The sequence below is a fragment of the Homalodisca vitripennis genome, chromosome 4, assembly GCF_021130785.1.
Source record: "Homalodisca vitripennis isolate AUS2020 chromosome 4, UT_GWSS_2.1, whole genome shotgun sequence".
Lineage (NCBI taxonomy): Eukaryota > Metazoa > Arthropoda > Insecta > Hemiptera > Cicadellidae > Homalodisca > Homalodisca vitripennis.
This window is the reverse complement of record NC_060210.1, coordinates 22,534,788-22,809,351: the sequence shown is the minus strand read 5'-3', so window position 1 is coordinate 22,809,351 and position 274,564 is coordinate 22,534,788. Positions and strand designations below refer to the sequence as shown.

The 274,564-nt window shown below is 35.5% G+C and overlaps 1 protein-coding gene and 1 long non-coding RNA gene across 2 annotated transcripts; both read right to left on the bottom strand.

The window, feature by feature from the left end:
- Positions 1-39,720: 39,720 nt before the first annotated feature.
- LOC124359030 (headcase protein) lies at positions 39,721-186,122 on the bottom strand. Its single transcript, XM_046811378.1, has 5 exons — positions 185,106-186,122; positions 100,824-100,923; positions 51,353-51,541; positions 48,882-49,070; positions 39,721-47,882 (listed from the first exon to the last, which is right to left on the bottom strand). The coding sequence occupies exons 1-5, from the start codon at positions 185,789-185,791 to the stop codon at positions 47,730-47,732; spliced, it is 1,317 nt and encodes a 438-aa protein (XP_046667334.1). The 5' UTR covers positions 185,792-186,122; the 3' UTR covers positions 39,721-47,729.
- Positions 134,321-135,875, bottom strand: LOC124359031. Its single transcript, XR_006922092.1, has 2 exons — positions 134,956-135,875; positions 134,321-134,838 (listed from the first exon to the last, which is right to left on the bottom strand). It is a non-coding gene; the product is annotated as an uncharacterized LOC124359031 (long non-coding RNA).
- Positions 186,123-274,564: the final 88,442 nt, after the last annotated feature.

Sequence of the window (274,564 nt, the reverse complement as noted above, 5' to 3'; positions counted from 1 at the left end):
GGAGTCGCCACCCATAGATTCCATGTTACATCCAACATTCAGGGTGGGTAAGGTTAGAGTTGGAGTCGCCACCCATAGATTCCATGTTACATCCAACATTCAGGGTGGGTAAGGTTAGAGTTGGAGTCGCCACCCATATATTCCATGTTACATCCAACATTCAGGGTGGGTAAGGTTAGAGTTGGAGTCGCCACCCATATATTCCATGTTACATCCAACATTCAGGGTGGGTAAGGTTAGGGTTGGAGTCGCCACCCATAGATTCCATGTTACATCCAACATTCAGGGTGGGTAAGGTTAGGGTTGGAGTCGCCACCCATATATTCCATGTTACATCCAACATTCAGGGTGGGTAAGGTTAGGGTTGGAGTCGCCACCCATATATTCCATGTTACATCAACCATGAAATGTAGTGAGTTGGCTCTGTCTCAGTTATATCCCATTAAAAGAAGATGAGGTTAGTTTTGTTCCTCCCTTTCCAGTCACAAGTGGCACTAGAAAGGATCATCCTCACTTATAGTCTTGAATCCAACTGTAGCTCTATGAAAGCTCCAACAGTCCTCAACAATAAACTGGACCTATTGATCCAGTTTACCTTCATACTTCTTTGCAGTTACTGGTTTGCCCACTCGGTTTAACAGATGTCAGTGACACTGCGGTGTTCGTTTTACACAGTATAGGTCTTACGGGCAGTATAATCCAGCCAGAAGTGGTCCCTCCTGCGATATATAAGTACATACATGCGTTATTCATTTTATGAGTTGAGAGTTAATAATTTATTGTAACTTTTGGTTTCATGTCTTTAGAGAAACATTTATTTAGTACATATTAGATGAATACGAGTAAATGACAAAAAATTTACTCTGACCTCCATTTCGGCTAAAAGTAGAAAGCCCTATATTCGTGGACTCCTGGCAAACGATCAATTTAATTTTCAAAATTTCCGTGAACTAAAGATAACACTTCAATAATAAGAAAGTAGGCTGATAAAAATATGAATACTTAAACTGGTCTAGAGCTATTGTGCTATACAGAATTCGTTTTTCGGCCACAATTAATTTGATTTCAAAAAGAATAACTAGTTTCCTGGTTTTAAAATACCCCTCCACTTTTCTGTATCTCGTCAGACATAGATATAAAATTACCGCCTCCTGTTATTGCATAACAAATTCTTAAATTTGAGCAATTTAAAAACCGCTGTTAATACTTTGGATTACTTTTTTACCCGCAAAACTTTACCACAACCATTTTAGGGAGGTTTTTATACGAAATCAGCCTATTGCAATTGTTCTCACGGGACCACTTAAGGAATATATCCACATATGAACCCTAGGTCAATATTGATACCGTTTTAAAGGTCTTTATTATTAGAATGTAATGTCGCAAACACACTTCATAAGCTTTATTTACTACAAAATGGCGACTGCTGAAATAAAATCAATATTGAACTATGAACTCCCGTCATTTTATTTAGTATTAATGTTTTATGAATCACTATTGGAAAATAGAGCACCATGATTATTGAAAGTAATAATTCCGTAAAGGTACTGAAACTTTGAACATTGGATTTCGGTTTTAGAATTTTCATATGCTATATAACGCGGTTTTGTGGAAACGATTCCTGCCTTCGAAAATCCCTAATAACTACAACTATTTAAATGGCCTTATTGAAAAAAGTGTTCTGAAATGCTCATAATATTTTACGTTTTACACGTTTTAAAAGTTTCGTAACTAACAAATGTTTATATTTCTAACCGTTTTCGAGGTATCTATCACATGTAAATCCCATACAAATTTCTCGAGAAATGGGAACTTGTTAACCTTTATTTATCTGCTTGGTACAATATAAAAAAGTGTATTTATTACTAAGTTATTTGAGGACTTCTAAGTCAAAAAGTGTTCTGGAATGTTAATGCCATTCCCTAATATTTGTGCCTAACAAAAGTTTACTTTTGTCTGAGATGTAAACATTTCTGTTCTTGTTCGTCAGTCTATTCACAGGATTTCAGGGATAAAAGGAGCTTCAGACTTACAATTGTTCATGCGTTCTCAGCGAAACATGTTACGCGACTCGTGATTTAGCGTTTTCCTGCGTTGATTTTATATGTATTACACTCTAAAACGTTGTCATTACCACATTCATATAAGATACCACGCCACTGTTAAATAATACTAGGGGAAGTTGATTTTCAATTGTTTTTCATTTTCTGTATGTTATCAACTTCTATTTTCAGTTTAATTAAAATAAGAATGACCACCACAGACTGCAGGAGTACAAAAGGTGCAATATTATGACATAAGTAAACCGACGGTACCACATGATCACTCGCCGACTCAATGAAAATAACTTTTATAGTAAAAATAAAGTAAAGGATGTTTTATTTTACCAAGCGAAGTTAGGGCTAAGAAGACCACTTAATTTGGAGACCAACGGCTAAACATCCAAGCTACAGCCACGCTCGACGTTGCTCGATCCGGTTATCTCGCGATAACCGCTGTACCCGCTACACTGCGCCATTGCCAATGTATTTCGTAAGATTTGTAGTAATCTAGTCTATAAAATGAGTCAAAATGAATCAACGAAAATACACTACATTTCAACATTATTTAATGCCATAGAATTGGTTCAGGATGTTGTTCATTCCGGCTTAAAAAGTTGTTATTGTTAAATTGTAAATTCTCAGTTTAGACGAGAACACTTTTCAAGAATGTCGCAAACATTGCTTAAATATAGAAAATTAATTCTTTTAATATATTTGAGATTGTTGTGTTTGGGGTGTCACAACCTCATCTTGTTTTTGATGTTAAGTTAACAAACACCGAGTAGGCAACGAACACCTCAAAGTGAGTGACGTGTACGTGTTTTGGCGGGAAACAGCCTCTTTAACTCTCGCGCTGCCGCACGTCTCTTGTTTGATGTGTTTTTAAGTCTGTCGCTTGACGAAATGTTTCAGTATTAAGTTTTATGTCGCCGTGACTTTCGTGCTTTTACTTTTATGACTCTTTGTTCCGACAGGGTTTTTCCAGTAAAGTTGGATTACACAAGTGGGAATAATTAGTCAAGTCAACTGGTGGATGTAGTTTATAATTGTAAGTTATTGATAACGATAGTCAAGTCAACTGATGGATGTAGTGTATAATTGTATGTTATTGATAACGATAGTCAAGTCAACTGGTGGATGTAGTGTATAATTGTAAGTTATTGATAACGATAGTCAAGTCAACTGGTGGATCTAGTGTATAATTGTAAGTATAATTGTAAGTTATTGATAACGATAGTCAAGTCAACTGGTGGATGTAGTTTATAATTGTAAGTTATTTATAACGATAGTCAAGTCAACTGGTGGATGTAGTGTATAATTGTAAGTTATTTATAACGATAGTCAAGTCAACTGGTGGATGTAGTGTATAATTGTAAGTTATTGATAACGATAGTCAAGTCAACTGGTGGATGTAGTGTATAATTGTAAGTTATTGATAACGATAGTCAAGTCAACTGGTGGATGTAGTGTATAATTGTAAGTTATTGATAACGATAGTCAAGTCAACTGGTGGATGTAGTGTATAATTGTAAGTTATTGATAACGATAGTCAAGTCAACTGGTGGATGTAGTGTATAATTGTATGTTATTGATAACGATAGTCAAGTCAACTGGTGGATGTAGTGTATAATTGTAAGTTATTGATAACGATAGTCAAGTCAACTGGTGGATGTAGTGTATAATTGTAAGTTATTGATAACGATAGTCAAGTCAACTGGTGGATGTAGTGTATAATTGTAAGTTATTGATAACGATAGTCAAGTCAACTGGTGGATGCAGTGTATAATTGTAAGTTATTTATAACGATAGTCAAGTCAACTGGTGGATGTAGTGTATAATTGTAAGTTATTGATAACGATAGTCAAGTCAACTGGTGGATGTAGTGTATAATTGTATGTTATTGATAACGATAGTCAAGTCAACTGGTGGATGTAGTGTATAATTGTATGTTATTGACAACGATAGTCAAGTCAACTGGTGGATGTAGTGTATAATTGTATGTTATTGATAACGATAGTCAAGTCAACTGGTGGATGTAGTGTATAATTGTATGTTATTGATAACGATAGTCAAGTCAACTGGTGGATGTAGTGTATAATTGTATGTTATTGATAACGATAGTCAAGTCAACTGGTGGATGTAGTGTATAATTGTATGTTATTGACAACGATAGTCAAGTCAACTGGTGGATGTAGTGTATAATTGTATGTTATTGATAACGATAGTCAAGTCAACTGGTGGATGTAGTGTATAATTGTATGTTATTGATAACGATAGTCAAGTCAACTGGTGGATGTAGTGTATAATTGTATGTTATTGATAACGATAGTCAAGTCAACTGGTGGATGTAGTGTATAATTGTATGTTATTGATAACTATTAATGAACCAAAATGACTCGTTCCACCACGATGTGTTACTTGACGGGCGACAATGCCAAACAGTCCACCAGAGACACTTTACTTATCGTCCATCAGTGAATTCGCATTCGGTCAATTTTTATATATGAAACTGACGGCAAAGTTTTAATAGATGGCAATAACTGATATTATATATTGTCATATATGGTATGTGATTATGTGCTGCAATCTAGCATTTCTTTTAAAATATTTTCATGAATTTCTTAAAGCGGATTTTGGGTACAAACGTAAGAAAGCTAATTTTATCAGCATTCGTAAACGGAGCCATGACCATCACCCAAGTTCACAACTGAAATCTTGGAACAATTAGAGCTTCAAGCTTCCTTTCTAAGTCAAACTAAAAAAAAAAAAAAAACTAAATAAAAGCAACAGATATTGTAAAACTGTTTAATTTTCAAGTTATAATATAGGCCATTTTAATATTATTTCTAATGCTAAGATTACTTATAAACTATAGCTTCATATCATATGTAATAATAATCATACTAATTTTTATATAAAACACTGCAAAATGTTTAAAAAATACCTCTGGCCAAAGAGCCAGGCTGTGAAAGGGGATATAAACTACATAAAAAGCTTTGATTTATCTACGGAAAGGCTTACAAATTTAATTTGAAAATGCCACTATTTAGGCATTTAAATAAAAGTATAATAAATATAGCACAATTATAGTAAACTAAAGAAGGCACTTTAATACTCAACAAAGTTTCTGTATTCTTGTAATTCAGCAGCGTACTACTCAACAGTTTAATATATTTCATAAACATAAAATAAATGCTGGTTTAGCACAGAGGGGTGGAAACCATTCTTCCCTCCCTTGCCCCTCCCTGCAAAGCCGGTAAGCGCTTTTAAGCCACGATCATTTCCTAATTTGATACGACTCAAGACTCTTCCAGTGCCGAGCACGTCTTGTGTTGGAGAAATGGGCCACAACACAGCTGCCCTCCTCCCGACACAGCCGCGACTAAGCACCCAACACAAACTTAGTGCTAAACGGCAGTGACTTTTCCGTGTCTGAATCGACATTTATACTGCGTGAACAAACGTTAGTGGTACGAACAAAATTGATTGGATAACACTATCAAGTTGTTAGCAAAAAATTAGAATTTTTATCAACCATCTTGAATTGCAGACTTTTTTATTAGTATTTTTCACTAATTTTGTTTTAGTGAAATTTAGTTGTCACTATTATTTATTTTCATTTTCCACTTTTAAAATAATTTTCAAATATACACAACATTCTACAATAAAGTGAACCCTATTTTGTTTAAATCAGTGTAATAAAAAGCATCTATGGTGAAGTAAAATTTCAATATTTTTTGTAAAATAAGTATCAGATCTACATTACGATGACTTCCGTACGGTACATCCTGAAGAGAGGCTAATCCCAGAAAATTGCGCATTTTTAAGCTGTATAATGATGTAATACAACTTTAATTTTACATCTCTCTTCCTTACAATGCTGAAGCTATCCTGAAAACAATGTTTGTTAAAATGTGACAGTATCATAGATGAAGCCAAAAAAACAATTTTATTTTATTTCATTTACAGCCAACAGTATTTTAATGTCATTGCCACTACTGTGTGTATGAAATTTCTATGTAAATAACACATTAAATAAAGACTTGAAAACATCAAGAAGAACAGATCATTAGCCTATGTAATCTACACACTATTTTCAAAGTGTATGGCTACTAATCGTATTGGATGACCATGCACCAAGGAGACCGCATTTTTGTCTCTGAAGGTTTTTGCAAAATGTAGAGTCTACAGATAGTAATGTCCTCAAGAAACCTTACGAATAGTTAGGACAAATATTTTAGTGGCATATGTTAAAATCTATATATATAAAAGAAAGTCGTGTTAGTTACACTATTTATAACTCAAGAACGGCTGAACCGATTTGGCTGAAAATTGGTAGGGAGGTAGCTAAGAACTGGGAGAAGGACATAGGATACTTTTTATCCCGTTCCCGTGGTCAGGATTCCGCCCCACTGATCTCTAAAAGTTACGGAAATACCCATAAGAAATGCACTGCAGCAAACATATGTTATTAAGTGAAAGAGCCTGTTCAAATTTAATCAGCTGTTCTTTGTAAACATATATAATGCGACAAAAGAAATATATGTTTACATCATTTAAAGTTGGTTCTCAGCACTCCGTGCGTACATATTCTCTCGATCGAGACAACAAAGCAAGCTCAATCATGGCACCGGATATATAACTAATTCGATCCAGAAGTGATACACGCTCAAAGCCTAAAATAAAAACCATACGCAATTTCGCTTAACATCTGAAGCTCATAATCATTAGACTGTAATAATATGTACCTACAATATGCCTATTTTCGTTTCAAAATTACATTGAGCGCCATCATTTATTACATCGTATGTGCGCTAATGAATTCGACTATATTAGCGTGACTCCTGTCCACGCTGGGCTAATATAGTTCAGTTATATACAAAAATTGTAGAATATTGGAGAAAAATTCCAGTTATTTCACAGGTGCATACTGAGACTGTTTTAAAATTTAAATCTTTAACAGATCATGAGCTTGGAGTATCTTTCAGTGACTATCATTTATCTCAGAAGGGTAATAACGACATTCAAAAGAAATATACCTCCTATGTCCCAATTTTTCTGTAGGAAATCGCGTGCGAAGCCGTGGGTAACTACTAGTGTAATATAATTGTCCAGCTAATTTTAAAATTTAAATATGATGGAATTTTTCGTCAAAATCATTGTTACCCATAAAATCAGTGTAAAGCGTTCGTATGGATGAAACTTCATGTCAAATTTGAAGTCAGCTCGTTCATGAGGTATCTTCAGACAGAATGACAAACGGAAATACAATTTTCCAGTCCCTCTTAATAAGCTTAGTTAACGCTCAGCCAAAAGTGTAACTAAGATTCTCATTTGACTACACATGGGTGACCATGACAAATGAATTATTCTCAGGTGCGTACCAGAGGATATTGTAACTTAATAATATCCAGCAACAACCTTATTAGATTAACAGAAATTAAACGCACCGTTGTCTTGGGCGATTGTTGAAGTAATCATTATTGCCACTCGAAACTCGCCAAACTTTCTACCTTACCGCAGATTATTTCTTGCCCGTTAATTCATTAGGCAAACTTTAATTGGATTTTCTCGGAAGATTGCAACAATTCTGCACTTAGCTTTGATTAAAATTTAACGTAACTCTGATTTTACCTCTTAAATTCTTTTTCTCCCAAAATAATTACTATAAAATTAAATTAATTTAAATACGTGCACTGTTGTGCGTAGTATAAACAAACGACAATGTCCTTTTTAGACTCTAAAACTATTTGACTGATCATTATGACAATTTGTATGTGTGTGTATTTATCCACGGAGAAGGTTTATATGCTATGCCGACTCGCCACCGGGGCAGTGCTGCAAAATATTAAAGTTGTCAAATTGCCTGCACATTATAGAGTGTAACTATGAGACATTTACGTATAATAAATAGCCAAAAGCTATTTGAAGGCGCTAATTTTTTATATACTTTTGTCTTTAAAATAAATTTCTGGTTGAGTGTTTCACCCCTTTATAATAAAGTACATAAACTTTTACAATAACTATAAATATACACTTTTGATAATGGTTACGAAAAACTTGTGAAGCGGCGCGGCGGGAAACTGCTAGTAGATTATAAAATGTACCTACAATATTTAGTCAAGTCGGTTGGAAAAAGCATGGCAGCTCTTAACGAGTTGAAGTCTGCTTAATTATAAAAAAATACAGAGACCGTTGATAAGGTTTTCGTGTTCTATTTTAAAATATTACACTCGTGCAAAAATGTTGAGCTGCCTGTGAATTTTGATCTAGTGAACCCTTTATCCAATTTGATTAAAACATTTTCAATGAGCAGGTTTTTGTTTGTGAAAGTATATTTCTGAACCAACACACCAACTGTCGACGAATAAGAGAAATTTACTATTAGGAATGTTATTCAAGGACTTTTTCCTTAGCCAATTTCAAATGATTTTGGACATTTACAACCAGTAAATTTTTAAAAATTGCACAATTATCAGATAGGTAAATATTTCTTTTTAAAACACACAATTCCAAAACAAAACCATTAATTCCGTTATCTTTATTTAGAAAACAATAAAGGTGTTAGGTGTGTTATGTTCCGTTTAGGTGTTACAAGCAATTTACTACATATAAACACGACTTAACATAATAACAGTAACCAGAGCAGCCCGCAAAATAAACAAATAGTGGCTATCGCGATTTAATTCTCCCTCTTAACTGAGTGTATTAACACTTTTATCAGTTTTATGTGTATGGAAAATCATTGATCAGTCCCATATCAGAGAACAGCTTCAACAGCGAAATGGCAACACAGCCTCATATGTAATCTGAGTATTTTGATCCAAGCTGCTCTAGTTGGTTTACACATGTTACATACAGTACCTTAATTAGACTCTGTGTCAGTTACCAGAAACAATGTTTAGCAAATTGCTTATGTCGGATTTTATAACAGTTACATTCAATATTTTCTAAAGAAATTATTTTTGTTTAAATCTTGACATTATTTTATTCTTCGCAATTTTTACCAGATCTGATATTTTAAGTTACTTCAATTTAAAAACTTCTAAAGGGTGATGTATCAAATTAAAATATTCTACAAATTTTGTAAATACAATGCTATGAATTTGTTTTTTTCGATAGAAATGAGTTATTTTATTTATAAGATACATTGATAAAACAACTAAACAAAGAGGTACTTTGCTAACAATACCAATTTTAAAATTATTCAATCAATATTTATAGTAGAACTAGATGAGAATGGTGGTTATCGAATTTCTCGTGTTTAACAACAATTATTAAAATTAATCTTCTTATATAAAATATTATATAAAGACAGAAATATTTTTGTAATAAAAGGAAGTAAAGTTCCGTGTTTCTCTCTGATCCCTCTTTGTGGTAAGGACACTTAAGCCCGTATCATTTCCTAATTTGATAACTCTCAGAGATTGTTGTGCTGCTCACGTGCGTCTGATGTTTGCTCTTCTCCTTCCGGCTGATGGCAGCATTACCGACCGGGGTTCCGTGCTCAAGTGTCGGTAAACTTGCTGTCTTATACAGGCGGCGATTACACCCGACCTGTCCAGATCCACGTGTACGACCACTGCTACTACCACTTACCACTTACTGTCTTATACAAGCAGCGATTACAAACGACCTAACAAAACCACGTAAACGACCACTGCTACTGCCACTTACCACGTACTGTCTTATACAAGCGGCGATTACACCCGACCTAACAAATCTACGTAAACGACCACTGCTCCTACCACTTACCACTTACTGTCTTATACAGGCCGCGATTATACTCGACCTGTCCATATCTTCATGTACGACCACTGCTACTACCACTTACCACTTACTCTCTTATACAAGCGGCGATTACACCCGACCTAAAAACTCTACGTAAACGACCACTGCTACTACCACTTACCACTTACTGTCTTATACAGGCCGCGATTATACTCGACCTGTCCATATCTTCATGTACGACCACTACTTCTACCAAATAGTTTACCCTTTCTTCTGTGGTTGGCTAACCATAATAATAGACGCTATGTTATGTAACAATAAGATTCGCGTATTCCTCACCGTGAAATATCTGGAGAACCGTATTTTAAGAATATTATTTTAATTTAATATTTCAATATTCCTGTATAAAAACAAGAACGTCGTCAACTTTCTGTATTATCGCAGCTGAGAAGACAATATAGGAAGAGTCTGAAATGTTTAATATAAACCTTAGATAAGTTGTACGTCGTATTAAATACGAGAATAATACCAATACAGATTATTTTCATGTTGGTAGATTTTACCGAAAATGGCCGTTATTTACTGTTAAAATGGGATAATTTAATCAATTGTTCCTATATTACAAAAAACTGCTAATAATCTTACAGGAATTTCAGCTAGATCAAGTTGCATTATGTATTCTTAAATGTCAGTACGACAGTTACTAGATGATTTTTAACGTGTGAGAAGATTTATAAAGATCTTTAACTTGAATAACACATTAAAGTAAATATATTCACTCAACGATTTAAATTAACTGAATCAAAAACAGAAACAAAACATAGATTTAGCCGTTCCCCTTACTAATTACTATATTATAGTGTTTTCTTTTAGTGCACATTGACTTGTCACTTTGGCACGAATTCTGACAATGTCAGGCCGGGAGTTCTTTGCTGATTTGAGCCTACCGTCTAGGCTGATTAGAAGGATCCAAATTAGGGCTAACTTAGGAGACAAAATAAGAGAACCGCCAAATTTGGCTGTAAAGACAGTGGTGGTCCCTTATCTTAATGTATCACTCGTAATCAAGCTAATAGTTAAAGAATTGGAAAATAAACAGCAATCTGCAATTATTATCTTCCTACATCTACCCAAAATGTTTGGTTGTGTAAGTCATCAGATACTTTCGATCATTCTTCAAGGTGGGGTCCACAGAGTTGACTAGCTAATAGAATTCAAAAAGTAGGATTTGCTGGAAAGTTATCGCTTTCAATTAAATTAGAATTTGGCATCACTCAGTGTTCCAATATAATATTTAATATGTATATAAATAGTTGTAACTCGAAAACTGTGATGGACTTAAACTCATATGCACAATTGTTTTCTAATATTGTTTAGAAACTAATACGATAATATAAAAATATAATCATACACAATTGTCTAGTTGCCATGTTGCTGTTGAGGGCACTAACATTAAAGAAACCATAATTGAGGTTGTAAACTGTAACAAAATTCTTATGAGATGGACAATTTTGAACTTTAGGGAACACATCAATAATTGCTTTTCAAAAGTTTCTCATGGTGTATATTTATTAAGAAATTTAAGTAAATATTTATTTAAAACTGGCTTATTATGGCCTTATACATATATTCTCACCTATCATATTGGATTGTATACTGTATTGCTGTTTGTCTTACAAAAATATCCATATGGATTATTAAAAATGTACGGTTAGAAGATTAATGTAAATATGTCTAACATTAGAACGTCTGACATTGCCTTGTCTATACATTTAACAAATAATATTGCTTTCTAAATTTTAGAATTTCGTCCCAAAATGTATTGAATTAGAAACTAATAACAATTTGAAAGAAAATTGAAACAACTTTTGTTTTCCAGAACACTTAACATAGTGAACGAATTTATGCAACATAATATTGTATAAATTAAAAATCAAAAATGAATTTTATTTATAAATTATAAACGTTTTTAATCTAAAATTATTTGAATATCTCCCAGGATAAACTGTATTATATTTATTTTTAATACTATGATATAAGCAGGATAAAAACTATAAATTTTAAAGTCATTTTATTACAGTATTGATGAAAACGTTATGTTGTTATATCAATAAAATAGCTATTATAGTTATCTATTGGGTGGCAGTTGGAAGAACGGAAGTTAATATTTGTTTTCAGTACCCACCCTACTGTCCCTTCATTCGTATTAAATTTTCCCAACTTTTCCCGCTGTATAAAATAGAAATGTGGTGTGAATGCTGAGTGTAGCTCAAGTTCAACATCCTCTCTTAGTGCAGCGTCTGAAATCTTACGCTGTCACAGACGTGACTCCTGGAATCTTCAGTCATGTTCGTCTGGAGAGATTCACAAAGAATTCGTCGATAAAGAAACTCTTTGCATCGTTTCGATATCAGAGACACGTAGGCTACAAAATGTAATACAGGTTAATATGTATGCTCAATGTCTCAACAGGTGAACAATTGAGTGCACTATAATGCTTTGATGCCTATCCCAAAAAACAGTGTAAAAATACTTTCCTACACATAACGCATCTCAACATTCACATTGAATCAACATTGCCCACTGTGTCTACGTTATTGTTATATGTATAGTATTAAAAAGCCATGGTTAATAAAACGAAATTGCTCTGGAGAACACTGCAAGTTGGAAAGCAGTCTAAATGTGTCGTTTTATTAAGTTGAAAGAACATTAATAAGTTTGAAACGTAACGTTTGTTTGTTGGGCGTTTCTAGTTGAGAGCCCCTTCGCGTCGCGGCCCCGCAGTATTTAAGTCTCCGCTACTTATGAATTCCACTCGCCGGTTCGCTATGCCCTCCATTTGGTTGTTTGCTAAGAATCTCGTTTATTTGCTGCTCAAAGCGTTTCAAGAGGCATCATTAATTATGTATTTGTTTAAGCGCAAACCCCCTCGGGCCGCCCGTATTAAGAACCTCTTGATACTTTAAAAAGGTTTCCGCCACTCGTACTCTTTCATTGACGGCAGCTTTATTACTGTCGCTGATAAACTAATGTTTCCGCCGATTGGACGATGCAATTCATTCAGTACTTTGCGTCTGGAGCTGGAGTTTGAATTGAAAACTCGCTCGAAAAGGTTAAACAACCATTAAGAGTTCTTCAAAAACTGCCTTGAGAATATGAAAGTATTGCTTAAGACGTTTAGGAAAGTTGTTTTAATGTAATATTAGTGAACTTTATTTTTCACGTTATTTTTGTTTAGATTTATTACTTTTCAATCTCTCACGATCTGTCTCTGCTTGATTACAAAGTAGGTCACTTTCATTCTGTTCCCTATTTATGGATTTTATTTCCATAAATAACCTAGCCCGTACTTTTATGCTTTATTTAGTGTTAAACGAAGTTTCTTAATTGGAATTTTTAATAAAATAAGGATACTTAACATTCGATGTAAATGTTTAGTTTACCTACAGATGGCTTTCGTCTGGGATCTGACGCTATCAGAGACTTGACTTCTGGAATAAATAGTCAACGTGCGCCTGAAGAGATCCAAAAAAAGTCGGCGACGAAGAAGCTTAATTAGAACTGTTTATATCGCTTCGATACAGAGACATCACGGCTACAAGACATAATGTAATCTAGGTGAAGAGATATTCCCATTGTCTTATCAGGTGCACAATTCAGCGCCCTACCGTGTTTTAGGCACGATTACAAAGCACGGGGAACCAACCGTGACGTCTGTGATAGGGTTCAGGGCAGTCTACACTAGTACACATGTGTCTGTCGTCGGCTAGATCTTTGAATTTGAATGCTTCAACATGCTACAAGCACAAATTGTTTATTGTTTGACACAAACAACTGACACACACCCTCACGATCAAAAGTAAATCGTATTACATCACATTAATGTTACATGACACATACTGTTACAAAATTTAATATTGTACAACTGTGGTTTACTCTGTATGTGTTATGTACTCGTACATTGCATAAAAGGTTTTACATACATTAAGATCATTACTGACTCAGAAACTCTACAACCGTTATAAAACACATTGCTGACAAACAAAGTATTCCTCAACCGCCTCTTGAAACCCGGCGTGGTGGAAGTGGGTTTTGTGGCATGGGATAATCTATCAAATAAGATTGAGCCAGAACGTTTTGTAGTGAGGGTGAAACCTCCATTCTACAAATCCCAGGTCTCAGGTCGTGTCTACTCATTGTATACCTATGTGCATCAGAGTTTTTAACGGCATTAAAACAACTGTATACGTGATTTGCCTGCGTAAATTTGACTAGCTAAGAACGCCTATTGGTTATGTTTCTGTCGATGTACTTACATGAGCAATGAGGAGGTAAAATAAATTAAAGCAAAGTAAAGATGTCTTATTTTGCCAGGCGAAGTTAGGGCTAAGAATTCCTCTCTAACACAACCTGAGGACCAACGGCTTAAATGTTACTTCCGAACCATCACCAACGGCCGGGCAGGCGGGCTGCTTGCAAGGACAGAATCGCTCAGCGGTCACCCATCCAAGCAGCAGCCACGCTCGACGTTTCTTGGTACGGTTGTCTGGCGATAACCGTTGTACCCGCTTGACTACGCCATAGGCATTTCAAAAATAGATACTGATTTTTTTATTATTTTTGGTATTGTACGTCGAAATTGTAATATATTTATGTTTAGAAACGCTGAAGGAACTCTGATGTAGCCGTAAACATACTGTACTATACTGGTGTAAAAAGAGTACAATACCAATATGATTATACATCAGTCATATGGGGGTGGTTGTCAGTCGAATTACATCTTGTTCTGGCACCATTACTGTTAACATTACATACAGGGTGTAAATTAAGTCCTAATACGCCTGCACATATTCCAAACAGATTGAGATATTCATATACAATTTTCACCATACCTATTAAAAATACCTTTTTGGAGGGCAAAAATATTCCCCCCCCTCTTTTTCAAAGGGTGTAGAGGGGAGTCACTTTAAATGTTCAAATTGCATCCCCTATCTTGTGACATGTCATTTTAAAGGTTTATTTAATGGAAACATAATGACATGAACAAAACATCTCTACAACGATCCTAGCAAAAGTTATGGGCAAATAATTCCTCACACTGTAATGCAACCTTGTAAAAGACACCTCTTACCAAAACTATGCACACCAGAAACGTTAGATACTACGTAAAAGGATAAGCTGAGCCCCTCAAAGTCTTACTAAAAGATATCACGCATGCATTGTGTTGATATGCGGCAAGACATTGTCCTTACACATTATTACTGTTTTGTTTATTTGCCCAACTTTTGCTAGGATCTTTGTAGAGATGTTTTCCTATTATCACTGCTTTTTCTATTGAATAGTCCTTACATGTGTATGACATGTCAAAAAATAGGGGCTTGAAATTCAAAAATTGATTTTACCCTCAAAAAATTCAAAAGAGTAATTTAAGAAGTACGGTGAAGTTTGTAATTGATCTAGATCCGTTTGGAATATATTCAGGCGTATCAGGACTTAATTTACACCCTGTATACTAAGATAACGTTGGACAATATTGGAGAGGTGTTAATTACGAGCAGTGATCACGTGCCGAGACATCGCCCGTCGGTTAGGACTCTTAATACTGTACAACCCCACGTTGGCTGTATCCGTAGATATGTAATGTCAATATTGACGAGAGGCATTTTCTGAAGAACATTAGTATTTTGTTTTAGTATAAATATTATTAACGTAAAAAACTAGGAGAATCTGGAAAAGTTGCTCTGATAGAGAGATATCCAGGATTCTTTTCCCATTTTGCCTATCAATTAGTAAACGCTGCTGTTTAAATTTTTTCAATCTGATCATTCATAAAGACAAAACGAGTGTTGTTAATATTCACTCAACCTTCCCTCCCCTGGAAATTGTTTTTTTCTGATATATCAATGGAGGGCGTATTTAACTACGCTACGGCGCTGTTTTACTTCAATTACTCGCTCCAACAATTGTCGGACGACAAGTTCACTTCGCTCGCTGTTGACTTTCCACCGAGTTACCTTCCATAGCTGCGCCAATCATCGGAAACAATCTCCATGGATCTAATGCGATTTTACCGAATCTCTTCTCTCAATCCACCTTCATTGTTCCAATCCTGCACAAGCACAAGTGTCTATCACACGTTTTTTCTACCTACGCTCTTAAAAAGGTAAGCACACGAACTCCATATTAATACTTTTTTTTAGAAAAATCCATTCAGAAGAATATTTAATTATATGGTCGAAGTATATTAAAGCTCTCTAGTACTATACGATTTAAGATTTGAAGTAATTTTCTAGTGACTAAGCACAATTACGTATTATACAATACACAAAGTCAAACTACGCTGCTGGATAGGCATGCTGTACAAAAAATAATAATAATAATAAAACATATCTTCAAACCAATTCACGTTTCTAATGCAAGAAAACTATCTTATAATATACTAAAATAAATAAATGCAGTACCTATAACAAAGAAATAGATATACTTATATTAATGAAAATACCGTACCTAAGTTGAAACATGTTTAAATCACGACTGACCCAATATCACAAGTCAGGCAATGAACAGTGTAAAACTGGTTTTATGTAATATAACTGAGGACAGGTCTTATAGGTATTTATTACTTGTTTATTTATTAAGCTATTAAAAGTATCTTTTACTTGGTGTAAGAAACAATAACTATACAAGTTTTGGTACACTTTATTCATGATTAGAAATATCTTTATGACTCTCAAAAACTTTTTTTGCAGTGTGTGCTGTTCCCCAAAAAGTCATACCGTATCTTAAATGAGAATGGAAAAACATAATACGCATAATTAAAATTACCTTACTAACATACTTTTTTAATTTACGTAATATATATGTACATATATAATTGGATAATTTTGGACATAAATAATTTACATGATAATCCCGGCTCGATTGATTGTCTATATTTACACCCAGTAATCAAAAATATCATTATTATTTTTGATGGAATTTTTAAGAGAAAATTTCCTTTGTTTAGTTTTACTTTGATTTACTGCTAGACTATTTGCATCAAACCATTCTAAAGCAATTTTCATTGAACGCTCTCCCTCAACTATCATATTTCTTGTGTCTGTATTGAAACGTAACAGAGTTATCTGCATACAATACGCTGTTAAAAGGTACATTGAAAGAAAAATCATTATCTGCATCATCAAACAGGAAAAATGGAAGAACGAAAGAACTCTGGAAAACTCCTACGTGGGCTTTTCTAAAATTTAATTTTGATTTTCCATAGACAACCATTTTTCCCTGCCAGACAAATAAGAAGTCTGTATTTAAATTTATTACTTTTGCAGGTGATAAATCCTTTTTTTTAATTTTTTGAAATACATTTGACTATTTTTTGCTATGTTTTTTATTGTATTCAATTTCTTAAGAAACTCATATTGCTCTTTACATAAAAGATTATTTTAAGAAACAGAATATATATTATATATATTATTATATATATATATATATATATATATATATATATATTATATATATATATATATTATATATATATATAATTATATTATATATATATATATATATATATATATATAATTTCAATAAACATTGAATCACAAAAAGTACTTGCTCCACCGGGACTCGAACCGGGATCTCTCACTTGCCGGGTGAATGTGCTACCATTACACCACAGAGCCCCCACTTTTTACGATCCAATTATTTTGTATTTGGCCGTTTATTTCACATATGTTTTTAAATAACCAAACTAACATATGATCGGAAGATCAAATACCTGTCAAATTACTTTTATTTACGCATTAAATTTTTATAAATGGCAATAGCCTAATTTAATTTCAATAAACATTGAATCACAAAAAGTACTTGCTATATTTATATAAACTTATATTTATATAAATTTAGTATATTTCAGTGTGTCAATTAAACTTTCAGATTAATTATGTGCTACATTAATATATCCGCATATTATAACTAAGAAATCTTTAACTTATAAAGATCGATAATCTGATAACCTCTCCATTGATGTTATTCATGTTTAAATTTGCACGACCATCTGATGTTACTGAACCAACAGATTCTATAGAGTGGTTTTTTCATTCACATACCACAATATATCCTTACCGTGGCTGTCAGCACATATTCATATTTTCCCTATCATATTATTTTGCCCTTGAACCTCTTCACAACATTCTTAATATTCTTCAATATCTTCTTAACAAAGAACTTCAAAACTATTTTTGGACAGAATACAATATCCTTCTATATTGTTGTGCTTAGTTCTATAGGAATGCTGCTTAATATAACTTTGTTTAATATCTTGATGGAATTTAGTGTTATGAATAATTTTTAATGTGATGGAAAATTTTTTTCTCAGTATTTTTTCACCTGTAAGATAACTATAATTTAATGGAAGCTTAGTCTATGTTATGGGTATTTTTTTTTAACTATTAATGCAAACTTTCTTCATATTTGTTTCTTAATTGGCTGAGATTTAGTGAAGTTCTGTCTGTCTCTCTGCACGATAATAACTGACATATAGACTTGAACTTTTGCATGAAGCTTCATTTCAATAGAAGCAACATCAAGTACAATCTCACATGACGGTACATGTCACTCCATGGGATTTGTCTGAGCGTTATTGAACATTTGTACATTGGTCTTATGTGTACCATAACAGCAACGATAACATTTCAACAGAAGCAACATCAAGTACAATCTCACATGACGGTACATGTCACTCCATGGGATTTGTCTGAGCGTTATTGAACATTTGTACATTGGTCTTATGTGTACCATAACAGCAACGATAACATTTCAATAGAAGCAACATCAAGTACAATCTCACATGACGGTACATGTCACTCCATGGGATTTGTCTGAGCGTTATTGAACATTTGTACATTGGTCTTATGTGTACCATAACAGCAACGATAACATTTCAATAGAAGCAACATCAAGTACAATCTCACATGACGGTACATGTCACTCCATGGGATTTGTCTGAGCGTTAATGAACATTTGTACATTGGTCTTATGTGTACCATAACAGCAACGATAACATTTCAATAGAAGCAACATCAAGTACAATCTCACATGACGGTACATGTCACTCCATGGGATTTGTCTGAGCGTTAATGAACATTTGTACATTGGTCTTATGTGTACCATAACAGCAACGATAACATTTCAGAATAAATAAATGAACAAATACATTCGTAAATAAACTGAGGACAATAATACGAGAAATAAACGTGTGACATAGTAATACATGAATCTATGGACAAAATATAGCATGAAACCTTGTTTTAAACTCTTAGTCTAGAATAAACGGTCTTTTTTCTTGTAAATAAGATAAATTATATATTAATTCAAACAAACTCTCCAATAACATAAAGTTTTTTTATTTTTTTCATTGAGTACGAAAGGCCTCACAAAAATAAAAAAAACTTTATGTTATTGGAGAGTTTGTTTGAATTAATATATCATTTCCAATAAGGCAAGAGCTTCAAGAATGTAAGATAAATTATGCTTTCACGAATTAAACCCCACATTAATAACGAAAGCATTGTGATGGTTCCCTACAAAACACTGCAAACGTTTGGTCTGGACTAACAAAATTGACCTCGACATATTAATAACAACTTTAAGATCATAATATTCCATGACTATTGTTTTGCTAACTCTCGAGAGAAACTGGTAATAATAGTTAACTTACACTGTTCGGGTTGGAAATAGCAGAATACATATTGTTATTAGGCAGTTATTTTAGTTTTGATTTCCACGAGTACGCCTACAAAGCTGCTTGCAGAGCACCATTGTGTAGCTAAATGCCAACGAACTCTTCTGAAGGAGCGAGCTAGTGATTATTACTACTTAGATTATATTACATATTCAGTAATTTACCTACGTCTATGGCTATTACTTGTTTAGGTTTCCGTTAAAATTACTTGCCATGTTGTTGAATTTTGATAGTGGAATATTGATAAGAAGAAACTTTAACGTACATATATTCTTTGAAATAATTCTAAACTTTGCAAAAGGGAAAGGAGCTAAATGTTTAAGAAATGTCTACATCACAATATTCATTTAATAAAATATTAACATTTCAAGACAATAATTTGCATCTTGTAACAAACGCCAGGAATTAAGATGAAGCGAGCAAAGTTCATGACCTACATGTTCCATAAAGAAGAATGCTATACAATATATGCTTTGCATTCTCATAATACCTGAACATTTATTTCAAAGTACTTAATAAAATCAAGGCTTATCAGCTTTTATAGTTATATGTTATAAAAATGTTATTAACACCAGATATGAATTTGGTGTCGCTCGTAACTTATTAGTATTTCAGAAATGAAAAATGAAATTAAATGAAAAAATTCTTTATTTATATATGCAAAGTTAGGGCCGCATGGCCCTTTCTTACACTTAACCTGGGAAAACGTACAATTTAAAACATTAAATAAATATTATCTTAAGAATAAAACAACAAATAATAATGATATTAAAATAAAGAAATAATACAGACTGATACAAACTGCATGTAAGAATTGTTCTAAAACAGAATCCGGTTGGTACAGACTAAGTGTGTTCTGATTAACATCTAAGATTGTAGATGACCTATAGTAGTCAAACATTGAGAGAATTCACCGATCCTTCACATCAAATTTTGTTCTGAAAATTTAGTAGGGTTTCGAGATGGTGAGTGTAAAATATTTATTAAACAATAGGCCACCAACAACGCCTATAGGGAGGAGTGAAAACTATAATACTTTAACTAATACTTCCGTATCGCAGACAGAATCTAGTGTATCCTGAAAGAGGCTGTAAGTCATTGAATATAACGGCTTATTCCGTTGAAATAAAGTAGTATCTTTAATGTAAAAGAAGGATTCTGTTGGTTAACTTACAATGTAGAGTATTCGGTGAAATGGTCTATATTGGTGCGTTTTAATATGTATTCTCAAAGTAAATGCAGGAAGGCAACGGCGCCGTTAAGCAAAACTCCAATTTATTAGAAACCGCCTCTTGTTTGTAACTAAATATCTTGTAAATATTATAGGACACAAAAGTCGTCAATAACTTTGAATCGATTCTTCATAACTGCAAGTTCATCATCGATATGGATTGGTGGTAGCATGTGAAATCTAAATCCATCTGACTATTGGAAGAGATAATATCCACAAAGTTATGTATTACAGTTACCAAAAACATAACTTTTACTGTAAACGTCTATTCCTTATAGACTCGGTATATTTAACCTATTCTTATTTTTAATTAGTCCTTCGTTTTATAGTTTGTTAATATTAGTTTAGTAGAAAGTAGACTTATTCAAATTATAGAGTTGCCAATTAAGGATAAAACTAGAACAGCCTCACTTTGTTCTTATTCCACATAGAATGAGAATGGTAGACTTAGATTAGGAGATTTGAAACGACCAAATGTCTAAAAGATTTATGACTCTCTCCACGGGGTTTGTACAATATGGCAAAAGGGCACACAAGAAAAGAATCCAGTTCTTTATATTTCTTTTCCTCTGAGGAAAGAACTCGGAATGTTCGAGAAAAACATATCACTTTTCGATATTCCTATTCAATAACGCTTTAGAATTATTCCCTGAATGCATTCGCCACATACACGACAACTGAATAGGAAAAGAATGTGATGAATTCCTTGAATAACTCATTTCAGATATCTGAGTTGTACGTAAATAAAGAGAGTCTTGCGAACAACAAATAACTAATACATATTCTCTGACATTAAAAGCAAATGTAAAACTTTCACTGCACCAATACTTTAGCATACAGACTTAGAAAAAAGTATGGAACGTCTTCGTATATTTTAAAGCTAGTTAATTAGTAAAATTAAACTCAGCATATCCGAACAGGATATTAAAATGTACTTTTCGATAACTTTTGGAACTTTTCTCTTTCTCAAAATGGGTTATTTACTGAGTAGTCTCAATAATTATGGAAAGTCCCATCAAGTAACAATTTATTTTATAGGTAATGATAACAGAATATGCTTGATTATATTGCTACCTCATTCCATAGAGAAACACAAAATCCTATTAAAACATATTAACGTTTCAATTAGGCGCTATTTCTTTTTGACTGGAGCTACACATGGAGATTATAATGGAATTGTTGGAGTTACCCTAAAAATATTCCATTTTGAAAAATGGGCAAAGTAGTAAAAGTTGCCAATAACTACATTTTTAAACGCTATGAAGTTCACCCCTTGGCAATAAAATAAGTGGTAATTATTCAAATAATAAATATTTAAATATTTCGTCTCTTCAGACACAGTTATCATAGACAGCAGATTCAGCTGTTACTGTGTTACAAAGTACTCAGTTGAAGATTGTGCAGCAGAATGTGGCATTTCGCTTTCTTAGAGTACCATCTTAGTCAGTGTAAGAGACTAAACTCTACTACATAATTAAATATGTTCTCATTTTCGTAAGTGTTGTCTGACAGCAATAAAACACATTATTATTATTATTGTTATTGTCTATGTACAAACTGGACGATATTTTCGTTTTCACTGATATTTCTTGATACAAAACTCTCAGTGTTAATACACGTATACCTTCTCCGATCTTTTTTATTTCCTCCATGCTGCTTAACTTATGCACTTAAAACTATATCAGGTTCATTTAAATACAGCTTTGAAAATATAAACATGTGTCATGGGAAAAACAATAGTCTTGCCATTACACAACACAACATGACTTGTTTACAAATCGCTTCCGAGTAATTTAGATGGGAGTTATATATGCTAATTACGCTTACCCATTGTTTGTATACAACATTTCACAACAGTTTCATGTGTACACGTTGGGGGTGGGGAGGGGGGCATAGGAGCAAACAAATGGCACCAATACGCAATAAATCGCTTTGTTGTTTGCTGCACATTCCCTACCGCCTAACCAGACCTTGCTATGTCTACTAAGGTTTAGGTATAAGGTCCGAAGCATGGCGTCCGAGTGATTAACTTATAGCTTATCAACCCAGGGATCCGGGTTCGAATCACTATATGGGTTATCCATTTTTGCCTCCTATTACTAAGCCTAGGGTAATGTAGTAGCTCCATGTCAAAAAAGTGTATATAAAATAAATAAGAAAATCGTACAATAGTTTACATTTCATGAGCATCTTTTATTGTTTATAAACTTTTGTGTGATTGGTTTTTTTAATTATTTATATAAATTCAAACTTGTTGTGGATAAATAGCTTTATCCGCAAAGTTTACTTTAACAAACTCAGAAATTAAGCTACAAAATACAGGGTGGAAAAAAAGTATGGAAACGCTTTCACTAATTTTGTATGGCTTCACTTATACAAATTAAATTTTGTACATCACCACTTGTGTTAAGAACCTAGTTTTTTGAGTCCAGTGGGGACATTTTATCTTTTCAGGGGGAAGGCCCTTGAGGAGTCGGTCGAAAATCTTAAATGTAAGCATAGGCCGAGTTTGGTATCAAATTAAAGGTCTAGTAAAGAGAAACTCATTACCGCAAACCGCACTTAAAAAGGTTGACCCTATCCAGAGTACGGGCCGTATGAATTTTCATGACAATGAAATTTTGTAATTTTGTCTTGTGAAGTAACTAATTTACTTTCAGTAGTATGTTTTTATGTCGGTTATGTAAATTTGAAAAACAATTTCCAACAAAAATTATTTTTTTTACCTCTACATTTGTTGGATAACAGTAAATAGGGGGTTTCCTGTCTTGTCTTCAAGAAACTGAGAGTATTCAATAATACCACCGTAACTCCTTATCAACATGAGGTCAAGGTCCAGTCCCTCAAGCCCTTTTATCTCAAGCAAACATAAACTGGTTTAGGCAATACAAAACAGTACTGTCACAGCAAAACTCCACAGTTTTGTATTTTTAATATCAGCTTGGTTTTTAGTCTACGTTTATAATTTCGTCCACGTAAGATAAAGTTGAAAGTCTTCACTAGAAGGTACTGGCGATAGTTATAAATTTTTTTATTTAAGTGTTTACATTTTATTCTACTAGTTTTTAAAGCAATGTCACTTAGTGAGTTTGAGAGAACCACGCTGCTTATGATGCGTGGGTATAGATATCTAGTTCGCCCTATGAAGAAACAGCGCATTTGTTTGATGACACTTTTCTTGATAGACCCCCAATTAGTAAGTCAACAGTGTTTTAAGACAGTAAAAAGATTTGAAGAAACTAGAACAGTCAAAGATCGCGAAAGAAGTGGCAGGCCTAAAATCGGCAACAAATGAACAAAAATCTGTGGATGTACTCCAAACATAATTTGTTGAAAATCCCAGCACCTCGGCCAGAGTGGGCTGCAGAAGATCTTGATATGAGCCATACCTCAGTGTTGAATGTTTTTACACAAAAACAAGTATCACCCTTTTTAAAGTAACCCTAACCCAAGAACTTGCAGAGGATTGATTTTGATCGAAGGACTGAATTTTGCGAAATAATGATGAGAAAGTGTGACGAAATTCAAAATTTTTTAAGTTCGATATTGTTTTCAGATGAAGCTACATTCTTTTGTTTAATGGACAAGTTAATAGGCATAATTGCCGTTACTGGGCCGACCATAATCCCACACTGGATGATAGAAGGCCACACACAAAGGCCTCAGAAAGTGAATATGTGGGCTGGAATAATAAAACAATAACATTGTAGGACCGTTTGTGATAGATGGAAATCTAACAGGCGAAATTTATTTCAATATGTTGACAAATAACAATTTTGCCAGCAGTGCGTGCTCTTCTTGGGGCAAAATTCTAATGCAGTATGGTTTTCAGCAAGATGGAGCACCGCCCCATTACTATTTGCGGATGCGCAATCTGTTAGATGAAGTGTTTCCTAACCGTTGGATTGGTCGCAGGGGTACCGTTGAGTGGCCGGCTAGGTCACCGGATCTTAATCCACTAGATTTCTTTTTTGTAGGGCTTCTTAAAAGATAATGTGTGTATAAAAACTAAACCAGCCAACATTGAGGAGCTGACAAATCGTTTATTAGAAGAAGCTAGAAGAATTACACCCGAGATGCTTCAAAATGTGACTGCAGTAGGTTTTTTATAATAGACTAGCTCATTGCCAAACAAGTGTTTCGGAGAGCAGTTTGAGCACCTCATTTAAAGGTATGGTTATTTTTTGTAATACATAGATAATTTTTAATTTAATTCTTTTGGATAATTGTGTTCCATAAAGTGTCATTTCAGTCAGAACAGTTTACTTGAGACTGTGAAATTGCGGAGAAATAATAATTTAATCAAACGTTACTTCTGAAATTCAAACGGCCCGTTACTCTGGATAGGGTCAACCTTTTTAAGTGCGGTTTGTGGTAATGATTTCTCTTTATAGGCCTTTTATTTGATACCAAACTCGGCCTATGCTTACATTTAAGATTTTCGTCCGACTCCTCACGGGCCGCCCCCCTGAAAAGATAAAATGTCCCCACTGGTCCTCAAAAACTTGGTTCTTATACAAGTGGTGGATGTACAAAATTTAATTTGTATAAGTGAAGCCATACAAAATTAGTGAAAGCGTTTCCATACTTTTTTTCCACCCTGTAATAATGTTAAAGCCTACATATATTTGCGGCACTTGTAAATATATACGGGAACACTGAGATTATTGAACTTCGAGTCTCTGTCACATGTGAATGTACGAAGTGAACGTGTCTCGGCAGAAACAGGCTGTTTAGCGTGTCTCTTGGCTTCAGATCGATGTTACACTCCGGAGAGACGTCCTTGGATAAGACATGTGAATGTACAGGGTGTGCATAAGTCCTCTATCAAAATCCGCCAGGAATTGTCATATCAAACAATTGAGAAATATCAAGTAAAGTATAGTCCTACACAACTTAGTTTATCGTCTCTCGCTTTGTTTCATATATATATACTGTATCTTTGAATTGAGTAAAGGTATGAAATTCAAACTTTAAAATTTCTTTTTACTTTAAATGAGCTTATTTACTAATTCAAAACAATAAGTAGCTAGTAATTTTAGCTATAAATTAAATAATTAGCTAAAACTTAAAGTTGAGAAAGTTTGATTGTATTAATTAAATTGTTGAAAAATTATGTAAGCCAACTAACGGTATAATTAATAAGACGTATTTGGTTAGAATTAAAACAAAATTTAAAGAACAATGCGGCAAAATGACATATAATGCATCGATATAAATATCATAGAATGTGTTAAAAATAACGAGTTTGAATGAACGAGGGGTTAACGACATATCAAAAAGAAGTATGCTGACCAGACTAATAGAATCAGTTCCATGAAAAATGAAGTTTAGGAAAAAATAAAAATACTTGCCTTGTGGAAAAATGGAATACTACCTCTAATTTAATCACAGAGAAACAAGTATTGTTTGCAACTAACAAGTATCTGACCAGATGTTTGAGATGGAAACAATAATAAGTGTGATAAACTAAGAACACAAACAGTTCTTAGAGTATTACAAGGAGAAGTAGATAATCGTAAAGGGGATTTCAAGGAACACATTCCTAGAATCGGAGAACAAAGAAGAATTATGAGATTTGTGGATCAAACAGCTCACGTTATAGTAATGACCAAATTAAAAATGACCGGTAATTAATTATTGAAGACATAATTAGAGTCTGGTCAGTGATTAGAGATAAATCTCACTTGAGATATATTTTAGTGACACGTAACAGACGCTTGCCATCGCGTTATCTTCTAGGTCAAGCTGGTCATCTGGATTTATCTTCAGTTCGGTGATAAGGCCGTCTCTTCTCCAATGTTACTTCCCTCCCGTGTAGCGTTCCTGCAGATTTGTAGATATCATTGGCAGGAACGCCGTTATAAGGTTATGTTAAAAGTAGACTTGTACTAGTGGCCTTATTTAGACCATTATATAATACCTATCTGCCTATAGTAAATATATTTAATATTACTTTCATGGTGGCTGTGATAACCCATAAACTGTTTTACACCCTTATTTTGCATCGCATAGTTTTGAAACACATTTAATTTATCAAAATACAGTTTAAACGTATACAAATATTTTTGTTTGTCCATTATTATTGTTAATTAAAACAAAATCTTTTACTAAACTATTTTACTGAAGATGCCTTAGTTATTAAAAAACACAGTCATCTGGATGCGTTTGAATTTTTCATCTTAAGTGAAGCACCTTTCAAAATGCACCAACATGTCAAAATCACCACAACAGTGGAGAGAAAAAGGTTTTTATTAAAAGTGTAGCGACAACCTATAAAGTAATTTATATGCTTTTCAATACATTTATATGCTTCTACAACGTTTTGAATGAATTTTGATACTTGTTGATGAAAAACGGCATTTACGTTAATTTAAAAATGCTTTACGATATCCTTGTTTGTATCTTATGCCAGTGCTGCAACGTAAAGAGCTAAACTAGCTAGAGCAATAACTGATTAAATTAGCTAGTGAAATTGGTGGTTAAACACGCTCTCAGGTATAACAAAGAAAGCTATCTATATGCATATAAATCGGTTTTAAAAATGGACCAAAACACCAACATCACCACCAAAAATGGAGAGAACACAGCTTTGCCATAAAATGTAAGGGTACCACAGATACCAACCGGTCGGTCGGCACAAAGTCCGTGGCTGTAAGTGGCTGTAGGCCTAAGTGTATGTGTTTGGTACAATATTTATCGAGTATACGTTTTATTTATTGAATTGCATGTTTTATTATGTGGATTTGCGTGTTTTTTTTTAAGTATTTGACTTTTTTGTTTTTATACACCCGACGATGAGACGATCGTCCCGAAAAATGTAGTGAGAATTTACTAAGGTGAATTTTTGAACTTTTAACAAAGTAAAGTACCACATATTAGTCATTATACATTGACGCACTGTTATCCAGTTCTGATGTATGTTCCAAATTCCATGTCTTCTCAGAACTACATGAGAGAGATTCATATTCCGTTTATCCTAGTGGTCATCACTAATCCAAGTCAACATGACCCAACGAAAAGCTCTTTACCTTTTAGCTTGTTATGAAAACATTGCAGATTAAGCTGAAATGTTACTCGGTTGGGTACCGGGTCATTAAGGTATTCATGGGAATGAAAAAGCAGACATCCTTGCCAAAAAGGGAGCGGAATCCACATTGGTGGGATCTGAGCCAGGTTGTGGGATAGCCTTCTCCAACATTAAAGCTCTGGTCAAAGATTGGGAAAAGAGGACAAGACACAATAATTGGAGTAGAGCTTCAGGATTAAGACTATCCAAATTGTTTATCTCTCCTTACGTTAAAGGGTGGACAGCTCTCCTAGACCAGAATAAGGAGGATATAAGACTGATATTAGGAATGTTGACAGGACATGGCCCTCTGAGGAAGCACCTTATGAAGGTAGGCCTTAGTTAGAGTAACGAATGTAGACTCTATGGAGAGGAGGAGTCAGCGGAGCACATTTGGTTAGATTGTCCTGCCATAGTAGAGACTCGGAAAAGATACCTGGGAGCATATCTCCTCAGCCCCAAGGACATTAGAGAACAGGAGCCCTTACATCTGATTGATTTTTGCAAAAGCCTCGGTCTTTGAGGGCACAAAATTAAAGTAAGGGAGGCACAAAGGTCCTTTTAGGACTAAGCGCGGGGACAAACTGTTCTTTTCCCTCAGGAAGGAAAAAAAAACTGAAATGTTGCTGGCTTTAAATGTGGTCAAGATGAGGTGCTGAAAATTAGGCTTTAATTATTTTCTCTCCATTTAATGGTTTATTCTGTGTTTTCCTTGCAGCCAACATGGTTATTCATATACGTAACCAGAGTCACCCTTTGGTGGACAGAAAACAATATATCCAATGTTCCGATGCTTACCATTTTCAATAGTGATGTAGAGGCAATAGAGATATAGTTCCATAGAAAGTTTCAGCCCTGTAGGTCAACTTGTTGGCCACTCATCGACCATAGAGACAGACAGACAGAAGTCGGATTTCGTATATCAATAACTGGCAGGAGAAGCGTCGCTAAACGGCCAGCCAATCAGCGCAACCAGAAGGGTCGGTCGGTCCTGTAATGCAGTTAGTTACAGCAGGAAATAGAGGCCACTTCTGTATGTCGGGTCCATTTCCTGCAAAGCCGCCGCCACCTCATTTGCCACCTTCTTTTAGTCCTGGCGCTCACGTCCTCGGGTTATCGCGCAACATTCGTATTGACGATGTGCTCAAACCCTCTCTAAAACCACAATGAAAGGTTATTTGGATTGTATTGATTCTGACCGAACGGAATCTAGTCGAGTTTCGTACATACCACGTAATTGGTAGTAGTTGGTAGTGCCAAACAATCAAATTTTCCACTGCCAAAAATAGTCGAGCGCTTTTGTATACACGCTTATAACTTAAAACAAATAAAGCTCGCTTAAAACTTCAAATTTGGAAAAACTTGATTTCTAAATAATTTTTGTGAGTTCGTTCACTCGTTAAATCCGAAGGTGTGGTAATGTTTATTTCAAAAAAATAATTGTAGTAATTGCAAATTGTTTGAATATTTTTCTACAAAAAAGAAACAAATTTTAAGTCCTCCCATGTTTTTTTAGCTTTGGCGGAAATTGCAATTGGATTGTAAATATGCAAACAATAATGTGGAGTAAATGTAGCCAGACTTAGTATAGTTCTCTTTACTGCTTCAAAACTAATAAAATCTCACCTTCGCCGTAGCGTAATGCTAAAGCGGCAGCTCTCTAACCGAGAGTTCGCGGGTTCGATTCCAGGGAGGTCAGTTAAATTTGTGAGTGAATTTTAACTGTTTATTGGTGTATTTAGTATAAGTAATTGAATGCCAAAAAACACTGATGTAAAACAGATGTTCCTGCTACAACTGTTCGAACATAACTTGGAATTTAATGTTGCTCCAATCACGTCAGCGCTGCTAGGCTGCATGTCGAATTTATTTTATTTCAATCCAGTTAGCAAACAGTCGTCTCTGTGTTGACTCAGCAGAGACAGCCAGGCTCACGGTACAGTGGATCCGGTAATGGTAAAAATATTGAAAGTATCTGAGGCAATATTTGTAATCACGGTTGTTCCTCAATTTCCTAAATGTGTGTCTTGCAGCGCTAGAACAACGACCCTGATTAACTTTAGCCGAGTCTCAGGCAAAAAGGGTTTCACAAATGCAAACTACTTTTAATTTCTCCTTTTTGAAGAAAGTTAGTGGCTTACAAAATGTTTAGACGTCAGAAAACCTTTTGAAGCCCACTAATTTCAAAACACTTTAATAGAGTGCAAAAAGCCACGTTAATAAAAGTGTAATTTTTGACAAATAACAAACTTAAGAACGTTTATAACATACATTTCGTGACCATGAGACAATATCCCAATTTAAACATACTTAAAACGAACTGGTTTAATAGCGTACTCAAAAATGACACCTGTTTAAATTTTTTCCTACTACTAAAGTATAACTTATCAAGATCGGACATGGAACTATAAGGATTTATTCAATTGTTTGTACCAAGTTTACACGTAGATCTTAAACTAACCTAACTACTTTTTACTATAAATAGGGTAGAAGTTAAGTCCCCCCTCTATTTCTTAAATTTTGAATGTCTGAATACTTTTAAAATGTGAGTAGGGGGCGACTCAAAGATTTCCATTGGAAGAACGACCAATTAGTGTCTCTAATTAAATTTCTTAATAAGACAAAACGAACGACATCAAAAACTTACCTTCCCTAAAAAGGTAGTGCTTTTTACTTTAAAAATGGTAAATCATTATTAATAATGAATTTTATTTTAGAGCTCTGTAACATTGAAACTTCATTAGAAGTAATGAATAAGTCTAATGGACAATGAGAAAGCTCTTCCGGAAACTACCCTTCATTTAAGGAGGGAAATGGGCTAAAACTCTGAAGTTAGAACTATCGATTCTTACACACATACTAATTTGGAAATTCAAAGCATTATAATTGCTTCTGATGGAGTTTTCAACAGTCATATGTCAAAAATAAAATTAACATAGGCTAGGCAGTGGTTTTTTGTTTTCTGGGTGCCGTTGGTTTTGACTCATTAATACCTTTAATTTGAGGTACTACTCAATGGACTCCTAATTTAAATATTTTGAGTTGTCCCCCACCTCCCAATTTTGGGGATTTATATACATACCAAACTTTGTTGGAGAGACATGTTCTACGCTTGCACAGCAAGGTGGATCCTTCGCACATACCCTTCCTCCCGATCTATCGTATGCGATATACTCGTATAAGTAATGCGTAGGGCTCTAATAAGATATTAATACAAAACATAAAATTGTTTGTACATACAAAAATACTTAAATATTTGGTAATTTTAAAAAAAAGCTCAAAAGTCGGGCAAAACTGTAAATATGGTTAATCAATCGTAAGAGTATTTTTATGTACAATAACCTGGATACTATTGGTGTAAAGTATTATTATAGTGCGTCTGAAAATTACAAGAACTAATATAAGAGTGTTAAAACATCCTATTTATCTGTCTTCTTACTATCTAATGAACAACTACATGGAACAAACCTATGGATAAGCATGAATAAGGTTTGCTTTTCCATTCTCTGTCGGTATAAGAAAAGATTATTTTTTTAGCGAATTCCCATAAAAGAACTATAGCGGACTTCCTCGTGGTGTGTGTCACAAAAGGGTGAAATTTGAGTGGTAGGGGGTATGGTGGCCTACTCACTTACCGCATTTCTTAGCCAAATTTTATCAGAATTGGCTCACAAATTCTATTATGAATTGTCATTGCTGTATCCGTTAACTAACGATATGCGAAAAAGAAATTAAATTTGGAACTTTTCGTATTTACAAACATTTTTCTTTTAAGATTTTTTCGTTTGAATATTTTCACACCAAAATTAAAATTATAATTAAGCCTTGTATAAACGATTATGGAAATCTTTTTTGGTCCTTGAAGATTTTGCTCGGCAAAATTTAGTTAATTTTCCCATGACACCATAAGTAGTGTTAAAATAGGCCAATTTTGAATTAAGCATTAAACTAAAATCAAATTTGTAGCAACTGCTACTGCTCCTTAATTCAACAAATTTGGAAAGTTGATTTTGTCTCGTTAGTGCTTTTTAGTTGCAACATATATTTTTTTTTTAATTCAAACGACAGTACTATACTGAAGGATAATACGTTGAATCAATTCGTTCGGATTATAAAGAGGCAACTCCTTGAGAAAAAATAGGTCATTCCACATGGGTTTTTCTATATTTTTTTTTTTTTATGAATCGGTCTCTGGATTTACTTGTACCAGGAACTAACTTATCCCTCTACCTTTAACTTCTTGCCAATTCATATCCTCGGCTCCTATGTTTAAAGGACATCTGAGTGGACAGAAGACACATGAATAATCTACCGACTAGAGTCTGGATCATTGAACCAGACGTATGACACTTTGACTATTACCACGATCTCTAACCGTCGACTCGTCTCTCATATTGTATTGAGTTGGAGGAAGAAACGCAAGGCGAGCTAAAATATGTACTGTATTGTGGTCCCTTATTTCAGAATAACAGGACAAACTCCCAGTTATAGCATTCCTGCCAGCACTGTCCCATCAAAACCACGATGACAATGAGATCTAGGCTGGATACCCCTTCAGTCTAACTTGATACCAACCAAGGCTTTGTCTATTGTCCTTGCTAGTTAATGCAATCCATTCCAAATTCTACCAAAGGCGATAAAAGTCTAATATCCATCTCGAGGTAAAATCTTGTCTTAAACCGCAGTTTTCCTCACACTACAAATTATAATATTGCACTGTACACTATTCTCATCAAAACCTGCGTAAAAATATCATCCATCCGTATAAAAAACTGGTACTTGACGAAATTAGTGTTCTGTCATGTAGTTTCTATACTCATTTACATACTGTTGCCTGAAATTTAAATACAGTTTTCAGATACACTATGGCATTGGTTTTGAGAAACAAATATTTAATGTTTTGTTTGGATAAATATAACATAAAGTGTCAAAGCCTTCTTTATGGTAATGGAGAACTTGCTTTTTTATTAAAGAGGGGTCGATCTCCTTGAAGCCTTACTCTGCCCGTCTTCATGGCCCACTGACCTGTGCGATTATACAGAAATTCCAATATGTTTGTTATACCAACTTAACTTATCTGATTGTTATTTTATCCACTCATATAAAATGTCCGATGCTGCCCTTTCATTATCTGAACCCAAAAATTAACACAACGACATTTTAAAGAGCACTGTTTTCCGAACAGTGTCGGTAGTTTGAGGGAAACAACGATCAGAGACATAAAAGAAAAGTCTTCATTAAATTACTGGTTAGGTAATGCACAAAGTTCACAAAAAGGCTCTCAAACAAACTTGTACACTTCAACAGGTGTTCGCGTACAAGTAGGATCATTAGAGCCGTTTGTGGTAAAGGCAACTACCTCTGGGTTCTAACAACCTTTAGGGAGCTTTACTCGTAATTCAATTATTCTCTCCTAAAAACACTCTTCTAAAAAGCCGTTAAAAAGTTTAGACTCAAGTAAACGTCAAAATGCGAGATCAAAGCCAGTCGAGGATCATTTAGAAAAGTAAGGAACAGGTCACGTGATCAAAAGGAGGCTTTTCTAACACCTTCACTGGCCTTGCCTTCGACAAGAATACAATTTATAATTGCACAAAGAAAAGTCACCATTCAATTGCAATCAGCTGTTAAACAAATTTCTGCAATAGCCTTACATTATCTTTCAGACAACATGTATTCTCACATTTAGGCTACTACTTTATAATTGTGACTTTGAACGTCTGTAAATTCAACGTAATAACGTCGAATTACGTAATTTTGTCAGTCCCTTGTGAGGAGGAGGGCGGGTGGTTGAATCCAACGGATGAATTAGTTAATGGACAGCAAATTTTCAAGATCACAGATTCCGATGGCTCACAACCACTTTTATAGCAAGTAATTTTTCTACACTTCCATAGGTGAAGGTATTCTGATCCCAAACAATTCACTTCTCACAGTGCATTCTGTGGCGAATGCCATTCGTCAACCCTTCTTGGAATCGACTAACTATGGAACTACAGAGATATCTACTTAAAAAAAAACTTTTTACAGAGTTTATTGGCTGAGCATTAGCGAAGCTTATCACTTAGAGGGCGGGAAAAAATATTTGTTTCTGACTAAAAGGTTAATTAATAATGATTTCAATTTTATAGATAACACAAAGCACTTTTTGGAGGATTTTATATGAGGTTTTGTGATATAGGAAATTTCTAACATTAAAATTTTGTTAGCTCCAGTTTACCTTTCTCTTAATCAAGAATTCGGCGCTGTCACAGACTTGATTCCTGGAATCTGGAGCCATGTTCGTCTAAAAGTCGACGAAAAAGAACCTCTAAATGAACTCCTTCGCATTGCTCCGACATCATATACATCTAGATTGCAATATATAACAATATGGTGTAAGGTATCCGCATTCTCTCATCAGGTGCACAATTGTATGCAACATTACAAGTTTCACTACTGTGTAGTTAAGTGTGGGTTTCTTACAAATTACTGTCAATGTAGTTTATTGAAAATGGGTTTTATTTATTAGGATAACTACGTTATCCTTGTTGCCCATCCAAGAATATTTGTTACGTTAACACATGTCCACGGCATATTATCATTAAAATGTTTTGTTAATATGCATCAATATACTTGTATTTAGAAGATTACTAATTTATCCAAAGTGTAAGATTAGCAGATGTATAACTGGCCATAAAATATTAATGAAAAACGTTCACTTTAGGACTATTTGATTTTCTTTGTCCGTAAACAGAATCCCACCCTTTACACATGAAAGTTAAAAGTTTTATCACATAGTAGACCGATTTTTCCCCACATCTAATAATTCAAAAATCTACCTAAGAGTTAGGATTTATTATTCTCACATTTATGAGACAATTTCTGTTGTGTATTTTTATTTCTATGAACAAATAACCCTACGGTAAGACAGAATAATTTAAATTTTCAACTCTAAATTTGAACTCCTTTTTTACAGACTTTAAGTGCGAAAGAAAAAAATTCATCTCTTGTAAAAATTTAACACGTTTTTTTGTTATAATAGATAGTAAATAGTGTCTTTACAGTTAAGTATTTATAAAACATACACATAACCTATAATGTTTTTAACACAAAAATCAATTGAAGGGTCCAGGGAAAACAACCAGAGTCCATCATGTTCGCTACCTGAAAATATTTTGTGACTCCTGTGACGGACAAAACAAAAATGGAATGAACATTTAAATTTAAAGCTTTTTTGCGAATGACTGCCCATGATTCACACGTCCAATACGGGTTGAAAAGAATGAATTTTGGTTATGAGAACCGTAAAATAAGATTTTAGAGGCTCTATTAAGAAGGACCACTTCACACTAGGCAGTGAAGACGCCGAACACACTGATTTTAACAAGAGTTCACCAGGTTACACATAATGAGTTTATGAACAGTGCATATTCAAATAAAGTGCAGAAAATAAACAGTTACCTTTGTTTTCATGAGGGGTAACCGTAGTCTGCTGTTGTTGAGGGCCAGGTTGTGATCAGGAAGTGTGGAAATAGGCTGCTGTCTTGTAGGCAGGCGTGAAGACGGAAGATGTCCTTCACGGATTCACTCACGCACAATACGACCGCAAACGAATAGTTCATAACACTGTGGCCAGTCCTGTAGAGCACGGTAGACGCGGTTGTCCGGGAACAGAGACGTTCTGGTAGAGATTGCCAATCCAGAGCACTGACTTTAATGTTAATGTAAATGTACAACAAATAGAGATAAACTAATATTTAAATGAGAGAGTAACACATGGGGCATAAAGTCAGGTGTTGAGTAAGTATGGTTAGCAGTGGCTAGAGTGTACATAAGTGCCCCAGGCGGGACCGAGAGTATAACACTAAGCAAGCGTGCCGCCGCTTGCAAGGTGGGCAATTGATAAGTCAACCGTTGTGATTGGTTGGTGAGTGTACAGTAAACAGCTGATTCGTGAAACAATGGTTCATTGGTCTGTCACTGTACGTGAATATTTTAATTTTAATCAAACTGTTTTGCGGCCCTGCAGCTGTCTTTTATCGAGAAACTAAACAACAATACAGAAGATAGTGGTCAATCTGGTACAGATAGAATTAGGTCGAGGACAATTCTCAGAAACTCTTTACCTCACCTGAAGTTTCCACTTAGTGCTAAATTTAACTGCGTTGTTGTTGTTATAGGCCTACTTTTTAAAATGTTTTATAATCGAAGCCTATTAAACTAAAGATAATAATCTTATAAAATTAAGGCTAACACATTTGATATAGGCATAACTGATTTTTAGCAATAAAATCCATTGGGCTCTGATCATTTTTTACTAGTTGGTTAAGACTTTTAATCATTATTCTATACAAATTTGCGTGGTTAAATTATAAATTAAATTACTTTGTGTTCTATATTTATGTATAGTTAGTTTTCCTTTCAAAACCTCGTTTAAAATTATATTGTGGTAAAAAAGCATTTAAAAGAATTAAAACGACTTAAGTAGGCCTACTGAAAAATAAATTTTAATTAATTGTTCTACAAAAATGTTTTTGTCACTTTGATCGCTTTTCCCCTGGAACCTTCAATTATGTATGTATTGTTAGGAATGAAATCACAAATCACCACAGCTACGAACCGTTTAAAAAAAATTATGGTTGCCTGTAAAGTCGGTTTTACGGGCGAAGATTTTACGTGACAACGTCTTTTTCTCGGTAGAATATTTATTGATATGAATATTATTAAATTGCACAATAGGAACAAGGAATTGAATGAAAATAAGAATTGCACAAATTTTAACTATAGAAATATATTTTGTTTACTAAAACATTGTACATAATTTGAAATTAATTAAAATTTGTTATTGTAAATGGTAAAGTTGAATAAAACATTTACTAAAATTGGAATTTGAAATTCTTGCTAAACACAGTTAAATTCTAACTCCGCGCGTGGTGATTGGTCGGTTTAGTTCGTTTGTTTGGTCGCACTGTTATGACAGGTTAGAGGTTATAATTTGTTATTTTAAATGTTTGACTAGCAATACGCGCTGTTTCTTCTCAATCGACTGAATTACGATTGATTGCAGAGTGATTTAAACTAATAATTTACTTAACACTATCAACATTTGTCAATAGTATGACATAACCTATAAACTCAGTTTCTCAACTTTTGTGTCAATCTAACAATTAATCAATCAATCATAGTTTACGATAATGAAATATCAGTGTACAATTATTTACCTTTATTGTTGTAGTTGTTGTAAATGACGAATCTAAGCACTCCACATTTTCACGAATAAACATAGTTATCTGCTTTATCCCGTGCGGCGGACCCACAGTTATCTGCTTTATCCCGTGCGGATCCCGTGCGGCGGACCCACTGGACGGGCATCGTAACGTTACCGGGCGTTACACTTTTTCATGAGTGACTCCGAGCCGCAACCTAATTTAAGACGTTGTCACGTCAAAAACATAAAACAAAAAAATCACCATATATACTTATACAATCATGCGGTTTATGGTCAGAACAGAATATGTTTTAAAGGCAATTCTGGTCAAAGCTCTACGGTTTTCTCAACCAAAAATCGACTATACCATCCACAGGTTGCAGAATAAATTTGCAGGAATAATGGTGGAGCCCTTACCCATTGATTTAAATGATTGGCTTAGCGTTAGCAAAACGTTAGCAAACAATTATAATTTCTTTATATATGCTTGTCTGCATGATACCTTAAGAAACAATTTAGCTATAGATTTGAAACTTTGCACACATCCTCAATTCTATATATAGCCTACAGCACCATGTTTAATGATGGTACATGTCACTCCATTGGATTTGGCTGAGCGTTACTGGACATTTTTACATTTCTAGTATGAATAACCACTTGTAAATAAATTAAGTAAACGTATTTGAAATTTTAAAATATGACATGGTAACAAGGTCAATGCGTTAATTTGTTGCATCGGTAAAACTCGTGTTGCTTTTATTGGGTCCTTAAATATTCCGCTGTATCAGTTTAATTGCTTATAGACAAGATAGAGTTCAATAATGGTGATGCCCATGGGCTCCAGACAAGCCATGAGCGACTTCGAAGTGTATCAGTCAGTACTGGCAAAATTTACCTTAAGTCTATCTGGGACCTGTAAGCGGTTTTTGTCTGATTGTCTGTCTATCTGTCCGTGTGACATCTCAGGAATAAAATAAGTTATGGACTTGAAATTTTGCATGCAACTTCAGCAAAGCCTGTTGCACGACACACGACATGTGGTGTGGCCTTGCGTATTCCTAACTTGTACTTTTTCACTCACACTTTGTTTTATTTGAGGTTTTTATAAGCAATTTGAAGACGCAAATGATAACTACCAGGTCCACAGTGTTACAAGTGATTGCCCAAAATATTGCATTTTGGGGAACCCTTTATATCAGGTTTATTTAAATTTAATTCAATTTCTTGCAGGGTTTTAAACATACAAGATTTTTCATACTTTTAATTCTTGTAGGACATTCATTTATTGCTTTCTTTCCAGATATGTGTAAAATGTCAAGGCTTTTATTTACTTCATTCACTCCATAAATTTTATCAACCAAGAACAAGGTTTTATGGAGCAGTTTTAAAATTCACAAACACAGATGCTACTGTACAATATGTTTAATGACATCAATAAAAGCATTTTAACTAAAAAGATTATATGAAACAACATTGGTCTCATTAATAATTTAATAACAGCTGATATATAACAATTCTGCTTCTTACTAAAATCCTGGCTATTTACAAAACCTGATATTGCTTTTTTAACAAGTGTATTAATTTAATTTTTTTGCAACCACCTATAACATTGTTTACATTATTACATAATTTTAACCTCATTGTGTAAAACTATCATAATCATAGTAGTGTGTACGTGTGAATGTATGTTTTTGAGTGTGGATGTTCTATCGTGTGCATGTAAGTGTACTTATGTGATTTTCCTGATAAATAATTTTATGTAATAAATTAATTTAATTTTCCATTATTTCAATATATTTGTTTATATATTTTTTTTTGTAAGCCTTTTTATGATTTTAGTACATAAGATTGTATATTTGTATTTTTTTCAAAACATTTTTTGTTACTCTTTGCATTGTCTAATTAGTTATTAGTCACTCTGTATTATATAAACGTTGGCCATATGTATTTATTTTGGTTGTGGTTTTTTGTAGTCTTATGCAGACGTCGCGGAAAGCAGTCTGTTGACCTTTTAGTTTTTTATGTGAGAGCAAGCTACAAACTGTTTATTTGTGTATTGTGTATCTGTTACACTGACCAGCTACTTGTTCTTGGTCAGTGACTTCCTAAGTTTTTCATTTATTTGTAAACAGAATGTAAATGTTGGAAAATAAATATTTATTTATATATGTATGTTTTTGTGCAAGTGCTTTGAATCTGATTGTCATTATTAAAAATGACAAATTGTTAGTATTAATACTGCAAATGGCAATCAAAGCTCTTATAGATATATGTAAGGTCTGAACCATGTAGCTTTTGGTCCTGGCAGTAACTTAGGTTACTGAAATCATGTTTCCAGTGCCAAATTCTGTCTTTCCATCTTTCCACAGTAAACTCAATTCCAATTCACCTTATCTTCAAACAAGAAAACCAGATCTCAACTAGTTGGGTTAGATAAACAAGACAGGACAGATCTCCTTATCTTTAAACATAAAAAGCCAGAATTTAAAGTAGTTAGATTAGATAACCACAGTTCACTTTATCTTCAAACATAAAAAAATCAGATCTCAAAATTGATTAGATTGATTAGTTAGATAAAGATAATCAAGACATCACAGACCCTCTTCTCATATGAGTGATCCAGAAATAATGACATCACCACTAATAAAGTCATATGAGTCAATTTCAACACATTATACAGGAGGCATGGAAGTGGGTAGTGGATTAATAAAGACACACAAATCTCGTTTTCGAATAATAATGCCTTTATTTGAGAAGTATGTATCAACCTAGCTTATAGATAGGCTAGTTGTAGACATAGAAAAAGCCACCGAAAGCTTGCCTTAACAGTACAGCAAACAAAACATAACATTAAATTGCTCATTTTTATTGGTTTTTATTTTTTTCGAGCTCAGAACAGAAAGCTATATAACTGCTCTCGCAACTCACACTTACAATCTTGTTGAAATATCTGTAAAAAAACTACCCTAAAAAACAACAGAATCATTAAGTGAATTACACGGTTTAATGTACAGTTACATGGGTATTAGGAGCTAATCTATACTGAAACCTAAACCTTGCTAGAGTCAAACTAAATTAGTGCATTTCCAAGTAAACATGTTTAATTAAGATAAAGTTACTGTTGTCAATGACTCGTAGAACGCAACATTCATGGCAATCACTAATAAAAAACTTATGATTAACTTATCACAAAAAAATATGCTACAATTAATAATAATGGAGAGTAAACCGAAACCCACCGGTGTAAAAGCAAAGCTTTATTATGTACAAAAATAAGGCAGAAGCTTTGCTAAACAGTCAACCATGTGACACAATTATTATGTATGATTAAAATAAAAATTACCATAACCTGAATTATGCTTTAATATAACTTATTGTAAATACAAGGGTTTATCAATTGAAATAACATCCTTTAAAATCTTATGCTTTTACAATAGTTTTCTTGAAATTATACCCAATTTAATTTTCAAGACAAATGATCTTTTTGTTATATAAATGTCAATGAAAAAATTATCTGTAAATGAATTATAATCAGATATTGTTAGTACCAGTAATCTTTTAAAGACAGAAAATAATAAGAAAACTCCAGGTCTGCATTCATTCACCAATTTACAAGAAGCACAAAGCAAACTAAATACACTGCAGTGGCATAGAAGGCAGTGGTTCAGGGGAGTCTTGATTGAGGTTAAAATCAAATTAATAGCCTGTTTTAAGTTTTTCGAGAAATTAGTAATGTTGTTAAAGCATATTGTTAATAAATCTTATGCCTGTTAAAAAATGTAAAGGATTTCTAGTTTTTATATATGAATGTTTGCTATCAAACAAACAGATCAAATTAAATTCTTTGATAAATAAACGTTAAATTATATTAATAAACGTAATTATATATTACGTACAGAACATTTGTAAAATAAAACAAATGAAATGGACCACAGCAAAACTCCCCGATAGAGAATACACAATAGACATAAATACATTGAAGATGGGCACTGCCCTCCAGTAAAAAAAAGAAAACACACAACACCTTCTAAGCTATCAACTGAAATATGTAACATGTTTGCGTTTCGTAATTTTATATCCCGCAATATGTCTGGGTAAATATTATATTATCTATATAATTTTTTAATTTTTGTTATATAGTATTTGTTACACTCATTTGTACTATCTGAGAAATAAATTTGTAGGACTAAGGTTAACCTCCGGCCAGACTGCATAGTAAATCTTGGCTAAAATCTCAAGCAACAACAAACGGAACGATGACGGTAGACATGACTCATCACTTCACCTCGCACACATTTCAGCATACACTTTGTACTCTACGGTATATTGTAAAGACTGAGGTAAATTATATTGTCATAAAATTAACACATTTTTCTACAACAAAATTATTTACAACAATTGATCTTCCTAAATTATCGTGAAATCGTACATTCACAGTTAACATTTATCCTAGAAAATGTTACAGCACAAGAAACTATTTTTAATGAAAATTCAAACCTCATAGAAAACATTCGACATTGTATATAAATCAGAATGTAACATGTAACTTTCTTAGACGTCATGTTAAATCCTGATAGAACAAATATTCAAACTGTTTTTCATTACAAATTCAAGATACAGATATGTTTGTAAATTAATTTATTTGAAACACAAATAAAAATTTGAAAACAAAACAATAACACTTTACTAAATGAATTTACAAAATGTCTACAAACTAACGAATGTTACATTTTATTACAATTAACACAAATTTACAATATTAATCAATATTTACCTACAATTTGTACTGTTTAGCATTGTTATTACATCGTTGAAATCAGTATTAAAATAATATATACAATACAATAATGATAATCAACAATGATGAGCCAAGAGTGCACAGTCTGGCCAGTGTACCAATAACATTAACAACAAATAGTAATAGAAACAATGACAATACCAAGTGTAGAGTGACAAAACAAACTAACTATCTATGTACTAACAGCTGGAATTGTAAGTTTGTACAGATATTGTATTTTGCCATTTTTTGCAAATCCAATCAATTCATCGTTAGTACCAGTTGAGGGTAATTTTAAATATATAGCGATAAATTATTACATATTTTTAAGTTCCAAAAATTTCTATGAACGATAGTACGACTTTTTTCAATCGGACAATAACTTTTAATGGACACTATTTCAAAACTCCTTTAAGAAATATTAGTTTTTAAATTCATCTTGAGCAACTCAAAAAACTATTGTATTGCTTCAATGGAGAAAAAGGAAATTCTGAGAATAATAAATAGCAATGGTGTTGTCTAACTCTCGGATCGGTTCACTTCTGGCTGGTTTACACCATTAGGAATTAAACCACAAAAAGTTTCAAGATCCAATGAAATCTCCAATTTACCTTTCCCTTCTGATATCTTCCAGAAGTAGCACAAAGTGCCCTTTAGGTTTCAGTGCTATGAAGTTTTCCTCATTTTCTTATTCTATGTAACAACATTTTTAATTCTACAAACAAAACTTTTCTCGGTTTTTTATGTATTTTATCATAAAGCTAAGTTGATAGCATGTGTTATGGAGGTTTCAAATGCTTGAATAATATTGTGATAGTAAATTTCAGATCATTTGTCGTAGTATTTATTTTTTGATATAATTCTTTCCGTTTTTAGCTAATTAGTAGAATTTTATTGGACTATTTCAAAATAATAGTAAAAATATATTCAACTTGAGGAATGAACTTTTTCCATTTCATACCATTTGTTTGTCAGTAGCAAACTGTTACTGGAGTCCTGGTTGAATTTATGGTAAAGAGATATTTTCTGTTTATCTAGTAAAATTAAATTTTAGATTTGATACCACGGAAGTTACCACTCAACTGGTACCACGATAGCAGAGTGTCTCGGAGCCATCTTATTGCTATACCGTACCGACGCGACGGCAACAAGAGGTAGACAGATCTAGTGGAGCTTCTGGTCGAGGTAGTAACAAACAGAATTTGTATTGTTTTTTACTTTTGTACCATTTGTGTTTGTTTGCCGAAGTAGGATAAACAAACGAATACAACAAACAGTGAAACAGATATACAGTAGTAATATGTAGACATGGATACTTGGCGTGGCATGGCGTGGCTTAGAGCAGCGCGGCAGACTACACTACGTTAGCCAAGTGTTGGTTTGTACTCGTCTTAGCCTCTCCTTATATAATATGTGGACAGTCACACGTCAGTCACACGAGAAGAACACAGATTATACAGCTTCCGTTGTCACTAGCCTACGGACGATAAGCAGAGATGCATGTGAGAGAACAAACTGAACTACTCTACCGATGTTTACGTCAGAGATACAAGAGTTAGGCGTAGAAGCTGCATTCTGTGCACGGAGCGATTATACGTACGGATCTGTTATATATGCTCAAGTCATACAGTGTAGGTACAGGGGATACGGAAGCGAACATCTACAACGATATGTACACCGAAAGCCATGCAATAACCACCGATGCGAAGCAGATTATACCGACATGCAAAGCACGTAACGAACACGTACCCAAATAAACGATCTTAGCCACCTAAGTAGAAAAGATAAAAAGGTATAAAACGTTATAAAAGTTTTATAACAAATTTTAACGAATTTACACTTGAAAATATTACGCAATTTTAGTAACTAATGGTTATATTTACGTGTATAAATAATGAAAATATCTTTTAAGCTTTGTAGAAAAGGTAGGCTATAAAAAATGCCCCTGAATGAAACACATACGGTTCAGTATCGACTACCCTGATTGGCTGGGGCCACGTGATAACCGAGTTGGCCAAAATTAAGTGCCGAACCATAATAAAGGTTTTATTATTAGAAACAACAGAACAAATTAGGAGTCGATTTATAAATTCAGTAAAAATAATACCAATGCAGATTAAATTACTGATGCAAACAATAAAATAAACATACCGTTGCTGTGAGGATTAAATCTTTCGTCCGTAAATTAAAAATATGGCAGTTAGCAAAACAAAAAGAGGATGGGGAGTACGCTTAATCCTACCATATGGTTTTATTACTACCATGCAAACAGTTACTAGGACGTGTGCACCAAAGGAAGATCAGGTCAAACACAAGTAGGCCTACAGTACGTTTGCCTTTGCTTGAATCACGTGCTATCTTGCTGCTACCTCTATTGAGTTGTATGTGGATTAAACATGTCAAATACGCATGGATATAACGGCCTCATCGATTTCCCTGTAATAAACGCTATGATTTCTACTTCAAATTATCGACTACAATAAAATTACTTCTGAAATCTTGTTTTATCCCTCACAAGTTTTAGGTGTCATGTGGATAAATCAATTGGAACATTACGTGTTATAAATTAAATTTAAAAATTCAATCCAAAAACAGTAATGAAATATTAATAAATTATTAGTTTTAGTCCTAAAACAACAAAATGTAATTATTTTACACAAAAGAAGTAAAACAGTATACCTCAACTAAACCAAAACGTGACCAACTCGCAAAAGTAAAAAAATACAAACTGAAAAAATCATAGTTTCCTGAAAATGGCAATAATTACATACTAATTAATATTATTACTAATTATTTAGGCCTATGGTGGAACCTTGCTTAACGATTACAAACAAGTATTAAACATATACCGGTGGTGGTTCCCTTCGTGCCTCACTTTGGTGGTTTGCTACTGCATGTTCATATTTAAATTTTAACCATTTTTTGGGGTTTTTCAACTGAAATTGAACAGTACTGTTAAAAACGTGTTTTGTTAATAACTTGTTCATGTTAAATATTTAATTTGATAGGCAATTAAAATTTAAAAAATATTTAATTTAAATTACAAAATTAAATTGATAGAATTTTAATAATAAAATTTGAATTCTTTTTACGAAATTGTAGTATATGAATATACCAAGGCAGCAGTTAATCTCTTTTTTAACACTTTAGAAATACTGTATATTGAGGGTCGTGATTATAAATAACAGAAATTAAAAATTTATGTTTTCTAATCCTCAAAGATATTTAAAAATTTTAAAATCAAGCTGGCTGAAAGGTACAAAGCTGAACAATCTGATTAGTTGAAAGATTGCAAGAAATAATCAAATGTAAAATAGCTGTTGTACATATTATAATAGTTGAGCACAAATATAATATATTTTTATTATATGTGTATTTAAGCAGTCTATAAACAGATGATGACACATCTGTCAAAATTATATGGATGTATTAAATCCACCAATTATTTATTGTTTATAACTTGATTATTCTGAAATTTTCTTTATAAATAAAACTTCACTGTAATAAGCACTTCATTACTTTTGTGGATTGAAGGGTTTTTGTGCATTAACTGCGCCCTTGACTGAAATAGACTAGTAAATATTAATTTTACAATAATTAATTTTAAAATTCAATTTATCATTAATTCAATTTATATATTTTAAATTTGTATTAAATATTTTTAATACATTACATTTCAACACAAAATGATACAGCTTGTATTTTGAAATTTGTTATTTTGATATATTGTATATGGTTAGAAATGTATAAAAGATAATACAATTATCATTTTTATTGACTTGAACGAAATTAATTACCTATTTATTTTTGTAACAAAGAAATCATTTAGAACAAGGAATTTATGTAGAACTTGTAATGTCATTAAAAAATTTGAATTTTATAATAATGGACAAATTTTTATTTTTTAACACAACCACCAAAGCTTTACACCTTTTCTTCAGTTTTTGGTCCACTGCACCAGCTTTTTTAAAAAAAATTGGTACACTTCAACATTCTTTATAAAACAATCTCCCATATACACCACCCCTATGATACAAATGGTGAAGAATAATTTTGTGCAAGATAAAGTTAATTTTCACCAATATATAACTACATACATGAAAATATAGTTTTACAAAATATTAGGCCTTGGGCTCGTCAACATCTATGTGGTAACATGAAAATAACTTTTCCGATTTTGGTTATTGCTGGTTGAGCAGGCCCTTAGAGCACCCATGATACAAAGCTCATACTGGAACACATGATACTCTATCCTAGATAAGCTTAGAAAAACACCAATAGGAAATATTAACACTTATAAGACTTACACTAGGTTACGCAGGCAGGGATCATGCATGGTCATGCAAAGCTTTGGTCCTGCGATTCATGCAATCGGGTGGGTAATTTGACTCGAGGAGTGTGAGCCCGTGGCGGGCTGTATATAATATATATATATATATAAATATGGAAGCAGAAATTTAAGTGCCTCTGATAGTATATACAAATTTACATATGAACCAATTCTTGCTTGCCAGCCATTCACACCATAATAAGGTAGCGATGTATTATATATCATATATAATATATAACTATATTTTATATTATATAGACTCTAATTTCTTAACACCAATCTTAAGATTTCATCACTTCTTTTGTATTCTTTCGAACCTGAATGAAAATAAAAATTTCAAAAAGTGCCACTTAAGACAATAGGAGGTGGCCTAAGTGATGCTTTTTGTAATTTTTTACGTATGGACTTTCACAAACATAAAAAGATCAGTCTTTTACAACAGGCATAATTGTTTTTATGGTTGTGTGATATGCTAAACTTTAGGTTGTAAATATAACATGTTTAATTTAAAAAATTATAAAAATACATCAAACTAGTGATAAATTTGAAAAGAATTGCTGTCAAAACCACATACTGAATGTACAATAAAAAACGTCTTCAATATAAATTAATTGCACAAAATATTACTACAATGGATAAGTAGGAATCCAAAAAAATATTAACATTCTTAAAAAATTGTTTATATTACTTTGTGGTTGTGATATTGTAGACGATCCAAAGTTATAAAACCAATAAGGGGCAAATAATTTTATTCATTTTGAGCCATTTTCATTTTATTACAGCAATATTTCACCCTAATAAAATTCGTGAAAGTCCAAAAAAAATTAACGAGGTACAACAGTCATTTTAACTTCTCCATATTCTTTCTATCAGTCAGTTGTATTTGTACATCAGCGGTAGGAATTTGCAACATTTTTGAAGAATTTGTACATACAGAGATTGTTCACATCTGGACCAAGCGTGGCACAGAGCATTTTGATTCGCAAGATATGGACGATCCCTTAACCTACAATAAGCGGCGCAATTTGAATATAAGTCCTTCTTAGCACTACGGAGTAATTGAGCAGTGCCTAATGCAAAAAAATCATCATAACAGAATCGGTCAAAACAAACCAAAATACACTAACCTAAAAATTCTCTAAAAAAAACAAGTCTCTTACACAGAGCAGAACCGTCATTTCAGAGTGAAAGCGAAATTAGCAGAAACATACGACTGATTATCGAAATGAAAAGGATGAAAAATAGCGTATTACACGTATTAGATGATTGAAAACACTAAATATTTACATGACACTAAGTGTCGAAGTAAGTTTTAAAATATTATCTCGACAGCAGACAGAACATTCGTAATTCGCTTTCACCAACACTACCAACAACGTTCTGCAAATCACAAAAGAGACAAAACTATATACAAATTAAACTAACGAAAAATCGAACCTAGTAAAATGCAAATAACTGGTGGGTGAAAAAAAACACTGAAAGTTCGAAGAGTCTCGGCACAGTTCAGGACAAGCCGAAGGAGTTGAACGACAACATGAGCTCCGAAAGTTTAGTCTCCCAGGTGGCTCGGAGCAGCGACTCTACGGCCTTGGCTCGATACTCCTCCTCCTGGGCCTGTAGGCGTTATGGCCACTCTCGGGAGTAACACACGGCCAACGGCTTGACGAAGTGATGATCCTGGTCACCGCAGTGGGGACATCCCACGCGGTGGCTGTAGTCGCTGAAGAAGTTGAGTCGTTGGTGAGGCAACAACAGAGGCTTGGTGCAGGCGTTACACTGCAACAGAGAGGATGCAATGTAATGTTGAGTAACCTTTATGTTACACACAGTCCGAGAGTTCTAGGCCCCAGCCTAATGAGAGACTTACGTAGGTGAAAATAAGATACTATTACATTAATTTGATATTATTTATGAATCAGAGCTAACATCACTATAAAAAGCATTAGTTAGTTACTTATAAATATTATGTATTTTTAGGTTAGATCATTATTTGAAAAAAATAAGAATCATTTCTGCACAATCGCCAGTTTGACTCCTGCGTCAAAAGTGGTTGAAAACTGATATATTTGGTCATGTTGAATAATAACATATTCTTCATGCACACTAAGAAGTGTGTGTACACTACATGAATACAATGGCATTTCTGAAAATCACTTTTCTACCTTGGAAATTTATTTAGTTTTCACAGTATTTTCTCCTATAAAACTTATGAAGGGGCAAATTACATTAATAACATTAACATATAATACAAATACCTTCACACGCTTTTCGTAACTTTTCCCCATGTATGAGCACTTCTGGCTCAAGTGGATTATATTTCTAACGCCAATGTAGAGTTTGTCTTGTTGCCAAGATCAAGAAAATCCGTCAAATGTGTATGTTTATAGCCATTTTACACGCACATGTACTTTATTATAAACTGGTCTCCCCAAGCTTTAAGTGCAACCAGAAATTTATTTTAAAGTTAATTTTATTCACCATTACATGATTTTAGAATTATTATCGTTTTTAAGTACATAAGCTTCAAAATACTTTATTTTTCTTTGAATTATCTTGTTTAGGTAATCAGGATGACCTTTTGAAATTAACATTGGATATGTGGAACTAAACTCATGATCGACGAGGGGTCCTGCACCCTCTTAAGACCTAACAACTCATATTCTGTATCCCTTTGAACCTTATCAAAGGGGTGAAAGGACTATCTGGTCTCTTTGTTCTTGCATATCTCTGGTAGACCCACACTGTTTAGTAACAGAAACTCTCAGGAGTACCTACTTTAAGTCTTTCAGTACAGCACGGCATGGCGGCGAAGATGTCATAGGAGTACATGGTTCCGAGGACCAGAGACGAGCCATCCCAGGGAGTGGAACAGTAGCGGCAGCGTAGCCTCCGCCCAGGCGCCCAAGCTTCCAGACATCCCATGCAGACTGCAGTCAGGTACTGGGTACGGCCCTCTACCTTCACCTGTCACACAACACCAATCAGACTTAGTGCTGACATACCCTTGGTAAAATCAGGGCTGGCCATATAAACTACATACATAGTAAATGCTTCCTTCAAAACATTGTAGGAACTTTGTAGTTATTTAATTTTTATCACATCCCTTCCATTTCTTGACCTTCTGAAATTACTTCATGATGAATAGAGAACTTTAAGAGGTTCCCGAGGTTCATGTCATCCTGATTCTAGTTTAAAGGAAATACTCAGTAGGTACAGGTAAGAAGTGTTGTTTCACAGTAGTGAATTGTACGTGCAACACGGTCTACAGTTGAAACAAATATTGCTATCCGATTTTTAATAAAAACCTGTTTTGTTTATTTCAATTGAATTATTTTCATTCCCCAAAAGAGTAAATTTTTAAAATGGTTTATACTATGAGTATGAAGGAAAAGACCTTACGAAGTTTCTTGGAATTCTTACTGTTTAAGTAACGCCAAAACAGTGTCAATAATTCAAGCCAACAATTCGGTGTGCAAAAGTTGGTAACAACAGTATGTGTAGGTGAATATCAACTTCTATCACACTAAGTAAAAGTAAATTTTACACTTAAACTATTTAAATAAAAGAATAATAAGATTTTGCTCATTTCCATCATTGTGTTAAAAGATTACCAACCCTGTTGTTACACATTTTGTGACATATAACGATGCTAAATGTGTGATACTCCTTTTAAAGCTTCCATCTTCAATATCCAACTTTAAACAAAGAACTTAATACAGTTATTATGTTACTATGATAACTGAGAGAAGAAATAAAAAAACCTCATAATCGTAAAATCGAAAAGTCATGTTTTAAACATGAACTTAAACAGCCATCAAATACATGATTCTTTTTGCGAACACAATTTCAGAAGACAAAGAGGTAAAATAATTTCACTTTATAATCAAACATAATTCCCCTTTAAGATTCCATGTTTTTGTTGCCGACAATAGAGGTGAAATGTAACTGAAGAAAGCTACAACAGAAAAGTGAGGTTACAACTTCATATCTTCTAAATTAATCTTTTCGGAATGAAGGCCATTGTGGCCAACAACGAAGAAAGAAACAGAGAATTAATAATGAAATAAATCCCCAAAGCAACAAGTTATTAATTCCAAAAACGCAAGTCGCTACAAAAAGACTGCCTAAAGGAGATAAACCCTCCTGGAGCTACTTATCCTTTTTCACTCTCCCTCCTTCTCCTTTTGTTCTGCCTGGCTGAGGATGTCTTGAATACACCACTTGAGCTGTGTTTCGTGACAGACCTTGTTGCATTATCTCCATTGTATGACTCACCGGCCAATTGTGTTACATTGTAACACACCCAGGCTTTCGGTGTTGAGCAAACTTGTGTTACAGTGGATGTTTGATTTCATCTCACTCATCACTCAATACGGTGATATATTACGAGTACATTGAATTTTATTCTAAACACTCATTTAGGCAAAACATGAACCAAGAAAAAATATTAGGATTTCTTTGAATATCAAATTTTGAAATATCTATTTGCTAACTTAAGACATTTAATGCAAAGAACTGGAATGATATTTAAATATTAACTGCTTTACTGATAAAATTGTATAATAAATTGTCTTATTCATTTTTGAATAAAGACAAGAAATTCCATCCTTACAATACTTATTTTTATTTTACAGTGACTCCCGTTTATATTACTTACTTAACGTGTATTTTAGTGAAATAAAAATAAACATTAACGTTGTTGCATAAATAAAGTAAAAATTATAGATGTTGCTAATTAATATAACATACAAGTAAAAGAAAAATTGCAGCCTCACATTAACTATTCGTGCTTTTGAGTTTCGAAGGAAGTCTAAATCCTTATGTCTCATTTTGCTGAAAGAACGGATGTTCTAAAAAAAAGATATATGGAAAATCGGAATAAAGGAGAAACAACCAGAAATTATATAATGGAAAACTTTTTCTAGGTTTGTGTTTATTAACTAATTAAAAATTAATTCCGAAAATTGTTATAGCATAATGGTTCCAAATATGCGTATGAATTCTTTTCACAAAACTGTGTTGGATCATTCATTCGTCCCTATTTATTCCTATGTAGGGATTAAGTACCCTAAACCAACTTCCTTATCTTACAAAGAAACCACTAGAGTGGCGATATTCCGGTGCACCCCATCAGTTAGGATTGAACACACACGCTTTGCTGTGTTGGCGAGGACTGAGGAAGAAGATGCCGTCGATGAGGGGATATCTGTCGAACACCAGCATGAGGACGTTGCACACATACATACCTCCACACACGCTTTGCTGTGTTGGCGAGGACTGAGGAAGAAGGTGCCGTCGATGAGGGGATATCTGTCGAACACGAGCATGGGCACGTTGCACAGGATGCAAGGCACTCTGGAAGTCTGATGGCTGGCCAATGTTGACAAGATGAAGCAGCGAGTGTCGTCATTCCCGTGGTTGCCCTCATCTTCCATCTGTAACACAAGAACAGCATTAACAATCTGGTTTAGTAAGTTTAGTTAGTATATAAGTAGGGAAGTATCCCAGCAGGTCCGACTTGAGACAAGCTAAATTATTCACAAAGCTGAAACAAGTTACGATGCTCAAGAAATTGGGACAAGCTAAGATATTCAAGAAGTTGAGACAAGCTACTATACTCAAGAACTTGATACAAGCTAAGATATTCACGAAGCTGAAACAAGCTATGATATTCAAGAAGTTGAGACAAGCTACTATACTCAAGAACTTGATACAAGCTAAGATATTCACGAAGCTGAAACAAGCTATGGTATTCAAGAAGTTGAGACAAGCTACTATACTCAAGAAGTTGATACAAGTTAAGATACTCAAGAAGTTGAGACAAGCTACTATACTCAAGAAGTTGATACAAGCTAAGATGCTCAAGAAGTTGATACAAGCTACTATACTCAAGAAGTTGATACAAGCTAAGATGCTCAAGAAGTTGAGACAAGTTACGGAACTCAAGAAGTTGAAACAAGCTATGATATTCAAGAAGTTGAGACAAGCTACTATACTCAAGAACTTGATACAAGCTAAGATATTCACGAAGCTGAAACAAGCTATGATATTCAAGAAGTTGAGACAAGCTACTATACTCAAGAAGTTGATACAAGTTAAGATACTCAAGAAGTTGAGACAAGCTACTATACTCAAGAAGTTGATACAAGTTAAGATACTCAAGAAGTTGAGACAAGCTACTATACTCAAGAAGTTGATACAAGCTAAGATGCTCAAGAAGTTGATACAAGCTACTATACTCAAGAAGTTGATACAAGCTAAGATGCTCAAGAAGTTGATACAAGTTAAGATACTCAAGAAGTTGAGACAAGTTACGGAACTCAAGAACTTGATACAAGCTAAGATGCTCAAGAAGTTGAGACAAGTTACGGAACTCGAGTTCATAAAGCCCACTGTGGATTTATTGCATTTAGTGAAATTCAAAGATCGGTTTATTATTTCAAAAGAACACAGGGAGATGGTGTTTTAGCCGAGCTTCAGCACAATCCTTGTCCGCATTCATACAGCATAAATCCCGGCGAGGCGGAAATAAAGTGGTAACAGCGGCGGCAGCGACAAACGTAAAATCGGCAATAAAGGCGATATTAAATGTAGAAGCACATAATGTGCGAGGATAACGCTCAATCCGCACAATCTGAGCCAGGGGCGCACGTGGGGCGCACATTAACCGCGAATAGTGTGCTTTATTCCGCACATAAAACGCCGGCTACCGCCCTGCATAAAGAGTGGCTAAGACCCGTACTGTAGTTCTTTACTGCTGGCGTCGGAATAAAACTTAGGTCTGGGAAATAACTCCAAGAGCGCCAGTTTTGACACTTGTCCGCGGAGAAAACACCGAGAGTAAACAGGCAGTTTCGCGCCAAAACACGTCCGCGTTCGCCAGACTTTTATGAGGGAGGGCGCGTGGTTTATCAGCCCTTATCACACGCGGGACATGTGTTCCCGCATCTGGAGAAATCTTTGTTTGTCAGCTGTCCAAATGTCGGATTCGATTTTCGTTTTGGAAATCGTTTAGCGTTTGATTTACGGCTGTTGTACCTCCGCGCCTGTTTTGTTCCGTAAACTAATACAATTTTGATATTGTGCGCTTATCTTTTCTGTTGATCGCTACAAGCGCTCTAGGCAATTTTGACACGATCTAATAATGTTTCTTTTCATACTGATTTGTTATCAAATTCACTTCAGTGAAATACTAAAATACGAGTTCCACAAATTAAATAATTTCCATATTAGTTGATGATTTGCTTTTAAAGCAGTGTCGTGTCAACATCATAATGAATTAGTTTTCCATGTTGATAACCGAACTCAATCCACTCACAAAATACAGGAATTAAAGAGTACCAAGAATAGAGCCCTGGAGAACACCAGTTTACAAGTATAGTGTAACCCCATTCCTTAAATAGTAGGGACTTACTTGAACAAATATACAGTGGCGTATCTAGGACTTGATTGGGAGCTAAATTTATATTTTTTATCTACATTCTTCCATAAATGATAGGTTGAGTAAAAGTCCAAAAATAATCAAAAATAAGTTTTAATTGGCTAGCAATAGTTTTAGTAAATATTATAAGTACGAGGAGAGAAATTGTTACAAATATCTGAAGACATAAGCGTATATAAGGAGCCACAGGGGGCTCATGCTACCCCCCCCCACCCCCCGACATTATGAAAGACTAGTTTTCAAATTTCACCCAGTAGTTTACCATTTTTAGCGCATACAAGAAACTGATGAATATTGTCTATACTAAATGAAGGTCTCGTATTTTTGGTATTACGGGAGAAAAGGTTTTTATCTAGCCTCTTGAAGTCTACTTTGATTACAGAGAGTCTGTACTCTACTAAGAATTTATCTTTTGAGGACCTTGATCTAAATCTTGTACTAACTGATTCTTTATTCTACGAGAGCAAATCTATACGAATTGATTAAGAATCGAATGTATCTCCGGGTAAAGTTGCAGAGATATCTTTCCAGGAAGAGTGTTTATCATGCACTTCTTTGTTTATCTAAATAATATTAGTTTTTGTTTATAAGAATCCTAGCCTTTAATCGAAAGCAGTACAATACTAACAATAAAAATACCTACTGTATTTAAAATCACAGCATTTCAACGTTTAAACACTTTGTTTTATTGGGAAACAAAAATGTTCAATAACAATTTTTAAAATATTCTGGCAATTTTACTTGAAATACATGCTGTGGATATAAATTTTACTTGATGATCACGTATTAGTTGTTTTGTGGGTGTATGTTTTACATTTATACCAAATTTGACATGAGCGATCTCCTTTAATTATACGTACAATGAAGTGTTTGATTTATAATATACCACTCACAGAAGTTGAGCATGGAGGAGACGAAGAGACGAAGAGAGGTATTTAAGGGTGTCCCCGTAGTTAAGTGTGCGGCGCTGAGGTGTGGGGAGGGAGGGATGGGAGGGTGATATTTTATTGACGCTCCTGGAGGATTAGCCCCCTGAATATTTCATCACACATTAGACCCAAACGGTCCGCGATTACAGCCAATTTCACACCTTTAGACACTTCTGAATTTGACCCGTGGATTTGTTGATTTTGACAGATTTCGTCTAAACGCTTCAAGCTTTATACGTACTTATATTTCCACGTACTTCTTTCCATCTAGATCCTTCAATAAATTTAATTGGAAATTTTTTAACTACACAAAATCCGTGGTAAATTAATCTCGATGTTATTTATGATACATTTCTAGATTGCGTTTAAACTCTTCAAACTGTAAACGTACTTTTATTTACATACTTCTTTCTATCTAAATACTACAATAAACTTAATTGAAAAATTTGTAATCCAACCAAATTCGAGGTAGATATATATTAATGTTATTATGATAATCTCTAGATTTTGTCTAAACTCTTCAAGCTTTAAACATAGTTTTATTTTTCACGCACTTCTTTCCATCTAGATAGTACAATAAATTTAATTGTAAAATTTGTAATCCAACAAAATTCGAGGTAGATTAATCTTAATGTTATTATGACAATCTCTAGATTTTGCCAAAATGCTTCAAGCTTTAAACATACTTTTATTTTTCACGCACTTCTTTCCATCTAGATAGTACAATAAATTTAATTGTAAAATTTGTAATCCAACAAAATTCGAGGTAGATTAATCTTAATGTTATTATGACAATCTCTAGATTTTGCCAAAATGCTTCAAGCTTTAGGCGTACTTTTATTTTTGACGTAATTCTTTTCATCTAATCTTTCAATAAATATTATTAGAACAATTTTAATCTAACAATATTCGTGGTACATTAATAATGATATTCATAATTATATTAATAAACTTGATTTAATTAATGTATTCTAATACCTCCAATGTCTTTAAAAAGGTGCTAAAACTTTTAGTTGGGTAGTCTTAGTTGAAAAAAAGTAGTCACGTTTCTTTATTGTCATTTTTATGAAGACTGAAGAACACATTTACCATTTACTAAGAAGTACAATTTACGTTAGTACTTAGTTTGGGGGAAATCTTTAAATCAGGACCATAGCTGGAAATAAGGATATCAGTTATAACAGTATGTATCATTAAAAATTACTAAATATAACTGCGTGTTTATATATAATGTGTTTTTATTAAGTGTGTAATACTTTACCTTAAATACATGTCATTCTCTTAAATCATATTTAATTTTTTTAATTCCTTAATGGATAAAGTATTCAAACGTCATTTCCTACATAAGTAATAATTCACATACTGTAAAAACGCTTCATTATGTTTAACCCTTTCCTTTGGGTTGGATTACACAATCTCCCAAATTCCAAATGCATATACTTCCTTGTGAAGTAATCAGAGAAATTAGATCGTAACAGACTAAAATTCCGTAATTTAAAAACCCAAATAAAAGCCGATTACATCAAATCTTAAGGAATTATAAAAACCATTAAAAAATTAAGCATATACATCACATTGTTGTACTATTTTGTTCATTGTGTTGATTTATAAATATTATAAAATATAAATCACGGCCAATTTAACTTTAGTAGCTGAGATTTTGTAATTAAAGCATTATCTGACTAAAGTAATTTGTTTTATAAACACACCGATTAATTAGGTTTTGAAGTGAAATAACGAGTAAATTATGCCTTTCTTTGTACGCCATTTTAATTAAATTCCAGTCTTGACGAATTAATTAGCGTACCATTTAAAAAATGTGTATAAACATTTTTCCCAGGATTCTTTAACTTCTGTCAATTGTTGGGGGCAATCGCCGTCTAAAGACGAAAATGAAAAATCTGAAAATTTCTCGGGGACGAGATTGGGCGGAATCTCTGCTAATCCGAGACCTTCAATAAAGGCGGAGGAGGGGGCAGAGGGAGAAAATTCTGTTGGAATCACAATGGGGACAAGGGTACAGAGATTTTGATGAAAACTTTTAAAGTGGTCGATACATTCTAGACTTTTCTTAAACGGATGAGATGTTAGCGAGTGCCTAAAATTCAGTAACGGTTCCTGATTATTCTTGTGGTACGTTAATATTTTGTTTGGTAGAAGAACTTATACTTGTATTATTTGTTTTCTGTCTGTACTGAATTGGTAATGGAATATTTTATTACTCACAGACACGGTGCAATGTTTCGAACGTAGTCAAAACGCATAAAAAGACAATTTCTTAGCTCCAGTTAACAATTTTCCGAAGTTATAGATTTAATCATTTGCAAGAAAAGATCACAACATGGCTTTAAGAAGACGATGGTAAGGATAGTTGTTTATGTTGTCAGGTAAGGAATTAAATATATTTGTTGCTGACTCTGTTACAAATTACTGTAAACTAATTTAATAATAAACGTACCATGTTTCATTTGAAATAGGAGTTCTTGGAAATTAGACTAATCAAAGCATACAGTAGTGTTTATGTGATCAATGGGAACGTTTATAATAAGAAATTGTATTTTTCAAGTAGCTGTCCAATATTAGAAATTTACAATTTAGATTTTATCAAAACTGTACGCAGTGCTATAAAGTAACGTATATTTTCCCGCAATGAGTATGTATTTCAGAATTTTAAAGTCCTATTCCTATAAGATAACTTTCATAAAGACAAAAAGAAATTTTTACATCTTTACGAAAAAATTCAGGCAATTTTTTGATCAAGTAAAATAAGAATGGCTGAATATATGGAAAGAATGTCATATCGTCATCTTTAACCTTATATACTTTAGCCAGGTTTTAAGATGGCCCTACACTTTCCTTGAAATGTCAACAAATCTTCATGTAATTATCAAAAAAGAAAACTTTTTCGATGATATGATAGAGTTGTGACTAGGATTTTGTTAAAAATAATATTTCGACTTTAAAAAAAAACTACACAACTTTAATAAAAATGAATAGTTGTTTTTAATTCGTTATTTCCATACGTTAATGAAAAATCTGTCATTTTCTTCGATTTTCATACAAGTGATCTAATTTTAATACTTAATAACAGTATTATTTATTTAAAATCAACAATACCCATTTTATGTAGATACATTTTTTTCAGCTTAGCTTTTCGTGTTAAATATATTTGTATTAGAAATGAAATTAAAATAACTCTAAGTAACACATTTTATGTTAATAACTCTAAATAACATAAAATAACTCTAATTTTATGATCAACTAAAAGAAATATAAAACAAAATTATTTTGTGGACCTTAAGTAGAAAAAGAAATAGATTTTGATTTGTTAATTTAATTCAAATTAACTGTTTTGAATGGACTATGCGACTTACGGCAGTAAAAGCACTCACTGAACACCTAATCTAAGAATTTAAAAAGCAAATTCCAGTAGCTGTCATAAGTTGTAAATTGTTTAAGCGTAAAAGCGTTGATAACGGTTAGGCTGAGGGTAAGTCAAAGTTTCAGTTTGAATAATTAACACATAAATGGAAACATTCCGGATTTTTGCTCGCGATTAATAAAAAAAGTGAGGCTCCGTTGATTGTTGTATATTTTATAAGGGTCGTACGGCGGATTAAGACAACAGGGAGACTGAGAGGGCCTGGGGGAGGGGGAAGCGGGGGGAGGTTTTATTGGAGTTTTGAGTATCTCGGCTACCCCCTCACAGATATCCCTTTATTTTACAGACCTATTCTTTCACATTATTGTACTCCTGTAATTCACTTTTTGACGAGTGCTAAATTTATCTTCACAATTCCCTGTGTTTTTTAAGTGAAAGGCAGAAGTTTTCACTTTCACAAAGCGCAATTAAGTTGCTCTTACTGCACAGAACGTATTTAACTTAAATGTCGGGAACAAAACATTTCAAAGCTAATACACACAAGCTAATATATAGACAAAAACGCCACGTTGATCATATACAAACGCCAGAACTCCCAAATGTTTTTATGTTTAGTAGAATCAACGCGTAGAATCAACGTTCAGAAATAAGGATAAATGTATTTTATCTGTTGATTGTAAGTTATACTATATTATTTCCTAATAATGTCACTTTCTTAGAAATGTAAAAACCTTCTCCAGAAACTTTTTAATTCATCTGCAAAAATATTGTTCACTTGTATAATTTTTAACAAAATTGATCCTGCCCTAGACATTTTATAGGATGTAAATTTCAGTGGCTGCTATCTTGAAATAAGAAACTTAATTTGTACATCATTGATGGTGTGGAGACTCTAATAACAAGCATATCAATACATTATGTTCTACAACATAGAACCTTCATCTGGAAATATTATTATTACTGAAACAGACTTGGAAACAACGTTAAACCTCATGCACTTTTATGCCCATACGTATGACCGTACCTTTATGTGTGATGTTTTATTCAAAAGAAATAATTTACACGCATCCAATCTCTTTTTAGTTAATTTTCTGTGAAGTTAATACTTTTTGAATATTTCAACGGTGAACTGCACAGAAGTTTGAATTTTTTTTATTTAACCTTTTAAAATGTCTACAAATTAAAAAGCATAACGCTGCGATCAAAAATAGAGGCGTAATAGTGCATGAGGTTTAAGATGTTTCTCAAGGGGAAATCCTCAAGGTCGTTTGTCTAGAGAAACAAAGACACGGATCACTACATTACATTGATTATGTTGCATAAAGATCCAAGTTTCTAGTGATATATAGCGTAAAAAATGTGTATTTACTAAAGTTTGCTTACAGGCATCCATGTGTATGTACATGAGGATATACTTTTAAAAGAACGTTGATTTTTAAACCGGAGCATCATAAATAGCGAAATTGAAAAAAATGGAAATTGATCTTGACATTATTTCAATTTTCCCACGGAATCTAAGCGTCTCTTTTCTAACATTGTTCGTTGTTTCCGACATTCTGCAATTTGTAAAATCGGCTATACATTGTCAGGTTTTTTTACTAAATGAAAATTTTTAATGCCTCTGGAAAGTCTAAATAAAAGTGCTACCTCCTAATGGATCGGCCCAGCTGACTTTCGTGTTCGCGACTACTGATGAGCTTACGCGCCAATTTCTAACCTATTGTGGCAAGCAAAATCACGATCATTATGAACCATTTTGTTTTGTACGATTATGTATTTTTAACAGGGATTTTAACAATGAGAACAATTAACAAGACCAACACTTTGTTACATTTCCGGCAGCACTGGCCCGGAAGTGGCTGGCTGTGAGCGCGATATGATATCGTACTACTGTACAGAAACGACATAGAGCAGGCTGTGGCTGTGTGACCAAACAAATGATTGGCGATCAGCTGATACTTGTTGAGGTTATGTGACACGTTCAAAACAAAATGGCGCCGGTAGCTGGACCGTGTCTAATTAATGGTGGCCGTGTGTGCCAGGTGTAATGTTCGATTGTATCGCCACTGCGTTTCCTCTGTACACAATGTGTGTTTCGACGTGTGCGTGCGCGTGTGCATATATGTATTTGTGATAGTGGGTTTAATGAAGAGTACCGGTACCTTGGTTTTATAAGTAAACACGATTTTTTCACACACTACGTTTCGAGATCTGCAATCTCATCTCATCTTCAGGTAAATAACTAACCTAAGACATAATTACAAACTAGAACACTGACACGCGTGTCACAACGGTCTGATATGATTTGTTTATTTTAACATAGTTTGTAATTATGTGTTAGGTTAGTTATTTACCTGAAGAAGAGATCAGATTGCAAATTTCAAAACGTAGCGTTACTGATTTTTTTGTATCACTGAAAGATAGCAAATGTCCGGAAAAAATAATGTTTTCTTCACAATCCTTCCATTGTCAAAAACAAACTTCAAACAACGTACCTTGGTTTGTCACCTACAATATATTTTATACCTAACATATTTTAATGCTCATTTTTACCTAAGGTTGCATAAGTGGAAATAATATGCATGATTTATCAATACAAAATTTATAGAACACAACGAAATAATAAACATTTTTTTTAAAAAGCATCTTACGTACAAATTATTTCATTTAAATAAAAACAAGTTTTAAGACTTTGCATTATATAAAATCCCAGTTGAAAAACCTGTACAAATAAATGTGCATTCATTATAATTTCACATTTTATTTATAATATAATTTTTTGTAGAAATAAACTGAATAAAAGTGGTAACACTGAGCAGCTGGTACGTGAATATAACCGCAAACTTTTTTGAAACGAGTAAAAACTCAGAAGTTCACACAAGTGAACTAATTAGTTGCAGCGCCTTCACCACGCTGTATGCAACTCCTGCAGTACACTCCTGTGTAAGAATAGTATCCCCTACTAGGCAAGGCGCTAAACAAAAGCCGCTCTCTACATTTAATTAGTGTTGTTTCAAACGGGAATTTACTCGGGCGTGTTTTTAAACACGAACACGACTGTTTTATGTTTACTCTTTTCTGTGATGAATTCCAGAATGGATTCATATTTAAACTGTTAATATTAAGTAAATTACGACACTAATTTGATTCAAATTACTAATTAATTCCACATTTTAATGACGATATTAAAGATGAAAGTGCTCGGTTCTCACATTTAAAACGTTATTCCATTAATATACTTATAGCTATTGGTTGTACTCATAGAATAAAATCCAACCATGCTGATAAATTTATTTAAAACCATATATACAATTAAATATTTCACTACGTATTTAATTATTTGTATATAAACTGGTGTCGTTTATCTGCATTTCCAAACGTAGAATATTTTTTCATTATGTGATCATTATTTAAAATTATCTGAAAAAAAAACAGAGTTTAGTTTCAAATGATAGTTAATTGCCTTTTCCCCTTCTACACGTGCCGGCGTCGTGGCGGTCATTAAAATGCAAACTCTCATAAAAATGCATCCATTGCACTCTCCCCGACGCGATCAATACTGGGGGACTGCCCCACGTTACACAGCGTCGGGACGCCGCCAACACCGCCACCGCCGCCGCTCAGCACCGTGCGGACATTACCCTTCATAGTACTGACCTACAGCGTCTACTCTCGCTTGGTAAAGGCTTCACTGTGGTTGTATTCTGAAAGTTAGACGACATCTGTTACTGTATGACATGTTAAATGTCTTATGATTGTTCTCATTTTGCTCGCAAATTTATTTTTATGGGATTCTTTTCTTGCCATCATGGTTACCCATAAGATCTACGTTGTAAAAATGTTCACTAATGCTCTGTCAAATCACATGGAGTGACATGTACCATCATCGAACTCGATGGTGACGTAGTAGAAATGAAGAGGTTCAAGCAAAGTTTCTATTGATTGCGGACAGAAAGATAGACATAAATGTAATTCTGCAGCACAACGAGTGATAGGCTTCGCTAACGCTCAGCCAATAATATGCAAATAAATCAAGAGTATTCTCATAGTCTGCCTCAAAATTGTTATTCCTTTTTATTACATATCAAAAAAGTAATCAAAAAGTTAGCATTATTATGTATTAATTGTTATTCTTATTTTCAGATTACAGAAATCCACATATTCTAACAGATCAGTAATTGGGGTAATAAACTAAATTTGGTACATTTAATCATGTATTTGTTACCAAAACATTTAAATTTTCCACATATTTAAGTACTAATTCGTACTATCTAAAACGTACAATTAATTCAACATTATTTTACAAACACACCTGCTTTCATGACACATGTATCTAATAGACTAGTAATAAACTATAAACGCGTGACAAAACTCTAATCCCTGTTAGTGTACTTTAAACTATTATCTTATCGTAAGAGAACAATACTTTATCAGTAGATAGCACTGTTAAGATAGCTTAGTCCAATTTATAAATAGTTCCAGATTAAGCCAACTGTTTGTTATCAAGGTGGTTTTCAATCACGGAATTTCAAAGAATTTTTTTTATAATCACTTAAAAGTTATACTTTTCTAATAAAGAGTGTTTGTTTATTTCGCATCTATACGCTACGTAACAATATCACAGGATATGTAGATCTGGTAAAAAGACGGGGACAGACGCAGAAAAAAAATTGACAATGGATCTATAAAAAGATGTATAGAACTCTAAGGAATTCTACATTTTATTACGACTTCGTAATCTAAAATCTTGTTCCGCTTACGTAGCAGTGGGTGTTCGATGGGAATGAAATAAAAATTATATCACATGTACTTATACAGTACATACAATACAAATACATTTATAAGAAAATTATAATTTGTTCCATAACGCTCTCACTATTTTAGTTTAATATCCGTCAACATAAATCGAGATATAATAATACCTCAACCAAAAATATATTAGAGTCCAAAAGGATCGTTTCCCTCGATTCATGCAAAAGTCATTGTTGTTCTGTAAGAAATGGATGTTACAATTAATTTGTTTTCTGATCACGATTTAAATTATTAAAAATATTTTTGAACACGAATTTTATTTGAAATGACCATAAGCTGACTTCAGAAATAAATGGTCACCAAATTATGCTTATCTGACCTACTTCGGATTCCCAAGATTGTATATAAAAACATGAAATTACTAGTACGGCAACCAATAAAACATTACTTGCTACACAACCAAGAGCCGAGAGCTAACTTGCAATGTATAAGCACACAACTTGGTCGATAAAATAAAATCGATTAGTAACTTTGGCTATAGTGATACAGATTTAAATTTTGTACAAATAAATACGTAATCTGCACTTAAATCTGCGCTAACTCCACTACTTGTATTCTTAACATTTGAACAACTTTTACCAAAGTCATAACAATAATTTAACTGCTTTAGTTTCAGGAACGTGATTTATAGAGCTGAATAAGTGTGAACATTATCAGAGCTGCAGAGGTCATGGATCTGACGCAAGGTTATCTCTGTTACGATATGCAACAGAACAGATAGTTTCCCACTGGTGTGACTTCCGTATTCAGTTCAGAATAAATATGTGTACTTGGCGATCTAAGTCTTCGAATTAGTAGGTAGATTACTGAGACACCGATGGTTGTTAAATTCGGAGTTAGGACGTATTCCCCAAATACTTCGAAATCAATTGTCCGAAATTTATGTCAAAGAACCTTCACCTTGTAGGGCTTCGGTTTGGATTACAAGATGATCTTGAGTTATCTTGAAAATCACTAATATGCTGAATGTGGGTACGACACAGTTTTCCATCACGTCTCACAAATTATTATGGAATAAACATAGAGTAAGGAATGGTGGAAACTGGGCTACCATGGTATATCCGTTACTGAAGAGAGCTCGAGGGATGGCTCACAAAAAGAAGTATGTTTGGCGGATTGGGCGGCAAAAATAAACACATACTCAAGTATGTGAAATCCCAATCATTAGTATTTGGTTAAGTTAGGTATGACAAACAACTGAAAACGACGTTTCGAAAATTTGTATCACCTGTCTTCGTCAGGCGACAAAAGCAGATTTAGAGTTGCAAAGAATTACGACAGAGCCAAATTAAACAAATTAAATTTTTCAAGCGTCGTCAGCTGGATCACAACTACGCAGTTTAGACGGGCGGCGCGGCATATGTATGAAATTAAAGGAAAGAAGCACAAAACGAAGGCACCACGATCTAACTGAACTTAATACCTTATCTTATGGATTCGCGGTTTGCCTTTCAACAAGTCATGTACGACACACTAAGGTAGATTTATGGCCGTTCCATACCAAAGAGCAAAGTGCGCCAAGGTCGTTTACTATTGTTATCACAAAAGGCCGAGGGCAACATCACTTTCCCAGCCGGTGTGACGCGGTCCGGCAGAGGTAGCCTATATCTCGATCCACTCAACTCTGATCTGTGAGCTATTTGAATCACGCATCGAGGCTGTTCATAAGTGGAACCGGTTTGGAGCATAAAGCACAGGTTTGTCCTACTTGTAGTAAACGAGGGGAGGAATTGTACTCTTTAACTCTAGATTCAGAAAATGAGAGCAGTGTTCGTGGAAGAGCCATCTTTGACGTTATCTTCCCAAGATAAGGCGTTTCTTCCCAAGACCCCGCCTTTTCACTGGCTTAGGGGCCACAATCAAATCATCTCTGTGTGCGATAAGATAAAATGAGAGTCTTATAAATGGATAAAAGTGTAATTTATCCTTGCCTTATTTAATTGATCGATGTAATTCCCTTTGTAATTGGAGCACCAACGTGGTCCGAGCTGGAATTTAGGTACTTGCTCATGGGATGTTTTCTGTTTCTACCAGAAAGGCGTGCGGATAGGTAGTGAAGCTCGGAGTGATGGCCAAGGGAATCTGTGATGAGTACTTTTTCGTTCCAAATCATGCAACGTGATCTGATCACGGAGGAGTACCGATCACAAATTCCCCGCACATCCATCCAGATAGTATCTAAAACCCAACTCAGATCACGTGAACTTAGGATGGACGAGATAAATAGAGGCGCGGAACGTGGATAATGAACCTTATTCATCTTAGACCAAACGCTTTAATACATGAGCTACTCTTTATTTAGATAGGTTATTTGCTACAAGCAAGCTAAAGTTACATCTTATACGTAACTTTGAGTTATGTCCAACACTCCAGAATATATAGAAAGTTGTACACAATTACGGGACATTCCGGACCAAAAAGACCCCAAATACTTACATCATCAGAAATTAAATAATTATTTCGCAGTAAACGCACGACTCTGTATCTAAAATTACTTTAGCTAATCTTGTTTATATGTTTTTTATATATTTCAACGCGTTCATTTACCGAGAGAGAAACTGGCGGATGTCGGATGAAACTAGAATTTTAAAGTAGTGTTGGAAAGTGAAAGGAGAATAAACTGTCAAGCGTGCAAATGATGAACTGAAATAAATCGATCAACAGAGGTGCTTCTTTACAAATTGCCAACATTGAAGAAGGATTTTTCAGTATTTAATATCATTTAGGCAATGTTGGTAATATTGTGAATTTTAAGTAAGAAATTCATCCATTGCGATGGTTTTTTGAAACGTATCAATGTGACAAAACTTGAAGATTATAAAATCTTTATGTTTAGAAGTAATTCGCGGTTTTTACAATTCTTTCCATAATAATGTTGATACAAATCAAACAGATGAATAAATGGTATCGTCAATATTGTAAGATCGTAATCATATAGACTTGACTTGGTTGGAAGAGTATGTACTGTAAATATGGGTCTCTACAGCTTAACAAAAGATCGATTTGAATAACTGACGCAAATTAACCACCTCCAAGAATAAGCTGTGGATTCGTTTTTGCCTCTTTTCGAAAGAAGTTGTGGTTAATAGCGTAGATTAGCAAATCCCATATCTTTGTTGCCATGTTTTATTTAATTCTTTTTAATGTCGATTAGCAAAAGTAGCTTAGTTTAGAACTGGACTGTTGTGATCGTTGCTCAATTTGCTTTTACACGATGTTCAATAATGGTTCTGTTATTTTTTTTTAATTTGTTTAAAATGTTTACTAGTTTAGCTGTAACAATATTATTTAATCTCGTTGTGGGATTTCTGACCTGAAGGAGAAAACGGTACTGAAAACGACATGGTTTAGTTTGTAACAATTAAAGATGGTAAAACGTCCATTTCCGGCATTGTTTCACGAACATGTACATAGAGGCCGCGCTCTGACTTGAACATTAGTACATTTATAATGCTTAGAGTTGTAAGTGGCAATTCTCGGAAAATCACTGTGTGGAAGACGAATCCCTGGGGAACGCCGCACCGCAGTTTGTTGGGCTGGCCGGCTCAACACTGCAGGGGTAATCTCGCGAGTCCTTGGAGCGAAGGTCAAGCCAAGGACAGGATATTTATAACTTCCTGTGCGGGTACCACCACCGGTACCTCGGTTTGTTTGCGTCTAGACGAACCGCATGGTTGACTTCAATGCAGCTGCGAGACAGTCTAGGCGGTGTGTGTGTGTGCGTGTGTGAATGCGTAGTAACCACCGGTAACTATTTCTGTATACACTGTCATCGAGAACGATGATTAAGTGATGCTTTGTTCTTGGAGACCCCGAGAAAGTCTCCACTAATTCCAACAAATGCTTTGCTCTTTTAAAACACTTCTTTTTGTGAAGGTTATTTTTGACGATGGAAGGATTGTGAAGGAAACAGGATTTTTCCGGACATTTGCCATCGTTCAGTGAAACAAGAAATCAGTAACACTACGTTTCGAGATCTGCAATCTGATCTCTTCTTCAGGTAAAGAACTAACCTAATACATAATTACAAACTAGGTTAAAATAAACAAATCTTACCAAAGCGTTGTGGCACGCCTAAGGAATACACACTACGGAATACAGGTCACAATACGTCTTCTGACCTAGTTCAGTTTTAATGATTAGTGTTTTGTATAGTTTTTTATTAAGTGCATGTTTATAGAGTTAGTGAAGTTGACAAACAACATGTAGGTTGTGATTCCTGACTTAGGCGTGCCACAACGCTTTGGTAAGATTTGTTTATATTAACCTAGTTTGTAATTATGTATTAGGTTAGTTCTTTACCTGAAGAAGAGATCAGATTGCAGATCTCGAAACGTAGTGTTACTGATTTCTTTTAAAACACGTTGAGCATAATTTTGAAACCCAACGGAAGACCTCATAACAACAGCAGAATTATCTTTTTCACAACTTGGCACACAAACTTTATCGTATTGTATATGGTCCATTTATCGCAATATCTGGATGGATCTGCTTAACTAATTGAATAGTCTTTACAAAGTCATCCATGAATTATAGAGCGCAAAGGTTCCTGACAGCTACAGCCTTCCAATGCCCTTTAAACCTGTGATCAGGTGAATAATCTTACAGGAGAGGTATTTTAATATGAATGTTTCCAATAGCTTCGTTGCACACTTATATTTGAAGCAACTTAAATTACTAAAACTGTTTTCGCAAAATCTCAAGGTTTTTTTATACGAATACATACGTTCATTAGTAATATCGATGTGGCTTTTCTAAAATACGGTTTCATATTAAGTAATACTGAACTTAACATACATTTTTGTTACTATTGTCCTTGAAAAAAGTTGCGTTTGCATTAAAACAGCCGTGTCACAGTGAAATTTTAGTTTTGTACTTAGAATTACTATGTGTCTCTGTCAAGCTTGGTAACTGATGAATAAAAGTAAAAATTTAAATGAAAAGATAAGAATTAGAACAGTAGGTGGGATAATGAGTTATTTACAACTTAGCACATTCGTATATCGTTGAATATTAATGAATAATACTGCTTTCTTTCTACATCAGCAATTATGAAGAGTCCCTTTCTACCGATAGATTTAAATCACCAAGACCCTTTTTCTAATAACGTGAAAACCCTCCTTTGTGTCTAATCCAATCAGAATCATTTTACAATACCACTTACGAGAATTAAAAAAAACTGAAACGCGAAAACAATTCATGTTCGAGTGGAAAGCACACAATTGCCACGCGTATCGCCGTAGCTGTGGATCAGGCTTTGTGAACAGCCGAGAGCCGGCGAAATTAATCACATCAAAAGATACAGAAGCGATGAAAGGGGTCCGCGATGTTTTAAGTGTTTATATCAAACAACGGATTGGTGGGGCGAGCCGGACTGAGAGGCTCTTCATTACGTGGGAGACAATGCTCTGCTGGGGGACAATATTGAATTACGCGCGCAAACGGCAGGTTGACAGATCACCACTGTGAATCGTACCGGCCACACTGACTGCTGTGAACAGGCCTGAAAGTGTGAGGCGCGATAAAAACCGGCGGCTAAATATAGACCGGTGCAGTTGCATAGTCTTGACGCCATTTTGGGTCGTACGCACGCTACCGTATCGATCTTGTAACCTTGAACGTTCAATGTCGAGCGGGGTATGTGCGTGTGCGTGTGCGTGTGCGTGCAACCCCAATGTCAGGGGAGGAGGCCGACTTGTCGGGTTTACCGTGTGTTTGTGTTCGTTGGTGGGGTTCGTTTCTAGGACTTCGATAGGATCTGCCCACAACAGAAGCTTTGGTTACACAACCACTTCACCCCTCGGCCAGTTCAGGAATAGCTTATTGTCAGCCATTTCTTTATTTACGGACCCCAAATGTGTATAGATGATATGAGAGTTTCAACAATTTCAAAGTCTTTCTGTGTACTTTCAAAACGTTTCTTTTCACGTCTACTTCATGAAATCTTACCCTCTCAGTATGCTTGTCCTCAACTTCTTGGTGATCTTGGGAACCGATCCAATTTCAAATATTCTGTTCAGACTTCTCTTACATCGGCTAGTACAAACTTATACCACGTGTAAACAAACGCCCAACACTATATTACGATTGTGGTTGTCATGTACAATAGAAATTCTCGAAGCTACAGTTGGTTTGCACGGAAATTTATTTGTAATTTACATTCTTATTTTTCAGTTAAAATATGTGGACATAATTATAATAAAATGGTCAAAAACACTGCTATTCCAGCAAAAGATACTTTTTCAAAGGATTATTGTATTTTACTCCTAAATATAGAACCATTCTTACCGGGATCGTATATTTAGCCTAGTTTATACTGTCATCGAAAGGTTTAGAAGATATTAAATGATGCAGATACCATAACAATCATGAAAAGTGTTATATATTAAGGGGTGTTTATCGACTATACATAGAATATTTCTTGAAGGTTTTCCCATAGATGTGGCAGTCACTTACAAGCCGTAGCATAATAATTAAAAATGTATTTATTTTCCTTCCAATATGCAGCATACAGAAAACCTGTAATAGTTGTATTCACTCAGGCAAATTTTCACCTTTCCTCTAGTGTAATTTTATAATAATTGTATCGATTCAATGACTCCCCCAGTCACTGACACTACATTATCTGTATGTCAGACAGTCAGACACGTGGTACCAGCGCTACCATCGCCGCCAGCCTTACTAAGTGGTACACTACGTGCCAGTATGTTAGCAACGGGTCACTGACCTTTACTCTCCAGCATATACTGTATACTGTATGTTTATTTCCCTGACTCCCACAGTCACTGACACTACATTATCTGTATGTCAGACAGTCAGACACGTGGTACCAGCGCTACCATCGCCGCCAGCCTTACTAAGTGGTACACTACGTGCCAGTATGTTAGCAATAGACAACTGACCTTTACTCTCCAGCATATACTGTATACTGTATGTTTATTTCCCTGACCGCCGCACAGCGCTACCATCGCCGCCAGCCTTACTAAGTGGTACACTACGTGCCAGTATGTTAGCAATAGATCACTGACCTTTACTCTCCAGCATATACTGTATACTGTATGTTTATTTCCCTGACCGCCGCACAGCGCTACCATCGCCGCCAGCCTTACTAAGTGGTACACTACGTGCCAGTATGTTAGCAATAGATCACTGACCTTTACTCTCCAGCATATACTGTATACTGTATGTTTATTTCCCTGACCGCCGCACAGCGCTACCATCGCCGCCAGCCTTACTAAGTGGTACACTACGTGCCAGTATGTTAGCAATAGATCACTGACCTTTACTCTCCAGCATATACTGTATACTGTATGTTTATTTCCCTGACCGCCGCACAGCGCTACCATCGCCGCCAGCCTTACTAAGTGGTACACTACGTGCCAGTATGTTAGCAATAGATCACTGACCTTTACTCTCCAGCATATACTGTATACTGTATGTTTATTTCCCTGACCGCCGCACAGCGCTGCCCCACCAGCTGACTTTCTCGCGCCTACATGCCCTGCACGACTGGCTGGCGCGGCGCACGCCTACGACAGTTGGTTTTCGTGAAAATCTGTCAGGAGCCAGAGCTATTTTTATCCGGCCTCCTCTCAGGGCCTCGAGTTATCTCCTCCGGTCGGACTGATAACGCCTCTGCTACAACAATGATATCACCCTTATCTGAGCATTCCGGACTGATAACACTTTTAATTGAATGTTTTGTTAAACTGACAGTATACAGTCCTCTTACGTTGGCACGTTCGGAGTGAAATATAAATTGAAGCTGTAGACCTACCAGGTGTTTTTTTTATCGGCATACGTAATCCTTGACAAAACCCCAAACAAAAATATCACACGGTGTCATAACTGGAGATCTGGGAGGAGAAGATAAGTTGGAAAGGTTTTTAATAAAGACCCTGTATATTACTTTAACGATTCTGTGGTAAATTGTTATTCTGTAAAAGTGCTGTAGAGGAGAAAATTTCAAAAGCTGTCTAGTTTGAAAAGCTGGGAATTTATTATTAACGAAGAAATCTGAATGGAACCAACACACTACGTTACTTATAGTTGCAAATAGATATTTAAACTATTTTAAAATTGCCTCCATTTAATGAATCGGTCCACCAAACTAGTTGTTTCTAACCTTTTATTTACAAGCAGAACTTAAGACAGTAGTAGGCTAAGTACTAAACACCTCAATTAGCTACTGGTAGTAAAAGTTACTATTTTTCTTATTCATATGGGGTAAGTAAAAATAGTATTTAAGTATATGTACAATTGTTCGTTAAAAAAAATTATCGTTATATTAACAGAAAAATTGATTATATAATTATGTTATATAAATAATATTTTTGTGTTCCATATATAGCCTACTTTGCACATAACTATTAAACACATGGTTCAGTTTATATGAAAGGAAATTTATTGTATAGTAAACATAAAAGATGTCGAAACATTATTTATTTTTTTACTTCGATTTATTTTAAAGTGTAACTATTTTGTTACAAGAGCACAAAATAATTGATACAGTTCACATGGTATAGAGAGAAAGACAAGAATACGGCCAAAGGAAGTAATTATCCTCCTACCGACTACTTGATTAGGTCTAATTAGCGGACCACGTAGTAGGAAACGGAAGCGGATATAAAAAGACGGGGATAATCCAGACCTAGGGCAACTCGACTGTTAGCGGACAGAGGGAAGGGAGGGAAATGTTTTTAGCTAAGCTAGTACCTCCCCTAAGCGGGATGGGGCGGTGCATCACAGATCGATAATGCAGCAACCCTACCCTCCGCTTCCTCTCTGTCAATCAGCATTCGCCCTCTCGCTCGTCCGCGAACTGCATCTCTCCCCCGGCACGGTGGATGACTGCCATAAATTGCAATTCGAGTACCGATCGAGTTATCGGATCACCCCGGGGACAGGAGTGGTCAGTGATTGTGAGGGGATGACCATCGGCGTGCTCATGTGTAAGGTCGGGTCCACGTACAATTATTGTAAATACGGTCAGACGAGATCGAGTATGCAAAAATATGCAGCGTTGCCGTGGCAACGCTGGATTGTGTATGTCAAAGCTAATGGTGAATTTTAGAAATCTAAACCTATATAATACATATAACAATTTTAAATCACGAATCAGATATGAGGCTACAATGAAATATTGTCGGTTGCCGCTAAGCCGTCTTATACTAGGTTGCTCTACAGCAGAAGCTATATTGATTTTCCATTGGAATATCAAAGACATTATGTAACTCGGATATATAGACCTTTACAGTAAAGCTAAATTGCAACAACAAATACCTCTCCTATAAACTCAGCTGGTGTAGCATCGTCGAGCTAAAGATCCTGCAGTTTGTAGCAAAGCTATATGTAACTTTGCTTTATAACCAATGTAAATCGACTGCTTTCCTGCAGCTACGTAATCGAGGTACATAATTTCATAATTTGATAATTACATAATTTGATCTTTATCGAACTCCAGTAGAAAACCAAACTTTTACTGTATAGCTCACAACATTATTATTGAGTCTCGCACTTTTGAATTTGTAGCCCAGCTCAAAACCTCTCTTAAGCGTAGCATTGTTTATTGGTACTGTTTTCACTCAGACCGATTCACCCCTTTATTCTCTTATGGGGTAAAATATAAAATATAATATAAATATGTTGGCACATATGACAAGTGTTTAGGGTGGTTTAAAAGTGATAACATTTTTTTTCATTTCAAACGATACAACACAACTTAGTAATACAACTTTCGGGTTAGATCCTACGGCTATTTATACGACAAAGTTCATAATGTATAACTAAAAATACACATTGTTGTGTTATCGTATCACGTGTTTTGTTTTTGGAAGACGACTAATGTTTAACAAGGAAAATTGACATTTCAGTATAATTAAAAAGAAACACTGTAATCTCAAAACTACAGAGCGTTCAGGTGCAGGTGACTGACTTTCAACACTGTTGTGAACATTCATTTCCCTACAGCCCATAATTTGGAAGCACTACACATAATACACCTTGGAATGATTAATATGATTAAAAGTTCATTATGACATTAAGATATTAAAACTAACTTTTTTCTTTTGCCGACATTTGTACGTATTCCTTGACAATGACCGTAATAGATGAATGTTTGTACTTCCTTATATCGTTAACAGATGTCGGCCCTTTTTACTACAGCCCTGTAAGGACGATGTGAACTTCAATCACTTTTAGGATCACGTTTTTAATCATAGCATCACGAGAGATATATCTCATTTTTAATTTATGATTTGTATTGAATTTATATTTAGATTTGAATTTCATCGTTTAATTACTCAAAACTTATATGTGCACTTAATAAGAAACACTAAAAAGAATTTGATTTCATTCTCATTATACCAATAAAGTGAAAATTTTCCCATAGCGCTATGATAGAAATTACGGCGTAACAATGCATGAGGTTTAACATTCCGCACAAGAATTCGTTCTTACGTATAACACTTTATTTCCTTATTGTGAGTAGTTTTCTCATAAGTAATTTTTGAAAATCTAATAAATGCTGGGGAACCGCTGACAGAAAACCGCAGTTGCCCATATTGCTTCAATTGGTCCTGGCAAAACAATGGTGGCTCTCGGGTGAAAAACACAGCTAGAGCTAAAATAGGTTTACCGCCGTGGCTTCGAAAGTAAATCTACCACGAAAATACTGAGTGATTCACACGGTTGTAGAATGCGCGTCGTACGACAATTTGAGCTCGAGCCGAGCGCGCCGTTGGCAAGCCTGGGTAGTAAACGTTGATGCGCTACCGGCCAATCAGCATAGAACATAACCTAGGCTAGCGCAGACCGAGTTGGCTAGGTCAGGGGTTTGACATTGAGACTGCCGTTTATCTATTGTGAGCCTACTACTACAGTACTTCTTCTGCTCTGTTTAACGCCTTGTTCTCGGCCGAGCACGGAACGCCTGTTACAACACCCGGAAATAGAACTAACGTCGCCACCACGGCGATCTGCAGTGCAGTAACTTTACTAGAGCTTGCAAGTCTATGAGGTGTAAGAGGTCAAACGCACAGCGAGAAACCTACAACCTACTATTCATAGTACTCACCATTTTAAACAAAAACGTTATTTAAACATAGATTGACAAATGGTTCGTTTAGCCACTAGCCGCCATTTTGTATTTGTTATAAAAAGGATATTAGCTCTAAAACTAGTTACGCTAATGAAACCAAATGTGACACATAGGTTAGAAGAGAAGAGGAAAATTTAAAAAAATAATTGAGTTATTTCCTTTAATATTACTGAAATGGCGTCTGTTAAGCAAAGTCAAATAAACAAGAACAGTATTTATATAAAGCAATTAGGAACTAGATAATAATTATTTTAACAATTTCATTACAATTCCAACGGTACTTGATTCAATGAAATGCGCCAATGCATACCAGTATAGTTATAAATATGCACAAGATAACAACTATTAGTACATTTTACAATCCCAACTGTGCCTTTTGCAACAAAATCCGTCAACGCATAAGCGAGCACGACCACTTTAAAGACACACTTGCACCAGCCGGGAGCAACAATCAACTGATACCTGTCAACTGTGACATTCGTATACTGCGCTCCTGCCTATACGTGTATATGTATTTCCCGCAGCTTAGGCGATATAACCATGGATAATCATTAATATATGGAATATATTATATTATAAATAAAGTGTAATAGTAATAGGCCTACTGTATAGTTTTTTAAAAAGCTGAACGTCGGTGAGTCCTAAGTAATTTAGTTAATTATGCAAACACATATAATAAACTAGTGATTTGAATTTGTTAAATCGTGTGTCAACCACAAATAGAATATTTTAATTTGAATCGAGTGTAAAATATTATAATCAACTCAAATCGTGTATTTGTAATCTACAATATAGGTTGCACAGTAAACTTGATTTCTAAAATCTAAAATCTTTACATTTTTCCCACATAAAGGCCACATTCAAAATTAAAACATTCAAAAATTTACTCCCCATTAATTTCATGCCAATTACGGCCACTCCCATGTGACTGATAAAATGATATCTGATAAAATTAATAGGAGATAATTTTTTTGAAAGAGATTCAAGCTTAAAGCGTCTTTGAAAAATAAATAAGTACAACAATAGAGAACCAAGATTTTCGGCACATAGGGCGGACAAGCAACCTGGTACTTATCCCGATAAAAATAAAGTTTGTGTGATATAATGTTAATAAATTCACCCCTTTACAAAAGGAATGTAGGTTAATTTTAAAGCAATGTTAAAAACATATTGAAACATCGATACGTTTACTTTTATAGACATGTTTGAATAGTATTTTGATTTCAAGGCTTTATTGTTCCTTTTCAATGTTACAGTATGTATCCCCATCACGCAGGGGTAATGCTCTTTTGTGGGAGCATACTTGCACATAGTTTCCCCTGCTTAAGTAGTGCACGATCCCTTTCAGTAGATATCTTGTCACAACTTATAATAAGCCAAAATAAGTTCCAACGATCGAAAACTCTTGCTTCCTTTTCCTGTATTCTAACTGAACAATTATTAGACAAGATTTTCTTCATTGCCCTAATTATTTAGCTTTTAAGTGAGCCTTAACATTTAGAATTCTTCGACTAGTATCATTCATTTCAATTTATTTGCCATGAACAATTTGGATTCAGAAAAAACAAACCGGCTATTGATGTTGTCACGAGTCCCATTGATTCTGTTGATGGTTTGGAGAGGCGGGAACATGTGCTTAGCATATTTCTCGACCTCTCAAAGGCCTTTGACTGTGTACATCATGAAACACTGTTGCACCAGTTATGGTCAAGCGGTGTTCGTGGTCTGCCTCACAAATGGCTCTCGCCATACCTAAATGATAGAGACCGGTGTGTGCAGATCGCGAATATTCTCTCAGGCAAAGTTATAATGACCTATGGAGTCCCACAGGGATCGATTCTAGGGCTAGTTCTGTTTCTGGTTTATATCACATATTGAGTAAAAATTTTAATTTTTAAATGACGCTTGAAATACAATTATTGTAAATTGTTTCCTGCAATCCAACAATACTAAAAATAATAATATTATTATTATTTTCTGAATTTTCATTTTTAAATGACGCTTGCAATACAATTAGCCTATTGTAAATTTCTGTGTGCAATCTAATAATAATAATATTATTTTCTGAATCAAATTTCTGTTCCTTTCTTATTATTTTAAAATGTATTCTAGTCGTAAATTTTCCGAAAATATCAACGTACATTTCTAGAATTTAACTTCTTATCTTTCTTATTATTTAAAATTTAATATTATTTGTAACTTTTAAAATAGATTTTTACTAACAGAAAAAAATTCAGGAATGTTTGTTGAATTTTGTTCTTTTGTGTTATTTACAACAACTGGGCTCAAAGCACATGCAGATCAGTTCACCGGCGTTCCAACCTATAAAGTTGCCACTTGTACCTTTTTTGAGTAAATTAACTTTGAGACAAATATAACTCTAATAGTTTATTTCGCCCTGTTGGCATAATGATATTCATTACTCTCAGTAAAGAGCGATATTAGGCGATAGTAAAGAGCCGAGCCTACAAACACATAATTACAATAGGCTTCCTAATACTTGTGAGAGGCCAGATAGAGGCTGTCACTTTTTCGTCGTTACAACCGCATTATGCGCAAACAATGTGTGCGGTGGCGACCCTCGCCAAATTATTGTCGCTAGCTGACGTGGTGGTTTTCTCAGGCCGGCAAAGATGTGCAATTTCCACCCCTCGAACCTGTTGTCGAGTTATACAGTCCGCGCTGATGAGATGCGTGCATTCCCATTGTGCGCGTGTGTGCGTGTGCGCGCACAATGTGATGAATGCACGCACTATTGTGCCGGCGCTGCCCCCCGCCACCGGGTTTTGTTTGCGCAGCGAGCGCGGGTCCTAGTGGGTGATTGCGGCCTCTGGTTGTTCCGCCACAGTCTGCTGTGCTGCAGCACGGATCTGGACGGGTTTGATGGAGTGTCCGTCAGGACCCTAGTGTTTGTCTACTCACTCCATTCACTACTTGGGACAATGGCGGAGCAGGAATTACACCACCACAAAAATACCCATTGAAAAATGTGCGGATCAATATATTTGGCCTGGAAACAATACGGGATTGTTCTGCGGAGCGAACAAGCGAGATACAAGCTTCTACTAGTCCGGAAATTATACAACTAACAGAGCGTACGGTATAGTACATGTACAATCGAAACCCACAATCTAATATTTCATTGTTGAAGCTGTCATATTTATACAAATTAAAAATGTGGACCAACATAAATGATTAACCGAATATTATTTATGGGATAAAAAAAATAGCTGGGAATAGGGAATAAAAAGCAGACTAAAAATAGCTGTTTGAAAATAAACAATTTTAATGCACTCAAGTAAGTTTTCTATACTATGTAATTGCTAAGTAACAAACTGTAATTTCTCTCATGTTGGTTCTTGTGATATTTACCTGATTGTATTTTGCAGTTTTTTTTAGTATTGTTTTTGTTGTAGCATATTTTGGTACTATTGTTTCTGTTCCTATTGTTCTATTCTGTGAAGTTTATTACTGTTACAAGCTCTAATTAAATTTTAGTTATAGAATACACCCAAAGAGTGACATATAGCTGTTTGTAGCATATTAAGTCGTATAATATGAACTGAACTCATAAAATCTGTAATTTGATAATTTGCTGTCATTTTTTTGTATAGTCTAACTCTAACTTTAATTTTAATGTACATCCAACTAAGCACATTACAGGTATCATGGAAGAATAAACCATTATTTCAATATCTTGGCGACAATGTGTTTTATACGGTTGGAGAGTTTTTGAGTCAATACATAATTTAATCACTTTGCTACAATAATTTACCCTATATTTTACTATACAAATAAGATAGATACGTGCGAGTTATAGTTCCCGTTTAATACCCTGAGATCCTATTAGGTCAGAACTGTTCCCGTTTTAATCTTTGCAATAATTGTAATTTTGGCTAACAAACGGGGAAAAAAATAGAGTTATAGGTGTTTATACTAAAGCTACTCAAAGAAAGAAAAAGGTATACAACCATGAAAACCCACTAAAACTGAAGGTTTGCGACAAACGCCATAAGACGCTATGCCTACCGCAGTTCTGTTGCCTACTAGTGGTGGGGGGAGCGGCCGGAGTGGCCAGACCGTGATTTTTCCACAGCCTGTACAGACGGATGCGTATTATTGGTAGTTTCGGTATAGCATTTGTTGACTAAAGACGGCTCTTCAATGCGATGCCGAAATATTTCAGTTCAATTGTGTTGGCAATGTGTCAATGCTGAGCAGGTAGTCATGTTGGTTGCACGTATTCCCTTTTATAAATTCAGCCATTAAAAACAATTCACCAACGCAATCACCGTCCTGTGTAAAATAATTCGCCTCTGTGATCCAAGCGCCCGGTGTTATTATTAGGGCGAGTTCTCAATATAATATAAGTTATTAGACCATATTGGAGCTTAAGTGTTGTTGGTGCAGCTCAAATCAAATCAAATCATAATTTATTTCCCAAAAATATTTACATGCTAGCACATTTACTATCAAATCTATATTATCTTGTTACTATAATATTTAAATGTGTACTTAAAAAACATTAAACATGAAAATATTACACTCATCAAATTAAAGTTGGCCTAGGAAATGAGCCTACATGGGCAGAAAGCCTGTGCGTAGGCTCGAGTTGCTTCCCTGGAGATTGTGGACGAATTGAATCGGGTGATTAATCATCATATAACATCAACACAAAACACACACACACAACACAAACACACACACACACACGCGCGCGCGCGCGCGCCCGCGCGCCAAAAAACCGTATTTACATATTACGGTATTGAAATTTATCAGCGTACATACTACCAATAGTTTAAAGGAAAGATTTACTGAGATGAAAAACAATTAAGGAATGGTGTATTTTCAAGATCAAAAGGTCAACACGCAGAACAACCTAACCTATTACTAGCAGATTTCTTGCAGAAATTTTATGAAATAAAAAATAAATGTATAAAATAGGAAAAAACCATAGAGGCATCGGTGCTGTTGAAGTGGTATTAAGAGGTGGGAGGCAGGGTCAAAAGTCAGGTCCGTCTGTAGTCAGCCGTGATAATTGCCTCGGCCTCCCCTGCACTGATAAGATACAGCCATTCATTCGAGCGTTTCTTACAGGTATATATTGACGGTGAGTTGAATATTTGGTTGTCAGGAAAGTATTTACAGATATTTCTATACAGAATATGGGATATATAAAGAGAATTTGTAAATGAGAAGGATTTACTGATTTGCATTGATGAGACACCAATATTCCGTGAGTATCGTGTGTTATGAGAATGCGAAGTTGTAGAGAAAATTGTATAAAAATGTTTATAAATATGAACGAGGAGTGTTTTAATGAATATTTTTCGAATTGATAGAATGGCAGTTTCTTGATATAAAGTGTCAGTAGGATATCTCCTAGATTTTTTGAAACCGGCTTTTAAGATTGCCTTCTGAGCTGCTCGGGAATTACTAATTAATGAATGACCTCTCCAACAATTACTGCTGCTTTAAATTAGAAGCTCCCAATTCTCTAAAACTGGTTTAAAATTCAACTAGCTAATCAAAATTAGGTTATGTAACAGTCTATGACAAGATATTGTATCCAATTCTAAAACTCACTTGAAAAGTTGTCTTTGTGTGCTAGGCGTTAAACGAAGAAACAGCGATTTTAGGCTGAGCGTTAAGGAAGCCTATCACTCGAGGAGCCAGAAAATTTCAGTCTATCCCCACGATATCTCGAAAACGAAGTGACCTATACATTTTGCACGAAGCTTCATTTATAAATGAGAAACGCATTCATTTATAAATGATGGTGCATGTCACTACGTGTTATTGAATATTTTTACATTGGTCGCATCACTAATCATGACGGCAACGGGAAAATGCAGAACAAATAAATGTATGGACTAACTGAAAAATGAAAAAAAAACAAAAGTGCAAAGTCAACCTTAAAAGTTAATGAAATTTGATTTCAGCGCACTCTTTTGTTATAGTTACCGGCCTAGCTTAACGAAACGTTCATTATGTAAACAGTGCTAAGAAACCTTACTTGATGAACAAAAATGTGAGTGTATCATGTGGTAGAGTAACTCTAGAAAGACTTCATACGCAGTCAATGTGTAGAATTTAAACTGTGAATGAATCACAATGTTTCTTTTGTTTGCCGGATGGTGTAAAATTTCTTTTAAATCGACATTTTAAATATTTTAGAGATTTGTCCAGAATTATAAATAAATATTTGTTGGTTAGCAATTTTTAACCAGATACCCCAATTAGTGTGTCTAGAGAATTGTGTAGCAAGCAAAACTGCTACAGAACACTATGTTGTAAAATTTAAGCGGGATTATAAACACATATGTGTAAAATACATGATGTTACTTCACCTTGAACGTAAATACAGGGGTTCTGCATAAGTAAATAGCACAATACCGTTCGCCAAGTGCCACAGCCCTGCAGAGCCGGCCTCAGGCCACTTCACAGCTCCTCAGGTGACGAAGTTTCATACCAGTCATTACGAAGCGTACTTGAACGTTTAAAGGCGTCATTAAAACATAAATAGTCGGGGCCCGCGAACAATACGCATATTCTCGTACGAGAAGTGCAAGTCAGGAACGAACGTACACTCGCTGCCGCACGTACCGAGTGCAGCGTGCCAAAACGACTCCTAAACTTAACTAGTACACTTTGTAAATTTATACCGTAATACTTTGTTTCATAATACTGTTTTAATCCATACCAGTAAAGTAGTAAAGTTAGTTCGTTGTGGTCAGTAAAGTGAAATATTGAGGATTTTAAAAACATCACAAACTAAATGTAAGGAACGATTAAGGAGGTATTTTTAGAATGTCTAAATTTACACAGACATAATTGGCCATTTCAGGATTAAATTACTAGATACCAATCTGTCAGTTTTAGTAAATAAATCTTCAGGACTCTCCCCCCTTATTCTGTTTGGTAAGACAGGCCAGTGGGCGATGAGGACGGGCAGAACAAGGCATACAAGGTGGTCGCCTTTTCCTTTATTAATAAAATAGTTTAAGCATTTGTTTCTTAATTATTTATCGTATAAGGCAGGTGAGTGCGCCAGTGTCGCTTACCAGCCTCAACTTAGGTTACGGAGAGACAGAGGGAAGGAGAGGGAGTGAGAGACGGAGGGAAGGGGAGGGAGGGAGAGAGACGGAGGGAGGAGAGAGAGAGGGAGAGGGGGAAAGAGAGGGAAGGGGAGGGAGAAAGAGATTGAGATTGACCATATCTTGCCTATGTCGAAATGGGTGTGAATCTAAATCCCTTATTTATACCTCAATACGAGTACGACGTTCTCCTGAATGCCATGGAAGGATTATATACAACCAACCATCAATATCCCGCGGACAGACAGAGAGTGAGATAGTCTGCCAGTCATCGTTAACAACCAACCAATAAAATAACAGTTACCTAGTGTGTGCCCGTTACACAATACACGTTACATCGATATCACGCACAATACAGATAACAGGTTGTTTGTTGCACATGACGATCTGTCGCGCAGATGTAACAAAAGTTACACAGTAAACGCTTCGTAGATGTTTCCAAGATCTAAAATCCACCGACAGCCAATAATAGTCAACTAGTGGACTATTGCAACAGTTTTTCGAAGAAAGCAACATTCTATTGAAAATATACCAATATATGAATGTTTTCTCTCACTAACCAACGGGTTCAATTCAATACATACTACGGCGGTTAGCCGGTACTCCAGTATTGTTTCACTAAATTAGTTTTGGAAATATATGTTATCTCATTTTTCTTTTTTCAATACGCTTTGTTATTTTGTGTCTTTTAAAAGAAATCGACTGCTATCTCAAAACATAAAAATGGATTAATAAGGTATGCTATGATGCAACTTACAAAATATCCAATCCAGAGATAAAATGCTTTTAAATAATACATTTCTAGGAACTAAATTTTATTTGCCAATACTTTGAATTGTAATTAAAGCCAAGTAGTCATTTCACAATTTTCAAAATTTCTTTAATAATAAATAAAATAATTCTAATGTATGTACAGAAATAATTTATCAAGTGCTTTGAACAAATTTCGATTAATAACTTTCAATATGTAACATTTTATCTTGATTATTTTATGTGAAATTATCGGGGGAAAAACGTTCTCAATGTGCATTATAATTTTTATTGGCATATCCATATTGGCTGTTATAAGTAACGAGAGTGCTCGTTATTGAATAGTTATTCGCATTGGTCAAGAAATAATTCAAACTAGTTCTAGAGAATGGTGAATGACATCGTAGAGTTCTACGTGTCATATGGTGTACTACCGTTTGTAAGCAACCATCGTACTCGTACACAGTACTACACAGAGCACCGCATCTAACGCATACACAGTGTTCAGAAGGTGCAATGACAAAGAACAAGAAACTGGGTCAAGAGGTTAACGCTCTAGTGCGAATGCTGACATATGCGTGAACATCTGCGTCCAGTTGGCAGGCCTGGTGCAGAGATCTTCTGATAATTAATTGTTGTGGTAACATCCGTGAACCTGCTGCACCTGCCGCATAGATGTTTATAGAGGAGGAGGGGGGCTGGACTTGAACTTTCTCCAGGCGTTCAAGGAAGTTCTGAGTTTCAAAAGACTCCATTAAAGTAATTAAATTCGACAGTCATATGGTGAAACGTCGACGATTCTTTTGAACTTTAATTATGTCAAATAGTTTTTCCTATTTCAAATTGTCAACTTACTTTCACGCAACCTTACTATGTTATGTAATTGCAAATGCAATGTAACTAATACAACTAATTGTGTTCAGTCTTACACTACTACTCATCATTAGACTATACTCGTATATTGTGTGTATACTGCTTTACTTTAGGGGAAGATACAAGTTTTAGTAAAAATCTTAATCTTAACATAAGGTTTATGCTCATTGAGAATATATCATATACACACATCAAACATCATTGATACAATAAGTTAGGCGAGATCGCACAAGTAAAAGGCTAAGTTTCGGATTATGGTGGTTTTGGATTTTAGGGGTCATGACCAGAAAAAAATCCATATTTTTCGGGAAACTCCTGAATTCAATAAGCAAATTTATATAAAATCTACCTAAAATGTAGATTACATAAAAATATTTACATAAATTTCGTAAAATATACACATGTACATAAAAAAATTACATAAAAATGTAAAGCACGTACCTTTCTTGAAATTATTAAAAAAACAATAAAACAATAAAAACAAATGTTGTGTGTGTCCAGAAATAACAATGTGTCATATAAACTGAAATAGGAAAAGAAAGTTATTGGTTCATAAACTTTATAAATACCGGTACCCTATTTAAAGCGTACATCTCTCCTCTTAAACTAATATATACACCTATATTTGTTCAAAGTTAGACCATCAAGATCAAAATTTTCTTATTCTTACAATACATAGTTTGTTCAATATAACGTTATCAGATTCTCAACGAAAAATACCGGTTTTCTTGGAACTCGAAAATGTCAACTGATAAAAAATACAATAATAACCAAACTACCAAATTTTAAGCTATCATGTGGACACAAATTTTGCTCCAAGTATATAACGGCTGACCAATTCCTTAACAATCTACAAGCCGTACACAGAATATCAATTAACAGATCGGTAATACATTTTCAAACATTTTCCGGCAATTTACCAACTGACAAATTTGACAAAAGGCTGGATATTTCTCGGCCCGTTGCTTCCACCTCATCGGCGAACTGACCGATGCCGCATGTTTTTCCGGCGTGCCGCACACATATAACGACAGCTTTTGTAAGCGTTAGGTGAGTAGGATGGGTGCAAGCCTTTGAAGTGCGAAAGCTCCGCCGAATAAAATGTTCAGATTTGGACTGATTGAGGGGTGGAGGGGGAGGGGAGGGTGGCGCTCTCATTGTTTCGATCACGGCGATAAACTCACTAACGCATTCCAGGCTGTGGTGGCGGTGACGCCTACCCCGTACGTGTTACTGCATCACCTCAATATTCCAGAAAAATTCCGATGAAATATCGCCGGAATTTGGGCCGCTGCTGCTGGCGGGACCGCAGAAAGTAAGGCAAATTCGATTAATAAAAACGTACGTGATTCATCAGTCAACAACCATAAATATATCGGTAACCGATATCCTATTATACTGTGCATTTTACCGATGTTGGTACAATAAATATTTTTCACACGACATGCAAAACCCTTGTATAGTTCACCAATTATAAAATGTTTACCTTTTTAGTTACAAATTTTTTAAATTTGTCGTAATGAGTTAATTAAAATTAGATCACTGAAAAGCCTCATTTTCATTCAATTAGAATTGCATGAAAATGAGGCTTTTGAATGAAAATGTAGACATAGAACACAAGTTTAGACGTTTCTTCTTAGTTTAAGTTTGTATCTGAAGAGTATAGTTAGTTACAAATGCTACTAGCATACAATATCGTTTGTCAGAAACTGATTCGCCAAGGGAGATAAAAGTTCTGCGATAAGACACTCGTCCTACCTCAACTTAACTTTATCTACGGTACCGGTTTAGTATCTGTTGTAAAAACATTGACCTAACCTATCTACAAGATGACCAATGAACTATTGGAACTATTCTTTACCATTTGACCTTGAAATAGGTTTCCGTGTTTACAAGTAGAGGCTAGCTTCGACTTTAATCACACCAAACCTAATCAACTTATTAACAGTTCAACATCTATACTATTATATAAAAATCTAATCGTGCCTCTCTGAGTGTTAGTAAGCGTGTGTTACTCAATTAAGTAAAAACTAATGGACCGATTAAACTGAGATATGTTATATAGACATTCTTAAAGTTCCTTTATCAAATAGGTCCATTCTCATTTCGAAAATCCCTCCATATTACACTCCACTGGTATTGAAAACTACCTTAACATTCCTTTATGCATTATGTTTGTGGACTTGACTTCATCAGCAGGTAGTAAATGCTCATTTAACCAGGTAAATGGTCGCTGTTCATCTGTCAAAGTCATTTACACTTTACAAATGTCATGTTACTTGCTGAAGCTTTTAGTTGTCTTGTCTTTTTTGTTGTGTTTTTATTGGGATTTTAAGCAGTAAATTGACTTTATCAAACGATAAGTGTGTTAACTAAAACCCAAGAATTTCAAACTGTAGTTTCACTTCACACTAAGAATTCTCAACACTGGCCGAAAATAGTTGTTACTGAAATCGTTGGAGCTATTCAAAAAAATATCATTAACTATTGGAGAGAAATTCGAAAAATTTCAGAGGTACTTGTTATTTCCCACTTCAAATTTCAGAATCCCATCTTTAAAGTTCAATATAAGAGGATCAAGAGATTGGAATGTCTTTCAGTGACTATTTTAGACGGTTCTATTTCGAAATACAGGTGACGGAAATGATTACAGGCGAAAGATAGCCTGTTTACGAGCCAAGAACTGGCTGGAACTACGCGTTACAAATCGATATACGCTGCTGGAAATGCACAACTGCGCAGAAATACTACAGTATGAAAGTACCGGTAAATAAGAATGTCAAGGTTGGACACGAAATGAATTCATTGAACAGAATAACCGACCACGTGACTAGTAAGCAACAAACAAGTCTGCAAGTGAATGTGACCTGCAAACAACAACCACAAGTCAAAATGTAAAGTGGCTGAGCGTAGCGAAGCATCTTCTACAGGAGGCGGTCGGAAGGTTATGCATATATTGTGATCTATTATATACTCGGTTCTTCAAACATGATTTATAATACCGTCCTCAACCTGTTTAGATCTCTTTATTCTTAGCCTCAAAGTAGTTTTGTGCTTATGAAACGAGTGATGTCCAAGTCTATCATAAGAATACGGTTTCATTATTAAACAACTAATTAATTAAATTTCAATAAGAATTTCAACAACCAACATTTTATTCGACGTTGTCTACTTAGGCTTCTAGTCCTACTCCTAACATCTCTTAGGTATCGATAAAGAACCAAGACAAGTTAGAATTGTTGTCTGACCTCTTAACTAACAAATGTAAATGTGAGGCACGATCTTTGATTTCGGGCTAAGTTTACTAAACCACATTGCCACAACCGTTTATGTTTATATTTCTCCTCACTAAGAAAGGGGTGTAATAGTTGCAAGTACCACCTCGGCAGAGATTTAGTTATAGAGTAATTTAATTTCGCCAATAAACAAAAAAACAGAAAAGTTAAATAAATAAAGATAAAATGAAAGATAAAGAGATAAATAAAAATACGCGCATTATTATTTTGTAAATAGCTTACATATTTACATATTTTTTCATATAAAACCTGTAGACAACGCTTGACTAGATTCCAAGCAGCATTTGGGTATGTTTGAACCCTTTTCTTTCTCTTTTCCTTATTTCTGTTCTTTAATTCTGTGTCCTTCCCAACCTGACGAAGAGGATAGATTCCAATCCTCGAACGTTGAGGTATACTTTTTGTAACCATAACGGTTGCAAATGTCCGAAATACTGTTATTCTCTTATTCAGCACTGTTGGGTTTAAATTATTTTTTTAAATATTTCTAATTCTTTGAAAATGTAACAGATACACGGAAACTATTTTAGGAATACAATAGTACGAAATCGTGTTCAAAAACCCATATTACACGTTGGAAAAAAGGATCCGATCCCCCGATCCCCCCCTGCTAGGACTGTTAGGATTAATGAAATGAAATGAAAAACGTCTTTATTAGAGGCGAAGTTAGACATTTTATTTATGATGGGTTTTTTTGGATTAATGATGGGTTTCTAACACATGTAGTATTTCGAAATTATTAGATATCGTTATCTCGTTTTAAAATTGAAATAATAATAATTTTTTACATGAAGGTAGAGAAGCGGTTATTCATCATTCGTTGTTTACAGAAAAGTGTGGCATTACATGATACCAAATTCTGATTTTCCCGCCAAATCTGCAATAGTCGCTGACGACAGCAACCGTGAACTTTATGTTTACGACGAGTGGTGGGGAAGGGGGGGGGAGAGTCATTCACGAAGCACATGTTATTTTATTCGGAGGGCCTTTATTGTCATGGTTTATGCCAAGAGGCTTGCTTTCGAGTCATTTAAGAGGCTTCCAGGCCAGTGATGTGTACATTCCGTCCAAAAACATGACATATGAAATAATAAAACTGGGGTAAGTGGGATTGTGTCTCGGAGACGGGGTTTAATAGCCCATAGCTCAACGCCGAATGGCTCAGACTTCCAACCACTGCCGCATTTCTGGCATTTAAATTAGCTTTGCTTACTTAATGAATATATTCATATCGGTGCCAGTTACAAATCAAAGTAATGAGCGCGTTTTATATTCTTTCCGGTGGTGTTTGGGTCCTACCCCAGTTACCAAGCCGGATGGTTAATCTCCTTCAATTTCTTTCTTTACACGATCACATTTCACAATATTTAGTTACTATGGCAAAATCTTAATTCATACCTTACATTGTACCTGTAGTAATGTAATATAAGTTTTCTTTCAATTTTATTTTGTTATTATTATTTCTTATTAGTACATTAGAAACATACAGTCTTGGAGGAGGAAACATAAACCTACCCCATATATTGAGTGGTGCTTAATTTTTGACTCAAATACTGTAATACTAAATATAAACTAAACTTTCTAAAATTTAAGTCTTTCGATTAAAACTTTCTCTGCATGCGTGGATCTTGCGATGAATTTGATTTAGTGGGTCGAAAGGTGGGAAAAAATATTAAATTTCATTCTCCCATTTCATCCCATTTTAGTCAATTTGTATAATAATAAAAATCTAAGTAAAAGTTCATGCTGCTTGAAGAAACCAACGTAGTTTTTTTTGTATATTTTGTTAAATTTCGCAGCGAATTCAATAAAGTATAACTAGTTTCTTATACGAGCATAAAATTGTGAACGGATTGCCATCTGACAAGAAGGGAAATTATATTGGGGGTTTTTTTCTTAATATATATATTTATTTATCAATATATATATATATATATATATATATATATATATATATATTTTCCACAGTGTATTAACCGTATTTTTTCATGCTGATGTTTTCTAAGGTAATTTAATTTAATTTTTTAGAAACAAAATTACAACTATTCAACATAATCTGCAGTTTTTTTAATGCTTTACTGATAGTCAAATAGCAATATTTAAAAAATATATATATTGATACAAGAAAGACTAGTAAGAAACATTCAACTTCTGTAATGATTAAAAAACGTGTAGTATGTTAAGGTCATAGTGAGTAATCAGTCATTTTGTATAATGTCTGGTTCAGGGCCGTGCGCAGAATTTTATTTAGGGGGGGGGGGTTCTATACTTATTTTATGACATAAAAAAGAAGAAACTTAAATACGTAATAGATTAAAAATTAATACACAAAATATTCACACCTATTCGTGGCTGCAGGAGGACTGAGCCCTGCACGCTCCGTCGCTCTATCGCTCTGGTCCGCGCATGCGCGCTCCGTTTTTGGTCCTGCGCGACCAATTGTGTAGCGCGTCGGAGCTCCAATTTTTAAACAGTATATAACACAAATCAGGCGGAAAGCGCGCGCAATCAAACGATTGGAAATATTTGCGCGCGCATGCGCGTAAACTGACGGCGCAATAGAGCACAATTAAACCGATATATGGAAACAATATGATATATCCCAATCTTCAAGGGGGGGGGGGGTTTGAACCCCCAAAACCCCCCCCATGCGCACGGGCCTGGTCTGGTTATTATGCATATTACCAAATTAACTAGTCTTAGAGATAAATTAATGAACTTAACCAGTATTTTTACACATTAGCTAACGCGATTTATGAAATTAATAATAGCCCTAGGAAAATAATCACTTTCATATGATGTTATGAAGAATAGCTAACTAAAGTTGGTCAGAGTAATAATATCCGGATGGTGGAGGAAGTCACGTGACATAACGTCCTTGTGAAGTAGCCTGACCTAACCTATCTTAACCCCAACTTAACTTAACCTAACCTAACCTAGCCTAGCCTAGCCTAACATAACTTTACCTAACCTAACCTAACCAATCTAGTTGTTGAATAAAGTAATAAGTAATGCATGTGATGAACACTTTGACAACAATCACTATCCATTATATACAGGGTGTCCAAAAAGTCCCGGGTCGGTTAAATATTTTTCAAAATATTTAAAATAGAGCTACAAAACCTTACACAAAGTTACTGGACATAAAAATCTATTTTATCACATATTCAGTGATCCGCTACTTCCTCAGGGGGGCGGCCCGCTAGGAGTCAGAAGAAAATCTTAAATGTAAGCATAGGTTGATATGCATATCAAATAAAAGGTCTTTATTAGTAGAGTACAGAGCCGCAAACCCGACCTCAAACGGATAACCGAGTCAAAAATGGCAGCCGTTCAAAGATGGCTAGAGTTTGGGTCCAAAAAAGTCCCGGGTCGGTTAAATATTTTTTTAAATATTTAAAATAGAGATACAAAACCTTACACAAAGTTACTGGACATAAAAATCTATTTTATCACATATTCAGTGATCCGCTACTTCTTCAGGGGGGCGGCCCGCCAGGAGTCAGAAGAAAATCTTAAATGTAAGCATAGGTTGATATGCATATCAAATAAAAGGTCTTTATTAGTAGAGTACAGAGCCGCAAACCCGACCTCAAACGGATAACCGAGTCAAAAATGACAGCCGTTCAAAGATGGCTTGAGTTTGCAACTTAGGTTAATGTAAAAAATAAACTGAGCTTTTTGATTTTAACCTTACTAACCCAAAACTCCGATCCCTCTCAGAAATAACGAAACTTATTATTCTACAACAAAAATTAATTGTAAACAGTTTTGGGTTAGTAAGGTTAAAATCAAAAAGCTCAGTTTATTTTTACATTAACCTAAGTTGCAAACTCAAGCCATCTTTGAACGGCTGTAATTTTCGACTCGGTTATCCGTTTGGGGTCGGGTTTGCGGCTCTGTACTCTACTAATAAAGACCTTTTATTTGATATGCATATCAACCTATGCTTACATTTAAGATTTTCTTCTGACTCCTAGCGGGCCGCCCCCCTGAGGAAGTAGCGGATTACTGAATATGTGAACAAATAGATTTTTATGTCCAGTAACTTTGTGTAAGGTTGTGTAGCTCTATTTTAAATATTTTGAAAAATATTTAACTGACCCGGGACTTTTTGGACACCCTGTATAATAACTGGATACAATATTAATACTTTAGCTGTTACATATACATTATTAATAATAAATTAATGGAGTTTTTATTTTGTTGATAACGGTAGCATCGAAAAATTAAAATTATTTGTTGTACTAGTTATTAAGTGTAAAAATGAGATATCCATTTAACACGAAGCAGTATACACGATATTTGCTTTCTTAAAAAAGTGTTTCCTAGAATTTTAGATAGCCTTACTTAAGTATTATTATTTAGCCAGAAATTTAATTACCTTAAGAAAACTTGGGCTCAAAACCGTTCCACTTACCGCAGAACAATGACAAGTTGTAACAGGGAATTAAACAAGTTTCGGCAACCCTTCCATACACTACAAGAGAGTAATTAAAAACTGATTGGCGTCGAAGTGGGGTAGAGACAGGGCGCGCCGAGACGTCTGAAACTTTCTACCACCAAACTTTCAGGCGTCGCGGCGCGTCGCGGCGAGATGACGAAATTAAACACTTGTTATGATTCGCATTAAAGGCAATACTGCAACACTATCGATTTTAATACTGTATTGTTTACCCACAGATATATAATACCGCTCGCGATAGGATGAAATGCTACAGTTCTGTTTATATAATTTACCATGGTATAGGGAAACCTGTTGTAGAAGCCCGAATTGTTCCAATTTATATTTTTAGAATTTTAGAAAATGTTTTTTCATCTGGAAAACCCCAAAACATTTTAAACTACTTTTATGAAAATATTTGTCAACCTTTATATTTCAAAAGGTACTGGAAGTGATAATTCCACTCTACAAATGTTTATTCTAAGTTTGAAAAAAATTGAGTAAAATGATTGTTTAACATAAAAGAGATTAAAGAAACGGTCTGATGATTTTCATAAAATTCAGCATGTAGGCTACAAGTGAAATACATTCTACAAACTAATTATTATTTAATTATTTAAATTAATTGCTTTAACACCCGATAAATAATGGATTTACCCTACGACAGATGATTAATCATAATACGAAATGTATACAGTTATAATCAAATACAAATACTGTCTATTATTATGTGAACTTCTAACAATTTGGAGTAAAGTCTTCGCTAAAGTTAATTAATTGAGTTGTTCTAAGTAAAATTAAAATTTGTTAACTATATAGGAGGAGAAACAAAAGGTCTGGTTTCCATAAAAATATGAGTATGCATTTATAAGATATATATTTTTAGCAGCCATGGGGTCAAAAGTGGTTCCAACATTGAAATAACTAATCGACAATATATAACGTCTCGTAAGCAAAACTAGAACGTCTAAATTTTACTGTAAGTAGACCTTGTGCTGTAAATTTTCTTTTTTTTTGCGAGCATTATCTAAGATTGGATGTTATTGATTTATTGGATGTAATGTAACTGGTGCTACTTAGTTTTAGAAACAAACTGAAGTTTGAGGCGTAAACTTCCTGCCGAATAAGGATGCTGTACAACGCGTTGAAAGGATAATACGCAGTTACCTCCAATCAATTAAACACGTGCGTCGGATAAAAACAGGGTAGCGATAAAAACGAAAATTAAATTTGGTGCAAAACAAATGAAGAGGCTTTAAATCCAATAAACGTGTTGCGAGATCGCGTCGAATATTTGTATCAAAGGCAATAACAGATGAATACTTTTAGGCCTATTGAAATTCACAGTCTAGTGGATACAGGCAGGCGGACAGACAGCTTTGTATCTGTGCCCATTGTGTGAACCATCATACACATGATCACACACCGACACTGATATGGCAATATATATGCTGTGCCTGCTGGGTCGCGGGGATTGGGATTGTAGACCACACAAACACGGCCAATACATAAGAGCACTTCTTGATTAAAGGTAATACATCACCCTTTTTGGAAAAGTTCAGGATCGAGGCATATTAGGTATATTTCGGTGGTTAAGGGCATTTTACCCTTTAGAACAATGTTAAACCTCCACGCCCTTATTTTTGATTGTAGCGTTAAGGGAGATATCTTATTTTAAAGATGTATTAATTCCATTCGTATCCAATAGCATTTTTTTTAGTTTTACGAGATTCAGAAAACAAATTTCAAACTGTTTATACTTCATCGTTTAAATACTCAAATAGTGCTCTCTTTTGTTATACGTTTTGTATATTAAAACAACGAAGTAGCCTACTACAAAGAAATTTTTTCTGACTAATAAAAAAGCAATAAAAAATAAAAAGCCTTTGTATATGTATTAATTACATCTTTAAAATGAGACATCTCCCATAACTCTACTACCAAAAATTAAGGCATAAGGTTTAACATTGTTATTATGAGAATAAACGCAAAGCAATTTAACACCTGATTTTTAACTCTTACCAAGAGTGTTTGGGTTACAATCAAACAATCCATAGATAAAATCTAAAGTGGCCGATGGTAGTAGCAATATTAAATAACCACACATAGGCATAGTGAACCTTTTGCTTGGATAAATCAATTCTTTTTCGAATAAGTATTCCATAATACCCAACTAGTGCGTAGGTGGAAAAGGGAAATTTTTCAGACTTGTCGAACGGTGGCATCGTTTGGAAGATTTGAAAAGGCTGAGCAATATTAACTAACATAGAGCGAAAGAATGGTGGGGCTTGACGCTCGAGAAGAGTTTTAATGTACTCTTAATACAGGCATATGAGCCATTACCATCTGGCCGCTTATACTGACCAAGATTTTTACTGCTCATGTTCCTCCTCAGATACAACTCCACCTCATTTACTCCTATTATACTATGCAGGTAATTCACAAGAAAATGAATATAAATTTGGCAACAGTTCAAAATTTATTTCAGCGTGCAGACAAAATCAAAACGGAATGTTGAACAATACCGTTTCTTGAGTTCGGAATTGTACGTATATTGCAGCGAATAACTGAAGGCGGTTGAAGATTGTTTTTGCGGATTCCGTTAGAAAAATTAGGCGCTTCAAACTCGTCCAAAGAAAAGAGCACTAAAAGAGTGTTAAACGTAGAATACCTTAAATTTGTATTAATAACCAATTATGACATTCATTACTAATATTAGTGTAAGCCTTGTCTACTCTCTGAAATCTAGAATAGCGTGAAAAAAATATTCCTTAAGAATGTACTCTCTTTAAATGTAGACAAATTATTGAAAATAATAAACAATGTTTGCACAGAACAGTTGATCACATTTGACCGGATCTTTTAATTCATATTATACAACTTTAGAGACCAAGATTGGATTGTTGCTGCTTTAAAGACCTATTGGGCGTAGTCCGGAGAGATTTTCGAAGTAAGAGTACGCCTATATTCAGCCCCGAGACCCTAATAATGCATAAGTAAAATTTCAGTTCACTAAATTGAATAGTTTACGCGTGAAAGCAAAACCGACAAAGACACTTTCACATTTATAATATTATTTAGGATAAGGATATACGCACATTAATATCTCCGTGGTAGACTATTTGAAAGACAGGGCCCCAAGTCTATTTTAAAAATATTGTATTTCATTACTAGTATATTTTTGAAATATTTTACGTGATCACGGTTCTCCTTCGAAATATTCGTTATTCTATTATACTGTATTTAATTTTGAGTGCATTTTAAAAATATGAAATCAAAATTCAAGTGAATTTAGAAATACTTTAAATAATCAAGAGAATAATTTTATATGAGACATGCGAGTATACGAATATTTTACAATAGCACAGTCTGTGTAGGGCGACCTGTCAGGACGACGCGATAGAAGTGATCAGTAACATTTACACTGAGCGCCTCATTCAGTTCCTCTAATTCAGGGCCGGAACCTTTGATAGCAAGATACGCGTGAAACCCGGGATATCCGATGTGACCCAAAGTGATAGCACGTTGGTTAGCAATTATTTGATTGCCAACACCGTGGCTGGATTGGGAAATTGCTTCTTTTCGTTTCGTTTCCCTATGCACCTCAACTGTAACTAGAATATTTTTAAACGGAGTGGAAATAAAGTTACCTCTTTTTTTTTAATAAAAAGCTTCAGAAAATATTACTTGGAAATCTATTTTAAGTATATGATTTTGGTTTTTCTCCAAGAAGTAAAAGATTAATATAGAGATGAAGGTGACTAAGCTTAGCTTAGGACACACAGTTTTAAACTTACACCCCTCTGACAAACGTTACGAGACGGTCAATTTCCGAAAATTCATAATTTTTTATTATGAGTTTTGGGAAAGGAATTATTTCTTACATTATAACATGACATTACGTTTTTGCTTGTGGTAAAAATGTGATTCAATTTCCAAGATTCGGTTTAGCACAGTAAGATATAGTATATGATTTTATACTATATGACCCATAATATGACATTCCAAACTCAACTTCCACTTGCGTATGTAAATAATGATTTTTATTTGTTTTGATAGGTTTCAATAAAATGCCCCCAAATCAAATCCTCCCGTTATGATAAAAAGCCAAAATATCGAAAGTAGGCTTCAAGTATAAAAAGTCTAAGGAACGTTTGTCTTTGTAAATAATACGATATTTCTTATAACTTAGTAGGTTTCAATAAAATGCCCCCAAATCAAATCCTCCCGTTATGATAAAAGGGCAAAATAAAGAAAGTACTTAAAATATAAAAAGTTCAAGGAAACTTTGTGTTTTTAAACTATATGATATTTTAAATTTAATAGGTTACAATAAAGTTTTCCCGAATAAAATCACCCTATTGTGATAAAAAGCCAAAATAAAGAAAGTACTTAAAATATAAAAAGTTCAAGGAAACTTTGTGTTTTTAAACTATATGATATTTTAAATTTAATAGGTTACAATAAAGTTTTCCCGAATAAAATCACCCTGTTATGATAAAAAGCCAAAATAAAGAAAGTACTTAAAATATAAAAAGTTCAAGGAAACTTTGTGTTTTTAAACTATATGATATTTTAAATTTAATAGTTTACAATAAAGTTTTCCCGAATAAAATCACCCTGTTATGTTAAAAAGCCAAAATAAAGAAAGTACTTCAAATATAAAAAGTTTAAGGAAGGTATATTTTTATTTTCCTGTTGAAAAAATTAAAAAATATTTGATTGTATTTACTTATGATACAAAACTCCGAAAATACAGCTAGTAATAAATTACTCCTTCTCCTTACAACTCTTAATTCTGGACGAACGTAAATATTGGTTGCAAACGTTCGTTGGATGTAGGAACATCGAACACGCAAACACAATAAAAAATCAAACACACGCAAACACAATAAAAACTCACACACACGCAAACAATTTATTTATATTAAGTCACGCTTCGTATGGGCCATGACATTGACTTTGATGGTTCATGACCATGCCAATACGTTATATTTGGAACAGAAGGGCAGACTAAGTCTAATTTAATACTGGCGAGACAGTATGGTCTAATTTAATTACGGTCATTCAATATTCATTATTTGTTAACATTCTGAATATGTTTATGTACTCAGTGGTAAAAAATAGCGTACAAGTCTAGAAAAGATTCCATTTCAAACAAATAAAATTTTAAATATTTAAAAAGAGCTCCATTTGTGATATATTTTCTAGTTAGCTTTGCTAAACTTGGTAAATACAACTTGATATACTACTTAGTTTGCATTTTTTTAATGGCCATAATTTTTTCCAGATACCAAAAATTTAATTTAATAAAATGGTATAGTGACGGTTGTTCGTTCAAAATTGTAAAAGCAAACGAATTGTAAAAATGTTTGCCAACGTGAAACGTTTTAAGGTTTGCATAACTTAAACTCAACCAAACACAACAATGATTATTAATTGTTCAAACTGTTTTCTCCTTTACTGTTCATATCTATATATTAGTTTAGTTTTTAACGTACGAGGTATTAACACAACTTTTTAAAATTAGATACTTAGAGATTTGTTTGTAAGTAACGTTTTTACAAGTAAGTAAAGACATATTATACCTCTTTTAGTAATAAGTGTCTCTCTATTTACCTGTACCTCACTACAACAAACGAACCAACACTGATAAATTGAAACAACTCCAGAAGAGACATTATCCCTCCTCCAGTAACGACTGTCTCTCTATTTGCCTGTACCTCACAACAACAATCGAACCGCCACTGATAAATTGAAACAACTCCAGAAGAGACATTATCCCTCCTCCAGTAACGACTGTCTCTCTATCTGCCTGTACCTCACAACAACAATCGAACCGCCACTGATAAATTGAAACAACTCCATAAGAGACACATCATCCCTCCTCCAGTAACGACTGTCTCTCTATCTGCCTGTACCTCACAACAACAATCGAATCGCCACTGATAAATTGAAACAACTCCATAAGAGACACATCATCCCTCCTCCAGTAACGACTGTCTCTCTATCTGCCTGTACCTCACAACAACAATCGAACCGCCACTGATAAATTGAAACAACTCCATAAGAGACACATCATCCCTCCTCCAGTAACGACTGTCTCTCTATCTGCCTGTACCTCACAACAACAATCGAATCGCCACTGATAAATTGAAACAACTCCATAAGAGACACATCATCCCTCCTCCAGTAACGACTGTCTCTCTATCTGCCTGTACCTCACAACAACAATCGAACCGCCACTGATAAATTGAAACAACTGTCACTCTATTTACCTGTACCTCACAACAACAATCGAACCGCCACTGATAAATTGAAACAACTCCAGTAGAGACATATTATCACTCCACCACTAATGTCTGTCTCTCTATTTACCTGTACCTGACAACAACAAAGGCGCTAATTTAGATTCTTTGTAGGAGATATGCGCCCAAGCCATTAGTCTAACATGGAACCTCTCAACCGTGTAGTCCATCTGGTTTCAACAGAACACAACACTCTGTTCAAGAACATTCTTTCTTCGCCGCGTATGACGTAATTATACGTCGTGGGCCAATAAAAGTTTTATTCCGAACAAACGGATACATAATTTCGTCAACAAACAAAGCTGTGTGAATAAAATTAAATGATTCTTTTATACGGTAAAAACACGTTGTATCTTATTTTGCAACAATTTACTTTGTGTTGTAAAAATTACGATGAATTTTCTATTACACAAATTTGATGGTTTTAACCTTGAGCCGATCGTACTTTATCACTTTTTAATTGACTGCGTCCACAAAGCACATCACTCGAGGAGTTGGAAACATTTCATTTATGTCCGTCTGTCCGCACTATATCGAAATATGATTGGCTGTTGCCCATCCGTCCACAGGACATCTCACGAATGAAATGGGCAATGGATTTGAAATTTTTGAAAGCGACCTCAGCGAAGTCTGGTACGTTTGAGGTAGTGTGCCGTACTTCTACCTTGTATAAAAAGTCTTGAGCAAGACCTTTTAGTCTGCACATTTGGTGAACTGGTTATCCCTTTTCTCCACAGCGGTAATTTCTCTAGGGTCTCCTCGTATATTTATATAATTACGAGGCGCTTTTAATTAAACGAATGTTGAAATTAAATTAATTAATTAAAAATCTACGAAGGCATGTATTCAGTTCTATTAACCTCTAATAAAGGTTAAAAACGTTTAAAAGTGATATGGATAATACTGAAAATTAACAAATTTTTATGAACTCATAAAAAAAGAATTAAATGTTTCGCGTTAAAGTCTTAACAAAGAGAGACTAATCAGGTTTAGGTGTGTTTGTCAGTAAGGGTGTTATGTATGTTTAATAGTCGTATAAGCAAATATCGTTTGTACAGAGACTAGACAGTGGGTACCACTTACAAATTTTCCCTCGTGTGTATTAATTCGGTACGGTACGACCAAAGAAACTGGGTTAATAAAGTCGAGGAAAATTAAAAAACTCACTGAAAATACAATAATGTCGGACGGAAGAAAAACAAAGCGCGGTTTTATGAACAATAAAGATGAGGCACTAACGTGGAGATATTAAATGTGGAGGGCCGGGGAATGGGCTTAATAACGATAATTGTTTCGACTTCTGAGGGCCTTGTTAAACATAAACAATTACAGTAATTGGGGTATAAATATGACGTGGGCAGCTGTGGCTCCTGCAGACTTTACGACGTTGGTGGTGTTGCCCCCCCCCCCTCACCGCCCCTCGCCTCCTCGCACTCACACTCACAAGGGGAAGTTACAACCTCAATTTGGAGTTCGGAAATCGACTGGGATTAACGACAGGGAAAGACGTGAAGGAGAGCGCCAAACGATACAGTGTAGGATTGCTCGTCGTTGATTTAGAAATAAACTCCGACTCTTCATTTGCTTCCCCGACCTGCGAGCATAGGCGGAACGTTATTATTTCTACGCTGATACAAGTTACCCCCCCCCCCCTCTTACTCCGCCAAATCTGTACAGAGTGTCAACCAGACGGTTTCTGATTGATTGTAAATTCTTTTGTCTTAGTTTAAAACATTTACATTTTTAATAAAGAATAAAGTAAAACAAAATTTAATTCCAACGATGTTTAAAGAATAGTTTTTATTCTAGAAGATAAATGACGGTCATTTACTACTGTCAAAGTTCGAATTAAATATATATATTAACTTCATTCTTCATTAATACGTGTAAACGAATTAAAAGTTTCTCCGTCTTCAAAAAACGGGAAGTATTTTTTAGTTTACTGCAAAATACAGAACTTTGAATACGGAATAGTGTATACTTAGAACAATATAACAATCATTTAAGTAGCTTTGATTTTGCATTTAATTTTGATTCATTCTATTTGTCGCAGGATTTCTATTCCCCATAAAGTAAAAGAGGCAAAATAAAAAGGAATACGCAATAAACATTATATTAATAATTAATGAATATATATACACTATATATATTAATGAATATATATACACTTTTTTATGTACTCGTATTTTCTTGATCGTGACAAGAAGACAAAATCAATATTGGATTGGAAATATAATTTACGAGAACCAGAAGTGCTCATACTGATACAAAACCTATGAAATTGCGTGCGAAGTTGCGAGGAAGTGCTAGTAGGATTATACATCTTAATTCAACGTTTACAGAAGTAAACTAATACTCGTAGTAAATCTTTTTGCTAAAAGCAAGACCCAATGTCTACTCATAATTTCATAATAAATTCATATCCCATATCCTTGAATGCTTGAACTTTCTAAATAGACTTTTTTCATTTACAAGAATTACAAGGAAAGCTGAGAAAATATCACTTCTGGTCTATCGTTCTCTGAATTTTCAGATAAGATTTACGATATTTTGGTTGTGTCAGTTTGAAATTGTGATCATCTTCTGAAAATCAATGTTGAAGACTTCCGGTTGTTAGATGACCGGTCGACTTATACATATGTACATGCGTCGACGTCCTAAAACCTGCATATGTCAACATATATTCTTCAAATCAAGTGTAGATCCGCTCTCTGAATCAAGAAATGGTTTTTTCGTCAACACTCAAATATAGTAAGTTGGGTTTGTGGAGGATCCACTCACGTAATTTTCAGTTGTTTTAAATTATTTCTTGTATCTTTAAATTTGCAAACTGCATAGACCTTAAACGCGCTCCTTCACAAATTCTAGTAAATTAAATTAACTCCACCAATTAAAGGATACTTAATTTTATATAGGTTTGGTAATTCAAATCACATTAGAATTTCTAAGTTATTCAACTCCGTCTGAATTGTGTAATAATTGTGTAAGTGCAAGTCCATTTTTGTCGAAGTTTTGTGGTGTACCTACAAACAAGGTGTTTAATGTTCAATCGAAAACCACAAAGAACTACGTTTCAACTCGGTGCTTTGCTGTTGCCACGTGAGCCTTATCTCGGTTCCATAATAAACTGGCAGTAAGGCGTTCAGGTTGACTTGAGCAGATAACCTTGGGCTATAGCATGATAAGATGTTGGCAGCTATTCCGGTATTGGGTGCCATCTTCGCTCGAGATCTTCAACAACAGGCGGCTTGGATTGCCGATTGCAAATGCAATTGGTGCTGGCAGCTTGCATATAATTCATTACAGTTTATAAATAAAGTGATCAGCCCACTTAGTCGAAATAACGAGGGTAACGTGTATTACTGTGAAATACGTCACTTAAATACAGTTTATAAATAAAGTGATCAGCCCACTTAGTCGAAATAACGAGGGTAACGTGTATTACTGTGAAATACGTCATTTAAATACAGTTTATAAATAAAGTGATCAGCCCACTTAGTCGAAATAACGAGGGTAACGTGTACAAATGTGAAATACGTCACTTAAATACAGTTTATAAATAAAGTGATCAGCCCACTTAGTCGAAATAACGAGGGTAACGTGTATAAATGTGAAATACGTCACTTAATACTTGTGGATTTTATCCTTTTTGGATGAGTTTTTCCTTTGATGAACCATAGATTCATTTACTGCTATCTCGTTTTAATAAAATAGGTTATTTGTTACAATTAGATATTTAATATTTTTGTTCCCCTCTTTACACGAAAATATCAACCTTTATAAGAATACATTTTAATAATAACAAGGTAGAAAGTTAATCAAGTTAAGTTATATGATTTATAACTGAATGCAAAGAAAGTAAGTCACGTAGCAGCCGTAGAAAGAATACGTTTCGTAAGCTGCGAGAAAACTCCTCGTGACAGGATTTCAAATTTGACTATTTCCGTCTTGAAATTTGTCAGTAACCTTAAGTTGTTTAAATTCCTTTCCTTCTCCTTCACGCTATTTTTGATAGAAGGGAGGGAGGTAACTCTAACAAAAGACGAAAGTTTAATGTTCTAATTAATTTTATCAAACATGTTAGTAGCGGCGATGAGTATTTACAACCCATAAATGTGTATCCCTCAAACAGTGGCGTATGCGATCGTAGGTCGAATAATTACGAAAACTGCATTTGTTTGTACATGTACATTATTTTATACTTCTCCTTAGGGTTAGAAGGTTCGCAATTGTATAAACCCGAGGAGATCTAATATACAGCGTAACCAGATTCGAAAACTCACTTACCTTGATATGGTAGGAATTGAGCTTATGGCGAGGCAGTGAGTTGAAAGAGCTGAAGTCTTGTCTTCTGGAAAATATTCCGTTACCGTTCATAGAACTGTGTCTGCAACAGAAACAAAAACAAATCAATTAAGCTCAAGCAATCTTAAAAAAAAAATTTCGGTAAACAGTAACCTTTATAGAATAATGCTTTAGGTATTCTACGCAGGCTAAGTAAAGATCAATTGAAGTGCACAATGTAGCATCCTAACGCTTTTTAGTTGTTTGTGAAGTGTATACATTTTTAATATTTAAACGATGAAGTACAACAAGTTTGGGACCGAATGACCCCTAACATTTCTTTAGGAAAAGGTTTAACACTTCTTGTGGTAAAAAAACTCAAGGTCATTCTACTGTAGCCAGCTCTTATCTCAACAGTTAGCAAATTAGTTGAAATTTGTCCTAAATATCACGCAATTTTGAAACAGTTCAAACTTCTCTGTACTCTGTACTGAACTACGTTATCGACAGCCGGGCCAGCCCTCAGCTCGTTATCGGTCACGGAGCTACGTGTGTGCATAGTTGTCACCTTATCACTGTTATCAGCGAGGCCCGTGACTGTGCCGCGCGACCTACAACAACACAGTCAGCACTGTGACACTGTGTAGTCACAGTCTCTGACTGCTGTGTTGGCACGTCCCTACACAAAAGTGAATGTTCTCCTGAAGTGCCGATTCCCCTCCCATCCTGGTGGCAGCCATTTCAGTCGGTACTGCTGTTCTAGTTTTGAGCGTTATGAACAAAAATCGTATTTAAGCAATCACAAAGTGGAAGTATAAAGGAATATTTATATCACTTCATACACAATTTACTTCGGGTTGAGTTGAAGATTATTGAGGTAACAACAAAACAGTTGTAACAATTTAAACACATTTTAAAGTTAATGAACTTCAAATTACAAGCAATTAGTAACTTTTTGTTGGATATGTGACAGGTTGCATAGCAACAACGTTGAGGTTTCCCCATAAGAGTGATATCAAGCCTCTTACACTTTGACGCCCTCATTTTAAGGGGAATGCCTCATTTTAAGCACAACTTAATACGCATACCAACTCTTTTTAGTTTCTTTTTGGAGAGCGCATACTTTTTTAATAGTGAAACGATAAAGTATAAAAAGGTTTAAATATTTTATAATCAATGGCAAAGAAGTTAGTTTTTTAATGACAATCTATACTTTATTACATTATTACTACAGTAAATATTTCATAAAGATAGCATTGTCCTTCCAAGTTTTACAACTATCGTAACTTGAAGAATATTTTCAATATTTAGCTTCTGCAATGAAGACAGTGTAGTTCCTATTTTAACGTACAAAATTCTTTCTAATAATTTTACTCTTTCTCATTATATCCAAATGATTTTAAAAGTTACGTTTTTTTTTATTCCAAAGCAATTAAGTACTATTTAAAATAGGCGCATATCACACGTATGATTACCCTTCAATAAATTAATTTCAGGACGATAGGTTAAATAAAAAAAGGATAAATGTAAAAGAATATCCGTATATTGCACATAATTGATAAATGACAACTTCATTAAATTGGATGAAATCACAAAATTTGGCTCTCGTGGAAAGCAGCACAAATTGAGATACGCCTTTTTGTCTTGCCTTTTTACTTGTATTTATAAAAAAGCCTTATAGATTAGCCTTTCTATTTATGTCAGTCACAATTTTCATGGGTTTTGATTTATCAAATATCCCGGTATAGGTGTAGGGACGAAGTTTCCTCCATATTCCAAGGCTAAAGCTCACTTTGTTACCGATTCTCCTGAGTAATATTTTTGATAACGCTCAGCCAAATCCCACGGGCGGGTAAAAACCATGATTAAACTCGACATTGCTAAGTGCAAGAAAAGGTTCCTGCACGATTTGAACACTCCAGCTCAATTTGTTTTCTCAACAGATATTGCTCTACTCTAAGTGATAAGACTCGCTAACGCGTAGCCGAGTGTTGTTCACAAACATGACGTGTAAGAGCATACCGACCGGTAAGCCAACGCCACACTACAATATCGCCAGACACCGAATGATAATCAGAGAGTCGCAGTTGCCCTCAGCTTGACGTTACACGGACGACCGCACATTCACCGGTTTGATGACTTGTTCAATCCGATCATTCCGTGCCGGCGGCGTGTGCAAACACTGTTTCTGGCCGCCTCTCTACGTACACGTCTGTGGTCGTGTACACTATCAATCATACGCATTACACATCGCACACGGTCTGATGATTCGAGTGGAGTTATCCGCACGAACGATCCGGTCCACTGAATTTGGTGTCCACGAACCTGTGGACTGAGTCAGGATTACATGATGGGTGTCGTTCAACGACTAACTTCGTACAGGGAAATGAAGGATTTTTTTAGGTACCCTGCTTAGTTTCTGTGTGAGTCAATGGATCCACCCAGACAACCTGGTCAGAAAATTCGATTCGTTTTCTTTTTAAAATTTGTAACAAAAAACTAAATTAGCAGGAGAGGATTGTAACAAACTTGTTAGGCAACAAACCATTTTGTTTCGTTTTGTTTGATATTTTATTAAAAGTGGTTAAATGAAATTGATATAGTATTATTCGTGTCATTTTGCAACAGTATATACACACATATAACGTATATATCATGAGACAGGCAACTAAACCATTTTGTTTCGTTTTGTTTGATATTTTATTAAAAGTGGTTAAATGAAATTGATATAGTATTATTCGTGTCATTTTGCAACAGTATATACACACATATAACGTAGATATAGTGAGACAGGCAACTAAACCATTTTGTTTATTTTTGTTTGATATTTTATTAAAAGTGGTTAAATGAAATTGATATAGTATTATTCGTGTCATTTTGCAACAGTATATACACACATATAACGTAGATATCATTAGTCAGGCAACAAACCATTTTGTTTCGTTTTGTTTGATATTTTATTAAAAGTGGTTAAATGAAATTGATATAGTATTATTCGTGTCATTTTGCAACAGTATATACACACATATAACGTAGATATCATTAGTCAGGCAACTAACCATTTTGTTTCGTTTTGTTTGATATTTTATTAAAAGTGGTTAAATGAAATTGATATAGTATTATTCGTGTCATTTTGCAACAGTATATACACACATATAACGTATATATCATGAGACAGGCTTAAATTGTAAATTTAAAATTTAGCTCTAGTTTACGTTCTTGTTCTTTGTTGGCGACGTTTTTTGGAGCACTTGGAGATTCCAGGAGTCAATTCTGAGAATGCCTTAAGATGCAGACGCTGTACTTGAAAGAATGTGAACTGGAGCTCAATATTTACAACTGGTATATGTCCATTTGGATTATATTGCAATTTGGTTTGGGAATGTTTTTATATCTGTGTATGATGAAGTTTGTACTTAAAATATTCAAAAAAGATTACATGAATTCTTGGATAAAAATACTACTACCGTTTGAAAACATCAATGACGTAATAAATAATAAACTATCGACCAATATTCTTGATAAATAACAAAACGACGCTCCGTTATAAGTTGATGAGTCACTGGTATATTATTATGAATGGATGTGTGTAATTATGGCTGTGTATGAATGAATGTGTGTAATTGTGACTGTGCATGAATGGATGTGTGTAATTATGTCAGAATGTGTGTGAGAAAGTCTCGATGAAGGGGCTACCTGCAGAATTTAGACATCTATCAAAGTTCGACACAGTTCATATGGAGAATATAATGCAGCAAAGGGATTATGACTATATGGGTTATGTTTGAAGAGACAGCCACTTTTGATACATATTAAATTATACACAAAAAAGTGTTCAATACTATTAAAAATGTATATCGCACAATATATTTTACTCTAACAGTTCTCCAGTACTTGTTTCATAGGCTAGATTTCTTCAGAATGTGCGTGGTGAAATTTTGAATCTCAAGGTCACTCAGCACCTAGGTAGCCTTGGAAGCTTTCAATTACGCTTGCTGCTCTCTCATTTACAGAACAAGCGAACTCAATCTCGGAATAATGGCGAGTTACAACATAGTAACACAGGTCTCGCTTCGGTGTCGGAGCAGATTCGAACAGAGCGGGTCGGCAATGGGTGGGGGGGAGAGGGTCCGCTAAAAAAAGGATTGCGAGCAATCAAGGCCCAGTGGATTCTTTATCTGAGTCAAGGACGGAGGAGCTCGTACCGGTCCTGGTGAACAAAGGACAGTCAAGGTCACCCCGCGGGGCCCGCGGACCGGGCGGCTTCCTGGCTCGAAATTTGTCGGCGACCAGATAACCGAGGTGATAACGAGCATACATATTCACGAAGGAAGCCGTCAGCGGAAGCGGCGATTGTACTCGTATTGCTGCACTGTTCTGCTCGTGCGCCACATCGGAGGCTGGACCTTCTGTCCGGTAAACTCATTTGTTTGGCTTCATGGCGTCTTCAATTATTTAATTACTACTATCTAGGATGGAAATCTAAATTGTTTCGGTTACCTAGAGGAACTCGGGTACCGGATATATCTATATGTGATAAACGTGGATAATAAAACAAATCTTTATTGTGCTGAGTAAATAAAAAAATACAGTATTTAAAACGGGATTTTGTACACAAACGTATAATATTTGTTCTACATCAGAACTGGGCATTCGTTATTGCTAATCGTTTAAAAATTCAAGAATTTTCATCCCAGCGGCTAATTTACCGACACGTCCAACACACAAATGTGAGGTAACGTCTAAAAAATATAAGTAAAAATAAAATGATTAAATACCATCGGCGATTGACGTTAGCAATATCTTGAAAAATATTTGAAATTGTTGCACAAAATTCACCATGTTCTAGAATGTACTAACGTGGCAAGTTTAATTATTTTCAAAAAAAACAAATATTTTTACGGTTCTCTAATTTACCTTTTAAGGTGGCCCAATAAAGGTTTACTTGATTATATATCTTTATGACAACCAACTTTAATAGAAAAATAAAAAGGTTTCGCTCACTTAATCGACGAATTACTTTGATTCGTGAAGGTAACAGGACTTCCCCGGTCATTCGCCATTTTTTTGTGATATAAAAATACGTTTCGAGATCTGCAATCTGATCTCTTCCTCAGGTGGAAAAATAACCTAACATATTATTAGAATCTAGGTTAAAATAAACAGATCATAGCAAAGCGTACTGACTACGCTGTGTGTCAAATTATTCCACACTATCTCTATAACATGCTACATGAAGAAATAATATAATCAAAACATTAATTCTTAAAACCGAGCTAAAGAATAGAGGTCACAATAGACCTGCATTTACGGCTGAGAACTCATAAACGAACTGTAAACAGAGTACAGAGATTTTATGACAAATTTGGGCAATTTTGTAACCAACACCGAAGAAAAACATAAGAATAGGAAAAGAAACCACATGCTTTTAATGAAATATTATTTAAAAAATTGCGATTTTTCAAAAAAGATCAATTCCTTCAGCCATCTCTCGAATACATAGTAAACATTAATAATGTCTTTATCTCTAACCATTTCAAGATTTGTAATTATCGTGGAATGATTTAAGAAAATTCTATTTTCATGTGTTCCGAGAAAGTACCTACCATTGTACGTTTGTGACTTGAGGAATAAAAAATGAGTCCAACCGAAATTCGATTGCACGACATTGAGTCCTGACATATCGTTGTTTTACATTGGTAAGCAATGGATTGTTCAGACACCGCGGGGATTTATTGGACATTAAGAAAGATTTGTTTACCATCCTGATTTCCAACAGGATAAATAATATGTAGACATAATTTATGACGTACTAAACTAGAATGATCGGTCAGCATCGACGTGGGTTGATTAACAGGGCCATAGCGACCGTGCAGGGCAGGCGGGGTTATGACCTGAATCCATTTGGTGGGTCGGATCGACCTACCGTATCAGGGAGCCCCGGGCGCCGGGCCCCACGGGACTCATAAGTCCTGCACTGATAATGTGTCACTTGCATCGCCCATCGTCCCGCGCCGGTGCTACACTAGGGCTACACTACGGCATTCATGTATCGCATTGTCTATGCAAAAACTGTGGGGAGAACCACATTCGATTTGCTCAAAGTTGGAATGATCGTAAATTTGGTGTTTCTTCAACATTTTGTGTGCAGATACATTTTTCAAAAATCGTGTGGAGTTTATATCACGAAGTAAGCTAATGTCAAATCAAACTGTTTCACGTCAAGGACAACGAAACATCTCTTGTTTCTACAGAATTATGTAATGTCCACGCAGAAAATTAGAGACAAAGGGAAAACATCGGGACTGAATTCCACTAAAATAAAAATTGAATTCCACTGAGCCAAGAGCCGGCTTAATAAAGTGACCTTGAGTTCATCCGTATAAGGACAAAGTTAAACCACATGCGGTTTTAGGCTCTTAATTTTTATTGTAGTGTTATGGGAGGTATCTCATTTTAAAGCCACGTTAATTAGCCATTAAGTAAAGCCATTTTAACGACTAAATAAGTAGGTATATAAGTAAAATTCTATTATGAGCACAAAAACTATACCTTCATTGAGTATTCTAAAACTCATGGTCGGTGATAAGTGTGACGAAAGCGCTTTTGTTGGCACCAAAATATGGATGTTAATTGTTCCCAACAACAATATATTAATCAGACCATTGTGATAAAACAGCCTATTGTGAAAACAATGTACCCACACAAAGCCCGATTTTTTCCACACGGTCTAGTGTTACATTACCAAAATGGATTATTAGCAGTAAAATACAATTTCATGTTATGATCATTCACACATTGTTTCAGCGACGGCAAACATCCTTTATATACTGTAAAAATGGTACACCTTCTTCTTCGCTTTTGGCAAATGCCAAATCAAAATAACTCATTGTACTATCTACAAATCACTAGAACAAGTGTACAGTACGAAAACAAACATACCAATGACCCTGTACTGCATGCATTGTTTCTACTCGGACGGATATCTCAATAATCCAGCTACGCAATACGTACAGCGCACGACAGTAGACACTGCTCGGGGACACGTAGCAATAGTGCAGAGCGTGCAGAGACACCCTTTACTGAATACGAGTAACATTGTTTCTACTCGGACGGACATCTCAATAATCCAGCTACGCAATACGTACAGCGCACGACAGTAGACACTGCTCGGGGACACGTAGCAATGGTGCAGAGCGCGCATAGACACCCTTTACTGAATACGAGTAACATTGTTTCAACTCGGGCGGACATCTCAATAATCCAGCTACGCAATACGTACAGCGCACGACAGTAGACACTGCTCGGGGACACGTAGCAATGGTGCAGAGCACGCATAGACACCCTTTACTGAATACGAGTAACATTGTTTCTACTCGGGCGGACATCTCAATAATCCAGCTACGCAATACGTACAGCGCACGACAGTAGACACTGCTCGGGGACACGTAGCAATAGTGCAGAGCGTGCAGAGACACCCTTTACTGAATAGCTATGTTTACACTTGTGAGATTTTCGATTCAACTTTCTTTTCAATTTTTGTTTCGTCTTGCGTCAAGCGCATGCTTTTCCAAGCATTCTTTTGACGCATGCTTCATTGCTGTTTACATTTTAGCGTTATTTGTATGCTTGACGCAGTGTCTTTAATAATTATTTATGTGTTAAAATGGACAGTGACGCTGTGTTAGCTGGTATTAGTGTAGCGTGTTTATTATTGTCAAAAGTGCGTAAACGTAAAAGGAAAGTTAGGTCTATGTGGATGTGTGATTATTTTAAAAGGAGGAATAATGGTATTTTGAACGGTTTGGAACTGAATGAAAGTTTTCATATTCAAAACTTTTAACCAGAATGAGTAGAGAAAACTTTTATAACCTTTTAGAATTAGTCAGAGCAAAAATAGAGAAGAAAAATACTACCTTCAGAGAAGCTGTTCCTCATGAGATCAGACTAGCGATATGTCTAAGATATTTAGCAACAGGTGACTCATTTGCATCTTTAATGTACCTGTTCAAAGTATCTAAGCCATTGATTTCGTCGATGATGCTAGGGGTCTTAAAAGGCAATAATTGAAGCACTCCAAGATTTTGTCAAGTAATAATGTTTTATTTACATACATTATTACCCCTACTATAACACTTATTTCTCAGTATTATCAAGGTTAAAACACAAAAAACTGCTGTACTTCCCCAAGCACATTACTTGGATGCTGGATTTCTCTGTGGTAAATTTGTAGTTGGGAACTAATGGTAGGTTCGTAGTGGGTTACCATAAGAAGAATCTGAAGAGGGGCCGAGGAGCTACTGTGTTATTTTGTAAAGAATTATTCATTTCCTGCATTTCAAAATCGAAAATCAAATTTTGTATTCTATTTCTGGCAATTGCCTGGTTACGCGGAGTCAACTTCCTTAGCTGGCGTTGCTATCAGCTCCCCAAATATAGAACAGTCATCCTTTTCAGATGATTTAGCTGCTACTTCAAAAAATCCGAAGGCAAGCCTCTTCTTTTTTCCATCATCATCTATTTTTCTTTTAATTCCTCTGCAGGTCTGTGGTGTTGGGAGAAATTTTTGCTGTCGACAAGAAGGACGATGCTGTATCTTGATTTTCAGGTGCTTCTTTTTCTGGTGGTTGGTCTTCATCCTGAAAGAAAAAAACATACATAGTTTTTGTTTACACCTTTATGAAGCGTTCGAAAATTTAACTTAGACCTTCTTTTACAGCTCCCTGCGAACGAGGACGAATGGAAATTAGTTTCCATGATTTTAATGAGGTTTGGAATTATCCACATTGCATTGGGGCCTTGGATGGCAAACATGTCCAAATACAACGTCCGGAAAATACTGTTGCTGAGTATTACAATTCAACAATTGTATTCCCCAATTTCAACTTCTTCGGTGATCGTATCCTCTAAGGAGTCCTTCGTCGTTCTTGGAGTGATTGAGTCTCCGAGAAATAACAAGTGTTTGTAGGCAAACCAGGAACTTTGATATACGTCATCAGCACTGGCACCACTTTTTCTTTGCGACATTTTCTGTTGTTCTTTTGAAAAAATATGAACAAAAAGTTTTTAATTTTGGATTTAACACCTTTTTCACTCATTTTGTACTTCTCACCTAGTGCATGGTAAGCGTCATTACGTTTGTTTTTATTGGTATAACACTTGTCCTTTATGTCCCACAATACACTATAGTGTCTGTAGTCTTCTATAAAAATCAACAGTTTGTTTATCTGAAGACATCCTGTAATATATAAACAAAAAACTAACAAATAACAACTGTAATAATAATAAATATATGCAGCACGGTTTGACGCACGAATATCCAAAATTATGGAAACTGCTTGCTTTGCAGCATGCGATTCAGAAAGAAGACTGTTTTCCCGGAAAAACAAGCACTCTTCTCCGCATGCGTCACGTGCGCTAGCGCATGCGCTGTGCAGCATGCCTCAAACGCACGCACGCAAAATCGCACAAGTGTAAACATAGCTAATACGAGTAACATTGTTTCTACTCGGACGGACATCTCAATAATCCAGCTACGCAACACGTACAGCGCACGACAGTAGACACTGCTCGGGGACACGTAGCAATGGTGCAGAGCGCGCAGAGACACCCTTTACTGAATACGAGTAACATTGTTTCTACTCGGACGGATATCTCAATAATCCAGCTACGCAATACGTACAGCGCACGACAGTAGACACTGCTCGGGGACACGTAGCAATAGTGCAGAGCGTGCAGAGACACCCTTTACTGAATACGAGTAACATTGTTTCTACTCGGACAGACATCTCAATAATCCAGCTACGCAATACGTACAGCGCACGACAGTAGACACTGCTCGGGGACACGTAGCAATGGTGCAGAGCGCGCAGACACACCCTGTACTGAATACGAGTAACATTGTTTCTACTCGGACGGATATCTCAATAATCCAGCTACGCAATACGTACAGCGCACGACAGTAGACACTGCTCGGGGACACGTAGCAATAGTGCAGAGCGTGCAGAGACACCCTTTACTGAATACGAGTAACATTGTTTCTACTCGGACGGACATCTCAATAATCCAGCTACGCAATACGTACAGCGCACGACAGTACACACTGCTCGGGGACACGTAGCAATGGTGCAGAGCGCGCATAGACACCCTTTACTGAATACGAGTAACATTGTTTCTACTCTGACTGACATCTCAATAATCCAGCTACGCAATACGTACAGCGCACGACAGTACACACTGCTCGGGGACACGTAGCAATGGTGCAGAGCGCGCAGATACATAAAACAGCCGATAAGAGAAACCGATAACAGACAGGCACCGGCACCATTTAACAGAGGGAAATACAGTTTTATGGCACAGGTAAAAAGACGTCTTGTGTACTTTCTCCCGACCTTGGCGGAGGCGAGGCGCAGTATCAGGCAGCCGGTCACGTGACGTGTCGTGCGTGTCTCGAGTCTCGACTAGTGCGGCTGCAGCCACGAGTCCTGCGTTCCCACCTCTGGCCGCGGTCTACTGGACGTGGACTGCTGGACGTGGGAACGGCTACAGGGACATTGTCATCATTCCGTCTACTTACTTACGTATTGTTAATGTACGTACATCTATCATAATCAGGAAGACTCTACTCTTCCAAGTTGACGCCGTGTGTGAGTTTATTTCCACATGCAGATAAAGGCGGCCATCTTGGCTGTGTTTCCGTAAGAACGATGCTCTGTTCACGCATTATTTGCACCTATATTTTAGTAGTAGGATTAAGGTCGGTGTCCAATACAAAGATATAAATACGTAAATAAGCACGTGCTTTAGGTTATTTAGACTACAATAGAATCTTAAACTGCTTTACATTTTATCGACTAATTACACAAAAAGTACCTATTAACAACAACACTGTGAAGCGTTTGCGTTATACCTTTGAAGCGAGATATCTCCCATAAGTCCACAACTAAAAATAAGGGCATAAATATGTACTAGGTTTTAATACTCTTCTGAAGTTTGTTTCATCGCAATAGCATGCTGAGAACCAAATTATAAACACAGCAGCCAAATTTTGGACCAAGTGTTAAAGTTAAATAAAAAAGTGAAAGTTAAGCCTCTTTTTGTGTTCGGTTAAAATATTTCTAAATTAAAAAATGTTGGTCCCAGCCCAAGGACGTAGTCAGTGAGGAAGTGCAAGGGGTCCGAATTTTAAAATCAATTCTAATCAAACGATTATTATTAATATTTAAACATTTCAGTATTACTGGCATGCATTGCTGAGAGACTGAAACGGGAAAGAACCTTTAACAAAATGGGGTAGGAGCTGTTGACTGCTATTTCCTTAATTTCTGCCCACTTTGATAAAATATCACTCTCAAAATTGTTTCCTGGCTACATTAAGGGTTTTGATCATTCAGTGAAGTCAAGTGTCTAAAAGTAACACTAATTAGTGCTATTGTCTCTATACTTTGGCCAAACAGTAAAAGTGGCAAGGGCACTTAGTGTTATCTTATATGGTCTTCGCAATCTGGACATACTATAGCCACCGCCTACACCAAGAGCAATGCTTTAATAAAACACTTATGAGAAGGAGAGAGACACAACAACGTTTTACTACCATCTAGGATACCTTGCCATTTTCACGTAACATGTTCCATTAAATAACTACTATAAACAAACAGTCATTACTGACAATAATTTATTAACGTTATCTTTAATGACTCTACTTCCACACACTTCTAGTGGGTTGTTATATAACCGGCAATATAACCGTATCGGCGCGGATATTAGACTGAATTTTTGACGTATCTGGTCGTCAAACCCATTTTTATTCGTACAATAAACACAAATACAGTACCGACATAGAATCTAGTACGAGTAAGGAGTGTAGTATCTACAGAAGGCGATGCTATTATAATGCTAAATTAACGACCCCAGTCTCAACAGCGATTAAAAATAAATGAGGCGTAATATTTCTTATTGAATACATAATAATTTTATAGACTCGGCACGGCTAGTTAGAATGCCGGACGCGCTGCGGCAGACTCGGTTTAAAATGCCAGACGGCTGTCTCGAGGCACTCTCTATTATAACAAACAGGCTAGGCTCTCCCGTAGCCTTAAACAATAATCACTACATCAGTCTTAGTTCAACTTTACTTCTCACATTTCTGTTTGTTTTGTAAAAATTAGGAAAATGGAATTGGTACGGACGCACCATGCGATTAACTGATTGTGCTAGTTTCTTAACAAGGACGTATACAAGGCGGGCTTAGGGGTTCAAGACCCCACGAAAATACAAATTAAAAATTTCACTCTGTAGTTGTAACTAGGAAACATTTATGGAGTCTTAAATCTCAAAAATACATCAGGAGAATATTCCCAAGCCTCTATTTTTGTAGGGCATTTAAATCTCCTAAATAGTGTGTCAGTACCCCTCTCTCCACCCTCTCGAAATAATTTTCAAATACACCACTGAGATTCTATAAATAGGAGACATCCCTGTCCGTTTCCCCGAGTTCACGAGTAAAACTTCAGTATTTTGTAGTTCTGATTCAACTTTTTTCTTGGTAGTCTCTGACCTTTGTAACCGACCGAAATCGCCGTCCTATTGAGCTTCAAGAAACCTCCGCCTTCTGATACAACTTTTTTCTTGGTAGTCTCTGACCTTTGTAACCGACCGAAATCGCCGTCCTATTGAGCTTCAAGAAACCTCCGCCTTCTGATACAACTTTTTTCTTGGTAGTCTCTGACCTTTGTAACCGACCGAAATCGCCGTCCTATTGAGCTTCAAGAAACCTCCGCCTTCTGATACAACTTTTTTCTTGGTAGTCTCTGACCTTTGTAACCGACCGAAATCGCCGTCCTATTGAGCTTCAAGAAACCTCCGCCTTCTGATACAACTTTTTTCTTGGTAGTCTCTGACCTTTGTAACCGACCGAAATCGCCGTCCTATTGAGCTTCAAGAAACCTCCGCCTTCTGATACAACTTTTTTCTTGGTAGTCTCTGACCTTTGTAACCGACCGAAATCGCCGTCCTATTGAGCTTCAAGAAACCTCCGCCTTCTGATACAACTTTTTTCTTGGTAGTCTCTGACCTTTGTAACCGACCGAAATCGCCGTCCTATTGAGCTTCAAGAAACCTCCGCCTTCTGATACAACTTTTTTCTTGGTAGTCTCTGACCTTTGTAACCGACCGAAATCGCCGTCCTATTGAGCTTCAAGAAACCTCCGCCTTCTGATACAACTTTTTTCTTGGTAGTCTCTGACCTTTGTAACCGACCGAAATCGCCGTCCTATTGAGCTTCAAGAAACCTCCGCCTTCTGATACAACTTTCTTCTTGGAAGCCTCTGATCTATGTAAACAAGTTATAAATAAGAAAAAAATGCCTCGCATACCCATTAGATAATGACTGTCAGATAGCAATAACAGTCTCCACCCTTTATTTTATCCAGAAAGAATCCGGTAGGTCCGGAATAGAATGCTTTAACGAGCCGCTAATTTAGTAGAACATTCCGCGGAACCGGTGTCGAGTTTGTCAGTCTGAGATTTATCTCTTCTGGGGACAGACGAATGTAATTTATCGAGGCAACTCTAGCGCCCGATCGTGGCCGGCGACTATGTGATCTACGAGTTGGGAACTAGACCCGGAGAACTTCTAGCCTGTTCTAGAGTTCGGCTGGCAGAACTCGTTCCTCTGGATATACAAACCGTAAAGTGTATTTGGATCTCCAAATTCTTCTTTTGGAGTCTTTGGGGTCGAAAACTCAGGATTTCTAAAATTGGGATTCTCCAAGGGTTTTATTGTCATAGGTAACAAATTACCTGCTAAATTCTGATTCGCACAAATTCTAAAGCACGTAATGGCCAAATAAATTTGAAATTCTTTGCTTGACGTTCGTTTTTGACGATTTTCTGTTAACGAAAGCTCAGTAACACAAATATCACGATCTGCAATCTGATCTCTTTCTCAAATCTATAACTAACCTAATACATAGCCTAACTACAATACAGATTTAAATAAAAAATCATACCACGGTGTTGTGAAACACAAGTCAGAAACCACAAGAAACAAGTTGTGTGTGAACCCCATGCACACTGTCTTTAAAATATGGACTTCATAAAAAAAATCGAATAAAATATGACCAAGGTAAAACAATCGTAGTATGCTATCCACAGTTGAATTATCTAAATTCTATTACGGTATTTGATTTTTTTTTGCATAGCAGACATGGCAATTATCTTACAATATTTAGTACACGACTGTTTCATATTGCCTTATCTGATTGTACAGAGTGTTTATTTTTGTAGGATTTATAATTTTAAAGGTACGATTTGTAAACCATTTTGGGTTTTGGTGCAACTGATCAGTTGAATATGGAAAAATTGTTTTAAAACGAACATATAACATAAAAGAATCTAAACGTAGGTTGAAGTACGCCGATTTACTTGTAAAATTATGTAAAACATGCAAAACACAATACAATTACTGTAAATGCGGAATATTGTACAACGGTTCATCGTTCAGTACAAATCTATAGATGGATAGTACTTAGTATTTTTTTAACATATCGTCGTAGGCTGATCAAATTAAAAGCTGGACAGAAATAAACCAATTGAAACGCCAGTCGGTAATGACTCAATAAGTCAATCAGCTACTACTACGCATTACGTAACAACGCACACAAAGCTTGTCCGGCGAGTAGACGCCATCATCGTTTGTGCAAATTCGAGTGAGTTCGCGAGGCGCGTTCCGATTGGTCGAAGCGACACACCCACCATCTCAAGGCTAGCTTCCACTACAGGCCGTCCACCGAGAGATGGCCCTCAGTCGCCTCGCCGCGCCGCACACTACAGTCTGCGCGTTTATTTATAGCCTGGAACCGGTTCCCGGGGCGTCGTAATTGGGAGACATCTGGCGGAGACAAACGTAACCCTGGCGAATGTAGGCGAATGTTACGCAATTCGATCGCCTACGGCACTGGATAATGTAGCCTAACTGTTCTAGCTTACCTGGAAACAGCGAAATGTAGTATTTGTCCAACAAACAAACCACATTGACTTACGTAATTACATTTTAATTGACAGGTCAATATCAAACATGCTATGAACTTCGTAAGATTTAATGGCCATTACAATTGTGTATTATTTGTTTCGAAGAAGACAACTATATACTACTACTATACGTGCTACAGCAATATTTTATTAAAATATAGTATGGGAGAAGACATTTAATCTGTTACTAGTAAACACAACCTAAATCTCACAGTTCATTAAAGTTAGTAGGCTAACTATAGAACAGAATTTGGTAGTGATGCACTATGTCCTGCAATTGGTAGTCATTAGGCCTGGCCGTCAGATATCGCTTTGTGTCATAGTAAGATTTGTAATTTAAAATTTTTTCTATTGTTTTGGGCTATTTCTGCTTCTTTCCCCCAGAAATATAACAGATAACGTGGTTTCTGGTTCAATTAAATCAAGAAAGAATCTTCTGCAAATTACACAAATATAAAGGACTGTTACAAAATCAACTTAGGCCTATAAGGTATAAATACATTAAAGTAATACATTACAGTATACATAGGACATAGTAAATAATCATATACTACTTATCTTGTATTAAATTTCAGTGCTGTTTACTTTATAATACATTTTCTGAATAAGCGTATACATTTTATAACAAAAAATAAGTAAATTAACTTAAACGTTGTTAATTACTGATACAAAATTAACCTAATATATGTTGTTATATCATATACTTTCTTTAGTAACATAGTTTGTACATGCTCAAAAATCGTTTTTATAGAAACAAACAGTTAGGTTGACAATGAATATCTGACAGTCATATCCCTAAAATAACGTTATTATACAATCTGAGGAACAATATTAAAAAAGTATTAGTTCTTTACAGTATTGATCAAGAACGGGAATAACTTTACGGACTACAAACTGACCTTGGTAGGTAGCAGCCTTATTAGCACTGTACAATACTGAACTTACTTTCGCATGCCACCTTACCGACTGTACTTATCACAAAGGTAGCTATTTCGTCTAATACAGTAGCTCATAAATACAACCAGAGATATGACGATTAATCGGTTGGGAATTTTTATCATCTGAGTAGCTTAGTCAAGTGAGGTCATATATTAGTTGCGGGGACAAAAAGTACATTTGTATAGCAAACGTCAATTATACATACATTTTGACACTCACTCTGATCCATTCATCGCCAATTTTTCCCAACCTCAATTCGAGAGTAAGTCTTCTGTGCGGTATCCCAGTTATACGCCATAAACTCGTTCACGCTTTAAAACTCGTTCGACACTCGACAGCGTTTCAAACGAGTTTTAAATACTTTAAGCGTAGGCGAATTTTTAATTTTATTTGGCAAGCTGTTGGAATGAAAGACGTTCATTGTGAGGGCAAACGTTCATGAACTACCGTCCTGTGTCTCCTGGTTCGGTAGTTTTCTCTGCCTCTTATCTCGTACGAGTGAACATCCCGTCCGTTGGTCAAGGTACATTTAAGCATACAATATGAAGTTGTTTCTACAATGCTGAGACGGCAGAGTCAACAGTTGCAAAGTTTTGGAAACTGGCCTGCACGACTCTCTTAATTTTAATTTTACAATGATGCGTACCGCTCGTTTTTTAAGCTTGAACGCTCTCGAAAATTGGTTACTTGCAAATGCACCCAATGCACTAGTCCATAGGTGAGATGTGGATAGATCAAGCCATAATAAGCCGTCAACATAACCTGAATAGGGCAGTATTTAGCTAGAGACCTCAGCACATAAATGCCTGAGGCTAATTTGGAGCAAACGTAATCGATATGAACACTCCATGTCAAACCTTGATGAAGGTAAATTCAAAGGAATTTCGAAGAACAGACCTCTTCTAATATGGCCTCATCCAACACGATGGCCGGACCATATTCGCAGTCTGTCAAACGGGAAGGAAAATTTAGAACATTTGATTTTGAAGAATTTGTTTTTAGATTGAGGCAGTGAAAATGTTGGACACAACTGTTTACTGCAACGAAGGTTTTCTGTTCTAAAACTGATTTTGTAGTTTCGTTAAAACAAAGAGTCGTATGATCAGCATACTGCACGAACTAAGTAAGGTTGAGCGCAAAGACAGACAATCAGAACACGCAGAAACAGAGACAAATGTTAAGTAGCTCCTCAGTTTTAATTAGAACACAGAAACTAGGCAGATTAGCAGCGGCAATACCCAGTTCCGCGCTGTCAAGTTCCAAACTGGGACATTTAAATGCTAACACTTCGGCGAGGCCCGCGAATTACTTCCGGCGCGAAAGTAGCGCGGTTACAAAAGTAATAAGCTCAGGCAAGGGAAACAAATTCGGGGTTTGAGAGCGGCGGCGGCGGCGGCAGTACTTACACCAGACGGTGGGGCGACGCTAAAACGAGATGCAATTTTCTAGAAACACGAGTTGTCCAATAATTTGGGCGCATTACACAGACTGTGGGGGGCCGCGGCTATCAAAACCCAAAATAGTCATCCTCAAAGCTCTCTTGCGGCTCTTTCGAGCGCTTTTGAAAATCCTTTACAGTTTTAATTGTACACTTTAATGTGTTTGTCTTCCTACAGAACACCCGCACGCCATCCTTCAGAGTGAGTTAATTATATAAACAGTCGGAGGTTAACTTTAACACTTGCGTAACAATGTGTCATGTTTGTCATCCGTATGCAAGTATACAACCGGTTATCATTGAGTCGCCCAAGGTAAACCGGTTTATGGGAAAGCGAATGAATAAAAATTTGATCTTTACGATTCCAAGAGTAGGTCGGATAATTCTTGCTGTCAGAAATACACAAATATTACACATTTTTTGCGGATTAAATAACCAAATTTTGATTAAAAACATTTAACATTTAATTGCAAGGCAGGAGTACATGCAATAACTAAGATGCATGTGTTACGATGACACACGTCATATGATGTTACTCGGATTGTTAACAAATATATTTATTCATTGATTTTCTCGTTGCCAACAAGGTTACTCTTAAGACCATTGTATGTTCGATAACGATCGGCCTCATCACATGGAGTGAGAGTCATGAACCATCATCGAATTCGATGTTGCCTTTATAAAAATGAAGCTTCATTTTTCAAAATTTTAAGTCTATGGGTTAGTTTGGACGATGGAGATTTCGTGCGAACAGGCGAGAAATACAATATTTCCAGGTTTCGAATGATAGGCTTCGCTAACGCTCAGCCATTACAACAAATATTTCAATCCTACCAATGTGTGACGATTTTTATGGCTTATTGAAGTTGTTATCACGCAAAAAGGCTGAACCGATACATTCCGAATGATTAGAGTATAGTTTCAAACAATTATTATCGGGCCTCTTGTATTACATCACGAGTAGGTCTACTCTCTAGAAAGAAATCTCAACTTCGGGCTCTGTCCCAATGGCCAAGTTTCCATAGCGAGTCCCGAAAAATTAGTAGCTACTCAACTAAATACCTTGGAATTTTGGATATAATTCGAGTAAATCATTGGTGCCAATAGAAACAGTTTCGGACACTGACACCAGAGCTTATGATATCTTCCACTCAATTATCTCAGAAGTGCTTCTCTTGCAATTATAAGGGGATAGTATTTTCTTGAAGGTGATAGATCTGTATATTACTGAAAATTGCGTGCGATGCTGTCGGTAACTGCTAGATATTCAGGGTTGCTACAGGAGTCCAATCATGAAATTCCCTGACTTTTCCCTGATTTCCAGACCAAATTTTTCATTTTTCCCTGACTTTTTCGACACAATCCCCAGGGTTTTTGGCAATCCCGGCTGGTAGGCGAGTCTGTCGCACCGGCCGAGCCGCCTCGGCTGCCTGCTTCATGCGCCACGTCGTCTGCAGGCTTGGACTCGGCGCGGCGGCAGTAAGTTTATTTGTGTAAAGGGATTTTATATTTTTCCCTGACCAACGTCGAAATTCCCTGACTTGAGAGACCGGATTCCCTGACTTTTCCCTGATTTCCAGTCCTGTTTTTTTTCCATGACTTTTCCCTGACTTCCCTGACCTGTAGCATCCCTGATATCCCTACATTACTACAAATTATAGTATTTAATCTACCAATGAGACTATACTAATTAAATCAAAACGTGAAAATTGTATCTGTTCTTTGATTTCCTCAGCGAGGACGAAACGAAAAAATAAACGAGATTTAAAAATTAGTAGTGACAATGCCATATTTTTTTTCACGAATTCAGAAGTTTTGCCAAATTGGCCGACTGTTTATTTCACGAACTATTACTAGGGCAGCCTCTTGCCAATATAAAGCACTGGTCGTAAATAAAATGAATATTTTAAAATGAACTGAATGAAAGTATGTCAGTGAGTGGAGTGTCACCAGACTTGTTAGGACAAACAGCTTGAGCGTGCATGGTGTGGAGTGTGTCCAGGCAGTTTTTCAAGATGTCCACTTCCACTACTCAAGGCGGCGAGGAATGTAGTCGTGCCATTGCCCACATTCCCGGCCCAGCCTCGGCATCGCGAGTATGAGGGCATTTGCCGTTGTCGAAAACTAAAGGCATAAAACACAACTACAAAACTAGGCTATTTCAACTTCAAAATATTCCAGACCATAACTTCCTAAATAAGGAGAGAGTTCCTGAAAACTTGAAATGGCTCTGTCATGTACATGAATGTATCAGTATTTAAACTTTGGACTATCAATAATTGATATAAGTCCTTCAGCACACACCACGTCAAATCATTCCTTAAACAATTCACTTCTCGAGACATTCACTGAGGAGACCCGTGCAGAGGACTGTCACAGAGCCTGAATAACTATAAAGTTACACATGAAAAAACACGAAAATGGTAGTCTAGTTTCTATCAACTCTTGTCTCGAGATCACGACAATCTGTTGCAAGAAGAGAGCAGCTGAAGCAACGGAAGTGTAAAACAATAAAAACACAGGACAAAAATGATGGCTATCATTTCAACTTTTGTCTCGAGATCACGATAATCCGTTACAAGAAGAGAGCAGTTAAGCATTTCGTACTTAAGTACGGTTTTCCTTAACTGCCTCGAGGACGTTTTCACAGTAATAAAATCGGACAAAACGGAGAAATATTTTATTTACTTGATACTTACTTGTCACGTATTCTATGGTAAAATTCATGCGATATTCTTTGCATGCTACTGTAGGGTTTTTCATACCGCTTTAATTAAACACTAAACAGAAAACTGGGGCAGGAATTATGATGAGATAAACGTGTGCTCGCTCGTTTTAAACTTGTACTTTTGAATTTTAATTAATTGCAACAATAGTACTGTATGTGCTTTGGCTGCGGCACACAATTCCACTCCCTTGTATTTTAGTTTAATTAATAAGGGCCGGTTGACTGGCAATCCGCGATAGCCAAACTATTTCTGTAGTTACAAAGCTTTACGAGACACAGGAGCGCTAATATAATTATACAACGATTGGGTTAGGTAGGGATGAGTTAAAAACACATAAAACAAACCAAACACATCTTCTCGATGCTTGTTAAACACTCCGAGTACTCGATTTTTGTAATTCTAGAAAAGAAAACATCTGGGACCGAATACAAACTACGTACCCTATCTCAATATTGCTGTTATTGCAGGTACATTACCACAAGGTAGGGGTAGGGCACACCAAATGTCGTATAACCACATGAACATTACACGTATAAATTATTGTATGATTAACACTATGTTTACATGTTTATTTATTCGTAGTTTTATTATTTTATTGATATTATTATTAGTTTTTCTCGTAGCTATTAGGGTACCAAATTTAAAACTGTTCGCCTACGTTCAGCCAAATCTCATGGCGTGACATGCACCATAAGTGAGTGAGTTGAGGCTAAGTGGTAGATAGGACTTTATAGTCCTAAATCCGCCTCTAATAAGACATTTTTCATTTCATTCGGTCAACCATCCAAGCAGCAGCCACGCTCGACGTTGATCTCGCGATAACCGCCGCACCCGCTACACTACGCCATTGATAAAACCATCAACACAAATAAATTTATTTTTTAAATTGTACTACTACGTATATCGAACGACTAGACAATATAGTTAATATAATTATGTATTGTGATGTATGCTAACACAAATAGCACTCGTAGAAACAATAGGCGACCACACAAACAAACAGAGAGCAATTACAAATAAACATTGTCAAAATGTCAGATTGACGGAAAAACAAATGGAAAAGTTCAGTTTTTAATAACGGGGCGGAAGCAAATTACGCTAAACCACGGTTCGCGGAACCACGCGCGTCCGACTGCAGTGGAACCAAACAGAACCCGGTTATAATTGGGTGGTGAACCGAAACCAGGGCCAATAGAGCGAATATGTGCCCAACAATTGGTGATATTAATACAGCCCCAATTATAAACAATAATCCAAGATCAAAGGACCGCGCGGTCAAGAATGTCAGTCCGTAATTATACAAAGCAAATTGCGTCCGTGTTCCACGACTCGCAAATGATTTTATATTGCTTTCTGTTTTTCATTTCGGTCCGGTCACCATGTGCTCTGATTGTCATAGTGCTGTGTCAATCAGGTCGACCCACCCCGCCCCTCACTCCGGATTCTGTGATATATTCCTTGTAATGTGTGAGAGGAGATGTGCTGTATTGTGTGAATCACCTAGTGTCATAGTGCTGTGTCAATCAGGTCAACCCACCACCCACCCCGCCCCTCACTCCGGATTCTGTGATATATTCCTTGTAATGTGTGAGAGGAGATGTGCTGTATTGTGTGAATCACCTAGTGTCATAGTGCTGTGTCAATCAGGTCGACCCACCCCGCCCCTCACTCCGGATTCTGTGATAATATATTCCTTGTAATGTGTGAGAGGAGATGTGCTGTATTGTGTGTATCACCTAGTGTCATAGTGCTGTGTCAATCAGGTCGACCCACCCCGCCCCTCACTCCGGATTCTGTGATAATATATTCCTTGTAATGTGTGAGAGGAGATGTGCTGTATTGTGTGAATCACCTAGTGTCATAGTGCTGTGTCAATCAGGTCGACCCACCCCGCCCCTCACTCCGGATTCTGTGATAATATATTCCTTGTAATGTGTGAGAGGAGATGTGCTGTATTGTGTGTATCACCTAGTGTCATAGTGCTGTGTCAATCAGGTCGACCCACCCCGCCCCTCACTCCGGATTCTGTGATAATATATTCCTTGTAATGTGTGAGAGGAGATGTGCTGTATTGTGTGAATCACCTAGTGTCATAGTGCTGTGTCAATCAGGTCGACCCACCCCGCCCCTCACTCCGGATTCTGTGATAATATATTCCTTGTAATGTGTGAGAGGAGATGTGCTGTATTGTGTGTATCACCTAGTGTCATAGTGCTGTGTCAATCAGGTCGACCCACCCCGCCCCTCACTCCGGATTCTGTGATAATATATTCCTTGTAATGTGTGAGAGGAGATGTGCTGTATTGTGTGAATCACCTAGTGTCATAGTGCTGTGTCAATCAGGTCGACCCACCCCGCCCCTCACTCCGGATTCTGTGATAATATATTCCTTGTAATGTGTGAGAGGAGATGTGCTGTATTGTGTGAATCACCTAGTGTCATAGTGCTGTGTCAATCAGGTCGACCCACCCCGCCCCTCACTCCGGATTCTGTGATAATATATTCCTTGTAATGTGTGAGAGGAGATGTGCTGTATTGTGTGTATCACCTAGTGTCATAGTTTTCTCGATCATGAGAGCACCCCCACATTCCCTCAAAATACTGATAAGTGAAGTATAGAAAACGTTCTAAACCTAATTTTTTCAGCCCAACGGGTAACTCGTTTTACACTTGCGTATGATGCAGCCGTCTCTATGCATCCAGGAGCACGATTTTCTTATGATTTCCAGCAGCGTCTGCAGTTCTTTTCGTTGTACTATTACCAAACACCACCGTTCGGAAAATTATTTCTGACAGATAAATATGGAATACTATCTCTGCAATGTACGGGAGGGGGGCTGAAAATAATAAGTTAAAAGAAAGGATACAGCCCGATGTTGGCTGATGTGGGGTTCTTGGGCGAGAATCCCATTTACACGGTGCATTAGAATTTTCTAAAAAAAAAAAAACATATCCTGAAGTATAAGGAGGTCTAGGATATCTTCAGAAGCATGTCTCCAAAGTAGGAATGTACAGCCACCCAAGTAGGAAAGCCTGTCCTTGGTAGACTGGTTGGTAGACTACGCCATGGAAGTTTCTGGGTAGTTGCCAGTGCCCGAGGCAGAAGGGAAATAGTGCGATAGGAAAAGTGGTATTGGTGCAGGCCAATGATCCAGTAACCTAGAACTGGACACTGCAAGGATCGCCGGATGTTCAGGCCTGCAAACCAGTGAAGTACTTTTCTGATGCAAATCTACCCTCTAACCCCAGCATTGTTTGCCCAAGTACTCAGTCATATACTGGGGGTTCAGTGGAAGTATTCCAATTATGGAACTTGAGAATTGTATTAACCTTTGGGAGTCCTTTTTTGAAAATAAAATATATTAACACAATCCTTTTACCCACTTCAAAATGGAGGACGTTTTTCGGTTTTGAGTTATTTTCTTAGAATAATTTAAACGCTCGCCATTTTTGAACCATTTCAATTTTCATAAATTTCTCTTTGCTGGTTCAAAAGATATAATTTGTTTTATTAAAAACACATAGGCCTACAGACAGATAGACGGAAAACTAAAGGTTTTAGGACCTTCATATGAACCTTTTTGCCAATTCTTTATGTGTAGAACAAAATCCCAAAGTATTGGAACACTTTTACTGAACACCCCGTATTATGGTACTGCCAAAATGATGGTGCCTCATGAATTTAATATACCAGTATGTGTTCTCAAATTTCGAGTCCACTCACCCTAAGACAATGCAGCAAACTTCATCTTCATGTACTATAACAAACGGACCCGAAGGAATTGTAGAGTGGTTCATGACGAGAGTTGGTATCATTCACTTCGGATAGTTAAAGTTATTCAGCACTGGGTTAACATATTTCTATTGTACCCATAGTTTGTCCTCTACTTGACATTTAAAAACCGAACAAAATACACCGAAAATAATATCTGTTATTAGACCTGTTTAACGAATTTGCCAACATAATGTATAGTACAAAATTGTATCAACGTTTAACCAATTGTTAGTATTATGAGTTTGATGCTATTCCATTTGTCATATACTTAAACTAAATTGAATTAAAAGCGATTCACAGATGCACAATTTCAGTCAATCATAAATACAGTTGTTACAGCTGAATGGTACTTTTACTTACAACTAATGTGTAATCTATTTCACTCCAGTAGTAGAGACTTTTTCAGTTATATTTACATTAAATCCACGTCATGAACACTAAATACCTTTCTATTAATAAGAACAGTAACATATAAACAACAGACAGCAACATGTACACAATTCTACTATATATTATGCTCTAAGTACAATAATGTTTTATCGCTCATAACTTATCAATGATATCCATGTCGGGAAAATCCTGTGGTTTATTATTTGAGACACCCCATTACTCAGATTGTATGCAAATCTCCGAGGCAAGATGGTGGAAGGTAGGCCGGGAGTGCACGGTCGTCGGACAAAGACGGCGTGCCAGTTTTGGAAGTGCAGCGACTGTACCGGCCACTCCACCGGTGCTGACTGTACACGGTCAAGGTCAATCGTACTCTACTGCCGACTTCACTTCCTCTCCTGTCCAATCTTCTTACACTTATCGCCGTTTCCTTTCGTCTGTGGCGGCTTCGCGCGGCTGGCCGAGGAAGCTAGGTGTTCCAGAAACGTCTCAAGGTCTGGCTAGTGGCTAGTGGCTAGGGCTCACTGTGTACCCGCATCACAATTACGGTGGAGACGTTGTTCTGGGGCCATTACGGGTATTATGTAATAGCCACCTGTTCAGGAAAAGGGTTCGGTATGAGGGTCTATCCCCCGTCTACATGACAAAGAGGCGAGTATGTAGGTCACTCGTAACTAACATGTTGAAAATTTATAAAGAATTTAAATTTGAGTGTCGTTGGCGTAAGTTTTGAGCACCACCTACAAAAAAGTCTTCTTGTTTGAAACAGAAATGTTTATGCAGTCTAAAACTGTCTTGGCCACACAAAAATCACGGCACATTATAGAATTGCACAAATAAAATCGTTGCTATTGTACTGTGATGCAAACAGGCATGACACATTTTTATAACTAACATGTTGAAAGTCTATAAACAATTGAAATTTCAGTCTCGTAGTCATAATTTTTGAGCACCACCCCCCAAAAGAGCCTTCTAAAAAAAGAAAACAAAATATATATACAGTTTTGGAACTAAAACTGTCCTGGCCACACAAAAATCACGGCATATTATAGAATTGCACAAATAAAATCGTTGCTATTACTTCGAATGAAAAATGATGCAAAAAGGCATGCATGACCAATGTTCTCCCAAGATCCTTTGGTGATATAACTATATCTGTGGTAAACTCAGCCTATCTATGGGAAGTTTTAATTTTAGGAACGTGTGCCTTTTAAATTCTTTCTAATCATAAGAAGGTATTAATAAAATGAATAACACGATTGCCACCAGGATACGTAAATAATAACAAACAATTAAAGTAACCATTAACATCAAGTTTCGGTTATAATTTTACTGGCACCATGGAGGAACGGACAGCCGATTTCACAGTGCATGGTATCTACAGATACGGCGGAATGGAGTCATTGTTTGCTCGCTGATTAAGAGGAATGGAGAACTAACAAGGCGCGCTGCCAAAAGAGTGGCCGGCCACGTACACAACACACACGGAGCGGGGCCCAGTGGTAGGTTGTGCTGGAGACTGAGAACAGGCTTTACCTGTAGGTGTACATGGTATGTAGTGCTCCGTGGTGGAATTACTGGGGGGGGGGGGGAAATGGCTTTATGAATCAATTGTCCATGTGCATTCCTTTAAATTTGGTCAGAACAGTTTTAGTTCATCGAATATTTTAGTGTTGCTCCGAACTTTATGCTTTGTCTGGTGACCTAACAATATCCATCAAATACATTTACAATTTATTGAAACTTTTACACGTATCTTATTGAAAGATGAGAAAAACAGTATCTTATACTTCTTTGTTTAAAGTTTGTTATTGATGATGGAAGATTCGAAAGTTTAAGATGATTTCCAACCTTTGCCATCGTTATATGTTATAAATGTATAACGTTTCGAGGACTGGAATCTATCTTCTTCGTCAGGTGGGAGAGGTATGAGTTCAAAAGGGTTCAAACATACCTAAAAGCTTCATAGTGTGCAGTGAACGCCTGGATTGGATTCCAAGCAGCTTTTGGGTATGTTTGAGATATGTACGTTCCCTTCCTTTCTTCTTTCTTTTCTAAACTGTATTTATTTTACAATTTAGAGGCCAAATTCTATTAATAGCAGAGACTAAAAGTGCTTAAACCACAAAATGGACATAAACTGCAGGAAGACTGACAACTTTGTCGATATGGCTACGATTAGTTACTTTGGAAATTCTATTACAACAAGACACATACATACAGACACACGGAACACATCAAGAACGACAATAAATTATATCTGTTGTACTATGATCTAACTAATTATTTTGGAAAGTTTGGCCGAGTACAAATTCTAAGAATCTTATAAATGAGTGCGGAGCAATGTCTGGGTTTCTACGGATAAAATAAGATTTGGGCTAATCAAGAGGCGGAACGTGCAATTCCCGGTAAAGAACAGACATCACTTTTATAAACTAACCTCATTTATGTTCTTTATCTCATCTGAAAATATATGTTGAATCAGTGGAATTCGAAATTTCCTGTTTGTATGGTCTGATGAAGAATCTGAGAACCCTTCGAAGCAAGGGAAACGTGCATTTAGTTACAGATACTGTGCGGAGGGGAATATCAAAAAGGGGTTAATAATGATAACAATTTTACACTTGGAAGATTAGTTGGTGCCTCTTCCACAAATAATACAATGCCACATTTGTTAATAGTAAAGACAAAATTTCAAATCCCCCGCTTTTTTGAATACTAAGAGACCTGTGTTTTTCATCTGCTGCGTGCAGTTCAAGGTCAACACTGACTGAGTGCCTTACTGTGTGGTTGTGCTCTGCACACCAGATGGCGCTCTCTGCGCATGCGTCGTCTGTTGTGTTTGTAGGCCAGGCGAGTGTGGGCAGAGTCGACACAGGAGCAGCCAAACTGGTTCTGGCCAAGAAAACAAGAGGCGAGAACAGTGAAGATATGTTCCTCCAGGCGGGGGTTGAGGTGTTCCAGGGGTGTACTCAGGCAGGGCCCACGGGGGAGGGGAGACACTATCAAGCAGTAGAATTCTTACTAAAAATGTCATAATCGCGCAATTCTGTAACAATCAAGGAAACGACGTATAACTGTCATATTAACAATCTTTCTTCCATACAATGGTACATCAACTTTGATGTCATCGATCTATTTAGAGAGTAGCGAATCTTCATTGATACTTCAGAGTCATCCGGTTAGAAGCACTCAGCCACGTTATCATACCAATCTGCAAACTATTCCCTGTCTGGAAGGGAATAGTTTGCATTTTTCGATTCATTTTTGTGTAACATTATTAATATATAATTAAGCGTCATGATATGTTGCACATGCAATGAGTCATTTTGTGCAATATAGTAGAAATTCAGCCATTATTCATTTTTCACTTATACCCATTTATGATGTAATGATGTATGTAATGGGTGTATATGTACAGTATATGTTTATCATGGTTTAAGTTACCGGCTCCGTCTGGTATCTGAATCTCTAGGACGTGTCATAGACATATACAATTTCAAAAATAAGATTCTTAGAATTAGAGGACTGTCCCCATAAACGTATTCATAAAAGACTAAAGAAGTAAATAGGCTTGTGAGTAGAACTTACTTTATTTGTATTTAGCAGATAAGGAAAAACTCTCGAGTGTCAATAAAATATGTTGAGGAAAACAAGGTGTGAACCACTATATGTATAGAACTCCTCCTTTTGGAGAATATTGAAAATTTCGCCCATAATTGTACATTATACGAGTGTAAATTTAATAATAATGCCCTGTGCATCAGAGTATTAAGTATAATATAAGAATCTATCCGTTCCCCTTTTCCAGTGAAACGTCATATGATGGGTTCCCCCCCCTCGTAATAAATATGGATACGGCACTGAGTTGACCCGTCTCGGAAACCTGCTCTACTCTCTTCCAGGTCTACTTTCCTGCCGTTCCATCCATAACAGCTGATCAAGGAAACCATTATTTCCTTCCTCTGCGATAAACACTCATCATACTTGAGCTGAAGAAGAAAGTGATCCTTCTAAAATCCGACATGAACGACGAGTACTTGCTTGTTTCGGCTCCAACAGTCGTGTCTGCCCTGTCCAGAGCTGCCAGAACCGTCTTGAACTCAAGGAGGTCGTGACTTATCCTCTTGATATCGTCCTTCCGACCTCATCACACGTCTGTTCCGCCACGAACCTACTTTCTTCCGAGATCCTTCCTGTTCCTCCGTACATATTCCTCCCACAAATAATATATGATTTGAAGAATCAACATTGGAAGAAAGTTTAATTACTATCAATGGTGAATGAAAACAAATTTTCCAATATCAAGTCCTTTCGGATTCAAGGATTCCATGGTGAAGTGCCTGTTGAAGAAATGTATTGATTCCGAAAGGCCTTGCAATAATAAAATAAGATGGAAAATTGAGCAAAAGATGGAAAATGGACTTACGGATGGGCTCAACAATGACTTAAACGGCTGTACTGGAACAGCCTTGAGGTTTTCCTCCATAAGAACAATTTAAACCTCATCCACTTTTACGCCCTTTTGTTTGATCGTACCGTAGGCTAGTGGAAGATGTCTCCTTTTGAAGATCTTATTAATACGCATAAATATTTTTAAGTTACGGTTTTTTTTTTTAAATGTATAACTTTTTGAATGTTGAAGTACAACAAATTCTTTTCTGAATGACCAATAAAAATATCGAAAAAAACGGAACAATCGTTTGAAAGCATATCAATAAGATCTTAAAAAACTTAGACACATCCATAACTCTGCGAGTAAAAATAAGGCCGTAAAGGTGCATGAGGTTTAACATTGTTTTCAGTGGATACAATAAAGTAACATCAGACCTCAAAGATGCCTCGCTGCACTCAACAAGATTATAAACTTTCAGAAAAGAAATAACTTTATTGTCCTTTTACATGTTTCAAATTATAGTTTCCTTGCATTAAAACTAAATATAACATGGAATCAATCACATTCATGGAATTAACAACTCCAGGCTAGTTCTTCTATTTACCAGTTGTCGGAGACCTGATGGAGGACGAGGTCACAAAATAAATTTGCGTCGTCCAGAAGAGATCTTTAAGTAAATGGTCCTTGACGAAGAGTATTTTAGTAGGACGACATTCCTCGAGTGACGGTGCCGATTTCGCATCCACGACCAGGCGCCGGGACGCCGATCGACGAATACAAATGATGAATTACCCCGGTGACAGAGTGATGCTGGAGTCTGCAGAGCTGGGAGCACGCTCAGCCATTGGGCCTGCAGCCAAACACGACCGGCCGGCAATAAAAGCGAGAAGAAACAGAGTCGGGATGCCAAGGCAGACATTCGGACCGGGCATGCGCGGCGAGAGAGGCATGTTCTGGAATGAGTGTACACCGTCACGTCTACGCTTCTCAAGTAGCCGAGTTCTGGTGGGCATATAATAATGTGTAAGATGGTGTGACAATCACCATCGTACAAAACTCCAAGTTAAACCGAAGTCAGGAGAAGTTTCTCTTGTCACTCTAGCGAAATGGTCTGTCTGTACCAGTTGGGTATACGCTACAATTTTTTTGAATAATGAATTTCTTCATTAAAACTTGAAAATAGTGAAGAAGAACGAAAATTGATAATCATTCAGAGTTAAAACTTTAATAAGAAATTTACTTTCACAACAAGCACAGTCATATTTGTACATACATCTTTTTTTATTTTTTTAAGGCAGTTCCACATATAAACAACCTGATGGACACTGTACAGTTCATTTATGGTGTACGTTTCGAGATTGGGGTACCTTGTGATGTGTTACAGCATATTTATTATGCAGCTAAATACGTAAGAATAGCCTATTAAATGCATGAAGTGACTAACTGTAAGAACAAGTGAAATTTATAGGATATAATGTAGAGGTTCAAAGAAGGTTGTAGTGTTTTCACAAAAAATTGAATCTTTCGAATAAAAGAGCTTTACAAAATGTGAGATGTCTGCTTTAATAAACCTAAAGTAGCTAGGTTTTTCATATTTTTCCCAGCTTGGAATGCATCCCCGGTACAGCTTCTGCTTCTTAGCAACTATATCACCAATTCCCGGCTGAGGGAGATACGTTTTAAAGTTTCCCAAATTCGAACTTCAATTTGGGAAAACAATTTGGGTTACAACGTAGCCAAAGCACATACGGTATGGAACTTATTCCAGTTTTAAAAATGGATTTTACAATACCATGGTATACCTAAAAGGTATACCATGCCAACCACATGACAGAGGTTTGGCAGAAAAAATAAAATATTGTCCATTTAAGGGATAATTACCCTTGATATGATTTCCAATGTCACATTTTGACCTAAAGTGAATGCTGATACGTACCTCACATCTTCCACCAGCAATCGTTGTACCATTAAGAAATAATTACCCTTGATATGATTTCCAATGTCACATTTTGACCTAAAGTGAATGCTGATACGTACCTCACATCTTCCACCAGCAATCGTTGTACCATTAAGAAATAATTACCCTTGATATGATTTCCAATGTCACATTTTGACCTAAAGTGAATGCTGATACGTACCTCACATCTTCCACCAGCAATCGTTGTACCATTAAGAAATAATTACCCTTGATATGATTTCCAATGTCACATTTTGACCTAAAGTGAATGCTGATACGTACCTCACATCTTCCACCAGCAATCGTTGTACCATTAAGAAATAATTACCCTTGATATGATTTCCAATGTCACATTTTGACCTAAAGTGAATGCTGATACGTACCTCACATCTTCCACCAGCAATCGTTGTACCATTAAGAAATAATTACCCTTGATATGATTTCCAATGTCACATTTTGACCTAAAGTGAATGCTGATACGTACCTCACATCTTCCACCAGCAATCGTTGTACCATTAAGAAATAATTACCCTTGATATGATTTCCAATGTCACATTTTGACCTAAAGTGAATGCTGATACGTACCTCACATCTTCCACCAGCAATCGTTGTACCATTAAGAAATAATTACCCTTGATATGATTTCCAATGTCACATTTTGACCTAAAGTGAATGCTGATACGTACCTCACATCTTCCACCAGCAATCGTTGTACCATTAAGAAATAATTACCCTTGATATGATTTCCAATGTCACATTTTGACCTAAAGTGAATGCTGATACGTACCTCACATCTTCCACCAGCAATCGTTGTACCATTTTGAGAAATAACATTCGATCCATTAAACTTGTAATTGTACTTTTTTTAAATCTAAGAACAACTCAGATGTTTTTCAATTTAGTAAAATTAAAATATTTATTTTGACTTCTAAAATACCTTGTACTAGTATGTTTCGACGTGAAGTAAAAATGTAATAATTTTTTATTTTAACGTTCCTCGCCAAAGACAGATTTAAAAAGTCCCCATATTACAAGATTTAAAATCGGATAGGTCAAAACACACATACCATAGCGGAGTAGAAAATCATTTACTGGAATTGTGTCTCGCAAACTCGATTGTAATTACTTAACAGCGGATCAAAACCGTACTGCCAATCAGAAGTGGAATAGCGGAAGAGAAGAAAGCCGGCAAGAGAAGCTGATGCAGCCGAGATGCTGATGCAGCAGAGATGCTGAGGAAAGTGTAAATCAGGGCCGAGCCCGCGTCACCTCGCCTGTCCCGAACAATATCTCATTATACTAACTGCTTATTATATGGTAAATACTTTCCACGTCTCTCGCCAGCCTACTGGGCGGTGCGGTGGCTCTAGCCGGGCCAGATGTTAATTGAGCGGCCTCACGCCTTACTTGTGAAATGTGAAAACACGATTAACTACGACGGTTTGGCAATCGCCATCGTGCGACAATGCATGTATATCGCCGTAGCGAGTAAGGAACTCCCATTGTTGTTTATAGCATAAATTACATTCCTATTAGTACATGAATTTAATGAGAAGTTATAAACTGAAGACGGGTAGATTGTAGCGCTCTCTACGGAATTTTGTGGTACTACCACACACAGTTTTGGAATTGTATTTTGATGTAGTGGCGGCCATATTAAATGCATATGCAAAACGTCGGTGGTAAACGTCGTGCACTTTTACGATCTCATTTTTGATCTTTGACATAGCGTTATGGAGGGGTCGTCTCATTTTAATAAGCACCCAAAGTTTTTTTCTTGTAAATGTTAAACTTTTTGGTATTTAAATAATAAAGTACGAACCAATTTTTAGTTTTATTATTTTAAAATTTGACGTTTTTCAGAATCTTAATACTAAAAATTAGGTCGTAAAAGTGACTGAGGTTAAACATTGTTCAGTTGCGGCAAAACCAAGATGGCCGGTTATTAAAATTAGGTTTCCACTGTCTTAGAAACTAAAATCAGTTTAATCGTAAAAATTCCGTACAACGAATATTTCGGAATAATGATATTTTCTACAGATTTTATTTCAGACAAACGATATTCCAAATAAAGTTGTTTCAAACCAACAACACTTTTGCCGAAAGAGGTGTCGCTCAAAATATAAAAAATATAAATTTGTGAAGAAAATATGTCCGACTATCGTGTTATTTCAAACAAACAAAATATGGCGGCCAGGGGAAGAAACTGTAGTGTAGCTCAGGAAACAACTATGCGCAAGTCTTCTGAGAAGTTGGTTGTAGATGTCTTCTACTTTCATTTTCCAACCATCAGACGTCGACTACACACACCAAGGGGGGGGGGGACCTAATGAGGTCGAGACCGTGAGGTCGCGGGTTGGCGGGTATGTTTCATTGTGCCTCATACAATTTAGGTCGATTTCCAAAGTGAGTTAATTAATAGCGATACGTTTAAGTTTATAATAATCTTTAAAATTTTTGTATATTACAATACTGCTTTATCATTTTTAAACATTATTATTCTCTTATCAGTACAATACGATTGTTCCCATAAAAATATTTCTGATAGAGTTCCCTCATGCAAATATTCATCCAAGATAAAACAAACTAAATCTACGCAATCTCTTCATAAGGAATCATGAATGGATTCATCCTGAGTCTGTACATGATCACTTGTACAGAGGTTATACTCCACTTCAATGTCCCGTGGCAAGAAAGTTAGTGTGCCACAGTACAGTATTTTCTCAAGGTTATATTGGACCAAGAAACTAATAAATGGTAATAAATTAATACTTTTAATGTTAACTCCTTGTCTTCCTAGTTAAATTATCTTAAAATTGCAATCTGTACCATCCCTGTGTTGTATATCCCTACTCTTGAATGTGTTTCTAATTTTTAAGTGTCTACCTCTCAACTACGGACGGAATGATTGGGTTAGATAAACGTAATACGCTATTAAAACTTCTGTACCATCCCCATGTTGTTTTCCCTACTCTTGAATGTGTTTCTAATTGTTAAGTGTCTACCTCTCAACTACGGACGGAATGATTGGGTTAGATAAACGTAATACGCTATTAAAACTTCTGTACCATCCCCATGTTGTTTTCCCTACTCTTGAATGTGTTTCTAATTGTTAAGTGTCTACCTCTCAACTACGGACGGAATGATTGGGTTAGATAAACGTAATACGCTATTAAAACTTCTGTACCATCCCCATGTTGTATTTCTCTACTCTTGAATGTGTTTCTAATTTTTAAGTGTCTACCTCTCAACTACGGACGGAATGATTGGGTTAGATAAACGTAATACGCTATTAAAACTTCTGTACCATCCCCATGTTGTATTTCTCTACTCTTGAATGTGTTTCTAATTTTTAAGTGTCTACCTCTCAACTACGGACGGAATGATTAGCTTAGATAAACGTAATACGCTATTAAAACTTCTGTACCATCCCCATGTTGTATTTCCCTACTCAGGAATGTTGTTTTTTTTAAGTGTCTACCTCTCAACTACGGACGGAATGATTAGCTTAGATAAACGTAATACGCTATTAAAACTTCTGTACCATCCCCATGTTGTTTTCCCTACTCTTGAATGTGTTTCTAATTGTTAAGTGTCTACCTGTCAACTACGGACGGAATGATCGGGTTAGATAAACGTAATACGCTATTAAAACTTCTGTACCATCCCCATGTTGTATTTCTCTACTCTTGAATGTGTTTCTAATTTTTAAGTGTCTACCTCTCAACTACGGACGGAATGATTAGCGTAGATAAACGTAATACGCTATTAAAACTTCTGTACCATCCCCGTTTTGTATTTCCCTACTCAGGAATGTGTTTCTAATTTTTAAGTGTCTACCTCTCAACTACGGACGGAATGACTGAGCTAGATAAACGTAATACGCTGTTAAAACCAACACTTGACTCAAGTGGGCGGGAGTGGCCGGTGGCGGTAAGGCTGATATAGATTTCCGTTGGCTGATAAATGGGATTTTTCAGCCATAGACTCTGTACCCACTAAATGAAGAAGTTGTGTAACGATTAAATGTAAATGGTCGTAACAACATTCGTTTTGCTTCTCAGCACATCGCGAGGTCAAGTCTTGGAATGGCGTGTTTAATGGTGTGCAGTAGTAAACAGATTTTATATCCCTTATTTAAACAAGGTAGAAGTACGCCACATCACGTGTCGTAACAGTCGTAGATGAGGCTGTATGCAACATTTCAAACCTATTGGCGGACAGGAAAACAGACTCAATCGTAAGAAAAAGAAGTGGACACAAAAATGACGCATCGCAAAATTCATTCTTGTTGAAATTAAGTTCTACATCTGAAACCTTACTGGACATATCTTGCCACATGATACATTCAGGTATTTGTTCATTACATATCTTGCCACATGATACATTCAGGTATTTGTTCATTACATACCTTGCCACATGATACATTCAGGTATTTGTTCATTACATATCTTGCCACATGATACATTCAGGTATTTGTTCATTACATACCTTGCCACATGATACATTCAGGTATTTGTTCATTACATACCTTGCCACATGATACATTCAGGTATTTGTTCATTACATACCTTGCCACATGATACATTCAGGTATTTGTTCATTACATACCTTGCCACATGATACATTCAGGTATTTGTTCATTACATATCTTGCCACATGATACATTCAGGTATTTGTTCATTACATATCTTGCCACATGATACATTCAGGTATTTGTTCATTACATATCTTGCCACATGATACATTCAGGTATTTGTTCATTACATTGGGTTTAATAGCAGAGTTTAAATGACAAAAGTCTATATACCAAGTTATTTTAACATGATGTATATCTTGCCACATGATACATTCAGGTATTTGTTCATTACATTGGGTGTAATAGCAGAGTTTATATGACAAAAGTCTATATACCAAGTTATTTTAACATGATGTATATCTTGCCACATGATACATTCAGGTATTTGTTCATTACATTGGGTTTAATAGCAGAGTTTAAATGACAAAAGTCTATATACCAAGTTATTTTAACATGATGTATATCTTGCCACATGATACATTCAGGTATTTGTTCATTACATTGGGTTTAATAGCAGAGTTTATATGACAAAAGTCTATATACCAAGTTATTTTAACATGATGTATATCTTGCCACATGATACATTCAGGTATTTGTTCATTACATTGGGTTTAATAGCAGAGTTTAAATGACAAAAGTCTATATACCAAGTTATTTTAACATGATGTATATGTTGGGATAGTTAGGCTATGTGTCAATATGTCATATGTTTGAATCTCTTAAGGGTGAATTGAGTTTGTTTACAAATTTATTTATTGTTCTATTCTTTCGCTATCATTATGATTACTTGTAAGACCAATGTAAAAATATTCGCTAATGCTTAGCCAAATCCCATGGAGTGACATGTTCCATTATCGAACTCAGTTTTCCTCATATATAAATGAATCTTCATGCACAGTTTTAAGTCTATGTCAGTTCGATTTCATGATAAAGTGAAGAAAACAGATATACAGGCAGACTAAAATGAAATATTTTATTTTAGTTTACGTAATAAGTTTTCTTAATTTGTACTTTTCTTGGAAAAAAAGTTCATCACGATGATATTATCGCGATAAGAAGTCAAACCGTTTCGAATGTGGACTAATTAATTTGATTTTAGTACAAGACGTCTCTTTTTACTAATCGCATTTATATTGAATTGCCCTAAGCTCGTACGTATTTTAAAACTAAACAAGTATTGTGAAATTGTTGTTACTTTATTTGCGAGCATTATTTGAATATTACGAATTTATTGTTAAACGATTCAACAATCAGTCGTTATCGTGTTGGGTTTTGAGATAGGTTTATACACTTTACACACGAGGAGGGGAGGGGAAGAGCGGTCTGAGACATTGGACTTTGAGTCTGAGTTGGAGATAGCGCAGGTTCGAATCCTGTCTATGACCGGTGCACTTTTTATCAGTACCATACATCTAGTACTGTATGGACTCTCCCCTTTATTCCGTTTGATAAGATCCTCGCCCAAGTCAGCGGCCCATGACGACGGGCAGAATAAAGCTTAAAAGGGGATCAGCCTTTTTTTTAATAAAGAAAGAAAACATACCTACGGCTATTAACGCATTGAATTCAGTTACAAAAATGTAATCTTAAATAAATAACATTAAAGGACAACGAGAATCATATATTATGAACTACATTAGCATAATTTGTGAACTTGCAACTAAAAACGAGCTTCAGACACTCTCCACTCGGAAACTAAGAAACTAAAGAAACCAAACAAAGACCGCTCTGCTCTGGACGAGAAGGAGCGCACAGATTACATTAGCAAAATTAAACAGATCCCACGGATGAACTCAAACAAAAGAAGCAGCCGCGAAACAAGTTGTTAACAAAATTAAACAAAAAACAAGTAAGACAGCGAGGGTTTGTTAGGCACCATAAACACGGGTGTATAAGTGTATCTGCATTTTAATCCGAGGCGGCGCTAAGCGCCTGTATTTTGGTTTTTGATGGGGCCAATCCCCGCGGCCCATTACACGCCCAAATTATGGGACAACTTGCTCGCCCCAAAATTGGGCACATTAGCATACTTCCGCTCCGAGTTCTCACCCGAGTTTGGCAACTTCTAGGCGCGATCACGCTAGGGCGTTAATCCGTAAGTTTGATGAGGTTTTACCGTTGTTGTTGTGCTATCCTCCTCCACAGCAGCTCTTCCCCTGCGCCTGCTGAAATTGCACTTCTTGGATTACTTGCTCTAATCACTTGCGAAATAATGTTACAGAATATTTTCAAGTTTGAATACAAACTTGTAATAACCGCTGTAGACTACATCTACGAGCAGAGAGGGAATTTACATTGCATAAGCACATAACTTTGATTTCTTCGGCACAGAACTTTGATTTCTTCGATCTCCAGCTTTGATTGTTTTATGCAACTTGGTATCAAAAGGGTTATAAATAGGGAATAATAAAAAATTATACATATTCCTCTTAACATGATACACGTGAAAATACCGTTAGACACTAGGGGTTAACGAATCATCTTTAATTGGCGACTTTCACTATCTTTTGTCTGACAGTGATATCACTATTATTTATGTGCCTGACGACCAGTTATCTATGTATCTATCTCAAACATTTTATCCTGAGAGAATTTGTTTGTTTTACATTTTAAAGTTTTCGATAACCTGTAAAACCAGCGTGACTGACGATCGATTTCTTTCTTGGAAAAAAATTACATTATCGTTTAAAAAACAGGTTGGCCCTGGGCTCCTGAACAACTACATTAACATAATATAATTATATATTAATTATTATGTTTATATCAATAATAACCAATTTTAAAAGGTGTAATTACAATGAAATGAAACGAATTACAATGATTCTTTAGTTTTGTACTAGTTCCGTATCTCAAAAATGCTTTTGAACTGTCATAGCGGTTTTTATCTATGTCGCCACTTGTACAGTATCAAAGTTTGTAGTTACAATTCTAATTTGTTTACGTAAACACTTGAGCTATAGAAACATCAAGATGCTTGATAATTGACATTGAAGGTTCAGTATCGTACTTTTCTGCACAATTTTGTGTATATTTTGAAAATATCTATGTACAAAATCATATTATGTTATTTGAGAAAATAAACAAAGGGAGCATAAGTTTCCTATTTACTTATCATAATATATATTCTGAAATAAGGGTAACACTTTCGTTTCAAAATATTCCGACCACAAAATATACTTTGAAACGTATTACATACTACTCTGAAAAGATTCTTATCATAAAATATACTTTGAAATGTGGTCACGCTTCTATCTGAAACTTTCCAACACACAAACATTTGAAGTCAAATACAGTTTTACCGTCACATTTTTTTTATTTACATTGAACAATGTTTTCCAATAAATCACAATTAAAAAGGATCTTGAAGAAGCGTGTTGTATCGCGCGTACTCTGCAGTTCAGAATCTGTTACATTACACACAAATCGGTTTATTCCGTTTCAGTTGGAATGAAATCAGTTTCCATGGAACAATCACAATTTCCATGGCGCACTCGGCGATCATTAGCTCCGAGTCCGTTGTGAGCTCGGTAAGGCGAACTATAACATCAAACGTTCACATGTGAAAAGATCGCAGCAATTTGGAGAACTGCATCGACACAGAGGCATGCTCTCATGCTCCACTCAAGTGCACAGTTGAAAGTTTACCTAATTAATGCTCTGTAATTACGGAGAATCGACACTGAGACACACGTACACGTACTAGGTCATACGTCAATTAACTATACGTGGAGTGGTGTACGTGCCGATATACAGACAGACAGAACTGGTTGTTTCTCTTCCCTATGACGGGAATGACTGGGGTGATGCAACGTTCAACTCCAGCTGCCCGACCGCCTCGCAGGTGTCTCGTAGCCCAAACGCCTCGGCTTTTGGATGTCACCTGTTTTGCAATGAGACGGACCACTTTTTAAAATGGGATAAAAGTTGGAATTTCTGAGACCGCATCGAAGTTATAACCATGACGCTGTTCGGCTAAATGAAAACCACAAGAAATCGTAACTTAATCATGCTCTACTTTGTACAGATTAAAACGATTCTCAATCATCACTGAGTTGCTTAGAAACAGTTTAGAAAGATTACTAAAGGAAATTATGTAACAATAACAAAAACTGACCAAAACTAAATTTTGAACCGGCTTTAGCGAAATGTTTTAGTCTCTTTCTCCATACAAACGATGTTAAACCTCCTGCCCTTTTTACAGTCATATCGTAACGTTAAGGCCGTTCCATAAAAAGAAATAATGAAAAGAGTTTGGATGCGTATTCATTGCATCTTTGAAGTGAGATATTTCCCATAACGCTGCAATCAAAACAAGGTCGTTTTGATCGTAACATGTGCATGATGTTCAACATTGTTCACATGTGGCTAAAACACTAGTTTTATTTTTTTTAAAGGACAGCTCTTATTCTGCCAGTCCAGAATGGTCACTGGCATATGTGAGGATCTTATTAAACATAGATAGAGAGTCGATACACTTGTAGTGATGTAAATGGATCCAAGATGGTTGATGGTAATGATAAAAAGTGCAAAGGTTATAGGATTTAATCCTTCTCTATATCTAACTTAGATCCAAAGTCCATCATTCAGACCGCCCTTTAAACGGCTCTCCTTTTCGTACACCCCAGGTACGTAAATAATATAGATTAAACTCAGAAATAACATATGCAAACCGCTTAAAATTATTGCTTCTTAACTATTATAAAGTGTTTGACCGTTACAATTTTAATCCTCATACACGGTCTTTTTCACATAAGGGAACTGTAATGTCAATTAAGAAAGACGATCCTTTGAGAATTACACTGCGTTCACAAATGGCGATACTAGGCGACTCTCGACGACTGCCGAGCGATTCGACGCGACTCGTCCTGTCGCCAGTAGTCGCCGCTCGCGGTGATGGAGCAATTGGGCTGTTCAAACTAGGCGACAGAGTCTGCAGTCTCCCTCTTTCAATGCTCGTCTTGCTTTCTCAATATGAGGTAGTAAATATAATATTCAAGACGTATTGTGATGGAAGGGTGCAGGATTTTAGAAGAGATCGAAACGAAACCTCCAATCTGGGTTGGAAATTCTCATTTTGGTCACTCTTATTGGCCTCCTATGCTTTGACTCTTATTTTTTTCTTGTGAATCCGGAGGCCAGCTGATTTTCCTGATTACAAGCCAATCCCAACAAAACCCTTTAGCTTTACCCATACCAAACCAATGGTAAATGCTATGATAACCAATGGTTTGATTTTACCTTCATGCGTCCAATGGAAGGACTTTCTTGCCCTAGCCTTGTTGTCTCGATCCGGAATTGTAACGAGAACAAATCTTTTTTACTGACGTCACCACAGTTCTCGGTACGTTTCTCCTCCATCTTGGATATCAAGCACTCGTTTTACATAGCAAGCACTCCATCATCTAGGATAACAAGCACTCCACCATCTTGGATAACAAGCACTCCACCATCTTGGATAACAAGCACTCCACCATCTTGGATAACAAGTACTCCATCATCTTGGATAACAAGCACTCCACCATCTTGGGTAACAAGCACTCCACCATCTTGGGTAACAAGCACTCCATCATCTTGGGTAACAAGTACTCCACATTACTCATAAATGATCCAACTGTGGATAGGATTTTATTAGTTCACGGGAAGGCTCAGGTAATGCACTCGCCACCATCACTAACTGTTACAATGACTTCCCAACGTGTGGACGGGTCGCGGTCTATTGGGCAGACTAACTACAGAGACCTGATTGACCTATATTGTTTGAAGCAGGCTCTGCCACTGGACAATATCGTATTATAAAGCAAGCTCTACTACTGGACGTTATAGTTTTTTAAATCAGGCTCTACTGCTGGACGTTATAGTTTTTAGAACAGGTTTTACTACTGGGCGTTATTTTTTAAAAGAAATCTCTACTACTGGACTTTATCATATTTTACAGCTGGTTCTCTATTGCTGGACGTTGTCATATTTGAAAGCAGGGATCTACTAATGGAAGTTATATTTAAAAGCACGCTCTACTACTGGACTTTATCATATTTTAAAGCAGGCTCTCTATTGCTGGACGTTGTCATATTTGAAAGCAGGGATCTACTAATGGAAGTTATATTTTAAAAGCACGCTCTACTACTGGACTTTATCATATTTTACAGCAGGTTCTCTATTGCTGGACGTTGTCATATTTGAAAGCAGGGATCTACTAATGGAAGTTATATTTAAAAGCACACTCTACTACTGGACTTTATCATATTTTACAGCAGGTTCTCTATTGCTGGACGTTGTCATATTTGAAAGCAGGGATCTATTAATGGAAGTTATATTTAAAAGCACGCTCTACTACTGGACTTTATCATATTTTACAGCAGGTTCTCTATTGCTGGACGTTGTCATATTTGAAAGCAGGGATCTACTAATGGAAGTTATATTTAAAAGCACGCTCTACTACTGGACTTTATCATATTTTACAGCAGGTTCTCTATTGCTGGACGTTGTCATATTTGAAAGCAGGGATCTACTAATGGAAGTTATATTTAAAAGCACGCTCTACTACTGGACTTTATCATATTTTACAGCAGGTTCTCTATTGCTGGACGTTGTCATATTTGAAAGCAGGGATCTACTAATGGAAGTTATATTTAAAAGCACGCTCTACTACTGGACTTTATCATATTTTAAAGCAGGCTCTACTACTGGACGTTATCATAATTTCAAACACTATTTTGTATCATTGAAACCGACACTGAGATCACTAATATCTTACAAAACTGTTTGGTACTTAAAGAAATTATTTTGCCTTGAAGGATCCTCCGAAATCAAATCAAATAAAGCTGAAAACGGCGTGGGAAGGCGTGACCTTGGCAAGCGCTGGTCAGTGTAACCTACCGCCATACATCAACTGGAGAGGCTACACCCGGTTTGTGGGCGTGTGGTTTTCGTATGCACACACACACATGGAACTCGGTGCAGTTACTAATCGAAATCGAAAAAACTTCCCAACAAAACCGACACAGTGCGGAATTGTACAGCTGACAAAAGAATCAAACAGATGATAATGTTATCACATACAGCTGCGACGGTGCGTAACTAGGCGCTGACTCAACACCACATTGTGTAACGTTCATTACTCTTCGCCGCGGTATCTTCTAACCGGGGTTTTATTTATCTTTACGGATTCCAATCTTTAATATTAATGTCCCTCGTTATAGTAAGGGTAGAATTATTTAATTTCTTGTACAGACTAATTTTAATTTGGAGTTATATAAAAAATCTAATGTTTCCAAATTAATTTTTGACACTCTCATGTGTGATGTCATAAAATTTAAATGTAAAATGCCTTTATATTTACCAGATACAATGTTGGGAGAGAGTTTAAAGGGGTTTCTCAGCGTATTGCATATTCTGCTTTTATATTTCCATTCTATATTTACGGTATTATCCATTATTTGAAGAAAAAGAGAAACTTATAGTTTTTAGAGATGGGTTACACAACTACATAAATTATTGTAACATACAACCTGCCACATAACTGCAGTTATCAGGTTTGTAGCGTATGAACAATAAGGGTGAAGTGGAGTAAGAATTACAAAATTAATTCAACAAAAGCGTAAAATGGCTTAATTTAGAACCAGTTATTAAACCGATCAATAATTGAATTTTATAATCAGTGAACGAGTGACCTTGTCAATAGCATGATAAATGGTCTTGCGCATACTTGTCATCAATTAAGATACCGTAAGTATTCTCGATTTGCAAGGATCTTGTTAAAAACCGACCACAATCAGATACAAAACGCTGACGGATTACATTTCGCCCAGAAACTGGTTTCCTTCTGTGGACCTCAGAGGGGGCCAATCTCCTGCGGTATTCGCCCAGGGCAGGGCTGTCTCAACACGAACACTCGGATAAGCATAATCTGCATTCTGCCAGCGTTTGCCAAAAAGAGCGAAACAGTCTACAGACAAAAAGCGTGCAGGTCGGCTGTGCGTGCTGCTCCTGCCGGCAGTCTACTTCCTTCCTGAGCACAGAGCCACAAACTGGATTTATGAGCCGAGCCTTTGTGCGTGCCCGTGCCCCACGCTGCCCCACCGTCCACGCCCGTCACGGCCGCCAGATGGCCGACTTCTTTACTGCTCGCTTCAGGAAATGGCCCAAACGCGTGAACGACCGCTCCAGAAAAAGAGTTCGACAAAGGCTAATTTGTTTCTGTCAGGGTTATTAATATCGCCACAAAACACGGCCGGAGTGCAGTATTGAGTACCGGTACACCTTTACTGGGAATTTTCGTGACTCACCTACAGCAAACAATCTCATTAATATTTATCAATACCTTTGATACGAATACTTCTTTCTTGACAGTATAGGCTCTAGGCAGACTCTACATTTGTAAAAAATGCAAGGAAATACAACCGTTGTTATTGGATTAAAACATGTAACATCGATTGTAAGCTTATAATAACATTATTACCGAGCAAACCATTAATCAATGTTTTTCCATAAGGTGTCCTTTATTCCATTTAACATAAAAAATGTAAAAACACATCAATTACTATAATGGAAATTTTGTTAATTTCGATTTTTGGCTCAAACTCCTGAACATGTCTACGCCTGTAAGCCGCACCGTATGGCAACATCAACCCTGTAGAAAGGGTTGCATCCCCTTTCCTGTTGAAGGCGCCCGATATAACGTAGGCCCTTTAATTCTACTTAGGTATGTATCATTTCTTACCGAGTGTTTTAGTTTACTGCCACACAATGCAGCGTCTGAAACCTACCACTGTCACAGACTTGAAGATGAGAGTTCTTTCTGGTTTACTCAGCAGTGTAACCTAGTCGAAGAGACTTCCTCATTGTCTTTGGACTGCTAAGTTTGTGTTGTAAATTCATTGTTATTTCCAATCTATAATGATTCAGAATACAAGTCGACAAGTGTGGTATTTACTGGTTTCTTACGTATGGGGGAATGCATTTTCGTACAGAGTGTGGGACTCGCCCTATTCAACACAGGGATTACCCACTAAACCCCCTAGGGGCGCTTGCCTTGCGCCCTAACAGAGCCATTCTACTTGTCCGGGAGCCTAAGGGTCAGTCAATCAATCAATCTTCACTGCAAAGCCATGATTTACACGTATAGCAAACGTCAACATTAAAAGTTCAGGGTTAAAATGTTGTAAATTCTCCGCACATCAGGATCACATTCAAACATACAACAATATCGATGCTTCTTACATCCCTTGCCAATTATCCACCTACAGCGCTGAAGTCAATGTCCCGATTAGGCGATCTCCCAGTAAAATGTCAAGAACTCGGTAACACTATAAAAAAGACGCTAAAAAGAGTTTCAAACAAGTTTTTGCACATTGGGTGTTGCAGCATTCAATATCCAATTGGGCAGCTTGTTGATGAAGTGAACACCTGCCTGTGAGGGCAGATGTTCGTAAACCACCGTTCTATGCCTACCAGTTCGGTAGTTTCCCCTGCCTCTGGTCTCATACGAATGAACGTCTTGGCCAGTTATCATGGTACATTTAGGCATAGTCAAGCAACCCCCTTCTCGCTTAGTAGAATTAAAGCTTCATGGGAAGGACAACGTGGTCGAACATTGACTAAAAATATTGTACATAGGAGAGAGAAAATTGTGTGTGTTACTGTAGAAGAATTCCTTGTCACCCTCAACAGGTTTACTTCTCCGGCTGCGTCTCATAGGTCAAAACCTTCTCTCTAAGAATATGAACAAAGTTACTTTGTGTGTTACTGTAGAAGAATTCATTGTCACCCTCAACAGGTTTACTTATCCGGCTGCGTCTCATAGGTCAAAAACTTCTCTCTAAGAATATGAGCAAAGTTATACTTTGTGTGTTACTGCAGAAGAATTCCTTGTCACCCTCAACAGGTTTACTTCTCCGGCTGCGTCTCATAGGTCAAAAACTTCTCTCTAAGAATATGAGCAAAGTTATACTTTGTGTGTTACTGTAGAAGAATTCCTTGTCACCCTCAACAGGTTTACTTCTCCGGCTGCGTCTCATAGGTCAAAAACTTCTCTCTAAGAATATGAGCAAAGTTATACTTTGTGTGTTACTGTAGAAGAATTCCTTGTCACCCTCAACAGGTTTACTTCTCCGGCTGCGTCTCATAGGTCAAAAACTTCTCTCTAAGAATATGAGCAAAGTTATACTTTGTGTGTTACTGCAGAAGAAGAATTCCTCGTCACCCTCAACAGGTTTACTTCTCCGGCTGCGTCTCATAGGTCAAAAACTTCTCTCTAAGAATATGAGCAAAGTTATACTTTGTGTGTTACTGTAGAAGAATTCCTTGTCACCCTCAACAGGTTTACTTCTCCGGCTGCGTCTCATAGGTCAAAAACTTCTCTCTAAGAATATAAGCAAAGTTATACTTTGTGTGTTACTGTAGAAGAATTCCTTGTCACCCTCAACAGGTTTACTTCTCCGGCTGCGTCTCATAGGTCAAAAACTTCTCTCTATGAATATGAGCAAAGTTATACTTTGTGTGTTACTGTAGAAGAATTCCTTGTCACCCTCAACAGGTTTACTTCTCCGGCTGCGTCTCATAGGTCAAAAACTTCTCTCTAAGAATATGAGCAAAGTTATACTTTGTGTGTTACTGTAGAAGAATTCCTTGTCACCCTCAACAGGTTTACTTCTCCGGCTGCGTCTCATAGGTCAAAAACTTCTCTCTAAGAATATGAGCAAAGTTATACTTTGTGTGTTACTGTAGAAGAATTCCTTGTCACCCTTAACAGGTTTACTTCTCCGGCTGCGTCTCATAGGTCAAAAACTTCTCTCTAAGAATATGAGCAAAGTTATACTTTCCTCTCTCAACAGTGTCACAAGAAATCATAAAAATGACAATTTTTCAACACTCTCAGTTTGAGTCAACAAAGTTAAGTATAGGACACATTGTAAGTATGATGTATTCTCACTGATACAGGAGTAAACACCAGTGTAACAATCTATCACAACAGCACATCTCAGTGGATCGATAAAGTGGCACAAACAAACGACACGTGAAAACAGTAAGCAAGGAGTGAATGTGCGATGCGGATTGCAGACTTCAAAGCTGCAGGAGACGGCTATTAAATCTGGGACAGGCGACCGCACCGACCGTAATTATTCCCGCCAAAATTGCTCCCAGCTCGAATTCTTGACCCTTTACGTCCCAGGCTTGCCTGCCCTTACATCCACTCCCTTGCTTGGACATAACCTAATCGGGGAAGATTAACAAACTTGTATATAAAAAAATATATATACATGTAGACTATTATGATATAGTAACAAATTATCAAGATTATCTAAATAGCCTAATAATTAGCCCAATTAGACAAAATTGTTACTCTTTATTTTAATTTTTACCAAAATTGGCTTAGCGTTAGTGAAGCTTATTTTCAAGCGGTGGCAGAAACATCTCTAGAACGAACTGAGATACAGGATTGCAATTTTGTATCAACCACTTCATTTCTGTATCAACAAGATCGAGTTCGACTATGGTTCATGACCCTAATTATATCCTCAACAACACGTAGTCATGCGTAATTAAAATTGTACTACATGCATGTGTTCGTGCACTGTTGTAATAGTAGAAGAAACTAAATTTAGGATCACAATTTTCAGCAATGGATTTAATAAATATAAGTCTCTACACAAGTTTAGGGCATGCGATATTTATCTGCATTACAGAGGCTTTTTTCAGAATACCGTATAATTATCGTTTTTGGCTGAGCGTTAGCAAAGGACTGGAAAAGGTTCATTTCTGTCCGTCTGTCCTCACAAAATCTCAAGAACGAACTGACGCGGTCTTGACATTTTGCTTGAGTCTTCCATCCATCGCATTTGGTTTGGGGGGGGGGGGTTGAGTTATTGAATCACTCAGTAGCTGGCACAATTTCTGTTTTTTGTTCGCGGGGGGGGGGGGAGGAAGAATGAAGTTTCTTTTCCGTATGATTCCTCTATATGTCTGTCCGCACGAAATCCCAAAAACGAAATGAGGTACAAAACTTTTTCACGAAATCTCACCGAAGTCAGTGTTGCGACACATGGCTACCTCACATACACAATGTTGTATAACAACAATAGTAACACTATTTCGCTATTTTGACAGACCTACGAATGTATTACTGTTTAACGCACGTAACGTATTGATTGAAACGGGAAATGTGCGGTGAAATGATATCGCGGTGCCGGAATAATTGAACACAATACAGTCGAACCTAGGAGAGCGATCTGCAGCTGGAATGCGACCGCCAAACCGTGTATCGGTAGCAAAACTATTCGATAAATGCCGATACCGATGGTCGCGGTAACACACATACCCTCTTCATCTCGACCCTCCCCTAGCCTCCGAGCCGCACACACGGCCAGAATTATTCCCCGGACGAGAGCGGAACGGAAGAATGGAGGTATTTTTATACGGAGACAAGCGCGGTCATTAAGATGAACAAACAAACACACGGATACAAACAATGCGTCATTAAACAAGGGACACACCCAGAGCCAGCACCACACACGTGAGTTGCGCGGCTCGGTGTGGCGCCCGGACACACGTATTCCACACATTATAGTATCCGCGATGTGTTTACTACTCGTTCCACGTGTACACGCTTTTATGTGTTTCTTAATGTATTACTGGACACTACATCCAAAACCTACTCAATTACAAAACATTTAACATTACATCTGTTATTTGTTACTCACAATTATTTCAGTCACCAATGTAAAACCTTTATACAGCACATACAATGTAAAACCTTTATACAGCACATACAATGTAAAACCTTTATACAGCACATACAATGTAAAACCTTTATACAGCACATACAATGTAAAACCTTTATACAGCACATACAATGTAAAACCTTTATACAGCACATACAATGTAAAACCTTTATACAGCACATACAATGCAATAATAATCAAAATATGCGTTCAGAATTTTTGATTATTATAAGTATTGCAGAAAACGACCATCATCTGATACGTACCCACAACGTTCAATACAGATATTTAACGCTAAAACAATTGCATACCTCATTCTACATAAATAATATCTACTTATAATCGGTTTGATAGCATTATCAGTAAAAACTATCAGATGTCTTATAAAACCCTATCAGTCTGGCTTCGACTGCAGCTATGTTTTTAACATCTTGCAAATGAAATTATAGTTTTTATACCCATATCAGAAATTCCTAATCAGACCCTCTCTAGGGATTTGTATCGTTCTTCGCAACCACTAGAAATAACAATAAATAAAGAAACACAAACACGAATAAAACATAGTAAATAGAACGCAACGTCGAGCGTAGCTGCTACTTGGATGGGTGACCGCCAAGTTATAGTTATAGTGATCCTGTCCTTGCAAGCAGCCCGCCTGCCCGGCCGTTGGTGGTGGTTAGGAAGTCACCTTTAAGTCGTTGGTCCCCAGGTTAAGTGTTAGAGAGGGCTTCTTAGCCCTAACTTCGCCTAAAATAAGACATCTTTAATTTACTTTTAAATTATAAATACTGTATGTAAATCAAACAAAAATGTCCTCTTTATTTTGATCGTTTACCAGTGTACTGCTTTTCAGAACGACGCACGTTACTTACAATAAAGTAATAATAAATAAGGTTTCCTGCTGCCCGCTCACCCAAGTGATGTCGATAAACGAAAAATATCCCTCAAGATAGTACCTGTCGTTTAACATAAAACCATCCCTTGTAATAGTACCTATAGTATAAAAGAAAAACATCTAGAGTCGATCAGAAATACCTGAAACAACATCGTTCCATAGTGTTTAGTGTCAATAGTTACAGGCAAAACAGATTTGACGCTAAAACATAAACGTACAGAAGTGTAACTGGAACCTTTTACAACGCTATCCGACAATCAGATCTAATACTATTAATGAATTCTGTTATCGGTCCTAGTTAATAACCTGAGATGTCTATATATCATTTATGACGTTTATGCCATAAAAACGGAGAGTACAAAAACAAAATAAGCGTTTTTCGTCAATAAGAATTATAATTTACTAGTGGCTATAAAATATTGACACGAATGATTCTGAGTCATTGTCTATTTTTATTATCTATTCATCATCTATGGAGTATAAAATCCGGGTTTGAACCCGTGTTCTCTCGCTTTAAACTGGACATCAAGCCCGGGCTTAGAAATAAGGCGCTTTTACGCTCAACCCGCGTTCCATCACGTCATATTTGTAACGTCATCCACCAGGTGTTCGAGAGGAGCGTTATCGTAGGCATCGTTAGGTGTAGGTATAACTAAGTGTAGGAATCGTTAAGTCTAGGTGTAGCCAAGTGGAGGCATCGTTAAGTGTAGGCATAGTTAAGTCTAGGTGAAGCCAAGTGTAGGAATCGTTAAGTGTATGTACAACTAAGTGTAGGCATAGTTAAGTATAGGTGAAGTCCAAGTGTAGGAATCGTTAAGTGTATGTACAGCTAAGTGTAGGAATAGTTAAGTCTGTAGGTGTAGTCAACTAAGTGGAGGCATCGTTAAGTGTAGTACAACTAAATGCATAGTTAAGTCTAGGTGAAGCCAAGTGTAGGAATCGTTAAGTGTATGTACAACTAAGTGTAGGCATAGTTACGTCTAGGTGAAGTCAAGTGTAGGAATCGTTAAGTGTATGTACAGCTAAGTGTAGGAATAGTTAAGTATATGTGAAGCCAAGTGTAGGAATCGTTAAGTGTATGTACAACTAAGTGTAGGCATCGTTAAGTGTATGTACAACTAAGTGTAGGCATCGTTAAGTCTAAGTGTAGTCAAGTGTAGGAATCGTTAAGTGTATGTACAACTAAGTGTAGGCATCGTTAAGTCTAAGTGTAGTCAAGTGTAGGAATCGTTAAGTGTATGTACAACTAAGTGTAGGCATCGTTAAGTCTAAGTGTAGTCAAGTGTAGGAATCGTTAAGTGTATGTACAACTAAGTGTAGGCATAGTTAAGTATATGTGAAGCCAAGTGCAGGAATCGGCTAAGTGCAGGCATCGTTAAGTCTAAGTGTAGTCAAGTGTAGGAATCGTTAAGTGTATGTACAGCTAAGTGTAGGAATAGTTACGTCTAGGTGAAGCCAAGTGTAGGAATCGTTAAGTGTATGTACAGCTAAGTGTAGGAATAGTTACGTCTAGGTGAAGCCTAATATAGGAATCGAAGTGTAGGTATAGCTAAGGGAAGGCGTCCGTCGTTAAGTCTAAGTGTAGTCAAGTGTAGGAATCGTTAGGTGTATGAATTGTTAAGTCTAGTCATCTTGTATGAGAACCGCAACCTTCTAGAGGTATCACTCGGCTTCCTCTTAATTGCCTGACTACAAGCCAATGCTGTAGCTAATTTCTGAGGGTTTCTTTGGGAATATGTTAATCCCATTTTTAATAATTTCTTTGGTTTGAAACAAATGGTTTGTCCAAACTTTTTTTGTTGAAAATATTCACATCAGCGCGTCTTGTGGCATGATACTGGTGTCTAATACTGGCTGCCAGTACAACCAGGCTCTTGAAGCTTTACAAACGCTCAACAAAATGCGTAGACTTTTCATCAGCAGCAAGAGTTGATCCAGTTATCGGAGCACACAGTGGTAAAACAACGACGCCACACGTTCTAATCCAGTTACAGTCATACTCTTTTTAACCCAGCTAAGTCAACATCTCACACGTGACCTTGAGGGATCGGCTATTCTAGTAGGCCCACTGTTGTCGGTACGGGCGCGTGCGGGAGTCGCTGGATGATGTGTACAGACAGATATGTGTGGCGTCTGACAGAGCATTAAATAAATTGGATAAATGCCACAGGGACCATTTAGTTAAGCCTTCCTGACTTCTTCCTGGACAAGGCGGACTGTTGTGTTCTGGTCGGCGCGGCTCTCCGAGTAACGGAACCACTGCGGCATCCATGTGTTTATGACAATCGTGTCGTCAAAGACATTAAAACGTTTCAAAAAATGCAAATTATGATAAACACACTACTATACCATTCATACGTTGTGTTATAACATAACTATTGGAGCAATATAAAGTCTATATCTCGGACAAAACTCTAGTTAAAGTATAATAAGTTGTCACCGAATTCTCTAGCTATTATACACGATTTATATGTCAACTAAATATCCAACTTAACACGGCGTTATTCTTTGTTCTGTATAGTAGAGGGCACTATAAGAGATAATTTAATAACAAAAGTAGACAAGGTTATATGACGTTTTCCACATTGAGAACATTCTACAGAAAACTGTAACATGGATTTTTAATGACGACAACTCTATAACTATAGTAAACGGCGTTATATGACCACATCCACTTAGCTATAGCATACTAAATCATATGACACCAACTATCTGACTGTAGTAAACGGCGTTATATGACAACACCTATTTAGTTATAGTACATTAAGTCTTAGGACACCAACTCTCAATCTGTAGTAAGCGGCACTGTACGACCATACCCCTATAACTACAGTAAATGAAGTCATATAGTACCAACTCTCAATCTGTTACCCACGTTGTTATATTACAACTGTCCGGGTATAGTACACTGTGTTACACAACACTCTCTCTCAAACTGTAGTATACAATGTCCTGATCTATAATAGACATCTATAGTACCGTGCATGATACAAAATTAGCATTGATTTAGCTAGCAATGAACGCAGATAAACGTGATCACAATTCGAACACAATAATTTCATGTAATCCCCGGTTTAAATCGTGACAAAACTAGCAGCAACGAGAGACAGAGAGCGAAAGTGTTTCATGCCGTTGTAAACAAATCGCCGCACTGTAACAAAGCCTGAAACAGAATGCCATTAACTCGAATGCAGTTGTTGGTTCTGTCAGCTCTGGTACAGCGGAACCTCTGTGGTCCATAGAGTAATGAACAGTGCCACTGTCGCATGGAGAAATGAGTTGAAAACATTGGCGAGGGTGAAAAGGACGGGACTGACACGGACACATTACCGACTGTCGATCATCGAACTTTTATTGAAATCAGAAAACCCCAATTTAAAAAAAGGCTGTGTTTTGTACCTGACATGCGGTATTGTTCAATATTATGTAATCGATTACGGCAAAGTTTTTTATTCCAGGTTTTCAATAATCAGGGCAGTCATACATTTTAAAATATATTTGGAACCAGTATTCACTACAACTGGTTACGTTTCAAGTAAGTAAAATATTACTGAATGGGATTAAAAATCAAAGTTTACTATCAATAAACGTTTATTTATTTAAAAAAAAGGAACATTTACATGGATTTGCTTAAGAAAAGTTTGTAAATTTATTAACAATAAAAGAAGTTTTGACATGCGGTTAAACTAAAATATTAACGTATGAGTTAAAACGAGAGTATAATTAAATAGGTTTTATCAATACCAGCGTAATTTTTTTTTTTTTATAAACCCTCCCCTTCCCCAAAGTTATATCTTTGTTAAATAATTGCACAATGGAAAAATGAATACATTTTAAATCCTGCTCAGTACACTTAAACTAGACAGTATTATTAAACTACACAACGAATTCGACAAACCAACTGATACTTAAAGTATAATGCATACCTATATACTGTACATTTACAGGCGTTTATTATAAGTTGTTGCCGCTTTGTTAAATTGTTGCCTTCTTTTATATTATAGGTTCGACTGTTATTCAATTAAGCTCTATTTACAGTGCTTAAGTGTGTTCGGCGTTTTACTTCGATTAAATTGAAACTTAATAAATGAGGTTTTGGACTACAATTACTTTCACATTTGTGGAATGCATTCCGATACCCACATATGACAAAAATATACATTAAATTGTATAAATGGCAATAGCCTTATTTAATTTCAATAAACATTGAATTACAAAAAGTACTTGCTCCGCCGGGAGTCGAACCCGGATCTCTCACTTGCCGGGTGAATGTGCTACCATTACACTACAGAGCGCTTACTTTTTCCGATTCAATTATTTTGTATTTGGCCGTATCTGTCATATATATATATATATATATATATATATATATATATATATATATATATATATATGTAGTGTAATATATATAAAATATTTATGTGAATATCAGGATAATAAATCACAATTCATCCAATTGAAGATACAATTGTTAAACATGAGTTAATCTTGGACATTTTATGTATTACTTTGTTAAATTGTACCACTAAATGTATGTATAAAATATTTATGTGAATATCAGGATAATAAATCATAATTCATCCAATTGAAGATACAATTGTTAAACATGAGTTAATCATGGACATTTTATGTATTCCTTTGTTAAATTGTAACACTAAATGTATGTATAAAATATTTATGTGAATATCAGGATAATAAATCACAATTCATCCAATTGAAGATACAATTGTTAAACATGAGTTAATCTTGGACATTTTATGTATTACTTTGTTAAATTGTACCACTAAATGTATGTATAAAATATTTATGTGAATATCAGGATAATAAATCACAATTCATCCAATTGAAGATACAATTGTTAAACATGGGTTAATCATGGACATTTTATGTGTTACTTTGTTAAATTGTAACACTAAATGTATGTATAAAATATTTATGTGAATATCAGGATAATAAATCACAATTCATCCAATTGAAGATACAATTGTTAAACATGAGTTAATCATGGACATTTTATGTATTACTGTGTTAAATTGTAACACTAAATGTATGTATAAAATATTTATGTGAATATCAGGATAATAAATCACAATTCATCCAATTGAAGATACAATTGTTAAACATGAGTTAATCATGGACATTTTATGTGTTACTTTGTTAAATTGTAACACTAAATGTATGTATAAAATATTTATGTGAATATATCAGGATAATAAATCACAATTCATCCAATTGAAGATACAATTGTTAAACATGAGTTAATCTTGGACATTTTATGTGTTACTTTGTTAAATTGTAACACTAAATGTATGTATAAAATATTTATGTGAATATCAGGATAATAAATCACAATTCATCCAATTGAAGATACAATTGTTAAACATGAGTTAATCATGGACATTTTATGTGTTACTTTGTTAAATTGTAACACTAAATGTATGTATAAAATATTTATGTGAATATCAGGATAATAAATCACAATTCATCCAATTGAAGATACAATTGTTAAACATGAGTTAATCTTGGACATTTTATGTATTACTTTGTTAAATTGTACCACTAAATGTATGTATAAAATATTTATGTGAATATCAGGATAATAAATCACAATTCATCCAATTGAAGATACAATTGTTAAACATGAGTTAATCATGGACATTTTATGTGTTACTTTGTTAAATTGTAACACTAAATGTATGTATAAAATATTTATGTGAATATCAGGATAATAAATCACAATTCATCCAATTGAAGATACAATTGTTAAACATGAGTTAATCATGGACATTTTATGTATTACTGTGTTAAATTGTACCACTAAATGTATGTATAAAATATTTATGTGAATATCAGGATAATAAATCACAATTCATCCAATTGAAGATACAATTGTTAAACATGAGTTAATCATGGACATTTTATGTGTTACTTTGTTAAATTGTAACACTAAATGTATGTATAAAATATTTATGTGAATATCAGGATAATAAATCACAATTCATCCAATTGAAGATACAATTGTTAAACATGAGTTAATCTTGGACATTTTATGTGTTACTTTGTTAAATTGTAACACTAAATGTATGTATAAAATATTTATGTGAATATCAGGATAATAAATCACAATTCATCCAATTGAAGATACAATTGTTAAACATGAGTTAATCATGGACATTTTATGTGTTACTTTGTTAAATTGTAACACTAAATGTATGTATAAAATATTTATGTGAATATCAGGATAATAAATCACAATTCATCCAATTGAAGATACAATTGTTAAACATGAGTTAATCTTGGACATTTTATGTATTACTTTGTTAAATTGTAACACTAAATGTATGTATAAAATATTTATGTGAATATCAGGATAATAAATCACAATTCATCCAATTGAAGATACAATTGTTAAACATGAGATAATCATGGACATTTTATGTATTCCTTTGTTAAATTGTAACACTAAATGTATGTATAAAATATTTATGTGAATATCAGGATAATAAATCACAATTCATCTAATTGAAGATACAATTGTTAAACATGAGTTAATCTTGGACATTTTATGTGTTACTTTGTTAAATTGTACCACTAAATGTATGTATAAAATATTTATGTGAATATCAGGATAATAAATCACAATTCATCCAATTGAAGATACAGTTGTTAAACATGAGTTAATCATGGATATTTTATGTATTACTTTGTTAAATTGTAACACTAAATGTATGTATAAAATATGTTCTTTCCATTTTTACATATTACAGCCCAGCAGTAAGCAGACAGCTAAACCTTACTATACAATTGCCTTAAGTAGCACGACGTTCTCTCTGCCTCTCTTTCTCTCCCGTTCTACCGACATAGCGCCTTCTCTCTCGCACCCATTACGGTATTACCGCAGGGATTCAATCAAATTAGTGTTTTTCTAAGAGCAATGCAAATTCCAGTTGTCGTCTCCTTTGTTTAGCTCAGGGAGTGAGGATTGGTTACCGTCCTTGTGTCGAGGAAGGGGCTGAATGTCGAGTTGTTTAACGTCAACAGGAAGTGTTTAAACATATTATATTTAAATTGCTTCATGTATTTTGTTATTTGTATATCGGTGAATTAAGAAATAACTCGGCTTTTCATCCCTATTGGATGATTATGAAATTTAGGATAGACAGTGTACTGAGGACGGTTACAAATTCTTACTCGCATTTCACAGAGTTCAAATTTAGTAGGTTTATTATTTTCTTTGACAGACAAATTGTTACAAATAAAATAAATAATTTATGTGCTTTTATAAAAAAGACAACTGTAACGAATCACTTTTTATGATGAGTTTTTATGATTGATGCATACTTGAATAATCATACTTGTAAGCACTATAGCTTATATGAACTTATTAATTCATTTTTAAGTATTATCATATTCCAGTTTTGTAAAAATATGTTTGAGCATTCTTGCTTTGGTTATACTATAAAATACGAATGTAACACTGTAAATTATAGTCTACGATTTCAATAGTACAAAAGGTACAATCATTGTTTATTTGGGTTAAATTTATTTTGAACATTTTCGTACACAATATTTTGACATTGAAAACGAGAAAAATTGAAATAGGGGTTTGCTCATTCTTTGAGGAGTTTTGTATGCGTTTGACATAGTATTTATGTAGTTGTATCTTGTAATCAGGAATATAGAAAAAGGGCTGAAAATTATCATGATATCACTTCTTTACGATATTTACATTTAAAATGACTGAAAAGAACGACGTAGTTTAAATTATAAAAATTAATTTCCTTAAGTAGTATTTTATTTAAAAACATGTAACTTCCTGAAATGATACATTAACGTATATACTGTAAAATTTAATTTTCATTTTCAGCCACGTTTCCTGGGACCTGGTTACAAAAATGGTCAAATTTACAAATTTAAATACCCGTAAATCCTCGGGGAGCGATCAAAACAATTTTGTCTTTCTCTCAGAAAAGTTACATCGCAGGGCTGTGATTCCGAAATAAAAGCGTTTACCTTTCAAAACCTCAACCTAACCACAAACCCATTGCAGAACCTTAATCCAGGATTTATGCCGAATGAAAGAGCCGCGCTGGAGAAGAAGGGTATGACAATAAATCCACGTTATCATTTCGCAAGACGAGAGTAGCAGAGGCGAAGGCGGCTGAGGCGATATAAAGACCCCATTGATAGTGGGCTGTAGGCGTGAGACTGTTATCGGGGCAGTGATAGTGTTATCAGCTCGGCTTACAACCGCAAACAGAGACAAGACGTCGGTCTGTCTGTCTGTCTCTAAGCATCTGGCCGCGACACATCTGGCCTGGTGGCGCTCCATCTGTGAGAACGGCGCACAAAAACTGCACCACACCGATGTAAAACATCGGCACTCCGTTTCGTCAAGGGTTTTTAAAGAGGTCGAAGTTGCACAAGTCTTCGAGAAGAAGCGGTGATTGATTTACGTGGGAATTGGGACAAAACGGGCGAGTGCGAAATGAGTTGTACCAGATGCTGTGGAGCCAATGGCTACATGTTTACTGTCACGAATAAATACTTCTTCAGGTGCTCTGTGTGGCTTTAACAACACAAAACTAGCATGTAGCATGGCGCATTGGGGTGTTCAGTGGTTATCGTGAGATCAATCAAAGTTCAGCGTGGCTGTTGCTTGGATGGGTGACCGCTGAGCGGTAAACGGACTGTAGGTCCACATCATAAAACTGCCGGAAGCATTTCTTACCTACTTCTTAAGGGGTGGACAGTAGGTCCACGGTCCCGGCCTGGGACCCACTGTCCGACTCACGAGTTTCTTTTGACGAGGGGTTGATAAGGGATCGTCGTACTCACACTGCAGCACTTGAATGGATGTTTCGAGATCTAAACTCTATATCTGCTAAATAATTTTCAGTACACTACATAAGACAGCTGCAAAAAGAATGAAACGAAATTATATACATAAAATAAAGTCAGGTTAGTTACGCCATTTCTAACTTAAGAATGTCTGTAACGATTATAGTGTCTACTGGTATATACAGTATTATACAAACGATGGTCCAATATAAGGAATAACCAATACAAACTTACTGTAGATGTTTATGATTCATTAGGACAATGCCAACCAAATTAATCAGATAGTAATATAATGCTATATGGAATTCGTTAAGATATAATCCCTATTAGTAATCCACTTCATATGCTTCATAGCTTGAGTAAACTGTTGTTAATATTTGCTGCTTTAGCAGTACGCTGTGCGAATGTAGTGGAAGCATCACTGACCAGAATAAAGAATAAGTGCAGGTAGAAAAAAATAATGCACGGCTAGGCCAGTTTTGAAAAGTAGGACAGTGAGTCCACAGGTGTCGGCGTGGACTAACTGTCCTACCCTGCAGAAAAGTGACGTCAGCCACCCTCGTCAAACTAGGCGTGGACCTACAGTCCTACAATCCCGCTGAGCGATCCTGCCCTTGCAAGCAGCCCGCCTGCCCGGCCGTTGGTGGTGGTTCATGAGTCACCTTTTAGCCGTTGGTCTCCAGGTAAAATGTAAGAGAGGGCTTTTTAGTCGTAACTTCACCAGGTAAAATAAGGCATCTCTATTATCTTTTTTTTACTTTTAGTTAAAGATCATGGGATGAGCCGACTGTAAATGGTCTAAGGAAACGGACTTAGTATCAGAGTTAGAGATAGCACAGGTTCAGATCCTGTCTGTGACCTTTGCACTTTTAATCAGTACAATCTACTTACGCTGTGTCCCCCTTATTCTGTTTGATAAGAATCTCGCACAGGCCAGTGGCCCATGAGGACGGGCAGAATAAACCTTAAAAGCGGATTGGCCTCTCCTCTTTTTTATAAAGAGGAGTATTACTACTCATCCAGTAATTATTTGAAATACGATAGTCACATTTTACAAAAAGTACTACATAATTACTGTTTCTGTATTACTACTAAAAGATTTTAACTGTGAGAATAACACTGTTTTAACATAATTTCCGAATACTGGGTTCCGTTTAAATTAGATACCAAACTAACCTACATTCCTAAAAGCTTTAAAACGATTGGTCACAACATATACGGTACTATTAAAAAGCTTTTCAGCAGGAACAAATAATATTTTAAATTTTTTTAAATTTAGTGATGTGGGAAGAGGAAGTCAAAACTAATCCAATGGGTACGAGACGCATCGTATACTAGCATTGATGTCCAATGATTTTCATACCCAATTATATAGTATTCTGCGGTGAGCGTCTCAAGATTGAGACTGGGTCTACCACAGAGCAGATACGATTGTGGGCGACATGCACGAGGAGAGACACAGCTGTTCCCGGCCACTGAGGCATGACGGGAGCGACAGGAACAGCTGATTAAAACACAGAATCGAAACTTAACAGCTGAGTGTACCATCTGTGCAGCGTACCGGATCCACAAGACATCAGTTGCAGTTGTATTAATAGGAAACGAACTTGCATCAGTCACCTCGAAGAGTTACATTTCAACTGATCATACAGAAATTAGCCGACCTTAATTCACGTTAGTGGATGTTAACCAATCAGCTAATTTTCAACTTGGTTGAGAACCCCCCTGAGGAACTAATGAGTGTTTCAATAATCAGCTAGAAGAAAAACTCTCACAAGATTAACTTTGGAACTTTAAATGCCTGTGAGGCAGAGTCCTGTATAATGTGCCTTTAAAAAAAAAAAAAAAAATGCACATCTAGAGTGTAAGAGGTTTCGATTGATACCAAATACCTGTATGAAAAGGTTTCAGAGCCTAAAATTATTTCTGTACTATATCTAGACTCTTACAACATATGCTACATTCAAGTCTGTATTCGCCTACACTAAGTTCTCCGAACACAGGTTTGATCCATTGATTTGCGACTTTCATCCAGAACTTCAGAGGTTATATTGAATTTTATCGTCTATATTGCTAAAACTGCCGCCATGACCTAATCGACGAAGATTGTTACAATTAAAATCCAAAACTTTAAATTGAAGTGTGAATTTTAATTTAGCTACAGTTCACCTTCTCTTAGTACAGCGTTTGGAATCTAGATTCATTTTAATCTAAAAATAACCGCAAGTCGGCGACAGAGAAGTTCAAAATTAATCAAAATTTGTCTGTGACAGCGTAAGATTACAGACGATGCACTAAGAGGAATGTGAACTGGAGCAACATTCGCATTGAATCAACCCTTCCCACCTTAGCTGCGTTAAACTGAAGTACACACACAACACGTACTTCAAAGCGACTACGGATGCAGTTGGGTTGTATCTGTGGGTCTGTGACATATTGGTGTGATGATCTTAATATTGAGAAAGGATGTTATGATTTGAATATACAATTGAGAATCTGATACAGCGAGACACGTACTTCAAAGCAACTCTGCAAACACAGGACTTAAGAAAGTTTACTCTTATCAAGGTCTTCCACGTGAATGAGGTACTATTTTGAATGTTGAGTTTAATTCTTCTTCCTCTTAATGGCACCGTCTGTAATCTGACGCTGTCACAGACTTGACTCCTAGAATCTGTAGGCATGTTTGTTTGAAGAGATAAAACACGTTGGCGACGGAGAATCTCAAAATCAACTCTTTATACCATTTCCAAATCAGACACACCTAGACAAAATATAAACTAACAAAGCCTAAACAACATAACAAGGCGCATATCAACCTCGTCCGTTTTGTTGCTTTATTAAAAAATAAACAACATCAAAGAGAACTGATGTAAATACTGATCGTATAGACAGTGAAATTAAAAAAGATGGACCACGGATTAAGAGATTGGCCGGATATACTTTAATTATCAATCATTCTCAATACTGATAGACAAGACTGATTACGGCTAAACAGCTGGAACCTGACAATAAACGACAATTCATTTCTGTTATATTCTCACTAGTGAGGAATTGAGGGGGGAAAGGGGAAATCATACGGGTCATGCCCCTCCTCAAATATTTCCCAAATATACGTTTTAATAATTTTTGTTTCCTATAAAAATAAAAATCTTAGGCTCTCAAAATGCATAAAATGGTATTTTGTAAATTTTCAGGGTAGGGCTACCTCCTTCCCCATTCCATGGAATTCCTCCAAGTCATGACCCATACTCAAACATCATTTATATTCCACCCCTGTTTCTCACTGCCCAACGTCAAAAAGCGTGAAAGATAATACCACGGCTTACTTTTACCGGATTCTGAACGCCACTGCAAGTGAAGACCGAGTAGACAAAGAGACAGAGAAGAGAGAGAGAGAGCGCTACCGCGGGTAACCTGACACCTCGGAGAGAGAACTCCACGGCCAGAACTAAAGACCGGATAGGTTTACACCGTAATATACTGTACAGATATGCTCTGGACTGGGGACAACGCTGGTTAACATGCTGCTGCTATCTCCGACTGAGACGGTTACCTCTTACAGCAATGTGTACTTATCTCCGTCACTGATAGTTCAATTGTGCGCAGTAACTTTGCCTGTATTCTGTAGGCTAAGTTCTAGACATTTCTCCTATAAAGAAATCGAACATCAGCCACTCCAGTTTAGGTGAAGGTCGAATTGGGGGGGGGGGCATCAAAAAGCTTTTTACCATGCGATAATATTTTTCGGAGATTACCAACCTCGATACATTGTAAGACACTTATTACATGTCCAGTCAGTGCCAGTTAACCAAGTACAGACAATGGTATATCTATTATGAATGCGTCAAGTCATCAGAGTCAACCTAGGAAAAGTATCATGTGACAAAAATACAATTCAGCTCACAGCTCAAAACAGCTGGTGTGTGTGTGTGTGTGTGTGTGTGTGTGTGTGTGTGTGTGTGTGTGTGTGTGTGTGTGTGTGTGTGTGTGTGTGTGTGTGCGCGCGCGCGCGCGCGCAGCTAATTCTGAGACATAACTTATAGCTAAATTGGGTCTCAATTACTTTTGGTGGAGAAAATTAAACTTTGTACTTCCTTGACCAGGAGCAGCTAGTCTAAATTGATTATGTAGGTATGGCCAGTTTAATTCGACAAAATGTATTATTTCTTCATTTACAAGAGTGGTGTTATTGGTTCCAAATCTATAACAATACCACATTCTTAAGAACACAGGGCTGAAAGTTTAAATAAAAATGTAATGTCTTAAGAATTTATTTAAGAAGCTATTTAAGCTATATGAAATTACATGATTGTGACTATCTTCCACCATTACTAACGGCTAGTTGTAGTTCGTTGACCACGTGGCGTTACTATATTGGTATATTATGGTTATTTATTTGTATCTTCACTTGTCTATCTATGTCATATGGGGGTAGTGTTCAAACAGGAATGGACTGTTTTTAATAAGAATAAATATTGTTGGAAATAGGTTGAAGATAAAGTCAACTTAGTTATTCATTACGGAACCAAAATATGGTTCTGTATTTTTTTGTAGTACTGGAACGCAAACATTTTAACTAAATATCATGAAAAAGTAATTCTTGTAGTGTAGTTTGGCCATAAATTTAATTTATTGTAATGAAGAATGCGAACAACCATTGCAATTAAGGCAATAATAACCTAATTGAGTTTTCTTTACGTGACAAAACTTTTTGTCACATGTTAAGTTTGTTATGCTTTAGTGAACATTGTAAACTCACTTGAGCAGGTATCAAAGTTCCAACTGCATCTTTTCCAAAATATGAAACATGAAACTTTTTAACAAATTACTCATATATGGTCTCAAATACAATTATTTTCATCTCGGCTCAAATATGTTTCTTGCGTTTTTCACTAGACCTACCAAACGTACTTAGTTTGGTTGAGTCTAATATCTAGTCCAATTTTCGGAATCAAAGTTGGACAAACAAAGGGGATGGGGTGAAATAGATTAACAGTACGAGGACAAATATTGGTCTGCAAGTTCAAAATCATAGTATTATGCGTTTGAAAGTGAAGAAAACAGGTAATTTGTGCTCGAAGCTACCAGGGGTTTCTCCTAGTGTTTATATATTATTGGATTTTTTTTATTTGACCTTATTTAATACACGGGAAGTAACCATTAGTTCCGCTTTACACCGCATTTGCATATCCCATGTTCCAGAGGGCTCTATTTATTATTCATTAATTCATCCGCTCTTCACAATTCAATAGAATTCAGTTGACACAAGCAGTCACTATTCAGCCTCACTCCGCATCCCCGCACAAAGCAACACTATCCCCATTCGATACGTGTAACACCAAATTTCACATCAAAAGATTCACCACTATTTTATTACTAATTCGGCAGCAAATTAATTTACCAAGCTGCTGCCGCCCTACGGGAGGTTTTCTAAAGCGAGTAATTATCTAAATCATTTACCGGTTCGTGGGGGGGGGGCGACACAACTGCAATCCGTGGTCCGAGTTATCCGATTGACTCTCTGAGTTGTGTGTGTGATACACGGACTGGCAACAAACCGGGTATCCTGCTTGGGCCTTGGAAACTTCTCGAAGTAGTAACTTTTGAGCAGAAAATGTATAGTAGTTAATAATGCATATTAAATGGTAAGTTTGTTTTTGTACCATGGTTTTCCATAATCGTTATCATACAAACGGCAGCTTTAGGTTAGGTCCGAACACGTGTTGGTAGGTCGTTGCAGGACTGAAAACCATAAAAGATTGAAAGTAGTCGAAGAAAAAGAAACATTCGTTTCCAACTCGTGCAGACACACAGACGACGGCTCAGTAAATACAACAGGAAAAGTCGTAAACGCAATAAATACAGGGAGAGAGAAGAGGTGAACAAACATTCGACAGAAAGATAACGAAAGCTATTATAGCCGGGGGCTGGCCGAACTTCTGCCATTACCAAAATCCCAACAAAACCCTTTCGGCAAGACTTCCAAATGACCGACAACACGGGTATTACAAGTGTCATCAACATAAAACTGCCGTTTCGGGGCTCAACTGCAATAATACCCGAAATTCATCAGCCAAAATACTAGCGGTTTACGACAGGGGGCCCCTTCGTGCCATTAACGACCGTTTTTATTTCGGCCATAAACATCGGTCAAATTTATGGTTCTGCGAAGTGGCGGACAAAAGCCTAATTCATAACAAAATGGCGGCCGCGGACGTGCCGTGGCAGATGATGGCGAAACAGCCAACCGTGACCTTCCCATCGACCCCGGGTCACAGAAGTCTCGGTTCTGGCACTGGTAGTAAAGTATAATCGATTACGGTAGGGCTTCCGATACGTGGCCTGCTACTGGAATGGTAGGATTATGGGCTAATACTTCTTTATCAGTACCCAAACTATCAAATACGTTATACTTATTATTCCATCTTGCTAGAACTAACGATGACCAATAGATGGTGAAGGAGGCACTTGAAACGAAGCTGGATGGACGAAGTAGGATGAAGCATTTGCACTGCCTGTGTTATTGACAGTAAGGATGATGGATCTACGTAGTAGAATAAAGATGCTATTACCATCTTTATCTTGAACATCTATTACCTCACATTTTGAACACAAATATGGGATCTCAAGGCATATCTCAAAGGCAGCTGGAACAAGACGATGCCAAACTGCAGGAGTCTCACGAGGCCAGATAGTCAGTGTGGATTGAAGATAATGACATCATCTATTTGCCGTGGCCGATCAGTTGACACGAATTATTTCTGTTGTCTCGCACCTAAAAGTTCTAATAATTTCGGATCTCAAGGCATTCCTCAAAGGCTATGAAATTGTCAAGCTGGAACAAGATAAAACCAGGCTGTAGAAATCTCTATAACACAGTGGCGTAAAGTGTACGTCTCGTTCCCCGACAAATATGTTATTATCTTTTTCCTATTTCTTAGTGCATGTGAACAATTTATTTATGTAAGCACGCGTAAATAGTACATAAACATATTAAAAGTTTAAAATGTCTATCCAGCAGGGCGCTGAAGTTTATTATCTGGAACAACATGCTGCCTAACGAATTATCGACCTATTTCATTTTGATTGGTTTTCCAGAGTGACAGTGCCAGGGGGCGGCGTGCTCCAGTACGCAGTCAGTGACGCGTACATACTCCGCTGCCTTCACAATGTCCTGCGTGCCCGAGGGCGGCCGGGGGGCGGTTCAGTTATTGCACATTATTAGGCCGAGTGCTCTCCAACCGACCGAGCCTGGGGCCGCACTCCGAGCCGGGCCTGTGGGAACGAGAGCCGACCTCTCAAACTCGATTGGCAAATTCGCGAATCCTTTATGGCCCATGAAAGGGAACAGGTTTACGCGCAAGATGGCGAACGCGGGGAGAAAGATTACGAAAACCGACCCAACGATTTACGGACAAAGAAGCGTAACGACTGGTGGACGCCATTGTGCTTTTGTTTCGTACATCCGAAGCCAGGTGGCGCGACTTGGAACTGACCACGTTCAACTTCCGCCCTGCGCACTTCCGCTTTTCCGCCGCCCTGCGTGTAGAGACCTCTACACAGATGTCGCCGCTTATGATTATTTATACTCACTGACCCATTTTTGGAACCGTATTTCCCGGCAGGTGCCCCCGCTTATCATGACTTCTAGACGCACATTCCGATCCAGGAGGGACGATTGGAAGAGAGCCGGCTGTATTAGTGGCCACCCCCAGGAGAATAATTTTAAACCTCTACACTTTTACGTCCCTATCTCTGTTGTCAAATTAGCAGAGATGTCTCAGTTAAAAGATAAAACTGGCACCCGGCCAGACGATTTTTTTTATTTCGTTACTTTTTTAATTCAACTTGTTTGCACTTATGCGTTTAAATAAATAAATGCAAACGCTTTACAAAATAAGTGGGTGCGTTTTAAAAGAGACACCTACCATGATTCTAAGACCAAAAATAAATAACGGCGTTAAAAGTGCATGAGATTTAACATTGGTGTTGAGGGGTCGGTTCACTTCATGTCCGCCTTTAATTAATGTACTCAATAAAAAACTTCCTTATTTAGAAACGTTAGTAACCTTATATGATGAAATTGTTGGTCACAACTAACAATCACGTTATCCCTATGTGAGTAATTGTTTACATAACCTACGTATGGGCAACCAAAATGTGTACAACGCAGAACACTCTTTCTACATGCTTAATAGATGTTTAATCTATTAACAATATAATAAAACTACACAATTTCACTGGTAATATAAACATGCCAAATGATTGCACTGTGATTATCAACTGGAACATCAAAGTACATAATACTTCTACCTCAAAGTACTCGAGCATTATCATTGGAAGCAAAATAAAAGAGACGATTGCTGACCGTACCTGAGGTGTAATCAGAAATTGCGATAATGATTGTACTGTGGTGACACAACTGTAACGTTAAAGTTCCTAATGATTGAACCGCAGAGTACTCGAGCATTATCATTGGAAGCAAAATAAAAGTGACGATTGCTGACCGTACCTGAGGTGTAATCAGAAATTGCGATAATGATTGTACTGTGATGACACAACTGTAACGTTAAAGTTCCTAATGATTGAACCGCAGAGTACTCGAGCATTATCATTGGAAGCAAAATAAAAGAGACGATTGCTGACCTTACCTGAGGTGTAATCAGAAATTGCGATAATAATTGTACTGTGATGACACAACTGTAACGTTAAAGTTCCTAATGATTGAACCGCAGAGTACTCGAGCATTATCATTGGAAGCAAAATAAAAGAGACGATTGCTGACCGTACCTGAGGTGTAATCAGAAATTGCGATAATGATTGTACTGTGATGACACAACTGTAACGTTAAAGTTCCTAATGATTGAACCGCAGAGTACTCGAGCATTATCATTGGAAGCAAAATAAAAGAGACGATTGCTGACCGTACCTGAGGTGTAATCAGAAATTGCGATAATGATTGTACTGTGATGACACAACTGTAACGTTAAAGTTCCTAATGATTGAACCGCAGAGTACTCGAGCATTATCATTGGAAGCAAAATAAAAGAGACGATTGCTGACCGTACCTGAGGTGTAATCAGAAATTGCGATAATGATTGTACTGTGATGACACAACTGTAACGTTAAAGTTCCTAATGATTGAACCGCAGAGTACTCGAGCATTATCATTGGAAGCAAAATAAAAGAGACGATTGCTGGCCTTACCTGAGGTGTAATCAGAAATTGCGATAATGATTGTACTGTGATGACACAACTGTAACGTTAAAGTTCCTAATGATTGAACCGCAGAGTACTCGAACATTATCATTGGAAGCAAAATAAAAGAGACGATTGCTGGCCTTACCTGATTTGTAATCAGAAATTGCGATAATGATTGTACTGTGATGACACAACTGTAACGTTAAAGTTCCTAATGATTGAACCGCAAAGTACTCGAGCATTACAAAGCATTATTAGAAGATAAAATAGTAACTGAAAAGGATTGGCAGTAACAGGTAGCAGAAATTTATCTCTAAGATTGTACTTTGTGGCTTAACTACTGGAGTTTTATTTATTTCAAAGTTAACGGATATAATTAAAAAAATATATCCCAGAAGAGAATAATTTAAACGGAGCCGCAGTGCGAATACAGAAGAAGGCGGAATACGAAGTAAATGTTAGGAACAATTGCTGGGCGAAGACACGGCGAGCGATGCAGCAGCCATACCCCAGCACTTCTTTATTGTATTATTAGTGAGGCCACTTACGTGCAGGCTGACTGCCAAAAATCTGGAGGGCCATGTAAATTTAGAGATCGGTCCATGGAAAACAGAAGAGGTGAGGCGCCGGCGATGCCGCACTCTTCCTACCTTGGCGGAGAGGTGCAGGAGGTCTCAATCTGCCTGCTAAACCTCTGTTTAAGCACGGTGTGAAATTGATGGTAGTTACCTCAGAGGAGCTATATAAAAATTATAAAAAATAAGTAAATATATTCAAACGCAGGTAAATGGGTCAATTTGTCCCTTTCGACCTTTAAGACGGTACAAACTTTGTTGGGGTTGTTTAAGAGTAATTTCTCTCTAAGATAAATTTCATAAAGAGAAAATAAATATATACAATGTTTTCGATCACTCCATAAGAATTACCAGCATAAAAAGGAGGAATTTTGGTGAAATAATCTATGTGCTGGTCCATGAAAATACGGCTGAAGAATAAATAGAATGTGATTTTTACAGTATGGTAAGAGTATGAGGTACGATTTCCTAGCATAACATAGGAACTGAGGGAAATACAACATTAATTAAATGTAATTTGAGAAAATTACTTGTTTTTCATAAAATATTACTTATGAAAATGATTTCTTTATAAATAAAAGTATGCCATGCCCTGATACAAGATACCCTCACTTAATTATTTAAACACCTGGTCCTGCAAATCCTTGGAGAAGTGGAACAAATTTTATTATTATCGAAATATTTAGTAGGTAGGAATACGAAGAAGAATTTTGGGACATCTTATAACCAGGCTCAGGAAAACCTGTTGAAGATACGGATATGAAATGTGTACAATATGTACATAAAAATTGACCGGAGGGAGTGAAATAGGATTTAAGAAGTTTGGCAAGAAAAAATACATTGAATTAAAATAAGCAATTGCCTGAAAACTCCCCTAATTACTCTACATTTTGCAAGATTTGTGCATGCTTTTTTTATTGAAGCCTAGAAAATTGACTATTTTTAATGCTTGTAATTCTTTGTTAAGCAGCCAAAAACATCGTCCTACCTTTTCACTGTTATTTTCTCCAAGATCTATTAATTTAAAATAACAGATATTCCTAAACCACAAATATATAGCATCACCACATAGTGGTCTTTCTAAAGTGACCTCTCTACCCCTTACACCTTTGAGAATGATGGTGAATAGCAGAGCAGGAAGAGGAAGCAACCTTTATTTTAACTGACAATATGGAAGATCGATGAACTAAATGTACTGTCTCTAATGCAATAAGTATGGACTGAACTCGAGAACCGAAATAAATAATACTTCTGGAGGACCGAGAGATATAAAGTCGAGCGCTGACAAAGCTTTGTGAACTCGGTGATATGGTGGGAGGGGGGGGGGGGTAATGAGTGAAAACTGAGTTTGTCATGAGATCCGACATTCCCCGTCCGATACCTGAGGTCGAAACCTTTTAGCTGTCACCGGGTGCATTAATGTACAAAGGAACGGAATTTGGAAAATGTGCGAATACCGCGGCGCACTTCTGGGGGCGAATTGGCGCGACGGCACCGTCTCCGAGCACTACACTTCCCGCCAATTTGTCAGTCTTTGATAGGTCATAATTTGCCGGAGTCTCGGACGTTCCCGCCTTTATCGTCCTCACTTTGTGTTCTAATTGTGTTTTAATTAAACAGCACATTTCCCTGTTCCGGAGTAGCACGGTCGCAGAGTACAGACCACACCCGGCACATGTGAGTTCTAATCCCCTCCCCCCCACTATGTTAGTCTCCTTCCAACGATGTATATCGTCCAACTGTCCTTTTGGTAGGACTTCCCGAAAATGTCTGCATAACATTGCCGATCATGAGCTCCAGAGCCCAAAACGTTCTTCTTTTCCAAATTTTATACCGGGTTTCCCACGATGAGGTTTAAAAGTTTGATTTTATATTACTTGCCCATTTGTGCAACGAACATTTTCAGACTCAACACAATTCAGGGTTTAAAAATATTCTGTGGAAATTTCAGCTCTCTAGCAATTGTTTAAACAAAATGGAGCTATTTTGAAAGACTATATTTTAAAAACAGTATTTTTGGCTTTGTTAAATTATTTATTGTCACATGCTACAGAAATAAAGCATTTCAACCAGAAAATTACAACATAGCCTTTTAAAAAACCTACAATTACAGTCTACAATCATTCGAACTTTAATGCTTCCACAGCGACACTGATAACAGCGCTTAATAAATGAATCATAAGCTCTTACAAAGAAATTCTGCGGAATCCGAAGATGTTCCTATTCAATTGATTGTTTTAATTCCTCATCATTATTGAAGGTACGAGTATAAACGTGTACCTTTAAGTAACCTTATAGAAAGAAATCACACACAGTTAAATCTGGGGATCGGGGTGGCCAATCTAAAAATCACTTCCACGACCAATTCAACGGCCATGATGGTTGTCTTTTAGGATTCATCTATTAGATGACCTATGTTAGTTCTTAGAGGTCTTTTATAACCACATACCTGTGTATGACGTCAGAATATCTTATTTAATTATTTAATGGAACCTTTGCTGTGTTTATACAGCATTTGTATTATTTTCAATAATTAATTTACATATACAAGTTCACAAACATTGACGTTATATGTCATGACTTAAAAACGAGCGAGTAAAATGAGAAAACAATATTTTAAGTTGAAATGACAGGATTTAAAGAACTTACAAAGCTTCCTCCATTGTTATTGCTCGTAGACAAGTGATACGTTTGATCAAAATCAACTCGCACTCTATTATTATCAGTAGTAGAAGATGTAGAAATGTTTAGCTTCGCACACAGTAGCGGCGTGTGTAGAACAGGCAGAGGTGCCGGAGTACGCGCGCTCGTGTGTGTGTGTGTGTGCGCGCGTATGTCAACCAAAAGCCATTAGTTATGTAAATATCCCGAGTACTGGAGGAAAGTGAAGTACTAAGCTTTTCTGGTACTCGCCCATACTGCACAGTCAGCCTCCACAATCCCGGCCGAACCCCGTCGTAATCCGCGACACTGCCTCCTCCTCCTCCTCCTTGCTTCTGTGCAGCTTTGGGCCCACTCGCGATCGTCATGTGTAGGAGAATCGAAAACCAGGGTGGCAGTTCAAAAATGAAACTTTTTTTTATTGCAGCGACAATATATACATTGTATGGCAAATGTCAATACGGGATACCTAAAATTCCAGGCATTCATACACACAATACACATTCATACTTGCAATTTTACAATCACACCTCTTTCATTCATCGCCAATGCAACCCATTTAGTGCAGCAAAGCCAGTCTTCAAATTGGGCGGTCTCCCAGTCGAATGCCAAAAACTCATCTGCATTATAGAATGCTTCAGACACCAAAAAGCGTTTGAGGCGAGTCTTTAACGCCTTCTGATATTTTTCACTTGATTGATCATAAATAACAGGAAACTTCCTCACTTCTTCGATAAGTGTTCTATGTCCATGATTGATGCCGCTCGTAGACCGCACCGTGCCCGTCAAAATTCAAAATTCAACTATCGGTGACGGTGCGGCCCACGACGGTCTGGTGTCGGTGCGGACATGTGTGGACTTGCAGATTGAAAACTGCGCTGCAATTCTTTCACCGTATGACGACACACACGTGTCGGGCACGGTGCGGGTATGTGTGTCCCGGCCTTTAGACGTTGGGACATCTTTAATTGAATTGGGCAGTCTGTTGAGGAAATGCACACCCGCTTGCGAGGGCAGGCGTTCATATCCCACTTTTCTGTGCCTCCCAGTCCGGTAGTTAGCTCTCCCACGTATCTCATACATGTGTATGTCTCGGCCTCTGGTTAAGGCACATCTACTCATACAAAACAAAGTTGTTTCCAAAATGTAGAGGTACTGCAGAGTCAACAGCTGCAATTTCTTGAAAGCCTCCCTGCACGACTCTCTAAATTTGATTTAGACCATTATTTAAATAGCTTTTTTTGGAGTCTGAAGGCTCTTTGAAAGTGAGTGTTTGCGCAAGCTCCCCAAAGGACCACTCCGTAGGCCAGATGGAGTAAATCAGTCCATAATACGCCGTAATCAGTACCTGACTCGGGCAGTATTTGTCTAAAGATCTCAAAAAAAAACATTGAGCAGATTTTGCACAAACATGGTCAATGTGTTTATTCCAAGTCAGCATTGTGAAAGTAAAGCATTCTTATAAGAAAAAACTTTTCAAAAACTTTGCTTAGCACTGTCAGTATTGAGCTTCGACCCTGGGTTGCGAAGATACTCATGAAGTAACTTCTTCTATTCCTTGTGTCTGCGGAGACTCCCAATTTCAAAGTTAATATTGTCAGGTAAAACTGCTGTAGTGATTTACTTTTCTTACTTTATTCTTGTTCGTTGAAATGCGGGAGATATTCATTATACAATTTATACACACCCAATATCATAATCAATAATAAAATTCATAAAAACTCAAATATTGTTGTGCTTCAACATTTAGATATTCAAAAAGTACACATTAACCCAAAATTTAAAAGCTTTTGGATGCGTTTTAATTGTTTTAAATGAGACATCTCATTAATAAAGTTATGGATAAAAAATAAGATCATAAAACTGTACAAGGGGGAATCTCAAGGTTAGTTTACTACGGCAAAACCTTGGGCATGAATTTAAGTAAGAAGTCAATTTTCAATGGTTTTATTTACGATTAGCTCTTATCTACCAAATCAACAGCAGTAACGGTGCAGTTAATGGTAACGCTTAATTTGACCAGTCTATGCAGGATCTACAGCGCCAGACCTGGGAGATGTCCGATTATGTTGAGTTAGACTATGAGCCACGTTCACCCAGCCGTCAGCAAGAAAGGGACATCGAGGGGTAAGGGAGAGGGGGAGAAGTGGTCAAGCACGAGATTGACGGTGCATGATAAATGGAGTGAAGCCTCAGCCTTCAAAGTAGCGTCAATTTGTTTAATTGACGTCTGATGAATAATCCTCCTCCAATACGCAGTTTTAGTATCACAGATAATCGAGTACTATGTATTCCTGTAGTAACTACATATTGGATGAACACATCCTTGTTCATCAAAATTAATTAATTATTCTGTAGCCTGTACAGGGCTATTCAAAACATATTGTAAAAATTAAAATATTTTGTTAAACCACATCTTTTATCCGTATCACCAGAATTCACAATTTTGGGGGCAACTCCAAGCTATGTAACTCAGTCTAGTTCATGTAAAATGTTTATTTACATTGATTTTAAGATACCGATAAAGAAATTATTACCTACTTAAGCTGAGGATAACAACACAACTCAATAAAAACGTAGATATGCTAAAATTGTAGGTGATGTAGGCCCTACTGATATGCTATAAAAGTTCAATATTATATTAAAAACTACAGTAAATATTTTTCATCAAACACATACTAATTATATACTTTTACTAAACTGCGTATCTCACAGTATACGTTTAACACTTTTAGCTCACAGTAATAAAATAATTTAAATTAGTTTTTAATTATGTCACCAGTTGTAAAACACAGTTTTTTTACAATTTTTACAGCACATGTTTAAATATTTCAATACGGTTTACATCTTAAGACACTTCAAGGTTTCGCCGTTCATTCCTTTTGTAAAGATTTTAGAAGGAATTGTGAAGTTGCTTCCAAAATAAATGATTTCAGGGATATTGCTGTTAAATCGACAAACATTATTAATATTCCTTAAAATATGACAACATTTCGTTTCCATACTAAATTTCGTTACATGATCCACTAAAAGTTATGTATTTTTCTACATCTGTTCCAAAACTGTACAAACATGTAGAATTACAATTCCCTTTTACAGCACTCGGTATGAGCGGTAAATTTTGGATTTATTTATCAGATAAATATTTGAGTTTTGGAAACAAGTGATACAAATTTGTATTAGGGTCCTGATATTTCAATAAAGATCCACTAAAAGTTATGTATATTTTCTACATCTGTTCCAAAACTGTACAAAAATGTAGAATTACAATTCCCTTTTACAGCACTCGGTATGGGCGGTACATTTTGGATTTATTTATCAGATAAATATTTGAGTTTAGGAACAAGTGATACAAATTTGTATTAGGGTCCTGATATTTTAATAAAGATCCACTAAAAGTTATGTCTATTTTCTACATCTGTTCCAAAACTGTACAAAAATGTAGAATTACAATTCCCTTTTACAGCACTCGGTATGAGCGGTACATTTTGGATTTATTTATCAGATAAATATTTGAGTTTTGGAACAAGTGATACAAATTTGTATTAGGGTCCTGATATTTCAATAAAGATCCACTAAAAGTTACGTATATTTTCTACATCTGTTCCAAAACTGTACAAAAATGTAGAATTACAATTCCCTTTTACAGCACTCGGTATGGGCGGTACAATTTTGGATTTATTTATCAGATAAATATTTGAGTTTAGGAACAAGTGATACAAATTTGTATTAGGGTCCTGACATTTCAATTAACTGATATTTGTTGGCAAATTACAATCTACTAACAATATACTATAAATGAATATTATAGCAATGTGACACGATATGTAGTTATAAAACATTTTTTTTAACTTTGATAAATTGCAATTAAATGTATATATAAACAAAAGTGCGGAAAGACATGGAACATTGTAGTAGAATAATTGAAAAGTATGTGTTTGTAAATACGAAACTAAAAAAAATTATTATTGCGACTGTATATTTATTTTATTTTTTATAAATATTCTGTACTCATCAAACTGAGTGATAGCCTACCGAGTGCGATTGTGTTGGCGGCGTGGCGCGACCCAGGATCTGCACAGTGTACAATGTTCGCTGTACAGGAACGATAGTGCCCGGTCATTGTGCTCATAATTAAATCGCCCGGTTGCCAAAACGCTGTTTATCGCTCTATTGTGTCTTTTGAGCTTAAATTCGGAAATCGCTTTACAAGCTTATCGCAAGATACACTCCTCCGCTCGTATCGATACATACTGCGATTTTTACAATCGGTTGTTTCGCCTCTCCTTTGCCGAGTTTCCGGAAGTCAAATACGTATTAAGTAAACAAAACTAAGTTGATTCTCGAATTATCATTCACCCCACGATTTGCAATGAATAAATTGGGTCGGTATATTCCTAGATTGTGTTTTAACAATCTAAAGTATACAATTCATAACCAACCAAAAAATCAAAATACTACGAGTCATCGACAAATTAAAAAGCGTGGATTCGTCGGTAAATATACAAGTTTCTAAGAACCTAACTCGAAATGCAATCACACTACAGAATCTTACAGATGGATCCCGAGTTTGAACGCTACTCAATATATTAATTATACTACGAGGCACATAATTGCAAACCTGACCATTTGGCTCTATTATTAATTTATAATGTATATAGACTGTAATCAATAATTCAGTGCTAGTTTTTTCACAAGAAACTAATCCTCCGTACGCATGCGAAGCTTAAACAATAAATCTCAAGCTTTAGTGCTTTGCAAACACCCAGGCGTATGTGTACTTCAATAGGGCTAAAATTACGAAAATTTGATAAAAATTTAGCTTCTTTATTTTTAGCTTAGACCACACAAAGCAAAACAAATTATTTACAAACAAATTCCGGTTTTTATGCAGGTGACAATTAAAAAAGTTTTTGGAGCTTACCAACCTAACTGCAACTTTAAAAAAATCATAACTTACAAACTTGCAAACCTACTAACACCACAATACAAGGCAGGTACAAGTATTTGTTTTGAAGACGTAATTTTAGATTTACTGCTTACACATACTAAAAAGAACCTAACCTGCTAACGATATCGGAACAGGTTTAAAACAAAAAAATTAAAGCGCTAGCCAAACAATAATAAATGTCAAAATCGACTACCCGTATGCTGCCAGGATAATGCACGGAGAAGTTATTTAAAAGGCTAAACTGCCTCCGGGCTCGGATCAACTTTGGACGGAACTGGTTCGGTTCTCTTGGCAACCGGTTTGATTTCCCCTTCACAATAAAAAGTCGGCTGTATCCTCCTCCTCCTACTCCTCCCGGCGATTGTGACCGCGGGCGAGGTTTGACCTTTCTCCCAGTCCTAGTTGCCCTACAGTCCTACAATCTAACCATAGACCTCGTTAGGGCGGGTAGGTAGACTACACAACCCAGAAACGCGTACGATATTGGACCTTGTTGCCAAAAAGTTACGTTAATACTCCAAATTTACATCTACGATTTTAAGAGAAAGCTTTAAATGGACCGTATTCTTAAGACAAGTTAGGGGTACGCCACACTGAGGTCACGTAATGGCTTCGCTGAGGTTGCGTGCAAAATTTCTTTATTAACTTCATTATCGAGCTGTCCTGCGGAGAATCATAGAAGAAAGGAGAAAGGATCGCCTGGCAGACCATAAAGTAAAGTGTCAACCTACTGAGCGAGGCCTCACCTACTGGGCAGAATTGGGATTGGGTCTCTGCTTTATATATTTCAAATACCGCCAATGGTAGAAGGAGGGCGCTAGTACAGTAGGGTGAGACAATGCTTTAGTAAGACAGAACGAACTACCGCCGGTGACAAGGTTCCGCAGACCACCACAGCGACTCGAGGAGACGGCGACGCGACGCTCCCGCCGGGGACTACCAGACTACACACAACCGACAAGGCTCCGCCGACCACCACAGCGACTCGAGGAGACGGCGACGCGACGCTACCGCCGGGGACTACCAGACTACACACAACCGACAAGGCTCCGCCGACCACCACAGCGACTCGAGGAGACGGCGACGCGACGCTACCGCCGGGGACTGCCAGACTACTATTCCCTGTGCAACTGTGGTATTTACAGTGATAATAATAAATTACGTTGTTTAGTCATTTAGAACCCTTTGCAGTTGTATCGTGCATGTAAATCCGTCACTCTATTAGTCCTGTAGTCCAAAACTAATTAGCATTCTATAAATATACAATTTGGTTTTTCTTGAAACCGATACAGAAGTTTCAGTCACTTTAATTGTGATGGAGATCGTAATGGGCGACGCATCAAAACGCAACATTAATTTTTTCTCAGATAATATTTTTAATTTCGAAAAATTGTTAGTGTACTTGTACTGGAGATGGCTGTCTACACTAAAATATCTCAAGGTTTTAAATGTTTTAAATGTTTCGGCGCGTCGAGAATTGAGAATTAGAAGACCTTAGAGAACTAAATTAGGAACACCTTTAATGTCACCCTTCCTGTTTTATTTAATTAATTATTTTTTTTGTAGAACTACGAAGACTAGGTATAATAAATCTATTAATAACTCCTTTACACAAAAGTGATTTTTACTTTTCACTAAGAGTATTTCGGCTACACTGCACGCTTATTATTACGGCCCTAATCAGAGTTTTCATTAATTATTACTTAAATTAAGTGAGATGGTGGTCTACAATCAGAGGTGAGGACAAATTTAAAAGGGTGGGAATTTAAGTTTTTGTTGGTAGCGCTGAAAGAGTAGGACTTGAGAAGATCAGGTGAAGTGTGAAAGTGTTTGAAGTTCTTTATTGCCCAGGTGTGAATACCGCCGCTTGGTCTCCCCCACCCCTCTTCCTATCTCACTTCTTACACGTTTCTATTAAATATCAAGATCAGTAATTACTTTGTAGTACTTTGTAGAAATATTAATTAATTATAGAATAGCTATAATACACAGCGCCAGATAATATGCATTTACCTGTCCAATTGTCAGTGACAATAGAATAAATTGTAATTTTCACAATGCACTGCATGCTTTATATTTGTCGACTATCAATTCTCTACTTTATGCAATAATAATCAAATGAATATAAAATACAAAAATAAATATGTGATATTTAAAAATAACTAACTAACAAAATAATAACAATTAAGTCTAAAATGTTGTTTATGCTCGGTTCTGTTATACAAATTCATTTATTTGTCATGTTCAGTAAAGTTTTCTTTACAATATTATTTTACGTGTTCATAATACAAAACAACTATGAAGTGTTTTATTTAAGTACTAGTTTCTTTGAGTATAAATTAAATGTTTGAGTTTTAAGACAATTATTTTAACACTGCATATTTTATATTACTTATTAATCTCACGTTTAAAGCAATACAACGTTAATAAGGAATAAAAGCTAATTTATTAAAAGATCTCGGTTGATTGTCATCGTTTTATGTCACAAAATAACAAAAACAATGGCAAATATCAGAATTATTTATTTCGTTTTTAACATCTATCGTCAATAATAATAAGTTTTAAAGAAAACGTGGTATGAATAATTTTCAAATTAATAACAGCTAAATAAATAACATAGACACACACTAAAGAGTATATTATTTAGAACGGTCTTGTAATAAAAAAATATTTCCGTGTATATCTATAAATAGTATAAAACACTCAATTTCAAATTGGATTGGAATTTTTTACTCTCTAGTTAATATAAAAATGGCGCTCACGTATGCGTTATTTGCTGCGATTTATTTGCGATAAAGAAGTCTATAACAAAATTTTCAGTTGCGTTGCTGTCAAAACAAATGGTGTCAAACAGTGTGACGGAAGCAGAAATTGTTACGGTATGCAAAGTTGTAAGTTTCACACTTAGTAATAACGTTATAAAACGTTTCAAGTTTAGTTCAAGCAGATTGCAGTAATTGTTCCCTTTTACCAAACAAAGAAACAATGTTACGGTATGCAAAGTTGTAAGTTTCAAACTTAGTAATAACGTTATAAAACGTTTCAAGTTTAGTTCAAGCAGATTGCAGTAATTGTTCCCTTTTACCAAACAAAGAAACAATGTTACGGTATGCAAAGTTGTAAGTTTCAAACTTAGTAATAACGTTATAAAACGTTTCAAGTTTAGTTCAAGCAGATTGCAGTAATTGTTCCCTTTTACCAAACAAAGAAACAATGTTACGGTATGCAAAGTTGTAAGTTTCAAACTTAGTAATAACGTTATAAAACGTTTCAAGTTTAGTTCAAGCAGATTGCAGTAATTGTTCCCTTTTACCAAACAAAGAAACAATGTCAAGATATTTATTTGAGATTTCTGATGGCACGAGAACGAGTGGTATGGACGCAAGAGAAGAACTGATCTCAGAGTACAAGTATACGGTAACGGATGTAAGGGTGTGAAGGCTTAGTTTCCTCAACACCTTAATTATTAAGAAGAGGCTTGCAAAGTTGTCTATCTCCAAGCACTTTGCCGTTACACCGGGCTAACAAAGTTGGGCTTATACTTTACCGTAGAGGATACTGCATGCAGCTCGCTCAATCCGTGTCAGCTCAATCTAGTAGCGGCTTTTGAGATATCAGCGAAAAATGCTCTTTATTAGCTGAGCGTTAGCGAAGCCTATCACTCGAGGGGGTTGAAAAATGTCATTTGTCTGTCCGCACGATATCTCGAAAAATAAGTGGCCTATAAACTGCATATTTTGATTCATTTATACATATGAAACAATGAGTTTGAAGCATGTCACTCCATAGAATCTGGCTGAGCGATAGTAGCCTAAATATTTTTAAATTGAGATTAGGGGCAACTACGGTTACAACGAGAAAATATGATAATGAATAGATTTTTAAGCAATGTGATTACAATCATATGATATTTTACTTGTGACATTAACACGTAAAGACTAACACTATCCGAACACATATACAGCGTCGTATTTTGGCGCCTTTGTGGAAAGTTAAAAGAATTATTTCGGCCCACTCTTGAGGTGTACCCTCCCTCCCTTATTTAAACACTGCCATGCAACCTAACTTAATCAACAAAAATATGAATGTATCATGTGGCAAGATATCTCAAAAGTGATTATATCTGTAAACTTTAAATACATTTTTTGTATAATTGTCTGCTATCTATTTGTACGCAGGACATTTCGAGAATGAAATAAGATACATATTTGAACTTTTGCAGCCTCAGCGAATCCTGTTACGCAATACTGACGCGTTTTACTCCTGTTTTAGTTTATACAGTGGAATTAAAACTTCGTAGCACCTTGGCGATTTAACTAGTAATTGTTATTATTAAGTTATATGACATGTTATTAAAATTAATATGAATGTGGCCTACAAACAGCAAAGAAAATCCAAGAGCGTTTATCTATTACGGTTTTTTCGAGGGTTCACTGCAAGTACAGTTGTAAAATACGTTGTACGACTTCCGTGGTTTTTACGAGGGACCCCATCGTCACCTCGAGCATGAAGACTTCGCAGGACTTTAAAACTTTTGGGAATATTCGCGGGAAAAGCGAAACTTTTCCATCAAACGGAGTGAAAACGGGGAAAGTTAGAGGGTCCTGACCTGGGGTACAACTCGACTCACCCCTGTCGAGGGGATGGGGATGGGGTCCGCACCCCAGCAGCCCAAGGCCGGGTTAAAGGAGAACGACCCTTCGACAGTGTTACCCTTCCATTCAGTTGATAATCGATCAAAATGTTGCAGATGTCATTGAAAGAACATAAATTAGGTGTTCTGTTCGATTATTCCGGTAGATCCTGTACAGCTCGATCACGTGACTGACTAATAAAACTGTAAATCATTGTAAGCCAGTATCAACCTTAGTGTGCAATCTCATCACCTAGTATTTGATGTTTAAAATATAAAAAACCTGAAGGCATTCAACAATGCATCTGCAATTTCCAATTTTGTTATATAACAACCAACAAGGCATTTGAACTATGCCTAATCATTTACCAAAATTTTCATCAATGCATCTGCAATTTTTTTATAACAACAAAAAAGGCGTTTCATGTTTTGTAACGAACTAAGCTTAGTAATTTTTTGTTAAATAACATTATAATTAATTATGAATTATTATAAAAACATCTAATTGGCCTTGGCCACTTGGCCTTTAGTAACCCAGAGGCATGACTATAAAAAGTACTATAGGTCGATAGTTTGCTAGCGGAGTAACCTCCAGAGGCATGGCTATAAAAAGTAGTATAGGTCAATAGTTTGCTAGAGGATAAACCTCCAGAGGCATGGCTATAAAAAGTAGTATAGGTCGATAGTTTGCTAGCGGACAAACCTCCAGAGGCATGTCTATAAAAAGTACTATAGGTCGATAGTTTGCTAGCGGAGTCCACGGTGACGGTGCTGTGGTCCGAGGTGAGAGAAGGGAACATAGGACAACAACCTCCGCTGATGATGCAACCGAGAGTTGTCGGAGCCTTGAACGTGAGGCAACTAGTTACCAGACAACAGACAACTCTGACCACTAGGTCATCAGGAGTGTTGTCTCACTCACTACGTTCTATCCCATGTCATTCGAAGTAATACAGGATCGTTAATTGTCAGATCTTTGACTGGTTTGGTACTTTTATATTCCATCATACCCCATGCTCTTAGAGCCGCCTGGTTATCATATAAGGGCCGTACGAGCAGCCATCCTAATTTACTTTTTACTCTCTCAATTTTTTGTGGAAAGTATTTTGACATATTTAAGTATATTTTGTACATAACTAATTCCCTACATTATCGCAGGTTACTCGACAAAGGGTGTGTGGTTAGCTACAGGATGTGTTATAAATATCAATGTGTCTTAAATAACTCTAGAAACTTAAATTTTAGTATCCGGATTTTTTTTAACTATTACAAATAATACGATTATCTGTTAATACTAATGATTTATCATTTATGTTAATAGATTTTCTTACTGAAAAACCAATACTGAGTATAAATTATAAAAAAATATTTGCAGTTCCACATAATTATTTTAATATCATTACATTAACATTTAAGTTTCTGAAGTGAAAAATATTCATGGATTTGAGACGAATTCCAATAGCTTTAGCCTCATATGCGCGTTACCTGTCAAAAAGATTAAAACGCAAATTTCTGCGATAAAACATATTTTTAAAGTGTATAACTTGTTTTTTCAACTAAAAAATCTCAAAGATCTACACAAACAACGAATGATATTGTATGAGCTTAACATTATTTTTATGGACCGAACCAAGGTTAATCCAAAACCGGTTTTTAATCGCGCAATTATTTAGGAATTTCAAATGTACGACCAAAAACATGAGATGGCAAAAAATGGTTTAAAAGCAATTATTTAACTGTAGCCTCCAATATGGCCAATTTGTTCGCTTCTTGCCGGTATATGTTTTTCAATAAACTAATTCATAATTAACGTTATAGAACAAAAAAGCCTTAAAATGCAATATTTTAAATCCTAATATTGAGTATTCCATAAATAAAAAGTACGGCTCGTTGCTTCTTAATTTAATTACGGTAAATTAATTAATTATCCCTACCCAGTCGTGCTTAATTCATGTAAATCAATCTACACACGCAAGCCCCCCCCCCCCACATTAGGACCCACTTAATTACGTTTCCACATAAAAATGCAAATGTAGAACTACTAAGGAATTATTTAGGAAATAAGTGGTTTCAGATGGATGAGTCTAGTTTCCTTCATGGTCACAATAAATGAGTAAATTAGGCTTAGGTTACAATGTGGCAGGATGAGCGGGTCTGGACAGACCTAGAAACTTAACTAGGCGCACCTCCTGTTGTTTTCTGAACATAACATAACTAGTTTAAAAATTCTAAATATTATTACAATTAATTACAAATGTCACGAATTCAATGAGGCTACTTTTTAGAACCAAATCTACGGAAATTTTATGACTAGACTAATTGCACCTAAGTGCACGTAAGCTTAAACTATCTTATCGTAACTAAGATTATACAAAATTTGCTATTGAAAAAATCACAGGTAAACGTAAGATTTGTGACTAATTAATCTCTGAGATACCATGAATATCCGAAGTTGTTTTCAATGTTTCCCAAAATAACGAGTAGTTTCTTGAGTATACCATTATTTTGGCATAACAATATTCATAGTTCGCCCTGTTATAGAAATTATTTAATATTTTAAAATATTAAACTATTCATAAATATTTTTTTATGAATCATTGAATGATTCATATTCTAATAAGTTCAGTAACTATAACTATTAGCGACATTCATATAAAAATGGTACAGTTTTAATTACAATAAAGCACATTGGTCTGCTCGGAATTAATTTTCTAATCCACATTTCATCAAGAAAATCTCGATTTGTTTAATACTAACAATTACGCTTTTTAATTTTAAAAAATTCACTCAGACTAGGAGATCTTTTTTCTTAAACGAGCAATATTTTACCTCTGCAACTTGATTTTACAGCATGGAATAGTATAGTATTGTACCCATGAACTTGGACATTTTTAATTAAACAGTTGTATTGTATAATAATAATTTTTACTGAGATTAAGTTACGAGTACATAACTGTTTGAAGTAGATACGAAAATTTATACACAATTTTACAGTGTTTGAGTTTATGTCGTAATAGGCTTTCAATGCTTCAAGAGCGTGAACTATTCGCCGTATTTGCTTGTGTCAAAGTGAGTGAAGGATTCCCAACAGTAACATATTTGGCAAAAATATTCCTGAACGCCTGTTGATTTTTGGTCACTTTAATTTATTATTACAGTGTGTGTTTAAACAGCAATAATCCAATTCTTATAGAACTAATTTCAGTATATTCCATATAAGTTGTATAACTTACTTCTCTTGCCACCACTTTGCTAGCGCCTAGTAGGCGATCAGTAGGCCTGTGCAGGAGACAGCTACTATAGGCTAGACTACTATAGGCGTGCACCTGCACCTACTCACGTAGTCGCCACGCAGTTGGCCTACATCTGTCTCTGTCTCCGTCTCTTATAGTAGCTTTACAACACGTTTAAAACGATTCTGGCACAGTACCATAGGCTACGGCCTAGATAATCACTATACAAAACTATCCTTACAATACTTTTAACCAATACATCGGAATGGTTACATTGTTAGACAGGCATAAATAAAAAAAAAACTCCTTTTCTAGACATGACAAATCACCAAGAGATTGCCTTAAAAAATTATAACATCTAAAAGAAGTATCAGCCTAAACCATGTCTAGATCTATGCAGGCCACGATCATTTTCGATTTATTTTTCAACTTGAACTAGCATATTTTTAACTTTATGATAACATATAAATGTGGAGCCTAACAGAAACCCTACTTTTCCATTGTTAGGCACACAGATAAATTTAAAATACTTTCTAAAAACAACCATGGAATATCTCGAAAACTAAACATTTACGTAAACACCGAGATATAAACTGACATTTATCTATGTTTATACTCATAATTAAGTTACACATATTTTTATAATTAATAAAATAAATGTATATATGTTACGTATGAGCAATGATGAGTGCAAACAATCAATTTGCTCCAATAAAATCAGTTTACAAAATAAAAACCTTAAAAATATCAACTAATTATAATTATTATTACAAGGTTACTTTAAAACACTAGAAATCTTAGTAAGTGCAATTTTTGCGCAATATATGGTTTGCTACTGCCTAAAAATTCCTTTTTAGATCATTATAAGTAAAGTAGCATTATTTTATATTCAAGCAACAAGAAAATAACAATCATATTTAAAGAGTTCGTTCGTACTATTTGAAATAAATATGGGGTCACCACGAATTCAACAAATTTAAGAAACATTCACTACTGTTCAGAGCAAAATTATTGTTGGAAATCAGAATGAAATACGGTTACAGCAAGGCATTAATAAAAGGATGCAGTAAAAGCGCTGAGAAAGAAGTTTTTATAACGAAAGTTGAGGCGGACAGAGCTAGTCACGCGAGTCAGTCGCAGTAGCAACAATCAAACGTTGCTGACCACAGTCAACACGACCCTGACTCGGTTATCACCCCGCTCACTCTCACTACGCTAGTACTTGGTTCTCGTGTTATAATTATTTAGCAATAGAGAATGACAGACTCCATGGATAAACAGTGCACTCGCATAAAACATCTCTAGGATAGTATAGTAGGCTAAATGTTTGATGTACTCACCTATCGGAGAAAAACTCCACGAATTTCGACTTCTTCTTGGTGGAGTTGTTGTGGACAGGAGACACGCTGGAGGCGGAGGCGGGCGGGGAAGACGACCCGTTGGAGGACGAGAGGCTGCCGGCGCGAGCTCGCAGAGGGTCGATGGTCTGGGCTTCCGTGGGCCGGTGCTGGCCGTTGTGGTGGGCCGACACGGCCAGGGTGGGCCTGGTGTTCTTGTTGCGGCGTTTCTTCTTCTTGGAAGCGTCGTCGTCCCTGACGCCGAACCCCGGGGGCGGAGGCACCCAGTCGAGATCCTTCTTGAGATGTCCTCTGCCGCACTTGCAGCCGCAAGCCTTGAACGCGAGATCGTAGCCCTTCTTGGTCCAGAGGTTCTGGTGGCGCTGACGTTCCGACCAGGAGCGGGCCCTGCCGCAGGACTTGAGGTAGGTGAGCACGGTCTGCTCCCAGGCCTCGAAACACTCCCTGTGCATGTACCGGCCGGCCGTGCAGCTGTCGTTGTTACACGTTACCTTGACCGTCTCCCGCAGATCGTCCAGACTGATGAGAGCGAAGCCGCGGAGACACTCGCCGCTGGGGACGCAGCAGCGGGTCACGTTGGGGTCGTGATTCTCTATGGTGTCGGGGTCCATGTTGGCCACCACTTCCACGCCCATCAACCCGTTGTGGTGGTGCCTGCGAGGAGCCATCAGCTCCGGACTGCCCTCGACATCCAAAACTACACGAGGAGGGATGAACCTGAGTCCGTCTTTGTACTGTTGAGTCCTACACTCTGACGACGAATTTGTACCGAAATCAGGATTCTATAAACTTTGAAAACGAAAAACGTCCTATATTATTTTTTAGTTAAAACACGATAATACTATTCTACAACATCTAAACACGGGCGTGAACACATTTCGGTGTCTCAGTAGTGCGAATCCGCAAGGAAGTCCGCGATCGAAGAATGAAATGAAAAGTGTAAATAACGCAAGTGGTCGAGCAGAGCGCGCTGCAGTCGCTTTCCCTTTCTGTGTACGACTGGCGCGCGCCTCCGGAGCGTGGAGGGGGGAGTACGCACCTCGTTCACGCATGTAGGGGCGGGGGAGGGGCCCCTCTCACCCCACCCCGCCACTACACTCCGAGACACCCTGCTCCCCGCTCTGTCCCTCTCTATTAATAGATCTAATTAAACTCTCGCTCATTATATATTCGGTGGCTCCTGTGTTTTTAAACTGTTGCTCATTTTCGCTTCGGCATTTTATCATCCCTTTGTTGCCGAAATTATCGGTGAGAGTTGTTCGTTGGAGAGCGTAATCAATGTGGAAGTGCCTCTTCAACTAGCACTCAAAATAAACAATCCCTCCACAACCGCCGACAACATTCGGATTTATCCACTTCAAACTATATTAATTAGTGATTTAATTAAACTCGAACCCATTGTCCCAATACAACCGTTACGGCCGTGAAGTGGTTTTCACTCGGTTTACGGGGAACCAGTACATCCACAGCATGTACACGCAGATAATGGGGAAGTCATTATCATCATGTAGTACACACACACACACACACACACACACACACACACACACACACACACACACACACACACACACACACACACACACACACACACACACACACACACACACACACACACACACACACACACACACACACACACAAAATAGAGAGATGAGTAAACCACGCTAAATCTCTTTACATAACTAAGCGACAGGAGAATTGTTTTTGTCGAATTACTTTTAAAAAATGTTTTCAAGTCTCGTTAAAACTTGAACATTAAAATTGGCATTCAATAATAGATTTTTTATCTTCTCATGGGTATTTAGATTTAGTCACCAAATGCTTACACGACCACATTTTATATAATATAAATACAATTAAAATGTCTAATTTAATTCAAAACAAAATCCTCGCTGAAAACTTCCTTGTACCACGTGTCACTTCCTGTTACTGTTGGTACATGTTCTTAGTTAAAACTGTAATTAGTCTATACCTACTCCACCCCAAAACTATTTTACTAGAAACGTGATATCTTGATGTATTACATTTTTCTGAACATTGTATATTAAATTTCTATTGTAGGTACGTAACCTTTAACTGATATCAAAATTAAAAATTGTGTAAGAAAAACTCTTGCAACAACTCGTGCTTTCTTGTAAACTTACGTTAATATTTAATAGTCTTCGTAATTTTCCTAACTCTTTGTATTTAAATAATACAATGATCCCTGTAAAAAGAAAGCTATCATTAATTACAAAAGTTCTAATAAGAAAACCGTAAATTCAACTATAAAATTTCTACTTGTCGAATATCACACGCAGATAGTGAAAGAAAAAAGAACAACCAGATAAACCACAAATTAAAACCGTTGAACATTTAAAATCCACAATGAGATTCGCGGGTCGGAGTTTTTATACAGACCCCTTCCTTAAAAAAAACTATCTAATTACCGACGCCTTAGATTGGCCTCCGACTATCCAATCCCAAGGCTAGATAAATGTATTAATGTTTAATCCCGATCGTAACCAATTATGAAAGTCGTCTGCCAGATAAATCGCTGTCTTTCTGTACAATTCCTTCATTCGCGACTTTTTCTGAGAAATTACATCTTTAATTTTACCTATGTTTTGACAATTCAAAAATAATTTTGTACATATTTCCTCCCACAATTAGCTATTAATTAAATTTAAGTTTGCCTATGTGACAAGTGCTACACATTCCGATTTGGTTACGATGATTAATTGTTTAGTTCGAATATATTCAACACAATCGCGTGACGTGTTAAACCCCTTTCTCTGATTTAGTCTACGTCTCGTATTAAACAAAGAATTCCAGATGAAGGAATTACACTGGAAGTGAGTAGTAATTGATTATTAAATTTAAGGAAGCGTTGTTTATTTTACAGTTTTGACTCAGAATACACGGTGTGTTGGTGACCACAAGTTCATTGAAGACACACTCACAGTGTCGATGACGTCATCAGCTCGACAGATTGTCAGTTCCAACTTTGCCACACCACGTTAGCCTCATGTACACGTCTGTTAAAGCAGCCAAACTTCTTACTTCTTAATATTAGACCAAATATGTTTATTTCTATTCTAACAATTCCATCCAACTGTAAAAATTAACTCACCGAACACTGGCTCAGTGGCGTGTATACAAACCTATTTCCGGAGTGGGAGGCATCAGTCACACTGAGCGATTTAGGAGGTAAAGATGCGCGCAAGTTTACTCGCATATACATACAGCATTATACCGAAGATGGAACAAGAGGGGGCATAATCAACAAACACAGTAGTATACGAATATGACTCATCAAGTTTTGATTTTAGAAGAGTGTTGTTAATATTTACCACATTAGCAGTTCGCTGTGCGAATGTAATGGAATCTTCACTTAAACGAGTTCAGGTAGAAAAACGAATGACCAGATCAGCTGTGGAAACTAGGATCAGTAGTACACTGTCGGCGTGGATCTACAGTCCTACAATCATAAAATACACTCCAAGGGTCCGGGAATTGCTGGAACATCCTGAGCCCCCCTTTATATACGTCCTTTAGCGGCTCAAACTGAACTTCTTCGGAACCTAATTGATCACATCATTTTTGGAAATTACGTAATTGTGTATTTTTGCTGCCATCTTAAAACGGTAAATTAATGAATTCAAATACCACCGATGGTAGCAACGTCGAGCGTGGCTGCTGCTTTGATGGGTAACCGCTGAGCGATCCTCTCCTTGCAAGCAGCGCACCTGGCCGGCCATTGGTGGTGGTTCGGAAGTCACCTTTAAGCCGTTGGTCCCCAGGTTAAGTGTTAGAGAGGACTTCTTGACTCTAACTTCGCCTGGTAAAATAAGACATCTTTACTTTACATTCTTTTACAAATGAGAATGTGACAAGAAATTTCGAAAAAACATTTCATTTGTAGACGTTAACATTTTGCATAAAACTTAGAATTTGGCTGAGCGTCATTGGAGCCTATTACTTAATAAGCACACAATGTACGAGTATCTTTTGTCTGCCGGAGGAATGTAAGAATTTGTTTCCGAAAGATTGTCGGTCTGTCGATCTGTCCGTAAGACTCATTGAGAATAAAATGAGTTATAGACTTGAAATTTTTGCCTACAATTTCAGCGAAGGATGTTCGACATGAGGTACATTTCTACTACTCTATTTTTAAAGTTATATATGAAATCCAATAAAACTTATGAATCAAAATGTTTAAATCATTTCACCATTTTATATAAGAGAAAAGGACTGTGTTCAATTCATAACATTCAATTATCTTATTTAATAAAACTTTTGTAACATGTATAAGTGTTCGAAATTTGTTTTTCGTTAGATTCATAGTAACCTAAAAAAATATTGTTTATTACTTCAACGTCAAACTGTCTATTGATAGAAATTGGTTTACTTAGCGATTTTTCATATTTTTGAACGAATTTAGTTGTTCTTCAATATAAAACATTTCATGTTGTTAACAAAATTTATTGCTGGAATTTGGACATTAATTTAAAATTAACATGAATAGTTTTGAATTTTAAACTTATTTTACATTAGTAAACTGCAAGAGGTGTATATTCCAAAGAAGATTTTATAAAATTAATTTTGTAGCACTTTGCCAACAATCAGGTCTAATATTTTGAGGTTGTGCCTTTCACAATAACATCTAAAAGCAATGCCCAGCTTGTTGTATCTTTCTCAAAGAGTATATTAAATGTTTCTAAAAAACCTTGTATAACAGACAATGTACTCATCTACTTGAGTTTTGGAATTTTTACGACTTACAATAACTAGTAGCATTAATTAATACTAAATTCGAGAAGTACATTTTGCTGGATAGCTGTTCTGGACACAGACTAATATATTAAGTCAAACTTGATTTATTAACTTAAAGATAACAACCCAAAATTAGCTTCCAGTCACAAGATAAAATTTGCACCATTTGGGTGCGTATAAATAAATTACGTTTATGTCACATACCACAGCACTAAAGGCAGAATTGATGCCGGAACGCCTTCCGATACTGTAATACATACCGGCAGTACAGAAGTGTAAAATTGTTGCAACTACATAGGCTTCACTGGGTACAATGCAATATTATTGGCTGAGCGTTAGCAAAGCTTATCACATGAAGGCCTGGAAAAAATGTCATGTATGTCTATTCCAGGACACGTCTTAATCGAACTGCCCATTAGACTTGAAAGTTACCATGAAGCTTTATTTCTAGACAACAATGCGTTCGATGATTGTGCACGTCATTGAATGGGATTTTTCTGAGCATTACAAAACAGATTTTTACATTGACCCGAGATGGCAATGAGATCGCAGGATAAATACATTTATAAGCAAACTAAGAGGAATTATATGTGTTTTAACACGTTACAATTTTATTCTTAGAGTAAAAAGAAAATAATAATAGAGTGGAAGTCAATGTTAAAAGTCGATGACCAGTTTGACATTACCGTGTACTACTCTTGCGTCGTAGTACTGTCCCTAGCTTACCGGAACATTAATTAATGTATTAGAACACTTATATGAAATCTAACTTAATAAAAAATAATGTGAATGTAGGTTTATCACGCATCAAAATTTGTTGAGAAGCTTTTCCACTTTAGACTTTAGTTTTTGCATGAAACTCCATATTTACACAGACAAGAATGAGTTCTATGATGGAGTACGTCCAACCATGTTATTTGGTGAGCGTCATTGAAGCCTACTACTCCAGTAGACAGACACAATATCTCTTTTTGTCTGTCTGGGGGATGTAAACATTTCTTTTCTGTATGAGTGTCTGTCTCATACATATGTAGATAGTTATTTATTTAAACGCATATGTGACAGATACGGCCAAATACAAAATAATTGTATCGTAAAAAGTAAGGGCTCTGTGGTGTAATGGTACCATATTCACCCGGCAAGTGAGAGATCCGGGTTCGAGTCCCGGCAAGTACTTTTTGTGATTCAATGTTTATTGAAAAATTAAATTCGGCTATTGCCATTTATACAAATGTAATTTATACAAATATATATATATATATGGCACGTGGTGTGGTGGTCATTTATATAGACCAGGTTTATGAACAGAATTAGTTGAAAATGCTAAGATATAACGTAGTAAGAATATAAATAACCTAAATTTCAGGAAAGTTAAAAATACGCGTTTTGTAAATATTTTAGTGTTCATTTGGTACTATAAATCTATGAACAATTAAAACTATCTTAAAATATACAACTATTAAGGACTTGTTGAATTCCTGGTGTTTCAACAGTACCTTCAACCATCTTTTCAAGTTACGCAGAATCCCGGATAATAAATAACTCTGGACAGTTTAGAGCCAAGGACGTCCGGTACAGGAGGCGCCATCGCAGACGCAACATTGATACAAGTACAATATTTAGATAAGTGAGGAAGAATAGATTACTGCAGATCTGCCGGCTACTTACATTAAAACCGCGTCCTACAGGTAGATTCACCTCAATGTCTATTTGTTTGTGAGGATAACCTTCAGAGAAAAAGTAGAATTGTTTGGTTACACATAATTTTTATTCAGATAGTAATGATCTGAGTAAATCGCGATTTAGATATAAAATAAACACTATCTTATCAATGAAGGCACGAGTTATACAATTAATAAAACACACACACATACACACACACACACACACACACACACACGCGCGCGCGCGCGCGCGCATGCCGAATAACGTGGCCGAACTTGTAACTGGTAATCTGATAGAATCGAGTGATAGTGATGTGGTTCGGAATCCCTATTAATCTGATGGCTGATACTATAATATCCTGAGCACAGCCATATATTGTGGCTCTGTTTTATTCTAAAGTGTGGTTTATAAATTTCTGGTTAGTTGCAAGAGAGGATTTAATAGTCCTAACCTCGCCAATTGAATGTTTTTCTGTGTCTTCAATGAAGACATCTTTGTATTTTACATGAAATAGGAAAACGCAGTTAGTTTAGAAAACTTTACTTTATTTTTGACAATAAACATTCATCTTTGACCATAGTATTTTTTTAACTCAATGGAAATCAACTTACCCTAGGGTCCTGCTTTCTTGTGTTGGCTTTCTTATAAACAAAAGTAACTAATAAATTAAATTTTCCATAAATACGGCTGCAGAATCTGATCGTCACACATCTTCCTGTAATACTTGATTACTCGAGTTTCGGGGATTGGAACCCAACCTTCAGACCCTTTTATGTCAAACTCGTACTTATGACTTCACTGCCGTACAACATTATTACTGTTTAAGAAATAATGTTCCTTAATTAATGTTTAGTGTTCCTGTTCTACGCATATCCCAAATAAAACAATAACAATAACAAAGTAACTATCTCACAGCAAGTTACACGAAACACAAAGTATCTAACTTAAGCTATTACGAACACGAATACTAACACATAACGAGTTTTTGAGCCTTAAATATTACAGAAAAGTATAACGAGTAATGTAACAATCTGAACAGAAAAATCAATGTTTGGAAATTCAGTTTATGATGTGTATTGTAATAGTATTTGTTTGTTTTGAACACATAATAAAATATTTATAAAAGAAAAACAGCATAATTTGGCTAGTTTTTTTAAAATTATTTCATTGTACGTTCTGTAGTATAAATCATTTTTTGTTTCTCTTTACAGACATTGCGTCATTTTCAAAAGAAAATCTTTTGACATTTGCTTAAAATACTTGTCTTCAAATGTCTTATTTATAACCTTTTAGTGCATTGCTATTCTTTACGTGTGCCTAATTTAATATGGATTGTTTTCTTTATAATGTTATTCTGTAAAGTGTAATAAAGTATACCGACTGCGGTCTTTTACATTCTGGTTGAAAACTCACTAAACGCCAATTGCAATATTACCCTTAAGCCGGGTAACGGCTTGAGAACAACTCAAGAGTAGCGCCCTTTACAATCCCTTCACCCTTTTGGGAGACGAATAAGATATTCACTGCCAGGACTCCTCTGCTAATCCATGACGTAACGTAAAGGGCTAATGTCTAAAGATGGCCAAGGGTGTCTCAACTCTATTGACTGCCTACGTAATGTACATACAGATTGGCCTGGTAACAAGTCCGCTTATAAGCGGCGATCTAAATTGTGACGATGGAAAGGGTCAAATTGCAAAACGAGGGCGCAGGGAAGCTTCTTGTTGCGAAACGTAAACTCCTGCGAGGGGATGTGGTAGAGGAGGGGATCCCTTGAATAGTTAAAGATAAGTCTTTACCCCTCGACGAAGGAGGGTCGTGAATAGGCGAGCCCTTTAAATGAAGCGGTCATCATTGTGATCCGGTACAGACAGTGGACGTGTGTTTGCTTGTTGATGTTCTTCTAGGGCTAAACATGTCCTTGGGTGGGAAGAAACAAGCGATCAATCTTTCACCCCTCCGGATCGAAATAAAATAGAACTGCGCTACTCAACCAGCAAAGTACTTTGAGCACCGTACTATTACTTGTTTTTGTAATAAGTTTTTGTTCTACTATTATTGGATATCATACCAGGAGAACAAACTGACCTGTAGGCTAGAACATTGCCTTGAACCTTCAATTCTATACAGTAGACAATGAGTTTGATAATGGTGAATATTGCTCTATGGGATTTGACTGAATGTTAGTGGGTATGTTTCTTTTGGTCTTATACGTAACCTTGGTGACAACGATAAAATAGCAGAATAAATAAATTTGTAATAAAGCAGAGAACAAAGTATGAGATTTTAATAAGTGACGTATAGCTTATTTATACCTTAAGAAAAAATTGTAGATTGGAAACTAAAAATGATGACCAGATTTGGTTTCAGTATGTTCTTTCGTTGTAGATCTCAAAGGAATTTGTATTATTTAAAAATCTCACTCGCTGAACAAAATCTAAATGTGAATGTAACATTTTTCCAGAAGTATTTCATCTGAAAGCCTTTCATAGAGTACAAAAGATTCTACAAAGTGGAAACTTAATTTTAAAAGATTTATGTCAGCGCAATCTTGTATTGTAATACCCTCCCTACTGACTGGAACTTCTTTTATTATTTAAACACTGCCATGAAACCTAACTCAATGATAAAAATGTGAATGTATCATGTGGTTCTACATTTAGCATGAAGTTGCACTTTTCATAATCAACAGTGAGTTATATTATGATGCATGTCCAACCATGGAATTTGGCTGAGCGTTATTGAAGCGTATCACTTGACTGATTACAATTACTGTAATACGCAATTACTCTTTTGTCCTGCCAGGGGGATGAAAAGTTTACACAGAATTTAATTGTGTTGAAACTTATTTCATTCTTACCATTGCGCGGCGGTGTGCGTCAAAAATGGCATTTCACAAAAGTTTGGTTCTAAAAACACTGCAGAAGAGTCAGAGAGAATTCCTAGTCTGTTTGGTGGTCGGTCTGTCTCCTGCCCCATATGCTTTGCGACTGAGTGACATAAAGTTACAGTCGCTGTCTTTCGTTTTTCTTCTTTATCACAAGTTCGTTGTAAATGTACACCCACCTAATTTGGACCACTGTAGACCACAAAAAACCTATTAAACCAAATATCATAAACATGGTATCACCAAGTATCAATTGGATGGGGTACCTACGCCATCATCGTACTTGATGTTGCCTATGGTGAAAAATTTCAATTTCAAAATCGGTTAATTCGTTTAAGAGTTATAGAATGGACAGATAGACAGAAATTAAATTTCTCTAGTTCCTCGAGTGGTAAGCATCTCTAATGCTCAACAAATAATATGTAAAGTTTTATTGTATACCTAAAGATTTTTATAAATCACATTTAAATAATACATTGGCTTTGACCTTTAAATTTTTTTTCTTAATAGAATTTCTAAAAGGGAATCGAATGTGTAGTGTTCTGATTACACGATGAAGAGGTGGCGCGCGCGCGCGCTTGTGGGTGTGTGTGTGTGTGTGCGCGTGCGTGCGTGCGTGCGCGTGCGTGCGTGTGTGTGTGTGTGTGTGTGTGTGTGTGTGTGTGTGTGTGTGTGTGTGTGTGTGTGTGTGTGTGTGTGTGTGTGTGTGTGTGTGTGTGTGATAAGCCGATAAAACGCCAGTCGGTCACGACGGAGGTGGGAAGGGAGACGTAACTCTATTTGCACCTCAAGTGATGGAGTTAGGCCGTTTTGGCCTCAAGCTCCGTTAACCCACTAACTTGGTGACTTGGCGGGGACTTTGACATCCTCACATACACGTGTTGTCGACACAGCCAAACACACAACACATTACTCGCAGTGAGGGAGCTAACGTGAAGTGAAGAGGGATATCGATATGAATGGGGAATTAATACAGGAAGGGGACCCGTACCGGAAATATTAATCCCCTTTTAATTTACACACATCCTGAATCTGGGATAGGAATAGGATGGATAGAGAAAACACCCATAGCAGCCTCGAGGGATGTTTTGCTCGAACCAGAATTTTCATATAACTGCATTGTAGAAGAATGGAGGTAATATACCTATCAATAACTTGAGACCTAAACTTTAAAGTGGTTTGATAATGTATATCCCATGTGAAATAACTATGAAGTAGATATTAATTCTGTAAGAACTCAAATACCATCATCAAATCACTGCCACCTTGTTTTTCACATCGTATTTTAGAAACGTATGGACTACCTGTACATTTTTTTCTCAGTACTCATAAAATATTACAAACAATTAAATAAAACAATACCCTCCTTTATTATATATTTTTATTAAAAAAACACAGCTCCTGATTAATTTTAAATGGGATATTTTCACTTTATAACATTGTTTCATTAATTATGTAGATCATTACCCCGTAAAAATGTTGTCAAATCAAATCATAAAGTTGATTAAAACGTGTATGGACTGAAAATAATTGTCCTTTAATTTCTTTGTCACGTAACATAAAAATATTTTCAAAACAAAAACTCGATTGCACCATCTTAAAGAACTCAGAACTTAGTGGCGTACACATAATACGTACGCAGGAACGTCACTCACTAGCTCAGTGTCGACACCACATAGATAGACCCACTGTCAATTTGCCACATACCAGAGTATAGCATAGCTCATTTGTATATTATTGACCAGATATTAAACTTACACTTGTTTTTCGTACTTTACAAACTTATCTATGTAAAAATGGTGTAGTAATTTTAAACTAGTGTCCACAGGTGTACTGTTATCGAGCAAGGCTACTCCACAAACGTTGTGGAGACTTTGGCATTAAACTTAAAATACGAGTCGTGATAACGAAAAGCTCAAACGGGTCGAGTTAAATATTTTAAATGTAAAATATTGATGTCCACTGATCTTGTAATCAAATAGCAACATTTTTAACAGGATAACCTTACGTTGTTTTAAGCAAAGAAAGCTCGTATAGTGTTTCTTATAATAACAAAATGTCGGAATGTGAGAGAATATAACCAGCATACATTGTCTACTCACTAACATTGAGATCTGGCCTCTTCAAAAACATTTTAACCAACGTTCAAGATTGAATACCTATTGTTACTAATTAAATCTAAGGTCTTTGACACATTTTAAACATGAAACTTCATAAATACAAAACCTTTTTAAAATATGCATCTTAACAAAGCTTTTGAAGGGCAAGAAGATTTAAGAACTAACGAAATCGTTTTATAAATAATTAAAAAAATTCCATTAGGTAGGCTTTTAAACCGTTTTTCAGAATAATATTTCTGAATTTTACCTAGTTAATTTCAAAGTACTATCGAATGCTGACAAATGATGCTTTCTTAAGAGTTGTTCTTCATAATTATCGATAAAGCAACAAAGAAAATATAAAATTACTATTTTTCATCAGAGTAAAGTTAGATAATATACCCAACACTAAGTTTGTACAGCCAAGAGGTTACAAATACTGTATAATGGTTTTGATAGAAATCACGTGTTATTTCAAATTAAGTGGATGCGACACAAAATGCCTGAGTTGCCAATATTCAAAAGCTTATCAGCTGGAGTTACTGATCTGAAAGAGAATTATTAACATAATTTCCAAAAACAGCCCGACGCAGTCCCAAGAGCTGCTGTGGGATAATCCGGCTTTAGAACAATATGGGGGGTAATGGACTTTCAAAAGTGGATTTCTTTTCTCTTTCAATAAGCTGTAATCCTGCTGAAAGAAATCAGATTTCCAGAGTGTTTGCAAATGTGCAGATGCCTTTTAAATGTAATGAAGCTCCCGTTAGATAACTCGGAGTATAGTTTTGTTATTGGTAGGAAGAGAACTTCTTGACTAACCTTAATACTTGTTTATTATTTATTTACACTAAAATTATGGACGTTAACTCTTAACTTGCTTCATGACAAGATTATCCAAACAATAATAAATCAAACCGTTTTCGACTTTACTTCGATTGCCCACTAAGAACGGATTCTGGCTCGCGGTTTGAACAAATTGGTTTTAGCATTATTCTTTGTCATTTAATTTTAAAAGAGTTTCTCAGAAAGATATCTCAGAAGAGTGAAAGAACGTAAGCGATTTAATATTTAAGGAATATAAGAAATTCAATGAAAGAAAAAATGAAGATATTGTAAATTTAGAAAGAATTAAGGATAAATCTGAGTTTGCAATCATTGCAGAATTAGAAGAATTTAAAGTAGATTTTCCTAATAGATGTTTGACTGTCTAGATGATGAAAATATTAAAGAAATAAATAAACGATGTAGTTTACATTTAGTTGTTACTGGAAAAAGACAATTAAGAAACAGAATATGCTACAATATTGTGTAGAATACAGATTTTTCATTCATCTTACATATTATATTATTTATATTATAAAATATTAAAATAAAAATATTATGTATATATATATATATATATATATATATATATATATATATTTAGAATATTGATATTTTTCTATTAATAAAAAAAATCAGGTGGATATTGAAACATCAAAATATATAAACATTTTTACATATTATTATTACAATTGATTGCGTTTTTAGCGCGAAATCAGTAGTTGAGATTCTGATCTGTGACAGCCTAAAGACTGCATTGTGTCGAGGAAGTGTTATTCACTGTAAGTGTTGAGCGCATGCGTGTGTGTGTGGGTGTGTGGGTGACAAGTCAGAGATACGCGAGCAGTTCCCGGGACAGGTCCAATGTTAACGTTCAGCCTTACATTTACGTGAGCGTCAAGCGTTAATATACTGTTAAGAGAATAAGAACCAATGTATTCATCTACATATATTATATCTGACATACATTCTTCTATGTAGCGTATATTTAAAACTAGTATACTTATTGTATATCCATAAAGCGACCCTAAACACAGAAAGTAAAAAGGCAAGTCTCAATGTCACAGAACGGTACTGAATGGCTTTTGTACTATTTTACTTTTTGTTTTATTTCATAGGATTTGCATTTTTAAACATGTTTATATTATTTTAAGTGAATTTGAGTAACTTTTTTTAAATTGATATTTCGTTGCTTTTTTTACTTCTCTGTGAAGACTACGCATAGAAGTACAAAAATAATTTCAAAAGTACAGAAAACAACTGACTCAGATGGAGAAATGAGAACCAGAGAAGGGGACAAATGTGAAGCTAATAGTTTTATTTCAAGTATATATTTACTCAGTGAATTTGTTTTTGGCATCTTTGCAAGCCTATTCCCAAACATTTCATTTTCTCCTGAATCTTGATACATAATGCTCAATGATTATTTAATATAAAACATATTTGGATGAAATATTTACCAATGTATCTTTAAAGTTTAATAAAAATTTATTGGCATCGAGGGCTTTGTAATTTTCTCAAAGTTAAAAAAAAATTAAATTTTTAAATATTACTGTTTAAAAATAGTTTTTACTCAAACACTTGAACAATTTCTTTATTTGTTTTAATATAAATAAAATACAAGGAAAGAGTAACATTTCGTAGTTATGGATAAATAAATAATAATAAGATCTATTCCTAAATAAAAATATATGAATACACCATAGAAATGGAGATTGGAAAAGAAATGTAAATAAATGTAGCAGGATTTGGAGTTTGTTATATTTAAATGTGTTTTAGGTTATTTTAAACCTGTTTTGATGATCAAAAATTCCTTTTCTTAAATAACTATAAAAATAGCATAATTGATGGCGGAATAAATTCGTTCTAACTAATTTAAATATTAAATAAATTTGAATCGAAAAATATTTAGACTAATTTTTATCTAAAGAACTTTTGATCTTGTCACAGTGGTCGTCTATCACTTAGGATTAAGCATTGGATGTCTTAGTTGTTATCTTAGTACCTACAAGACCGATCTGTGGTGTCATAACTTACTGAAGTCTTAGTTTGCAGGTTTATATCGTACCTCGCTTATACGATCGACTCGAAGTATTTTGACCTCACTGTGGAAAACTATTTTCTGTCATTAGTGAATATGGCTGAGCGTTACCGAAACCAAATGTTTCAAATGTAAGACCACAAAAAGTTATACCCACATATTTTTTCTGTATAATTGTCTGTATATTTACCTGTCCGCAAGAAATTTCGAGAATTAAAAAACTAAATTTGAACATTTTAAACAACCTCAGCGAAGTTTGTAAGGTGACACATGATAAAACCAATGAAGTAATTAATGGTAATTAACTGTACTACTTGATTGTGCCAAGTCCACAAATTCAACCGTAAACCTCATTGGAGTGGGTGAAAGAAGAGATATTCTTGGATAAAGGGTAGAATTTCGGGGTTTGAGAGCCAGGCCCTTGTAAGAAGAGGATATTTTGTGCAGGCGGATCGTAATCGAATGCTGCAATCAGGAGCAGGCTTGCCACGGGTGCATAAGCAGATGGTAACAAGGCTCTTGAAAGGCAAACTTTGGCTGAGTAGCGCGGGGGGGGGGGAGAGGAGGGCTGCTCCAGCTACCGACCGATTCTGCACTCGGAGATTAGAATATTGATGCCGATGTAATTGTGATAAGCGTTTGCATCCAGTGAGTAACAACGGCGGTAAGGTAAGCGGACGCGGAGTATTGCGGGGGGGGGGGGCAGGGCTGCTCCAGCTACCGACCGATTCTGCACTCGGAGATTAGAATATTGATGCCGATGTAATTGTGATAAGCGTTTGCATCCAGTGAGTAACAACGGCGGTAAGGTAAGCGGACGCGGAGTATTGCGGGGGGGGGGGGCAGGGCTGCTCCAGCTACCGACCGATTCTGCACTCGGAGATTAGAATATTGATGCCGATGTAATTGTGATAAGCGGTCGCACCCAGTGAGTAACAACGGCGGTAAGGTAAGCGGACGCGGAGTATTGCGGGGGGGGGGGCAGGGCTGCTCCAGCTACCGACCGATTCTGCACTCGGAGATTAGAATATTGATGCCGATGTAATTGTGATAAGCGGTCGCACCCAGTGAGTAACAACGGCGGTAAGGTAAGCGGACGCGGAGTATTGCGGGGGGGGGGCAGGGCTGCTCCAGCTACCGACCGATTCTGCACTCGGAGATTAGAATATTGATGCCGATGTAATTGTGATAAGCGGTCGCACCCAGTGAGTAACAACGGCGGTAAGGTAAGCGGACGCGGAGTATTGCGGGGGGGGGGGGCAGGGCTGCTCCAGCTACCGACCGATTCTGCACTCGGAGATTAGAATATTGATGCCGATGTAATTGTGATAAGCGGTCGCACCCAGTGAGTAACAACGGCGGTAAGGTAAGCGGACGCGGAGTATTGCGGGGGGGGGGGGGCAGGGCTGCTCCAGCTACCGACCGATTCTGCACTCGGAGATTAGAATATTGATGCCGATGTAATTGTGATAAGCGGTCGCACCCAGTGAGTAACAACGGCGGTAAGGTAAGCGGACGCGGAGTATTGCGGGGGGGGGGGGCAGGGCTGCTCCAGCTACCGACCGATTCTGCACTCGGAGATTAGAATATTGATGCCGATGTAATTGTGATAAGCGGTCGCACCCAGTGAGTAACAACGGCGGTAAGGTAAGCGGACGCAGGAGTATTGCGGGGGGGGGGGCAGGGCTGCTCCAGCTACCGACCGATTCTGCACTCGGAGATTAGAATATTGATGCCGATGTAATTGTGATAAGCGGTCGCACCCAGTGAGTAACAACGGCGGTAAGGTAAGCGGACGCGGAGTATTGCGGGGGGGGGGGGGGCAGGGCTGCTCCAGCTACCGACCGATTCTGCACTCGGAGATTAGAATATTGATGCCGATGTAATTGTGATAAGCGGTCGCACCCAGTGAGTAACAACGGCGGTAAGGTAAGCGGACGCGGAGTATTGCGGGGGGGGGGGCAGGGCTGCTCCAGCTACCGACCGATTCTGCACTCGGAGATTAGAATATTGATGCCGATGTAATTGTGATAAGCGGTCGCACCCAGTGAGTAACAACGGCGGTAAGGTAAGCGGACGCGGAGTATTGCGGGGGGGGGGGGGGGCAGGGCTGCTCCAGCTACCGACCGATTCTGCACTCGGAGATTAGAATATTGATGCCGATGTAATTGTGATAAGCGGTCGCACCCAGTGAGTAACAACGGCGGTAAGGTAAGCGGACGCGGAGTATTGCGGGGGGGGGGGCAGGGCTGCTCCAGCTACCGACCGATTCTGCACTCGGAGATTAGAATATTGATGCCGATGTAATTGTGATAAGCGGTCGCACCCAGTGAGTAACAACGGCGGTAAGGTAAGCGGACGCAGAGTATTGCGGGGGGGGGGGGGGCAGGGCTGCTCCAGCTACCGACCGATTCTGCACTCGGAGATTAGAATATTGATGCCGATGTAATTGTGATAAGCGGTCGCACCCAGTGAGTAACAACGGCGGTAAGGTAAGCGGACGCTTCCAACTTGATTAATATTTTCCAGATGCGGTTGTTAAACTGCTTTAATATCCAGTAATAAAATCTTCCCCGCTTTCAATTACCTTCCTCTCCAAACGTTTAATTGTTCAGGACCACTTTTACTACCCTTATAATATTATTCCAACGGTGAATAACCATTGCCCCTTTCAGAAGGTTCTGGAGAATACAAATCGTTATTTACACATTTTATTTATTTTTTAATGTACGTCGAAATTACGGAACATATTTTTATCAATATATACACCATTAAATGACCCCTTGGAGTCCTGGTTGTTTTCTGAAAAGTTATAGCTTTTGGAATACAACAGAAGATTTGCAAATCTCTGAAATTGCAAGATATTCTTTGTGGACAAACTACCTGAGGAGAAAAGAGATTTTTGCAGCCTCCAGGGAAACAGACAAAAACATCTGTCAGCATACTGAGTGTTATATTTCAATGGCGTTCAGTCAAACTAAGTGGACGTACCTGAATATTTATAAAAATCTATGTAGAAATGTAGTTTCATTAGAAAATTAAAGTTCAGTGGAAAATTACACAGCTTAAAGGGCTAGACAAATCATGTAGAAGGGCACTATACCTAAGTAGAAATGACTTTACATGCCAAATTTCCATAAGTCGTTAGGTCAATTTGCTGATATCTTACGAATAACAGACATATAGGGGCATAGACAGACAGAAAATGACCTTAGGAGGACCCTTAGTGATATCTAAGAAACTTTTACAAAATTTAAAGTCTACAATTAATTCATTCTCGAGATTTCAATCTGAGTTATAGACTTTGCTAACGCTCAGCAAAATGTCATTGAGGGAGATTGACATACTCACCTCATTATTAGGATAACATCCCAAACTTAGTGTTTTAATGTATAATCAGTAACCCCTGTTCTAGAACGCATCGAGATATATGCATAAACAGTTGAGCATTGTTTTGTCAGCTGGGCGTACGTTGGCAGAATCAAGATAGATGTATAAACTGATCATTGTTTGACAGCTGAGCATATGTTGGCAGTGCTTGCGATTGCATCTGTTGTATGTTGTGTTGTGTTTCGAAGTTGCATTGAATAAATGTCATTACTATTTGATATTATGGTTTATTGAAGTCTTTGGTTTAAGAACGACGATAAGATGTATCATGGTCAAGCTCAAGTTCTTCATATATAAATTAAGCTTCATGTAAAATTCGGAGCTATAGGCCAGATTGTTCTCCAATAATTGTGTTCTTAGACAGATAAACAGACATAAATTTAACTGTTCAGCCCCTTGAATGGACAGGCTTTGCTAATGCTCGGCAAATAATAATTAAAAGAAACGCCACGCATGTTTCACTAATCTCATAGTTACTATTGGTGACATATCATATTTATTTAACAAATGACTTGATCTATGATTCCCCACTTACTTTTAAAGCTTGCTACAAAACTGAATAGAAACCACATAAGTAAATGCCACGTAACAGACTTGTTACTTTATAGGAGCTGATTAAAAGTTCTGTCTTTCCGACCTTTTGGCCTGTATGTGATACCAAAGTTCAAAAACTTAACCAAGTAAGGTTTGGGGTGCATTAAAAATGTATAATATAGTTCATTTCTTTTACAATTTTGATAAAACTAGTGAAGTCGTAAATAACGGCTAGTACCAGTAAGAAAAAAACATTTTTGTGACACATGATTGATTTATTTAGCGCTTTATGATGGCATATAATGAGAGTAAGTTACAAAATAGAAACCTTCAGCCACCCTTACTTGAAAGGATCTGTATATTATTGTACAAGCAACGGCTAATGGAATAATTGTGGAGTAGACAAGCATTGTATTTATTATTGAAGTCACATTACTTGACATTACGAAGAGGGGAAAGTTTGAGATTCCCCACTGCCATGAGGCGCTCCCTCCGCATTGCAGCTTTTACAGCATCTGTCAACTGGAGCCGATTTGGTTTTCACAAGGGAGAGCCCTTGTGTAGTTAGGGATTACCTGAATGTCACAGAGTTGCGTGTTCTCAGAATAATGTGAACTTTTCAACATATTCTATCTGAAATAAGATTGATGTTGTTTAAAAATCTGTACTGCAGAAGTACTCAAGCTTAGGTAGGTTAGTAGTCTAGTATTATACGTAGAACATACCAACCAATAGGAAGAGATTCATCTTGCAGAAACGGTGGCATAATGTACAGCATACTAGATACTACCTTGTGTACACTTCTTCCCATCAGATAATGCATTCCCAACTTTAGAATTCACCCTCAGTGATTATGGTATAAGTTATTCTCATTGGTGTAATATTAATATTACACAAACCATTTCTGAATCATTGGAAAATATAGGCAGTGGGTGCAAATAGCCCAGAAAACCCGTTTCAGACTTTTGTGAGTCCTAAGCTGGTGTGCCACAAGGTTCGATTTTTGGATCGTTACTTTTTATTATATGTGTCAATGAACTTGGAAATCATATTGATGGTCATCTCACTCAGTCACTGACGATGCTAGTATTGTCTTACGCTGTCTGTAATCTCTTACAAGAAGTTTTACGTAGTACCTTGGACCGATAAAAAGTCTGCAATTAAACGTAGATTAGATCAACATTCCTAAATTCGACTTGGCGAAAAAGATTCACGAGGTATTTCACTTCACTTTGCAGACTGCGTGTCATTCTTAGCTATTATAACTGATTCATGTCTAAGATGAATTCTCAAGTTTGTGTTAGGCTAACTAGGGCTACCTGTTTGTCTTCGGTATTTATATAATTTCTTCAAAAAAAGAAAGGAAATTAAAAAAATATATATCAGACAACTTTACTCTATTATCAGGATGGAATCAGGTTATTGAGGACGGCTTATAAATCCTTATTGGCAAGAGTTTTGTACTTCAGGAAAGTGTGCTTAGGATTACGTGCAGCCTTCAGACGTAGAAAAACTTAAGAGGATATTTACGTCGAGAAAAAAATCTTAACTTTGATCTGATTTTTGTCAAATCTATTTAAATTTATGTTTTGTATAATATAGCGTATTTCCTTAATATTTCCACAGAGAAACAGAAAATATTGTATAATTTCTAAACATACGAGTTTAAATCGTAGTTTAAATCAATTTCATACCAGGAAGTAAATTCTGTCCTGTTCTCTAAATTATAGAAATGACAAAAATAGTAGTTAGTTGTTGGTTATTGAGTCAGCCCTTTTGTGATCTCTATTCTTTAGTTGACTTTCAATAATTATTGTTTAGTTTATTAAAGGCCTAAAATTTATTCGTTCTGAAGGGAAACCAGAGTTAATTTCATTAAGTACTTATTTTAAAGATAGTGCATGAAGTTACACACAACATGATTGCCGTGCTTCCTGATTTATGTCACGAAGTTATGGTATGATATGCTTAATTAACCTAAATTGTAGTTATGTGTTAGGTATTTATTCACCTGAGGAAGAGATCAGGTTGCAGATCTAGTTGAAACGTATTGATACTGATACAGTGTATAAACCCTGAAAAAATTAATCCAATTTAACATACACTTTCGAAGATAGATTTGAAAAAAAAATTTAATCGATTCAAAGTTTCTGGAAATAAATAAAGTATAAAAGAATCAAAACGGAGCAGATCAGTAAGAAATGAGAAAATACGCGGAGTATTAAAACATTCTTCATGACAATCAGAGCGTTAGAGGAGGAAAGTAATTAAATCACGGCGGGACTTGAAAAGAATATTAAACGTCGTTTTAAGTAACCATAAGAAAATTATTAATCAAAGGTCACTTTCATCTTTTTACTACCCTCACCGCTTTTAGCTGAATCACTCTCTTTTAATACGATGTTTGGTTTAAAAAAATATTAAGTGACTAGGGTAGCGAGAGTAGGCAACTATAATAAGGTTAGTTAGTTTCTAGGTTCGCAAAGATTTTTACATTAAGGATACGATTATTATTTAAACTGCCTCTTCAAATAAGGATAAGCACTTTGTAAGCCTTGAAATACATTACAAAAGAAAATTCGTATTATTTATCTTCGTGGAGTTTTATGATGAAATGATCCAAACTTTTGAGTCAGAATGACAACTGAAGTCGAAGTGAATCCTATCAATGTCAGAAACAAAAGGAGGGATTGATCCAAAAACACTGCAAGGGGAGGTCTTAAAAGAGAGTTTTCACAATGAGGGAGGGGAAGCTGATTCGTTTCGTTGAAAATCAGGAGACAATCAAAGAGCGAAGGAAGAATCCTATGAGAGGGTAGTCTCAGCAGGGCTGCAGAGTGCTGCAGTGGACTGTTTGCTGACGCGGTTTGCGTCAGCAGCGGACAACAAGAATATCATTGAGTATTGAATCAGCTTGCAGTAGTATTTCATTATCTGTGGTCAAATATATTCTGAGATTTTTTCTGAAATATGAAATAAAATGTTACTGATACTGTGGTAAATAACGTGCCTTATGGATTTTGCAAAAAATAAAAGAAATATCGTGAATACAACATAATTTTTCTTAAAATCGATTAAAAAATTTACATCACGAACATAAACTAATCATAAGCTGCATTAGTTTTGTTAGAGGCCGAAATGAGTGTTAATAAAAGGGTTAAAATTTAAATTGAGAAATTTTTCAGACCATATCTTTTTTGGTTTGACACTTTTGAAACTAACCGACAGAAACGTGAATAAATGTTAAATCAACGTCAGCGTACTACGTACATACCATTTCTGTTGGGACTTTCGGACTTTTTATCTAGTTATCTGACGATGATATCACATCAGCGTACCACGTGCAGACCATTCCAGTTGGGACTTTCGGACTTTTTATCTAGTTATCTGACGATGATATCACATCAGCGTACCACGTGCAGACCATTCCTGTTGGGACCTTCGGAATTTGTATCTAGTTATCTGACGATGGTATCACATCAGCGTACTACGTGCATACCATTTCTGTTGGGACTTAAGGACTTTTTATCTAGTTATCTGACGATGGTATCACATCAGCGTACCACGTGCAGACCATTTCTGTTGGGACTTTCGGACTTTTTATCTAGTTATCTGACGATGATATCACATCAGCGTACCACGTGCAGACCATTCCAGTTGGGACTTTCGGACTTTTTATCTAGTTATCTGACGATGATATCACATCAGCGTACCACGTGCAGACCATTCCTGTTGGGACCTTCGGAATTTTTATCTAGTTATCTGACGATGATATCACATCAGCGTACCACGTGCAGACCATTCCTGTTGGGACTTTCGGACTTTTTATCTAGTTATCTGACTATGATATCACATCAGCGTACCACGTACAGACCATTCCTGTATGGACTTTCGGACTTTTTATCTAGTTATCTGACGATGTTATCACATCAGCATACCACGTGCAGACCATTTCTGTTGGGACTTTCGTACTTTTTATCTAGTTATCTGACGATGATATCACATCAGCGTACCACGTGCAGACCATTCCTATTGGGACTTTCGGACTTTTTATCTAGTTATCTGACGATGATATCACATCAGCGTACCACGTGCAGACCATTCCTGTTGGGACCTTCGGAATTTGCATCTAGTTATCTGACGATGGTATCACATCAGCGTACTACGTGCATACCATTTCTGTTGGGACTTACGGACTTTTTATCTAGACTTTTTTAAGTACATAAATCTAGAAAAATATAATCCGAGAGAAAAATTATCGATTCATACTCTAAACCCTTTCGAAATCCTCCTATTTTGGTCTCCGCATAAATGAGAGCGGCTGAGATCGATTTTATCTTGGAACAAATTCCTCTATTTCTAATTTAAGACTAACTAGGTTTTGTGCATCTAAAACGCTTGTATAATGACCTAAACAAATAGTTTTAAGATAGTATTGACCCTTCATATAAAATATTGTTAGTTTAAAATACTATACGTGTTGAGTTACGCTCACGTTAAATTCTTTTGCCGAACTTCTTGTAGACCACCCTCCGTTGGATGCGAAGAGTCAATAACTGCCTTAAAACCTTTTCTTAGGTCCAGTTACTAAGTTTAAATTTCACAACTTAGCCAAGACAAGAATATTAAACCACCTAGAACAGGACCTACATTGTATATGTTTCAAACATTAAACCAGCGTAATTCTTTAAAAAGTGAACCTTTTCAGGTCGGATTTGCGGAAGTTTTCTATAACATGTATAGAATAAGTACGAATTACTCTTTGTTCAATACTTCGCCTCTTGGTTTTGGGCTATAAAAAAGGGAATCCCATATATAGAGTAGAGGTGTTTTATAGAATGTCTAATAGATAATATGAATTAATTCTGTTCAATACTTCGCCTCTTGGTTTTGGGCTATAAAAAAGAGAATCCCATATATAGAGTATAGGTGTTTTATAGAATGTCTAATAGATAATATGAATTAATTCTGTTCAATACTTCGTCTCTTGGTTTTGGGCTATAAAAAAGATAATCCCATATATAGAGTATAGGTGTTTTATAGAATGTCTAATAGATAATATGAATTAATTCTGTTCAATACTTCGCCTCTTGGTTTTGGGCTATAAAAAAGGGAATCCCATATATAGAGTAGAGGTGTTTTATAGAATGTCTAATAGATAATATGAAATTAATTCTGTTCAATACTTCGCCTCTTGGTTTTGGGCTATAAAAAAGGCGAATCATATAGAGTATGTTGTATAAAAATACGTGTTCAATATAGAGTAAGTATGACTTACTTCTCTTCAATACTTCGCTTCCTTGTTTTGGGCAATAAAAAAGGCGAATCATATATAAAAATACGTGTTCTTTAGAATGTCTAGATAATATGACTTACTTCTCTTCAATACTTCGCTTCTTGTTTTGAGCAACAAACAAGGTGAATCATATATAAAGAGGAAGTGTTCTGTAGAATATCTAATAGATAAGTATGAAATTAATTCTGTTCAATACTTCGCCTCTTGGTTTTGAGCTATAAAAACAAGGTGAATCCCATATATAGAGGATAGGTGTTCTTATAGAATGTCTAATAGATAATATGACTTAATTCTCTTCAATACTTCGCCTCTTGTTTTGGGCTATAAACAAGGGAATCCCATATATAAAAATACGTGTTCTTATAGAATGTCTAATAGATAAGTATGAAATTACTTCTCTTCAATACTTCGCCTCTTGTTTTGAGCTATAAAACAAGGGAATCCCATATATAAAGAGGAATTGTTCTGTATAGAATATCTAGAGTAAGTATGACTTAATTCTGTTCAATACTTCGCCTCCTTGTTTTGAGCAATAAACAAGGTGAATCATATATAAAAAATACGTGTTCTTTAGAATATCTAGAGTAAGTATGACTTACTTCTCTTCAATACTTCGCTTCCTTGTTTTGAGCTATAAACAAGGCGAATCATATATAAAAATACGTGTTCTTTAGAATGTCTAGAGTAAGTATGACTTACTTCTCTTCAATACTTCGCTTCCTTGTTTTGAGCAATAAACAAGGTGAATCATATATAAAAATACGTGTTCTTTAGAATATCTAGAGTAAGTATGACTTACTTCTCTTCAATACTTCGCTTCCTTGTTTTGAGCAATAAACAAGGTGAATCATATATAAAGAGGATACGTGTTCTTTAGAGAATATCTAGAGTAAGTATGACTTACTTCTCTTCAATACTTCGCTTCCTTGTTTTGAGCAATAAACAAGGCGAATCATATATAAAAATACGTGTTCTTTAGAATATCTAGAGTAAGTATGACTTACTTCTCTTCAATACTTCGCTTCCTTGTTTTGAGCAATAAACAAGGTGAATCATATATAAAAATACGTGTTCTTTAGAATATCTAGAGTAAGTATGACTTACTTCTCTTCAATACTTCGCCTCTTGGATTTGAGCTATAAACAAGGCGAATCATATATAAAAATACGTGTTCTTTAGAATATCTAGAGTAAGTATGACTTACTTCTCTTCAATACATCGCTTCCTTGTTTTGAGCAATAAACAAGGAGGATCTCTTTAGAATATCTAGAGTAAGTATGACTTACTTCTCTTCAATACTTCGCTTCCTTGTTTTGAGCAATAAACAAGGTGAATCATATATAAAGAGGAAGTGTTCTGTAGAATATCTAGGTAAGTATAAATCCCACAAGTTTACATATATTGTACCAGACACCGCCGGGACCATACAATAAGTATTCAAAAGTCATATACTGTAAATGTTACATTTCCAATAATGTAGTTTTTTGTAGCCCAATGAAGTTGTTTCCGAATTTTAATTTGGGCTGAGAAATTAAATATACACATTTCCCACCACTTTTAAAACTATGTAGTACTGTAAATTGTCGCTGGAAAATTTCTTGATTCAATAGGTGTCCCTTCATCACATTCACACACATTCAGACTTAAAATCAGTTGTACACTCACACACACGTTCAAACTTACAATCAGTTGTACACTCACACACACATTCAAACTTACAATCAGTTGTACACTCACACACACATTCAAACTTACAATCAGTTGTACACTCACACACACATTCAAACTTACAATCAGTTGTACACTCACACACACGTTCAAACGTACAATCAGTTGTACACTCACACACACATTCAAACTTACAATCAGTTGTACACTCACACACACATTCAAACTTACAATCAGTTGTACACTCACACACACATTCAAACTTACAATCAGTTGTACACTCACACACACATTCAAACTTACAATCAGTTGTACACTCACACACACATTCAAACTTACAATCAGTTGTACACTCACACACACATTCAAACACAGTCGCACTGACTTAATATCCTAGCGCTTCATCACGAATTTATCTGCAGAGTAAAATGCATTGGACACTAAAAGGAGTTCTCGATTAATTTGTAAATGGATTTTGACTATAAGAATTGTTTATACTTTCAAGGAGTTTATTGATTAGATTACAGATATATAACCTGAGACTATCATGTTTTAAAAGTAATTAATTTTCAAATAATTTCATGACATGAATGCGCACATCATTCTCTTTAAATTCTATACTTTCTACTTAATTTATCCCTCGTAAGGCTGTCAAACACGTGGGGAGTGAGATACCTTGATTGTGCAGGATGCTCAGTGGTCTCCCTGAGGTTTAGAGAGCCACTAATTATGGACTGACAAGTCTGCACGTGTAGTAACATGCAACACAACACAAGGCGAGGCGATTATGTTACCTTGTTACACACAACACAACACAGCGTGTCAGCGTAACAGGTGTGCGTTACGAGCGCAACTGTAGCCACTGTAGTCAGTCACAAGCTAACAATGGTTACACTCACAACCAAGTGCTCGGTTTACAAGCCGTCACTTTCGAGCGATCTAGAATGCCGGCTATTATCGTACTGAAAGGAATCTATAACAAAGAACTTGTCCACAATGAATAACTAAACTCTTTGTTATTCTTCGTTAAATTATCTTGGCAATACAAGGAAACTTTGCTCTCCTCTCAAGCTTTATACATCCTTTCATGCTCACTTTTTATACAAAATTTAATTTTGTAAAATTAACTTTAGAAAGAGAGATACAGAATGGATATTTTGGGTATTAAATAAAATATCTTAAGATGTGTATGAACAGAGAGGGAATTTACTTATGCCCCTTTTACCAGATATGTTTAAAATGCTTTATTATTCCAAAATATTGAACATTTAATATCATTTAATTTAGCGTTATCGCACGGTGGGAGCTGTGTATGATTTTTAACAACACAGCAGTGTAACTGGGAATTGCACATTACATAAATAAATTACCTAATTATATATTATTTCCTAATATTTAAGTACCTAATTTTCATATTTCTGACAAACTATCTACTCTAGTATGATGTAAATTAACTAGTTTTGTTTGAAATTCTTTTTCTTTTAGGCCCTAAAAATGATAACTTAAACAAATCCAAATTTTTTCGACTGAGAAACCGTATATTTACTATCATATTCAACCCTAGCACGTTGTAAAAAATTGTTAACACGTAATAATATTAATCGTTTTAAAAGATCTGTCTGTCTTCGATAGACAAACGCGCGCGCGCTCTCACACACGGTCAGGATATTTGTTGCTACAAGTTCGACATTAACAGCTTATTTTCTTTACAGAAAAACAACAAAGACTTATTCTGCTAACTTTGCTAACAATAAAGAACTCCCATTTGAGCTGAGGTAATGGCTGCGTGTGTGTATTCTTCGTGGTGGCACCCCTGACTCGTACAATGGTCTTTGTGTTTTTGATCTGATAGGTTCTGATTGTATACAAACAGCTAACAGCTGCTGGTCCACGTCAATGTCGAGGTGTGAAACCACGATCAGTGTACAGTTTGTCACTTATGTTGTCAACTTACATGTCGAGTGGCAGAACCCGTGACATGTACTGAAATTACTTGAAACGCGATTTAAACATTATATTATGAGTATTCGAAATAAACATCCCATGTGAAGATTGTCCATTCTTTCATTGAATCTTGGGGAACCCAATAAATAAAAACAATATCGGTAGTGTAATTAAAATATGTGTACTAGTATCGGGTATACTATAATTAGTTGTTATTTCAAAACAAGGTTGAGAAATTTTGTTAACATTTATTAAACACGATCACAAACTTTCTAGTATTGAATAAATTAACATTGCTTTGATATCATATGAAAACAATTAAATCAATTGTGGTTGGTCGACACAATTGGCCGACAGTGAGTGCAGACCTACGCGTATTGTGACCTGTATTCTTTAGTCCAGTTTTGTTTTTATGAAGTTAATGTTTTGAGGTTGTGTGCATTGAGTTGGCACACAAAATGGTGGTTGTGATTCCTGACTCATACGTATCACAACGTTCTGGTATGATTTTTTTATTTTAACCTAGATTGTAGCTATGTGTTAGGTTAGTTACAAACACCTGAGGAAGATATCTGATTGGAGTTCTCGAAAAAAAAAACAAACTTCAAACAAAGAATACATTTCTGCCCGGAGTTGATCCATATAGTGATAAAATGAAGTGCATAATATTGTATATGTTTAGTAACCACTTATGTTATAGATATCACATAAGACTTTAAAAAACAGGGCCTACAATCTTTTGAAAGTATTTCAAACAAATTTTAAATAAGTGTCACAGCGAAATCTCTCTTAAACAAAACTTAAAAAAAAAACTTTTTTTAGCTATAGCTTCTTATTTCAAAATGTGTTGTTTGACATATGACAAGAATCTTAAATTTAAAACAGACACATGACAGCAACTTACGAAAAATCGCCCTTTTTATAAAGTCTGGGAGGGTATAGTTTTGCATTGTATTAGAAAGCACAAGTTAGATTCTGATTAATATTTATTTAGCTTGTGTAGTCTATACTTTGTAGTACTACCTGTGAAAACTTTGTAACGTTTACTATATTAATACAAATTATATGGGTTGTGATTATTAGATGCATAAAACATGCTACCAGAGCGCAGTCGAAAGCTAAGGAAAAATCATTTTTTTATAAAAATAACATAATATAAAAGAATAAAAAATAACTACAAAAATAACTCAAACAAATTCTTTAAAATAGCTATGATTAAATCTTATGATTGAAATTTAAAAAACCCCACTGATTTAATAAAGGGAAGAATATTTTAGACTTAAAATTTAAAGTTATTATAATTAGGACTTCTAAATCGTCATCCAAATTTTCACTTCTTATTCCTCAAAATTTCAGCTTTTTAAAGGAAGTTACTATGAGCCAAAACATATAGCGCGTTATTCTCAAAAACCTCAAAATTTTAAATTCTAAACTTTAGAATTTAGAAAAATTTGTGTTGGGAGAATACCAAAATAATCTTTTAGTATAAGTTTTTCTAGAGGCTATACGAAAAATTGGTTTCAAAATGAATGAATTTCTAAATGTTTGAGAACACCAGTGGAGGACAGATTTTAACGGAACATTCTGTATCATATTAAGGTTTGTACGAAAAAGAAATTCGTTTACTATTTTAATACAAATTATATGGGTTGTGATTATTAGATGCATAAAACATGCTACCAGAGCGCAGTCCAGTATTGCATATAGCATATATTGCATATAGCATACCAGTATTGCTATATTTACGTATTTCTTGCAAAAATGTTCTGCAAAAATCGCCACTAATGTGGTAAGACTTATACATTTGCTGTTAATTCAAAGAATAAAGGATAGAATAGGTAACAGATTAAACACAATAACATTATCCGTGTGCAAGAACAACAGAAGTCTGCGGTAACGAACTGCGCCGTTATACCGCTTGGCGGCGAAGTGGCTGCTATATTTATTTTGTGCCCGAAGTGACGGTGGGGAATGAGGTTCTTGAGCTGCGACTCCCAGGTGCCCCCCCACAACGAGACATGTAAATACAAAACTGCTCTGGGGAAATGTGATAAGGAACAGCCTCAGATAAGCATGCCAGCATAATGTTTCCGCCATGAAAATATGCTTCGTAAAATAAAGTTAGATGGATATCACCTTGTGGTTTACAATTTCTTATCTTATCAACACAAGATGAGTGTTCTTAACTATGCTGAATTCTTTTAAATAAAGTCTTACGCACATTTAAACATATTTTGGTTAATTTGCATCCTTTTCGATCCTCTGAAATATTACAGCAATGCCAGTATTACTAAAATTTTTATTTGATGATATTCCCATTCCCAGAGACACTTCCAAATCGACGAATAGCTAAATTTAAATGCTAGTGGGAAATGTAAAACTGTGTTTATCATATGATTTTCTCGTTACCATCACGGTTTCTTGTATATGATTATGATGTGTCATGTGCCTGTTCGTTTTCGAAATACCGTGCGGACCGACATATAGATATTTTTCAGCCCCTCTAGTATTAGGCTTCGCTAACGCTCAGCCACTTAATCCAGTCTTATACAATCAATACCATACTGAATTCGTATGTCCGATTCGTTTCAGCCCCACTCAGAGGTACTGTACCACAGAAACCGATGTAGCTAGCTGGCTTTGACTGGCGAAGCATTTAAAGTACGTTTACCAGATTCTCGGTGTAATTTTTGGGAATAACTGTCAAAAAGAAAATCGAATGCTTGGCTGCTCGACGAAAGCATCGTCGAGTATGCATGGCAAGATGTGAATCTTTGATGATAATTGTGAAAACTAGGGGGAATGGGACGAGCTTCTACGTGAACGCATCCAAACAATCAGTCTACCTAATCCTTAAATAAATTAAAAAGTGTATTCCTCCTTTTCCTAACTAAGTAAGTTGTTTTCAATGTGAAAAAGATACAGAAATCGCATTGTGAAGATTCTCCTTTATTTTAGTGAGGTCAACACTCATACAGACGAGGCATATACAGCGGTCCAACATACAACCATTTGTAGACCAGGGTAACTGTCTATATACTTTATTTTAGTGAGGTCAACACTCATACAGACGAGGCATATAAAACGGTCCAGCATACAACCATTTGTAGACCAGGGTAACTGTCTATATACTTTATTTTAGTGAGGTCAACACTCATACAGACGAGGCATATAAAACGGTCCAGCATACAACCATTTGTAGACCAGGGTAACTGTCTATATACTTTATTTTAGTGAGGTCAACACTCATACAGACGAGGCATATAAAACGGTCCAGCATACAACCATTGATAGACCAGGCTAGCTGTCTATATACTTTATTTTAGTGAGGTCAACACTCATACAGACGAGGCATATAAAACGGTCCAGCATACAACCATTTGTAGACCAGGGTAACTGTCTATATACTTTATTTTAGTGAGGTCAACACTCATACAGACGAGGCATATACAGCGGTCCAGCATACAACCATTGATAGACCAGGGTAGTTGTCTATATACTGTATTTTAGTGATGTCAACACTCATACAGACGAGGCATATACAGCGGTCCAGCATACAACCATTGATAGACCAGGCTAGCTGTCTATATACTGTATTTTAGTGATGTCAACACTCATACAGACGAGGCATATACAGCGGTCCAGCATACAACCATTGATAGACCAGGGTAGTTGTCTATATACTTTATTTTAGTGATGTCAACACTCATACAGACGAGGCATATACAGCGGTCCAGCATACAACCATTGATAGACCAGGGTAGTTGTCTATATACTGTATTTTAGTGATGTCAACACTCATACAGACGAGGCATATACAGCGGTCCAGCATACAACCATTGATAGACCAGGCTAGCTGTCTATATACTTTATTTTAGTGATGTCAACACTCATACAGACGAGGCATATACAGCGGTCCAGCATACAACCATTGATAGACCAGGGTAGTTGTCTATATACTTTATTTTAGTGATGTCAACACTCATACAGACGAGGCATATACAGCGGTCCAGCATACAACCATTGATAGACCAGGGTAGTTGTCTATATACTTTATTTTAGTGAGGTCAACACTCATACAGACGAGGCATATAAAACGGTCCAGCATACAACCATTGATAGACCAGGGTAGTTGTCTATATACTTTATTTTAGTGATGTCAACACTCATACAGACGAGGCATATACAGCGGTCCAGCATACAACCATTGATAGACCAGGGTAGTTGTCTATATACTTTATTTTAGTGAGGTCAACACTCATCATACAGACGAGGCATATAAAACGGTCCAGCATACAACCATTGATAGACCAGGGTAGTTGTCTATATACTGTATTTTAGTGATGTCAACACTCATACAGACGAGGCATATACAGCGGTCCAGCATACAACCATTGATAGACCAGGGTAGTTGTCTATATACTTTATTTTAGTGAGGTCAACACTCATACAGACGAGGCATATAAAACGGTCCAGCATACAACCATTGATAGACCAGGGTAACTGTCTATATACTTTATTTTAGTGAGGTCAACACTCATACAGACGAGGCATATAAAACGGTCCAGCATACAACCATTGATAGACCAGGCTAGCTGTCTATATACTTATTTTATATTTATACAAATCCAAAAAGACCACAAAAGAAACTTCCATTGTTAACCAGGTCACACAGTGGACTGTACAAATCAGAGCCCCCCTCTCACCCCCGGAAGCCTTCTGATGGCTGATTCCCCTTCACATTATTGGACCTGGGAGCGAGTGATTTGTCCTGATTTGACCAGACAAACGAGCTCTCCACACTTCTACGATCACGTCAGTCCATTGTCAAGAGACACGTATTTTGCACCGTCTTAAACGTAAGCTTGAAGCCAACACGTTTTACTGGAATACTGAAAGTAACACTTTTCTTACAATATACAAGATCAACAAGATATCTTGTATATACATCTAATTTCATCGCGTACCAATTCAATTGAATCATCGTTCAAAGTTTACATATATAAATTTCAACACGAAACATGTGTCCTTAAGTGGTTACTTTTCTCTTTGTCTGTATTACATTATTATTTTCCAATATGTAACTAATAAACTTTTTATGTTACAACATTATTATTTTATATAGTTTGTCTAAATTCTGATAGAATGTACTAAGCAATTGAATGTTTTTTGTTTAATAAATATAAATTCCACTAAAACTTTTATCCGATTGAAATGAAGTAACGAACTTGTATTTGTTTAATAATCTACACTTTATGTGTAGTGTCAGTCTAATTGCTGTCACTTTTGTGTAATTTGACATGATACGTTTAAAACAGCCATACATTTGCAGTAAGTAATTCAAATATTTTAGATATAGTGATAACATTGATGTGACAAAAAACGTACGAAATATTGATAAACGTATTGAGCAAATCCTTTTAATGTTATAATGGTTTTTGAGATAATATACAAGATAATCCTCCATTATAAATGACTAAGAATGGAGAGTGTTAAGGTGGACATCCTTAAATTTGTTAAATCAAATTTAAAGTTTTCTGTTACCACATAAAAGATTATTAGATTTCTTACTTTTTATCACACTGTATATGATATATCAAACTCGTATTATAAACGTTGTATACGTCGTAAATAAAATGGTCGTAATCAGATTTATACGCGGGGATAAGAGATGACAGTGGATAGCCGAAACAGCAGTTGTAAGGTGTCCCAGAATTAACGGAACCAACTCCTGTCAAAGATAAGAGTATTTAAAAGTTGACGTCACATTTGATCCTCTTCAGCCACAAAAACTTTTAGAGAATCCTTTTTGGGAGTTTTTAAGGGTAGTAAAATGTCAAACCTAATAAAGGACATTTAGTTGATTGTATACACAAATCCTTCTTTGTATATACAAGGTAAGAGTACGCCACACCACGTGACGTAACAGGCTACGATAAGGTTGCATGCAAAATTTTAAATCTATAGCTTATTACACCCTCAAGATGTCTTGTTGTCAGATAGACAGACGTACATATAAAGGAAGTTGGCACTAAAATGATGCATCATATATGTCAATCATGTAATAACATTCTACACACCATATGTATTTTGTAGAATATATTTTCTCGTTGCCATCATGGTTGACCATAAAATTAATGTAATAATATTCGCTGACGCTCAGCCAAATCACATTAAGTGACATTCCCCATCATCAAATTCAGTGTTCCCCATACATAAATGAAGCTTCATGAACAATTTGAAGTCTCCAGGTCATTTCATGTTATTAGAGATATCATGCAAACAAACAGACAGAGACAAGCAAATATAAGTGATATGATATCTTTCCAGCCCCACGACTGATAGCTCAACCAATAATATACAACAATAACAAAAGTTTCTCTGATATAAAATCTTAAGTTATTTCCACATCATTAGTGTTTGTAATGAATTGTGTTTTCCCCATAAACACAACTAATTGTGCTATGAGGAATACTTAAATAAATTTAAAGTATTATTAATTGCACGAAGAAGGGTTATCTTTATAATTAGTATAAGAAGGACACTACACGCCTCGGTAAACTTTCATTATTATAAGGACACGTGTTTCCCTAATACATCTTCAAAAGAACAAATACAAACAAATAAGTAAACATGCATATATGCCACATTCAAACGTATGTTCAATTTATATTATAGTTATAAGTACAAAAATTGATTAGCTTTTTAGAGTATTATTCTAATATTATTTCTATAGTATTACAGTGCTTAATTTTATTAAAAAATGAGTATTTATTGTTCTTAATTTTTAGGTTTAGATTATATTTTATTAAACAATTATATTTTAATGATATTAACTGTAATTTTTACAAGTATTAAATTATTCTTTTGTATTTTATTCTTCTCATTTTCTTTCAACATATTTCTTTGTAATTATGGTTAGTTTCTAATAAATGTACAGTAAAGTTTAACGTGTTATTTCTTTCAACACTTGTATATCTACTATGTATTAATAATTTACTAAAATTTCTACCAGTTAGTTCAGTATATCAGTCAATTTTGTATACTCGATTTCTTAAAAGTCTTGTTGGTTTCATTTTGTCCTAATAAGTTTAGATGTATTAGAGTAGAATGAAAATTTGAATTTCTTTAAGGTTATTAATTGTACACTTAATGATGATTTGAAATTGTCTTTACTATTAAACTGATAAAAAGTTAAAATTTTTCTTTAGTTTTAGTAATTTCATCGCTTTGATAAGTAGACAAGGTGGCTGTTAACCTTCACCTGCTCCGTAGGGGAAAAGGAGTTTGAATTAAGAAGTGTGTTACGTCTCACTCGAAGTGTCTATCAGAGCTATAGGGAGTGAACCACTCCACCCTAACAAAGGTCTTCACTGTTGAAATGTGGCGCTGTAGGGCTGTCAGATTGTATCGCAAATCCTGCAGCCATTTACTAAAACCTGTATAACTCGAGTTTACTTAAGCGTTACTGTATTATGATTATTAATATGCTAGTTTTACACGCAAAAAGTGATATAATTGATATTGTTTAACTAACAACAATGTACTAAAATACAAATATATGTTTTTTGTTTTGTGTGCGTATATATGTTTTCATGTGTGGGTCAACACATACAGTTTTAGCATCTCGTTACTTCATGAAATAGTAAACTGCAAACTGACAGAATTAATGTTAATAATTTGGTTTTTATAAATTTTCCTTTGACATGGTTCACGTAATATAAATTTTGACTGAGTTAGGAATAAAATTCAGTGGAAAATCAATGATTTTATTTAATATGGATTTGTAGGGACGCACATTTGCAAAAATATCGAAAAAACGTTAAATTATTTAAATAATTACATTTTGTGATATTTTGGTCTCGCTGTGGAGATCTATATTCAGTCATTCATTGTAAAACTAAAGCGCTCAATGAAATTCGATGACTCCTTAAAACTTGAGGACATTTGAGCTCTTACATAAACGGGGATCTCCGTCCAGATCGAAAAACTTTACCAGTTCAAACCGCGTGAAATCTCTTGTACACGTAATCAAACGTGGTTTATAATTCTAATTTGCTATTGTTATGATTGAAAGTGTCTATTCATGCCCTCCAGACACACAAAATGAACTTCCAAAATGTATATTTCCCACTAACGCAAGCTCATACAATTATTACAGAAACGGATACAAAATAATAATCTGGAAAACCCTTATGATGCTACCTCATTGTGGCTCAAGCCAGTCTTCTCCTGATCAATAACTGCTGCACTGAGAGTAGAAGATTTTCAATTTAGTGTGTGTTATTTGGGATATTAATATGAATGGAATAATTACAAATACTAACTAATTATCGGTTAACTACTTCATTATTCAGTGATTGTGTTTAAAAGATATTACATTCCGTTGTTGTCACTGAAAAACTCCTTAATGGTAAATTTCTTCATAAGTAAGCGTAGGAGATACAAGCAACCTAATTACTGTAACCAATATTACAATTATGTGAAGGAGTTATTGGATTCCGTTCAAATCAGGAAAATATGGCGATGTAAGAAATTAGCCCTCAACGATCACGTGATGAAGCTGCTGACGGGGTTGTGCTAGTTTCGTCAGTCAAGGAACAAATAAAAAAATACTAACTACGGCATCTACCTACAAGATACGTGATCTACATGAAAATATGGCGATATAAGAAATTAGCCCTCAACGATCACGTGATGAAGCTGCTGACGGGGTTGTGCTTGTTTCGTCAGTCAAGGAACAAATAAAAAATACTAACTACGGCATCTACCTACAAGATACGTGATCTACATGAAAATATGGCGATGTAAGAAATTAGCCCTCAACGATCACGTGATGAAGCTGCTGACGGGGTTGTGCTTGTTTCGTCAGTCAAGGAACAAATAAAAAATACTAACTACGGCATCTACCTACAAGATACGTGATCTACATGAAAAGGATTGTAGACTGTACGTTCGTATCTGCAAATAAGAAATTGGAATCGACTTAAAATATTTACTGTGGTGGGAGACATTACTAGAGGGGTAAGTTTTAGACATTTTTAGGAAAGATTAAATAAAACTTTTGCACAATAAATAAAAATACATTATAAAAAGTATATTTTCCAATTTAGCCGTGAAACGTTGGTCGAGCAACTCAATATAAAACAAGTTTTAAATTTTAATTGAATCCGTTATTGCTCATAAATCCTAAAGTCAAGAGCATATTTGTAAAATTAATTGGAGTGGTTTTGAAAATAATCTAAATGGGAAGGGTATCAAAAATATCTAAGTAAATATTTACCTCAGAAAAATATTTTATCTAACTGAAAACAACACTATTAGATATATACGAGTAAATAATGGTTATATCTTTGTCAGTCAACGACATAAAGAGTGAAAATGATCATTTTCAGCCAAACATCTGATAATAAGAATCCCTGATTTATTTACATATGAGATTTAAAAAATTATCTTGAAAAGGGTATAGTTTGATTGTTACATTTTTGAACCCTTTGATTTTGTTCTTCACAATGACTGGTGCGACTGAATATTTATTACTTCATCAAGTGAAATATCTCTATTTATTTGCAAAGAGTTATTACTTATGCAGTACAAATATGCTCCATGGAAAATAGCGCCAGGTTACCTTGAATATCAAAACAATTGATTTTTACTTTCACTTTTTATTTTTGTAAGTTTTCATTAGCAGACCAAGCGCTTCTTCTGGCTCACACGGGCTAGTGACCATCGTCTACCGCAGCTCGCAGTCGGGCGAGGTTAGGAGGTCACTAAACGATCAGGGGTCGGTGGATATTACCAGCGGCTAATGTGCCATTGTCCGGACTAATGCTCTCAAGGCAGCATTAACTGGCCTCAGTCCAGTCATTTCTAATGTTTCCTCGGCGAGACCGTCACTTGAACCCCTGCCAACGCAACATCGCTCTCCTAGAATAGCCGAATTAAATTTCATGAATGGAATCACACTTGAGTGGGCGGAGCCCAATTCTATTGGTGTTGGTGAAAAGAAGTGGAGACTCCTTGACACGGGGCGCTTTCACATTGTGCGATTGAATGCAAGCAGCATTTGAGGTACAGTATTCATACCTCCAATTATAAAGATCCTATTAAGAACAGTGTAATATCGTAAAATCATGGCAGATGTCCCATTCAGAATCTAAACAGACTTAATACGAGCCCGAACGCGTTTTGGTTTTTGAAATTGTTATTGGCTTTACAAAAGAATATAATCAGGTACTTTTGTACTTGTTGTACTCCATATTTTGAATATTACAAAATTATAAACTACACACAAAAAGGCTATGAAGCGTTTGGTTGTATATTATTAATCATACCTTTAAAATTAGAAATTATCGATAAAGCTACGATTAAAAATAAGGCTGTAAAAGTTTTTGAAGTATAATATTGCTCTCATGGAGTAAAACTACAGTTTATTTTACTACAGCCTGCTCTAAAACATTATAAACCACAACTATTTAATATTTTGTATTTGTAATGCTATCTGCTTCCTGGAATCAAATGGATATTAATTTATCCTGTTATCTTTGTTTCGCATCGAGATTACAAGCCTCTTTATCAAAGAATTGTTATTAATTTATCATTAGTATTTTAGGATTTGATCCCTGAAGAAAGGAGCTGACACATGTTTCATAACGTCTCGTTTTAGTTTGTGAAACAAACATAAAATATAGGAAAATGCATAATATCCTTTCAGATCGTTCGACGTCAAAAATGATCTTTGAACAAAGTACTCAAAACATCTTTTACATGCTTGGATTATACACATTTCATTGTTTCGGGCTTGGACGTTGCCATGAGATCCAATTGAAAATTGGATAATGATATTTAAAATATGTTACCAATCTGTAAAGTCTAATGTATGTTTACGTATACCGTGAAAATTGTGCTTTTACATTTTGATCTCGCAGTTTACGAAATTATCTTTGACTTAAGGTAAATATTGGTTTTGGTATCCTTAAAAAGAAACTACAAAAATATTTGAGAATATATATTCCACTGCTCTTAGTCCACAGTTTGACGTTCCTTGCCGTTGTTTACCGGTTTGGCGAGACGAACACAATCACGTCTGTAGCCAGGTCACGTGACCCCTGCCCTCTCGGCCACCCCCCCCCCCCACTTGATTGTTTCCTTCTGATTTTGACCAAAATGAACCTCTCGATCCCCTGTCTGTCAATATAAATTTCATTTTTGAAATGCTACTCATGTCATCTTCTTTTATACTCAGTCCATAAACGTGTTTAAATGGGTAATTCATTTTAAAGTTCACCCCCGAATTCATGACTGGGCCGAATTAAGGAATATTCGGAGGAAACGTGTTTAGGATAATATTCAATTCAAGTTCAGTATTGTAGTTCCTAATGGTGAGAACTAAGATAACGGCTAAAAAAATCAGTGACTAAATTCATTATATAGGTACTACTAACGTATGATTAGCAGTAGTTTTATTGAAGAAATTAATACATATCACATGCCAACATTTTAAACTAACCTTGTCTAAGTAATATTACTCTTTTACTGGTTTCGGTTCTTAATAATATTTATTTTGTATCCAATGAATCTATGTGAATGTTGAGTTTAGCTCCAGTTCAGTAATTCACATTACATTAGTACATTACAATATTAGGGGGAAACGTGTTTAAGATAATATTCAATTCAAGATAGAATATTGCAGTTTCAAATGATGAGTCTAAGATAACGGATAAAAATTGTATCAGAAACCAAATACATAATTTACTATTCAAGTATGATTAGCCGTAGTTTAATCTGAAGAGATTAATACAAATCATATGCAAACATTTTAAACTAACCTTGTCTAATCATTTAAATAATTACTCTTAGTGGATTTTAATAATGTTTATTTTGCGTCCATTGAATCTATGTGAGTGTTGAGTTTAGCTGTAGTTAAAAAAATATTTAATTCACACTGCATTAGAACATGACATAAATTGATAAAATAAAAAGTATAAAGCGATTTCCAACTCGAAATTACTATATACTAAAATTCATCACGATATATCAAGCGGATGCTTTGTCAAAATCTTAAGATTTTGAGCAATATTTACTGAAAGAATTTAAGAGAACTATTAAATTGAGTAAGTAAGGAATCTAAGGAAGCCTGACATAATACGGGGGAGCAGAGCAGAAGTCAGTGGGGTGAACGATTGTGGAAGAGTGATAAATAGAGCACCTGTAACAGTTCCTGGAGTTGGGGGATGGAAATTAATGATGACTCTCCGAAAACAGCTGCCAACTTTAGGGTTGTGCAGGTAGGGTAACTGCTATTAATAGTCGTACACTGGTTTCAAGAGGTCTGTATTCAATTTATTGAGATACTTTTTCTGTAGAGGTTATTATAGGATAATAACTTATAAGTGAGCAGTAATGATGCAAGTAACGTGAAAATAAATAGAAAATTTCAGATTAATCTTCCGGTTTTAATCTAAAATATTTCAATCTCGAAATAGGAAACAGAAGTTTGCCGGAAATTTCGCATAGTTCAGTAATGCAAAAAATCAGTAACACTACGTTTTAAAAATTTCACTCAGGTGAATAACTATGCGAATGTTTGAGTTTAGCTCCAGTTCAAAACCAGACTTGACTTGAAATCTGAGGTCATGTTCGTCTGAAGAGATCCAAAAAGAGTCGATGATATAATGCAGGAATCAAACAACCATTTAGCGTCAACTCTATGCGCACTATCTCAAAATCAAGCACGTAATAAAACATTACATAACACTAATTATTAAAACTGAACTACCAAACACAGGTCGCAGTAAGTCTGTACGCACCGACCAACCACATAGAACTGACCAGGGGCAAATGGTACATGGTGATCGTCAAGGCAAAAACAAGACCCTCTTCTTTACTTTCTTTCGAAAAGATCGAACCTCCAGTCAAGTGCGACCTGATATTGTCAGCATTGTCAGCAAACTGCGGAGATCCAATCACAGCCACTCGCCTCCTCTCTTGTGTCCAAGATTCATTGACGCTCCCTCAAGAACCATTGACTTTCTCAACATCTCAGCAAGAATTTCATCTGAGTCCATTTTGTTAGAATGCAAAACAGTTCCATATGGAACACGTATATATAAACACATACTTTCGTGACAAAATTAGTTTTTAAATACAAGTAAGATCGGTTCAATATAAATTTTTAAAAGAACATGATTGAAAACACTTCCATATGAGCTTTCTCCTCGATTATATACCTGTGGTATTACGAATTTGCTGAGGTGGATAAACAATTTTAAATTAAATTATTATCCGTCTCTAAGATAAATCATTAAAATCATCGGAGATGAGTACAATAAAGCTTAAAAGTATACGTACATCTTGTTAATCATTTCTTAAACAATAGTTAGGGACTAATAAGGCAAAGATTAAAAAAATCATCATTAATAGTGGAATTACTCAGACACCTACTTACCAGTTACTACTTACACTAGTTACTTAAAACTTTTTTCCTGAATTTGTTCTATGAATACAAGTAGAAACCTATTCAATTACAGACCTTTCAATATTTAGATAGAAAAAAATATATTTATGTTAAGAGTATATAATATAGTGAAATATGTTCTTACGTAACATAGTATATCATGCGATACGGCAAGTAATAATTACGTGATAGGGTATACATTCTTTTTGAACAAAATATACAATGAATACCATATAGTACTAGTGGTTAAGCATACGAGGATGACGAATAAAGCGAAATAGCAGTTACAACACTCAAGCAGTTTTCCTTTAGCTGAACTGCAAGAGTATGTCTCAATAAATGGCAATATATTCTTAATCTTTAGTTTGCTTGATTTAGATTTGACTAAAAATTTGGATATAAAATAAATCCATATATGCAATTTAATCAGATATTAGATTTCGTAATAAAAGTGCTATAATTCAATGCATGTTAATTTTACAACTTGATACATTTGTAGGAACTTATGGCAGCCTTCATCGTTAAAGATGAAACCATGTCGACTTATTTTAAGAAAGGTCCAAAGTCAGTACGGTGGAAGACGATAGACTTCTCCCCTAGACTTTCTGGAGAACATCCCCTCTTATTATTTTTAATCTCTCTAAGCTTCCCATTATTCGGTCTTAGCTTTCAGAGCTCCAGAGACCCGATAAGTGTATGAAAGTCTGCAGAAGCTTAAACTTAGCTTACTGTTTAAGGATTCCGTTTCCAATACGTTAAATCCAATTAAACTGAGAATGAATCAGCTCTGTAGTTATATCGCCACGCAATTTAGTGTTGTAGTTTGTATTGGCTTTCAGACGATTCTGGAATTCGAATATTGGTTCTAAAACCATCAACACATAATACAACATAATCAATTCATAGTTGTCTTTAGGATTAAATATTTTTGAGTTTGAAGTAATATTTTCGATTAAGAGTCCAAAACAGTCTACTTTGTTTTTTTGAAAGAAGGAAAATTCTTCTAAAAACTGTTAGCCTAAAAATGTATAATCTTCTTTTGAATGTACCAAAAACATTTTGAGCGCTCATCTTTAAGGTCATTAAGATTACGTTTCGTTGGTTTCCAGAGGCCAGATGTGTTATAAAAATGATTTGGAACAGTTTTAAAATGTGAGTTTAAACTGAGGGAACTCGAAGTTCTTAGCACGTGTATTAGCTTGAAGAAAATTACCTAAAACCTCTTATATTGAGTGGTATTGTCCTTAGAAGGAGCTTGGAAAATTCAACATTCTTAACGAGATAGGTTTACGTTCTGTAATTATCTGAAAAACAGTAATGAATGTAATTTTAAGTGGCAAAAAGTACATGCTATTTTAAATATACAAGCTTAAATGAATTTCGTTATCATGATTGCTTAGTTCTTTCAGTCCCGAACTAAATGTGAAATATTAATAGTAGTAATAAATGATTCATGTAATATTAATTCTTTTAAATTTGATTAATATTTTATTCAATATTCTCTTATAGACTGTTGAAATACAATCGTAGGTGTTAATGCACTGATAAATAATCATTTAGATGAGATGTATTTAGAAAATGGAAAAAGGGGAGAATGAAAAATTACAAACGTAGAAACTAACCTTCCTTAACAGATTAATCTATTACAATCGCCGAGCAAAAGAAGAAGGGCATAAATAAGGAAACAATTAATGGTGGACGTTTCCAAGACAAATGGCTCGAACAGACTTTAATAACTGCAACTGCTGAGAAAAACTTGGGAATATATTGCAGAACAGAATAGTCTTCATATCTAAGGCAACACAAATTTTATCGTTTCTAATTCTTATCAGAGGCTATTACAAATAGTATTTATTGTAACCATTTTATAGGTTTTAATGATTTTTAATAAATTGAGACTTATTAAAGATAATGATATTTTATCAAGAAACCAATAATCATTTTTAATATCTTTCCGCTATGCAATTTTCCAAATACTATGCTAATTAAAACTTTTGGGGTTTTCTTCTTAGATCCCAGTTTTTTAGACTTAGATAAGCAGTCCAACAAATTGTAGTGTAGTGTAAAAATAGTTATAATCGATTGGATTAGGCAGGTATATTTTTAAATCGTGACTCCCGAACACTTTCTTCTATTAGGGGGTTTTGCTGATTACCCACTAGCTAAATAATGTTTACAATATAACGGTCTTTAAAAAGGATGCAATCGAATTCGTTCTTGGATAATGAATGTTTTCTTTGACCAAAATTATATTTTAGCCCCTTAATCATTGTTCCTTTGGTCAGTAATACTCACTGAAAAAAATCCAGTTCTTCCATTTGCATCAAGTTTAAACCTCTCCAGCAGAGGCGTGACCAATAACTCTTTCTGCTAGAGGATACTTCACAAGCCTCTTAGTTCACTAATATAAGCTTTCTCCTCCAATGAACCAGGGCTGGAAAATCTTGGTATGGCCCAGACCTACGGTCTTACAGTATGACTTCTTAAGGTCTTTCAGGGTTTTTGAAAGAAATCCTAACTCTGCAGTAATCCCTTACTTCTACCAAAAACAACTTAACGCATCCTCAGTCAGGATTGTAATGGAATACTCTTATCTAGGTTACAGATACTTGCAAACATCTATAATATGACACGATTCCCGGAAGCACATGGTACCCAAGAGGTCCAATAGAAGCACCATCTTGAGTAATGAAATGTATATGAGTAACATACCTAGGATCGGTAACAAGCTTCCTAACCCCACACTCCCTCTCCCTTCACTCACCAACTCACCATCCTGCAGAAGACCTTTTCCAGGAAGTGAAATGTACCAACAACGCCATGACCATAACAGAGCTTTAGGAGAAACCCCTAACTCCACACTCAACCCAGACCTATCTGATATCTCAGAAGCAATTGGAATCCAATCTGATACGCTACTTTGCGCCATTTTTCAAAAGGTAAAATAAACCGGAGTACATAATACTGTAGGGCTATGGTGTATTTCTCTTATCAGGTTCCTGTGTATGCTTAGATCTTTTTATGCAAGCAAGTAGTTGTTGAATTCCTAATCTCTGCACCATTGTCTTTACTCTACAACAACACTTGAGCATCTTGCCTTATACACTTTTGTATTCCTGAAAATTCATGTACTTTGTACTTTATAAATATTCTTAACTGACCAGCACATCATTTCGAAAAGAAAAAATATGAAAATGTTCAAACACCGAGAATTGTTATTGACATTCAAAATTCGTAAAATCATTATCATTAAAATCATTATCATTTATCATTAAAATCTTACACTGACGACTATTTTATTGGTATATGTTATGCGAATTCATAAAACTGTCATTATTTATATTCTTTTAAAGTAGATATACACTTGTTCAATTTAAATAGAGGAACTGTATGTAATTTGCTATGTAAATTCAAACAAAATTATTTAAATACTCGTAGTTTCACATGATTGCTCCGTACTTGGGTTTACAATGCATCAATCTTAAACAGTCTGTATTTCAACTACCTACAGTTTAATGCAGCAAGAAATTTGGTTGGCGCTTTTGTGTAGAACATTTAATATTTGCCATCGCAATCAACACAATGCTTTACAGTCACAGCTTGAAACAAATTACGGTGTATTTGTGCTTAAAGACTATTTATAATAATTTTAAGTTAAAATTAGGTTCAATAGACGTTGAAAAATCTTAACTTTACAACAATTAAGATTGAAAATTAGATATCGGTAATTTGTTCAAAACATTTTAACCTCCACCTTTGACTTTAAACAAACATTAAAAAGTAAACGAATCATGTAAATATGGTTTCTAAACTTAAGCATGTACAATAATTTCCTTCTCCTGTGGCCTGCAGATTACGAAGTCTGTACAACAGGGTTGTTTATTACTTTCGATGATTTTTTTTATAAAACGTTAATGATTTAATAATCTGAAAATAAATATATATTACTACTATGTGTAGATTTCTATATCAAGATGACAAGTGATTTCATAAATAAATGAACAATGAGATTGTACAGTGTTGTAAACGTTTATTTCATTATATCCTGACGAACAAAGACATCGAAGGTTTATATAGAACAAAGTTACAAACAAATAAACTCGGCAATGAAGATTTTATTCCGTCTGATGTTTATTTGTTCAATCCGATTACAATAAAGACTGTAACAGCTGCAGCGGTCGGTTGTGTGTTTGTCGCCAACAAATTAAACAAACACAAACAAACAGTCAGGAACAACAATGTGCCGAAATAGCCGTCTGTATCAAAATATCTGTGGTTTAGCGAACATAAGCTATTGAGTCTCCTCTATATGTGCCGAAATAGCCGTCTGTATCAAAATATCTGTGGTTTAGCGAACATAAGCTATTGAGTCTCCTCTATATGTGCCGAAATAGCCGTCTGTATCAAAATATCTGTGGTTTAGTGAACATAAGCTATTGAGTCTCCTCTATATGTGCTGAAATAGCCGTCTGTATCAAAATATCTGTGGTTTAGCGAACATAAGCTATTGAGTCTCCTCTATATGTGCCGAAATAGCCGTCTGTATCAAAATATCTGTGGTTTAGTGAACATAAGCTATTGAGTCTCCTCTATATGTGCTGAAATAGCCGTCTGTATCAAAATATCTCATAAGCTATTGAGTCTCCTCTATATGTGCTGAAATAGCCGTCTGTATCAAAATATCTGTGGTTTAGTGAACATAAGCTATTGACTCTCCTCTATATGTGCTGAAATAGCCGTCTGTATCAAAATATCTGTGGTTTAGTGAACATAAGCTATTGAGTCTCCTCTATATGTGCCGAAATAGCCGTCTGTATCAAAATATCTGTGGTTTAGTGAACATAAGCTATTGACTCTCCTCTATATGTGCCGAAATAGCCGTCTGTATCAAAATATCTGTGGTTTAGTGAACATAAGCTATTGACTCTCCTCTATATGTGCTGAAATAGCCGTCTGTATCAAAATATCTGTGGTTTAGTGAACATAAGCTATTGAGTCTCCTCTATATGTGCCGAAATAGCCATCTGTATCAAAAATATCTGTGGTTTAGTGAACATAAGCTATTGACTCTCCTCTATATGTGCTGAAATAGCCGTCTGTATCAAAATATCTGTGGTTTAGTGAACATAAGCTATTGACTCTCCTCTATATGTGCTGAAATAGCCGTCTGTATCAAAATATCTGTGGTTTAGTGAACATAAGCTATTGAGTCTCCTCTATATGTGCCGAAATAGCCGTCTGTATCAAAATATCTGTGGTTTAGTGAACATAAGCTATTGACTCTCCTCTATATGTGCTGAAATAGCCGTCTGTATCAAAATATCTGTGGTTTAGTGAACATAAGCTATTGACTCTCCTCTATATGTGCCGAAATAGCCGTCTATATCAAAATATCTGTGGATTGGAGAACATACGCTATTGAGTCTCCTCTATATAAACAGCTTTAATAAAATTATAGTAAGTAAGACTACAAAATTAGGTTTCTTTCTGCCAACATTTTACTTCACCACTCTTTCTGCATTTTTGAGCACGAAGATTTTTGACATTCTAGATGATTAGTCACTTGCAAATTAGCTTTTTCTTTCTAGAAGTTTTACTTGTTGTTTGGCTTGTTTCAACGAGAAGACTTCCGAAAGCCCCTGTCAGTTTTTCCACTTTTTTAAACGAAAAGTGTATGTGATTCTTATTGCTAGTATTTTACCACAAATGGAGACACTAGTAGTATACCTATTCTTTGACAACTCTGTACTCTTCTATTCTGTATTTCTGAGCACTGGTATTTTAAAATTCTAATAATTAGTCTATTACAAAATAGCTTTTTTTCCAAAACTTTTAGATTGTTCTTCAGCCTCCTTCAATAAAAATACTTTGAGGGGACAGTGACTTTCTGAAATGCAAAGTGCTCTTAGTGTTGAAACGATTACTATATCCACAGAAAAGAGCGTTGAATTATTTCCACTCACAGCAGAAATATTTTGAAAAGTCAGTGATATCTTGAAAATAGACAAATTTGTGTTTACTGTATGTGGATCGCTATGCACGATTGATACTCATTTTGAATTATAGCGACAGCGAATGTTCTGGAAATCTTATAACATAAAGGAACCTTTGATTGACAAACATACATAAATAAATTAAGAAATTATTAAATCGGATACCGTCGAGTGGATATTTCTGCTTTGTTGATATACGCAAATTTAGAAATGGTTTTAATGTAATATGACCACCACTTCACTGGCTCAAAACGAAGCATTAAATTAAATTAAATGAAACATAGTATTTGTCCACTAAAATACGGTTTTGTTCTTCAACTTAAGAGATATACCCCTCTGGTCTTTTAAAGACATTAGTTGATTGGAGTGTCATTCCGTGTACAGGAATGTCTTCCCATGTGTATGCAACATTCCAACCTCCCCATGCCCTCGGGAGAACATGGACAGGATTACCTGTGATGTTACTGTAGTATGATAAAATGCTTACTAGTAAGAGGGTCTTGCAATACTGTTATAATAATTTACTCCCTAGAACATCCTGATCAATAAACGAAAGCCGATTATGTTGCCGGTAATCACTGTGTATATTTTTGAACTTCGTACTTTTCTTTATTAAAAACTAGAGATATAAAAAAATAAACACTGGCGTGCAAACAACTGAGAGGTATATATGTGAAGTCTCACTTTGGTTATGATATCCAAGCATGTTTTTTCGTTTGACCGAATTGTTCAGTGTAATTGGTTACACCAGTTTGGCTAATTCTTTTTTTAACATTTTCGTTGAAATCCGAGGAAGGTTTATAAGAAGAGAAATATTAGTAACATTACCTGGAGTATTTTGGAATTCTAAAAAATGTGGTATTATTTATGTTTTGTAATTCATATTTAACGGATACTAAACAACATTTGACACTATCAGCTGTAGTTCGAAAAATGGGCCGAAACATCTGATAAAATTTAAATTTAATAAAACACTAGTAGGTACCCTATACAACATTCCGTGAATTTGGTCAAATAGCTCCCACGATTTCTGTAACGCTATTTTAGAACAATCTAGAGAACTCCGATGTTGAAGTATATAGCTTCTTACTGAAATAACTTTTGATGTAACACGTTACGGTACTATGATGTTTTAAAAATTGAATTAGTTACATATCATGTATCAGGTACCCATTTTTCAGTGCTCATGATTAAGAGAACCAGAGATTAAGTAAAATTACGAGTTATTATATTTCAGATTTTACACTGCTAGTTTAAATTAATTATATTTCCAACGAAAAACTGAAACTTTCAGTTTTTTCTCCGAGATACAATAAACATATACCTGTACATGATTATACAATAAGTATAAATTTTAAATGTAAGATATAGATATTGTTATAAACTAAAATCATTATCAATCTTACTAACACATTTCAATAATTACATATTTTACAGTAGTCATCCATATATAAAGATAGTACATGATAAAGTACTACACTGTAACATTTACTTGCTCCCTATTCCATGTTCGTTATAATACACTACTAGCAGTTACTCGCTGCTTTGCACAGGATTTCGTACGTTTTACACCGGGAAGAGCATTTCTGGTTCGAGTGAATTATATTTCGGAACCAATGTTGAGTTTACCTTCTTGCCAAAGATCAAGACAATATGTTAATAAGTGTATGGACATTGTAAGTGAATCCGGCCATAGTATTCTTTGTTCAATAATTGATTTTGCCTATTTCCAGTCCAAGAACATATATATATTACATATAGAATAGAAAAAAATAGAATAGAAAAATTATTTATTTTCTTGAAAATATGTACAATAGTAAAATTATATAAACATCATTTATACCTTAAGCACAAACACAAACATTGCTCCTTAGTTGTAGACACAATTGACATGAAAATAAAAATAAAATAATGTAAATTTTTGTTAAAGAAATATGAACATGTCTTTTTTTATTTTAATACAGCTAGGGTACATCAATAAACAAAATTCAAGAAAAACAAAATAGGACCTCAAAAGGCAAGGAACTGCCTGTGTAGAGGCTCCAACTTTCTTAGAAAAAAAAGAAAACAACACTCAAGCCAATGAAATTAACAAATAAATTCAAATACGATCAATCTTCCCATTTAAACTAAGCTTTAATAAAACAAATTTGAATAAAAAACACATTTTATAATTTTCAAAGTCTAAAGCTAATTCAGTACATAAAATGCCATAAATATAAATTATAACCATATCCAGTTATATCTTCCATATAGACTTAACGTTTGTACAGACTAACCTACAAACGTATATCAGAGTAGCCTACAGTTGTCAAAATATGTTGCATAATAGTCATTCAATTTTATAGTAACTTTGTATTTCGATGTAATAATTAATATTTGCTAAATATGTACAGTTAAAATTACATTAAAAATAATACTATTTAAGTGTTTGTTTCTATATAAATTGAAAAATATTTTTTAATGTCTAAAAAAGTTTAGAGCTGGGATTGTAAGGTACCAATTGTGTTGAAAATCACTGTCTGCTGTCCAGTAAACTTTCATCTAGAGTAGTTCTTGCCGACTGCTTCAAAGGGAGTCAGTAGAGTACTAATTGTCAATTAATATCTAACTGCCACTCCAGATTACACGGGTGACTAATTTAAACCTAAATTTTAAATGCATTGTAGTTTTTGAACACTGTTATAAAACGTAGCTTGGTTTCATAAACTACTGTAAATGCTTTCACATGCGGTACTCTAAACTGGTGGGCTTCCTTGACATTGTGATATAACATTTTAACAGTAGCTCAAGGAAAAAGATGGAAATGAACACCAGCATGCCTGAACTGTCCATTCTTCTCCAGACTTCAGTCCAAAAAAACACAGTTTAACAATGTAAAACCTTTGAAACGATTATTTTAGAAAGTTGCATGAACTTAATAAGGATATCCCCCTTGTACCGGAAGTATGCAGGATTCTTTCTTAGACCGTAATAGGCATCTCAGTCCTACGTATTTATGAATTTTTCCTTCATCGCGTGAAGGTTAACTCAACTATGGCACGAAAAATACCTTAGATCGAAAGTAGAGGTAGAAGTAGTCTCTTTTTGACCGCATTACATTTTTGAGAGCTATACATACATAGTTTTGATCGGGACAATAAGGAAAACTATTATGATACTAAATATCTTACACCTAGAGTACATGACAAGAATTGGAGCAAAGGCGTTTTGGCCGAAGTAGGTTTCCGAGAGATAGGTAGCTGTATTTTTAATCGGAGGCAAAGTCAACTGTGGCGTTGGAAATATAATTAGTTCAAACCAGAAATGCCTTCAGGTGTAATACATTATGAAGAGTCTGGTTAAACCACTATACTCTTAAACACGAAGACTGAAATAAGTACTTTTTTGTTTATTAGGTTATTTTTTTACTGAAATAAGGTTATTTTTTTGGGCGATGGAAGGATTGTGAAGGAAACAGGATTTTTCCGGACATTTGCCATCGTTCAGTGAAACAAGTAAATAAATCAGTAACACTACGTTCAGTCGTAGGTTCTTGGTAGACGAATGCAGACGTATTGTGACTGTATTCTGTAGTTCAGTTTTAATCATTAGTGTTGTGTATAGTTTTTTATTAAGTGCATGTTTTTAGAGTTAGTGAAGTTCACAAAAAACATGGTGGTTGTGATTCCTGACTTAGGCGTACCACAACGCTTTGGTATGATTTGTTTATTTGAGCCTAGTTTGTAATTATGTATTAGATTAGTTATTACTTGAAGAAGAAATCAGATTGCAGATCTCGAAACGTAGTGTTACCGATTTATTGTTTCACTGAACGATGGCAAATGTCCGGAAAAATCCTGTTTCATGAAATAAGTACCAATAGTAAAAAGAAGGTAGGTGTTAATATTGGAAATTAATTTTTTTAAAGAGCTACAAATCAGCTCAATGATTTAGAGTTGTGCTTAGTGATTCATATAATCAAAGTGGTCACTAACTAATTTACTCTTTAACCACAAGACGACTGACCTACTCCAAGTTCATGTTGTAAAGGTTGAATCAAACCGAATGTTGAAGTCAGCTCCAAGCTAAATTCTTTACCCAGCATGCATCACTTCCGACTGGTTTATACCTTCCAGTTGAACCTACCACTGGGCTCAGCAAAAACCGGATGTGTCACTTCAATCTGGGCAATCTTATGGATGTCCAGGACCGTTACATCACTAACAGCAAATGTCGAGATTCTGAGATTTATGGGCAATTCGATAGGTCTAGTCTACTGTGGGAGATGATTGTTAGAGTTGGCGGGGTTTGTTCCTTAACCTCAGAGGTTCTTCCTAGCCTTAAAAAGAGTGTGCCCCCCCTGCCCTGCCTACTTTGACCGGAGAGGCTGGTTCAGACCTGGATTCCATTTCTTCCGGTGAGACATGACTTTGAGATGTAGTGCGCTAATTCTTCCTCATGGATCTCGATAGGAGGCGGCCCCTACTCCCTAACCTTACCCATCCTGAATATCCTGTCACTCCGGAAGCAGCGCAAAGGTTCTTACAGGACTAAGTGTAGTTTATAAGCTTCTTGTCCTAAGAGAACAAAAAAAAGGTAAATTCTTCCATTCTTCCACCCAAAATAGCAACTTAATGAGTGGAAAACCCAGTTACCCCGTCGTGCTTTGGTATAGTGCCTAAAACTCAATTGTGCACCTGATCAGACAATGAGAACACTTCATCTGAATCACAAAGGATGACTGCTGTGTAAAACAAAATGAGACAATGAGAACACTTCACCTAGATTACACTGGGTGGCTACTGGGTAAACCAAATGAGACAATGGGAACACTTCATCTGGATCACACTGGATGGTTGCTGGGTAATCCAAAATGACGCAATAAGAAAAATTCACCTGGATTACACTGGATGGCTGCTGGGTAATCCAAAATGACGCAATAAGAAAAATTCACCTGGATTACACTGGATGGCTGCTGGGTAATCCAATATGAGACAATAAGAACAAATCACCTGGATTACACTGGATGGCTGCTGGTAAACTAAACATACCTCTTTTGTGGTATCTGTTACTCTGATGTCAGAACGATGCAGAGTTCGTTTTGGATGGCTCGTTGTCGCCGACATTTAATTGTATACCTTCAGAAGAACTTGAAATCAAGATTCCAGGAGGAAAATTCGTAAAAGTGTCAGATTTGACACGCTGCACCAAACGGAAGGTGAAATTGAGTCAAAACCAACATTCAATAATTGAAAGTATATTTATATTCCTCGATTACTGAAAAGGGTAAATAAAATGCAGGAATATGAAGTATATTTCCGACATATTATATAAATTTGGCTCTAAAAATGTGGTTGTGATAGAAAATATTAATAAAACATTATAAAGAACAAAACTATGGAAAAAACCAAGCTATAACCTTGCTGTTTTATCATTATGAAACTTTAAAGGCACTAAAGTACTATATGATAATCCCATCTCATTAACAATAATTTATCCACGCATTAAAAATTCTGACATGTTGCCAACAATACCAACATCAAATCATCTCGGCCCATGCCATTACTCCCCCTAAGGCCATTACACCCTACAAAACACGCCATTTTCTGCCCCTCGAGCTCTAAATATGAGAATAACCCCCATTAAGACCCTGTTAAATTCCATGTTCCCATTGTTGGGTGTTGTGGTAAAGCTGTACACTTGGACACCGTCCAAATCTTGTTATTGGTCTTGGAATTCCAAGTTGGAAGATTTGTTAAAACACCATTTTGACTGCTGAAAATCAATGTTTGTTTATTGTATTCACTGTCAAACTTTAGATACTGGCCAAATCAAAATAAGTATTTAAGTGAACATTAACTGAAACGCAGTAAATGGTTTTTTATTCATCGACCCCTGTTATTTGGACGGTGTTGTTGCTGGATGAGTTGGGAAAGATTTTAAATGTTTTCAAATCTAAATTGATAATCATCGTAATTCTAGGAGAAAAGTTGAAGTATTAATAATATACAACCTGTGATTTTACTTTACGTGGTTCGATTTTGTGTAAGTACAATTCATTACTGAGGTAACTGGAATAGTTCAAGAGCAAATTTTAGTAGAAGCCTCTCTCATATATTTATAGCTGCCTTATAACGTAAATTTAACTCAAGAAAAGTGTTCCTGCAGAACTTCAACGCTGGGCCTTGTGAAGTGTTATTTTTTAATAGTGAAATTTATTAACCCTCCAACTGGCGGTCATTTTTTCCTGTAGTGGCAGCATGTTTTCGAGCCTCGTGCAAGGGTTTTTTAAAAAATTTATTAAAAATATAGATTAAAAGTAATATATATATAGAAGTATATATTTTTGTGTTCAGAATTAAACATATAATAATATTAGTATTTAAATTTGGCCTTAAAAAAATGTTTACAAAATGTTTTCCATGAAATTCAAAATTTACATTTTTTGACGTGACAACGTCTTAAATTAGGTTGCGGCTCGGAGTCACTCATGAAAAAGTGTAACGCCCGGTAACGTTACGATGCCCGTCCAGTGGGTCCGCCGCACGGGATCCGCACGGGATAAAGCAGATAACTATGTTTATTCGTGAAAATGTGGAGTGCTTAGATTCGTCATTTACAACAACTACAACAATAAAGGTAAATAATTGTACACTGATATTTCATTATCGTAAACTATGATTGATTGATTAATTGTTAGATTGACACAAAAGTTGAGAAACTGAGTTTATAGGTTATGTCATACTATTGACAAATGTTGATAGTGTTAAGTAAATTATTAGTTTAAATCACTCTGCAATCAATCGTAATTCAGTTGATTGAGAAGAAACAGCGCGTATTGCTAGTCAAACATTTAAAATAGCAAATTATAACCTCTAACCTGTCATAACAGTGCGACCAAACAAACGAACTAAACCGACCAATCACCACGCGCGGAGTTAGAATTTAACTGTGTTTAGCAAGAATTTCAAATTCCAATTTTAGTAAATGTTTTATTCAACTTTACCATTTACAATAACAAATTTTAATTAATTTCAAATTATGTACAATGTTTTAGTAAACAAAATATATTTCTATAGTTAAAATTTGTGCAATTCTTATTTTCATTCAATTCCTTGTTCCTATTGTGCAATTTAATAATATTCATATCAATAAATATTCTACCGAGAAAAAGACGTTGTCACGTAAAATCTTCGCCCGTAAAACCGACTTTACAGGCAACCATCCATTTTTTTTTTTAATTTGGGGGGACCATACCTAGCAAACCAAGTTATAGTAAGAAAACTATAAAAATGAGATAGCCATTTTGTGTCAAATTTATTCTAGTTTCATAAACACGTAAGCATTATACAAATTTATGAAACTATAATAAGACTATATAACAAAAAGCAGCGATGCGCATAAATTGTGAAAATAGGGTGTATATGTAAGAGTTTGCTAATAAAAGTTTTACTAATACAGTTTTACTTCAATACATGTTATATTGCATATTTTATTACTCAGAATGAAGTAAACTATACAGCAGTAGTAAAATATATTCCATAACTTTTTTTTTGAAGAGTCGAAAAAAGTTTCATTTTGTCATTACTCAAAACTTGCGAAAAATTTTCGAGAAATTTATTTATTCTAAAATATATTTATTTGCACTACTGCAATATTTAACAATTCACCACACACTAAACACAACACTAAAACACAAATAAACCTACTAAAACTTACTAATAAACACGACTCGTCACATCAACAACTCAGACGGCATCGACAACATGGCGGTCACAATAAATTGCATCATCTTCTTTTACGTTACAAACTACGAACTTGGTACGTCGCAACTACAATACAAAGAGGAATAAAACTATAGTATTCCTTAGGCTTTTTTTCCCCGAATCCAATGGTGCATGAATCGAATCGATACGTTGCCGGAATATACTGTAATAAGTGATTATGCAAGGGAATGTTTGTTCATCAAAATTTTGACGAACAACAATAGGTTGTGTTAATCACAATTTTGATGAACAACAGTTGAAGGGTTAAAACCAAGCGTGATAAAGTCCATTTTTACTGGAACGTGGAAGTCTTTACACTTAAGAGACTATTAGTTGGATTAGCCTATATAAAATAATTTGAAATCGTTAAAACTCTGAGCTCGCTATAATCATATGGTTACTATAAAGAATTAATCTTAGTAGAAGATACGAAAATGACAGCTGAATCACAGGACCACGTCGCATAGAACACAAAGAAATCAGCCTAATCTTTCTAGATGTAAGCATTATGATTTGTATTTAACGACAGCGTTGTATTCGTTGGTGAAATCCGAGGGCTGTACGTTTTAACCAGCTTTACGGGCCTTATAACTCCTACGTGTATAATTAGTACTGTGTTAAAACCCTGCTTTTCGGCAGTCGTTCAAAGTAAGAATACAATTTTCACGCGTTTTATTTGAGTTCACGTTCTGGAATGCCTCCCTGTGGGTGCATTAGGACTAATCAGACGCTGCAACGCTTTCTAGTAAAAGACTTGAGTTCTTTGGATCTAAAACCCAAACTCAGAACTAAGTTCAAATAACTTTTTTCAAATGTTTCATAATATTTACTGAATACATTTAAAATACAATTAATTTATGATTGATGTATATACATATATAGTATAATATAGTCCGTAAAAAGCTACAACGATATCTCATTACAAATATATTTTACTTTCCGCTGCCAATTTGTTTTTAATTATAATATTCAATAATTTAATATAGTTTAAAAAAATTTACTGTTTCAATCCGTGTAAAGTTTGAATTTTGGATACTAAACCATATAATGAATGTATAAAAAAAACCTATTATGAACATACCTTTCAACCGCTCAATTTATTTTAATGTTAGATGTACAAGTTTTCATTTAATAATCTTTAAGTTTAAGAACATTAATGTACTGTATTTTACGCAAATAATATAAACGATCTCTTTTTAAGATAACTTTCTATTTCTAAAACCCAGTAGCTAACTTCATGGCTGGCATTTATAACGCAAAAAAATTCCTTCTATAATAACACGACAAAAAACTACCCAGTCGCCATTTTTTTAAGGGGATCCTTTTGAGTTGAAACACGCAGTTACAACTGTATTATACGGCTCAATTTCTTTGAATCACTTTTAGGCTTTTATTAATCAATCAAAATCTTCAAAGTGGTAGCCGTACTGAAATCTTTCTTCCAACTAGAAAAGCATTTTTTCTCTGAACCTTTAATCTACACACATTAAGATTTATTATTCCAACTATTGCGCGAACATAGTATTTCAACTGACTCCACTGTCCGTTTACCTGAAGAGGTGGAATTGCTGGAGGAATAGAACAATATTTTTTTTAATTCCTTCGTTATTGAACAGAGTTTCATATTAATGCAGTAGAATAAATCGTTAACCCTTAATTTGGTCAGCTTATGAATTTTTAATAACATAATATCTCTTATCGTGCATGTGTTAGAATTCCGAGAGCCTCCAAAAAACACAAAGATCGATATTTTGGGATTAAAACGAATGCTGTTAGATTTGAAAAGTTGTTAATATAAGTTTTCCAGCACAAACCATCGCCACCAGCTCAAGAAATTATTAAATTGTTTGGTTTGCTGCATGGCTTATACAAAATATTGAGTGAATATGTTTTAGGAGGTTTTGTAAAAAGACATTTTGCAAGTCTAGTTTGCATAAATGGTTAGAATGCTGTTAAAAATATAACTCAGAAATATTTAATTGCTATACACACACCACACACACCACACACACCACACACACCACACACACACACACACACACACACGCACGCACGCACGCACGCACGCACGCACGCACGCACGCACACACACGCTCACACACACACACACACACACACACACACACACACACACACACACACACACACACACACACACACATTTCTTGTGTGCGTGTGTATGTCTCCTAAACGGCTGAACCGATTTAATGAAATTTGTTGTGTGTTCTGAGGTGGATTCGAGAAGATTTATATTTACTATTCGGTCCAATTTAAATCGTTTATTTAGTCAATTTTTATTTTTAAACAGTTGTTGGTTTTGGAGTGTTTTATCATGGATTCGACAGACTGCGCTACGACACCTAATACAAAGTAAACTGATACTTAACAGCTGTTAACACTTTAAGCTGAAGTTCACTTAAAAAGGCAGAAAATTGTATTTACATTAAAATTTAAAAAAATATTTTATTATTGTAAATTGCTTTATCAGTAGTGTAATGCAGATTGCAAAGACAAAGTTATTATCTTATTTTAAATTTTGATTGGGCTAATAACCAATTAACCATCTAATGCCATGGAAATGGTATTCATAAGCTGTTATAAAAACTACTGTATTGTACAAAGTTGTGAATGTTTGCACACAAGTTAATTGAATCCGGTTAGCTCCTTTGACATTATGAATGGCATTTTTACACTCTTGCCCTAATACTAGAAGCATACAACCTTATATACATTTATTAATCGGTAAAAATATCAAAATCACTTAGGCACCAAAAATTGATATAAACTATCTCTTTTTAAGATAACTTTCTATTTCTAAAATCCAGTAGCTAACTTCATGGCTGGAATTTATAACGCAAAAAATTCCTTCTATAATAACACGACAAAAAACTACCCAGTCGCCATTTTTTAAGGGGATTCCGAAACCAACATATGAGACCATTTTGTGGTTAGTGCAGTAGCATAATTCAATTGTAGAACCGTAAACAGATTAGACCGGGAGTGAATTTAAACGACCGGAAGAGACTCATACTGACCGCAGCAGCTTTCGAGTTGTACGATACACTTTCATCATTGACACAAAGAGGTAAACTGTTATTATTATTGAAATCATCGGAAAACTTCAATAAATTATTTTGGCATGTTGGAGAGAAATACGAATCTTGTAAAAACTGTTTCACTCTACGACTTCTGGACCCCAAAACACTGTTCTTTAAACTTAAATCTAAAATGGATCAGGATATCTCAGGACTGTTTATTATGACATAGAAAAAGAATACATGTATATATTGTCCGGTTTTTCAACAGGAAATTACGTGCGTAGCCGTGGGTAACTGCTAGTAGTCTTATAGTTCTTTTGTATGAGTAATACATCCCAGGAAATGTTAAATAATAAAAATACGGAGTTCGGAACGAAAACGTGTAGGCCCACATTTAAGATGATTAAACAATCCGTAGAGGGGAGAGAGGGCGATACGGTGACAGCGTGGCGGGGTCTGTCGGCTTATTGGGGCTTCCTCGTGATAATTTCCCTCGATTAGTTTTTAAAATGCAAGTCAGACGCTTCGCTCGGAAAGAATATTTAACGGGGTGAACTTATTAAAACATCGTTTTGTTGGACGATAAATCTTGTGAAGTGCTCAGAGTTTTAAGAATCTTCTTTTTCGAGCTAATGAATTTAATTTTCTTCTCTTTTTATTTCTATAAGCTGGGGAATTATTCGAGGAGTGCGTGGAATACACAATAACGTTTAGAAATATCTCGACTGTGAAAATTGTCATATAATTATTATTTCTTCCAAACGTGCAAAACAAAATTTATATATAAAATACACAATAAATGCACTGACAGTATTTCGGACATTTGCCATCGTTATATGTTGTACAATATTTATAACACAACGTTTTGAGGGTTGAAATCTTTTCCCTTCATCAAGTAAAAATTAGTTTTCTTTCTTTCTACAAAAACCAATAAAGTCTTTCTACAAAAATTGTTAACAAAAAGACTTTAAGCAATGAAATTCTTATATGTAATACAAAAGTTACTCATATTAAAATATTTATTTTAAAATGTGACACTACCATGTGTAACTGAATATCTTAATAGTGAAGCTTTATTCGCGCGCTATTGTGAAAATCACCTACGCTAGCAGTTCACACGTTGGACGTTGGTGCCGTCTCTTCACTGTACTAAAGTTTCTCAAAACATATCCCTCGTTTCGGTCGGTATCTTTTAATATATAATCATGAAATGAATTGTAGTGTATTTCTCACATTCTAAGTTATTGTGCCTTAACCATAATAGTTTAAAATAAACTTTAAACGTTGATTTAAATTTAGGATGAATTTTTCAGTTGTAACATGTTTACATGGAGTTTTTATAAAGAATAAATTCTCCTTCTTATATCCAATTTTTATGTTTACACAAAACATCAACATTTTAAGAGCGATTTCGATTTTATTTACGCCTCTATATTCATACAAACGATTGGAAAATGAAGAAAGCCATCACTTTGATTGTTAGTGATGGGTGGGGGGGGGCGAGGGGGAACTCTCTAACCCTTGTGATTGAAACAAACACATCTGCACGTATTTGCGTTAAATATCACTCGTACAAGTTTAGCTACGTGAGATATTGAGTATCATTGTACCTTACACAGCCCTGGACTCAAGCGGAAAAATCATAAATTAATTACATACAAAAATTCATTATTGTACTGCTTTGAATATAAATGCCTCTATCAGTTTTGATAATTTAGTTCCTTTTATATCTTCACAGATTTGACAGATGGATATAGACTTTAATAACTAATTGCTTTCTTTATAAACTTAGCTACCTTGATAAAACCGAATAAATAAGTTAAATCCAAGCCACCCCAAGTATTGTGGATTCTCATTGATGTTCAGAACTGATTAAGGATCTTTATGACACGTCACTATCCGTTTGGAGGTCCTGAACCGTAGTCTGAAATAATGTGTAGTTAGGATTCTACCACATAGTTAAAGAGCGAGACATATGTGAATTACTAACTTGCAACTATAACTAATACACTACATCAACCTAATATTCTCAATGATGTATGGGTTTACACAACGCTAGTTACAAGTGTCTTATAAACTTCAATTTCTTTTAAACACTTCTAGGCTTTTATTAATGAAGGAAAACCTTCAACATGGTAGCCGCACTGAAATCCTTCTTCCAGCTAGGGAAAGATTCTTTCCCACAAACTTTCATCAATATATATAATTTCAATAAACATTGAATCACAAAAAGCACTTGCTCCGCCGGGAGCAATATATATTAAGATTGATTATTCCAATTATCACGCAAACATATTTTGACTGACTACTCACTGTCCGTTTATCTGAAGTACTTGTTTAAGAAGAGATTATTGTTGAAGTTTATCATTATTAGAGAAAAAAAGGAACGTAATATAAGTATGTTATATGAATGTTACAAAAATAGTGTAATTTGAAGGAAATCTTCGTTCAATTTTGAGTCTTATAGCACACAAATTATTCCAAGTATTCAATGTTTACTCCCAACCTTTAGAAATAGCTACAAGGATTACAAGTGGTTAAAATAAATATAAACAAAATATTTTTAAATCTTTCGGTGTTTTAATAGATTGTATGGATTGAAATGACCCGGAAATATGGACAGCATATATCATACACAAAAGACGTTTTTCCAACCCTCGGCAGACCAAAAAGAGAAAATTTTGTCAGCTTATTGAATGATTGGAATGAGTGGCTGTAATAACTCTTAGATAAATTCTACGGTCAGATAACTCATTTTGTCTATGTCAAAATAAAGTTTAAAACATAATTTTAAATCAACAGATGAATTATTTTTCAAGATATTTTCACACAATCCACATTTTCTTTATTTGTGTGGTCCCAAATTAGTGCTTTAGTAATAAAGGTTTCTTTGAGATAGGGAGGATACCACAAATAGATTGCGCTGAAGTCAAAATTTTAAAGTACCGTACTTTACTTTTACTATTGCAATTCAACTTATTATTTTTTCAGTTTAATGTATAAATAAGCTAAAGGTGTTATATGTCTCATGTAAATTCTCTTATATCTGTAAACAAACTGATTTATTCTGCTGTTTTATCGTTGCCATAGGGGTTACCAATAAGACCAATGTAAAAATGTTACCTAACGCTCAGCCCAATTCAATTGAACGACATACACAATCATCTAACTCAGTGTTACCTATATAGAAATAACGCTTCATGCAAAATGTAAAGTCTATAGATTAGTTTGTATTCGAAAACGACAATTATACCGAAATAAAAATTTTCAGCTCCTCTAGTGATAGGCTTCGCTAATGCTCAGCCAATTACAATGTAGGGAAACATTATAGATATTTCTGCAAGTTTTATGGACAGTATAAATCTTTTAGACTCTATAAATTTCTTTATTAACTATATGTTAAGAATGGCGTACGCCACTATGTTACATTGTTCAGAATATCTGATTTATAACTAAGTTAAAATGTCATTCATCTTTTAAGGGGAACAACAATGGAGTTATACTGTTAAAATATATGTATATATATATATATATATATATATATATATATATATAAAGTTTACCACAGACGGATATATGCGTAGTGTTGGGTGACATCTGATATACCAAAGTGAAGCGCCATATGGATTTGTGGTCCTGCCACTCAAATTTCAATTACTGCTGTTGCTGGGGCGCCTGGTTTACCATTTAACCAATGTTTGACTGCTGCTAATTGGAAATATGACACTTTTTGGCAACGAAACATCTTCAGTTACTTGTTTGGTGTTGTACACGGAACTGTGTATTGGTACACAACAGTGTTTTATTGACTTATATAAACAAACAATGCACCCGTTAGGTTAAATAATAAATTACGTTTGTAAGCATTCAATTATTTAATTCTTAATAAATTTATGGAGGTGTGAGAGGTGTACAGAAAAGGTTTAGTGACTTTACTCATTTCTACAAATTCTGAACTTTGACAGTTTTTATCAAACTGTAATAATATTATGTTTCATTCCAGAACGTAATGAGTTTTTTATAATAATAACAAAAAAACAATAAGTTTTGAAAAACTTAATTTAGCAACTTCGGAGATTATGGTTAAAGTTTATCGTTAACAGAAAAAAAGGAGCGTAACATAATAATTATGTTATATGGATGTTGCGGAAATAAAAATAATGTAACACCAAGGTATTTTTTGTACGATTTTTACCCCATAAGAAGTAATTTATTTAAAGTACGAGTATTTATTTGAAGTATTTTATTTATCGTACTTCTCACTCTCTGGACTGAAGTACATTTATTGCCTGGTCTACCGATTGTTTAAGTCAACATCGCCAAATTGTATATTTCCGTTTATGTTCATTAAGTTAGGTTTAGTTGCAGAATGTTAAAATAAAAAAATACTCAGGTGAGCTAGGGAGGTTACTACAACTGATGAGAGCACTAAAATCACATCTTGACACCGACTTACAACAGTTCTATTTTTTCTCTTTGCTCTGTGAATAAAATTCTTCACACAGTCACCAAACGTTACTGTTATATGTTTGGAGTGACATCCTCTATCAAACAGTGCTGTGTATATATAAATAAAGCTTCGTGCATAGTTACAAGTCTATAGCTTAATTCTTTTTAAGATACCGCTTGGTCACTTTCACTATGGAATTATCACTTTAGTAACGCTAAGCTGATAACATGTAACAAATCTATCCTTCACAGAACATTTATTTCATACTGTAACTCCTCGCTAAAACATAAAATCTTCCTGTGTCGTGCAAACGGGTGGGTTGAACTCCTCAGGGGACTGACAGATTGCTAGGGGGTGTACCTGCAGTGCGGGGGAGGGGGTGGGCTGTTTAGTAAATTGCAGTTTCTCCGGACATACAGGATCGACGGACCAATGTCCCTTTCGAATTGTTAACCGATACACCTTTTCTAACCTAAGACGTGTGTGTAGGACGTGCTTACTTCTACAAGTCTACAGTCTGTTCTGATATTGCATGTACTTTTAACATCAACGTCATTGATTTATACTGTGAGATGGTATGTTTCGCTAAAAATATAACTTTGAAGATATGAACCTGAGTAAAACGGTGATCAGAGCACTGTTGTATTACACAAATAATATATTTCGATATTTTTATAGTTTGTGAAGTTTGTTTTATAGTTTTTTATTGATTTATGAAGTGTTATTATTTGAAGTATTATAACTGGTAACAACTATATTTTTAATTGCAAAATTAAAATGTTTTAATATTTTACCATCATCTTTTCAAGAGTCTTTTATTACCATAAAGCCCGTACTTCCCTTGAATAGAATGTTGAGTTTAGCTGTATTTCACCTTCCGCCCAGTGCAACAATCTGACGATGTCACAGACATGACTCTTGAAACCTGGAGTCCTGCTAGGTCCGTCTGAATAGGATAAAAGATTTTGGCGGCGATGAAGACGTTCGCATTGAATCTGCTCTTCCCACCATAGCTACTTTATGTGTTTCCCTTGAAGATATGGTAACTCAAATGATTGTGCAACATTCCAAGCCTTTAGCTCAAAACGACATCACCTTGAAAATTGTGTTTCTTGAATTCCTGAGAAAAGTGATTATCTATACAATATATCCTATCGGTCAGAGAAATCCTTACCTTAGAGAGCGCTACAATTTCTCAATTTGCTGCTAGGTAATTTCAAGACATCTATAATTATATTAATACGTACAATACTTAAAATAATTGTAATTGCATACATTTCAAATTTAATACAAGTAATTAAATGGGAATGGTGAAATGTTTGATATCGAAATGCCTCGCAAAAAATAAATATTTACATTAGGTATATGCTAATTGTATAGTTGTTTAATTTATGTGGTTATTACTTATATTTAAAACAAAACTTTATTTAACTACATTTTTGGGTAAGTTATATGTTTAATATACTACATAAAAGTGTCTATAATGTAAATGTTTACGACTGACTTACTAAGTGTATAACGTGTGAAATCCAAAAAATTTAAACATTATAATCATATTTACTATTACTTCATTTATTAATTTGGATTTTTTTAAATCAGAACCACAATAGATTGAAATCTGGCATCGGAATGGGGACAATCACTTGGAGTACCTAATATGATGTGATATACAATGGGGCTTCCCGAGTCCAAACACAATATACAAGCCGGTGTTCCCATTATCGGAGGGTAATCAAACAGACAGACAGACGTCTAATCAGGTGTGGGTATTGCCACACAATACAGCAGCGGAGACCGCAGCACAGACGGGCGCTGAGTGCATGTCACCGGCAGTATGACGATGGTCCAGGCCGACTTTATCTGTAATCTGTTGGGGTCTATATAACATATTACTTCAAACATGTGATTTGGTTTTCAAATAATAATGTAAATGTATAAAACAGAACTATACGTAGAGAATGTATAGAATTATTCATTTTTGAATCCCCTTTCAATATATTTTTCAAAATATTGTTGCTTTTGCAGCCATCTATATTTTAACCGCATAAGAACACCGATAAACCTCTAACCCTTTCTCTTTATATTTTTATTTGTAGAGTTATATGATATCTCACTTTAAAAATATATACATTCGCATGAAAAGAGTAGGCTATTTTTATAATAATAATAATAATAATATTTTGTATTTCATCGTTTGAAATCAAACTAACTTTACTGAACAAAGTGTCTAAATCATACCTAAAAAGTTTTTCAAAACTCTAAGACCAAAGACGGATAGTTAAGTTATTAGGTTTTTAATATTTTACTCAGTAGGTTAAAATCAAAATGGCAACCAGATCATTTCAATTCGTACCATCTATTAATACATCAAAGAACTGATACATATTTTAGAGTTTTTGTTGTTGTTGACCACATAGGGTTTTTATGATTATTCCTAAAAAATTGGATTCTGATTCTTGTGATTATTCATAAAAATTAGAATTAAATATTGAGTACTAAATATTGAGCAGTCAATCTCATGCGCAGAGTGAGAAATTCCCGCGGCTCGGGAGAAAATCCCTTCTCGCACTCTTATCGTATCAAAATTTTCCAAGTTCTATCGAAATTACCTGAATTATCAGTAAATATACTGTTAAATTGGTGATTTGGCGGGTTCCTTACATACCTGTGTTCACTACATGAGGGACAAACGAGAGACGAAGAGAATACCAATATGGCTACACCTTAGACCGCGCTTTCGGGGGAAAACCAATATGGTGGCGCCCTTGTACACGCGAGAACAGGAGAACATAACCTCACTTTCTTAGCGGGGCGAAAAAACAATACGGCTGCGCCCGTGGATGCACTTTGGCGGGAAACCAATATGGTAACGCCTATGTTTGTTTTTGACAGGAACAGGAGAACATAACCTCACATTATAAGACCAAAACGGTGGGAATTTAAAATACGATTCACTGAAGATGAAACTAAACTATAATGTGGATGCTGTGGTCTGTAACGTAAGTCTCTGCGGTCACTCATAAAAAAGTCATTAGTACGACTGCAACCGCGATTGGCCGAAATAAGCGCTTCTCTGATTTGTGTAAATTAACATTCTATTGCTCTGGTTGGTTGTTGCTGGGTCTTTTTTGATCTCTTACGACAAGAAGCTTATAAATTTGCTTTTAGTCCTGTAAGAACCTTTGCGCTGCTTCCGGAATGGCAGAATATTCAGGATAGGTAAGGTTAGGGAGTAGGGGCCGCCTTCTATCGAGATCCATGAGGAAGAATTAAGGCCATGTCACACTGCCGTGGCGTCGCGTCCGTCCATCTGCAGATGGATTTTTTAAAATAATCGCTAACCATGTTGTCAAATAGGACAAAGTCACACTGACATAACCGACGTGGCGCAACGTTCGTCGCGTCGGCCACCGTCTGCTGCGCTATGCGGCTGGAGCGATCCTTGGCCGAAGTCGGCGATGCTACGAAGGCTCGTGCATGCGCATAAAGCACCTCCCCAACCCCCTCACCGGGGCACCGCGCGCTCTTGCCACTGCCTACTCCTTTTATTTTATATTTTTTAATAATTTGTTTAAAAAACCCTTGCGCGAAGCTCTAAAACAGCACGACAGTCTAGGATGAAATGACCGCCAGTTCCAGGGTTAATGAATACTCTGGTGTCATGTTTATATGCAATCATTTTATTTGTTATTTTTCATTTAGTATGTTTGATGTATAACAAAATTAAATAGGCCTTTATTTAAAAACATAAAGACTTATTAAAAAAACTGAAAACGCCAACACAAAAATTAAAAAAATAATCCTTTCAAGTGCATCTTATATATAATAAAAACCAATAGTTTTAAAGAGGTATATCCAAAGTATTGAATGCCCTAATTACTAAGTTCATAATAGACATAGTATTGCATGTAATAATGAAAATATAAGTTTTGATAATAATAATTATTAATGAATACGCTCCAGAACAATAAATTAATTTTGTAGAGCTATAACAAACTATTAATTCCACTATCAGTGTATAACTAAACAAATTCAAAGTAGTTGAAATGCATAAGCAACTCCTAGAAAGACGTGGCGTTGGCCGCGGATGCGGATGCGTGTCTGGTACAGTTCGAGGACTTTAGCTGTGCGCGTGACCTAGAGTGTGTGGTGATGGGCGGGAGGGGTGGCGGGGGTAGCATTATGCGCTGCGTCCCGAAAAACATTTCCTTTGACTCATGGTTAAAACCCTCCTTTCAGGAATCGTATTGGCCCAATTAACTCATCGCACTCGCCACAATCAGTCTGTTTTGTGACAGTGCTGAGTGTTGCTTGTGCTTCGCTTTTACCGATAATATCTGTTGAGTTAAAGTCAAAAGTCAAAAGCCTATTCATAGCCAGGCTCGCGAAATTGTGAGTAATATTTTATACATTTTATGAAGGAAGAGGCAGACCATCAAAACTGTTAAAATTCCATTGTCAAAGGCTCGCCAAAGAACTGCTGCAGCAACTGGAGTGTCAGAGCGAGTTGTGACTAAAATTAAACAGTTAACTTAACAAGTTGAAGGTTAGTAACATGTGTGAGGCAAGTTTTTACTACACCAAACAAAAACCGTCAACGACGTAGAATAGTTGACAAATTTTCCATGTTGAAGAACATCGAATACCGACTGCAAAACTTTTTGAGGGAGGCGCTAAGGGACAATATATATTTCCAGGGTTGTGAGAAAAGTTTTAGGTGGGTATTAAAGGACCTGGAATTTACTTGGAGAAGGACGGCAAACAATAGGAAATTATTAATTGAAAAGCCAGAAATCCGAGAGAGAGCATAACATACTTGAGAGCGTTGAAAAAATTACAGGGAGCAAGGACGCCCCATAATTTATTTAGACGAATCTTATATACTATCGTCTCACGTATCTAACCAAACTTGGTCAAATGGCTCAAAATGAAGGGTTACACGTGCCGATTTCCAAGGGCGAGTGACTAATAATTATCAATGCGGATGGAGAGAAAGGGTTTGTGCCCAATGCTTTTACATGTTGGAAAGCAAGCAACCATAGTGGAGACTACCACGACAATGTGAATGGGGAAATTTTTATGAAGTGGATAAAGGAAAAAGTGTTACCGAAATTTAGAACCAAATTCAGTACTAGTATTCAATAACGCGCCCCACCATAACATACAAATTGATAAAGCTCCTATTTCAAAAAGTAGGAAGCAAGATATGAAGTTGTGGCTTTCAAAAAACGGGAATACCATTTCTGCGACGATATCCTTTTATCCTGAACTCTACAAAACTTGTGCAGCTATATTAAACCAAGGCATGTCCGGTACGCCTTTGACGAACTGTTCAAACTACAGGGTCATGACATCTTACGACTTCCGCCCTACCACCCAGACCTCAATCCATTGAGTTAATTTGGGCCGAAGTCAACATCATGTGGTTTATGAGAAATACATATTTCACTATGTATCAAGCTAAAAGCTCTATGCGAAGACAAGATATCAAGTATGGCGCAGAAGAGTGGTTAGTAAAGTGCAAGCACGTAGAGAAAATCGAAAGGGACTATGCAGCCGCAGAACCCCAGATTGATAATTATTATAGAATCCCCTTATTATATCAGTTGGTTCGGATATAGACATCAGTGACAGTGACCCAGAAGAGGAGGACAACTTGAGTGGAATTGAAGAACTCCAATGAAAAAACAATCATTGTAAGTAACATTTGTTATTAGAAAATTATATTCTAGCATTTAAATTAATTAAAATATAATTGAAGTGATTGTAAATTAAATAAATAAGAGAATACCAAATAATAACAATAATAGGACTTATCCTTGTTTTTCAGTTGTTATATTGTTGTTTAAACGTGTTTTTGAAAATAACGTATGTGTGAATAATAATCGGCAAATCGAAATCGTGAGTTTTAAAGTCGTTAAGAGATGCTTGCGCCTTCATCTCAGCGGCTAGCACGTAAAACGCAACCCGCACACACAGATAGCGTTCGTTTTTTGAAAGGGTAGTATTAGGGCCTGCACGAGCACAGCTAAATTCTCCAACTTTGTAGTTTGACGGGATTCGAGACCGTCGCGGCATACGCGGACGTTCATACTATGGATGGACGGACGCGACGCCACGGCAGTGTGACATGGCCTTTAGGGCACTATATCTCAAAGTCATGTCTCCCCGAAAGAAGGGGAGGCCAGCTCTGAGCCTCTCCAATCAAAGTAGGCAGAGGGTGGCATACCCTTGTTGAGGCTAGCAAGAACCTCTGAGGTTAGGGAGCAAACCTCACTAAACTCCAGCAGTCATCTCCCGCAGTAGACTAGACCTATCGAATTGCCCATGAACCCCAGAATCTCGACATTTGCGGTTAGTGATGTGCCGCTTCTGGACATCTATAAGGGTTACTCAGATTGAAGTGACACATCGGTTTTTGCTGTGCCTAGTGGTAGGTTCAACTGGAAGATGTAAACCAGCCAGACGTGATCCCTGCGGGTCTTAACAGTAGAGATTTCCCTCTCTCTCAGTTTGTCGGTAGTTGTCACAGAGATAAGACCTGTGTCGTTCTGTTCCTTGATACTGCATAGACTTTACATGTCGTATGCTGACTCAAAGTTTTGCACGAAACTTCATTTCTACATAGACGAGAATGAGTGCATCACTTAGTAGGCACAATTTCTCTTTTGTCCGCCACTTTTCAAGCAACCTATAGGTTATATTTTTTACTTTATGCACATTGTAGACGACACTATTCATTTACGTATTTATATATACTTCGTTACATGTTACGTATATTCTTATTGGATTGTTATCCATTGTTATGTATTTAATTTGTAGTTTATCGCATGTTAGTGTTTAACTTTGTTGTTAGCTTGTATAGCTGACAATTATCTAGCTATTTCTTGATTGTTTGTTAGTGTATGTAATTGTTTTGCCATTGGAATGAATAAAAATAAAAATAAATATCAACGAAGGGTCGTATTAGTATATATTGTTTACATTTATTTACATTTACAAGGTATTGAATTTTTAAGAGAAAACTTCAAGACAAGTCTCAATTATGTAATTGTTTTCTTTGATTAAAAATTGTTCCAAAAAACTATATTCTTTTATTTGATTATTTTATTACGTACAAATTTTTTAAAACTAAAAATCAAAATTGAAAATAAAAAGGTGTTCTGAAAGGGTTAAAAAAACAAACCAGAGAGTAACCGAAGGTCACCTGACGTTGTGACGAGAAGCGAGACAGACTGTGAGGAGGTCCGTCTACTCTGGAAGGGTGCTGACAAATTAACCCCGCACTGCGGCACAGATGTTCCCCCCTCGCGCTACTTTCACACATCCAGCTTTTGGTCGTTCCAGTTCATTGTTTGCTAAAACACATCCAACATTGTTTTAAACAGTTTTCTGGCATAACTATTGGTACCGCGTAGTAAACACAATTATTGTTTTAGTCGTGAAACCCTAGAGCCGATTTGTACTGTATTCGCACACAACCGTACTTTTGTTGTTCGAGATGGGTAGGTACCAAAAGGGTTAAACATATGAAATTATTGTTTTTCTTACAACACACTTTCTTAGTTTTGACAAACTTACATAATCCATCAGACACATAATTAAATATTAAATGCGCGTCAGCTAACCACACACATACCCTTAATGTGGCAACTTTCAGTCTCTCTAGCTAGTTGTCTGACGGTGATGTAACTATTATTTCTGTGTCTGAAGTCATTGGCCTATTTTAAATTAATGAAATTAAGAAAAATCATACGGGAAAAGACTAAAATTACAAATTTTTTACCATTTTAGTACAGTGCTATTTTAATGCACCTAAAAATTAGCGCTATCTACGAAAGTTCAAACTGGCCCTCGGCTCCTAGTTTATTTCTTTTTTTTACCAGAGAGTAAGTGAAGAGTTACAAAAAAAAAAAAAAAAAAAAAAAAAAAAAAAAAAAAAAAAAAAAAAAAAAAAAAAAAAAAAAAAAAAAAAAAAAAAAAAACTGGTGGGTTATATTTGTTATAGGTTTGTTGGATCATCTGTCTTTCCCTCATTTACAAGACAACAACCCATTATTTATCTATTTATATAAGTTATTTTAACAAAATCAAATCTAAGGCAGTTAGAAAAATGGGACGAGTGTAAATTACTGTATGATACGGGCCCACTGAAGTTGTAGGTGATGAGGGAATTGACAAGAAACGGATTTCACAAATCAAGTTGAAATGCACTTAGCTGGTGGACTGGTAAATCAACGATGACAGAATAAACAAGTCGAATACTACCGTGCTATTGTTCACGCCATCTAGGAGCGTTCTATTTCCCAGAAGTCTTAAAATGGACTCTACATATTTTATGGATAATGGATGATAATGGGAAAATGGATAATCTACATATTTTAATCTAGAAATCCTCGCTGTAGAAAGGAGTAAGCTTCTGGCTGGCCAAAAACGAAAAATAAATGTTTAAGCATCAAACGTAGCGGACATAAAACTCACAAACACTACTGTACTTGTTAATTTCACAGAAAAACACTAAAACATTTATATTTTAAGCAGTTCGAAACAGAGTAAAGTTGTGGCATAAAGTCTTTACTTACGTATATTAAATTTAAAGAGTCAAGAAAAATGAGCAAAGTACGAGACCATGAGATTTACAACCTATTTTATGTTTATTTTATACGTGTATTATGTATATATATATATATATATATATATATATATATATATATTATTTAACCTTTTTTTTCTGAACAGAATGTTTGTGAACACTTATTAATTGAGTGATTGTTTAGTCTAAGGCTGTGCTGATGTTATGTTGATGTTTGTCTATTCTTTAACACGGCTCTCAAGGGTAGTACGATCCCCTCGAATCTATTGGGCAGCAAAATAATCCAGAAACCTTTTAAAGAGGACTGACTCCACCGTTGAGTCAGAACCTACCTTCCTGCAGAGGGTCGCTTAGGCGAGGCGGACTTCGTGAATTATAGTGTCACTGATATTCTGTGACAACGCGATGAGACGTGCGACAAGTGTATTGTGCCACCGGTCAAATATTGAGTTCCTGTAGTTCAGTACTGTATTATGCGCGAAGTCTATAACGCAATATTTTTGTACTATTAAACACTAATCGGATATAGGATTTCGATTGTATGATGATTATATGTACTTGTGTCAAAAAAATGTTATATAATTTTTTTTCTTTATTGGTTAGTGTCAATCAATCAATACATCAAAAATCAAAAATCATTACTAAAATTTATATAATTTCAAAACCAAGCAATATAATATTTCATGTTTTATTTTTAATGGAAATTTACAGATCCGCCTTATTTAAACTAAATATTTTTACTAGCAAGTAGGTCAAATAAATAATTGTTGATATATATTAAGTTATATTTAACTAGTGTCTTTGGCGACATTGCTATGTTAACTAAATTAACAATTCTCAACATTAAGAATAAAGAATTGTATAAACAGTTTATATTAGTCTGTTTATTATACGCTTTTTATGCTATAAGTTATATTAAACTAGTGTCTTTGGCGACATTGCTTTGTTAACTAAATTAACAATTCTCAACATTAAGAATAAAGAATTGTATAAACAGTTTATATTTGTCTGTTTATTATACGCTTTTTATGCTATAAGTTATATTTAACTAGTGTCTTTGGCGACATTGCTTTGTTAACTAAATTAACAATTCTCAACATTAAGAATAAAGAATTGTATAAACAGTTTATATTTGTCTGTTTATTATACGCTTTTTATGCTATAAGTTATATTTAACTAGTGTCTTTGGCGACATTGCTTTGTTAACTAAATTAACAATTCTCAACATTAAGAATAAAGAATTGTACAAACAGTTTATATTTGTCTGTTTATTATACGCTTTTTATTTAATGGAAGTATGCATTTGTTAATAAAGTACTTTTTGATAACAACTTATTTTCCGTAAACATTAAAACTTTATTAAATTATTTATAATAATCTAATGTGTTTTTACACAAGGAATTTATAAAAGAATGTTTTCGTCATACTGCACAAATAACAGCTTTTTATATTTAAGCTGGCCCATAAAATGTTTGTTTATCCTTACCTTATAACAGAGATTTGAGAAACCAGCCTGTGCAGTTCAAGTTTCCGTCCGCTAACAACAAACCTATCAATGTTTCAATAGAAGTAAACGAAAAAAACAGCTGTTTTTATACGATAACTTGACAGCAATACTATGTTGAGTTAATATGTAATAAAAATATAAATATAAGGTGTAAGTTTGATTTTGTTGCCACATGATGTTTCCTAAGCTTTGTCTTGTTCGGAAAACACGATTGCTTTTGCTCCTGATGTGTTTTGACACTATTGTTTCAGTAGTTTCAGGCAATCGTGAAGCTAAAAAAAATTGGCAATACACTAAAATGTAATTGTAGCACAACATTGTAATGATCAATCTCACTGAATTTGTTTATAGAAAAATCCTTTATATTCTGACCTATTCGACTTAACGCCTCTTTAGATGTTTAACCCAGAAAAGAAGAACTTTTGGAGATAAAACTGAATTAGAAATATGCCTTACTTCATGATATAAAACACAAGGTAACACATGAACCTTCGATGAGCAAGACGTGTGAAAGTTTGACACTCTGTTAGACACATCGCCAGATCTGACAGACACCGCCATTACGGCACGTCAAGGCGGCAGTTATTTACCTCTCTTAATCTTTCCTCACTGTCTTTCCATCCTGCCCTGTGTGTCATAACGTTGGTTACACTTTCCCTCAGCGCTGTTGGGAAACACGTGCATAATACTGTGTGTGTGTGTGTGTGTGTGTGTGTGTGTGTGTGTGTGTGTGTGTTTACTCTAATTTGAAAAGTACCTTAAAATATTCTTTTTTGTTTCTGACGATGGAAGGATTGTGAAGAAAACAGGATTTTCCCGAACATTGCCATCGTTCAGTGATACAAAAAAATCAGTATCATTACGTTTCAAGATCTTCAATCACTGATTTTTCTTGTGTCACTAAACAATGCCAAATGTCCGGAAAATTCCTGTTTCCTTCACTTGAGAATAGTGGTTCTTGGTATGATGGAATAATAATAATTGCTTAATCACAAGATCTTAAAATCTTAATCTTAAAAATATGAGACCAAGAAATACATTTCAAGCTATAAAAGTAAAATGTTAGTCCGATGATGGTTATTTTAAGAAATTTATTGAAACAAAAATGATTTTTTTTTAACATATTGAACGAAATAGAGAATTTAGGGCATCATTCCGAGTCTTACAATCAATCCTAATATTCTAAAAAATTTGAAACTACTATTCATACAGCATAAAAATAAAAATACACACTTTTAAATTTAAAAAATATTAAGAGATAATATTTGAAAGTAAAATAGAATTTCGGACATTTACCATAAAGGTATAACACAACGTTTCGGTGATTGGAATCTATCATCTTCGTCAGGTGGCGGAAGTATTAATACATACAAAAATGAAGAAAAGAAAGAAGTAAAGAAAGGAAAGAAAAATGTTGAAGCGTATTCCATAGCCGCTTTGAGCTTGAACTTGTCCTTTAAAACCAACCCGAGCTAATTAATCACTGACATATTGTTGGTGCAGTTGACATGATGGGTTTCAGTAAAGCTGCAAACTGTTTCGACTCTCATCTGACTTATTATGGTTAGGAAGAGAATTAAACTCTCGGCAAGCAATGGCGACACATAATTTATTGTAAGTTGAGGTTCGGTGGCGAACCATTGGTGATGCCATCCTTACCTCTCTTGCGTTTGTGTTTTGCTAAAATTAATTCTTGCCTTAAGGAATTTGCCACTTGTAACGACAGAGTGTTGTGGAATGATCCATTCCAAATTCAGGAACACAGAAAATTGAAGCTCACTGTGATGATAATGAATAAATTTGAATGTCCTGATCTTGTATGTAAACGCTTTCACTGACACATTCAAGGAAGTTTAGAAGATATTGTTTGGCATTAGAATAAAAAGTGTAAATCTAGAATTCCTTTTAACACTAAAAATAAATGAAACCAATTTTGAGAACTCAAAATTTACTTAAACACATCTATATATTTTACTTAGGGACGTAAACATAGATAAATATATCTAGTTTTGCAGATTTAAACTAGAGAATGAATTTTAAATGTTTTAAATCGATATAGTTAATTGAGTAACCTTGGATTCTGGTAGTCCAATCTTAAACCTACAAACCTAGCAAAGTTGTTCATCTCTAAAATATTTGTTTTGTATTTTTGTTTTGAAATACTTTTTATTAGATTACAGCGTTTTAACGCTATATAATGTGGAATTGTAATTTCTAATAGTGAAGTAAAATTTAAAATTCTAAAACATATTCAGTCCGCAGTATGCATACTTTCATTGATTTCATCATGTAAAACACAGATTACACAATAAATAAGAGATCAACTGAACAATTAATACTGTTTAGTAAACAAACATGTCCATTTAATCTACTTTACAAAAGTCACAGTGCTTCGAAACATTTAGTTAAGAGTCTTGTAATAAATATTGTACTATAAAAATAATGTTCTACTCCGATATGCATTTTTTCCATAAATTAAACATATAGGTTTTACAGGTTACGATTTTGAGAAATTTTAAGACGACGATAGTAATCTCTGTGTTTTATAATATTAAAAGCACATACCACGAAATTATTGTTAGCAAATACGCATTATACAAGCCGATGTAAAATGTGTGAGTTTTGAAAATCAAAAGATAAATTGTGTAATCTCCATAATGCAAAATTTGCCATTGATGATCAATAATTTGTTTAGATGCTAACAAAAAGTCATATAAGCATTTTTTGAAAAGTAAACTTACAATGCATACATGTTGGACATAATAGACAACTTCATTTACTTATCAATAAAATATTATATTTTTAGTGATGTCTTGGAATAATAACCTGCGAAATAAATTAATATGTAGAACAATTTACGAACTTAGGATACCTGTCAATAGGTTGCTGACAAAGCGTGTCTCCCACTCAACACTGAGGAAGACAGATAGTCTGTAGGGACGGGATTTGAAAGTTTCTGATCCAGCTCTTTTAGCTTTCAACTTTCAGATTTTCAAACTTTCAACCGACGGTCGATAGTAGATAATAATATTGCTATTATGCTAGACGTGTTCATTCAGTAACTGACTAATTCGCTCTTTTATAAAAACTAGGGGACGAAATAGAAACTTAGCACTTGGAAAATACATTGATACAAATCTCAAAATTAAAACAATTTTAAATATTCCATTTTTTATATTATGATACTTAGGAGGCAAAAAAGGTTAAATTACATTTCCTATTGGGAAGTAGCTAAACACTGTTTTCCCTAGCATATCTACATAAATAACATATACCAAGATTGGTATTTGGAAAGTCTGTATCAACAGGTACTACAATATGATTAGGTTAAAAAAATTATGTGATACCGGAACCATGCAGGAGTAATGCTACTAGTACAGGAGTAGTCTTAAATGTCCAATGCTTTAATCCTGACTGATACATTTTGTGATACAATAGTGGTGTAGTGGAGATGGAAACCTGTATATTGCTTGTATATCTGAACATATGAGCAGTTCTTTGGATAACGATATGGTGTAACACGGCTGGAACTTATCAGATTCTAGAGCACGGATGTTAGAGTATCGGAAGTAGAGGATATTGCTAAGCGATACAAGACGTCGGGCATTGGATCTAAGTTAGAGATAGCGCAAATTAAAATTGTATCTGTGACAGTTGCTCTTTTTATCAATGCCATTGATCTTGGTACTGTATCGACTCTTCCCCTTGTTATATTTGATAAGATCCTCTCACAGGCCAGTGGCCCATGAGGACGGACATAAAAGGCTTTATAAAGATTCTCTCCTTAAGAAAAATGAAAAGAAATCGTCCATCTTGTACAAAATAGGCTGTACAAGACTTGGTGGCGGCGACACGGCAGCTGGGGTCAGCAAGGTTCACTTCGACTATCATACAATCAACGTGTTGCGCCTTGATCTTTGTCAGCGGAAGGGTAAGTATTGTATAACTGGAGGCTAAGTTATTGAGCTGAACTAACAAATAATACAAGTATTAATGGTCTAGAAGAGTAAATTAGCACTGTGTAATCATATAACCTGTGTTTTCTTTACAATATATAGAGGAATTTTTACTAAGAAAGACGTTAATCATCATTCACAAACAATATGGTAGGGTTTCAAAAAGGGTAAAATTATCAAATTATATTTTCCCGCAACATATTTTATCTAGCTTCATACACTCAAAGATGAATATATACACATAAGCAATACTCATACCATCGTTAGACAACTAGGTAAGGTATTGAACATCACCACATCAAGTGTCTGTAAATAGTCAGCAGACGCTGAGTTAAAAGTTATTTCCGTGTCCATTGATTGGCATTAATTTGAAACAAATTTTGATGTGAGAAAAAATTAAATGTTTGCAATCCATTCAAAGTTCTCCCAAACTAGCGTAGGTGCCGATTGATTTCTTTCTGAGAGATAATTTCCCTATTTATTTGAAGAAGAATCAAATTCTGTGTTGATTCGATTCAGTTGGCTCTCTGTTCCTACATTGCAACTGTACCGAGTGATTTGTTATCAACATGTTACGCCTGACTGTTAGCGGAGAGTTTTCGCGCTATTGGCCACCTTAATATGTTAGGCCCTTGACAATTTTGCAGTTTTTTTTTCAGAGATATGTGTGACTATCTCAATAGTTTTTCACTCAGAATTTTATTTGGAAGGAAAAGTCCCTTTCCTCGTAAGTATCATCACCGATTTTAAATATCCATCACTCCATTATGAGTGACATAATCTAGATGTTGTCCATCATAATTATGAGACCTTTATCAGCACATGCGATTCAACACAATCAAAATAAACTATAAATCTGCTTCGGCCTAAAAGGAATTTACTACTTCGAACCAAATCTCAACAAAAGCAATAATCAGATCAACATCGATTAATTTTAAATCAAGAAAACCAGATGGTTTGAAACTAAAATGATTCTCCCTTATTTATTTTATGTAAATTTATAGTTCTATGTAAATATTTACATGTATTCTACATACAGCAGATTGGAAACTTGTTGTTTATGGATTTATTTGTTAAAATTATTGCTTTTTGGTTATGTTATAGAACTAAGTGCCCTTTAGTGAATCGTAAACATATGTAATAATTTTATTATTTTTAAATTATGCAATAGTGTTTAAATTTTGCATCAACTTTGCAATAATAGCTTAAAATATATACATAATGACACAGGAATCCATAATATTAAAATTATAAGTGCTTTTAATAAGCCAAAATACGGAAACTTAGTGAATATTACTCCACATTGGTGTGAAATAGTTCAGGTGTTACTGTTTACTATGTATAAGGTATCATATGTGATATTGCACAACATAGGTTCTTCTAAAACTGTTTTGATTCTCCGAGTTCTAGGCTCCAAAACTGTACTTTTTATATTTATTCATATGGGACTAACTAAAGAACACTGTTAGAGAGCAATAATAGGTAACTACAGAACTCTTTGTTATCTGGCAACACTGGACTAACTGAAGAACAATAACACTCTTTTATATATCAGTAGTGGACTAACTGAAGAATACATTACTATATAGCAAAACTGACTAATTAAAGAACACTCTATCGTATATCAATATTGGACTACACGAAGAATACATTTTTATATAGCAAAACTGACCAACTGAAGAACACTAACACTCTTTTATATATCAGTACTAGACTAACTAAAGAATACATTATTATATAGCAAAACTGACTAACTAAAGAACACTCTATTGTATATCAATATGGGACTACACGAAGAATACATTATTATATAGTGAAACTGACTAACTAAAAACAGTCTATCGAATATCAATACTGGACTAACTGAAGAATACATTATTATAGAGCAAAACTGACTAACTAAAAAACAGTCTATCGTATATCAATACTGGACTAACTGAAGAATACATTATTATATAGCAAAACTGACTAACAAAAGAACACTCTATTATATATCAATACTGGACTAACTGAATAGTACATTATTATGTAGCAAAACTGACTAACAAAAGAACACTCTATTATATAGCAATACTCGACTAAGTAAAGAACACTCTATTATATAGCAAAACTAAACTAACTGAAGAATACATTATTATATAGCAAAACTGACTAACAAAAGAACACTCTATTATATAGCAATACTCGACTAAGTAAAGAACACTCTATTATATAGCATATTCGACTAAGTAAAGAACACTCTGATATATAGCAATATTTGACAAACACATTATTATATAGTAATTCTGAAGAACAATCTTTTAACACTTTCAGCCATAGATAAAAATTTATACTAAGAAATTCACATGAATTGTCTATCATAGACGCCTGTGACTGAAAAAGGATCAGGACATTATAACATATTCCAGCGACCCTGACTTATCACAGCAGTATTCGTTATGTTGTCTTATGTTTTACTCTTGTTTAGTAAATTAAGTTAGATTTTTCATCTTACATTATGTATTAGCCCTCTAAATTAAAAACTTAGTCAATCTAATTAGGTTTAACGCATTGGAAACCGAACCCGTAAAGAGTAAGCTAAGTCTAAGCCTCTAGACACTTATCGGGTCTCTAGAGTTCTCTTAGTTAAGACCGAATAATGGGGAGCTTACTGAGATTAAAAATAATATGGGGGGGGGGGAGGAATCATGGGCTCTTAGCAACGAATTAGGGTCAAGTCACCGCATTTTATTGAATCTCCTATTTCCCCTCAAACAGTCTTTTGAGCCTTAACATATACTCGTATCTCTGCAGTAGATTTAGTTTACATATAGATATTTTTGTATATTTTTAAACTTTAAATGAGAATGTCTTCCAATAACACTCAATGTGTTTCAATAACACTTGTTATTGCACCAATTGCGCAGTGTAGCGGGTACAACGGTTATCGCAAAATAATCAGATCAAGCAACTTAGAGCGTGACTGCTGCTTGGATGGGTGGCCGCTGAGCGATCCTGTCCTTGCAAGCAGCCCGCCTGCCTGGCCATTGGTGGTGGTTCGGAAGTCACCTTTAAGCCGTTTTGTTAGAGAGGGCTTCTTAGCCGTGTAAAATAAAAATCTTTATATTACTTTACTTTTACTTTAATAAGGACAAAGTAAATATTGTTTTATTAAATTTCAAACTGATGTACGCGGGATTGTACAGTACTATCTGTGGTAATATTTGTACATATTTGTCAAACTTGTGTGTAGACTCTTCCTTATTTATGTTGTGTTGTTATGAAAGCGCGGCTCACCCGCAATCTCTCACTCTTCACTGCCTTACTCCTGCACATCGTGTTATTACCTAATATTGCACGTATCCCGCCCACGCACATTCTGAACGCTTGGTTCACTTTGGGCGCAGAGTCAGTATTATTTGCTTCCATATTTAGTAGAATTATATTAATTTTTATATTTAAAAGCGTTATTTTAGGTCATTGCAATCTTAATATGCTGAGAAAAAATTTAAAGTTATTATTTTAATATATAAAGCCATTGAAATGATCTTCCCTGAAGATCACTGTTTATAAGTGTTTCTTTTACTACCTCATATTAAGCTGTATGCTACACTAAACTGCCTAACGCAGCCCATTTTTGTTATGCTCAACTTAATGCATTTTCTTAAATAAAATTCTGACTTCAAGATTGCTATAATTGATATTTTAGATTTAAAACCCTAGAAACACTACATTTTCGGAAAAATCTTAAGGTACGGTTATTCACAAAGTAAGGTTACATATATGATGTAACATATAAAAAGTAATCTCTCCCATGCATTGGTTATTTAGATTTTATTTGAATTTTTTGTTTATATGTTTTTTTATTGCAATTGTTTTTATTAATGTATAACTAGTGTGTAGGATCACGCACTATATGCGCCATTATTAAATATGAGAAATACTTTCTCAATGGAACTTTAGGAAAATGTCCCAAAAGTTTTAAGATTAACCCACTTTAAACCCCTATCTAATACACGAAAAACTCTAACTTTTATATTTAATATTTGTTCATATGCAACTTTATCTGGGTATTTGATTTGAGTAAAACAGATTATGGAATTATGATTACGTTTTCTGTTGAATAACTTGAAAAATCTACAAAGAAAATTGTATGTAGAATATGAGGCTATCTAGTTTAAGCGGAACTGGTAGGTTATTTCAACACACACAAAAAACCTGGTGGTAGCTCTGTGTCACATTTTGGTGCTTTTAAATACCACGAAGAAATTTGTATATAACAGGGCTATTCAGTCTTACATATTGGTGGTTTTATATTCCAGAAAGGAATGTATATATATATATATATATATATATATATATATATTCAACCTTAAATTATTAAGCTCTGTATTTTCAAACGTTTTATATAAAATACACCATTTTGAGAAAATTGGTTAAATCGCTTTACACTCAATTGGTTAAATTATCTACATCCAGACATTCAGCAGTTGGAGTATTGGAAAGAGTAAAAAAACGTGTTATAGGGGCTAGAATCGATCCACGTTTCACCATTTCGCGGTTTGATTTGATTAATAGCGTGACCGAAGTAGCTAATTTAAAAAATAAATATTCGCTGATAGTAAAAAAAAGCGGAATATTTGCCATCCAATTTTTTGCCATCATTTGTTTTGTTTGTCGATCGCGGACTAACAATTCTGAACTGGCTACAAAACAAATCCACTTTACATCATTGTTAGGATCTTGAATGGACAGGTACTGAATAGGTTCAGGCCGTGCTTGTGGCTATTCAGTGGTCATTGAATAGAGAGAGGCATGTGTGCGGATACCCTTGTTACTTTATGTTGTACCACAAACCCACGGAGCGTTATCCGGGGATGTGAATAGTCGGTTCTCTCATCACAACCGACTATTGAAACAGTTCCTTTATTTAAATGTTTTATAATTAATGTGTGGATGCACTGTTCGTGTTTTGTAAACGTATTTGAATGTTGCATCCTACAAAGAAAGTGTTTAGTTAATCAAACTGGGTTTCTTCTTGGGAATAGACATAAGATTAATTGGAGTTGTGAGAAATTTTCTTTCTCAACGGGTAGAAATTATCTTCTGTTTACAGTAGCTTCTATTACTCATAAGAAAATAGAAATGCTGTAGACGATTCCTTAAGAAGTAAATTACAAATAAATCTTTTTTCGAACACTGTACTACTATAATAATTCATTATAAAATAACATTATTAAAAAATAAAAAAAACATTAAAAAATCATTACAGAGTGTTTTAATACAAGATAGGAGTAGGCTGCACTGTGTCACATAACAGGCTTCGCTTAGGTTCAATGTTACATTTCAAGTTTATAGCCCATTTCATTATTGACAGGTATAACGACAAGATTTTGTGTCAGCCTACTGAGTAATAGACTTCAGCGACTGACTTCAGCAGTCAAATTTCATGGTTGGACATGCATCATAGAAGTCATTCCTGTCTAAGTAGAAATAAAGTTTCTTGCAAAATTAAGAGTCTAGATGTGAAACCTGTCTTTAGATGTATTTTCAAATAGTATATTAACATTTTTCTACCAAGTTGTGTTTTATAACCTTGTGATTAAATAATACAACTCTACAATCCAAATCACTATACAATTGGATGTGTTAACATTCGAGTTAATACGTTTTTCCTTTTACCCTACGAATAAAAATCACATGTTAAAATCTTTTATAAGTATGCTGCGTTTGTTTAAAAGTTTGTTTTACTTGTTTTTTTATTCTTTAAAATTCTCTTTTCCACCATAGCTACGCGACAGTACAAAATGTAAGTTAAAAAAAACGAACTCAGTGTTCCTCATTTAGAAATTAACTTTCATGCATAATGTAAAGTCTCTGGGTAATTATTTTTATTAAAATACCGTGTGGACACACAGGCAGATAGACAGACAGACAGAAATTGAATTTTTCAAGCCCTACAAGTGATATGCTTCGCTAACGCTCAGCCAAATATGTTAACACTTAAACGAATCTTAACATGTATACTATTATTGAAACAAGTTATCTTTACCTCAATATTAATATCAATATAATGTTATTACTGTTAACACAATATTTATGCATCATTTATTACTCTGCAATTTATGCGCGAGTACGTGATTGACCCAATTTCGACCTCAAAGTAACAGCCTTGTATAAATACTATTAAGTATTACTTAATTACCCGATTAAACGGTTTTCAAAATAAAGCACGAGGAATTTTTTTTTTATAAGGGGCAAAAAACGCTGCGGTTATCATCGCCCTCAAGCAAGAATTGACATCTGCTCGTATTTGGTGGTGTCAAGTATGTAAATAAAGATTACATTGTATATAACAAAAGAAATTGGAATCACAAGTAGGTGGGTAAATATTTTATACTTAAAACTAGATAACAATAAATGTAACAAGGGAAACACTGTAGAGAGGTCATAACCCATATAAAGGCTAAAAAGATAAATAGAACATAAATAAGGACAAGGTACATAACATTAATTAAATTAACTATAAAAACTTAACAAATTTTACTGCCACCAAGGTAGCTGTAAAGGGGCTAATTTGGCAGCTGTAATGATAAATTAAAATTAAATAATAAAATTAATAAATATTAACAACAATGGATAATCAGAATAAATAAACTTAACACAATACTAGCGTGAGGAAGTACCGTATCCTCCATATAACGGGTACAACACAACCAACAATCGTAAGATAACCAGATCAAGCAACGTCGAGCGTGGCTACTGCTTGGATGAGTGACCACTCAGCGATCCTGTACTTGCAAGCAGTCCGCCTGCCCGGACGTTGGTGGTGGTTCTGAAGTCACCTTAAGCTGTTAGTCCCCAAGTTAAGTGTTAGAGAGGGCTTCTTAGCCCTAACTTCGCCTGGTAAAATAAGACATATTCACTTTACTTAACTTTTTATCCTGCTCGCCTTGACTGGCAGAAGCTGCAACAGAGAAAGCCTACCCTTTTTCCACTAAGAAGCACCATTCCTCCTCAAGGTGGCTTTACCAACTTTACCTATTCTGAATATCACTTTATTCTGGAACGATTCATTATTGTTTTTAGTTGCATAAAAAATAAATGTTGCCTGAGGTATTTATAATTAAAAACAATAATTTAATATATAGTTTTAAGCTTAGTATTTAATATATAGGTAGCACCCTTTAATCAACATAATTTTCTAAACTCTACTATTCATTATTTTTATTTCTCTTAGTGCTCCCGGTGTGGCTGGAAAAGTTAAATGTCGTTTCCTGTCCACCCAAATACATCTAATGATAGCACAGCGAGCCAGGGAACACCGAAGAAATCACCTGTAAAAATATTTGCTACAGCTGCTGACGCGGTGCAGGTGTCTAGTATTATAGTGGCAGCAGCAGCTGAGGCCAGTTAGTGGTCAGCACTACCGTTTAACTGGGATAATTAATTCCCAACATGACAGCTCTCCCCTCCCCGCTGCTGCGCCCCTGCCAAGCTAATTTGATCGTATATCCGTGTAACCATTGCCAAGGGCCCGTCGGATTGGGTTGCCAGCTCAGCTTCTTCTGGCTATGGTTCTTTGTTACTTACTCGTATGTAGAAACGATCTATAGGATCTTTATAGTAGTTGCATTGATGGAGAGAAAATAAGTCTTCAGTAATTTTATTATATCACAAAAGTAAACTTAAAGTATTTGTTGGAATACATATAAGATAAAATAATTATGAATGCCTTACAAGTCATAAATACATTTTGATAATTTCAAACTGAACATAATTCAAGTCACTCTATCAATGTTCAGCTACAACAATCTAAGCGTAATAATACCCAGTTACCATTTTTGATATTCTAGTATTGTTTAGGGATTGATACAGTTTCATGTTTTTAATATTCCACTTTGTTCAAAACACTTCATTGTTCATTGTGTTCTATGCATTAAATGACTCTAATCACTAAACAATAAAAATGTGTGTCATACTTAATAAAAACTAATTGACAATATGTCAGTTGTAGTAGACAATATAACTCATTGTTACTTGTGTGTCCTTTAATGGTTGTTTTGTGTGTGAAACATTGTACACTAAGTTTGCATACTCTTGTGGGGTAGACAAACTTATCTTAAAACCTTTTTCCACCAAAACTATTCACACCCCTTTAAATACATAACATAAGAGAATAAGAGCCCTTTGACAGTGTTGTGGAACAAAAACATATCCCAACTACTGTGACATGGTAATGCACATTTTATTAATAGTTATATATATATATATTATTAATAAAATACTATTAATAGTATATAGTTATTTAACTAATATAAACATATATATGTATAAATAGTATATATATATATATATATATATATTATTTTATGTATTTAAATAAATACATAAATATTTAATATTAATATAATTTATGCAATACAAATATAAAACAATGTTTCCACTTTTTCCAAAATCTGGTAATGATTGACTGAGCTGTTACATATTCTACAAATAGTCTTATTACTTTATAGGAAAACCAATACATTTAAATACGTTCCAAATGTTGGCAGCAATGTTATCCAATTACATTACCATGTTACAATAGCTAGATATGTTTTTTTCAACGATACTACCAAAGGTTGTTTATAAATAACTAAATATAATAAATGCAATTTATTAAGTGAAATTTTGTTATGAAAGTTAAAAATCTCATTATTAAGAACATTTAAAATACAGAACATTATTACTTGTTCGACTGTATACTCATAATATGTGTACCAAATTTGAATTCTGTAGCCTAAACCGTTTTATTAAAACTATTTTCATACGATACTCCTACAGATATAAAGATGGAAACCAAAGATTTTTGTCTTATTTCGATGCCTTGAAGGAATTTATGAAATAGTAATCATCCGTTATGGGGACATTCTGTATAGCAGTATACTATTTACAGATCAATTCTAGTATTTACAGTTGTGGTTAACAACTTAGTGCAAAGAATGGGAATTTTAAAATTTGATTTCTAATGGTAAGATGATTGCTATTAAGATTATATAATATATTAAATTTAACGCTTGCCTTGTTTGTGAACCAAGTTTTTCGGCATTAAAATGGAATTTAATGAAGGCTTAAAGTAGTTGTACGAACATTTTCGAGTGGGCGACAAGTCCATAACTCTCTTACATGGCAGACTCATATTGAATAGCGACTGTGAACAAGGCATCTGCTGACTGATCACAAATCTTAATCTTGTTTTGGAAATTGCATTTTGCCACTTGGCCGACCGACAGTGCTAAGGGCTCTTCAGGCCCTCTGCTGACAGGCTAGGACTGTTCCCTCTGCCTCCAGCCGCTCCCTGCCGACTCGACAGATATTATCAATCTGGACGATATAAATTAAACCGGAATATATTAAGAGTGTGATATTGTAATTACTTTGAAACGCATTTTGAATTGTTCTTTTACTTCTCTTTCATAGAATAGAATAAAATATTGTGGTGACAAATTAAGGTTTCCGTTGAAATTATCCGTTTTTAAAATTATCCGTCTGTCCGTAAGTGCATGTGTAAATACTGGTCATGACCAATTTTTTCACGTTTAATAGAAGGTGTGACACATTCGATATTTAACACAGAGTTTGTAATTTCTGTAGGTTTTATAACATGAGAATTTTTCATTTTTTTGCCATATTACTGATAGAAAATTATAATTATAAAAACTACCAAATAATTTTCTTTTTATATTTGATATTTATAAAAATTCAATATAAATGGCCCATAAAATATTTCTATATTTCTATAAGGTGTATATTATTAAGAAACTCATTAAGAAGGTCTAATTTAAAAAAATCCTCAACAAATTTTCCATACTTGGGATTTAAAGATTATTTGCATCTTTATTAAAGTTCCGTAAGATATTTAAAAAATTTGAAAACTTGTTAATAAATTTGTAATTTGGAATAATTTAAATACACTATGTATAGAATTTGGAACTATAACATTTAGCAAGACACGCCTAGTTACTTAGTTTTATTTCAGGAAGAATAATTTTACTTAAAATCAATTATTATTTTAGTCACTATTGTTAATAGAGAGAGAATATAAAATAATCTACCACAAATGTTTAATTTAAAATCATTTGTAATTTACCTTCGTACATTGTCCTGAAAATTATGTTACAACGGTACAATTTTTAAATAAACAAAATTTGAACTGTCTTTTGCTCTTTAAGACAGAGACTATTAAAGCTACGCCAGTCCTGAATGGTAGTAAAAGCACTATAATGTGCCAGTCTTAAAGAATCCACATTGTTGTGAGTAACAAAAAGTGCCAGATCATTAGCAAATAAATACGGATACATTAGTTCATCACACACCTGACAGGGGAGATATTTCAAATAAATAATACAAAAAGAAGGGCCTACAACAAAGCCCTGAGGAACTTAAAACCAGACAGTACACCATTCAGCATCACAGCCTAGTATTTATTACGAAAGTAATTTACAAGAGTCTTAAACTTTATTATTGTAATACTACAGTCATTAATGCCATATAAAGAGAGCTTGCTCAATACAAACGGCATGAGACAAGTGTCAAATGCCTTAGTTAGGTCAAACATCCTACTACCAACACACTGTGCACTTCCAAGACTGTCAGAGCATTTTTGAATGAGAGACATTACAGACCCTATAGTACTAAGCTTAGCTTTAAAGGCATGCTGGCAATCAGAATAAATTTTAGTATTCAAAGTAGTTCATAAGTTGGTGGCTTAGCACAATCTCAAATACCTTATACACAATATCTGTAATAATCGAGCAATAGTTTTCTTGGCATCCTTATTACAAAATGGAACAGCCTTGACACTATACGCATTAAGGAGTACTACTCTAATATTAATGTATGTTAAATTTACTAGAGTCGAATCGCAATAATGTTACTTTATCTTAACAGTAAGAACATTTTAATGTTCAATTTTTAAAAAAAAAGGTCGCTCCGCTTTAAAGCCTCATTCAATTTAATAAATAAGAATTTATAGACGTATAAAAGTACAAGTATATGGTAGTCATAAAATGTGCTATGGCCCCAGACTGGATTCGAATCTGCGCTATCTGACTCAGATCCAAAGTCCGACGTCTTAGATAGCTTGGCCATCGGCATTCCCCGACATATGGCGTTATGGAATCCCAGGAATCGCTACTACAAGGCAACAAAATACCTATCCAAGAAAATGCAATTTTTGTGGCTATACGATATAATTTTATCCATAAACAGCTTAATACAGTAGGAATGGGTAATTCGAATAAAAGTTGACGTTCTCTGCTCACGCATTAATGTACCCACAGGGACCATCACAATCTTGGAACCATATTAAAACCTTTGCTAACAAGGCTTTCCATTTTTAATAGCCATTTAATAGTGTTCAGTTTAAAACGGCTGACATGTTTTACGTTGTTAAATATTACACCATTAGACTCTAATTGGCTGAGTGTTAGTGAGGCCTATCATTCGAGTGACTTGAAAAGTTTCGTTTATTTCTCTCTGTCCGTGCGATATTTCGAAAACAAACTGACTGACGTGAAAACCTTTAATTCTATATAGGCAACATTGAGTACTATGATGGCGCATGTCAGACCACAACATAAGATTTGACTGAGCTTTAGCGAATTTTTTACATTGGTCTTATAAGTAACCATTATGGCAATAAGAAATTAAATTTACAAAACAACTCGTTACTTATCATAGAGTATGTCTACATGTGGTTTTATCATAGAGTAAAAGGAACAAAATAATAGATTGCAAAGTCCATGTTGAAAGAGATGAGAATGTTACAATAATATATTTTGGGTAAAAAGACAAAATAATTATCTCCGACATAATCAGCCAACATAATCTAGTCCTCCAAAACATGACCAAAAGATTTATTTACTATACTGTATTTTCTGTCTTCAAAAAACTATTTTAAAAAAGTGAAAAGCAGATATAAAAAATTATCAAATTGAAATTTTACGAAATATAAACAGTATGCGATTCTTAAGTTATGAAAAGTCTTGCATCATTCATGTTATACAGAACTTCTGTGGCGATAACGAAACAATCATGTAGCCATTGTCTCCTGTCAGGTAATACAGCACAATGAGTGTAGACTGTGTCAGAGAAGCGTTCCCGGCCCACAGTTTTACAATGGTGTATTGGCGCCGCTCCGCTCCAACATCACATGTTTATGTTCCAGCGGCCAGTTCTGGCCCTCAATAAAGTCATAACAGTGACATTAAAACTAACGACCTTGATAGCCCATTGTGTAGAGGGCAAGGCAACGTGTAACGTCGCTAGCCTCTCATAGGGCGCAATAAAATGTGTGATAACCACACTTCAATATTTAATATAATTGGTCGAGATTTTTGTAGTAATAGCATATTGTGTTCTAGTTCACAAGGTCTGACGTAAAGGGAGACATTAACAAAAATTTTCACACCTCGAGACACACTAAATACAATAGGGTACAAGTGCGTTCAGGAAAAACAAGTTGCCAGCGATACTGGACATGACGGGGTGACAGGCCGGAGTGTGCACTTGTATTTGTAGCTAGTAATTTTGGATATAAGATACCTTCGCTACCAAACATGATAATGTTCATGTATAGCATGTAGTAGCGAACATTATACACTGTATGGCGCTTATGTTAATTACAACATTGTATACTATACCTAGAGTGCTATACATTGATATAAAATACCTTCGATATCAATCGTTATAGTAGCAGTACATTGGGTGTATAAGCCACTGTGGAATTTGTTAATTAGTGTAAACATTGTATACTAAACCTAGAGTGCTATTCATTGACATAAAATATCTTCGATATCAATCGTTATAGTAGCAGTACATTGGGTGTATAAGCCACTGTGGAATTTGTTAATTAGTGTAAACATTGTATACTAAACCTAGAGTGCTATTCATTGACATAAAATATCTTCGATATCAATCGTTATAGTAGCAGTACATTGGGTGTATAAGCCACTGTGGAATTTGTTAATTAGTGTAAACATTGTATACTAAAACCTAGAGTGCTATTCATTGACATAAATATATCTCGATATCAATCGTTATAGTAGCAGTACATTGGGTGTATAAGCCACTGTGGAATTTGTTAATTAGTGTAAACATTGTATACTAAACCTAGAGTGCTATTCATTGACATAAAATATCTTCGATATCAATCGTTATAGTAGCAGTACATTGGGTGTATAAGCCACTGTGGAATTTGTTAATTAGTGTAAACATTGTATACTAAACCTAGAGTGCTATTCATTGACATAAAATATCTTCGATGTCAATCGTTATAGTAGCAGTACATTGGGTGTATAAGCCACTGTGGAGTTTATTAATTAGTGTAAACATTGTATACTAAACCTATAGTGCTATTCATCGACACACACACACACACACATATATATATATTTGCTACTAAAACGTTATAATGTTAGCTTATGGCATGTATAAACTAACATTATATATCATACCAAGAGTGTTAAAAGCCCTCCGCTATTAAACGTAAAATAGCAGTGTATGGTGTGTATAAACCATCATTATACACTGTGAGTCTCTTTAGTCAGTGTATACAATTTATACAATATTTAA

Coding starts and splice junctions, on each gene's coding strand:
- LOC124359030 (XM_046811378.1), bottom strand. CDS start 185,791: ATGGCTCCTCGCAGGCACCACCACAACGGGTTGATGGGCGTGGAAGTG. Junction 100,924..185,105: donor GTGGAGTTTTTCTCCGATAG/GTGAGTACATCA, acceptor TTTCTGTTGCAG/ACACAGTTCTATGAACGGTA. Junction 49,071..51,352: donor ACAGCAAAGCGTGTGTGGAG/GTATGTATGTGT, acceptor GTTGTGTGACAG/GTGAAGGTAGAGGGCCGTAC.